Source organism: Pezoporus wallicus, unplaced genomic scaffold (assembly GCF_028554395.1).
Source record: "Pezoporus wallicus isolate ANWC-B61680 ecotype Strahan unplaced genomic scaffold, APGP_CSIRO_Pwel_v1 contig_7073, whole genome shotgun sequence".
In the NCBI taxonomy this organism is placed as follows: domain Eukaryota; kingdom Metazoa; phylum Chordata; class Aves; order Psittaciformes; family Psittacidae; genus Pezoporus; species Pezoporus wallicus.
In genome coordinates, this window is record NW_026641326.1 from 3306115 (window position 1) to 3549907 (window position 243793).

The window sequence follows — 243793 nt, forward strand, 5'->3', positions numbered from 1 at the left end:
TCAAAATGTTGGCAGCTTTTTGTCATTTATGTTTTTTTTTATGTTTTTATGCTCCTGAAGAGAGAAACAGGCTCTATGTATTCCTGTTGAGGAGACACCCTTCAACAACTCACAGGCATTTCTTCTCATTCACTACTAATTCACCTCAGACACAGAGTTCGCCATCTCTTTGGGCATGCAGGATTGCTCTCCTATCGCACACTCAGGTTTCCCTTCCAAATTGCCTGGCAGTCATCCCAAATGATCTACCTGCTACAGCCAGTGCTCCTGCATCCCTTTGGTGCTCAACAGAGGCTTCTCCCAGGAACCAGCTGTCCCACATCATCTCCCAAAAGTCCAGGGCTTTGTCTGGCATTTGCCTGGGCAAATGAAGCCATGGCTGGGACGAACCTTCACTCACTCATGATGCTCCTCCAGGAGCTTGTCAAAGCGACAGGTTTTGCATCTGTTAATCAGCTCCTCTGTCTCCAACGGACACTGAGGAGCACTTTGCTCTCACAGGCTGTCACATCTCAATTAGCTCTGTACCTCTGGTTGGGGAGTATGTGATAAGAGGTCACAGGGTCTCCACAGCCTTGTAGCTTTAGCATGGAAAGGTTAATACCTCTGCAGCGCCCAGAGCCACCCCTTCCCTGCAAGTGACTGGCCCTAGATCAGGGATATGGAGCACAAGGACCCCTAAGAGGAAGGCAGAGGCCTCTCCTCGTCGTGATCACCCAATCAGAAAGGCAGTTTGAGAGAAGCAACGCTCAGCAGAGACCTGCTTGGACCATGTTTAACAACGGCCCTTAACTGCAGCCGTGTTAATGATGCTGAAGACAGGCAGGTCTAAACCTTGCTCCTCCACAGACTTTAGTGTTTTCTGCAGAGCTGCCTGACAAAAGAGCCCCTACTCTAGAGACCAGCATTTAAAAGAAAAGCAAATACCACAAGGACCTATAAATTCTCCACCTCCCACTGCTGGAGCAGCCCCAATTGCTCATCCAGCAGCAGCTTGATTCAGCTCTCTGCTCATCCCTCCTGCAGCCCAGGCAAAGAGAGAGCAATGTGCTACCCTTCCTCACCCCTGCCTTCCTGCCCAGCAAAAATGGGGCTGCATCCTACCCACTCTGCAGCATTCAACACGGAAGCGTACCTGTGGCATAGGTGTTGTTTGTAGTGTTCTGGGGTATCCTTTAACAGTTCAGCTTTTGATGCACAGTGTTTAGTGCAAGTGGTTTGCAAAGGTGGAAGTTGGGTGGCTCAACAAGCCAAGCAGGCCTACCAGTGGCTACGGGCTTGGCTTGGCCGCACTGAGGAGGAGCCATCACTGTATTGGCAGGAGCCCATGACGAGGTGCATTGCAGGGTGTGCGAAGCACCAGGATGAGACCACTTTCAGTGAGGCATCTGCCAGAGGTGCCACATTTCACATCCCATGTGCTGGCACAGACCAGACAGGACAGGACTAAGCCAAATGCCCACATCCACCCCATGCCAGCGAGGACAGGACAGGTCCCATCCGCACCCACCTCACCCCAAGGTGCATGGTACAAGGGAGAAGAGCCAGGGCAGCTTTTTTCCTCCCACAAAGCAGCCAAGGAGCAGATGGAGGGGAAAATCCCTCCTCTCAATTCCTGCTAGACTAACATTTTACCTGTGAAATTGAGGTAGGAGGCTTCTAAATGACTTGTAGGTGGATCTGGTTCTAGAAACATTTCTGGTTTGCAACAAGTCTTTGCTGCTTGAAAGAGGTGGATGTAACAGCAAACAATGAAATGGTTAACTGCAGCCTTGGGTTTGTGCTTGCTTTCCTCAAGCTGGTGAAATGCAGAGATTCAGAGCACACAGTCACAAATTAACCATTAAAGCAAATGCCCCTTTCATGTGTTTCAAGGGTGGGTTTTCTTTAAAGCTTTCATCCTGGCAGAGATGTTTGAGGCGCTAAAAATAGGCAGCAAAGTCACGTGCAAACCTCCGGATGTGAGAAATCACATAAAAGATACGAGCGCGAGTCCCTGTTTCCTTGGAAATAATAGTAGTAGTAGTTCTTGAGCATGAGGTTGTACTGGTGAGATCTGAAACTGGCTTGCTGTTCTCTGCAGCCCTCTGAGCAGCCAGGGCAGGGTAAAACCCAGGTACCAAGAGAATAAACTGCTCTGGTGCACAGCATTGTGCAAGAAAAACCCTCCCTTGTGGAGGTTTGGAGATTGAGATGACGCCAGAGGTTTCCATATATGCAGGATCAGCCCTGGAGCTACTGCACAGAGGGGATGGGATGCTCGGGCAGAGAGGATGGCACAAAACCCTCCAGACCTCTGGAGAAAGGTGAAATTTTGATGGAAGATTTCACTTTGGGATGAACCCAAAGGAAATCCCTCAATCCCTGCACCCTGTAACTTCAGATCTTGACTTAAACTCAGATCTTCAGCTGGTGCTGGATGAAAGGGCTGGATCCAGGCCTGGGGCTTGGACACCTCTGGGGAGATTTCGGATGCAGAGCAAAGCCTGTGGCACGAGCCATCCCTGGTGGGAGTGTGAGCTCAGTGACAGCAGTAAAGGGCACTCACCCATTCGCACGGAAAGTGCTTATAGTTAAATTTTAACATCCCCAGACTGAGCGCTTGAAGTCATTGAACACACTTAACTCCAGCTGATCCCCGGGGGCATGGGCTATGCGGAGCAGCGTTAAGAGGAACACGGGGACCTGCAAGGTGAGACAGCTGGTTCCCTGCAGCCACCTCCAGTCGTAAGGAGCTGCCTCACAGGGTACAGCAGTGCCATCACAGCAAACTACGGCTCCAGATCCTGAACTCATGGTGCCTCCTGCTCCGTATTCCCTTCCTACATTGCCAGTTGAGCTGTACACTACCTCCTATAAATCCTTACTAAATGAGCACAGGCATTTAATTGATTTCAGAAAGACTTACTGCTTTGCCTGTAGAGATTCTGCATGGGAAGCATGGGTCAAGGCCATTATTCAGATCCCAAAGCCAAATGCTCAAATGCTCACCAGTCAGTAAATGCCAGAATTAAGGTTTCATAATCTGTCCTGCTGAGTCAAAACTTTGTGCTACAAGACAGAAGTACTTAAATTATCCACCTAATCAGTTCCCAATGCAAAGCTTGTTATTGGGCATCACTGTTACTCACCTATAGACACAAGAGCACATATGGCTAAAATCCTTTCACTGATGCAATTGCAAAAGAGCCAGTAGACAGCTGCCAAATTTTTCAGCTGGAAATTTTGCTCCCCTGGGCCAGAGAAATGTCAGTCTCTCCCTCACTCCTCCTCTCTTTTCCTGTTGCTGCCATCACAGCCATCATCACATCTCCCATTCCTTTACCAGAAAACAAGGACAAAAGAAAGATGAGCAGGGAAGGGCCCAGCCATGCATCCACTATGGGTTTCACATGAGGATCCATACCTGCAGGACTGTGGATCCATCATACCTGAATTTCAGTTGGCCAGACACCCACCCTTACTAACATCTAAGGTTATTCCTTTGAATGCCCATGCAGGCAGCACCCAGCACTGAGCAGGGATGGCAGACAGGATGCTGTAGAGTCCTCTCACCTGAATTCTATAGCTCCTCATAAAGACCTCAAAATCAGCCACGAGCACTGAAATAATCATCAAGCCTGATGCTCCAGCAGCCCACCCCAGCCTGTCTGTCTCTCTGTTTGCCAGATGCCTACGTGAGTTTTTGTTCTGGATGACCAGAAACCAAATTAGGCTGCATCCAAAGAGACAGAGCAACGTTGCTAGGCAATTACGTCTGGCTCAAAGAAGCTGACAGTCACAGTGAGTTACTGATCTGTGCAGGATGTGGCAATAAGGTTATCTAATTCTGCATATGCGACTTGTGCGTGTTTGTGCTAAATATGACTCCAGCCTTTCAGGTCAAGAAGACTTCACTTCAGCTCAACTTTAAAACCGATGGAGGCTGGGGGTGGGATGGGGATGCCGGCAAGGCCATTGAGCAGCGCCCACAAGGAGAAACCAATTGTAAAACAACAAAGGCTCCAAACCCAGATATCAGTCCTGGGTTAAAAAAGAAAGATAGAAAAAAAGGACCTCCACCTTTGATGTAAGGTGAATTGTTTTTCTGGCAGGGAAAATGGCTTTTCTTCCACCCGGGGCAGTGTTATTTGAACACTTCACTCTGCCTAACAGCAGATACCACCCATGACCTAGGATGGGCTGTTGTGGTGCTCCTAACGGCTGGTCATCCTCACCTGGCTGCACTAATGCTGCAGCTCATGGTGGCAGGACAGCCACGTCCCTGTCCCCTGCACTGTGGGCAGGCACTGGGAGATGCTACCGGTTAATTAGCACTTACTCATTAGGGCTAGTGCCGGAGGCATTTGTGGAGAACAGCAAGGAAATGAATGCGACTGCAGGAGCAGTCAGGGCTGGAAGGGAAGAAGGCAGGAGGGGACCCAGCTGGGGGATTTCAGATGGGATTCAGGGAGCACCCCTTTGAATTCTACCTTTTGCTAATAAAACAATACTATCCAAACAACTGAACCTTGAGGCTTTAACAAACACACTTACTTTAGATGAGGCTACACAAAACTTCACCCTTGAATCCAGCTGGTACCAGGCACAGAAGCCAAGCAGAAGGCAGCTGTTAGGGGAGACAACTGAGTAAAGGGCATTAAAATGAACCCGTTGTCAAGCTGCGATGCAGCGAAAGCTTGAGCACAAGCTTACCTGCAGGCATGCAAACTGCCCTGGTTTCAGCGGCAGGGCTGGTGTTTTCAATCCCCTGCGGACTATGGAGACATGGATTCCACGGGCTCCTCGGCTCTCTGGGGCAGGCTAACAGCCACTTATGGTGATGGGACTGAAGCAAGCAGCCTCAGCTCTGAAATCACACACCAATAGTTGTGGTAAGGGCAAATCAAGTCCTGATTCATCATATCCCACTCTATGGGGCACATGCAGCTTCCTCAGAGACCCCAGCTGAAAAGGCAGGAAAATATGCATGTACACGTATATATTTTAAACAACATATCTCATTTCATGCACTTTTTGGGTGGAGAAATTTGGACACCAATACCTAGGAGAAAAAGAGGCAAAGCACTGCCTTTGCACCATCTGAAAGGATAAAACATGTTCCTTTGCCAAGACAGCCTAAGACCAAGCTCTCCAGCACCCCACCAGCAGAGCAAGCATGTCCATACAGCACTAAAGCAGTCGTGGGAGCTTTCTGCTCCAAACCTCAGGCTGAACGACAGAGACCTCCAACTGCTGAGGAAGCAGGAATGTGCTGCTCGCTGCCTTGCAGGATCTTGGCTTATAACAGCAATTGGCGCAGAGTCATCCTTATCAGCTAGCACATTAATCTTAATTAACGGATCGACAGCAACAGTTCCTCCCTAAGGCTCCCCTGAGCATTCACAGCCTTTGCTGTGCTGCTGCTCCAGCATTAGCGCTGTTCCCACAGTGGGGAAGGAGGCCAAATCCTGCATAGAACTGGGGCAGCTCCACTGGCTCCAGCCCTCCAACCACCCTCCCAAGAGGCCTGGCTGTACCCAGATGGGAGCCTAGAAGCATGTTCCGTTGTAGCTGGGACCAGAACCAGGACATTCCCTCTATCCCAGTGTCACAGGTCCTGGTTTTGGCTGTGATGCAGGGGATCCACTGTCCACACGCTGCCCCACCTCCTGTGCCAGGGACAGATCCCAGGGAGGAAGGGTTTACCCATGTTTGTGTGTTTCTTGAAATTAAGATTTTTTAGTTGTTTTCAAAAGAGCAAAACCAAACTAGATGATCTATGAAGATGCAGTAAGAGCACCCTAAATCAAACTCAAACAGCATGGCTCCTCTTGCCTTCTGCTCTCTGCTGCTTTCAGGGCTGGAAAATCAGTGCTGACTGTCCCGGGATCGATTCACACTTGTGCCTAGAGCTCATCATCTCATCACACATGAATAGCACTAATGGCTGAGAGCTCCAAAGAGGGGGGACCCAGGCTTGCATGGGACCATGGATCCCACATCCCTGCCAGCAGCACAGCTCCATGAAAGCCTAAGTCCAAATGGACAAAGGCTCTAACTGGCTGCATACAAGTGAAAAGAAGCAATGAAATGGTTGAGGCTGTGTTGCAGGTGAGAAAAGTTAACAACCCCTAGCTGCTACAGTGTGAGTTTAGGGCACAGTCATTCTTCCCAAGTAATTAAAAGGCATGGGGACAGCATCTATTATACCTTGTCTGAGGAGTGCGAGGTCAGATGCAAAGCCAGGAGAGCTCAGACCTGTCAGTGCTCAGAAAAGAATGTTATTTTCACTGGGAAAACAAACCCATAGAAGAGAACCATAAAAAACTCCAGTTCCCTTGTCCAGATCAGCAAACCCCATCAGCTCTGCCCAGACTGGCACCATAGCTGAAAGAAGTGGTAAAGCAGCACATTTCCTGAAGCAGCAGGAAAAGTTACCCCCATGTTCCAAAGGCTGGGCCCCAGCTGCCTGGGGTTGGATGCTGGCACACACGGCCACAGCAGTGACCTTGGAGGACCAAAATCATGACTGTAGCCATCAGCAGACTGAGCCTCCTCAATAAACACTGTTAATTTACTAACGAAGGTGTTCCCATTGCCCTCCCTTTGGCTTTCACTTCATTAAACCCTTGTTTGTGGCAGTGGCCTGGACTGGGGACGTGTTGCTTACCAAAGGCACCCAGAGGGTTAATTTTGCCTCCTTGCTTCTGGGCATGGGACTGGTGCCAAGCCTGGGGTGTCCTGAGTATGTCCCATGTAAGCGGCCAGGGTTGCTCACAACACTGGGAGTTAGGCAAGGCTATGGAGACACAGGCAGAGGAGGCAGTTTCATTGGAAGGTAACTCAGACCTTGCCATATTGCTTTCAACTCCTCATTATTCCCCTTTTCCTCTTGGCAGCCCAAGGCAGGGCTGAGAAACCGGAGCCAGAAGCACACTTTATGGCACACTGCTTTGGCTCAACACTCAAAACACAGACAGAAGGTACAACATTGGGGCAGAGACTCCAGACTTGCAGCACGGTACCTGCGGGTTAGGAGAGGATGAATCAAGAGGGTTAAGTTGTAGGCTTAGACCCAAGATTAAGTTACAGCATCAAAATGAGCTGGCATGGACAAGTGGAGTTGCAGAGCCCCCTCTGCCCAGTGCAAACTGGTGGTGACGGGCAACAATGTGCTCCTGCATCCCCGTGGCAGGCTGGGAGCACAGCCCTGACTGCCTTCTGCACCCAAGTCCTTGAACAAGGAAGCCTTTGTAGTTCACTTACACCCATTGTTATACTAAATAAACACGCATTAACTCTTATGACAATTTCACAGCCAAACAAGGATTTCATTTTCTTAAAGCCACAATGTCACAGCACAGCTGCGATCCTGAACTTCAGCTTCTCTGCTGGCACAGATGCCACCAGAAAACAGCCTGCTTTTCAGAAGTGCCTTTCAAGGGGTGCTCAGTGTTTGCAAAAGTTAGACCATCCCATCAGAGCAGAGGTTAACTGCAGGCATTGACTTCAGAAAGCACTGACCTAAGAGGTTTTCCAACATAGTGGGGAGAAAGCAACCCAGCTCAGCTGAAACACCAAGGCTTTAAAACTTAGTTGCTGTTCATGTGCAGTAGCTCTTGGTATTGAAAACACCGTAAAAGTTTTACTGTGCTGACTTAGGGTGCATGTAAAGAACCTAGCTTGTCTTGACAGACCATAAAGGAGCTTTTATGACCTATTGGGTCAATGATTTGCAAAGACGGATTTATGCCACCGTCCATGCTGGGATGCCCTGCTGGAGGAGGAACACACCAAAATAGGGTAAAGGCCTGAGAGGAGGACCCTCTATGGTCTGGCTGGGTAAACAACGTGTATATCCAGCGTGACTATGTGTATCAGCATACCTGTTTGTTATACAGGCTGTGTTAACTCAGAAGGGCACGGGATTATGTGCTGAGTGGATTTAACTGATTGACCTTTATTATTTTGGGGTCACTAGCAAAGCTTTAGAAGATAAGAAAAAACAACTTACCCATGCATCAGCTCAGTTCTCCCTCAGGGCTATAGCTTTGGAAACCCAGGCTGAATTCCTGGTGTTGCAATTGCTTTATCTCCCATTGCAAGATGTCAGGAAAACATTGGCTTCACTGGTCCAAGGTTCAGTCTCAACACACTCCTGGAGCAATTAAAGGAAGACGAGGCCCTGACTCAGTGAAATAATATCATCTTGGAATGATGCCACAAGGTCTGGTCAGGACAGATGAAATGATGCAAAGGGAAACCCTGCCATGCCAGCAGCCTCATATCAACGTCAGGGCTCATTTACCTTTATAGAGCACCAGCATCCATGGATGCTCACAAAGACAGTACGCGGCAGCTACGAGGAAAGTGATACTGAAATCCAAATACATAGTCAAACTCCAGCCTTAGGGACTGGTGAGGGGCCTGCCAAGGTGACCAAAGCTGCCCTGGAAAAGGGATTAAACACCCAGACTAACCTCCTGGAGCATGGATGGCCACACAGCCACTGCTCTCCCTACCTAGCACAGCTCGTGTCACCCCCGGTCCCCTCTGTGGTTTTCACCTGACCCTCAGTGTCCCACATTCATCACTGGTATTGGAGCCATCCCCAGGGATGGGCAGTAACCAGGGCAGGGACACAGCAACTGACCCCGTCCCTGCCCTGGGCTGTCCTGCACAGAGTGCACTCAGCCCCTGCCAGCGATCCCCCAGGGCAGCCAAGGAGGGAGCAAAACGATGCCCCACAGATGCAGACCCTTGAGGAGCTGCGCTCCAGAGCCTGGTGCCTGCAGGAGGGAAACGGCAGCCTGGGAAGATCAAACGCTTCAAACGTTGCTCTCCGGAGCACCGGTGTGGGCTGAAAGGAAACCTGTAAGTGCCGGAGGCTGGAGAGCTCTTCCCGCCAGGCTCTCACAGCCCTCCCTGAGGCAATGTCTGCAGGGTCTCTGAGGATGGTCTCCTTCAGCCTCAGCTCACCGAGGTGCGTGCTGCCGTGGGGATGCTCATGGTCAAACATATAACACTGATCAGGGCCCCTCAAGCATCCCCAAGGAGCAGCACTCACTCCTCCTCCTCCAGCTCCCACCCCCAGCCACACAGGCAGCATCATTGGCACCGGGGTGGCTGCACTCTGCAGATTTCCTTCCCCCCAGGGCCCTTTTCCTTCAGTCCTCAACATCCAGATGGATCAAACCAGATCCACTGCACACGTGGCAACCAACTGAAATGGTTTCTTTGGCAACAATAATGAAAGATCAGAAAAAATTTTGCTTTCTGTCTCATGCGACTTCAGCAGCCCAGGTAACGCAGACCGGGGAGCGGAGAAACTGCAAGCATCTGCCTTGAATTACTGCCTGTGATAGGAATCAGACATGCACTCCAGCGTGTCTGCTGCACGTTTATTTATTTATTTGGGGGCTGATTGATTTAAAGACTCCCTATTGCCCGAGCAGCAGCATGACACAATAATTCACTTGATCTCTGATTTATATTTCATGTTCAAGCAGGATGCTTCTGCCCAGCACAAAAAGAAGCTGTATATGGCAATACCATGCTCAGCAGCTTCAGGGAACCTGGGCATGTACAGAAGTAAAAGGCAAGGCTGCAGAAGGGAGTAAGCACAAGATAAAAGCCCTGTTAACCCTGCATGGCCAGGTTCACAAACTACAAGAGAGACTCATGGATCCCGGTCCCTATTTGTGCACTCTCACGATGCTCAGTCCCAGGTTGTGTTTTCCAGCCAGGGTCCATCCCACCTCATCTTCTGCCCAAACCACTCCCCTCATCCCATGGCTCCAGCAGTGATGCAGGGGACAGCTATGTCCAGCCCTGAGCTCTCCAGCATTTTGGGGGTGTTATGCTGGAAGGCTTCAAGCAGGAGAGCACCAAAGAGCTAAGGTATCCCTACAACACCCACACTTCTGGACCTGGTGCGCCATAGGTCTCCATTTTGACCCTATGCTAACTACCCCAGCAGCTGGATGCAGCCAGTGAGGTCCCTCTGCACTTCTGTCTCCCACAAAGAAAGGGATCAAAGCACTCCCCACCACACTGCAAAGGCGAGTAGGGCCCTGGGAAGGGCAATAGAAGAGGATGCTGGGGGTGAGCATCAACCAGAGATCTTCCATCTCCTCTCAGCCAGCATCATCCTTCCCCTGTAGCCCCTCTCTGGGTACTTGTGGCTCCAAGCAGAGAGACAGGAGCCCATGAACCCCACAAGAGAAAGGGCCAGCAGTGACCCCCTACCATGCTGCATCACCCACAGGGTGACAGGGGCTCCAGGGACCTCTGGGTGCTTTGCTACCACACTGGCAGTCTCAGAAATAGGTGTAAGCTATTTCGAACATTTTTTCTGTTTTTCACAGAAATCGCTGCACAGAGCAGAGTTAAGATCTGCTTTTCTCTGCTCTGCTTCCCACTTGGAAATACCTTCTAGAATTTAAGGCGGATAAAAATAGTAGCATTCAATGGGAATAGAAATGAGCTCTTCAGAAAGTACCATAATCACACAGAGCTGGAGCCCAGGCCCTCAGCTGCTGTGAGCAGTGCAGTTGATCTCCTTCAAAGTATTGTTGAATGAGGTCTTAGCCTTATAATTTAAGGGGATGAAGTCCTTCCTAAGGTTGTCAAGATCTGGACTTCCCAGATCTATTATTTTATATTAACTTCTCCTGGACAGCCTAATTAGACCAGGGGGCAAGGGCTGTTCCCTCCTTCCCCCCCATTACCCAGGGCCCTTTCTTCTCCCATAAGAGATTTTATTTGTACTGCACAAAAGATTTACCAACGGCCTTTATAGCTCTCCCTGCACTAAATCACACTCCTAATAGATAGCCTGAGGTAAGAGCACCACTGTTTATTATTTTTCTTAAGTTCATTGAATGGCATGGTTACACGCACACAGAGCTGGCAGCCTGAGCTCTGCCTCCCCCTCCTCCCCACACAGTTTTAAGACTCCTAAGTGGCATTACTTACACTGGCCCAAACCACAAGACACGGCTTGTGAAAGCCTCAGCAGGAGCATCTCAAGGTCCAAACACTCATGACAAGCCAGGGATGGCTGGAGCAGACAGGCAGCCTCCCCTGCTTATCTTCTGCTTGGGGGGGGGGGGGTATTCAGAGTGGTGTCACCAGCTCCAGTCTCCATCCCTGCAGGAACAGATGAGCTCTGTCTCTGCCAGTGACTTGGAAATCATCCAAATACAAAGGTTAAGTACAAAAGTCCCCACCATTTATCCTAGTCCAGGTGTTAAAAGTATTGTTAGCACCCGATAAAGGTGGAGAAAAAAACAAAACATAACCAAAATCTCCTCCCAACACCCCTCCCCCCCCCCACCCCCCCCCCCCCCCCCCACCAAACAAAACAACACCTCACTTAAATCCAGAGATATCTGAGATCTGCTCCATCATCCCAGCTTTCAGGAAAGCCAACACCCTTGTAACAAGCCCAGCTTTCAGGAGAACCTGTTAAGCACCAGAAGAGTCATTAATTCACTAGAAACAAGATGGGTTGGGAAAACATCTCCTGTTGTCCAGCAGGGCAAGGTGCAGATCCCTTTCTTGCACAGAGATGTAACTCCTAACCCAGAATATAATACAATAGTCAACACATCAGAAAGAACAACTCCAGTGGCTCATTACATCTCTCCCAAGACTAGGAGTGAGACCAGGGCTCTAAGGGCAGCATGTTCTGTTCCTTCCAGCTCCTTTTCCTCAGCTGCTGTATGGATCTGGGGAGGAAAGGGGCCACTCACATGTAGTTCTTCAAATCAGAACCTTCTCTCCACTGGTTACAGCTTTCTGAGTGACAGGCAGAGCACAGTGAACCCATTACACCCAGATCAGGAAAATCACATCACTATAAGAGTGCATATGGGCTCATCACTGCCTTCTCTCCATCCATGCACGCTCTCCAGCCAGTCCTGAACCCCTGCCTTGCATGGGGCACATCACACATCAGGTACCACAGCCTGCTTGTCCCCCCTCTATGGGTAAAGAAATAGAGTCACCTCCAAGTAGTTCTAACTCATTTCCTTTAACTCAATCTTTTGAATGATGAAGAGTTTGGATACATAAATCTTCAGGATTTGTAATTTTACACAGAAAGAAAACGATGATTGGCATCTCTAATAGGACTTGCAAGAGGACAGATGGGCCCATAGGGGTCTAAAAGCAGAGCTGGTCCTGCTTGGTAAGATAAACTGATGCAGGAAACAAGAGCAAAGGTCGACAAGGCTGTTGGTAAGGGGTGGCCAGCGGGGCCATCCACCCCAGCCTGCTCCATGATTGCTGGAGCAACACAGCAGCATGGAGCCGCTGAGCTCAGGCTCCTCTCCCACTGCTTCAGAAGGCAGCTTGCTCATGCGGCAAAGGCCCGGGGAGTGTCAGACCCTCCTGAGAGCGGTGGGAAGCTGGAGGCAGCCAATACAGACAGCAGCAGGGGCTGAGTCAGAGCCACACGCCTGCACACAATTCCCCAAACCTGGCACCCCCCAGCCCCGCCGTGCACCCCGCCTCTCCTGCCTCCCCGCTGGCTTTCTCCCCCTCTCAGTGTCATCACAATTCGGGAGCATTTGCAGTCAGGGGAGTTTCCCATCACTCATTTTTCCCTGTGCCATTGTACTGCAGTGACTCCCAATTAGATCGCTGTCAGAGGCTGTCACAAACCCATCACGCCCTGCGCTGCAGCAACAATTCAACCCCCCAGGAATCACCATATTCCTTTTCCAGGGAGTGTTTCCGCAACTCCAGGCCACATTTTCCTTCCTTAACTTCACACCAACAAAACTTCGGTTGAATAAGGAGAACAATAGAAGCAGCTAAATACATTTCCATCCTCTCTGTCTCCTAGTAGCAAGCACAAATCCTGGGCTTGTAGGGATGCTGCCAGGCTTTTCGCTGGCTCTCTGCTATCGGGTTTGTTAATGTCTGGATGCAGCCCTCGCCCTTGGCCAAAGGCTCAACCTCTTACAAAGGCTGCTCAGAGAGATTTGGAGATTGCAGAGGTTTCTCTTTGCTGGGAATGACAGGCACATGAGCATGTGGGAAATGCCGAAAGATGCAATTAGTTTCCTCCTGGGCAGAGGCACCCGCTAGGCTTCTCCATCCAGATTCTATGAGCCTCTCCTAACAGCCATTGGGAGGCTCCAGGCTGATGGACGTTTCTTTAAATCTTGGGAAAAATCTGGATGTATAAATTGGACCTCCCAGCGAGTAGCATCAGCCTTGAGCCCTAACCAGGTCCCTCCTGCTGCTCCATAGTTTCGTCTCTCTTGGATCAGAAAGAAATGAGTTTAATGGAATGCTACATTTTTGTTGCCCTCTTCTTATTATTTTTATAAACCCCATTGGTAAGTAAAGCATATGAACGGAAGGAGACAGCTTACTTGATGCTGAAGCCAGTTTGCAAAGTAAAACAGTCATAAGCCACCTGAAAGGGGTGGGAGGGATTGTTGGCCCTATTTATACTTGGCTTATGCAGTGATTCCTTGAAAGTCAACAAGTGACTAAACCCCTATAAGAGAGCTTTTGACCAGTCATGTACTTAACTTCTATCATGTCTTTAGCCTGTCGAATAGTTTATCTCTACAACCTATGCAAAATCTAACATACATTTATTTCAGATTATGTATTATGTGTTATATAGATTTATATATATTTACATACAGATGATATATATTACATAGATCATATATATTAGGTAGGTATTAGTTTCTGGATGAAGATAGAATTAAAATCTCATTGGCTTTCCTGCTTGACTACACTACTCTGAGCTTTAATCCCCCCCTAAAATACACATATAAACATGGAAAACGTCTCCTGCCAATGCCACCCCAAACTTCCCAGGTAACATGAATTACACAGCCCCAACAGCACAGTTTGAGATGAAATAAAAATCAGCTTTATTCATTCCCATTTTCCTTACCTGGGCAACCATGTGTTTCTGCAGCATGCCAGCTCCCTCCTGCTCACGGGGATATGTACCCAAAGTCAGCTTTTTTCCAGCACTTGAGAGCAATTTAGAGCAGCTTAAACACTTCAGACCTCCAAACTCCAACTCCAGCCAGCCCCAGTAGCTGCGGCCAATTAATATTTCCTAAAAGCTGTTGATGTGCTGTTATCAAGTGTGTATTACACTGGGAATTTCACGGTATTTGAGTGAACGCTATCAGTGTTACAGGCTTTGAATGCCTCCGTCTCACCTGCTGGCAGGAGGAAAGGAGAATTGCCGAAGCAGGGAGGCAGAGCAACGGGGATTCTCACAGTGTAACTTCCGAGTAGTTACCGTGTGCTTACAAGTGGTTCTCAGAATGGTTTTGGAGAAGAGGCGATGCGGGTGCTGGAACAGCCCCTCAGGTATGTTGGAAGAGTCTTGACAGCTCCCAACACTGAAAAACAAGAAGCTGGAAAAAATTAGTACCATTAGAAAGTCCTGAAATCATCAGGATCCTGGAAATAGTAAATAACCCCGGTGGAGAGCGATTTCTCTCTCCTCTTTTTTCCTTTCCTATGGAGACAGAGGAGAACAAAGAACTGTTTGTTTCATGATTCCTCATCTAGGAAGCATAACTGGCTCGTGCCTTCTGTGTTTCCTGTGCAGCCAAGGCTGCCAGATCATTCACTGCTCTGTGAGGAGCAATCCCTGTTTGAGGAGCAAGAGGGGACTTGAGGCAAGCACTGTGACATTTGCAGTACAAGACCTGGCTGCAGTAAAACACTGTTTTCCAGCTTCAATATGAATATGAGGTGGAGACCAGAATTAGTTATGAAGTGCCCTTCACTGTTACAGGCTTCCATGCTATGAAGGTTTTCCAAGTGGGATAATTGCACTGGCCTGGTTTGAAATGGTTCAATTAGGAATTTCTGAAGCAGCCTTCTGATGTTATTGGTGATTTCAGCTTTGTCTCTGCTGAGACACCTAAATAAGCAATGAGGAACACTGCAGAAGCTGCTGACATCCTTCCCATTAGACAGGTTCAGCTGGGATCAGCATTGGCCTCAACCCCGTCTGGAAAAGGGCTCTTGTACAAATACCAAGCAATCAGCCATCATAAGGTGGAAACCAGCAAATGACAAGCAAGACTTACACATCTAAATACCCAGAAACAAACAGCCAAGAAGGGCAGAAAGAGCTGACATTTCCCTGTCCTTATTACAACTACAAAAGCCATGAAGGAATCAGGGGTGCAAATCGCAGCTATTCTTCCTCCTTCCAGATCCTGCTGGCTTTCCATGATCAGGACACGTTGGCTCCTAGTACTCCCTATGAAAGGTTTCAAGCCGCCCTCAGGCTCTGTGCTGAAGTCTGCACAGGCACGGCATCCACCCCATGAAACCCAGATGGCCAGGGAGCACTGGGAGAGGATTCAAGAAAACAGCAAATACATTAAATGCGATCTCTATCATGCTTGTGTAGTTCATTTCTTTTTTTGGTGGCACAAAGGGAAAGCCGCACAGGGAAAAGAAATGAAACTAATTCATGTGGGGAGACCTATATACCAGGGATTTAGGGGCTTTCTTTGGGGTTATTTTGTTGGGTTTTCAGTTTGCGAAGTTCCACAGCTCTGCTCTCTTTAAAACATGTTATCCTCAGGTTTACAGTTAAACAACCAAACGAATGGGGCTGCAGCAGTCCATCCAACACGCAGCAAGGCAAGAAACTTGCCTGAAGCCAAAAGTACGTACCCTGGAGGAAGCCACACTCAAACCTGCTCCCACAGCAGCGCTTCGTCTTCACACCTCCCCTTCTGCAGTAAGGGGCACCCAGTTTCCCAGGCAGGTTTTGGGGGTTGTTTGGGGTTTTTGTTCATGTAAACAAGGAAAGACAGGCAACAGCTCTGCAGCCACCAATGCGGTTTCTTCTTCATGTAGCTGCCTCCATGAGGCGGGAAGGAGTTTGCCCACAGTTGGGGCACTTTGCTGACTCAGCACGGCACTCAGCAGTCACGTTCCCATGGGAACATCCGACATGTCCTTTGCAGGCAACTTTTTGCTTTGACCCCTGCAAACTCCCATTCGATGCAATAAAACACCGCTGGACATACACAGCTAATCACGAGAGGGCTGCGTGGCTGGTGGGTAAGGAACAGGCACAGCCCTGCCGTGGGTTCCTACAGCTCCTGCCAGACTGCAGGGTGGGAGCGTCTGCTCATTTTAATTGCCCCCAAATTGCTGTGTGAAGGAGGCATGCTCAGATTTAAACAGATGTAGTTTAAAGAATTAGGTGACAGAAGCCTTATGGAGGAGGGGGTTTTCTTCTCTCTCAGGTGAGTGGGTGATGATTTTTATAACATCTCCAACTCTTAAAACATGCAACTGTTTGGGCCAGAAAATTAAGTTTACAAAGTCCTAAGGAGCCATGAGCTTGATCTCCCCACCCCCAGCTGCTTCTGTGCTACCTGTAAGTATACCTAAACCTTTCAGCACAACACCCAAGTCCAATACATACCTTGAAGCGGCCCTGGGTACCCTTATCCCTGCAGTCTCCAACCTCCTCCAACCTCTCCAACCACCACAGCAGGGTCAATTCTTCAGGTCCAGAGCTGAGCAAAGCTCTCAGCTCATGTGGCTCCAAGGCAAGTCAATACCAGGAGATCAGCCAACCAAAGTCTCAGGGAAATGGTGACTGGGAAGGCTTGGCAGGTACCAGCACTGCCATGGAATGCCATTTGCTGGCTCTATTCAATGCTCCTCCTTGCAATGGAGGAGGTGGATGCTGATGAAGCCACCTCCTCTGCTTCCCACAGCTCTCACTACTTTGCCCACCTTTTGCAGGTTGAGGACAGGGACTGTACGCTCTCCAAGGCAAGGGCTGTTTCTCTACTCTCTTGCCCAGCGTGCCAAGCAAGTGCTTTTCAGTTCTGTAGAACAACCACTACCTTTCCTGTTTCTTCTTATTCTTGGCACAAAGGATTTTGAATCGCTTCCAACTGAGGTTAAAAGCATTTAAGAGTCTGTTTGCACAGTGCCTTTTTTTCAAGTGACCTCTAGTTGTAACACACACTTCCCCCAGCATACACAAAAACACCCGGACAGCTCGTAGCTTAGAACTGTCCTCAGATTCCTAATAAAAACCTCTAGAGTAAATTTTTCTCTCCTTTGAATTTTACCTATTGCTTGGTTTTCAAACTTTGTATTTGAAGATACGCCACACATGCCCCGTCCTGGATGCGGGGAGAAACTAAGAACTAGACAGAGCGCAGTAATTCACATCACCTTGTTTCCAAGGCAGAACACCAAAATACTGCTTGCAAAACATATTTTAATGCTATAATATTAGGCTCTCAATTAAACTTTATTAATTTCACCCATGGGAGTTTGTTAGCACAAGCCGAAGGAACTCCCAAGGGCTCTCACTAAAATCCTCTGCACTAAGCCTCGTCGTTTCTGCAGCTACAGAAAAGGGGGAAATGCATACTTCAAAGCACCAGAGCCCAAATTCTGCACACACGCGCAGTACAGTTTCAATTCATTGTTAGTCCCAAGGAACAACACGGATTTACTCACTGGACTGAAGCTTCCTACAGGCACAACCCTGTTTGCAGAAGTGAGGTGCTCGAGCGGCGGCTCACGAACAAGATGTACAGACGGCTCCAAGAATGGGACTCTCTGCTTTTTCTGGATCCTGGCATCTCCCAAAAAAGAGAGCTTTCAGATTTAATTAAATTTTACTATTTTATTTGTGAAAAAACTACAAGCAGAATTCATAAATAGACATTTCTATTTAAAGCAGGAAAATGATAAAGTGGCTTCTAATAACAGTCGTGCACATGCCAGTAACAGGAATATATTAACATCTTTTATTTGCTAGACAAAGAGCAGTGTCCAATATAAATTTCCCAAAAACATTTAAGACCTGTGAATTTCTGACCAGTTCACAAAACCACCATTGACACTTTAGCATGAAGATTAAAACAAACCTAACAGGACTGTCAGCTCTAAAGACTTTACAGAGCGGAAAAACTTTCAAGAGCGTTATACAAGCTGTCTTTCTGGGCAAATGAAAAATATAGCTCGTATAATACATTAACATAAAAATCCACAAGATAAGATTATGTTTTGACATACTTAAACAAGCATTCTATATTTGTCTCCAACAAACAAAGCTAAGGAAATAATGTAACCATCTTTACACAGTAAATTAAGGTTACAAGTCATACACAAGAACAGAACTGCTTGCGCATTAAAAACTGTTCAGCTCCATTGTCATACTCTAAATGTTGGCTCTTAAAACCATTCGGTTACATACAAGCAAAGGTTATCATATAGTCAGCAATTAATAAATTTTCAATAATTTAAGTGTACGGTAGAGCTTAAAAAAGTAGACTGAGAATGATCTTGGTAAGGCAGGTGAAAACATCTCAGTGGAAATAAAGTCACAGAAGCTGCTGCCAATTGTTTTGATCTGTCCAATTTGAAACAAGCAAAGTGTTCCAATTAAAATAAATAGCCTGGTGGTGTAAAACGCTGTCATTTTCCCTTTGCAGAACTACATCAAACTGAGCAAGTCAGGCAAGCTGTGTTGGTGTCTGTGTGTGTGTGTCTGTGTAAGAGTTGAAACTTTGCAAACGTAACACTGTGCTTTACTTACCTGCTTTCTGTGCCACTGAACACCACGAATCCGTCCTTCCCCTATGCTAGTGTTTTGGTTGGTTTGGTTCTTAAGCACGTTCCCCACCAACAGTGGGATAACGCAGAGGGAATCCCACCCATGGACACATGTCGTCGGGATGCTAACTTCAGAAATTAAGTGTAAAAGCAAACACTATCTGTCAAATCCACAACACAACAGCTACGGATGAGGCTGGGGAGGTTCAATGCTTAGCTAGCAATTTCTACTGAACGCAGAATTACAGGTCACTTGTTCCAAAGAAATTTTCCCACTTATTTATAATAAGCTGCTTTATCAAGGAGGCACACCCAAAGAGACAGATGTTACCGACTTTACCAATAGCCATGAGTAGCTGGTTACGGCCTTAAAGCTTTTTCAACTGATCTACAGGTCCATTTTCACTTGAAAAAGAAGCCATTTCCTGGTACACACAACGCTTTATTTTGTTTTTGCACAAAATCCCAGATTCAGTGAAGAAGGCGAGCACATAGTTTGACTTGAAGCACCAGAATTAGCCCCGCCTGAAGCCAGAGGGACTCACCACTGGCTCACACTCTTCGCTGGATCATGGCCGAGATGCACGCAAGCCTAATTGATAATGGATCATTTATAAAGCAGTGCAAAATATACAAGTTCGGGGGCATCTTCAAAAAATCTCTCTTAAAAAATTATTCCAATACATTTCAGTAAAATAAATAAATATGGCTGACCAGTTTACCCTCCCTGAGACCCTTAAAGGAATAGTAAAAACTGGAAAAGGAATGTCTTTGCAATATCCCACTAATGTTAAATTGTGGATTGAGAAAGTCATAGTATTTAAAACTATGTATAATAAATTGTCTTGATGCTCATAGGAAGCATCTGGTTTCCTTTGGTTCTTTTAATACTTTAAAAATGCTTAAAAAGGTAAAGACAGCCTATACTGTGAATATAAGCAAAATTAAGTTGGGGTGCCCACGTTAAAGTTTCAGAGTAAAACCACTGCTGCAAAGGCACTGCTACTGCACATACCTTGGAGCTGGGGCTGTAACAGATCCCTACTCACACATTTCTGTCGCCAGTGTGAAAGGAACCTATGTCTGCTACTCAAAACCACACAGATTTTAAAAGAAATCTTAAATCAGTTGCCTCCACAAAGAGAAATTACTCTTGCTAAGCAAGTAATTCACAATATAACAAGCTGGCACAAAGTTGTCGAAATGCGGCCCTCTTTCATCATGCCCGAAAGTTATGCATTTGATGTCAAATGAAGCCATAGCCTCTGCACCTGAAATTACTGCAAAGCACCCTGGGGCCACTAAATAAAGACGAAAAGCCAAAAAGGTTTGGGATTTGTTGTTCTGTTTCACCTCTTCAGCCTAGTGTTTTAGCAGGATAATGCATGGAAGGTAAACTGTAAAGCAACATTAACAGGCCAAGAAAAGAAATTACAGTCTGAATAGCTTTAGAGCAAGAACGAAGGAGATGCTGGTAATGAGCATGAGCCACACGTGCCACTCACTTGCCAGCATGAAAGTTTTTCCCTACTTTTGCTCCCATCACAGGAGACTGAGAAGTGTCCAAACGCTGACAAGCCCAGCATCATCACTGGAGGAGATTCTGTTCAGAAACCACTCTTGGAACAGAGATGGATTTCAAGAAGAGCCACCCCAACAGCACAGATGGGACAGACGAGGACTGACCCACATGCCACGGGCTGGAATGAGCACCAGCTTGCTCCCTCAACCTGCAATCACTCCCAGCCCTACGGCTCCCTGCTGCCTTCTAACCCAAAGCAAACCGCTCCAGTTCTAAAGTTATCTTGGTCACTGATGCAGATGGACTAAATTTATTAAATCTAAGAACACCAAACATCTGTGGGATTGGCTACGCACAAGAGTGATAGTCATGTTACTAAAACAATGACTCTGTGCCATGCCAGTACCACTCCAGTTGCGAATGCTTATGCTCCAGCTGGACATGAACTTGCACATCACCAATCTGAATTACCCTCAGGGAAATACAAGCTACCTGGAGTAATCTTTTCTCATTTCAGATCCCAAGCTATAAAAATCAAAACCGTGTGTCCAGTACATTTTAGACATTGCTTAGGGAAGAAACGGGGAAGGAACAATAGAGAGAACAGGTCCCATCCAGATTCAAACCTTCAGGAACGCTTTTCACCTAAGACCAGTTCCATTTCAGTTTCAGTACTTTCACAGAAGGAGACTGTCCCAGATCTTGAACTGTTCAAAAATGATTTTTTTTTTTCACTTCACAGTGTTTCAAGCACCAGCGTTTCCATGTATTGGTTTCAAATAACCCTTTATATATATTTATTTATATATATATTTATATATAATTTATATCAAAACTGATAGTACACAGTATAACTGGAAGAAGAACTGAACTTAAAAAGGATATGTTGAAAGAGGATGGAGTTTGTGAATGCAATAAATAAAGCCCCCTTCCCTCCCCACCCACTCCCTACCCCAAAACAAAAAGTTGTAATGTTCATGGAAAATTGTGCACAGCAGATATTATAAAAAAGTAGGTTCAGGAGCACATCCAATTATAAATGATTGTTAGGAAAATCATATAAAACAATGGAATACATAAAAGTGTCAAGAGTAATCGTCAGGGTGAGAAATTCCTTGGTGTCCAGATGCCCACGGCAAGCAGAAGTTATCCTGGTTGCATCAGTAAGAGGTCGATGTCCGAGTGTGTGTGTTCAAGCACAGAAGAGGCTCTCCAGGATCTGAACAGCATGGGCAGGTGGAGTGTTTGAATTTCATACCCTGAATTCATAGTTTCCACAACTGCATGTGCAATTTTCAGAAAGATTCATCGTTGACTGCTGACATGTCCCCCTTTGGCGTGGAGGAACGGGACGAGCCCTTGTCTGTGCTCTCAGAGCCCGAGCTGCTCTGATTCTGTTGTTCTGATCCTGCACTGGAGGTCACTGTAGAAGACGACGTGGAAGAAGAGCGAGTCTTTTCTTTAAAGTCTGTGATAATTACTGTGACATTCCCCACTGTGACTGCCAGCTGCTGTGCGGTACTTCTGTCCACATTTTTCAGTCTGGGTCTAAAAGAAATGAGAAAACATTTATAAAGCAGATAAAAATAAGCGAGAAGGGAAAACTTTATTAGGAAAAGGATTTGACAACAAACTCCATGTGACTTTCCCTATGGTTGCCCGCACAGATGGCAGTAACTGGGAGAGCCCAAGCAGCAGTGAATGCTGCACAGCAGAAGATGAAGGTTTGACCTGCTTCCCTGTGACAGCCTGGGTCACGAGGGCTGCAGCAGCATGCTCAGCCCCAGAGGAAAGACCTGTCTTGCAAACGGTGTCTGCTGTGGACTTATTCCTAATCCAAGTCTGCCAGAAAGGAGGACACTACAGCAGAGCCAAGCGGACAGGAGCCAGACAGACCAAAGGATCTTCTCCCCAAGGGGCAGATGAAAGCATTCTCTTATCTAAATTCACCATCTCATCATGTGCCCTGATGTTATGAGACAAGGCTGTGACTCTGCAATACAAAACCACATGAAAGCATTTGACCACGGTTCTTTCATTCCCATATTGAAACTCTGCAGCTGCAAACAACACAGGCACTGGGACAACTTGGCTTCTCTTTCAACTGCTTTGAGCTTATACAAATCAGATGCCCAATCAGCCTATGTATAAAATTGCTCTAAATGTTCCCTCTGGAACTGAGGCTATTGTAAATAAAACCCAGAATGTGCAACAGTGTTTCTTGCAGCTAGCGTTTTTGGTTAGGGGAAAGGATGGGGGGATCAAAGCCACCAGAACACACCACATTGGTATTTATTACTCAAGATTATCTCAGTAATTTGCATGCTGTGCTATCATTCAATTAGTAATGCAGTTAATAAGGGCCTAGACTCTAGGAAGCTGACAGTCACGCACATTTCAGAGGCTGGTCCAAAGCTTTAATACAACAAATTTTGGACACTCCTCCAGCTACCAGAGAATTCCAAGTCAGCTGCAGCAACTGCTGCAATTTACAGCTTTTGCTCCTAATTAAAGGTCAGGCTGAAGCAGTGGAATATTCCCAAAAGGGAAATTAAAATGGAGAGTCTTTATACATCACTGAAAAGTAGCTTGCCGAGAACTGCCTTATTTCCCAGGGATGGAGGGAAGGTTAGTTTACTTTGGGATCAAGCTCCAGCTTTTAAACCAATCCATCTTTCCTCCTGCTTGTCTGCAGCACATTAGGCTAGTGCGATCAAAACAAAAAAAAAGAGGAAATTTGACAAACTTGGTATTCGCCATGCACACTCAGTGGTCTGCAGGGGTAAGTTAACAAGGGGAAAGTCCTTAAGTAGTCATTATCCAAGTGGCATTCTAGAACTGGACAGAATAAAGTATTAAGACTGGATGTATGGCTTCAAAAATAGAACAACTGCACCTCTGCAAACTTCCTTACCAAAAATGACGTTACTGCACCACAAACAGTATTTGCATACCTAGCTTAGGAGGCTGGTTCAATTTTTAACAAGTACTAGAGGAAAAGCCTTTTGACTAGATAGAAAATACAATTCAAACAATCACTGCACTGGGGTAACTGTCAGTAAAACCTCCTACTTAAAACAGCCCCTTGGTTCAGTGACCAGCCTTTTCAGACCCACAGCTGAGCTTAGTGAATTCCCGCAGCAGTGAGACACACACACCCACATATATGCGTCGGGCATACGCATTTGCAGGCGCTGGCAAACTCAACACATAACCACAGGCTAGATGAAATGATGTCACCTTGTTTGTGGGTAACAAGAAAGGCCAGATAAATCAGCATGTTTTGGGGTTTCCGTCAGCTTTCAGATAGCATCTCTGCAGATGCAGGCTGCCCCCAAAGCATCGGTAGCAAACACAGCAGCAAGCGTTCCCGGAAGCGTAGTACGCATACGTATTTTCCTCCCTAAGCCCCAAGTTCCTCTAGGAAACCCAGTTCTTCCTGTAATTTGCCTGGGTCATTTGTTTTCTCTTGTACTCAGAAACAGTTGAAAAAATGCTGGCCCAGATACCGGAACAGACCTTTCTTCCTCCACCTTTCAACAGGGCTGAACAGGCACATGAACTCCCACTACTGCTTGTCAAAAGCCAGTGCCAATAGTGGTATTCAGGGGACAAAAAAAGGAAGACTAAAATGAGTTCATATGGCCTAAGCTGCATTCTGCCCAGAAAAGCTCCTGCTACCAGCAGCCTTTGAGATAAGCCATGCACCAAGCACCTGAATGAAACTGCCCATGCATCTTTAAAGGCCAAGACAAAGTCACATGAAAGGACTCTGTGGAAGCAGGGCTGAGGTGCAGGATATCTCTACAGTACTGCTCACGAACATATTCTCAATGTCAGTTTTAGAACTGAGCTCTCCAACCATTGCTGCAGCCAGTTTTAGGAGTCTCCCCTGTGCAAAGAGCTGATGAAGCACAGATGGAAACCTAGTCTCTCTTCAGCACATGCATACTATTTTTGTTTCCTATAGAAGGCAAAGGGATGGCCCCATTCACATTATTCTGCAATATTAAACACCCTGATGTTTTATGTTTATAGCTGAAAGGATTTATGGCCAAATAAGAAAGGTGTTTCAAAACCATGAATATGAAAGTGTACAAGAAGTCATGGAACAGACCAAAGTATTTTGTCAGAAACAATCCAATAAGTTCAAAAAGGACTTCTTAGAAATCCAGGGATCCTTAAAAGCCAATTTACAAAAACAGTTAAGAAATCTGGGCATGAAAAAAATCTGAACATGTAAGTTGTATAAAAACCAGATCCTTTAAAAAGACAGAACTTCTGAGGGCAGTGAACTGCAAGAAAGGTTCCACTAAACTAAATGCTTAAAGACTGTTTAACAACAGAAGGAGATGATGTATCCCTTAAAAACATCCAGCTAGACCTGATATTATTAAGGATTAATTGGGAATGACAGAAGCTTGCTACAAAGCATGGACTAAAAGACTCTGCAGTAGACAGAGCGACTCCTTCAAAGAGTAAAAACAATTATTTGTTGTAATCTATCAATTTAATATTATGTCATCAGTCAAGTGCATCAAGTCTCCTACAACTTAGGTCTGAAAATAAGTACCATTCCAAACAGAATGGGGAAAAATAAATCACTGCAATAAAGCCATATTTCTCTAATCAAATGAGGAATGGACACTTTGATCTTTGGGGGCTGAGGAAGAGTTAACAGCAGTCCCTGCAAACAGCTCAGTCTTCTAGCAGAGCAAATCTCACATGCCCTCACTACATTCAAGTCAGTTACTGTGTAAAGGATATTTACTCTTATTAAAGAGTTTCATGCTATTATTTAGAAACTTCCAAGACAACAGTTTTCTGCAGTCATGTCTTGCCAACCTTAATGCTAATAGCAGCATGAACCAGATTTCCCATGTGCTTTACAACTGTCTGCAGCTAATACTGCTTCAGTTCATGTGGCTTCACTGTAAAATACTTATTACAGCATGTTTTAAAAAGAGATGCAATTCTTCTATAGCCCACATAGGCAAAGTGCCCTGTTGAATTCTGCCTCTTAGAGCTCTCCAAGTTCAGTAATATAAAAACTGCTCTTTGATGCTGAATTTTTAAGAAATAAAGCACAAGGTGTCACTTAAAGAAAACAAGCACAGAGTATTGGTACAGGAAAGACTAGGAAGAAACCTTTCTCCACAGACAGCTACTCACTTGAAACCTAGATAAAAGCAAAACCAACCATTCACGCTTTTTGTTGGTACCAAGATTCTAGCAAAGCTGTTCATGAAGGTTTTTAATCCAATATACTTGGAAAATTAATTACAGTGACTGAATTGCAGATAAAGAAGTTAAAAAAGTGACCTTTGTTACTGCTATCAAGTGATGATAAGAATGTTACACACCACTACAAATACTGGTTAATGTTTTTCCACTCGCTGTGTTTTATACCAAAAGCATTACTGCCCAATTGACAATATGATTACTATAGCAGAGAAATGAAAACTGAGTGGACAACAGAGTAAGTATTTCCAATGCCTGAATCCGTCCTCACCAGCAGAGTGTCTGAGTGCTTGTACACTGAGACGGCTCATAGCCACTGATGGTCTTGCCATACTAAACCAATGCCCTGTGGGTTAGATGGTACTCTGTCCATCAAAAAAAAAAAACAAACAAAACCACATTGTTTGCTATTTAACACAGCTGTCAGATACCAAGAGCTTAACTATAAAGTTACCTTGAAGTGTGATTTGAGTCGCTGGTCTTTGTTGTAGTATTCCCAGACTGTATGCTGTTCGCTTCGCTAGGAGGATCTTTCACAATGTCTGACTTTGGTCTGTAAAATTGGAAGGAAGACAGAGAGTATGACATTAGTTGTACTACATGATTAATCAATGCACAATGCTACTGAAACCACATCATGTTTAATAGGGTACCCTTCAAACTTACTTAGTCTTCTTGTTAGCGTTCTTCTTTGTAACACTTGGACTAATTTCCTTCTCTTTGTCAGGTTTTTCTTTGTCTTGTTTTTCCACTTTCTCCTTCTTCTCCTTCTTAGGTGGTGGTGGGGTTGCATATTGCTGGGCAACTTGCTGTGCCACCAACTGAGAGTTTATTCTAGGTTTTCTATAATGACAATAAAAAGATAGATCTATAGTCAGTTTTACACAATAAAAATCACTTCACCAAGAGCAGTACGAAGATTTATTTCAACAACCAAATGGATGCTCTTATTTAATGTGAAATACTACTGCTGCTACCGAACACGATACAAATTTTAAAATTAAGAAACACTCCAAATTGCTGTTTCACATCAGTTTTTGGCCTCATTAAACATTCTTAAGTGTAATGCTCCCTTTCTTCCGTCCATGTCATGAAATCACAGTCAACTGTAGGGGACAATATTGAAAAAGTAGCTTTCAAGAAGTTTGCCAGCTGCATGCTGTGGGTACACTTCAAGAGAAGAACACAGAATGATAAAAGTAAGTTTCCCAATAAACAGTCTCCTGCATATTTTCAATTTAATTTTTCAAATGAGCTTCTGGTTACCCAAAGCAGCCAATCTTGCGCAAATAACAAAGAGCAAGAGAAGGTAACTGAGAGGACTTTGTCCCAAGGACCACGACCGAAGCTCCCTGACAGGAGGACAGAAGACAAGTGGGCATTCATGGTTCCATGGGGCTACAGCCGTGCCAGGCTCCGACACACCATCTTTACACTATTGTCTGCAGTTCCCAATGGTGTTCGGATAAAACACACAGGCAAACTGTTTTCCAAAGACTATTTCCATTTCAAATTATGATTTACACAAAAAAGTAGCCTTGCAAGTAACCAATAGCTTGGTTATTGGTCCTCACATGTCTTGTAGAAATTGGTACCTTCGTCCCTCCTGCATTCCTCATCCAAACTGTAATATCCTCTCAGCGTAACAGCTTAAGACCTCTCCCTCCTGGCCTGGCATATCACAAAGCCGTTTATACTTTGAACACTCAGACTACTGTGATCGATCCAACCTCTTTAACATGCCAGAAAGATCTATGCTCCCTATGTCCACACAGCTTGCAGGGGCGGGGGGGGTGGGAAAAACAGGTTATTGACTCCATTAGTTGTCCATTATGAGCCGAATACTAATTGCAATAGTTGTTTAAGCACATCCATAGCCATTATCTTGGTCATAAATACGATTCAAGTATTTCACATCAGCCTACAACAGATTGCCAAGGAAAACAGTACACAAGTATCATTAAGTCACAACTGGCACACAGAAACCCAAGGGTTTCTGCTGTATAGCTCTGTACCTGCATCCATTTTTTACTAGAAACATCTAGAGAGACTTTAATAAGCTTAGTGAATTCATGTGATAAAGAAAAAAAAGTACAAAACACTAATTGCTCATATCTGCATTCAGAGATGATACAGACAATGGAACACTCAGAGAAGTTCTACTCCCTGTCACAGGAAGGTACAAGTAACTAATAAACCTCTTGACACTGGTTTTCTGTATAATGGTAACAAGATGTGCTTACTGAAGCCAGATATACCCAAATATTTAATTTCATTTCAGAACCACAGCTTATTATAAACTATGCAACAGGTTGTAATCAGGCCTGTGACCTGTCTCAATACCACTGGCACTTGGATTTTCCACCCAACACAGAAACTGTAACTAATTTTATGCTACAAGCTGCATTCATTTCTGAGGAAAGATTACCTGATCTTCAGCCTTAAGTAACTATGATGCTGAAACATTTTGCAGATTGTATCAAGCAGTTACCTGTTCCACAGAACAGAGAAGATATTCAGCATCCTTGCATTTGAAGTCCCATATATAGCAATTTCTGTCTGTAAGACTGAGAATAAACACGTCAGAAGAAGCATTTGGGTTACACGGAAAAGATTTTCAGATTGATGCAACCACACCAAAAGCTGACAACAGTAGCTTGTGTCAAGCAACCTGCTAACCACCTACTCAAAAAAGAAAAAAAAAAAGGAAAAAGAAGAGATAAAGTATCAAGAAATCTTCAAAGAGAGGGCAGATACCATCTCCCTGTGTGATTATACATGATTAACATCACTGCTTGAAGCTGCCACTTCTGCTCAGGCTTACAGTTATTTGCTGTTTACACAGCCAGCTAAGCCAGAAACCCGAGCCATTCATGGGAAATCCCACTTCAAGAATTTGAGAGCACCTTCAAAGATTTTCTACTTTGCACAACTGATGTGCCTGCTTGTGATGTTAGTCCTAAGGCTTACATCCAATCTCTGCAGTGACAGAGCTGCCGCTCCTGTTGCGGGAGGTGCTGCACTGCTTGAGTGAAGATACAAATTTTAAAATGGTAACTTCAACTAAAATAAACAAATAATAAAAAATAATACATAAATAAATCACACTGCATGTCCCCAGAGAAGGCTGGAATCCAAAAAAGACCAGCCCTGAAGTGCTCCTGCAGAGACACTTCGCCCCATGCTCTTCCACTCCTTATTTGTGACAGCACAGTACATTTATTAAGTTTTATCACATTCTGGCCAGCCATTCATATAACTAGCACAACTTCTCCAAACACCGTTATTTGCATACTCCTGCTTACATGCCAGGATGGCTCCCTGGTAAGGGCAAACCCCAGACTGAAAGGGAAGAGAGCAGGCAGCAGCATGCGTAGACAAGGGACATGCAGGAAGGGGCACCAGGCCTGCTGATGGGGTTTCTCCTGCCACACCAAGGAAGGAGGCAGGAAGGTGCTGAGACTCCTGTCAACACCAAGCATGTTTCAACATCTACTAGAACAGTTTTATTTATTTATTTTAAGTAACGCAAATAACCCATTCACTTTCCAATTCCTAATTTGGCCATTTCACACACTAGCAGCAAGGCTAGGAAGGTTAAAAAACAGGGAGGTTAAGCAACTGGCATACTAATAGTAAGAATAATAGGAGTAATAAAATCCTTCAAATAAGGCACATGCTGCCACTACAGCCAGAATACACTGGTTACAAACCCTTTACAAAAAAGCCAACCAAAGCAAGTAGAGCAGCACATTTTTAACCAAAGCAAACTATAACCATAGTAACCATAATCAAGTAAAGTAGCTGCAATATCCAAAACTTGCTCCCAGTTTCCATGCTTACCAAAAAAACACTTCAAGGGCAAACACTGATCTAACCCAACACCCCTAGCAAAGGCCACAGAATTACAGTATGGTTTGGGTTGGAAGGGACCTTCAGATCACCCAGCTCCAACACCCTGACACAGGCAGAGATACCCTTCCATAGACCAAGTTGCTCCCAGCCCCGTCCAACCTGCCCTTGAACACTGCCAGGGATGGGGCAGCCACAGCTTCTCTGGGCACCCTGTGGCAGTGCCTCAGCACCCTCACAGGGAAGAGCTCCCTAATATCTAACCCAAATATCCCCTCTCTCAGGTTAAAGCCATTCCCCGCTTTTTCCTATCACTATGTGCTCTTACAAATGTAAAATCACTGATACTCTGCAGTGGATACTAGTCATTTTCCCCAGCAGTATCTGAACATGGAAGAAGAAAGAAGTATCAGTGGAGAGAAACAAGCCTCATTCTCAGTTGGGCTACAATTCAACATGCTCTGCCTTCTACTGCAGAATTCAGAGTCAAAAACTGAACAGAAAGTTAAAAGCATTTCTGTATTTTTACTGTAAGAATAAACAGCTGCAGAAACAAGTATTAACCATGTTTCATCCCCAGATCGGCTTATCAGCTTGCTTTCCATGACATTAGATGTATTCTTTGTTTGTATGAACCATTTAAGTGAGAAAAATCAAACCCCAACTCAGCCTCTTCCAAACTTTCTAACCACTATTTGCACTGAAGAAGTATATTGTCATTTAGTAGAAGGTTTAAAGTATCAACATTACACAAAAATCTCAGCTAACAAGTCTCAACTTCCAAAAACATACTTAGTATTACACGTGGTTCTTGTACTCCTAAGCAGACCCCAAATACTTGAGCAAGTATCTGAGATACTTCTACCTAAAGGAACATTAAGATAAAGTTGTGTTTTGATCAGACAATTTTCCCCTAAATTAAGCAACAGTCTGGGTAAAGACTCAACCATTATGACCCAACACTGACATGACAAATACATGAACATTATCTTCTTTTTTTCAACCCCTTTAAAACTAAGAGCGATTAAACTGCTTTAAACTGTGCTTTCAAAGTTACCTTCAGCCAGATAAACTGTTTCACACTAGTTAAACATAGTTTACATCACAGAAGCAGGTATTTGCTCAATAATTCACAATCTTTGCAGCAAGGACATACTAAGGCACAAAGAGCTGAAATACATTGTCTATTCTGAGCATAGCTTTGGCGCATTGGTATTTACCATCAACTATCATAGATGATGCACACAAATATTCTTTACTATCTTTCAGTAACAGACCTGCACAGAAATATAATGCCTGCAAATACTATACCCTCAGATTGTCATATGAAGCAACACTGGGACATCTGGCTCATAGGAAGTGAAATAAATGCAAACCTTTTCCCGAAGGGCTCACTGCCTATGTTACTGCGCTCTTGAAATGAAAAAAAAACAAACAAACAAAAAAACAAAACCAAAACCCCAAAAAGCAACAACAAAAACACAACTGTAGTTTTAAGGTTCTGGCAAGCATCTCACAGTGTTTTACTACTTGCATTTTTTCCTCTATCTCAAAGCTTTCTTTAAAGCCCCTTTCGGGACCAATTCCAGAGGGCTACTGCCCAGGAATTCTGCTGCTCCACTCATAACCCCTGCAAATGGGCTGAGGAGCAGAGCAGCACAAATCACCGCACAACCAACACACGGTAGTTACTCAGACCTGGATTTCAACAGGGATATAGGAGGATAAGCTGCACCATATTTTTATGTGACCCTAATTTCTGTAAATGTTTGGGATTTACCTGGTCCTTCTGCCTTGAGTAAAGGCAAACCACCCACCTCCTGTGGACACAGTGAGGCAGAGACAGCAGCTGGCTTTATACCCACAGCAACACAGAGACCCTGAGGAACCCCGGCAATCCCCAGAAATGTGGATCTAATTACAAATGCTGCTGCTTCCTTACAACTATGTTATCAGAAGAATGAAAGTGGCATTGAGTGGGATTTCAGAGTCAAAAGCCTCGTGTAACGTGAAGTACGGAGGATTTAGATGATTTCATGCTGTTCGGGCTTTGATGCAAGAGGCGATACCAGCAGACCTCTGCATGGCTTGCCATTTCTTTGAGAAGTGTTTTATACACTGTGCAGTGTGAAGTGCATGGTTATTTTAATAATCCCAGTCACACACCAATATATCTTTGCTCAAAGAAGAACAAGAAAACAAGACTAAAGGAATTTTCATGCGTTTTCATGAAACAGTGCCAACATCGATAATACAATCAGCATACTTTGAGTGATATTGTAAAGCAAGGTTAGAAACTAACCCATGAACATTAACATCTCCTTAAAAGAGTTTTACATTTAGAAGAACCAAAGCTTTAGCATAATTAAACCCCAACCATGACCAGGTGAGCACTCATTCTTGCATGCATATTTTCCAGATCATTTATGATGGCCACACGGTCCTTTTTAGCAATGAGAATGAATGAACAAACCATCCTTGGTGTACAACTGCAGAGCAGTATGGAAGCTGTCTGCATTTATCTGAGAAGTTTTCTGCACAGTAGAAGATCACAAAGCAATGCTAAAACAATAAAAGACAACTAGACAGATACAAACAGCAAGAAATAGTGACTGAGCAGCATCTTGTTGAAAGAATTTTCTTTGAATGTGCTAATGCTGTGTTTTTAATTCAAAATACAGATGTTTAAAAATACAGAAATAAACCTAAGGAACATCTACTTCTGAGCTGGCACAGCAAGGTGTTTTAAAGGCTCTTGAGTGTTAAGTCAGAACATTTTGGACAAAAAGGTGAAAGTAACAGCTTCACACAAACAAAACTATCACCCACCACAAAATAAACTAAGTACATTTAAGAATGTATGGCCACCTCCAGAAAGCTTCCAACAAACTGTTCAACATCCTCCTTGACCATTCAACCACTCTCTCCTACCTCACCGAAAGAGCCAAGAATAAGCAAAGCAGAGATAAAGAAGCCTCAGCTTTGCGATAACTATTGCTGGCCACAACAACAAACCTTGAGTTGTTCAGACTTCAGAAGAAGAGCTATTTTCAACTCTGTCTGTCCACCAGAAGTTTTTAGACTTCAGGTCATGGCTCAGTTTGAACACCCTCCACAGTACTTAGGTTTTAAACTTTAGAGTTCAGAATTATCTGCAGTACTTAACATTTAGTGGTCTCACAAAGCTGCCAGCTCCCTGCTTTTTAGGGTGAATAACTTTCCCATTCTTAACTTGGTTAAATGAAATGCAAGCTGTCACCTCCATATATACCACACATTTTGCTGTAAAGTGGCTAGTCACTGCCTCTGTGTCCCTACAGGGTAGCTGAAGCTTTTTGAATGGTGCCTGTAGAAAGAATACTCAATTTTTACTTGGGACAGCAGCCTCAGCATTGCCTATTTTTAATTATTTGGGCATACTTACAAATCAAAGCCTATAAATCAGGGGTTTATTCCCAGAGTTGCCACTGCACAGATTTTGCAGCTCATGTTTCCATTTTTGGTTTTTTTTTTTTTCCTTAGTGAGAATATGCTAAAAATCACAAAGCCAGTACTAAGAGAGTCCTAGAACTGATCTATGAAACTATTTCAGTACAACTGCTCAATAGCACAATGTAATAGATATTTCAATACTTCCACAGTTCTTTTTTAATATACATTGTTTCATATAATCCCATTACAAACAGTGTAAAGTTAGGGCCATAGGATGTTTTTGGAAGCAGTTTGACCAGAATTTTGCCATCCTGAAACTGAGTAGTCACATATTTCCTCAAAACACCCATTCCAATACAGTACAGAACTGGAAACTGCAAATACCATTTGCAGATGCTACCACAAATCCAAAGGTGAAAGCAAATCAGGACCATTCACCTCCTGTCAAATTAAGTACGACACATCTTCCAGAGAACAGGGCTAGTTGGGAATTTGCTGGAAAATTCTCAGTGCAGAAGCACCACTGATTGCAGTTCTGCAAGTACACAGAACTTGCACAAAACTTTGGTTTATTTTGTTTTTTCGGGTTGGGGTTGGTTTGTAGTCTTGTTTAAAGGGAAGTTGACAAATCAGTCTGGGCTTTCTGGTTATGAAGTATCACTGATTGACTACAAACCTGGGCATTCTCCATCTAGTCTCACGGGCTCCGCTTACCATACTGCCCTAGGTCTTCGTCCTTCCCTACAACACAACCCTATGAAAATAATTAATTCAAAAAGATATGTCCAACAGTGTATGATGCACATTTTGGACTACAGGTTTATATTCTGATACATCTCTGTGGTGGGTTCATGATACCAAGGAGTATAAGACTTTGCAGCAAACAAAAGTTCCCACACACTCTGGAGAAGGAAGAGCCATAGCTACAAGGACTCGTGCAAAACAGCACTTCTCAAGAGCAACAACCCTTCCCTTTTGCAGCTACTTAATTTGAAATCACAAGATGGGAAAAAGAAGAATTAAGCACAAGGCCACCTCTGATAAGACAGTGTGGATGGAAAATAGCAGTGATGGTGAATAACAATGCTGAGTATCAGCTATTGGAAGAGAGCTTGATGTTTACTTAACCACTAATTCCATAAAATTTAACTTACTGTGTCTGCACGAAGCAAAACAAAAGTCATGCCAAAGTTTTGGAAGACATACTGCTCTGTTTCTCCTTTTAGAGCAAGAACCTGCCTGGAAGCTCTCACAGCACTGGCAGTCTTGCTCCTCAGCTGTAGCACCTACCTAAGCTGCAACAGGAGATAATTTCATATCTCATCTGCAGAAACTAACGAGTGCCAATGAAAGCTCAAAGGGTGTCCAGCAGATGCTCACCCTGCAGCTGCTTTCTCTGCCTAGTCTGAATCAGTGGGAGAGGCCTGCTCCAATGATGGCAACTGCTCCCTGACAGTCTCTGCTCCATCCCTGGAGCTGCAGGAGATCACTGTGCCTGTCTGTGCTTGCTGTGTGATGCTGACCTGCACAGCGACCCATCAGCAGGCACTGCAGGAGCCTGTGGGTATGTATATAATATCTAAATAAAGGTAAAATTGTGAAGAATTGGCAAAACACCATATTTACCATATTTTAAGCATATTTTGTCTTGTTTGATGGGGATGCAGGACTGCCCAAATAATCACAATTTCTTAAAGTTTACAAACGTAAAACTTCTGATTCATGAGCATGTACAAAATCTAAGACAAAAGTACATAGCAGAATGAGTTTTTCAGCTGCTTTCTTGTTCCAGTATTTCACATGAAAAATAATTTTCTATTAAGTTTTTAAATGGCCCATTTAAAAAATAAACAGAAATTAAGAAAAAAGGGCACAATACATCTCTCTTGTTCAAAACAAAATTTGTAATATGTAACAGATTAAAATGGCATCAGCTCCCAACTGCAATACCACCCTAAATTCCAGCTGAATTAAAGCAATTTTACAACTCCTCTTCTTGCTCTCAGCCTAAGCATTTGCTTACCACAAGTAGCAGTTAGGCCCACAGCAAAGCATTCAGCAAAAAGCAGTGCTTCCTACTCATTTATTGGGTTTGTTGGGAAGAAGTTCTACAGCAGGAGAAAAACTGTATTAATCTATACAAAATCCACAACCAAGTGCTTATGAAATGGGAATGCAACCATAAATGTAAAAAAAAAAAGATGGCCTTGAGATTACTAAGTAATTTTTCTTAGGTGTGCAGTTTTTTCCAGTGTAAATAATTTTAGTCTCATGTTGCAAGTGCTGCACAAGCTTCATGTCTATAGACTTATTGCAACTGCCCTCATCATGCTATTGACCCATTCACTGATCCACTCAGAGCTTCAGTTTAATCCATCACTGAAAATTCAAACCAGTGCTTCAGCATGTTGTAAACATGCTGTGCAACTGCTTCTGGTGTTCTCATCTACAGACACACCTTACTGCAAAATACCAAATGTTCCATGATTTACAAGGGCTTGCAAAATTGTTATGGAAAATTCACTGATCTCAGTACAAAATTTACTTGCCTACTACCACCAGAATGATGGTAAAACTAAGGCCATTTTACTTGCTTGTCAAAAATAAGCTGCTCTCACTAGCAAAAATTCTAAAACAGTTCATAAAGCTGGCAGCAACCAAGATGTGCATAATATAACAGATTTAAAACAAAATCAATTACTTAACTACTTCTTCCTATTTGACTGTTTATTAAGCTATGTATAATCCTGAGGAAAGCAAAGAGGCTCAAAACTTCCTGTTGAGTAAGAAGGTGCAGTTGGCAGCATGAGGGTATAAATGAGTCTGATGGAAATTTAACATGTAGATTCCCCAAAGCAACTGCTCATGGTTATTATAAACTAAAATAACAAACATCTGAAGAAAACTTTTAGCAGCTGTAACTAAAGCTAAAAACTAGGAACACTAGACTTGATGTTAAAGACGTGCTTTATCGCTGCTGCTAATAAGTATCTTTCCATTCTTGAGTAGTAACAGAAATTGTCAAGCTGGACTAAAGGATGATGTATATGTGACATGTGAGCATCTGCCTTCAGGTTTTAGGATACTTAAGTTTCACCCTTTAAAAAACACAGGAGAGACACCAAATTTGGAAAATGAGCAATAAAAAGAAGAGATGCTGAGAAAAGGAGCTCCCTACTGAAAGGGTCATTTAAATGCTGAAACTGATCACCTCCCCAAAAGACTGTACTAAAACAAAAGTAGAATACATTTCCAAAAGCATCCTTCATAAAAGGATGTTATTAGATAAGCACGAAGAAAATCTGTACTCTTATAGCAAGATGACTTACAAAAGCATTTGTTAGCATGAACAAGGATCTCCAAATCTGAGTATGTATCAACATTTAATGCCTAATAATGTGGCATAGCATATACAGCATCACTGCTAAATAAGCCTATCAATTACTAGTTTTAAGAGAGAATTTAATATGGCCCAATGTCTGCAAAAAATCCACCAAAAGTCAATTCAGTCTAACACACCACCCCCCCCCATTGTACAGCTACAGCTGAATGGGATTTTAAGATTTTGAAGTTGCACACCAATATCACTGGTTCAGATCTGTGTTTTGACAACACGTTTCCAACATCCATAACTTGCTAGCAAATGCAAGGTTAACTAACTTTGAAGCAAGATGAACTTCTATAAACTTGCATGCTTAGGCTCCAATTTTTAAGTCAGCTCTGATGCAGACAGATCAAGAGTCACTGTTTTGCCATCACTGTCATCTTGTCAAATACTGTTCTGAACTCAGAACTTACAGGACTGAAACAGCCTACAAACCTTCAAGCGATGGTCACTAGCAAGAACTACATGACAGGGTTTACAATCACTACAGCATAATGCTTAAACTTGCACACAACTTACTCTTTGAGAGGGGCAGATAACCTCAACACCTGGCATGCATAGAGAGGCGTAACAGCTTTGCTTAAAAAAAAAACCTAAAAAGCTTCTACTGACAAACTCTTGCAGAGTCCCCTGGCAATGCAGGGGTGGGCTGGTTTATCAGAGTAAAATTTCACTGAGCTTGCATGGCACTGGAACACTGTACACTTCTCTATCACGTAACAACCAGGCTACGTTCACATAGAAGCAAAATGAGAAACTACCGTTTCTACAACAGATGCTGAATAGACTCAATAGGCTCTAAATCTCTAGGGATGCCATTAATAATAAAAGTAATTAAAAAAATAATAAGGCGGCAAATTGAGCAAGGCAGTAATTTTCATTCAGCTACATCAGACACTGCAGGCTTTACCTAAATGAGACACACTGAGTTTTCTCAGCAAGCAAAACCTCCTTTTTATTAAAAAAAGGGACATCAATGATAGGATTTCCTTTCATATGAAACAACATTTCAAGAGTCCTTGAACAACCAGGAGTGTAGCTTTGCCAGCAAAGCTCCAGCCTGCAGCAGCTATGCAACTTAAGAGGTTCCATCAGGGCTGCTGCAATGTGGAGGGGACACTACTAAAGCAGCAGCACAAGGAACTGGTACCCACTGGTACTGGGAAGAAGTACCCTACCTACTCCTTCACATGCTGTTCCCAGCACAATCTAGTGTGAAATACTGTCAGTGCTTTAAGAGGAAACCCAACTGCTCAGAAACCAGTCTGCTTTTCTAAACACAGCAAGAAATAAGAGACACTCTGAAGGATGATGAGGCAAGGCAGACATGCCTTTTCAAGAGGCCACCATGTGCTCAGAGGAGCAACTTTTCCCCCCATTGTGTCCTCTGAACACAATCTGGTAAAGGAACACAGATGCACAATTCGGGGTGTTCGGCTCCATCTGACACCACACACAGCAATCCAGGCAAACCAGAGTTAAGCACTGGGCTGTTATCAACAGCTGCTGTTCAAGCACTGTGGAAACAAGAGAGCCCAACAGCACAGAAACTTGCTTTCAACATTATTATTCCTGGGCGTGAGGAACTGACCCAGATGATTTCAAAATTTGCCAGGAAACAATATTACAATACTCAGTTCGGAAGCTCTTTCTTCCCCTAACTAGAAAGCCTTAGAAGAAACCTATTTAGTAAACTGTTAGTTCCCTACTTGGAGTGCAGTGTGAGTTACCCATGTGTGCCTAGCACACTGCAGGATAGGGAAACTAAACTACCTTTATAAGCAAAACTAGGAGAGAGCACTATCCTACGTAACAAAAAGCCAGGAATACTTAATTAAAACAACAGAAACATTTCTGAGTCCTCTGCAAATCAAATCCTGATCTGCAGATAACAATGATTACTTGTCCAGACAAAACTATCATTTTTCAGGAAAGTTCATTTTATTGTCTTCTTGAGTGTCCTACCACAGTTACCATCCAGATGACTACTAGTCTGCAGCTTTGCATACTCTCACATGGCACATATTTGTACACATACAGACACACATGAACATATACAACCACTATATCCTGAACTGCCATCATTCTGCTACAAGCGCCAAGGAGGGAAAACAAGCAAATTGAGTTAAAGGTTAATTTTATTTTCCTTATTTCCTCAGAACAGTTCTAGTGCTCCATCCTAAAGGAGTGGTTAGGTCTACTGAAAACTACCGCTTACACTGTGAACCTCTGCCAGCTGCAAATCACCCCAACTGCCCTGGCACCATCATTTACAGTCATTTTCCATTTAAAGAGCCCCACATCAGCGCCAGCATAGCCCTTCATTACCCATCCCACTTAATACCCACAATCTCTCCACAGCTCACTCGCTCGGTCTCCACTGACCAAGCAGCACATGGAGACTGATGTGCGGATTATTGGGATTCCTAATGCCTTTTCTCCCCGCTGGCTGAGCACTGAGCACTTGGCAGCCTGCCTGACCCGCAACACGTGTGGGTTTGTCAGCCTAATGCACTGTGTCATCTGGAGAATCTCAGGACGAAGCAGGACCCAACAGCGTCCACATAGCAACGGCCGACGGATCCCAAAACTTCCAGCTACTACACTTCACTGGTGGAAAAAGTACAGAAGTGAGTCTGGGTGTTTGCCACTGCTTGTCTCCCAAGAGGCAAATATATGAGGTAAGAGCAAAAACCATTCAGCACGATACTCTGAGCAAAGGCTGGAGAGTCAACATGGGGTTTTTCTGTACAAAACATCCATCCTCACTTGCCCGTAGTCCTGCAATGACTCTAAATCTGCACGTCAAGATTCTGGATTTGAGTGGTTTTTTAACCCACCTCCTGTTAACTAAATAATGGCAGTGAAGATTTAGAGATACGGGCTCAAAAATGAGTTATCACCAAGTCAGTTGTCACTCTTCAGTATAAGAGGTTGCTATTAAATTGTACTTATGCCTGGCATTTAGATACGGCAGAAAGAACTGGGGCTTGGGCATTTTTCTATGTAAAGAGACATTTTCAGGTGTGAGGCAAAACATCAGCTCTGTAAATCCCACTGTAAAGTCTTACAGGATGAATATACAAAAGGAAATACCACACAATGCGCAAATAGCAAATAAATGCAAATTTAACAGCATGCCTAACTAAAAAGTGTAATGAAAGTGAAACTTCTTTGTAGATTAATGAAATACAGAAGCCAGCAGAGATATTACTTGGAAATGGAAGAAAAAAAACACACAAAACACAGCCAAAGTTTCACTTCCTCTATACAACAAAATACAACAGAGCTCAAGCACAGCACATGGCACATCTTCTACAGCCTCCTCAGACAGCACATCAAAGATTTTCTACTTTATATCTGATGTCAGATTACAGATTTTTTGTGAATTATCTGAGAAGATAAAGATTACCAATTATGTAACTCAATACAAAGATTTTAAGACAACATTACTGTAGACCTATTTTTCTGTTAACAAACTTACAACAATTATTTTATAACAGCAAACACAGTTAACAGAACTACTAAAGGAAAGTCTTAAAAACCACTACTAAGCAGTCCTGCTGTGCTGGGTTTGGTTCTGAGAGCGTACCCCCCAGCTCTCAGCATCACAATATCCAGGCACCAGTCCCAGGTGTATTTATCAAGACACCTTAGTTCAGTTTATTTCCATTTAGCTACAAATATACACTGACAAACAGTGAGTTGCTCCAGGATGACTACAGCATAAGAAAACAAATGAAGTTTTTCTGAGCCTCAGGACTACACCACACTGACAATACCCATCTACCAGATTAGAGAAATCACTTGCTTTTGGAGATTTACAAAAATGACTTTGTGAGATTACTATGTTATGTTGCTTCCTCTAATTTCTTCCTGGATTTGTGCAGCTAATTGCTAATCAACAGCATTTCCAAGTTATAGCAAGCTAAAAACAGAACCTTGTTCTTAGACAAGAAAAGAACAGAACTCAAACCCCATTGTGGGAAACAGTGTGGACCAAACTGAGCAACCACTTCCTAAGGAGCTCACACCCTTGCTGTGCACCAAAACCAGGGAGTACAAACAGCAAAAGCCTTCCACATGAGACAGCCCTGTCTGTTCCTACCACTGGCTTTTCAATTCCACCTATTCCCCTCACCAGCTCCCAATGCAGCCACAAAGCCAGCCAGCTTGACACCAGTGCAGTGGCAGCTCCAGTGGTCATGGTGAACAGCAGCAATGAAGGTCGTGAGCACTGATGCCCCAGCACAACTATTTGCAGCCTGACCTGAAACCCCAAAAATCTATTTAACATCTTTAAAGACTGAGTGATAACTTAGAAAAACACATAGGCTTAAGTTCACTACCTGAAAACCATCACTTTGGCTAGAAAACTTAGGTGTACGCAAGGTAGGAAAGACTGAAGCAACCACCTTAATGCTGCAATAACTGTTCCCTTTTCAAATAAGTTTTCTCAGATGAAACTGAAAGCAGTCAAATAACAGAAAAACACAGAGAGATTACCATCGTGGCATACAAACAACAGCAGAAAAGCTTTTGTGTGCCTTCTTTTAACAAAAGAAAGTCTAACTTTGAAACAGCTGCTTCACTGCCATGAGCCCACGCCCCGAGGCAGGGGCTAGGTTAGGTTTTGTTTCTGTTTATTTCACCATTTCCCTGTTTATTCAGCTTCTTTCCTCTCTCAGTGGCAGTCAGGGCAGCACAGGGCAAGTGGCTTCATCCAAAACGAATAAGCAGTCCTGGACCCCAACAGACGCTCTGTGGTGCTCTTCAAAACTCAGGTACCCATGGTCCTTCTGAACTTGGACAAAGCTTCAAGTCTTTTCTACAGGAAAACACAGCAAATCACCTCAGAGCTTGCTTGAAAAAAAAATCCTATTTCCCCAAGTGTCACATTAAGGTGAAAGAAGGTAATGAAGGTAAAAAGGGAAAAGCCAATGAAGTTACACAGTCTTAAGCTCCATGTAGCTTAAATGCTACTTACACAACTGTTAACCAGCACGGGTTGGAAAGGAAGTCTGCTCCTTCTGCAAAGGCTGCAGACACTCCCCAGAGATGCTCGTATGGTGACCAAATGCTTGGGAAACATCAGACTTCTCTGGTTACAGACAAACGCACTTCAGTGTTGTTTCAGACAATCCACCGTACACTGAAGTTTAACCTCGGTGATACCAGTTCTACCAACTTCAAGTGAACTACTTTTTCCTGAGGCAGGCAAAGGACTTACTGAGGGCTGAAGGAAGAGTAAAACATAAACCTTTTATACACACATTTGTAGCAGGAAATTTGGATCCTGAACATCATTTGCAAACAAAGTATGCTCATTCTGACACCAACAGTAGAGCTCCTCTACAGGGATTTCCAGGGACAGATGGCATTGACAGAGCACAAGTCATGCTCTACTTTCTCTGGGAACAGTGTGCTTGCATTAAGGTGTAAAATCAGGTCTATTGTTCTCCTAATCTCAGCTACACCTTGCCAGCAAAAAAAAAAGGTACGTGACTGCAGTGTGCGTAAAGCACCACAGAACTTGCGATACTGTAATGTGGCTAACAGTTGAGTGCTGGATATAACATCTGACATCAGGACAGGCCTTCAAAGCCCCACACTGACCACTGCAGAGACTGTGTGTTTGTTTCCAATGATGCTAGTCATGGTGGCTGTAGCCAGAGTACAGGTGAGCAGTCACAGCGGCTGGCTGGGTACATCCAACACTCAGCAGGCTGTAGTTCACGGTTGTGTTTTATGCAGCAAAACAACACAGTAATTGTCACATGGGACAAAACAAGCTGCAAGGACCTGATGGTCAGGGATGCAGCATTGACTGAAATAGGAATCACACTGGCAGGAGGGCATATGGATCCTGTGCTCCTCTCCCTTCTGCATCACCAGGAAGAGACTCCCACAGTATTTGATAAAGAAGTTACTAAGAGAAGGTGTTTCCCAGAAAAGCAGATTTTTAATTCAAACAGATGTTCTCTCCTGAAGACTGCCATTTCAATGACTGACATGTAGTGACATGAAATACCTGAGAAGCTTATAAAAAGAAACTTGAATCATCAAGTCTAATGAAGCTGGCCCACTAGCAAGCAGCAGACAAATCATGCCCACACACAGTGCCCACTGCAAAACCCAGCCCCAGGCCTTTCACAAAGTATTTCTTTACTAGTTCAAAACAATACAACCACTACAGCAGCTTCACAGGCACACTCACAGGGCACTTTCGTAAGACAGGCTCCAACAACAAAATCCTCTTTCATAGTTTTGGGATTTTTTTTGTATCAGCAAGAACTTCAGGTCATTTACTCCCCTTTGGTTCATTCACAGGAGAAAATCATTCTCATAACAGTTTTTGTCAGAATTTTACAGACCAGCAAAGTTCTCTGTGCAGTTAAACTATTTTAATCCTATATGCACACACCCTCCACACCATACACAGGTGCACAAACAACTTGCCTGGGTTACAAGTCCTCAGTGATGAGTAAACCTTCTGATGCTGCAATACCTGTAACTGCATTTCACAGAAAGCAGCAGCAACAATACTACTAGTGTCATGAAGGTCTGCAGTTTTAAGTTCAACAGTTTCTGCTGGAAAATGTAAGCTTAGTCTAAACCAACACCATGTAGTTAACAAAACAGACCATCAGACCTGCAAGCCTGCTTTCAGGGCAGCCATGCAAAACTGGACCAAACTGGACCAACTAAACACTTCACATTTTAAGTCTCTTTTGTTCAAGTGAGTAACTCTTCTACTCGGACATTCAACATGAAATAACCCTATCTGAACTGAACACATATATTCAAGACACACAGCTAAAACCTGAATGCAAAACCTGTAAGGTACCTCATGCGGGGAAGCAGCCACAGTGCATTTTAAGGTGGTGGGGTCTGAGCCTCCCAATCCTGCAAAGGTGCAGAGGGGATGAGGGCTCCAGTGTCCTCCAACCCCAGCAATACTCCACACTGAATCAACTCCTGCTTTTTTAAAAACCAGATTCTCAGGGGAAGTCAAAACCAAGATGATGCACTGGCCTGCAGAGGAAAAGGAGAGCTGTCTACAAAATGAGTTATTTCAGAACATGTACAGACATGGGCACAAAGACCTAGAACCTAGTGTAAGCAGTAAATCCTTAAATAAGACGTTGTAAAGCAAGGTATGCATAGATTTCACCCAAGATGCCGTTTACTAGAAATATTCCAGGAAAAATGTACTTTGATTTAATAGACCTATGTTGATTTTATCCAAAACACAACCTTTCCACTCAGTCACCACTTCTCACAATCAGATGCACAGTGTGAACTGAATTTTTGTGTAGAAACAGGTGTGAACATTCCTTGGACCTGTGCTCAGTTCTGCCTTACCTCTGTTACAAACAGAATACAACCTTCATTAAAACCTCTCTTCATTAAAACATCTCAGTTGTGGGATTTATTTTGTGCCACTTGCTGCCTGAATTTAAAAAGAAAATTAATTTATTCTATAATGCACTTACACAGAGGCTGAGAGGAGACCGCTTGCATAACAAGTATTATGCAATTTCCCAAATAAATAATACCCTTGTAGGGGGGAGATCACAAAGTCCCAAAGATTTTCAAGGCTGCAGATTTGGCTTCTAAAGCAAAGAGTCTGTAAAAATCACATGCCATCCCAAATCTTCCTGCTAAGTACTGACATCGCATCAACACCTGGAGATCCCATCAGGAACAGTGCCCTACTGTGTATTAAGAAAAGACAACGTGGCAAACATGCAAAATATCCCTACAGTACTGTCTCTAAAGAAGGTAAAGAGGTTGACACACCAGCTAGAAAAAACAAATACAACACAACACAAAACAGCATGGATGCAGTCACACTTATAAAGCTGTGCTTTGTTTTGGGTAGCATCTAGCCCTAAGATGGTTTTATTAGATCAGTAAATAAACCCCAAACCCCACCAAAAAAACAAATGCACCTTTATGAACCATCTTCAGCCTGAGGTACTTTGTCAGCCCAAATACAGTCGTGGAACATCTCATGTGGAAAACCTAAGAAATACCATGCAACTAGGTGATCATCACAAAGATGTTTAAAAAACAGCCCCCACACTAAAACAATCACTAAAGTCACAAATGGTCCAAGTAACCCATGGAGAGAAAACCCAGAGGAAATGAAGCCCAGCTGGCGGCACTGGGGAAAACAAAAGGGGATCTGGCAACAGACCCCAGTGCCCACGAGCCCCTACCTTCCAATTCTGACAAATAACTTTGCCAGGCCTGCAAAAAATTTTGCTTCTCCTCAATTTCTTGTTGCATTTGTGATTTGGCCTTTCCCCTCCACTGGTTTCTCTCTTCTCCACTCAGACCCCAGCACATAGTGCTGGTGGCCCCAGTGTGCTCCAGCTCTCGTCAGCCAACACTGACACAAACTCTGTTCTCAAAGAGGAAAGTCCACATGCACCAACCCCTGCTCCAGCCAGGAATCTCAAACCCCCACCCACTGCACAACTGCAGCCTTGTATTTGCATAGGAAACAGGCAGAAAGTGAAAAAGTGATTCAGTAAGTAAAAACTATATTAACTTATATTCTTTTTCATTGGCAATGGAAAAGGTCCACTGCAAGTTTCAGTTATCCGAGTCCTGGGATATTTTCACCAACAGCTTCAACTGGGTATCAGGGAGCAAAACTGAGAGATCAAGTTTTGCAAAGGCAGCATCCATTCTGCCAGAAACTAGACATAAAATTACTTTCACAACTGAGCTAATCAGCCACGTTCCAAACATAAGCTGCATTTATCTCCTCAGAACAGCAGACTTTTCTCCTAATTATCTCAGGTCAATGGCAGTGAACACTGAGCAAACTGACACTCCAGGAAGCAATGTAGATACAAAGCTGCAGGGGAGGCAGCCTTACATTTGCTTAGCAGTAGTATCACATTTTAATGTAAAGTTTCTCTTTTTAGGCATGACAATTACTTTCTAATTAATCCCCAATCAATACATTTGATAAGGCAAGAAACTGAAATACCAAGTGCTGGACCAACATAATTCCCCTATTTTCAGGGAATTATTTAAGTTGGAAAAGACCCTTAAGATCATCAAGTCCAATCACAAACCTAACACTGCCAAATCACCACTATAAGCACCACATCTACACATCACCTAGAATTGGTTTTAAATGTTGGAGTGTAAGCATTTAAGACAACTGAAGCATTCAGTCAGCCAAGGGAATAATGGTTACATTAATCTTTTAATCAAACTCACCCAGAATTTTGATCACTGTCTCTGTGTGCTTAAGATATTCACAGAAGTTAATATAAACAACTTGAAAGCACTACACCTCCAGCTCAATACCTACAAGACAGAAGGTCTCAGGTGCACAGCCTCATCTGCTTCTTTGCTGAATGAGTCAGTTTTTCTAGACAGGTTTGAGCTTGTCACAAAACAGAAACTACTTTGGAAATCTCAGTAAGCATTTCAGCTTCCCTAAAAACACAAGTGGTTATGGGCTGACAGAGTTTTACTAGTACTGTGCAACAGAAAGGTCTTGTGCGATTTCCCTGAAACTTCTGTTCAAAAATGCAACAACATGGATTATCCTCATGAGGTGAAGAGTTATTTCATGTAGCATCAATAATTACGATGCAATTGAAGACTTCTGCAATTGCAGAAGCAAAGAATAGCTCCAACAAGCCTAAGGCGAGAAGGTGCTTGGGTCCTGATGAGAAAGACATCAGAGATAAAATAAAGGTGGAAGGGGGAAAGGGGCAAAAAGGTGCTTCCACATCTCTTGATGGAAGCAACACAACATCCATAAACCTGCCCTGACCATAATGATCCCCGGAAGAAAAGCATCATCCTTTAAATACATGGTGGTCCTTAGGTGACACAGGATGGCATGGGGCTGCGCTTCTTTCCAAGTTACATTCTAGTTCCCTAAGCTCGTTGGTGATATTATGTAAGTATTAATCACACCGCTGTTCAGCACACTTCTAACTGCAATGATTCGAACTGCTTCCAGTAGCTCGCTAATCCCAAGTACAATCTTCTTGACAGCAACTGACAGATCTGGAGTATTCAGATATAGCTGAAAGGAAAAAAAAAAATAAAAATCAAACCCCTCGTCTGTCCGCTTTAAAAACAGGCAATATCCCTGCTGACCAGACCCACAGCTCAGTCAAGGGCTGGGACACACTGTCGATGGGATTCCAAGCCTCATGTTAAATGCACTAAGCAGGTTGCTCAGACCCCATGAACAGCTGATAAGGAGCAGCCCAGGCATACAGACTGGTGAAACAGAGTGGGTAAAATACAGTGAAATTAAGTGGTGTGCCAGCAAGGTAGCAAGCTGCTGGGATCAGCACCCCGATGCAGTGCTATCTCAGGGTTCTCCCACCCTTCCAGCAGCACAGCTGGACCCCAGCTGGGTGCTTGCTCCACTACTCAAAAAGGTGACCCCCCAAAGGCTGGCTGTGCTCACACCCCAAAGCCCAACATCTACCCATCTAGGACCAGCTGGGTGGCTCCAAGAAGCCACTGGAATCACCATGCTAACACAGCAAAGGAAGATTTCTTCCCAAAAGCCATCTTGAGATTATAAGAACAACAGAAAATTGGATCTCTCTCGCATCTTTGTCATCACAGATACCAAAAGGTTTCAGTCATCACATGCCAGACTCAGCAGACCCCTTCCTCAGACAGGGCTCTGCCTTTGCCCTTCCCATCCAACTCTGCTAGCATGGATCTTCCTTGCAAGCTCCAACACAATTCTACATGCATTATTTATCCCTCTTGCTAAGTCATGCAGTGGGTTAATTACTTAACTATTGTAATATTTTGCAATGGCTGTACTCTATTATTCTAATTGATTTTTATGGGATTCCTTTTGGCGCATCTTTTGAGCAGAAGAGCATGTTTTTCTGGAGTATAAAAGCTACGTTTGACATTTGTTTTTAGCTTAAGAGCTGGATGTCAAAAGTGAATTTTTATGAGAATATCAATGTATTCTTAATTAAAACAATGTTGATACATTACTCAGATATTTGCCGTTTCTGTTAACAACCTCTGAGACATGTTTTTTCACAAATCTAATGAAATATAAAAATAGTTATTAACTATTTGTGTTAATCACAAAGTTTTTTCTTCCCAATTGGATGTTTTCCTTCTAAGACTTCAGTTAGCATGACTACCAAACATTTGAAAGGTGAGAGATCTGCAACATCTTTGCTTAAAAACTAAAAGCTTAAGTCAAAACACATTTGCATGTCTTGCTTACCACCACATCAAATTTTGCTAAGATAAATGCACAGCTTAAGACTCACAGAATTGCTACAGTAAGATACTAAATAAAATCAGCTCTTTCCGTATAATCAACATGATATAAGCTACACACAGAGCAGCCCAATTAAACAATTTTTTATGTCTCCCTATCCCCAGGATATTCTTCAGGCTATGCAAGAAGCAAGATGTACTTGCTACGTGAAACAGTTTTGTGAAGCGATGAACAGGATTTCACAAAACACAACAGACCCAGTGGCTCAAAACTGGTAAGAAAACTTTTTCTGCCTGGAGCCAGAAATTCTTCCAGGAGGAACCTTGCTTTAAAAGCTGCTAATGATAACACTCTGAACTAGAGCAGGGAGGAAAAGCAGCAAGGCGCTGATAATCAACCCCTGTTACCTGCTAGTAATCTGCTGGCAATATAAACAAAGGCATGGACACAGCTTCACAGAGAAGGAATATAATTTTTTTGAGCACATCAGTATATGAGGACTAGCATATTTGTACACTAACATCAAACCCAAGAACCTTATACAGTTGGCAGTACAAAGGCTAAACTTTAGGACAGATGAGACTGAGAACTACAGCCCCAAAAAACAGCCCTAAATAATTTGGCAAATATGTTGGGCTTTCTGGGTGTTTTGTTTGTTTCTGCTTAAATGACATTTAAGGTCACCATCAGTGATCCAACTCTGGATCCAAAGTTTTATCAGCCTCAGCCCCTGTTCAAACCTCAGAGGCTCCAGGACAATCAAGAGCAACAAGCTGTCTGAGGAGTCCTTTGCTTCCACAAACACACACCAAGTTCTTCCCCTGAGTCTCATTTAGGACTTACAACTTATTTCTCAATTCTTTCTTATCTATTAAAAACATCTCGCTAGGAAAAAAACAGTCTTGGAACAACGCAAGATCACAGAAGATGACTGCGTTAAGTTTCATGTCAACTTTTTCCCTTTCTTCTCAATGCATCAGTCTTGGAGGCCTGATCCAGCCCTTTCAGCTGACGACAAAGTGCTGCACTGATTTCTGAGAACTCTGGACACCACTGGGAAAAATCAATGCAAGTAATAAAAAGGTCACATTCTCCACAAGTATCAGCTACGTGTCGAATCAAGACAGATTTGCAAACGCTAGCACACTCCGAAATAAAGCAACCAACTGTTATTAAACTGATTTCTTTGCACGGCATCTATATTCCCACACCCATGACTAAGTAAACCTGTTCCTTACATTATATGCCTTCATGGGAAGAAAAAAAAACACCATCCATGCTTGTGACAGGCTTTTAAAAACAAGTAAGTGTAGTACATAACTGTGCAATTTCATAGCTTTTAATTCAGAGTGCTAGTGGGAAAGTCAGTCTGGCTTACAATGCAAAAACAAAATGGCAAGAGGGGGAAAAACTCAAGAGCTGTAAATAAAACCCAACTACTGCCAGGTGTCATCCCTCACTCTTCCTGCACATTTGGAAAACCCTGAGAACTGGCACAGAACTGTAACAGGTACCATATTACAGAGCTTTTTCCATTACTTACACAATGTGCCTGGTTGTTGGAAGAAGTAATGCCTCTCCAGGCACGAGTGGTGAGACTGTCCTCGCATCATTATAAACGCACAATCTGAACATGAAGGTGTGATCTCCCAAGCACTTACAGAGGAGATATGCACTTTAAAGGCATGATGTTCCACCCACCCTTTCCATTGTTGATTTTTCTATCAACTGGTTAATTTGTGATTGGAAAAAAAATGTCATTATTCTCATATGGCAGGAAAGCTTTTGTTTATGATACATCTTTCACTATCACTTCTTTGCTGGTTGAATAATAGTAACTCTCAAAAGAGCAGTGTAAATTCCAGCACACAACTGTACGTTCCCAGCCAATGCAACCAAGGAGCCTCAACAAACCCTTCAGGGGTCTGAACTTCTGAATGCAAATGTGTGATCCCAGTGTGCAGAGGTGATGTGAAACTGTCACTAAGTCATTTAATGAACCTCAGAATTTCACAGTTAGAGCTCTGGTATTACGTACCATCCCTGTGGATAGCCCCATAGTCCTATGGACACTAACAATGCTTGTCTCAGATGCATTACATCTTCTTGACCTCAGAAGTTAAGCAACTTACAACTAACTTGAGTCATTTCCGGTAATAAGTACTTCTAATTAATGACTTTTAATTGCTGCCAGAGTACTGTATTCCCACACCCATGGTTAAACATGTTCCCTACTCTGCTAGCCCACATCAAATTGTGCAACTCTTAGCAATCCCATGCCTTTAGTAGCCATACAGCACACAGCTCTGCATTCCTCTGGTGCTTTAGGAGCGAACACATCGCTGTACATGACAGTGAAATGAAGTGCACAAAGTCTACCCCCCACACTTTTCCAGCAGTTATCATTTGCTTTCTTGCTGCTCTTGCTCTTAAGTGATTTTATATACAGTTCAGAGAAAGGAAGATAAACATTGGTTTAAATCTGATTTCACGTGTAGTTTTTGAGAAGACATTTCAGAACTTCAAAGTATTTTCCAATGATTTGTTCCTATAAGCCATATGTAGTAGAGACTTATTGCTACATTTGCTTTACAGACAGGTAAACCTATGCATGTGAGTAACCTCACCGCACAGAGTCCGTGACTTACAGCAAGTTAAAAGGGTGGAGGGAAGGAAAGTCCCCACACCAAGCAGTGCCCCAGCTCACAGTACTGGTGAGTATGTAAGAAATACCCATCCGCCATGCAGAGTAACACTTCTCTGCCAATATTTATAGTTTCATTGTGTGTCACATGGGAATTAAACATCTCTGGACACCGAGATACCGTTTACACAAGGTTTGCAGCCCTGTATTCTGTAACAGGAGTGCTCCTGCCCACCCCTAAGCCCATGCTTATTCCCAGTGGGACCACGGCAACACCACCTCCGCAGAGAGGCAAGAGCCCAGGAAGGAGGAAAGCAGCCATCGAGGAAAAGCCACTTGCAGGTTAACTCATTCTCCCTGAGCAAAGCTGGATGATGACCACCCACCTCCTTAGATGAGCACATCAAGCTACCTTTAACTGCTGCCATGTCAGAGCACACCACCCAGCCATCCCTCAGACAAGCCACCCACCATCACTGCCGTGTGCTTTCCCTTTTGCTTTGACAGAAACCCAGTGCCATCAGATGCTATTAAGAGTAACTTCTGCAACCCACTTGGCTTCACTTTCCACACTCCTCTGATTAAGACACACCATCCTTCGAATCCCACATGGGCACTGGGCAGCTGCCAGTCTTTCCTACACAAGTCAAGCTACTTGTGTGTAAAAACAATAAAACACACAATTTCCCCAAAGTAATTCACCATTTTTATGACAAGCACTTTTATGGGATAAAGGTTTACAAACTGGTGTACTAGGGCTATACTGGAAGCATTTCCTAGAGATCGTTAAATATTTTTGTTAAATTGATCCATACCCACAACTGTTACAGATAACAAATGAAAATGGGTTTGTTTCTCCATAAGACACCTGTAATAACTGAGCAATAGCAGCAAACAGGCACAAACCAGAGCTCCCTCGCCCTATTAGCATTACAGAGGAAAGCCTCCCCTTCTCCTGCTAATGATGTGCTCTACCCTGTATCCCCAGGAGACAAATGACTGCACTGGCTGATTGACTCCATCACAGGGCCATCATCCATCAATGTATTGCCTCTCTTATTGAAATCTCATCTCGGGAAGAGAAAGTGCTCAGTACCACTTCTGAAAAAACAGTAAAGCACTTTCAGAATAAGAGCTCCAACATACATAATTGGAGCCAAATGTTTCAGCAGAAGCACACGTTTCCAACAACTTGAACATACAGGCATGCTTCGTGTAACCAGGACAAGTAAGACCTATGTCCTTCTGCTAATCTAGATGGGTTTTGTAATTTTTTTATTAAACAAGGGAATTAAACACTTGCCATATACATAGATTTATCAAATTAAAACATGGACAGCGAATACAACCACAGAGATTAAAAAACAGAAACTCGAGAATATTTAGCTAGCTGATTTGCGAAAGGGTGAATTCCAGCCCCTTTTACACAGGCTCGAATCACACTAACATCACACTACCCCTACTGACACCTGAAATAGAAGGAAAAGAAAATATAAATCATTCCACGTACTTACTCAGTACATAGATTAAAAAAATAAAAGGCAGTAATCCTATTCAATAAAGAAGTACCCCTTAACATTAAAAAAAATGCTGCACATTTGGGACTGGGCACAGGGGGTAACCCACGCTCAATGCTTACCACGTTCTGAGCAACTTCACAACATCGCTGAAGTCACCAAATTCTAGTACTTCTGCATCCTCTGCCCACCTCCCCAGCTCAACCATGTGAAGTTTCACATGAATTAGCTGGACAGAGTTCCATGTGCATAAAAATCATAATCTGAAGTATTTTTCCTGAACTAAATGATCAGTCTCATGTCTGTACTCAACAATATAGATCTGAAGGAGGCAGCTTTATCTCAGGCAAGATATTTTGTCTCACTTAGCACCTCTGCATGTTGCAAGCAATGCATTGTAACTTTGAAATCCTGAAGAAGAATCTGGTTCAGAAAACATGTGTAAAACTTATTCCTTGTTTAGCCCTAAACAGAATTCAAAACCAACTTGTTTTGCTTTCATTTTATTTAAAGGCAACCAGTAAGGGAAGATCCCAAAACTAAAGTTTCTAGAACTCCTGAACATAGAATCACAGGACGTTTTGGGTTGGAAGGGACCTTAAAGCTTATCCAGTTCCAATCCCCTGCCATGGGCAGGGACACCTTCCACTAGAGCAGCTTGCTCCAAGCCCTGTCCAACCTGGCCTTGAACACTGCCAGGGATGGGGCAGCCACAGCTTCTCTGGGCAGCCTGCCTCAGTGACTCACCATCTAAACAGTAAATAATTTCTTCCCAGTACCTGATCTAAATCAACCTTCTTTCAGTTTAAAGCCATTCCCCCTTGTCCTGTTACTACAGGACCTTGTGAAAAGTCCCTCTCCAGGTTTCTCAAAGGCCCCTCCAGGTACCTTAAGGCTGCTCTAAGATCACCCTGGAGACTCTTCTCCAGGCTGAACAACCCCAGCTTTCTCAGTCTGTCACCTTTGTAGCCTCCTTTGGCCTCGCTCTAACAGCTTCACATCCTCCTTATGCTGGGGGCCCAGAGCTGGACACGAGAGTGCAAGTGGGGTCTCAGGAGAGTGAAGCAGAGAGGGACAATCTCCTCCCTCAATCTTCTGGTCATGCTTCTTTTGTTGCAGCCCGACACAGATGGCTTCTGGGCTGCAAGCGTACACTGCTGGGTCACGCCGAGCTTCTCATCAACCAAGTCCTTCTTCCTCAGGGCTGCTCTTAATCCATTCTCTGCTCTGCTCAGCCTGTATTTGTGCTTCATATTGCCCTGACCCATGTGCAGGACACCTTGCACTTGGCCTTTTTGACCTTCATGAGGTTTGCGCTGGCCTACCTCTCCAGGCTGTCAAGGTCTCTCTGGATCCCATCCCATCCCTCCAGCATGTCAACCACACCGCAAAGCTTGGTGTCTCAACAAACTTGCTGAGGGTACACTCACTCCCGCTATCCACGTTGCCATGTCCATATTCCTATCTAAATTGTAAATATGGAAGCTTGCACCACCATATAGTAACTGACGTAGAACATGTACCATGCTTACCCAACTATGGAACTTTTCAGCTCTCAGCAAATTGCCATAAAATGTATGTTTCAAAATGTTTATCAGTCAAAGTTAAAAATCAATTCGACTGTTGATTCTGCAGTGAAGAATATCATTACAAATTTTTAGTACTTTGATCCTTGTATCATAGGGGGTTACTACAGGAGACCAGCATCTCAAATAAGGCCATATACAGCTCAAAATCAAGTCTCCTGGTTTCACAATTCATACTTGAGATCCCTGCAACCCCCTCTTCGCATATATTTCCAGTGCTATTCAACAGAATATTGGCTGTGGGTGTACTTTCAACTGTCAGCAACACAGGCAGCATTTCAATAATAAAATACTATCAAAACAACACCCAGCTTTAGCCAGTTTGGTTTGGTTTTGTTATTATTTTGTCGGGGTTTTTTATTTTAGAAATGAGTAGAGATTCACCCGACTAAAGATTCAGAGTTATCGAACATTCAAACAAAACTTCATCAAGCCAGCAAAAAGAAGTGATGCTTTGCCCTCTCATTTATATTTGAGCCACTCAGAATTACAATCTTTCCCATGTTAAACAGGCAGTGAATCTGTTGATGTACCAATTAGCATCTGCTACAAAGAACATGTTCCTAATTAATTGCTGGCTTATGGGAAGAGTAGTGTTAAAGATTTGGTTGGACCTCCAGATGTACCAAAAAAGCAAAAGGAGCTCTGGTTGATGTAAAGAAAATCTGTCTGCACAAAAAGCTACATATTTAGCATGTGTCAGCTCTAAGAGGAATTTCATAAATGTAAAGGAGGTATTTCCATATTATTTCTACGGTATAGGGTAATGCTGGACATCTGCTTAGGGTAACATGTACAGGTTACTCAGTATTTGTGGTCTGCTTTTTTTTGCCATGTCCTTAATAAACAGAAGTAGCAATAACAATAATTTGCCCTTACCAGTCTGAAACATGCACACTTTAAATAAATACAAACCCTCCTGTAAGACTCCTTCCCTCTGTGAATGTTCAGACTTTTACCTTGTGAAGGAGGTTACTGCAAAAAGAGATACCAAGTACAGCTGTCAGACACAGTCACAGCGAGTTTGTATGAATCTTATTTCAGGTCAGAACTCTGCATTACGAAACTCCAGCACACCTCGCGAGTGACCTACATTACGGGACTGGAACCCACTGACCTACAGAACCACCCAAAATCCCACAAAATAGGTCAGTGGGTTTCCTTGTAAGAAGAATTACATAGACAAGGAGAAAAGCACACAATAAAGGACAATCAGAGCGCAGGAGCGAGCACTCTGCAAGCACTCTTGCCCTGCTGCTGTGCTCCTGCACGCCGACAGGACTCCCCAGAAATGCCTTCAACTCTGGTGTTTCTCACCAAGGGACTGTGGAAGGACATGTCTGCTCACAGAAGGATGTGTTCAAGCCCAATGGAGCAGGAAGAAAAGGAGCAGCACCACAGCAAGGAACAGCAAGCCTACCAACAAGAAAGCCATTTCATTCACTTCGCCAATGCAAAGCAGGTCTCGCAGCAGCCAGAGTACAAGGAACACCTGATTCATGATCAGTAGCGAACCAGCCTGGAGTTATGGCAGGGATGGCCAAGCTGCAGCACAAAAGCTGGATGTATCCAGCCAAAACAATCCATCTAGCCCACAGAATACTTCTTGACTCCCCATCCCTCATGGGTCTTTGGTCCCATGCATTTTGGCAGGAGCCATGGGTGGCCCCAGAGAACTACGTTTTGCATCCACCACTTCCCTCCTCTCTACTACTCTAAGCAACACTGCATGCTTTATTTTCATTTCATGCAAGGTTCTACTTGCTAGACAAAGCCACATCAGGGTGCAAAGGCAGCAGCCCTTCCACAGCCAGATGATGGGATCATGAAACAATCAGGGCAATTAAGAAAGGCATTCAGAGAAAAGTCACTCTGCATTCCTCTGCCTACCAGTTCCCCACAAGGACCTGCCGAGAGCAAGGGGTCAGTATCCCAGTGGACACAACGTCTGGTCACGGCAATAATAGAAAGCTGCATGCCCTCTCCTCCTACATGCACATACATACTTTGGTTTAGATTCCTATCTCCCAAAAAAGCAGTCTACGGAGGAAGAAAAATATGAATAATATCCACACTGCATATTACCAGTGATAAACATGCTCCATGTCACAGCTTATCTGTTAGATTTTTATACAGTCTCCAAGAGAAATCAAAGATTAATATTAAACCCTACCACCCACAATTACTTAACTCAAATGGGTAATCTACATAAAAATAACAACACACCTTACCCACGCTAAAGATTTTACCATTTATTTTAACAAAAAAAAAAAAAAAAAATCACAGAATCATAGAATCAACTAGGTTGGAAAAGACCTTCAAGATCATCAAGTCCAACCATTACCCAGGATCTTTTTTACCTAATAAAAAAGCACCCTAACAGGTAGAGGCATTATTCCTTTATAGGACCTTCAGGAACACAATGTGGTAGAAGCAAAGCGAGTGACAGTACCCACCACACTACCTACTGTGTTTGTCACCTACTGCATTTCAAGTACCCGAACCTGACAACCATAGCAAAGCAGTATTGCCTTGGTGCTGCATGCTTATGCTGAGGATCCTCCCTGCTGAGAATGGTTTCCCAGAGGTGCTGAGACCCAAGAGAAATCCTGGGGTGATGGTAATGAGATCATTAATACCAGAGCCAAACACCAGCAAAGAGCAAATCAGGACACAACTCTCTTTCAAACAGCCAGAGTACAAGACACAGATCCTATGCCAAGCTAATGCTTGCATCAGGATGACAGATAACAGCTGATCTGAAGCTGAAGAACTTCATCTCCTCAGATGGAGTCTCACAGACTATGCTAGTTAAAAGGCAAGCATAGCATGAATCTCTACCAGCAGTCAGTTTATATTGATCTAGTCAAAGGATCAATACTCTTAGCCACATGGCCAAGACACCCAGGGTTCCAGCAACACAAGTTATGAAGTCAAATTTAGTATATTGCCAAACCACAGTCACGGAATTCAGGGCTTGCTGTGAGCCATCAGCATTGTCTGCTTGTAAAATGTTAGGTTTGCAAGAGGTTCCTCTTGCCCTGCCAGGTTTGCCCAGCAAAAGTACTCCTCCATCTACAGATTCAGACTGCAACAGGTGATTTACTTTTAGGGAGTGCTGGTATGAGACAAGAGAAGTCTCAAGAACCACTTGTATGTGGGCAAACATTTTGCATATAGGTATCATGTATTCTAGCACACAGAACTATCTGGGCAGAAATATGCTGTTCCCATCCATCACCCAAGGGAACACATCCTCAGGACGTGGAAGGCTCCACGGAGAACTGGCACAGCTCCAGGCTGGGACAGACAATGTTTTGCTCCACCTGATCCAAGAGCCATTTAACTTCGGCAATCAATGGGAAAAATACGGATGATTTAAACACAGATATGAATGGCCAATTAGTAAAACAAATATCCCAGAGTAAAGTCACCAATGTCCCCTCGACAACAGCTTTCTCCAGATGAGTCACATACTCCATTTTTATAGAAAATAACCCACTTAAAGGCCAGCTATGATGCTGAATAACAACCCCCCTGCTTAATGCAGGTGAAAGCTATCCAACTTGAAAGAACTGAATGAAACCACTTTGCTTTCAACCTACACCACAGATACACATTTTCAGAACAGTCCTGCAAATACATGGCAAATCAGCAGCGCATATATTAGCTGTACAGAGATCAGGAGCCTGATTTGTCATTCTAGGAATAGCAGGACTATCTGGTGTCTATTCTGGTCAGCCCAGCCTGGATGCAGAACAAGAGGATACTTTTCAATGGTGACATGGAGAGTAGATTACATCCTTCACGGTGCTAGCTTATATCTTTCAAACATGCAAAGGAACTTTCTGGAGAACTGAAGGAGAACAACATCTGAGACAACTATCCTACACAAGAGAAAATATATCTTTTTAATTATGACGAATAGTTTCAGCTCTGCCTGCCCTCAAAAATAAGGGTAGCAAAAGAGTGAAGCACTACTGACATATGCTCCATGAGCACTCCACAATGAAACCTATGTTCAAATCACTTGATCCAAACTCCAAACCATGCACTTTAAGCATACAGCTATTAGCAACAAATACAACAGAAATGCTTATTAAGTGCATGCCTTGCAGAGGACATACATGCTACACCTTGTTAATTTTGGGCTGCAGCGTCCCACTGTTTTGTTCATTTGCACATCAGACATCCAGTTTCTGCTCTCACATCTTCCACTGACATTTTTTAGTGCATTCCTCTGTATAATCAAGGCACATTCATGATAGAGGATGTGAAGTTCAGACAAGGAAAGCACTTATCCTAAAGTTGAGAAAAATTAACATCACAGAAGCTCCACCACATCACACTGCTTGCCATCTATCCAGAAGGAAAGCTTCAGATAATAGAAACTACCTCTGTGAAATCAAGAGTGAGGGGGAAATATTCTTCTTTACAATGATGTCTGAAAGCAACCCCATGCAGAAACACTCTGCATGGCTGTGCCTGGGAGGAGAGAAGAAGCTACAAGGTGTACAGGAACACAAGGTATGTAAACCATTGGAGAACCAAAGGGAAAGAGAAGCAAGAATACCATTTAAAAAAAAAACCAAAAAACAAACAAAAAAAAAAAACAACAAATGAAAACAGGGAGCCATCTCCTACCCTCAGATAGGAATGCACAGCTCCCGGTAACCAGAAATACAAGGCCAAATTCTGCCCTCACATTCCTAGGAAATCCAAAGCAAACTTTCATTCCGTGTTTGAAGACATAAAGGATACTGGAAGGAACACGCGTCTGTGAAGCAAGCTTCCTGGTAGAAGTTTTAATTCAAGCCTTCTCGTGTGTGCAGGAGCGGGTAGGGCCACATGAGAGCAAACCACCAGAAGAGCTGCAGGACTCAAGTGGAAGTGGTGGCCAGCACCAGCTGCCTGCACTGCTACACCAACACAAAAACCTCTGGGAAAGAATAAGAGTATTGTACACTGTAGCAAGCACATCACCATTGCTCATTCCCAAGCTAGCCAGTTACATCACCTTTCTTGCCCAACTGAATGCTGTGTTGAACACAGCTTATATCTTTGCCATAATCCCCGCAAAAGGAAAACCATAGAAAAGCACAACATACTTGCCCTAAAGAGAGCGCAGTAAGTTTAACCATAAAATTACAAGAATAAAGTTGAGGAAAGGGAGTTAAGTGACATATTGTAACAAACCCAGTATTCAACAAGTACTACAGGTTTAACATAATCTTTGCACCACAGCTCCCAATTCTCTTGAGATGGAATTGACCTAATTTTTATTTAAAAGCAAACTGAAGTATTTATAAACAGTCCTTTGAAAACGTATTCAGGTGCAATTTAACTGTTTAACATCTATAGTGATTTTGACTTGGCAGGTCAACTCTAAAGCTCACGTGTTTGAAGCTTCTTTATGAGATCCTAGGGAAAGAGGATAGCTGGATCTGACAAAGTAAAACTTCTAACTGCTGCCAGCCAACCCTCCTACACACAAACAGATTATATCGAGTCTGAAAAAATACACACAGTGTGAATTAGCCAACGTCCTAACTAGCTCTCAAATCAGAGAATATTTATCAGCCAAAGTAAACTCTACAGCAAATAAATGGCTTCACAGTGGAGGGGTGGGGGGAGTAGGTCGTATCATATCTTAATGAAAAACTAGGCATACTGTAATTGCACACAGTAATTTGATGAAAACTGGTTGCCCCACCATGTCTATGTCTGTCTTTCACTACTTTGTTAAGCTTTTTAAAGAGGAAGTTTGATAGATTTCTGATAAGTGTTACTGAAGTAAGCCTAAATGAAGCACAGCTTTTAAATGTGGAAAAGTGTCATCAACTTGTCAAATTGCAACTTAAAAGTCAAGCTCAACAAACACCTTATATTTCAAGTAATAAATTATCAATCATAACTCGTTAAGTATCTTTACATCAGTCATTTAGCTAAAAAATTCTGACGAATTTCCCCGGCACCGACTTGTACGTCACATACTGTAACACTCAGAGCAATAGATACCACAAAGAACTCTGACCTCCCAGGTCTTCTCAACACACGACAGTCCCTCACAATGCTCAATCACTCCTGCTTTCAGTTATATTTATTCATAAATTATACAAATATGCAAGACGACATGATGGTCCATTGAATATTTTAAATACTTTCTCAAATTCTCCAAACAAAGGCAATTTAAAAAGCGGCAAATATGAATAGAAAGCTGATGAATTAAATGAATTAAAATTAGAAGCTATTCATAAGGGTTCATTAAAAGCTAAAGAGAAGTACAATGTTCTAGACCAAAGGATCACATCTGCAAGTAAGGCTCTTAACCTGAAATCATCAACTGCTATCCCTCTTAATGGCCCTTTACAGACAAAACATCCTACTACCTCAACAAACAGTTTGAAAATTACCATTAATAAAAAGTAAAGGCATAGGAGAGAAAGCTGCTCAAAAAGCTCTCAAAATGAACATCAGCATGGTGGCCAAATGAAAATGACTGAATCTGCTACAAGATACAACCCATATGGGCTCCTACATCTCATTAAGGCTCTCCTACAAACACCCATGCACATGCTTGACACCACGCTGCGAGAGCTCGCCGTGACTGCAAGGCTACGCGCTGTAGTAGCACACACAGTTAAAGACCAGGCAACTGCAGGATCAATGTGTTTCACCTGAGCACACAGGGAAGCCAAGGAAACAGAAACCCACAGAAATCAAGCGTGCTGTGAAGGTTTAGTTGCATGACAACAATACTGAACAAAACAAGTGAAGAATCAGCTCTAGATGAGTACAGAACACTACTGTCCCAAAAGCTCGACCTTATTCAATGTTACAACTATGCAATTTAAAATGCTTAAGTTCAAGACCTCTGTTTAATCTGTAAAAAGCAGAGATACTTGTAACCAACACGCATCCTAAAAATACACAGTAAAGGGCTACAGTGCTCTCTGTTGCTGTAACTCGAGAGTTTCAGTGGACCAAAAGCATGCTCTCCATTAACAATGTAGGCACTTCACATTGTCTAAAGCACAGTGTGAACAATAACCAACCAAACACGCTTTCACCTCCTTTGTCAGTCACATCAAGACAGCTAAGTCATGCAAACAGCCTGCTGATGAGAGCATCTCAATACACCACTGCACTCAAAGGAGGGAAATGATGCCTTTCACAATGGAAAAGACTACTTCCTTGGCAGAGCAATGGAATTCAAATATACAAGGTACAACAGGAGCAAAATCAGAAGTCATCAAAAGTAGAACAAAGCAGAAAAAGAAAGAATAAGCAGAGCACCTCATGCCTGTTTTAGCGCCAACTGGTATTTCTAGGCAAACTTTCTGAACCCACTAACTGCGAGAGTGCGAGTTGGGGGGGGAGGGGGGGGGTATTTAGATTAAATTAATTAAATTACTGTACACCAGCTTCACCATCTCACAAAGACTTCCACAGTTACCCAGTGCAAGGCAATCAGGGAGACCCAACAGCTAAAGCTTTCAGAAATCCGCACCATTCCCACACCGAGCATAAAGCCGATCCCTTTCAGATGACAAAAGACACTGAGAGATCAACATCTCGGGAAGGGAGTTGTTCACATAGCATCAGCCGTTTCCTTTCTCATCCCCTAATTCTCAGTCATTTCTACTCCTGTAGAAAACACAGGTAAATCTCCACCCAGACCACAGAAGACCATGTGCCCCAAACCACGGTCAGAATGTTTTTGGCTGGCTGAGGATCTCCAAAACGTCCTCAGTACATGAGCAACAAAAAACGCACAGAACAACAAAAAGATTCAGGTCGCTGACACATCCACAGAACATGTCTTCCAGTTCCAATTAAATGCTTGAAAGAGAATTTTTAAGATCCACAAGCTTTTGAACGGGGACAGAAGGGGCCGTACCGGGGGAAGGGGGGATGCAACCATCCGATATCCAGGGAACACGGGGAAAAAAAAAAAATCAACAAGTCGGCGCAGCCCAGCATGGAGCAAAAGCCGCGTCGGAAGGTGCGGACGTACCTTGTGGAGGTGCCTTTCCTGACATCGCAGATACTGCACTTGAAGGCTTCGGCGCTGTTCCTGAAGGTGCACACGCTACAATCCCAAAAGCCTTCGTCGGCTGCAGGTTTGGCTTGCCTTTTCGGCCTTGAGGAGGGGGAGGGAGAGGGGAAGCGTGTGTGTACGTGTGTGTTTGGGGAGGAGGAGAGAGGCGGCGGAGGGAGGAGGGAGAGGAGGAGGAGAGAAAGAAAACACACACATGAGAAACCATGTTACAGAGCCCCGAAACCCAGCGCCCGCTCTCACCGCCGCTCCCCCCGCCCCGCGCCGGGGAACAGCCGACAAACACCTACCGGGGCCGGCGCCCGGAGAGGTGCGGTGCGGCCCCGCGCTCCGCCCCCAGCCCCGCGCCGCGGGAGGGCCCAGCCGAGCCGGGCCGAACCCAGCCGGGTCGGGCCGGGCGCGTCCCCCTGCGCCCCCTACACCGCGGCGGGGGCCGCCCCCCTCCCCTCGGAAAGAGGGTGGGAGAGTTTGAAGGCTGGGAGGCGCGTTCCCTCCTCCACCTTGTTAAACCTCCCTTTGTCTGGGAGCAGCGAGTGCGCGGAGCGGGAGTGCGAGCGAGCGGAGCCGCCATGGCTGCTCTCTCACCACACCAGCCCTGGTACCGGCGGCAGGCAGGGAAACACCGGCACTGCTCCTCCCGCTGCCCTTCCACGCTCCCTCCATCTTAGGAGCCTCCTTCGCTCCCTCCCCGCCTGAAGCAACCCCCCTCCGCCCCGACCCCCCGCGTACCTGCCCGGCTGGCGCGGGCTCACCGCCCCCCTCCCAGCGTTCCCTCCATCTTAGGGAGCCCCTCGCCGCCCCCCCCGCGGCAGAGCACACGCACGGAACTGCCAGCCACGGGCCTACCCACCGCCATCCCCTCCCGCCGCGCCAGCGCCGAGCCGGGCCGGGCCCGCCGTCGCCGCTGGGGCAGGGTGCGGAGCGGCCAGGGGCGGCCCTCGCCGCGCTCCCTCCATCTTAGGTGCCTCTCCCCGCGCCCCCCGCGCCCCCGCTCACCTGGTCGGGCTCTTCTTGTCGCCCATGACCATGGATCGGGGCCGCCCCTGCCCTGCGCACAAAGAAAGAGGCGAGGGGGAGGGGGACGGGGCTGCCTCCGTCCAGCAGGCTCCGGCTGCTCCGCACCCCCGCGCCGCCGCTCCTGCCGCTGCCAGGCTCCGCTCCAGACTAGCAGCGCAGCCCGGCGCCCTCCCTCCTCCTCCCTTCTCTCCCTCCCCGCGCCGCGCCGCTCCGGCGGGCGGAGCTCACCGCCGCACCGCGGCCAATGGGGGCGGCCCCGCCGCCAGCCCCGGCGGGGAGGAGAGTGGGGAGCGCCCCCCGCGCCGCGCCGCCCCCGGCCAGGAGCCCCTTCGGGCCGCCTCCCGCCCTCTTTCTCCTCAGCGCCGCAGGCGCTGCCCCCCGCAGGGGTACCCCATCGCAGCGGGAGGGCTGGCTCCTCTCAGCCGGCGGTGGCGGGTGGCCCCTTCCTTTCCCCTCCCTTCCCCCTCGGAGGGCTTGTCGCCTGCCCGTCCCCGGGGCAGCGAGGCCGAAGCCAGCGGTGCCGCCGGGGCCTGCTGTGGGCGGGAGCCCGTCAGGGCAGAGCGCGGCCGTGCGGCCCCGTCCTGCCCGCGTGAGGGGAGGCAGGTACCGGTGGGGGACGCGCGGGCCCGCTCCGTGCGGGGCTGGACGGCCAAACCCCTGCCTCGCCCCGCTGAGCCGCTGCGGTCGCAGTCACCCGGCAGGGCTGGGCGGGCAGGAGAGAGCTCCTGCTCCGCGCCCTTTCCTCGGGCACGGGCCCGCTGCGCCGCCACGGAAACCTCGGCTGCCACCTTTGTGAATCTCCTTAACGCTCTGGGTCAGGTCACCAACCCGAGCAGAGCCGAGGGCGTTTAGATAGCGCGGCCGAGGTCTTCCAGGTCAATCCCTCCATGATCTTTCAATTCCACCGAAAGCACAAGCCGTGGTTCTGCAAAACTCCCGAGGTGGCAAAAAGTGGTGTGTCCCAGAAAACGACAGTCCTGCCCCAAGTTTCCCCTCTGGCTCTTTAGGTCTGTGGAAACACTGGCATGGTGGGCTGGGTGTCAACGTGCCAAGGACGAGCCCTTACTGTCTTTGCTGAGCCTCTTTCCAAGCAGGGCTGGTTCCTCAGCAGCAGCTGCAGGAAGAGATGGGAGCAATGAACAGCCGAGGAAGGACGGGTAGTGAGTGATGAGTAAAGACAGAAGAGGGTTCCACCACTCCTAGCTGCACGAGCACTAGCCTTGCAGGGCAGACATTTTTGCACCGTGCTTTCCCAGTTTCTCACTGGTAACTAAGCCAAGCTAACAGCTCCCACCAGTGAAGAGCAAACTTCAACGCAAGGCAAGAAACAGCACAGGCAGGAGGGATGTCTGTGGGCTGCACAGGGCTGTGCCTGAGAGTGTGGCGAGCAGGGCTGCAGACTGAGGGTGAAGACAGCCTGAACCAAGTTAACCAATGGCTGAATATAAGGCAAAAATACCTAAACATCAAACCTATTTTAGTGGCTTATGGCAGGATACAGTCCTAGTGTAGCAGGAGGCAAGCATAACCATGTCTTGCGCTTTAAATCTTCAGTGATCTGGACTCACTCACAAGCCACAGAGGTTTTTTCCCTTCTGCCAATGCCCATTATAACAGTAAAATCTTGCTGACAGAGTCACCTCCCAGTACTTGATAGCTACATGTAATCCACTCACCCTACCCAGCCCCCTCATCCCCATACAGGTAATTTAACCCTTGCTGGCACCTCCGCCAACAACTTTAACTGTGATTTGCACGGATGAAGACTTCTGATGACTTCTTGCTACGCCACACAAGTTCCCGAACAATCCAGTGAGAAACAGACATACTCCAAGGGCAGAGTTAAGGTTGTGCAGTTATCACATGTAGGAAGTGTCATTTTCCCATTGCATCTGCTGTTTTCCAAACATTTTTGCTCTTTTAGATTACAGCAGTAACGTTTGCTTGGGAATCTGTGTGGGAACAGTAGCTCAGCAGTGCTCAAGGGGTCTGGTAAGCACAGAGTCCTGTTGTGCAATCGCTACCAGAACTTCATGGCAATAATGCTTATGGGGACAGCAAGAACACTGATTTTGGGAACAAGGTCAGCAGAGGAACTGAGAAGAAGCACAGAAAGGCAGAAAGTGCTGAAATTTTGGCTTGGGGGGAGATCCAGGCGCAGTCTGACTCCCATTTTCTGCCACAGCTGCTTCTCTCAGCTCCCCATTGCTACATTCAGCAGAACAACAGCCACCACAGGCACAGAGTAAGTTGTTGTAGAAACATTAGGGAGCTACAACCCAGTTTAGAAAGTGATTTTTCTGCTCAAAAAAAGTTTCTGAGTTAGTTTTCTTTCCAAAATCTTACTACATCCTTTATTATCAATTCCCCTGGAAACCTTCTTTCCTCAGCAAATAAAGCCTTCAAAGTCACTTGGCAACCTAAGTATGGTGGGACTTCATGCGATCACGTACACGCAATGGAAGGTGATCATTCCCAGTTTGTTAAACACACTTCAGAACTGCAGCTGGGTGTCTTTGCCTTCATGGATGGCTCCTGGAGGAGCGCAATGGTGGGCTCACACATTGATCCAGGTGGAGCTTTTGGGATACTGTGTCCTGCATGCAGCACTTCCCTGCTGAGCCCTCCAGACACTGACTCACCAAGACAGGAACCATGGGCAGAAATCAGGGCTGTAAATACAGTCAAGCTAAATGACAAATGCCTTGGTGTGGTATTTCTTTCACACTGCGGTGTTAGCACAGTGAGCTGTTCTGCTGGCCTCAAAATTCACGGAGGTGGCATGGGCAGTATACTCCACTGAGAATTTAGGGATTTTTAATGGAGTTTGGGGTCTCTCGTGCTCACAAGCTAGCCTTGGACAAGTCAGTACCTTTTCTCATTAACTCCAGATGTCTGGATTTGAAAAGTGAAAGAAGCCAATTTCTAGGCTCACACCTGAATCTATGGCACAAATTTTCAAACCAGACTCATTCCAACTAAATATTTTGGACTCCACAATGCTGTTCAGCTGGTGCTAAATCCCCCTGAAGAAATTCCCACCCTTGCCTCCAGAAGATACCGCTTTCTCATCGGTGCTGTGTGCAACTCCTTGTTTGAGAGCACTCTCAACTGCAAGAGGAGCCTGTTAACACACTTCTCTCCACCTCTCTCCTTCCCCCACCATGTGTATTTTAAATGACAAAAGGCTTATAAAGAGACACTGCAGATGCTTCCAGACTGTGACAAGAGTCATGGCACTGGGACAGGCATGCTCAGAGCAGCTGGGAGAGCAGGGCACAAACCTCTCAGGCCAACCTGGCTGCCACAGCCTATGCTGGGAGCTTATGCACAAACGGCTTTTTTGGCTTTGGCTGTACATGAGTACGTCCTTCATGTCAAGTATGGAGAAATTGGGATGAAACGGATGAAGCACCATTACCCTTCTACACCATCTCAGCACCTCATCTTTCTCGCCCAAACCATCCCTTGCCCTAGCAGCATCATAGCCGCTCCTGCTTCCTTGCTTCATCCCTGAAAACAGGAGACAGTCCAAACTGACATTCCGTACCCTCCACAGAGCTGCTGCCCAAGGGTGCTCAGAGGCACACTCCAAGCTAAGCACCCCTGTTAGTAGCCTCTTCAGCACCGTGAGACCTCTGAAACCTGGCATGCCAAGAGCACAGAGGTAATTCCCTGTGCCCAGACCATCGGTATAAATGAATTGAAAAGCAAACTGGGACACTACACATGCAGCCAAAGTCAGTATTTGTGCATAAAGTTCAATGCCAAATATAAATATTAACTTGAGTTCCTCAGGCCCTTTGGTGACTGTGGTAAATCTGCATTTTTGTAATTCTGCATCAGATGTGCGTAACTTCTCAGAAGTGACTGCTGCCCAGAACAGCCCAGACTGTAACCCCTAGTAAATGACTTTTCTGTGGATTTAGTAAGGAGTTTCTTACATAGGAGTTGGAATAGGGCTCAGGACACAGGTCTCTCTATTAGTTTAGCCAGAGCTAAAAGGATCAGAAATGATGATGCTGCTCTCTGGGGCAGGGAAGTTGTTTATCACCACACAATTAGCACCTTTTAGTTGAAGTGGGTGGCAAGGGAAATTAGCAATTGAGGGTAGAAATGGTGAACCAGCTACACTAAAGCACCTAAAAGCCAGCATTCATCTCACTGTATCCTGAAGGGGATTAAATGTGTTTGGCCTTCCCAGGTTTCCAGGAGGAAGAGAATATCAAGGAGTGGAAGAAAAAGGAGCTGTGTGAAAGCCACTGGACTTCATGCAAAGTAGCATAATGCTTGCCACACCATAAGAGCATCCTTAGCAAGGGAAGCAGGAGCCTATGCTCCGAAACCTGGAAGTCTTCACCACAAAACAAAACACCAAACCAGAAAACATGCATTGACAAGAGGCACTGGTGGCCAACTGCATCCTCTCTTGTTCTTAAAGCACAGCATTAACTGCCATCAGCTTCAGGTGCTGCTGCCAGAGAGGAGTCAGGGAGAAACTACTCTTGGAAGTCTCACTTAGCACTTGATAGCATCTTTGAAAATGCAGCCCTGGCTTTGTTTGCAAGCTTTTGGGGGAAAGCATTGTGCTAGGGATTGTGTAAACACAGAACTGGCTGATGGATGGCCCTGGTGCTCCACAGAGATTTATGCATGCTTCGGCAGAATGTACTGAATTAGCAAGCATCTCAGATTAATACAGGGGCACTGAGAGACTTTACTGATAATCATGGGAGAGCAAGATAAGGAAGAGTTACCACACAGTGTTCCATTTTCCAGACATCAATAAAGACTCAGATGTGCGATATTTTTAGCTGTGCTGGGAGCGCAGGCATGGCAAAGTTGGCAAGGGATGAAGCAAGGAGAACCATGAAGCTGGAAGATCATTGGTAGACCTTCTCAAAAAATAGCCTTGGGATGAACATTACTTGGTATTTTCCTTAGTGACCACATTAGGAAAAGAAGGGATTGTTCTCATAACCTGAAGATGAGAAGCAGAATGTCACATTGGAAGAAAATAATAACTTTGAAAGAGAGCAAAATGGAAATAGGATGAAATACAATTTAGGCAGCTGGGTGCCTGTAATAAAACTTTCTGACTCAGAGCAGAAGCTCATTGGTATGGCACACACAAGGGAGAAGACCTGTCTCAGGTATTTGCTTGCCGCTGGTGTGACTTTGCTCCTGAAAAGGTCAATGTTAAGTAAAGGGTATCAGAAAAAGTACCAACGAATAGAGACAGGGAAGCACATAATAAGACTGAACAGTGTACAGAGGAGATCTTGTTGGAGCTATCATTCTCCAGACAATTCTCCAGTTGAAGACAAAAATTGCATTCAAGCTGGGAGAAGCGTGGAGAAGGGATTCTAGATGGTATGGGGAATTTAAAGTCTATTTTATGAGAGAAGTCTCTGCAAACTCAACTTGCTCAGCCTAGGGAAACAAAGGCTGGGACCACTCTGGAAAATACAGTGGGGAAGGAAGCAGCACAGTAATAAAGGAGCTAGTAGACAAGAATGAAGAGCACAACTGATTCGTGCTGGACATGTAGGCTGGAAACTAGACATCTGTTTCTAACCTTCAGAGGAGCAAGGAGCAGAAACAGCTTTGCAATGGGAGGAGCAAAGGCACTCAATGTAAAGACAGACCTTGATCACTTATGGATGGAATCACACAGCAGAGTGGCTCACATGGTCCCTCCCAGCCTTATGATCCCTCTGAGCGAAGACCCCGTTGCTGTCATCAGAGTCCTGGCTCTCACTCCTCACCCACACCAGCTAATCTCATCTGACTTGTTTCCAGGTTTTGTGCCTAGAAATGGGTTTCTCAAACACCCAGGGGGTTCTGATTTGCTTCTAAATTTGGTATATGTTTTTTTTCCTCCCAGAAAACGTAAAACTCCCTCTATTCAGCAAAATAAGGGTATTTTTTTAAGTTTTCTTTCTTTCTCTCTCTCTCTTTTTTTTTTTATATTATCTATTTATAGATAGTCTTTCATGGGTTCTTTGGAAAGTAGTTTTAGAACTGAATTAACAAGTGATCAAATGCCGACTATCAGGAACTTCAAACAGCAAGCCAAAAACTTTCTATCAGGAGCAGCCTGCTGAAGAACAACGTAGTAGAAAAAGGATCTGAAAGATGAGGAGCAGTATGCAAGCAACAGCCAGTGCCAAGAATCTCCAGGGTCTGCAAACCCTTAAAATGCCAGACAGACAGGAATAGAAAACAGCCTGAAAAGGTAGAGAGGCATAAAAAACTCTGTGAGCAACAGCCTGAAATATAAAACTCAGAAGAGCAGCAAAGAAAGCCAACAAAAACTAGAGGCTCTAGCTAAGCATCCTGCATGCTGTATTCTACAGATAGCAAAGGCTGTGCAATTTAAATCTGTAATCCCTTCCCAAGCAAAGAGGCTTTTGCAATAGCACAATCTGGATGTCACCAGCATATGAATAGGCATCTTGGGACTGCTCTGGAGAACAGAGGTCAAAGTTTAGTGATGTATGTAGTTGTCTCCCTAATGGGTCTTATTGATTATTATCCATAGAAACAAGCAACGTCTCCAAATCTGCCTCCCCTTTTGTGCTAGATGCTGGCAACCAAGAAAAAGCAGGATCTTGATCTTCCAGCTCCAGGCAGATTGTAGAACATTGAAGCAACAAGGAAAGACACAAAGTTGCTGAATAGAGTAATGAAACACAGCAAGTGGAAAACGGTAAACAGATCTGTGTAACATCTGCATAGTGATAATATGTGGGAGTACAGTGTTAAAAAATAGTATCTAATAAAATAAATTTGAAAAGAATAGGATAATATAAGAGGGGGAGAAGGGGAAGTCAACGCTGCAATTCAACCGCCCGAGTAAATTATGCATTGTGGAGGGGCTGAAAAGCCTCAGTACAGATAAAGCCCAGTACAGATAAAGCCACACTTGTCCAACTGCAGGTATTCCAGCAAGGTGTCTTAAATACTGCAGTGAAAATCATTATGTCTATAATACAAAATGGTGGTAACAGGTTGGTCTCTTCACAGCACAAGCACAGTTATGTTGTGGCAACTTCAACAGGAGAGCAAAAATAGAAAAAGCACCAGAAGGAATGGACCTAAAGTACCAATGCTATATTTTCCCATTCTAGTGAGCACTTCTGTGGCAGCCAGCCAGGCCATGAGAGCAGAGCCACCTCAGGTAGGGCACTGGGAACACCCTTGAGTGAAGCCTAAGCTGGTAAATAAGGAAGGGTAAGGATGATTATTAGACCTCTTCAAACTTCCTGAGTTTGCAAGATAGAGTTAGAGGGAGCAGGCTTACTCTCGAGACTTTGGAACTTCCACTTCTGGCTGCTGCTAGAAACTGGATGCAGAAAAAACCCACAACCAACCAAAAAAATACCAAACAATCCTGTTTACAACATTTCAGAATCTCAGAAGTCATCTCATTTGGGTTCAGGGTTAGGAACCGTCTCCTGTCAGGAAACCATTAGGGCTGCCCTACTGCTTGTGGTGCTGCTTGAGATCTGACTTCTCTGTCTACCCTCATCCTCACCCATCTCGCAGCTCACAGGCTGAAAAGGGGCAGAGGATGTTGGCAATGCTGCTGGGCTTCCCTGGTCAGCAACAGCCACTTCCCACTGGTGCCAGATGCCAGTTCCTGGGCTGTTCCTCACACACCCACTGTGTTATGCAGAAATACAGGACGTAGAGGAGCATCCCAGCAAGAGCTCTGTGCACACACTCCTGCTGCCTTGTAGCAAATGCTCCATGCAGGGCAGGGGTGAAGCAAGGCTTGCTGCCTAAAGGGAGGACCACATAGCTGACTCCTGCTCCTGGCTTTGTGGGATGTGCAGTTTGCTGGTACAGGTTATATAAACCTAGTTATCTACCCACACATCCTCACGCTGAAAAAGATGGGTCTGCACACCTGAAAAGGAAGAAAAGCATATCAGTATAAAGCCATGTATAGACCGTGTCATCATTATAGAGGCCATAGCACAAACCAGACTGGCAGTAACTGCATTTACTCCAGTGGAACTGTAACAAGATGATCCCAGTCCCTGCCAGGAATGTCACTGTTCAGTACACATCTATGTCATAGAACAGCAACAAGTCTGCCACACACTTGATTTGCTTACAGGTAGAGCAAATCTGGCTTGCTCTGGGCTGTGTGAAGGGACAAGCTCCAGGCAATCAGAGATGCTGTGCTCTGTGCAGCTGGTATTAGGATCACTGGCATCTGGTGGGAGTGCAGCTATTCAGGACTCACCAAAACAACAACAAAAAAGCCTCTTTTCTGCTAGAGTACAGCTGAATTCCCTTCCTCCCATTCCCTTAACAGATGTCAGAAAAAAGCATGAATGGCTGCAGCTCTGTGCTTGACTCGCAGCTTTCACACTTGCTGCCAAGCTGGCCTACTGCTTCTCAACCCAGTTCTGGAAGGTGTTGCTTCTTGAAAAGAAAAATAGAAAGGGAAAAAGTATCCTTAAACACTTAATAGTAAACTTCTTCAAAAGAAAACTTGCTTCAAGCCAAAAAACATTTGCCAAGTTTCAACTAAATGTGAATTTTCATGATGCTGTAATAAACACCTCAATATGGGGTTTCAAAATGAGAATGCTGAGACAACTTTGCTCCAAGCAGTTCACAAACATATATATAATATATAGCTTCTTTTGGTTTTGGTTTTTTTTTATAAAGAAAAATCAAACTACCCCAAGGAGTCATTTTATGGTGCTACAGTTATATATACATATATATAAAAAAACAAACCAATACAGAGAAAGCAAAATGAAAAGCCACATTTTCATCTGTTGCCCATCATTCCCAGTTAAACAGGAATGTGTAAGCAGGAGGAGGACTCTCTCCCCAGAGCCAGAATCATAGGTCAGGATGCTATTGCAGCAGATTAACCTGAGAGCATTATGGGAAGGAAGCATTTCCAGGAGAGAGAAGTGATCTACCACAGAAATGCTCTTCTAGACCCTACCTGGCCATTTTACCTTGTCCAGACTCCAGCCAGGGTTCCCATGGACTCTGTTACATGCAGTGGTGATTTCTGAGCCCAATGCTGCCGTCCCCAGCACCACACCAAGTGGTGTCTGCTATGGCTGTAGGCATCAGAAGGGCCCTGACAAGGTTCTCCAGCAGCAAACAGCGATGGCATGAGCCATTAAACATTCCTAGGACTGGAAGAGTCTAAATTCTTGACTACTCATATGTTGAATGCCTTTTCCTATGCTTAGGCTGGTGCATAAGCACCAGCTTTCCCGAGAAAGCAGAGCTCTAGGTACAAAGCATGAGCACATCAATCTTTCCTCAGGGCCAGGTCTGGCTGCTTGTTTTGCAGACAGCTGCCAATTTGTTTTGGAATGTACAAAAAAGCCCTTCAATCCAATTTAGGCATTAAGGGGAAAAAAACTGAGTACCGTATGGTAGCTTTGTAGCCCCAGAGGCATCTACAGGTCCTGAGGGGACAGCAGTGCTGCCATCCCTGGTTCAAAACTAGTGTCACGATGCCAGCTACAGCATCCCTGAAGAGACAAGCAGTGGGACTCTGCTGCCAGCGGGCCTTAGGCTGGTCTTAATTGTAGCCAGCTCCCTCATGCCATCACACACAGGACACACTGTGAAGGCTGCAGCAAGAGAACAACCTGCATTTCTGCAGGGGAAGAGACCGTGCTTAGGATGGCAGCCGCAACTTAGCTAAGCTTGTCCAAATAAGGGGCAGGGGAAAGCTACTTACATTGTTTCCCCAGCCTTGGAGCAATGTGCTTCCCTAGGATCAATTCCTAACCAATTGCTGTGTTCAGAGCTAAAATTAATCTTACACAAGGAGAATGAATTAAAAAAGTGAAGAGTTTCCTGCATTCATTCTGCTAAGAGCTTCCTTTTCTACTTCCAACTGGCCACCTTGCTTTCATTCAAGGAAACCCCGAGTGAGACTGTAAAACCATTTCCAGGTGGTTTTGGTTAAAGCAAACAAAGAGCTATGAATTGTGTCAGAGCCTGGTTTCAGGCATGGCAGAAGGTGGAGGGTTAGCCAGAAAGAGCGAACCACTGCTGCTGACATACAGCCACTGGCCTAATTAGGTGGAATAGCTATTAGCAATTCCACCTAATTAGATAATTAGATTAATTATCTAATTAACTGAGATTGTTGTTAGACAAAGGCAGGTAGAGCTTCAGAGGTGATAAGAAAGATACCAGGGCAAGGTTACTCTGTGATTTATATTGATTTCTTTAACAGTTCAAGAACTCCCAAGGTTCCCACATTTATTTACCCTCTCACTCCTCCAGGGTGGTTTTAAAGTGATTAAAGCAGGGGAGGGGGAGGGCTGTTTCTTTTAAATAGAGTAAAAAAAGAAAATTTCTCTTCAAGTTCCTCCATACCACTGAAAACTCAGGACTTGGCAGAGAGGAGAAACCAGACTGGGCAGGGGGCTGCCCTGGGGACAAGGACTGCCTCTGTCCCTCCACTTCTTGTGCTTGGATTTAGCTGTGCATCCTCCCTACAGACCTTTTTGGCTACTCAGCTTGTTTGTCTCTGGGGACAGGGACAACGTGAACTAATGATGCACCAACACCAAACGGTCGCTGTGGTGCGGACAGATTTTTCTCCATCGCTTGTTCTTTGCTTGCAGTGCTGGTGGGAACCACAAGCCAATTAAGGAGGCCTCATTGTGGTAGATGTGGCGTAAAAGTAGCATTAGAGCATCCTGCCCCAGAGACCCAGCAGTCCTAAATACCCATGGGCTAGCACAAGGCAGGTTTGCAAGTTTAATAAGCTAAGTCCTCCTCACTCAGGCGTGAAGCTAATATTATGCTAGGCAGGCGTTGGTAGAGGGGGCACAGCCGGTGCCTCTGGCTTCCACTATTTCAGCCACCTGCTTTGAATTGCACCACGATAGAGTCAGGCCCACAGATTTCAGGATGGCATGCAACCAGACTGATTCTGCCCTTCCCATCCTACATCTATTGTTAGATCTCTCAAGGAGTTTGACCCACTTTGGGAGTTTCTGGTGTTTTTTCACATTCCATTTGTCCTGTCTGACTAACGCTTCATGCTCATGTGTCACAGCCCTGGCTCCGCTCCCTGTGGTGGATGCTCGGATCACTGGAAAAAGATCCAGCTGCTGTATCCCACTGTGTTTAGAGCTTCTAAGCTCTGAGCGGATCCAAGCTGCTACCCACACTGGGAACTGAGGCATCCTCTCCACATGCCAGCTCCACTTGGCACCCTCCCTTCTTACCAAGCTTTTCTTCTCCATCCAGCCACTGAATTCAAACCTTAGAGGCTTTGCACACTGGCTCACACCAAATACAGAAGCTTTGCAGAGTACAACACAGTTTTTGGAGGGGCCCATAACAGGTGCAATCTCAGGTGGACTCTTCCCTGAGTTTTGAAGCTTGACTGGTCTCTGGTCACGTTGCAGAGCACAACAGCATTTAGAGGTCTGGTGAGTAGGTGTCCTCAGCATGGGGCCGGATCTTTTGCTCGCCTCCCTGTGGAAATCTCCCAGATCAGCCATATGGCAGAAGAAAATGGTTTACACACCTTGTCAAGAGCTGCAAGGTCACTTATGCTTTGTCTTCTCTAGCTCTGGTTGGTCCTACAGCTAAAGCAGCTCCTTTCCACTTCAAATGCCTCACCATCGCTTCCCCTAGCTTCTCCCGTGCACCTCCGAGGTTTATCTTTTGTACGCCCTGATATCACTCAACTCCTTCATTCAGCCGTAATACCTGTGTATAATAATAGCTTAGTAACTTTATAATAGCTTCAGCCTGTCTTCTGGGAGGTACAGAAATAAACCTGTCTTTCCTAGTTGCAAAGTCTGCTTTAACAGATCCATTATTGGTCAAACCAAAATCATTACAACTCTTAGCACCCATTGCCCCTGCTCTGGTGAGTGTGCCTTGGCATCCCTCTCAACAAGATGCTCCACCCAGGCTTTAGCAGCATCCCATGGAAGAGCTGCAGAGTATGATGCTGGTGCCTTGGGTACCATGTGGGCTGGGCATGATGTACCCTACCAGCTGTGGGGTATCGGGCTCCTTCTCTCCAGTCTGCACGCATCCATGTCACAGAGTGATCTCAGCCAGAAGTTGCTCTGTCCTAACACAACATTTATGTCTCCAAGGGAGCTAAAGGGTTGTAAGCACAGACCAACCACATCACTGCAAGCAGCCGTCCATCTGTTAAGAGTATTGGAGCAAGTGACTTTCAAAGCCAACATACACTTTTTCACAGAGTTTTTCCACTGTAGAGAACATCACAAAAATTTCTATTTTGTTGTGTCATAATACTTGTAGCTAAGAGAGATTTTTATCATTCCAAACAAACCCTGAAACTCGTCCCAGGCCTTGGGGTGGGAGCTCTCTTCAACCAGGTTCAGGACGTGCTGCCCAGGGAGAAGATGGGTCCCCAACAACCCCAGGAGCCACCTCACTTCTGAAAATACTTCCCCCAACACTTTTGGCCTCTTTGGAAACCTGTCACCAGCACACTGAAGCTGTCCCACATTAGCCAGCAGGGTGGAGGGAGACCACAGGCCAAGAAGAATGAATTTAAATCATGCCCAGCAGCAGACTTTTAATCCCTATCGCAAAATCTGGCTGTTCTGCTACTGTTTTCATCTGGTTCAACAAGTTTGCAGGAATCGGACTGCAAGAAGTCACGCAACTTAACTTAAAGCTGGAGGCTGATCATTCACAGAATCTGGCAGCATTAATGTGCTGATCACATTTGGTGCTAAAGAGCCCAGGTGGACAGTTATTTCATTCTGGGGGCTTGGAAATGAAACAGAACATCTCAGAGCAGCCCCAGAGGACAGTAAAGCAGGGAACGGTGCACAGGCAGCGCATTGACGCTCCTCAGTGTAAATATCAATTTTCACACTGTGGTCAGGTTCTGTAAGTGTGGGGAATTGGTGTGGCAACGGGATTTTAACGAGGTCTGGTTGCGATTAATTCCTTTTTAGGCAGCTCCTTTAAACGACTTGATTCCTTCAGATCACTCAGTAATTATGAGACTAAAGCAAACTGTAAGGCACCGCAATGAACACGTGCATGAAACTATCCAAGGCTGGAAAACAAAGCTATTGCTGAGAACGATTGAAACAGCACAAAAACATGGAACTTACCCAAAATGGAAAATATATTGGAATGAGTAAGAAATATCATATTGCAATTAGTGCTGCACAGGACACTACAGCAGAACGGAGCCTACCTATGAAAGAGCATTGCAATGCCAGAGCAAAACCCATGGCTGAGCCTGGCCACCACGGTGCAGCTTGTGCTGGGCTGCTCCTGGCCACGCTGACTTTCATCAGGGGACACCCATCCCAGGCAAGGGGAGGTAGGAAGCAGCAGTAGCCCCGACAGGGCGAGATAAAGCAGAAGTCTGCAAATAAACTGAAATCAGCCACTCGAGTTCCTGCTCTTACATCATCCATCCTCTTGTTTCTATCCCTGCAGCAGAGAAGATTCCCTGCCCAGAAGGCATCCTGGCCGCTGCCTGAGTGCGCTGGGAAAATGGAGAGTTTGCCTTGCAGGGGAAGCGAACGGCTTCCTCCAGCCGATCTCCATCGCTCCTTATCTGCCCACAGCTGCTCGCAATCTGTCCCCGCAGATAAGGAAGGCAGTGCTCCCCGTCCTTCCAGTTCCTCCAGCCGGTGAGGTCTGGCAGCTCCGTGTTTTCTGGAGCTGGGGACAGCAGCGCCGCGTGGCAGAGGAGCGTGTGGCCAAGTCCCACGGCTCTGGCTGGGAGGTGCCGCGGTGTGGCAGGCAGCCACGGGGATGGCAGGCGCGGCAAAGCCGGCACACAGGCTCAGCACACATCTGCTCTGACCCCACAGCCCACCCCATGCTAGGGAGGGTGGCAAGGGCAGGGGCTGGTCTGGATCCCTCCCAGACCCATCCCTCCTTTCCATTCCTCCCCAGCTGTAGCAGTAACTCGGTACCTTCCTTTCTTCCAGCTTAGTACAGCTCTGTCAAGAGAATCCTCATTTAAAAGGTCCAAATTCATCCCAGGTGTCCGCACAGAGGCTTAACCAGAGGGACGCTTGGGATGGATTTAGCCCATTACACAGCGTGTTAATCATATTACTGCAGAAACCTGACACAGTTCCCAAAGCACAAGCTGATGAATCCTCCCGGAGCCCGACGGGCCTTGGAGCTTCGTTCCAGCTTGCCAGAGGTTCTTTTATTCATTAATCATATTTGCTTAATAACCCTGTATCTCTCCAGCGAAGGGAACTGCCAGGCTCACATAAGGTAATTGTGGGATGGCTCTTCTGGAGAGCTGGAAGTACCGGCATTTTCAGCTGGTGCATGTGGCGCAGCTCCGTGGTAATTTCCTTCCCCGTCCTCAGCCACAAGGGCACGGGGAGGGATGTGAAGCTCTGCGGATGCTACGGGCCCTTCTGACAGCGCTTCCTCCTCGATCTGGCAGCAAAGTTTATGACAGTGAATTTATGATGTTCTGGGTCTGAGCAGCCTCCTGATTGACAAGCCCACGCGCAGCAGCAGCATGTTTAGTGCAGGTAATTACTGATTATGTCAGGGAAAAAATGCAGAGAAGATCCTGCACGCAGCCTCTTAATTGTACCTGTTCCCTTCACTAAAAGTTTTGATAGGTGCAATCCATCAAATCTGCTTTATGCAACTTTGCAGTGGTTGACTAAAGACCCGTTTTATTGCTGTAGAAATCAATGGGAGCAGCACTGTTGGAAGCAGAAGATCCGTTGCTGTTTCCCACCTCCTGTATCAGCTCCCAGCATGCAAGAGGAAGGTGCTGACTCCAGAGCCTGCTTCTCTCTGCTGCTCATTCACTCCATGTGGTGTCTACTGTTGCTGTCCCAGGAGCACTTTTTGCTTTTGTAGTCTATTAAAGCCTCTGAGATTAGCACTCGTGTTGTTACAGCATGGGGTCTCACTTTGTAGCTGAGGTTCAGGAACTTCCCTTTGATTAGCCTTGTTGAGAATCAAGCTTTTCAAATACCCTGCGATTGTATCACTGAAAATCTCTAACTGGCACTTTTTCCAAACTCTCTGCTGTTTGTGTGACATTTATCAATCAGCCCAGGATTCTTTATCCCGTTTCATCACCTGGGTGTCAAGAGTAAGGCAGAGTGATACACCAGGACAATCCACAATGTATTTTTATGAGATCAGGGAAAAAGGATTCCCAGCTAGCAAACCCTCTGGCCACAATGTGGAAAAAGTGGTATATTTGATTGCTCATTCCCATTCAGTATTGCTCACCTAACCCACAATTCGCTTGCACCCCAACAGATGACGAGGCACCATTTCTGGAGGGGCTGGGAGCTTGGAGGGGCCGAGCAGCACCCATGGGGATGTGGGAACATCTGGCAGGCACTGTTTCCTCTCTCTTCCTCCTCCCAGGCAAGGAGCAGTTTCACATCAGCAGCCTCATGGATGCAGTTAAACTGCAGCCTGGGCCAGTTTTAAATCAACCCCAGATGGACCATCTCCTCCTTTCAGGGGGCTGGTAAATCTGTTTCAAGTGCCACCGACCTCAGAGGAGCTGGGTAAGACTGGCAAAATGCAGCTTTTACCTGGCATGCTGCAAGCGCTGCAAGCTACTTGTTAACCCTCATGAGATGGACAACGAACTGCATTCATTTCCAGTTTAGAGATGGAAAAATGAGAGAGGACAGGCAACTAGGGATACCCAGGGAGCTCACATGAGGGGTGCTACTCACGGCACGGCACAACACTACTCCGCTCCTCCCCCTTGGCTCATCCCACCGGAGCAGCACACCCTGCTCCGACAGAAAGCAGAAATGATGCTGACGGAGTACGACGGGAATGTCAGTGCTCTTCCCATCAGTGGCACACGGAGACCAGGGAAAGCATATGTGTCTGGAGCTGTGACACTCTTCTCTGTGAAGTGCATTACCTGAGTCCCCATTCTGGAAACAGAAAATCAGGGACCTGCTGACACATCCTTATGGTGGGGAAGAACTTAGGAAATTCAATTGAAAGGCTTTTAAAAAGCAAAGGGAAAGCACACTCCCTCCTAAGACAAGGAGACTAAAAAGCGCCTCAGCTATTGGGAACAGCTATAAATACAGGCAGGCTGGTTCTGGTGGAGTCATGATATCATTTAGTAACATTGCTGGCAGGCTAATTGCATAGTTTAAAAGCAAACTTAATAAGTAGTAACTATGAAAATGCTAGTTCTGAAGTTACAAGACTATAAGAAAGACTAGTCTATGCTGCATGTTAATGGTTGAATCAACATATTAGAGCAATAATCTGCACTTGGTCTAGCTGTATAAACCTGCTCAATATTTCAGCAGCGAGATATTTTTGCCTTGGCTCTCACAGAGTAAAATACACTCATTTATTTCCCTGAAATACCATATTATGATGGATGCAACTGCCAAGCTATAGCTAATGGATGTAACATGATGGAAAACATCATTATTTAGGTGTGGGAAATTGTTCTTTAGGAATCCAGTGTCTGCAGCAAACCTGCACTCCTTGAACCTCAATTCCACAACACATTTCAGATGTGGATTTTAAGTGACTGTTTCTAATTAGTGTATCACAGAGCCCTGTCAAAATACCTTTTGGTGAATGGCAATAATGTGCACACAGGATTCTAAATTGCATCTAGAGAGCGGCTGTGGAACTTGATGCCTGGCTGAGCAGCAAGAAGACAAACGTGGTGACCAGCCCAGTTCTCATGGGTGCTGCTGTCCCTGTGGCACTCATCCCCCTGCTCATCACCCTCTTTCAGTGAAGGTGCCTGGGGAGATGATGCAGCTGACAGCACAGATCATGCTGGTACCACTACAGCTGCCAGAGGCTGCTCCCAAGGGTTCTGCATCTCCCAAGGGTTCTGCATCTCCCAAGGGCTGTGCTTCTCCTGTCTACTGCAGCACGGGTACCTGAGGGCCACGCTGTGGGAATGAGATGCCTGGCACTGCTCAGCGTTGTTCCCAGCTGCACAGGGAGATTGTAGGCTCCCTGATGACACATGGCACAGGAGGAGGGCTTTTTCTGCTGTTTCCTGCAGGAAAATGAAAAGGGGGGATGAAGTCATGTGAATGCTGGGTACAGCAATGTGCCCAAGCAGCAAATTCATCCTTGGTTTGGGATTTCCCTTGCTATCCAGATGGATGGAATTGGCCTGGTATAATGCCTGGAGAGAGCTGCTCTCTGCCCATCAGGTCTCAGGAATCAGCCTGCGCTGAGCTTCCTTTAGCCATTTATTCATAGCCCAGCACTGACTCACTGTAAGACCCCATCACACCACCCAACCCCAGTAACACAGGCCAGAGCCCAGCAGCCCCAGTCCAAACACACTTACTTGCAGCTTACACAGCACTTCCTTGTCACAGAGGAAACCCCTCTCTGCTCCCTCAGCAAAGGCACGAGTATAAACATTTGCAGCTGTCTCACATCAGCCACAGAGACGTGTACTTCAGGTGTTTGATAAATGTTCCTTGCTTTCTGTTAATGCTTCTGCTGAGTATCAAAAGAGGCATTAAACCTGCCTCTCCAGCCTTAGCAGAGGCACTCCTGAAGGTTTTGGCTGTGCTAAAATAACACACTTTGCTACTTCAGTGCTCATTGTGCTCCTGGAGGTGTATAGTTGAATCCAGTCTGTTGAAGGGATGGGTTTCTGAGCATTTCATGGGTGCCTTAGCCAGTTGTGAGAGGTGCACAGCATCCAAAGGCTGGGTGCTTTGGGATGCTGTCAAATCATCCCTGTGCTCAAGCAGAAGGGAAACTCCAGCTGTAGTTATGTGGACTGAGCCCTTCTGATCGCTCAGGCCTGGCTGCCATCAGAGCGACCACCAGATCTGGCTGTTACCAACACTGTTAGCTTTGAAAGGGCACTAGCAACACTATTTCTCATTAGCTGATTGGGAAATTAATGAATCAACTTGTACAAAACCTCCAGTAGCTGTGTGACTGTCACCATCATGTGTAAAATCCTCTCTTCCTCCTCCAAATAGCCCTGGGAAGCTGGTCTACCCAGAGCCTCAATGACCACAGTGCAAAAGAAATGAAGCAGCAAATAATTGTTGATGTAGAATCCCAACTCTTAGATCACTATCACTATTTCTAGCACTCACTATATGTTTTTGAGCACTTGGTGTAGTCCTGACTGTTGGAGGAAAATAGACCATGCTGGATCCAACAGCCTGAGAGAGGAGAGGCTGTTGCAGCTCCGTGCCCTCACAAGGCAAACACACACATTACAGGATGCGTATATATATACATATGGACGTGGCTGGCCACACTAATCACAGACAGGCACTCAGGACACCCACACAGCAGCAATGGCCTCATCCTGCCCCTCTCTGTGGTTGGACAGGGTGGAAGTCCACTAGTTAACAATACATGTGTATGGGACGGGTCATAGATCTCTTCTCCTGCCAGCAGCACACCCAGTCCCAGCACAAACCTCGCTGGAGAAGCTGTCACACTGGAGCTGGCTGAATACAAGGGCTCAGTCAGCTCACAAACCACCGCATACGGCTCCTTGAGTTTTCCTCATTAGATCCGGTACCTGTTGCAGAGCCAGGCTGGAAAGGGAATTGCATTAAGCTGTTTAATGGTGAGAGCAAAGCTGCCAGGAGGAGGAGAGCCCTGCCGCAGCCACCACCCCCTGCTAAACAGAGAAAACCACCCTGGAGGCAATGGGAAGCCACGGACACCTCCCATGGATGCAGCATCCACATGGAGCCAGCCCCTGCAAATGACCGTGGTGATGGGGTCCCTGTGCCGAATGAATGGGGACGCTGGCTCCGAGCAGTGGGCAGCACACGGGGCGGGCATTGTTCCTGCCATGCTCTTTGCAAGGAGGGTTTGCCTGCCTGAGCTGCTGAGCAGCTGCTGTGGGTTTTGTTTGGCTTTCTTTTCCTCTCCCTCTTAGCTGGGAGCTCATTGTGCATTTCCAACAGCAACCGTGTGACCCAGGTGATAATTCAGTTGCCACTCGCCCTGGCACCGGCACAACTTGGACACGTTTCAGACACCTGGCATCACACAAAGAAGGGAGGGAGACAAAGGGGATCGATACCCTCTGTCCCAAAGGCAAACAAACCTCATCGATTAACTCCAGCGGGCAGAGATTTGCAGGAAGGATCTGGGCTCCAGCAGGTCTCACAGAGACAAATTCCTCCATCGGTTTCTATCCTTAGGGAGGTGGTTTGGTATCTCTCTTCTCTCAGGAGAGCTGTGGGGTGAGCCCCCATTTACTCCCTTTCTCAGATGACTGAGGATAAACCCTCCAGGAGCACACACTGGGGCATGAGGACCCAGAAACACACCAGCTCCCCTGGGATCACTCCTCAGAGGAGACGAATACTATGTACCAATCACGTTTCTTTGCTGCAGCCTAAATATGAACAATGCAGTTAAAAGGTTTGGAGACAGGTATGCAGAAGGAGAAGCAATCCGTGCCTGTAACTGCCAATGATTCATTTCAGCTCCAAAGCACCCTCTGTTTGAAGCAGCTGAGCGGCTGCTGGGATGCGCACGCAGCTCCCATGGCTGCGGTCCAGGACCACAGGCTGGGTCCTGCTTCTGTGAGAGTGGGTCTTGGTCCCGTGGTCTTTACCCACACATTGTCCTGGGGCTCAGTTCAGTCTCAGACTCCTCCCTTCACCCCCTTTTTCCCATGGCCCCTCCCAGCATTTCCTGCAATTCATGACCATGGAGGTCAGGATTTAACGCTTCTCTCTGAGCTGACCACTGAATTCCCCTCTATGTGTTGGAGGTGCTGACCTTCCCCTGGCATGGCTCAGTGGGACACCCCGGCCAGGCAATGAGCAACACTCCCCAAACCCTGCCTCAGCACCTACCCATAAACACGTCACACCCCTCTGTGAGGGGGACACTGCTTTGCAGGGCAAGATCCCATCCTCACCAGAACCCATGTGTGCTCTGAGCCTGCGTGTGATACAGCCACATAAATGATGAACAGCCCCTATACAGAACCACCATGCAGGGAAGGCACCCCAAAAGGCTTTCTGGGAGCACCCCAAAAGGTACTGGGTGGGAGGGTTTGGGGAATACAGTGGCTGCTAACTGTGGCTCCCAAGAGCCAGTTTTGCTCCAGCAGTGCTGCTGGCAGCCTCCTGCTGCTCTTGGGAGGTCCCTGGGAGGCTTCCCTGAAGAGCCTCTGTGCTTCTGCTGCCTTTCCCTCTCCTCTCCCTTCACCCTTACACTGTTCTTCTGGCTGCCCAGCTTGATACTCAGCCAGCGAGGACATAAGGCACTGATAAAAGGAGAGAGGCTTTTATTTATTATTCAGCCATCTCTAGGGTTTCGGTGCCACAATGCATTACCCTACTTCCTATATACATTATTTATTTCCTGGTTCAACACAGGTAAAGCTAAAGTGAATGTGAAACATATTTGAAGTCCATACACAAAAGACTAATCCAGCCCAAGCTGAAATCCCTCCTCTGCTCAGAACCTGGACTGGAGATGAAATCCTGCTCCTGCTGAACCCAAAAAGAGTCTTCAATAGTGGATTTCAAGGGCTCAAAACCTTAACAGACGTCTGAAGGAGGAATGGTCCTGGGTGCAGACATTCGCTCCCAGGCAGCCCACCCTCCTGTTCTGGGGCAGGGCTGCCCTCACCACTGTAACACCAATGACTGTGAGCTCTGAGACAGCAGTGACACCCGTGCCATGAAACCAGAACACCTTGGGATCTTGCTGCTTCTTTTCTATTATTATTATTTGGCATCAAGTGTTGGAAGGGAAGCAAATTCAGGAACCGGAGATGTTCCCGAGCCCTTGGGTCACAGCCTTACTGCCATCTGCAAAGGAAGCAATTGGATTTCACCTCAACCCCAGTGAATCCCAGGCCAGAGCTGGCGACCATCCCTGCAGAGCTGCCATGCTTTCACCTCCCTAGGCTGGCCAGGACTGACACCAGCTCTGGTCACTAGTTCCTGTGGACACCAGTTCTTTAGAGAACAATGGGATTTCTTTGGATAACAATGGGATTTCTTTGGATAACTTGTTTTTCCAGGAAGGAGGGAGAGAAATTTGATCCTCCACACCTCGGTCCTGAGAGGGGCACTAGAAAAAGGTCAGCTGAGATTATTCGGGCTTTTACGTTCTGATGAAAGCTGGCCCTGGTGGGAGTTACCTTGCAGAGGAAACGCTCCTGCTTTTGTGGACCCTCCTGCACAGGACTGACAAACTCAGCCTTCAGCACTGTGCTTTGCCATCCCTAGACATACATACAGGGATGATGAAGGGGAGCTCCTCAGGGCAGCTGGCTTCCCTCCTCACCTTCTCCCACCCTGCTGTCCCACCAGGCCCCACAGGAAGTGCTATTAATGTGTGCCATTTAGAGAACACTTAACGCGCATTCCCCACCCTCCTCCTGAGAGGTCAATGAGCCTCTTACCTGAGCCAGGGGGCTTTTTCCATGCAGGTGGAGCTCCCCAGGCAAAGTCCCTGCCAGGTCCCCTCCAGGGATCCCACCTCTGTGCTTAGCCTTGTCCCTGCCCCTGCCTCCTTGCTCCAGGACTGGGTTTTGAATTCAGGCTTCAGCTTTGCCTAGAGGAGATAGGATGTGAGGAAATGGCCCCACAGATGCTTGCACTGGACATGAGCATCACCGGACCTCCCCCAGTCCCCTCCTGCTGGGGCCAGCTCAGAGGAGAGATACCCCTCACATGGTGTCTAGGATCAGGCAGGAGTCAGCAGCTAGCCCCCAAACCCCATGTTCCTCTCCACGCCTCTGAGGCTGTTCAGCCAGGGCTTGCTAAAGAAGCACGGCAGAAGACAGAGAGTTGCTGGATACCTTGGTCCTCACTCCTCCTTGCTCTGAAGAGCGTGTTCAGGAGAGGACCCTGCCTATGCATGTGACAGAGCATCACCGAGTCCAAGACCAGTGTCCCTCCCAGCAGCCAGCTCCAGGGGGTGAAACCCTCCTCAGATATGCAAGCTCCCCTAATCATAAGTGTTGATACAATGATTACCGTGTTTGTTATGTTAAATACCACTACTTAAACAAGCAGTGCCCTTAAGCATGGCGTTTGGGAGCCCGTGTCAATATTAGCTTGTGATCAGATAAGATGGAGGGGGTGAAGGCGTCCTCGTCTCCTATGTGCCTTCACCTTAGCTTTCAAACCTTCTTTGATCACTTCCCACAATTGTCGTGCCATCAGAAAAGGAGTGTGGCTCTTTACCAATAACATTTTCTTTGATGTAATATCACTACATTTTCTGCTAATAAAATGGCCTCGATTCAGCCCAGCCCCGAGGAAAGCCCATAAATATTGCTTTTCCCCTCTTAAGAGCATGCTCAAGTCCCTCCAACAGCAAGGGAAGGTGCACACATGCCGCGACGCTTTGCCAGACATGGGGAGGATTCATCATATGCTGCAATTTAACCATGCACTTAAGTGATTTTCTTTTAACTGCCTGTAAATACCACAGCTTCTCATCACTGGACCTATTTTTTAACGACTGGTGCTTAGCTACATTGAAGTTTAAAACCCCATGGAAAAAAAAAAAAATAAAAAATAAAGCCCTACTTCAGCACATGGCTAACACAAAAGAAACATTTCTCGTCCATATGGAGAACATACCGGCTGAACTCAGCTAGGAAGCGACCTTTATCTTTGCTCATGAGATGAGACCAATTAAACCGGCGGCGGCGATGCTGCCGGTGAGTTATCGCTCTCCTTCCTCAGGCAGATAAAGGTCAGGCGTGATGCTCGCGGCTGGCTCTGCTACCTGTTGCCCTGCAGATGCCCACAGGCTGCTGCTCTTTGCATGGACTAATTTTCAGCTAATTGGGAGATTTTGGACACCCCCAACCTCGACGGGGATGTTGGGGAGAGGGTCTTCGGGTGCATATTTATATATATACATATATATACACACACACTGTGGCACCATCCATGGCAGAGCTTCAGACTGAGCAGCCAGCCTGAACTAACCCCTCCTGCAACCCCCAGGGTTTCTCCCCCCCACACCAGCCCCATCCCACCATGGGGCACGCCTGGGGACCACAGGGCATGTGGTGACCTTGGAGCTGTATATCACTGCAGCTGGGTATCACAACAGGGGCACAGGGCAGTCGCCTCCCCCAGGGGATGAATTACAGAGCAATAAACCACGCTCATCTCAGCAGGAGGGTTTTATACCCACCATCAATCAGGAGGCACAAACAGCTCCATTCTCAGCAGGACTGGCAGAAAGCGAGGCAGAAGGGATCCTGGGGATCTATGGGGCGGTCCTGACCAGGGTGGGGGAGCTGGGCACCTTGGCACCCCCCAGTCCCAGTGCCCATGCACTGCAGTGCCAGGGATGCGATAGCAACTCTCTTATTACCCATCCAGCCTCTCTGGGAAGGGACCAGGCAGGGGTGATGGCTGTGGCCGCAGTGTCCCCACTGCTGGTTGCCATGGGTCTTATCTAAGCCACTCACTTAAGAATAGGTGCCAACAAGCCTGGCAGCTCCCAGGCTGGGGCTCCTGGAGGTTATACCCCTGTGCCCAACACTGCCTGGTTTAAACATGTAAATCACACAGTAAAACCTCAAACCTGCCCTGAGGAGCACAGACATATCAGAGCTGGGTCTGGAGTCTGGAAGCTGTCAGCAGCATATCCGCAGCAGAGGTGTTGCAGGCAGTTTTGCCAGCACCTGGCTCCCTGCTCATCCCTTTGATCTCTAATTGATGAAAGAGCAAACAAACCCCAAAACCATCCTCCTTGCAGAGATTTTGGAGGAAGGGAGTTGAAGATGTGTGTCTGGGGCTTGCAAACCGTACAGCAGTCATTAGATACCTAAGTGCCTTTGCTGAATGTGGCCCTAAACATCTGCTTTCCCATTATTTACAATTAGGAGAAGGAGCCAGATCCAAGCCAGCACATCCAAATGTCGGTATCCTGAGAACAAACACCTGGGCAGAGATAATATCTCTCACCTGATACCTGCTCTCTGGTGAATTTACATTTTCCTCATAAGTTTGTTTCATCAGTGGAGGGGAGCTGCTTTCCAAGTATCCTGAGCAGCCCACTGCCACGTCTCTGGGCAGTCGGCTATGAACCAACCTTCTTGTCAAGACCCTAACCAAGATGAAAAGGCAGTAACACTGCAGACCCTGCTTCATTCTTCAAGAGGAAACCTCAGATTCGAGCAGCAGAAAGACCGCAAACCTGTTTTGTTGTGGTGCAAAGGGTAAAACGAGTCGCATCCCAACCTTGACCCCTCCTGGGGATGTTCCCCCTGCATTTCTTTGGGCAGAAGAGCTGCCTCTCACTCCCAAGTAAGCAGCAGAGCACCACCTCTCCTCCCAGACCTCAGCCAGAGGCTCAGGCCATCCTTCTGGCCAGAGCCTGCTCCCCCTGCACTGGCAGCAGGAACCCATCTCCTTGGGATCCCAACAGCATTTGTCTTTCTGCAGGAGATACTTCAAGGACATGAATAATAAAGGATAACGACAGAACAAAGTGCTGTTCATGTATTTATGTACGGTCTTTTCCCTGGCTCCAGTGAGCTCCTATAAAGACATCAGTTTTAATGAGCGTTTTGTTGTTACCCTGACGTCGCAGGGTCTTACATCTTTTCCTTGGTAGGCTATGAAAGTTTTCCTTGCTGATGTATAGATGTTTTTACAAGCTAAAAATAGGATTATCTTTTAACCAATCAAGTCTGTCTGGGATTATGTATTCAGAGAGTGTGATATAGAGACATGGAATAAAGGTTTAATGAATCACAAAATTGAATTCTTTAGGGGCTGGTAGCATTTTTCTGAGTAAAACAACAACTTAATGTCCTATGTGTTGTACTTTACAAACTGGGACCTAAACTTATCTTGCACAAAGGAAATTATAGAGGCAATCATGGGAGGTCTTTTATTAGTATTTGTTCACTCCCCAGCACAGAGTAGAATATGAATTGATTGTCAAAGATTTTTTAAGTGCCTTTGATTGAAGAGATGATCTCTGATAAGCTGCTGGAGGAAAATAGAAGCCAACAGCTGCTCCATTTAACATCACTTAGCCTCCAGTTCTGGCAGTTTGCTAAATAACTATTTTACATTCATAAACACATCTCTGTGTCGCAGCCACACTTGCACACACCTCCCTGTTCCTGCAGAGCACCGTGTGATGCCAGCTATTCGGTGGTGCTGCCAGGGAAGTTAAGTTGCGATGCTGAAAACATGCACAGGTCCTTCCCCCTCTTACCAGCCTGGATGCTGACATGTTTAAACACCCAACGCTGACAGGGTTATATCCCTTCTTAAAGAGGGCAAGAGATCATCATTCATGTTTTAGAGCTGCGGAAAGAAAACAAGCCATTTGTTGTTCAGGGCATTGTTTCTAGCAGACAATTAAGACATAAATACTGAATCTTTGCTGTTAATAAATTCTGGTGGGGTTGCTGATTCCTGGATAACTCTGCCATGCTTCCCCCATGCATAATCCCCTTGCAGCGTACGACACCAAGTCACTGCCAGACCCATTCCGTAACGCTGGTAGCTGTTTATTTCCATAACCCACCTTAGCCCACACCACACAAACTGTCTTTATTTTAACACTAGCACTGCCCATCTGCTTCCCAGGCTGCACAATGGCTCAGAGCCCTGAGGTGCCTGGCTCCAGCGGGAGGGGACTGCCACCAGCCCCGTGCCTGGATTTTGCCTCCCCACCCTGCCAAACTGGGACAGATGTGGACACAAGCTGCCCCAACGTGTGCATGGATGCCAGGGAAAGAGGCAGCACAGGTCTTCATTGCTAGTGCTGATGGAGGGCAGGTTGAGGTCTGCTTCCGCCAGGGAGCATCCCCTAGCCAGCCCATTTCCTGCTGCCATCTCCAGGATGCTGCAGCTATAAAATGCATCTAAATGATCTCCAGTTCATCAAACAATGCCAAATGCATGGGTGCACACCTGCAACACCTACTACCTTTGCATGCAAGAGCAGCCCTGTGTGAGTGAGCACAGCTATAGATAAAAGCCTCTCAGATGGTGCTTTGCAGCGGTAGGTCACAGGCAAACCCCATCCCAGTCCCATGACACACAGTCGCCTCATGCACAAGGTCACTCCACAGATGTGGGAGCAGGACCAGAGCAGTGGCCTAGGGCAGTAAAGCCTGACCCAACAGGAATTAATATCCCACATCTCCCCTGCAAGCAGTGCCCTGAACATCGAACACGAATCCCTCAGTGCAGTTTTATAGCTCAGTTCAAGGTGCAGCTGGGAGATGCTGTCCAACGTGGCTGTGCTTTCCTCCTCCTCCCTCCTTCCTAGGAGGAATATCAAGTTGCTGGCTGCTGCTAGCACCTTCCCTGCCTGAGCACTCCCCTGCCAGACTCACAGCCCTTCTACACATGTTGCAGCCTGGTCTATTGGCAGCCTGTGCCTGATGCTATCCTGGAAAAGCTTTAGGAATCTCACAGGCTCTGCACTCAGCACGAGCAAAGCCTTTTCCAAAGGAAATACTAAAAGGGTCACACAAGACAAAGCTAAAAGGGCTTGTAATTATTTCGAGTTGGGCAGGAGCTAAATTAGCCAAGCAGAGTCATTACCTGGCTCAGATCTTCACTGCAAGGCTCCAGAAGGTTGCACATCTCCTCAAGCTAAAGAGACGGTCAATTTGGAGGCTTGATTTAGTTCAGGAAACCTTCAGTCTCCCAAACAAAGCAGCTGCAAACCTTTGGCCCTGCAGAGAGACTACTACCCCAGTGCTGCTGTAGCAGAGAGGAGCTGATGCTGAGAAGCTAAAACTTGCTCCACACCACCCTGACCTGGCCATGTTTTGCAGAGGGTTTTGTGCCCTCTGATCTCTCCTGCAGCCACATGACCTCTCTGGGGCAGGGGGAGCAGAGCAACTGATAAACTCTGGGGTGCAGCAGCCTTGGAAGGGACCTTGCAGGCTGCCTCACTCCCCCCACCCCAGGGTGCTGTGTCTTAGAGAATGAGTGGGAAGAATGGTGGCTTTTGGACATGGCTCCTGATGAAGCCCTCGCCAAAACGGAACTGACTCCTGTGTTCTGCTGCAGGGCTTTCTGCTGGGAAGCATCCCTTGGACCATGCCTGGGACTGTAGGATCAGAGAAGGCCATGCAAAAGATGCCAGCTCAGGTCTGTGGGAGAGCATCATGCTCAGACACTGCTGGGAATGTTGCTGTGAAGGGAGCAGCAGCATGGACAGGGGTCTGACCTGACTGCTGAGGTTCCTGGCCAGGAGCAGCAGTGGCAGGGATAGGCAGGGAGGCAGGAGTGGGACAGCTGTTCACTGAGGTCAGGTCTGCTCTTACTGTGTCTTCCTATAAAAGACAGGGAAAGGAGCTGTATTCATACCATGGATAAGTGTGAACTTATTGGACAGATGGAGGGGAGACTGAGGCAGCACTTTCTGCAACACAAATAGCTCTCAAGGTGACAGAGGAGAATCACTTCAGTGCTCTGGCCCTGACATACTACCTCTCTCAGCGATGACCCCAGGCAATGAACCTGTGTGTTGCTGGAGGCCAGCCCTGCTGCTCATGGAGGCACCACACCGGGGTCTGGGGTGCCAGCATGGTGGCTGTGGGACACCCTGCCCGCTCTGCCGCCTGGCAGCCTGACCATCGGAGATCCAGTCTCCTCCTGAGGCCCCAAAACACAGACACAAACCTGGCAGAATTCAGCTGCAAGAGACATTTTCACCCCATAAACATTAACCTAAACAAACCCTCCTGCACCGCGCCACGCAGGGAGCGCTGCCTGCACAACACGCATGTGGATGTGCAGGCTGGCTCTCTGAGCACTGTAGTTATAGCAACAGGCGCTGCCGCTGATCTGCAGCAGTTATGCAACTCCGGGCTGCACCTTGAGAAGTGCAACTCCCTCCATGAAGCCTCCGAGCAGCAACAGTGACCAAAAACCCATGGGCTATGGGCAACGGGTGCAGCTCTCACGCATGGCATGAGCCCATTGCTGCCACAAGCCTGCTTTGGGCGCTCTCAGAGCTCCCCAGCCACATTTGCACCATCATCCATGGGTACAGACCCATAACAAAGCAAGCTGCTGCGCCTCCTTTGCTTGCACTGCCCCCAAAGTGTTCCATCAACATTATGCAGAACCAACACAGATGCCTACTGCTGCCCGTGGAAGTAAAGATCTCTGGTACCCAGCATGCGTGAAGTCAGCGAGGCACACCAGTGTCTTTAAATGACAGTTTACTGATTTTGTCTTCTTCACAACATGCAGCCAGGCTAAAGAGAAGTTCTCTTGCCTACAGCTCAGACATCCTGCTGGAAAATCAATAGTCATTTGGTGATACTCTGGCATTCAGCTCGCTGCATTGCAATGCCTTGGGAGGGGCAGCTCTGATTTGCCAGTCTCCAGAGTTAAGCAAAAACCAGCAAGGGTCAGGCTGGCCTTGGGCCAGTTTTGGGTGGTTTGAGCAGCACAGCCTGATAAATCCATCTGAAACTTCAGGAGCCTCATTTTGTGCCTGTCCAAGGGATTGTCCCAGCTCGTCAGATGGCTGGAAAGGTCCCTTGGGGCTCCCCACGTCCTCCCCCAGCAGTGCAGCGCACACCTCACTGATCCTAAAAGTCCTGAAACTCAGGGTGCACACCTCACAGCAGGCTCATGAGAGCCTTGACAGGTTTATATGTCAGATTCATATGAAACACATTCCAGCCTACACCAGCAACAGGTATCACCAGCTGGCCCCAGTGTGGAGCATGGATACACTGAGCATCTGCAGCAGGGGAGCAGGCATAGGGCAACCTGGAGCACACTCAGACCTGCTCCCAGCCTGCTTCTGTAAGACGACACAGCATGAAAGGTTACTTCAGCTTAGCTCATTTACCTGCAGAAACAGAACAGGAAATACAAAATTCAGTGCTAGAAATGGGATCGCTCCTTCATGGTTTGGAACTCACCCGGGTTTCTGAGTTTGGACCAGACTAAAGCAATGCTTTAGGGAGCAATGAAAGGTGGGGGCATGCCAAGCACCAGCTGCAGTTTAAAACAGTCAGGAGCCTTAAAATAGATATGAGCAACTTTGAACCACGAAACCAAAAGCTGGTGGCATCTTTGTTTAATGAAGAAGAGAAATTGCTCTTTTCTGTGAATTCAGGACTGCACCAGCAGGGCTGGATTTCAGCAGGTTTCAAAGGGCAGCAGACATATTATTTTTAAATGATAAATAAAATGTAATAGCCCGACCCCAGGAACGCAATCGTCTGCTTTCAATGAACTCCTGTTTCTTTCATTCTTCTCCATCAGCGCAGATATATGAACTGCCACAGATCCCTGCCACCTCCCCATCTGCGTGCATTACAGCCTGAAGCACAGGACCTGCTCTGGGTTACAACCTGACCGGGAAGCAAATCTCTCCTGGAGAGCAGGAGGAGAAGGACATGACTCCTTCCCCAGGGCGCTGTCTGTGATAAGAGGAGAATTAAGACCTCCAATCTATTTCTAATGGAGAGGTTACAAGAGAGCATTTTGGAAGCAATTGAAAGGTTGGTAAAGGGGCTTAGCCAGGAAATGTATGGAGTCTCATTACCTTTTATCTTCTGAGCACATAAAGTTTGCAGAATCTCTGTTTAGGTTAGCAGGAAACCTCTGCAAGAATTATATATGCTGCCCGCATGCTTATCGAGGGAGAAAGAGCTGTGCTCTATCAGCCAGCTGTGGGGCTCGGTGGAGATAAAGACATCCCCCTGCCCAACAGTGACTTGGGATAAATCATCCTGTCCTCATGCTGCCATTATGCCTAACCCCTGCTTGGCCCCTTCCAATCGTCACACAATTTAGCTGCAAGAGCCAGCAGGAAGGACCGTGGCTGGGTCTTTTTCAACTCTCCTAGTGCTCTCCCCGCAGTGTGGGAAAGAAAAGAGTGCTTAATTTACAGTTCAGCTTTAAACGCCCTGTTCTACAGAGCTTATGGAGACCACAGCTTAAACACACACCTACCTGGGTACCAGAACAAACAGTGCTTGGATCCGCTTGGTTTTTAGGCTGGATCCCAGGGCTGGAGTCTGAGGGATGCCCAGGGACCTGGCACCAGCTGGGCAATACCCTTTCATTCTGCAGACAACACTCACCAGATTCATTTGTGTCACCATCTCTTTGTGCCTTCAACCCTGGCTGCCTGTCAGGTCCCATTGGAGGCCAGCATGTGCTGCTGCCCCACCACACCACCAGACACAAACCCCATTGTAACAGCTGGCTCTGTGACGTGCATTTCAACCCCAACACTTTTCACAGCCCCAGACCTCTGTGGGTGCAGAAAACTACACACTACACAGGCCACAGCTCATGTCTGCCATACTGTTACTGCAAAAAGGCTTTGCTATGGCCTAGAGCACCTTGGCACTGGCAGCAGGGCTGGGATTGCAGTCTGTGTGGCTGCAGCCCATCGGCAGACTGGCCAGGCTGCTGTCAGAGCAGCCCAGGTTTCATGTGGATGACTTCACCGCCAGCACCTAGGGACCATCACGGCTGTGGAGGCAGCACAGAAATGTCCTCAGGTGCGAGAAGTTGGTGCAAATCTCAGGTTATGCATAAAGAGAGAGACAGCTGCTGCCTGCAGCGCTTACAAGTCCAGAGCATGGGCAGTGGATGGTGCCAAGGGGATGCAGAGCTGCCACGGCTACCCAGGGAAATCTGTCCCTTCCAATTGATTCAGCAACCATTACAAGGCACGCTATATGCAAGAGACTGAAATGGAGCTGGCTGGCCATAGATATATAGTGTAAAGCCTGTAATATTTGCTGTCAGCCAATGCCACCAAGTCATGAAAAGTAGTGATGCATATAACTAAAATCCCAGAAGACTCATTGTTTCATGTAAGCACCATATATACACCCAGAAAATAAAACCGTGTGTGTGAAAGAGAACAAATTAAAATTCAATTTCATCTGTACCAAATAGATGCTGGCATCAGTGGGAAGATGTTAGAGACATATTGGTGTGTGCATAATTCCTTGGTGAACTTTTATGGGCCAATTGATAACAAATATTCTCATGAGAGCCATGCACATTATTTCTAGAGCTCCAGTATTTTACTAGCAAGTCAGTGCAGAGATGTGTGATTTACACAATGAAAGCAGAGGACTACCTCAACATGGGTAGCACAAGCACGAGTGCTCCATGGGGAATTCTCCCCTAAAATCAATACACAACATGTCTGTTTGGCCTGCGGAAAGATGACAACCTAAGGTGAGATTTATGTGGATCTCTCCTGTTAGAAAAGTACCAGACACTTTTAACAGCAACGTTCTCAAGCAGGACAGAATCCAGCGTGATGGAGAAAATAAAATCCACAGTAGTCCTTCATCTTTTCCTGCTATTGTCTTCAATGCCTGCAGCAGAGCAATTTCCTCCAACTCTTCACGCGTTCACAAAACCAGACATGAAATTCCAGATGAAATATATTCACCTGTGTCTTCTTCCCAGATGGGTGGCACTGGGTTGAATTCTTGCAGAGAAGCAAATTGCTCCAGTAAGGTCAGTGCTCTTTGCCCACTGTGATGCCCATCCTCGCACAGCACTAAGCAATGGTTAGCTGGTCCATGCTGCATGCTGACACAGTCACGTTCAAGGCTCCTGACACAGGAGGATCTCAATGCACTTTCTGAATAGCAGTGAAGTGCCAGCTCACTGCCCTGGTCTGACTGTAGCTCTCATGGAAATCAATCGCAAGGGTTCCTCATGGGACACAGGATGCTGCTTCAGGCAGATCATAGGTCTTCGGTCACGATCTGCTGAAAAGATGGAAGTTGTGGTGTTTAAAATGAGAACTGCATGCACTAGTTCTGTCTCTTGGAGTTCAGGGGTAAAACTTGAGCTGAGAAGACTCTGGCTCTGCCTGCTTCAGGCCAGGGTGGCACACAGAGCTCACAAGTAGTGCTTGTGCAGCCGCAGCCACTGCTCTGCAGCACCTCCAGCGCACGTGCTGTGTGCCCAAACCCCTCCCTTACCTCTGTGCTCTCAAGGGACCACAAACTGAATTAGAAGTGATTTTCTTCTGACATTGGTTTTCTGAGCTCACCCACTGGTGCAGTTTCTGATTTGTTTCAATTCACAAGTCCTGCCTGTGTGGAGGAGAGCTCATTTTGTTTATTAGTGTCGTTTACATAGAAAAGAGTATTCAAAACCAAACCTGGAGCAGCACAGGAAATTCACCCCGACCCTTGGAAATCAGCTGCTCAAATGATAACAGCATTTTTTGCATTTTGCTACACCCGCGCTGCCTGCCCTGCCCCGCTGACTCGGGCAAATCACAGGAGCCCATGACCCCAGGGATGCTTTTCTATGTGATTCACCTCCCCATCCACCATAGGAGCAGTGGAGCTCAAGCTCTTCACCTCAGGCATGAAGAGGTCTGCAAGCACAACCTCTCACCCCTGTGATTACAAAGGAGATAAGTCACAGCTCTTTGTGCAGTGAAGGCTGTGAGGGGGAAGGGTTCTGCTAGGAAATACCGGTGCTCAGAATTCACCTGGGGGGGTTTAATTGACTTATGTACCTTTGCATTAACTCCTGTCACAGCTCGGCCAATTGAGTTTTGCACAAATTCATAACAAAACGATCCAAGCTAGTTAAAAACAAAATCCTGAGGGTTTTATTTCTTCCATCCCAGGAACAGGTAAGTATTTTCTTCAGCCAGGAGGAGTTTCATGGGCTGCAGGAGGAGGCAAGTTAAGACTGTCTATCCAAGCCTTGCATTGCAAATGCCCATCACTGTGGCTGTGCTCTTCTCAGAGAGGGATCCTGACTCCTTTGTTCCTGTGGGACAGAGGCACCCAGCCAGAGGTGCCTTGAGAAGAAGCACAGGACGAGTCTCTAAGAAGAATCTGCTGACCATGACGACTTCATTACTTGTAGCCTGCGCAGTACTGGTCACTGTAATCAACTTCACTGTGGTTTAGCCTACTCAGCAGCTTTGTCTGTGCTCATCTGTATGTACTAACACACATAACCGGTTTAGTAAAGTCTAACCCAGCTACAGAATAAACAAAAATCCAATAGTAATACTGAGGTCTAATTAAAGACAAAAGCCTGTTGCTGTCTTTCTGGATTAAACTGTCTTCATTTTACTTTACAAGTCCGTACTCAGGTAAATCAGCCCACCGATGGTTTTTAGGCATGTAAAGGACTCCAAGGAAGGAATTGGAACCGCAGTGAGACACCTTTGGTTGATACAACCAAAGTGCTGCTCAGGCAGGTTCAGGTAAATGAGCATTTAATTTTGCTGATTGCATCCTTGGTGCATTGATCACATCTTACATCCAAAAGGCATTTCCCACGGCTGCTGAGGACCTTACCATTGCTTCCTACCAGTCAGCAGGGCTTTAGTCATGAGGGTCAATCCAGCAGTGATGTTTCGATTTCTTGAATGTTTTCAATAGCAGTAATAGCTGCTGCATCGCTCAGCCAGAGACACCAAATCTAGCACCTGGGGGGAGACAGTGCTGGTTATAGCTTGCAAGACCTTGGGGACCGCAGCCTTAGCAGACCCTGTTTGCCTGTGTGCGCGACAGAGCTGAACGTCTGCGATCTGATACCATTTGGGTCTACCGGATCTGAGTAGATTTTGCAGGTCCATACGCAAAGGTCGTACCAAGCAGATCAGACATAGAGGATTTCCAGGCTGACGGCTGGGTTTGAAATCAGCTGCCATCACTTTCTCAGCTTCAGCTTGGCTCCACAACATCGTATTCTCTTCTCTGACCTCCCATTCCTTTGTTCAAATGACAAAAGTAGCTTCTCAGAGTGCCAAAAAGGGCCCAAACTGTGAGAAGAGGCAAGGATGCGACGAGACACTTGCAAAGTGCTGCAGTGAGCAGAGCCTCAGCTCTCTGCAGCGCTCTTAGTGGTAACAGCACCGAATGGATTTGCATCAGTTGCTTCCAACACGATGAGCCTACGCTGTCTTGTGGGATTGAGGGTTTTCTCTGGCTTCTCAAACTACAACAAACACACATAAAAACATATCCTAGTCAATAATTCATTATATTGAGATGGCAGCATAATTAAGTTACCAGAGGGCTTTGGGCAAATATCTGGTAGCATAAGGTGCTACGTGCTTTTGGCACGAGCTTTATTTAAACACATTGGATCAATTTGAATCAATCTGACATGTACACACTTCAGGGCATGGCTAGTTTCAGATCAATTAAACCCCTTATGACTTCATGATTAGAAACCTGAGGTTATAAAGCATTAATATAAAATCACAGTTTATAAAGTAAAGAGAAACAAACAAAAAAATCCCAGTGTAATGCTTCATGAAGATCACAGGAGCCATTATATAAGCTTCATTAAACAAACAAGGTAAGGGCAATTAGGCTGTAAATTGAGTACAGTAGTTAAAAAGAAGACAAACTACCATTCGGATGTGATGGCCACTTAACGAGAAATAAGGAAGTTTGGATAACCAGTTACCTTCTGCACAATATCAAACAAACCCACAATTGGTGTCTTCATGAGACGTGTGTCTGAGCAAAACCTTCACCCATAGAAGCTGATGCAGCAAATGGCTGCAGGACAAGCGACGCAAAGAGATTGATTTGCAGTTTGCCTGGAAAGAGAAATCCACACTGAGCAACAAGGTACATACAGGTCCTGCACAAATAGCCACACTGCGCCCTAAGCTAGGACTCCGCAGAGTACGTGGGCAGGTGCTTGGGCACTCTCCTCTGTGGTGAACACATACGCAGGGGCTCACCTGGAAGGTGGACAGGACTGAAATGTGCACTTCAGCTCCTGCCTGATGAGAAATGAGCTAAAGATGAGGGCTTGAGAGCATTTCTAGGGAAGGTCTGCCAGTAGATTTTACCTTCTCATGCATTTAGTGTAGGAATTGCCACGTTCAAAAGTGCCACCCCCCTGCTGAGCCCATTTTCAGTAACAAAACTCCCAGGCAAACTAAATCCTTCCAATGAGCATTCAATCTGCAAAAGGAACATGATGATCTTGCTGCGCCTTTGACTTTTTTATTACCCAGAGAGATCAGAATCACCCTCAGCACCGCTGCATCTGGGGCACTCAGGCCAGCACACCTTTCAAATGCTGTGACTGATCCTATGAGCGATTCTCCTCCAGAAACAGAGAGAACACTTTTGCACGTGCTTTTATCTGACCTACCCAATAAATACGTGTTAATGCAATGAAGTGTCCAGTACCAGAAAAAACTGCTAGGGATGGGAAAATGTACGGGTCTTTCCACCAGTTCCCTCTCTCACACACAGGGCACTCATCGCTTCCCGTGGTACTCAGACATATGTGCCAAAGGGCAGGGTCCAAAGTCCATGAAGTTAGCAGAAAAACTTGGCTTCAGCAGGTTTTGCACTGGGCCTGGAGCATGCAGGAAATTGCCTTTGCTCTTTGTTTTAATGCAGCTGAAGCACGGGACAGCCACACACAGCTTTTGTAGCTCAGTCTTTGCTCACAGCCAAATGGATGCTCATTTCAAGATGCAGAGCGTTTTTGAAATAAAAATGTAAAGCATAGAACTGGGTGATCGTAACTGATGCCAGGCACAGAGCTGCCACAGGAAACCCATGTGGAACAGTGTGCCCAGTCCCAGCAGCCACAGGAGTAAGAGACAATCCCCTCACAGCGCAGCCTGGCTGGGAAATACAGGACATTCTCACACACCCCAGCTCCTGCATCCTCCTCTCGTCACCTTCCTCCCTGGAGACACCCCACCGCCTGCCCAGGCTCCCACAGCCCGGTGTTGGATGCCTGTCTGTCTGTCCGTCACCAGATGGTTTCACTTCACACGTACAGGCATCCGGTCCCCTCCTTCCTTCTCTTCCAGGGTTGCCGTGGAAGGGGGGAAACAGGGACTGTTACATCCACCAGCCATCAGCTCCTGCATTTGCTGGCCAGAGCATGTCTGCAGCAAACACGACCTGTTTCAAAGCCAAGCAGCCAGCCTGGCCTGGAGAACAAACCTTCCTAACCTCATAACAACATCCTGGTGGCTCAGCAAATAGGTATCAAGATTCATGAGGCTTGAAATAAAACTCAAATCTGCCACTTTGAACTTCTTGGCAACTGGTTCAGAGCCTTTGAAGCTGCATCCTGGTCCCACCTCCCTCCCGGCTCAAACGCAGTGCGCCTTCCATCAGATGGCCAGCACATTGGGGGCAGCAGCAGCACCCCGGCAGCATCTCAGTCCAGGCATTGCCTCTGAAGGGAGATTCACGGGGAAGGTTGAGGGGAATTAATAAGCAGAAAGAAAGGATGAGTTGTCAGGCCCCCAGGATCAGACCCTAAAGGTATCTGAGTCAGGCCCCCACAGTGATGACTTTAGTTTAGGGCACGGGGAGGTTTAACTGTCTGGCTGAGGCTCGGATGGTTCCCTGGTGGGTTTGGGTTTGGTTTTCAAGGGTGGGATGAATCGCTCTTCCACATTTTCTCCTCTGCCTGGAAGGGTGAGAAACAGCTAAAACCAGGAGAAACCCCAGAATTTGGTGATGTTTCCCGTGGCCTTACTGCAAATGCCAGAAACCATCTGACCCCTGGGGAAAGGGCTTCATATGCAGAGGAGGAAAACCAGTTCTGTCACAAGAGCTGTGGGGACACGGTGGCCGGGTGATGCTCTCCAGCCCTCTCCACCTCCCCGCAGAGCACAAGGCAACAAGTCAGAGTCAGGGGGGTTCCTGGGACCCCTGTACCTGACTGTGCCACCACAGGGGTCCTAAAGTGGGAGCAGGATGGGAAGAGAAGATGGAAAGAGAGTGTTTTACGAGCTGGTATATGGCAACTTGCCATGGACACCTGGGCGCTGGGGGGGAACCAGCACAATGCTCCTGCATTTATTAGGGGACCCGCTGGCTTACCAGGAAATTACACAACAGTTGAATACTTTATACATGGAACGAGTGTATGAAGGAGCTGTTCGAGGTTTTTCCATAGAGGAACCATTCTGAGATGCTGTGAGCAGGAGCTGGCCCCATAATGCAGTGTGGCTGGGTGGGATAGTGCAGAGCTTGGTGGCACAATGCCTCTGTATTGCCAACCATGTGGAGAAAGAGCACAGTGCGCAGACACAAGGAGCCATAAAACAGGAGATCTCTCCCTGAAGCCTTCAAACAAATGTAAAAGAGCAAATCCCAACAGGCACATGAGAGCAGGGCTGCAGCACAGGCTGCAAACCCACATCGAGTTTTAATCTGTGAGTGTGGACACTGCTGGACAGAAAACTAAACAGGGCAAATCCCACAAGGAATAAATGCTTGTCCCAGGTCTGGGCCAGGCTGGGGAACCGACACATCCCAACTGGGGCTCCCTGTGCTGGCTCCCCTGCCCCACTATCCCCTCAGGATATGGGACCAGATGCCAGCGCTGCTTCTCAGGTCACCTTTAATTTTGCCTGGATGCAAATCCAGCTGTGGCTCAGCCTGGCCTCATGCAACAGGCAGGATCTCAAGGCTGCCAGGGTGGTAACTGCCAGCACAGCAACTAATGAGCAATCCCTGCCAGGTAAGGAGTGACTCGGGCACACACCCTGGGCTAGCAGGTGCCAAAGCCAACACAGATAAATGACAAAGAACAAACCTTGAGTCCCAAACTAGAAATAAAACAGTGTGCTGAGCAGAAAGGTCACAGTAGTGGCTGACCAGAAAAGTCATTGAGGCTATCGCAGATAAGCAAAGAAAGGAGGAAAAAGATCCCCACACTTTCTCATGGCAGTGGGAGGCAGACTGGTGTCAGGCACAGCCACAGTCATCCGCAGGGACAGGGAGGAGAGGGTGGCTGTTTCTGATCAGGTAGGAAAACTGAGGAACCCCTACTGCCAGGATGGCTCCTACCTGTGAGCTCTCCAAAGAGCACATTGAAGTTGTCTCTGCCAACACAAACTGACAAGGTTGCCCACGGCAGGGTGCGCACAGCGGTTATCAGGTAACAGCAGCCATAGTGCACATCCCAATGAGAAGCAGCAGAAAATGAGTCTTCCGTGGCAGGCGTAACTGTCAACACGGCATTTGCATTGCATCGATTGCCTCTGCAGAGAATGGGGACAGCCTCTCTGTTGACCTTTACAGGGAAGACACCCAGCGTCTGCAGGCTTTCCGCTGCAGAGCGCAAGCGCTCTGCTTGCCCGTTACCATCAAAAAGAGGAGGTGTCTCACTGCCCCTGCCGCGAGGGCACAGGAATCACGTCCTGACAGTACCAGTTTGCCCTTGGCTTTGCCCAGAAATCACTGCGCAGCTGCACATGCACTTCTCTCAGCACCAGAAGGCTGTGCTTCTGCTCCTTTGCCTTTGACTTTGAAGGCAAGGTTGTGGAAGATACTCAACACTCAACAGCACCCTGCCCTCAGCCACCTCTAATCCTGGACAGCACAGGCACGCACGGTCCAGCGGGCAGTAGATCATGTACAACTGCTGCAGTGTCACCAGTGAGGATGTGGCAAGCAGCAGCTACAGCCAGTCACCCATGAAATGTAAATTTAATGCAACTATTTGCAATGTAAAGTGCTTTGAGCTTTGAAAAATACGCTATTATTTGTGCCTTTTATTGGGAGAGGGGGGAGAAATATATTCAGAAACAGTCTCTTGTGCATGTTCACTTCTTTCTGCATCCAGAGTTATGGAGTTTATATTGAAATTTAGCAGCTGTGGAATACGCAGACCAACAGTGCCATCACCACTAAATCATCTCTTATTTAGCTAATGCCCTTCATCGCTTGCACTCTCCTGCAAAAGCTACATATGGAATAGAAAACGACCTGCTGGGCTTACAGCAAACTGGTCAAAAGCATTCCTCCTTCATTCAGCTCCTCCAAAAGACACTGTCCCAGCAGCACCAACAATGTGCTTATAAATATTTCAGGACTAGTGGGTTTATTTTCCCAAGGGCCTTTTTCGTTTGTTTTCATTCACCTTTCCAAAATAATCCAACTCAAAACAGTGAAATCGATAGCAAAAGAATACGTGTTAAAGAACATCTAAGCCACTACTATGACGTTACTATTACAGTAATCTATTTAAATTTATTATAAAGACTTTGTAACTTTCTACTCACACTACCCATTAAGGAGCTGTCTCTTTATAATTGCACATCTGTATTTATTAACAAAGACAAGGGAAAAAAAGGCTCTCAAATACTTCCAAATAACATGGAATGGGTTTTGCCATCTCCTGGCTTTCAAATTCATCTTTTTCCCACTTTAGGTCAACATTGAAAATTATAAATGTTGCAGCCAAGGAATTAGAGCCACTGGTAACTCAGAAATTAATAGGCTGGGGAGGAAGCAGTTGAGAAAAAAACAGGTTTTGTTAAAGTAATGCAAAGAAACTTCATTATGAATGTTACATATATAACATCTATGTAATGTGGATACTCTGTATCCACAGACTCAAGAGGAAACCCCTCCAGTAAATCCCTGCAGAGAAAGGTCTAAGCGGAGCTCTCACATGGAATCGTTCAGGCTGGAAAAGACCTTTAAGACCATCGAGTCCAGTCATAAACCTAACGCTGCCACGTCCACCACTAAACCGTGTCCCTAAGCGGCACATCTATTTGCTATGGGCTATTAACGCTCATGCAATCAATTAGAGAGAGCAGGAGAGAAGCGATAACTTCTTTCCTCCTCTAAATCATTCCCAAGCATCTGGCCACCTCCTTGGTCTTCAGTGAAAAGACTCGAGGCTGGCACAGGGCAGTTAACCTGCTCTACATCCATGGCGGGTAACAGAGTTTCTTCCAGAAGAACTGGGCACATCATCCCACCTCTTGCAGGCAATGTGACATCCCTTGTTTGTGCTGAGATTTAACAAGTAACTATTACAAGCTACTTACATCTTTATAAACCCCCCCAAAGAAGAATATACGTTTGCCAGTGAAGCCAAATCATGAAAGGCATGACCTAGAAGACAGCACAACTGCTTGCTGATTTGTTTCCTTTCTTTGGTTCAAAATCAATTAGCTGTTTCCATTGTATTGTTTAAACTGCAGGTCAAAGACTTGTTTTGTTCTAGAAAATGTGAGTGACTGCCTGGCCAGGCTAAACCTGGTGACAAGATTTGTCAATGGAGGTGACAAGTGCCTCATCATCCTCAGATACTTGGTAAGGAATGCAGAACTTAATCTTTCACTAAGTCAGGTGTGTTAAATGCTGTAGCAGAGTAGCTGGTGTGCCAGTATGAGAGCAGATGCACTTCATCTCAGGGTGACACCACCTCCCATCAGAAACTGTGGAGGGTGGCTGCAGGGGACACTGATCAAAAAGCCCAGCAGGGACCCCCCATGACCCCCATCCCTCACCCAGGTGAGTTGCAGGGTTTACCTACTGGGATCAACCTGTTACTGCAGGAAGTTGAAGATTGATGATGGTGAGCAAGATTTTCATCATTCAGTGAGATAACAAGAGGCAGAGACAAATACTTCTGTAGGCTGCAAGGCTGGAAGGAGTGGTCTTCCCTCATGGTTCATTAGCTTTACAGAAAGCTTCATCTGCTGTCATTAAGTGCTACACTAATGGGACTGGGTGGTTTTCAAGGGATTTGACTCCAGGAGACACAGCAAAACCTGTATCAAGCAATTCTGTAAGACACAGAAGTGTCTTAGTGATGTGTTAGTGATGACTAATATAAAAAAAAAATGGGTAAAGAAAGAAATGCTGGCTAATAAAAGCCATAAGGGTGGTTCTGTCACCAATTTGCTATACCACAAAGGACAGACAGCAATAGGAGGGAAGGTGACCTGGAGCAGAGGTGTCCCAAAGCCTTATTGCAAGCTCTGCTTCTAGCAGGGGAAAACAAGCCACATAGCACGGCGTGCACCAGAGGATTAGCATGGAAGACTTGATCATTTTCTGACTGACATCAGTGTGAATCAGGAGTGCCCATGGAATGCCAGTGGAGTTACTAGGGCAAAGCCTAAAGTAGCAACTAAGCAGCAGAGATACACACCCCAGTAAGTCAGACTGCACTGAACTCATCCTGGGTATGAGGGCATCAGCCACATGTCCCCTCCCTGGGTGCAGATGGGACATATTTGCTTCTGCTGAAGGCTTGGGCAAAGCAGGTTGGGCTCAGGAGAAGCCTGCTCATGGTGTACCCCAGTACTGCTCCCAGTGCCTTCCAGTGGACCCATCATGTGTAGAGACTGGAGGATCCAGACATCCAGCACTCACATAAGAGCTTTCATGTTGTCCCCAAGTAGGGCCACAGGCACCAGGCTCAGCCTCAGCTGTGGGGACTCAGGGCTCATTACATCCATCATCGCCTGCACAAGCTTCTGCCACTTTCATGCATGCCTTTCCTTCTCATTTAGCAAACACAGTAGAAAGGGTTAAAACCTAAAGCCATTTATAATAATTATTCTGAAGGTTGTCTAAAGATAATGTAGAAAATAACACTGGATTTGGAAAAAAAAAATCTCTTTTAGCTTTAATAAAAGCATTTCAAAGCACTGGAGGCTTATTTATAGGGTGTGTAAATGTAACTGGAGGGGAGGCAGAGTAAAAGGAGTTCAAAGGGTGCCTGTGAAAAGAAAAAGCCCACTGTGTTACTGACACCACTTCCTGCTTTCTCACACTCAACAACCTTCTTTAAACAAACTGGAGGAAACAACAGCAACAACAAAACAAAAAAAAGCTACAGAGAGCTATTTGAGATTAAATAATACTTTTTGACAGCTGGTAGGAAAAGGACTGGTCCTGCATTCATGCTTACAATAGCGTGCTGCTCCATACCCTTACTTGCATTGTAGAAGCATCTGAAAGCCCAGAGGGAGCTGCAAGATGGGGACAACAGAAGGATGGTGCTGTGGGAATTGTTGATCCCTGACCCGCACATCAACAGGCTGAGGTGCTAGCAAGGAGCTCCCATGAGGTTCTCCCTTGTTCTGTAACCCTCCAGCATCACTTACGGCTCATACCTGGAGTATTTGTGTAGGACAAGTGATTCTCACCTCCTCGGTTTCCACCAGTCTCCAGCTTGTGAGGATCCCAGCTATTTAGGTATGCAGCTCCCCACCACAGGCACTGGACTTTGGTGGGAGACAGCACCAGCTGCTGGGGGCTGCCCACACAGCCTCTGATCAGGATGTGTGGGAGAAGATTTCCTGGCAGACAGACAGCCCTAGGCAAAAATAAAACCATGTGGTGCCTTCATGTCCTCAGGGCGGCGGAGCATCCGTGGGTTGAACAGGGCAGAGAGGGAGGCTGAGGTCTGCCCTGCAGCTCCCAGCTTCTCCAAGGAGCAGCATCATCTTGCAGCTCATGCTCCTTGGCCATGTCTAGCCCTCAGGAAAGCCACCCCTATACACACCTACAGAAAACCCTCAGCTTTTCCCTTCAGCAGGCTCACCCACTAGTCCATCCATAGCACTATCCTTGCAGGTTCTTTCCACACCCAGCACCTCACACCTTTGTTTGGCCTGTCTGGGGAACGGCCACATTATCCTGCGCTGGCTCATGAGGATAGTCTTGCCCAGTCTTGGCTTTCCCGTTCAACGCTCTTTAGCATCCCACCCCACTGCCCCCTGCACATACTGGTACCCTGGTCAGAGACGCAGTGACACACATGTTCTGACCTACTCATATACCCATGAAAGAACAAATGAACCCCTTGAGAACAGCAAGAAGCACAGAATTAAGAGCTGCTAAACCAGGTCACACACAGCACCTTACAGAATGAGGCAATGAAGCAGAAGTTAAGGACATGCAATTTTGCCGTGTTAACGCTGCGATTTTGTGCATTACAGAAGCCATCAGCAAGCAAGGAGGAGAGACACAAGCTGGCTGGGCATCTCCTGCAGGAGAAACTGCAGCTTCCGCAGGTCTTTGCACATGCAGAGAAGCTGCTCTGCAGGCAGTGCCACAGAATGGGATTACAGCACTTCTGCGTCAGGCCCTCTCCTGTAACTGCAGCTCGTTAGATGTGCACGCAGTGGTCCTGAGCAGTTCAAGCATGTGATGGAAAAGGAAAAGAAAATCCCTGGCAGGTGGCTTGAAAACTATTTGAGAGAACATGCACTAAGAAAAGTCTGCAAATGCATGAGCATATCAGAGGTGTGTATTCAGCTGGCAGGAAGCCTGTGTGTGGTTGTAAGAAGTGTTCTCCATGCTTGCAGTGAGGAAAAAAACATGATGGAGGAGGAAGAGATAGTTAAATTCCATGCAAGAACCAGCGCAGGGAGAGGGGCACACTAGGATAAGGACACAGAATTACATCTCTCCCGTTCATCCAGATCCAAGAGGGAAAGAGAGGCAGCGGCCCTTCTGTATTCCAAGGTCCCACCTGGAAACCTGCAGCAGCTCCCCAGAGGTGACCTTCCTGTTTCAAGCAACTTGCACCGAGTGTTAATGAATCCAAGAGGATTACAGGACATGAAAGCTTCACAAACACATACCCTTTAAAATGTCTTCTCCTCTTCATGTTTTGCTATTCCTTTAAAAAGGAGAATCAAAACACATTACACATTAGATTACTAAATGAACAGAAAGCCTGGGGGCCTGGGAGCCCATATTCCAAATGAGGAAATGGCAGCCATCGAGGCCAGCCAGGACCAGTCCGTTAGCCCCAGGCTTTCCTAATGAGCACTAACAACACAGCCAGGGCATACAACAGCACCTCAGTTTTGGGGGCTGGATCTCAGCCCCCATCTTGCATGGTTTGGGGAAGAGGCACCTTTGAGCAGTGGGGGAGGAGAGTTTGCAATGCACTTCACTGAGCTCAGGGATGAGTGATACTGGGTGAAAACAACAGCTACAAAGGCACTTTCCTGTTCTGAAAAATCAGCATGCTGCAGGAAAGCCATTGGTTCAGCTGGCTGCTTCCCTTCTGTTTCAGGAGAGCCAGCCAGCGTGTCAGATATTCATTCATTTTGGGTTAACTATCTTTTCCATTTCTGAACAGCTCCAATTTCCTTGATGTCTCGGGGAATGGTTTATGAGGAAATAGAGCCTTGAGGGTGGACAGATGGAGAAAAATCTCCCTTCTCACCAAATTGATCACTATAATCTTTCAGCTGCTCAGCGCAGACCCGGGCTGCTGGCATTTGGAGGTGGCACAGCTCTACCTGCAGAGCAGCCTGTCTGGTGCCGTTCGCTCCCTGCCCGGACCCAGACCTGGGAGGAGGATGGAGGGCACAAACCCAAACCATTTCACAGGACAGAAGGAAGACAAAAGGAGATGGGGTGGGTTCAGATCTGCTCCAGCACTGAGCAGCCCCAGGGCTTGCCCACAGACAAGGCTCCCACTGATTTAATTGCTGCCCTTGCCCCCTCCCTCTGCTTCCACTATTCTGTGGCATAAAGGAGCTTCACAACACTGCTGCTTGATAACAAGAGGAAGAGAAACCCACCATCCTTGTTATGAAGCGCTTGTACAATAATATATCCATGCCACAGGCTGTAACTGAAACTGCCATGGTGCTGGCAGGGAGACATTGCGAGACCTCCAGCGCTGGCAGAGCTGAAGGGTGGGTTAAATAAACAGCTGCTGGGAATGATTTTGACACAGATCAACCTGCCTGAGGGCTGGAAAATGGACCTTGAAAGGTCTGTTCCCTTCCCATTTTCTCTGATCCGATGACTTAACAGGTACGGTTTTCCCTCCCCAGTCCTGGAAAGTTCCGGGGATGCTGAAAATGTGACCAGCTCAAGCTGGCCACAGATGTTCTGGTGGTAGGAACCATCTTCCCTCGAAGGGCAGCCTTGGTTAGCCAGCATTGAGCAAAATAAGGATGCAGGAAGGAGCAACGATGAGGCACAAGATTCAGCCAGGTCTGTAGGGAAGACACCTCAGCCTTACACAGATGTAATTCAAATGCCTGCACTTGGTACTCAGGGAAGAGCCGTGGTGACTCATTTGACCATCACCTTTCTGGTCCTGAGACAGTTTCGCAATCCTCCTCCTCCCCTGGGGCTCACTTTTCAGTTCAGGCTTGAGGAGCAGCCCCAGCACAGCCGGTTACCCCCAGTCACTCAGCAGCCAGTGCCCAGGGCAGCAGGACATTAACCTGGCCATGGGGATGTTTCTGGTCAAGGTACCCATCGTCAAAAGGTGGTACAGACCTGGGGTGAAAGTGTTCATAGGAGACCTGCCAGTAAAGCACACCATGCAGCTGATACAAGCCCCTGAGCAAACACCCATCAGAGCCTTCCCCACAGCTCACCACAACCATGCCCTTCTCTCCTTTGGCTCCAGTCACTCCTGTGACTCCCAATTAACATTTAAGATCCCACTGAATAGCTGCTGATTTATTTCATTTCTTGGGCCAGTAATTTATGGAAATATATTCTTAAAAATCAAACAAAATGCACTTTACTAATAAATGGGCCATTCTCTGACATTTTGCAGTGTAAACGAGCATTTGTGCCCAGTGGCATGTTGTCCCATGACTGAACCCCTATAAAGGGCTTCAGAATTATCTATTAGCCAAGCTCATTAGTTGAAATATCATTAAAATAAATTATATTTCTCTACACATAGGCCCCAAAGTGAATACCACTCTCAGTGATTACAGGTCAAACACTCATTTACTCTAAGGACTCTTTGCACTGAAAATAGAAAGGGCATTAAAATTACTTTACGCAACTGCAGTGGTACAGAAGAATCCTGCTACAGGAATTGATCAGCCCTTGCCTCATTGCTTAGTTTAAAATCATTAACATTGAAGATGCAGAATTTATGACAGATTTTCTTTTCCATAAGGACCAACAGTTTCCTGCTGGTTCTGCAAACATTAAAAAGGTCTTTACCTTAATTGTACTGCTCTTTGGGTTTATTCATGCATCCGTTTAACCTGATTAGAGACCCACTTCAGAGGAGCACTAAGTTGGGTTTATATTGGTGTAGCTCAATCTCTCCTGTCTCTGGTTTGAGGGCGGGGGTGGTTTGATAGTTTTCATTACTCAGATTAAACAAAAGTAGCTCCATCTCCATACAAACTGCACAAACTCAATCAGGCTGATTTAAACCACCCCCTCATTGCCAGGGCTGCTTTACTGCCCTCTGCTAAGCCCTTGTGCCACTGCTGCACAGTAACTCCTCGCATGTCCCGCTGTGCTCTGACACTTGTCTCCAGCAACAGCTCTCACTGTGGTCTTCACTATTGTCCCAGCCCTTTCCCCAAGCCAAGATGTGGCAACGAGCTCACTGGTGGCCCACAAAGTGCCCTCCTCACACAGCAAAGGGCAGAAACAAGGCACGTGTACAGGGATACCTGGAGGTGATACAGCAACAGGCAATATGCTTTCAAACCCGAGCCTGCATAACTGCACCTCCCATCTGAATGCTTACCCCGCAAACCAACTGGTTTTGAAGAGCAGAGATAGAGCTATTGATTGATGCTTTCATTGTTGGCTTTGCTGAGCCTACGCCGCCAAAAGGGAGCTTTTCCTCCTATTTCTTGTCATACCTCATCACCAACAAGTCATTTCCAGAACTCTAAATAGTTGCATTTGTTTAGAACATGGAAGTTAATAGAATGCAGTGGCATCACTCACAACATAGCTGGAGTGCATGTAGTTGCAGAGAGGTCACACAACCCTTGTTGTGCTCTACTCGACCCCTCTGCTATGGGTGGTTGATAGAAGAGAGAACTCCTCTAGGGTGGCTCCAACGTCCCTGACTAAATTTGCAGAACTAATAGTTACTGATGAATAATATCGTCAAGGCAGACTGAACACGGCCACCCACAAAGTCATTTTCACAGCAGGCTCCTAACAGACTGAAGCAATGAGAACCTATGGCCAGGTGCTTCTATGTCTCGAAAGTAAACCCTCCCAAAACACCACAGCAACTGAATTTATACCTTCAAGCAGGTATTCGCACACCAGACCTGCAGCTGCTGTAACTGCAAACACAAATTAGACAGCAGGCAGCTCCAGAGTCTGGATCTCAGTCATCTCTGGAGTGAAAAGTACATGTTATTAGAGAAGCAAGTTGTATGTTGCTATTCTCAAAGCATCACATGAGTTGTATTTTCCTTGTTAGCAGCACCTTGAGAACATTACTGCCAATGTAACAGAAATCCAGCATTAAGGTCCCCCTGTTAGGGCTATGACAGATTGCATGGAGAAACAATGCAGTGATTGAGGACCTGGACTAATCACGCCAATTGATATAAATTACCATGTCAGCTATATCGCTGCCACAGCCTGCAGGTTTACACCTCATTAAGCTTCCAAGTGCCAAATGAATCAACAGGGTTCAACAGAACCATTCTTAATTAATTGTTGTAGCAACAGGGAGAAAGTAACGGAAAAAGAGAATCAGAACTCGCAGGGAACACTGAACACGGGCGGGTTTGCCCAAACTGAAACTGCGCCTCTGATTTAGCATTTGAGATTAAAGACACCCACGTACTAATCTCAGCCAACAAGTAACTGCCAGGGGCTGCTTTTGGACTAGGGTGGAGTGAAAATACAGGCTGGCAGCTTGGAGAAGTTTTTCATCGGGCTCTTCAGTTTGTTTTGCATAGCTCGCCAGCCCCCAGCGTCTTGCTGCCTGTGAAGTCTCCAGGTTTGGATTTCCCACCCCACCCGCTGCTGGGCACCTCGGCATCTCCCGGCGCTGATGGAATTTGCAGTTCAGCAGCTTAGTTTTAAGTCTGAGCAGAACGTGTCCATTTTTTCCTGTCCACATTCCGCAAAGCAAGATGCAAACTTACCAGTGAGGGAAGGGGCCAGGAAAGCTGTGGTCTCACCTCTGGCAGAGCTCCCAGCCTCTTCTCTATTGAATCTGCTGTGCCAGGTTGCTGTAAGGAATCGAGGCTGAGCTCAGGAGAAAAAACAGCAGTAGCCACAACCAAGTTGGAAAAGGACTCTGCAGTCCCTCAGCTGAAAGGACGGCCTTGTCCTCACAGGAAGCTCTTCTCCAGGACATGGCAGTGCCAGGTCTCATCAAAGCCTGGTAGACCTGTTAGCTTAGAGCTGGTCATAGAAAACACAAGTGCAGCCCATGGGACTGCAGCATTTCCTGTGGCTGAACATAGAACCAGCCACACAGACACCGTGCTGTAACACCTTCTCGTTGCATCTTCTGGGTGGATTAAACACAGCCCCCGTGCTCCATCCCAGGCTGCAAACCCACACCGTGCCTGCTTGCAGAGCCCCATGGCTCCAAGCACGAGCAGCCCGGGCTGGCAGAAGGCAACATCCAGCTCACTATAGCAGAGTTACACCATCACACCAGCATGCTCATGGACCAAATCCAGCCAGGACTCCAGCGTGTGTGGCTCGTGCTCTCCAGGGGAGTTTTGTGTATCTTCTTCTGCCTGACCTCACGCATGTATTACACCAGCTTAAAACCTCCCTGGAGTTCACATCTGCTTACCACACAGCTTGTAATTGCTTGTGTAATGCAATGGTCAGTTTAGCACTCAAACCACACTTCCAGTCTTGAATGCCTACAGGTACTTACATTTTCCCTGCCGCTGTCATTCATCCAGCCCACTTTCCCTAATCTATACTTCCAATATTTGTATCACAGTGGGGCTTTGACAGCTACAGCTTGTAGCTGTCAGTTTTTCTCCAGCTTTCAGGCCCAGTTAAACTACAGCATTCAGTTATGTTGTATCATTGATTAACTTGTAATTTAAGTAAGTAAAATACAAGTTTAAGACAAAAATAGAATCTGAACACAGATTTCATCTCTTTCATGCTTATAACTGGGAGCACTGCAGCACAGCAAGAAAGTGTTGCTATGTCCATTTCAAGGGAAGCAGATGCCATCAGGTGCCTGTGGCCACTCTAGAGAATGGCAGCAGAGTAATGAGCCCAAATTACCTGTCTCCTATCCCGCATCCTCTCCTCCTCAGCCCCTTTTTCCTTCTTTTGTACCTGGGCTTGGATCCAGTGGAAATACCGGGGCTGTATTAAAACTCAGGGCTCTATTAAAATAACAGCCAGGAAAACCTGATACTGCAACTCCAGGCCTTTTTGCAGGACCTGGTTAGGGAGAGGCCCCTGGTGAAAGCGGATGTCAATCCCTCAGCAGCAGCAGGCAACACACTCGCAGCTCAGGGCTGCCAGCACAATGCCTGCTGCATTCCCATGCACGCAAGCACGTGCAGCAGGGTCTGTCTCATATTATCAATGCAAATATCTTCCCATGACTTGCCAAAATCCAGCTGATTCTCTTAAAGGACTGGGGCTTCACCTGCTTCCTCAGATTAATCTGACTCTTACCTCCTACCACCCTAATACATCATCATTCTCTTTAGTTTATCTTTTTCCCCATATAGATCTATACTAAATTAATACAGCTAATGACTCGTTAAGCAAAAAACGATCTTAAACTGTATTTGTAAGCCTCATAATTCCTGTTCTAGTAACTATTGGTATTAAAAAGATAACAACTACAGCTTGGTTTTGATGAAGTTGGGGCCAAAAATAGTTTATGTTATAAATATTTCGTTCTCTTATATTTATTACCGCAATTGGCATGCTAACATTTCCATGTTTGTTTTATTTTAAGGGATTTAAGGTGCATATCAGAGAATTAACAATCCAAACAGAATAGCAGTAATAGGAATAGGCTCCCAAGACCATTTATAAACAGCTAATTGCGAAAGAGCCTCCGCTAATAGCATTCTGCAGCGAGACAGAGGAGCCCAGCTCTGGAAGGCAGGTTCCTGTGTGGAAAGTCACTTCACACCTCAATTACAGCTTCTGCCAGCCACTTCAGATCTGAAGTAGGGATGCTTTCTCTGGTGAGAGGATACCATTAGTGTAAGAAGCAGTTAGCACCAAGGCTGCAAACTGAGCAGCACCTGGGGAAATCACCTCGCAGGGGAACCCCTCTGACTTGATTTTAGCCGCTTTGGAAAGCAAATTGATTAACACATGTGTGCACACACACGCACACACACAGAGGCTTCCTTTGCTGCCTGCACTTACACGTTCATTGACACCCGATCAGCTGTGCAGTTAACAACAATAGCACAATTTAGGACTCTTTATTAGGGTCATTAAGAGCACGGATTAAGGCTGCACAAGCTTACTACTTCTGCAACACAGAATAGATTCAGGAAAGACGTATAGTTGTAATTATTCATAACTTAAATCCCTGCGGATTTGAGAGCATAATCACATTAGCATCAGTATCTTCTTGGAATAAAGATTCTTCCCAACTTTTAGAACCGTTGCACTCACTCTCAGAGGCTGTACATATCTTTCACTACCGTGGCCAATGAAGTCTGCTGTCAGACATCTGAAGACAAAAGGCAACTTTCCACCGGCGCCCCACGCCAAATCCTTGCCTAATATTTCAGAGCAGGGATGAATGACCGGAGCACTGCCAGGCACCTCGGTCCGGTTTCATAGCTCTCCTACATGATCCTCACACAACTCCGACTTTCGATACGGCCTGGTATGTCACTGCGGATGGAGCCGTGGTCATTCCCCACACGGTGCCACAACAATCCTTCCAGGCACGCTGTTTCTGCTCCTGTGCCTTTGCCTCTGCTGTTCCCCACAGCAGCTCAGATGTTGCTTTGCAGGCCTGAGCAGGGCACAGGTATTGCAGAAGGGAAAGCAAAGTGTTATAACTTACATCAGGTCTTGGGGAGAGGCAGTTTCAGCTCACTCCTTCGTCCCAGCTACAGGGACCAGGCACAGAGCAGTCACTCACGACAGGTATAAAGCAGCGTGGGAAAGCAACTGGAAGGATGGACCAAAACTCTCACCTTTCTAATCCTGTCTTAGTTATGTGATCATTCCAGAGAATTCCTAAATTAATGTCAGGATTTGCAGCTCCTGAGTAATGTGCCAGGTACAGCAAAGTTACGATACAGCCCATGGAAACAAACCTGCACAGATGCACACTGTAACTCCTTGCAGCACTGTTCCAACTGCTAAGGCAATTTAAAACCCAGAAGGATACACACCACAACTTTAACTTAATGATAGTCTCCTGCCTTCCAAATGCATTATTTCCAGGACGTTACAGCCCCTGTGCATCAGTCCTTACAATGGCACACAACATGTCCTGGCCATCTTTTATTCCTCAGGTATTTTCCAGTTGGACTAACAAACAAACTGATCTGATGAGTTACCTGCTTCCAGCTGTTAGCAGCCTAGCAGAAATCAGCAGGGGAGTGAGCAACACGTTACCCTATTGATCCATCAGCAATCCTCAGGGTGGGAAAGGGAGGAGCAGCTGGAGAGGCATTAAGCTGCTTGTCCAGGACAGCAAACACTGAGTCGCACTGACAGCTTGTCCTTATGCTCTGCCTGTTACTCCCAGCTCTGGCTCTGACAGTCCTGAGCGACTTCTTCCTAAACCCACAGAACAAGGTATTGCCCTTTCTTTTTGGCATATCATCACTGAAACCCTGATTTGCAGGCTCAGGTGCTTTGACCTTGTCTGCTTTTACACTTCTACATTCAGATCTTTAAATTAATCACCTAATTCCAGGTAACTGCTTTTAAATCCAGCCGAACGGGGCATGAATCTTGCTGAATAAGAAATGCAGGTCTCTGTAGTGAAATAGATTAAGCACTGATACACTCCCCATTTTGTTTCAAGACTCCAGTTGCAATTGCCTGCTCTAATTTGAGATGGGAAGTCTCGCTATAGGGTAATTAAGCACTTGAGGAGCTCAGGAGAGCTGCCTGCCAGCACCTGGCAGTGGGATTCCCCTTCCAGAGGCACCTGCACTAAATGGTAATTCCTCCCCTCCATTTCCCACTTCACTCTCCAACGCTTCTCCCAGCGGCCCGCAGGAACAGATGGAGCAATCACCCTCCTCCTCTCCACAGTATGGACCCCTGCTGCTACCCAGCGCCTTATGCAGTTGTAATACACATAATTAGGCAAATCAATGGACAATGCAGCGTATTAGAGGAGTTACATCAAGGCACAACACAAATCCCAATTTATTTACTACAGGAAATGGGATATTTTTACACAGTTGTCAAAAACTGGGGGCACAAGATGAGAAGTAATCACAGCCCTCGCAGGTAGGGTGCTGCAATCAGGTCACTACCTGGACTGTGTAGAGCACAGTTGAGGGGAGCTTGTTCTCATCTTGATGTGCAGTTGATTTATGCCTTAAACGTCTCATTACCATTTATGAGTTGTACTCCCAAATCTCTCACACGTCCATAATTAGAGAGAACGATGTTTACTGCCACTCACCCTACCGCTGCCTCCAGACTGAAAAGCGCAACTGCAGGTTGCAAAACACTTGTTGCACGCAGCATCCCTCCCTGCCCTTCATGGAAAGCCAAAGCTCGCATGGCAGAGGCCGAGCACACACAGCTGCTGTCTCCTGACAAAACTGGCTGCTGAACTTCCTCCTCCCGTTGCTCCACAGGCACAGATTTGTTTAAGGTCAATGCTGGCCCTGTGCTCTCTACACAGCAGCTTCTCTCCTCTGCTCCTTCACCTCCTGCAGCTCCCACCCCGCGAAAGGAGATGGTGCAGACTCACCACATCCAAGAGGCAGAATAGAGGTGTGAGAAGTAAAACAGACTGACATAAAGAGTAGGCGTGCTGCGGACACATGCCCTGTGAACAGGCAAAGCGACAACAGGAGTGATGTACAGAGGTACACTGGGAGCAGCTCAGCACATGAGAAGCAGGGTTCTGTGCTCAGAGTGGGGCTGTGCACAGGGAAAGCAATTCAGTGATGAGAATGAGAGAGGCTACTAAATTTCTGGGCTCTTCAAAGAAGGTGCTCTGCCTGCCAAGAGGAAACCCCAGGGATCTGTTTCCAGTGCTAGAAGCAGTCTTGCACACACACACAGTGGGTTTTATCCTCATTTCTTGACTCGAAGCAAGGCTATGCCTGGGGATAGCCAGACATCAGGGTCTATCCAAAAGACAGCCACTGAAGCATTGCTCAAGTAGTGTGAGGCCTCACAGACCCCGCTGGGCAGAGGGCTAAGGGGTCTGCTTTACAGAGGTATCAATACACAGTGGGACAGGGAGCCAAGCCTTCACACGTGCTTTTGTTGTATTTTGTAAGAGGTTTCTGGCATCCGCTTTTGGCCAGGTTTCTTTAATTTTCAGGGATTTAGAGGAGCAGTGACTCCAGCTAGTGTGGCTGAGAACCACAGCTCCCAAAACACTGATGGCCTGCAGTCAGACACTCTGCTACTGACACACAGAGAGGTATTGAAGGATACATCACAAACAGTAGATTTGTTCAGCCCAGGTCAATAGCAGTTTCCATTGCCAGATCTGAGCTGATTCCCTTTCAATGTATTTCTGTCTTCCTTTTCCAAAGCCTGGACTTTACTGAGCTAGGCCCGATACCTTTGTGAAACCAGGGAAAATGATTTGGAAGTCACTCAGAGCATCAATAGTAGAGAGAAGGACCAGCCACTGAGCTCCTGGGGTCACTGGTTAGTAAGGTTACCACCTTGCTCACCTGAAACCTTCTGTCCTTTTCCATGCAAATCACTACCCAGCACTACCCGAGTAAATGAAGCTTCTCCCACAGAGATGTTGGGGCAGAGCTGTCCTACCCATGGAGCTCTGCCAACATCTTAGTCCTCACCTAAAGGACACAGCTTTTGTTCTTGTCCTCAAGCATCCTCGAAATGCCGCCAACTGTGCTCAATTGTACTGCGGCTTTTGAATAGGAGAGAACATTTAATGCAATGCAAACCAACATTACCAAACACATTTCAAGTATGATCTAAGTCAGGTCTCCATCTGCACTGTTTGTGGAAGTGGTACTGTCACCTCTCCAAAACCTAAGGATATAAAATACCCTGATTTATGGGTACCACAATACTACAAACAAATCCGTTGTGTCAGTGCAAAATCATGCCTCACGCATGCCCACATAACCACAGGCTGCAGCCCACTTACCACTAAAAAAAGAGGGAAACAGACCCGTGACAGGCCCAGAAAATACTTTAAAATTAGTGACTTGCTAACACAACTGACACCAATACCGTTTCTTTGTGTGCTATAGAGGTGTAAATATCAGCCATTGCCAAAGCCTTTAAGAAAAGCCTGCGAGTTCCCATTAGCTATTTCCTGGGTGCTGCACCCTGCTCACTGCAAAGACCCCCAGGGTGTGGAAACCAGATTTGCTCCATGTAAAAGCCCAAGTCCAACCACAGCAATTCCACATTCATTTTGCTCTCCCAGCTTATCTTCTCACAGTTTTGGAGTGCATTCTTGCTTATCTCAGAGACAAATGGCCTCCAAGGAGAGCTCTAAACAGCAGAGCTATTTATCTGTTTGACATGTGCTTCCCTGTTTGTTTTCTCCAGCCTTGAGACAGGAGGCTCAGGCTTCGACAATATTCAGCTGTGTCAATGGCAGAGGGCTGCCTGGCTCCTTCGCTCCAGTGCTGTGAATCAATTTCTTTGCCATATTTATCATTTACTGTAGTAAATCAAGGCTAATCGATGCTTTCTTCTTTTGATATAGAGCAAAGCCTCTGCAGACTTTTCAGAAAGCTGTTTGGAATTAGGAAAAGCTGGGGGGGTGTGGGAATATTTAATCAATTCATCACTGTTTTTTTCTTTGTGGAACATCCTGTGGGTCACCCTGTCCCTGTTGAAAAAAGGAGAAGACAATCAAACAGTTGTGTTTAGCTACTTCTGATTGTTTCCAGTTCTTAAAGCACTGTATGAACAAGTGACTCCCAAACACAAGTGCATCCACACTCTTTCTGAGACAACTCCTGGATGCAAGGGCCTCCCTCCCTCTGCACATGCATCATGTATTCCCCTCTGATCTGCCAAGCAGCAGAGTCAAGGTTTGAGGGCACCAGAATCACCTTTGTCCAGGGTTCTGTTACGCTTTGGCAGGTCAAGAGAGCAGGGTTGCTGCCGAGAGCACAAACAGGTCCTGCAGATCCCTCTCTGCCATCCTTGGCAGGAGCAGCACTCCAGGCAGCAGAGGATAGAGAACAGACCCCCCAGAACCTCGGGCATGAAGCCAGCTGCTGCCATTTACTCACCCAGGGTTACTTACCCTCTGTAAGGACAGCTCACAAACATCTCTGCAAGGATGTGGGGCTGGGAAAGAGACCTTACCTTCACCAGGGCCTGGGTAAGAGTGGAGATTGGTGCTGTCCCAGCGACAGCCTACTGCAGTAGAAGAGTGCCAGGACATTAACTGGAGCCATCTTCCCACTGCCACCTTAGCTAGCTTCAGGGGAGCTCCACACCACTGCCACAATGTAAGGTTGGGACGAAATGCTCTATTTAGGCCAAATCTCTAACATAAAGGTAACTGATTAATAACAAGACATTCAACAAACTGTATTTCCAGCTCTGCCTAATCTCTCCCCCAGAGCACTCCGTCCACCTCAGACAACCCACTTTCCCCTCCTCCAGCAAAATGCCACAGCATTTCCCCCCTCAGGCTTAGCGCACATTCCAATTTATTTTCAGTAGGAATTTTGTCCAGACACTGCAATTCTGTTCCCTTCAAACTATTTACGATGACAAGCAATAAATGCCTTAAAACAAAGCATTGGCTGTGCTGCGAATAAGCTTGGGTGGATAAGGTGGGCAGGGGCACTAGAAATGGAGAACTGTAAAACTGACAGAACAGACGACACGAGTTCCACATGTATGAACCAATTTCCAGCCTGGAAAAACTGCGCAAGAACAATTCCTATAGATTCATCCAAATAGTTGCTGTACATAAATTTGACTCACTTCTTACAGAACCCACAGGAGCTTAAAGGATTGAAGCATCAGGGGTGGTGGGGTTTGGGTGGGTATTTCCCCCCGCAAGTGGTTCATGGATTCAGCAAGCCTCGGTTTTGCCTAAGCAAGGTTACAGAAGTAACCTTTTGGAAGCGTCTCTGTGCGCTCTTTTTGGGGAGGCAAAGCTTCTGTTTCACACAGACACTGCCCATCTGAGCACTCTGGGCGTGCAGGATAACGCAGCCACACATGAAATTCTTGTCACCCAGTACGGAAGAACTTCCCACCCCACCACTAAAACAGTCACATAAAATTGCTGTTGATTGGTGTGTAACTGTTCACATTCATTATCAGCTCCACAACCGCTGCGCGTGGAGTTCTGCAAAAAGGCTATGCTGAACATCAACACTGGAGAAAAAGCAGAAGAAAGCTGGGAATGGGCCTGAGAGTACAACACCCCACAGCACGCTTCCCCAAGTGCAGATGTGCAGAGGAAGAGCAGGGCAGCAGCAGAAGGAAAGACAGGACACTGCAGATTTGCGGGAAATGAGCAGGCACCAGGATGTTTTCAGAGGCAGAAATAGAGCTCAGTTATGCAGGGTATCAAAGGTGAAGACATCAGTGGCAACAAAGTTAACATCTGTGCGCATGTTCTCATCTGTGTGCATTTACTGCGGCATCACATTGTACGGACACTGAAGATACATACACCCAAACAATATTCACACAGATAGACGGAAAAGGCTCACGAGTGGCATACAGAAAGCATGCTTCTAGGCACACATATAGCAAAAATACTAACTAAAGATGTCCTCACTCCAAAAGAGGCAGCCAGGCCCTGCAAGTAAGAAGGTCTGTTGGAAAGAGCTCTCCTCAACAGCCTGCCACAAAATGGGAGAGTGAGGAAAGAAGAAATAAAAAGTGCTCAAGAGCTGGGCTGTTACAAATACCTATCAATTTTCACAACATGTATTCCCTAACTCACGCTATATAGTTTCTCCATCCCATGTTCACCTGAAGGAAGTTTCAGAGTTCACACCTGTAATCTGGGGACAGTGGGAGGAGGGTTACTTTTTCTTAAGCACATTTCTTCCCCCTCTCTCAGGCATATGCTGCATAATTGCAGCTGCAGTGTAGGTTTTATTGCTACCATTTAGAAGAGTAAGTGCTCACTGACACGCAAGATGGGAAAGGTTCCTCCCCTGGGGAACAGAACACAGAGACTGATTAAGCAACCAGTGGGTATTTAAGAACATAAAAAATATTGGCAGATCAGGGCTGCAGCTCTCACTGAACAGGAGCCGGCGCAGGAACAGAGCGCACCTGCTGCTTTCCAGCAGGGTGTAGCATTGGTGGAGAATAAGTCTTTAAGCTTAGGATTTTTATACACTTTTTAATAGCAAAAAGGTTGAAAAGTAATTACATTTGCTGCTCCAGAGGCATGAATCAGGGGCTCTTGTTCTGTCAGGCAGGTGAAGCAAACCTGGTGGTCTATGTCCCATCCTGTCTCCCTCCCAAATCCTTTTGTAGAGACTGAATAACAGCATGGAATTTGCAGCAGCCACCTGATTTCAAGAACTTATTTACAGTTAACAGAAATCAGCACAAAATATATTGACTGACTGGATTATTTTAACACTATAAAGACAAAAATGAGTTAGCCAAAGCTACATGAAACACTGGTAACACAGCTAGCTGTAGACAGCACTGGTATGCTTTCAGTCCTATACTCAATTGCTGTACCATGTTGTTTCTTCCATTTTGGCTAACATTACTGTGGTGATACCAAGAGTATACACAGAAAGAAACAAACAATTAGAATTCCTGGTTTTTGAGGAGCAATAGTAGAGTCCACACATGAAAACCTTTCAAAAACAAAACAGCATAAAAGAATAAACACATGACAAAACTATTGAAATAATTGAAAAACTGCAGAAATATAAGCTATAACCCTTCTTATACGGATAAATTCCTTTATTTTGTACAAAAATTAGAAAATATACACTTAAAAATATTTTAACACTATTTAGACTTTTAAAGTTATAACCATTTTTTAAGAGCTATGAAGCAAAATATCATAAACAACTTCATACAAACATAATGAGGATATTTTTCAAGTAAATGCCAACAGCTAAAGATAACTAAAATGATGCTACAAATCATTTCAATTGTATTTGATTAGGACATCATTCTACTACCAAATAAGCTGAACGGAAACTGTTTCTAGAAGTTTACTGAAATTACACATTCCCACATGTAGAGCTCAAATGTGAGACTGAAAAATCTAACTATGAGTGTATCTATCATACAGTCATGTCAATTCTTTTCAAAGCAGCCTTGCCCTCCGAACTGTCAACACAACAAAGAAGAAAAATATCCGCTTCTTTCTGAAGCTCAAGATAGCCTTGGGAACACCTCATTATAGCAACGAGCTGCATTGCTAGTGGGTCACACTGCGCTCTAACACAGTCCTTTAGTCTTCATCTTCATTTGTGCCACAAAGAAAAAGCAATGGGTTTGTCTTTGAAGACACCTCTAAGTAATTTCCCTTCCCATCAGTATCTTCTGAAAGTCTGTCAGGTTCAGATACATGGCTTTCGTCTTGCTCCTGTAAAATGCAGCCTGGAGTAGCCGATCTTTCAGGCTGTTCTGAAAGTCTAATTGCAGTGTGCATTTGCTTTTCTAATTCCGCTATCAATTTTCCAGGAGGAGTTGCAGATCGCAAAGAAACCTTTGATTTTTCATCACTAACCTCAAATGTCGAAGTGTTTGTGCCCTGCCTTAATCCATTACAGTCAATAAGTGGAGCTGTCCTCTCCTCGTGAAGCGTGTCTTGTACAGAATTTATTTCCCCATCTTCACTGGTTGAGGACTCTGGCTCATCTGAATCAGAGCCTTCTGTCTCAGATGAAGTACTGCTTGATTCTTCAGAGTCACTTGTCTCCGACTCAGAGGAAGGCAGCTGTTGCCTGGAAACTCTGCCAGCAGCTTTTAACATGCTCTCTTCCTCTTGTACCAGCACTGCTGCTGCTTCTAGCTCTTCTAGTTCAAATCCTATGTGGGACTTAGCGAGTGTGGTTTTCTGCAAGGACTCAGAGAGTGCAGCCAACTTTTTTGACCTTTAACAAAGAAGAAGATACTTTACAAACAGAAGAACTTTACAAACAGAAGAACTTTCCCATCTGATAATGAGAACACAAATCTTAAACATTCCTACTATTTTCTTGGTTTGCAGACAACTTCAAATTATAATTGTAAAAGTAGATGCTACAGAGGGGAGAGATCAAAAGTATTCATAATTACTATTATTTTAGGTAACCTTTTCCCACAAGGATAGCCAATAACCCACTGAAAGTCTATGGTGACACTTTCAGAAAAGATAGTGCTTCTTTGATGTTTCAGCAGTGCACAGTAAGGGAAAACAGACCTTTTCAGGAATGCTGATAGCAGCAAATCCTGCAGTATTTGGCTTGCTGGATTAAGTTTATATACACCAGTAATGATTTTGGGTTATTACCCTTCCAGATATGTCTGTTAAATGCAGATGAACTGACAGAACATAACTGATCAGGTCCATCATGGCGATACATTCCCCTCCTTTCAAAGCCTGCTTGACGCACCCCATGATAGCAGGAGATGTTTCAGTGCTGTCTGTAGATAATGCTCCACCTTTCATGTATAACTCAGCTTAAATATAATTCAATAGAAATATCAGGAGCATTTAGATAAACACCTCTGATACAGTAGGCACGCCACACCAGCTTCCGATCTTTGGTACAGCCAAACCCATTTCCTCAAGTGTTTTAAAGTGAACACATGCTTTACCAGAAATGTGCATCATGGATTTATAAATAGAGAGAACAAGAAGAGAGTGCCTTGAAATGGGGGGAGGGACAGAGGGGAAGGGGAGGGGGTAAAGGGAAAAATGGGTATAAAATAACAAACATACATCCTGTTTCTTGTTGTAGAGTTTTGCCTCAGACTATCAATCAACTTTTCACCACTTCCTGCAACAGCAGGTCTACTATAAATCCTGCAGTAACTGACTGGGTTTCATTTCCTCTGCCAAACCTGCTAACCTGCAAGGCATGACACACTGACACTGGAGCAAGTAGCTGATAATGTAATACATGACTCCTGCGAGGCAAAAGTTAAAGTGCTTGTTCTCTCAGCTGAACGATTTTAAAGATCTTTATATTCTATTTCCCAGGGGGCATAATTACTCAGTATAACATAGACACGTCATTTTTTTTTTCTCCTAAAGGAATTGTATTTAACAGTGGGGGAAGGGAAAGTCAATGCAGATTCTTTTTACAGAGACAGCATAACGTTTAACGCTAAACTTGGAATAAAACATACTAAAACTTCCTTAGTTCAACCCATAGACTTAGAAAACTAAGAAATAAGTAAGTGTTTACCAGAAGTAACTGAAGCAACAAAGAAAAATTTCTGTTTCTAGGATTTTTCAATCTGAAGCTAAAAATCAAACCACAACATCATCCCAGCAGCCTCCACTATAAACACGGGTACCAAATCTGAGAAAGCTGCTTACTTCACACTGTTCCAGTTTTTGATGTTTGAGGATACATTTCCATTTTATTTTTGTCAAGAACTTGGAATTTTTCTTCAAAAGTTACAGAGAACTTGAGAAACTGCCAACCTAATTGGGAACACAGAAAGCATTCCCCCTGTTCCATACGTGAAAAGAAGCCAAGTGATAAACAGAAAGGTTCATGAAGCACTGCAGTAGGTGGTAACAAATTAAGAGGATTGCAGGGAAATTTGCTTCTTGAACACATTGGTGAGAAGCTGGTTTATACCCCAAGTCACACGTTAATATCCTTTTCATAAAGCATTTTGTGTTGCTTTTGAAACAGTTTGTTTCCTTCCTTCTAATTATACCTATGCATGCTCACTGGAGGGAAGGGATGTCATCCAGGGGGACACGGACAGGCTGGAGAGGTGGGCCAGTGTGAACTTCATGAAGCTCAACAACACCAAGTGCAATGTCCTGCATATGGGTCATGGCAATCCCAGGCACAAATACAGGATGGGGGGAGAATGGATTGAGAGCAGCCCTGAAGAAGGAGGATTCTGGGGTGTTGGTTGATGAGAAAGAAGCCCAATATGACCTAGCAGTGTGTGTTTGCAGCCCAGAAACCAACCATGTCCTGGGCTGCATCGTAAGCAGCAGATTGAGGAAGGGGATTCTCCTCTACTCTGCTCTTGTGAGACCCCACCTGCAGTCCTGCATCCAGCTCTGGGGCCACAATGTAAGAAGGACAAGGACCTGTGGGAGCAAGCCCAGAGGAGGCCATGAAGATGATAAGGGGGCTGAAGCAGCTCTTCTCTGGAGACAGGCTGAGAGCGCTGGGCTTGTTCAGCCTGGAAAAGAGAAGACTCCAGGGAGAACTTAGAGCAGCTCCAGTGCCTAAAGGGGCTGCAAGAAAGCTGGAGAGGGACATTTTTCAAGAGCCTGCAGGGACAGGATAAGGCAGAATGTCTTTAAACTGACAGAGGGGAGACTGAGATTAGATATTATGAAGAAATTCTTTACTATGAGGGTGCTGAGGCACTGGCACAGGTTGCCCAGAGAAGCTGTGGCTGCCCCATCCCTGGCAGTGTTCAAAGCCAGGTTGGATGGGGCTTGGAGCAGCCTGGTCTAGCGGAAGGTGTCCCTGCCAAGGGGAGGGGGTTGGAACCAGATGATTTCTAAAGTCTCTTCTAACCCAAACCATTCTGTGATGCTACGTTTGTGCATATGTCCCCTTCCCCTGTGAGAGTTAATAATATGAAAGTACAACCCTTTTTACTGTCCTACTGCTGGACTGTTCACAAGTACACAATGATCTTTAAAAGCTGAATGTGCCTTGTGACAGAGAACACTCTTTTGTACCCATTTTATATGTAGTTCATTGAGCTACTAACTGTAAGCACAACCATTTCCTCTAGCAATACCTCTCCAGCTCCAGCCACCTCAGTCTCACCTACCTATTTTACTACTGCCATTATAGACAGCAAATAAACTTTGAAAGTGCTGTTTGCCCTCTCGCCTCTCCTGTCATGTCCGTCACTTTGTTTACAAATCCTCTATGTATTTTTTTATTTTTCCCTATTTCTGCTGTTCTGATTTTTCATTAATATTTTTTCCTGCTAGATATTCTCAGTCCTTGAAATCACACCCTTAAAATCCTCTCCTCCTCTTTTACTGTTCTCTTATAATGCACTTAACATGTTAGATATAGAAACATGTCACATAACTGCATCAAGTATTAAGGAGATGTATGGCATCATGTACTTTCTGGCATTAATGAATACTTAACTGCACTCCATTTTGCTTAATGCCTAGTGTTAAGGAAGAAAATACAGTGATAGACTGATCTGACTCAACACACATTATGTTACTAAATTAGATGTGGTCCTACTGACAGATGAAAGAATGGCCTCTCTAAAGCAGCAAAGTGTTTGATCACTCTATACACAAATGGGTTTTTATCAATGAGTTCAAAGAGAAGAAGTGAAAAGGCTGGTGCCTGACAGATACAGACACCAGCCCTACTGGGTAACTGTAAAACTGCAGAAGGAATTCTTAGCCTGAAACCCTTGGGTTAATTCCTTTGGTGTGATCAAAATACACATCAAAACAATGACAATAACTGATTTCATAAACCGATTGTGGCTTCAAGTTTCACGTTTAGTCCTTTTTCCACAAAGGTTTCGATAGAACTACTGAGAGAGGACATGCTTTTTATCCTTACAAAGGATTACAGGAAATGAAAAAAAAGACACTGATTAAACAGTCTGCTCTTCCCTTCTAACAATCACAGCACAAATGGATACTCTGCTTGGACGACTAAACGCCTGCAAAGGCCAACAATTCCATCTGCCCTCTTAAACTCCGTAACTGCCTTACTTCAACTCTCTCACACAGTGGTTCCATGGAGCAGTGTGACTGCCAAAACCATGCACAAGAATACATACAGTCCACGAACTACCAACCAGCATGTTTCAGGACAGGGGAAGAGGGGCAGACTTTCTTTCTCTCTACACTGTCAATGCCCCAAAGAACATGTCAGGCTCAACCACAGTAGGAATCTTCTAATAAACAATTTTTAAAGTAGAACATATTTTACTATTTTCCTTAGCTCTTAGCCACGCCAGGTATTTGACTGATACAGCATGAAAGTCTCCTTTTTGGTTACTCAGATTCCTTAGTAGGCTATGTGCTTCTTCCCAACTTTCACTCTGGCCAGTATGTCTCTACCAGAGCTCAATATTTCAGTACTAGAAACAAACTCAAAACCTCATGATCTTGAAAAATTTATACATAAAAGCAGAAAACCCCACTTCCCAACTTTCAAATCTATTAAAAGGGAAAAAAGGATTACTTGAAGAACATCTTGCTACCCCCCGCTTTTCCCATAACAGAATTAGAATTAGCTAGCTGTCCTCCTTGCTTGGAAATACTTTCAACACAAGACTGGGGGTCTCTGAGCTAATGATTTCCTTAGCTGAAAGACAAGCAACAATTCAGGATACAAAAATGAGACACCAAAAATGAGATTTTGTGTATTAGAAAGCTGCAGTAAACAGGTCCTGCTGTTTCCAAAATCTTTTGAGGAGTGGTTTAGAGATTAGACAGCAAATACTTCAATTTTTCAAGTATGATTAATGGAACTGCATGATTATTTTCAGACATGCTCATTCAGTAGGCACATGTGTGGTAATGATATTGCGTTATTATGGTGCTAGTGTTCTTACATAAACATGCATAATAAGCTTTAAAGGTGCTATACATGATAATTATTAGTTATCACGATATCAGTTGCTTAAGGAAAATGTTTAATTACAGGTTAAACTGAGCAGATGCATGTTTTGTTTAACATATAACTTTGAGGAACAGATAGCAGCAGCATCTCAGGGCTTGCCCACGTAGTTTGGAATTTAGATTTTCAGACAGAACTACAGTAAGCCTTGCCTAGGCACAGGAGAGAGTCCCTCCATGTGCTAGAAGAAGAAAAAGAAATCTTGTTCCAGAAATCTCAGATTGCAAAAGAGTAAAACTGGGGTTAAAAGAACAAATAATCACGAGATTTAGCAAATAAAGGGATACGGATAAAACAAGGGGAAAAAAAGGACTATGGCAACAGGAAAGGGAAATCATTAGTTTTAAAGCAAAGCCCACATGTGGCAGCATGAAGGGAAGTGATGGCAATAGGGACTGACTGCAATGCTGAGACATAAGCAGCAGCCAGGGTGGGAGGAGAGCAGGACACAACTTCTCCGGTTCAAGATTAATGATTCTAAGAGCTTTGGTTCTACCTCCTGTTCCAAGGAATAAAGAAGGCATTAGAATCTGATGAATCAAGACAGCTCCAGAACACAGAGCTGTGAGAGAAAGGTCTCACAGAAGACACATTAGGGATTTGATTGTTTCCAAGGAAGATTTAGCATGAGCTGGAAGGGAAGACAAAAAAAATCAACCTAGCCACAGAAAGTAAAAAAATAAATGCAGGACTTGGGGATACATCCAGCCACACAAGCCACTTTCTTTCCAAATGTTAAAATAAGTAATCATGCTTCTGTATACTATGTCCATCAGTCAACAACAGTACTACCAACCAAAAAGGTTTTAAGGAGTGTTAATGGACTAGGCCTTTCCATCTGCCTTACATCCAATTCTCTTGCTTTAGCAGTTCAGTTATATTGAAAAAAGTAAGCAAACAAAACTCAAAGAGTACTTGAAAATACGGCAGTATTCTGTATGATTGGTGGCACTGCATACTCCATCACTGCATGGGAGTTACGTATGTAAAACACCGCATACAGTATTTGCAAACATGGCAGGAGACAGCCAAATTGGCAGCACAGCCTTTCAAAGCAGGAGTCAGTAATATTTCACCATGGAATGAAAAATGATGTTTCTTGCACAGGCACAAGCTCTAGCTTGCTTCTGTTTTGTAAACAATAGGTTTATTTCTACTGCCTCCTAAGTTTTCTGAAATACACAGTTTAAACTAGGCGTAAGACAGCACAATACAACAGAACGTTCACATTATCTCCCCCTGCTCAATCACAATCAAGTCAGTGTACAGCGTGCAAGTGCTGTCATGGCAGATTGAGCTGTTCTTGCCCAAGCACAACACAAAAGCAAGCATGGGAACCTGTATATCTAAATCATTGCTAACAGCTTTGGTTACCAGCCTGGTGTTTGAATGTGACCTAACTGGTCCTGGAACCAAGGTGAAGCCTAAGTAATTTTGGAGTCAACATCAGTCTTGTTATTTTATGCTGTTTGAATGTGGTTACGGCTATTCACTATGTTATAATAATAATAATAAAGATGCTGGGGAGGGACTCTTCATTATGGACTGTAGTGACAGGACAAGGGGTAATGGGTTAAAACTTAAACAGGGGAAGTTTAGATTGGATATAAGGAAGAAATTCTTTATTGTGAGGGTGGTGAGGCACTGGAATGGGTTGCCCAAAGAAGGTGCAAATGCTCCACCCCTGGCAGTGTTCAAGGCCAGGTTGGACAGAGCCTTGGGTGACATGGTTTAGTGTGAGGTGTCCCTGCCCATGGCAGGGGGGTTGGAACTGCATGATCTTAAGGTCCTTTCCAACCCTAACTATTCTATGATTCTACAATGGGAATCAGTCCTCCATGCTAGCAGTGCTCTAACCTGGCTCTACAGGGCTGACAAGCCCTGTTTTAAGTGTAAACCACTTTAATTATCTTTATACCTTACAGGCAAGATAAACAAGTCTCATAGAAACAGTAGATGCTTCAAGTGCAGCCATGCCTTTGCAGTGTCATAGGTTCCACCAAATACGAAAATAGATCCGTCTCATTGTCAAGCAGCCATCTCCTGGTAGGCCTACAATTCCCTGAGATGCATTCAAATAGTGACTAGCCAGATGCTGTGCTAGTCAGGAGGGCTGATAAATATAAAAAGGGCAGCTATTCAACTTAGCTCCACTGAGCAAGAGGTCTTGACACACATAATCCAGCCAATAGTGAAGTTGTTGCATTAAGCAAAAGGCTTTTTGTCTGTGGGATCACAAGGTTTTCTCAACTGCCTTAATTTTATGTATTTACTGAATGAGAAGCTACCAAATTTAAGGAGAAAGCATCAGTCTATAATTAAACTACTTTTCTCAAGAAGGCCTGACAAAACTCAGACTTATATGAGGCAAAGTTTCACAGACACCCTCTTCTTAGATAAACAGATAACAAGCAGTACAACCAGTCAAGAGTGTAACCACTTTAAATGTGTTCCAAATAACATACCTGGCAGCATTGTTTACAATTCTCCACAACTATTCTTTTAGCCAGAGGTATCATAAGTATTAAGACAATTCCAGAGTTAATATCTGAGACATCACCAGATATTTTCCCCAAGTAGAACCTCAGCAGTTCAGATACAGAGAACATGTAAATTTAGTAGCTGCAAGACATTGAAATGACAGTTAAACTATAAGGGATAATGAAATCTTCTACCTTGCCACAAGACTTGTTGGGGACAGGCTGCAGTAGGACATGGCTAATATTTCTCCGTGGACTGTCACTGGTGACCAAAAAGGGACCTGCAAAAGGGGCAGACTCTCCAGACCCTTCAGATCACCTTATTTTTCCCCTGCCCAGAGTGGTTCTTGCTGGATTCTATCCATCACTGTCTGGCCAAGCACAAGGTGTATCAAGAGATATTGTTCAGTGTTCAGTCCGTTGATAATGCCAACATTAACTTCTCAAAGGAACTCTGTCATGATCTTGACAAAAATCAATAATCCTATGGCAGTAAGTCTACTACTTAAGCTCTCTCAAAGCAGAAGGCACAGCCAACCATGATACCAAAAGATAAAACAAGCTCATACAAGAATGACACAGGTGACAAAGCATCAACTATTCTTAAATGTACTTGAGAGGACAATAAATTGCTCTTCCATCTAAAACCCAGATGTCCTCTCTAGTTCTGCACAGCTGCTTGAGCAACCAAACTGATGAGCTTTGGGGAAAGACTCCTTAAGTCAGCATTGTTGCCTCTTAGGCAACACTCTAAGTCACTGGAACAGCGTATTCTGACACTCAGACGTGGAGATAATGTGAGGGAAGACACAGATGCTCTCAAACTGCAATAATATAACTTCTGTTCTTTAAACCAGCAGTAAGTAGTGTGCTTCCTTCAGAAAAGCACCTAACAAAGGCAAGCATCCCTCCACACTTGACATACAGCTTCAAACAGCTAGAAAGAAGAAAACAATACACTGATTGAATTCTTATGACATAGAATTGAAAGGCAATTTGATTTTAATAAAATATTCAAGACTTGAAAAAGTCTAGGTTTGATCAAACCCAACTGGTAAAACACAGAAGCAACAATGGTGATGGCACTGAATGCAAAAGCAGACTTCATTAATGTAGAAACATCTGAAGTCAACATGCACAAAAAAAAAAAGCACAAATGACTGAATAATGGAATTAGTTAAAAAAGAAAAAAAAAAGTATCTTCCAGTTCAGAAAAGAATCTTCACAAATGGACATTCAGCTGCAATAATGAGAAACCCATCACACTAAACACATCACCCATTTGACAAAAGTACTCTTTAGAAGTCATGGGTTACAAGAGAACATGAGCTTCAGAGTCTGCCTGGAGATAAGAGGCTAAGATTCAATTATACCTTTTAGCATGTGTTTTACAGGAGATGCTGTATTTCACTATTTTCATTTCACTTTCAAGGTTACTCTTAAGGAGTGCTTCAAATTATACACTAGTCCATAACCTCTAACCATAGTGAAGTAGTTTTGAAAAAGCAAGCTCAGGATCAATGAACTAAAATGCTCCAAATTAAGTTCTGAAAGAAATGCACAACAGAAAGCCTTGGTGTTAACAGACAGTGACAACCACTTTGCCTATCTGCACACACTGTATTACAGACTACGCCAAGGAATGTAACCTCACACTCATTTTAGTGCAAAGTACCTCATGCACACCTTTATCCCAATTCCCCACAAGCTTAGGGAAACTTTTATTTCATCTGGCCTCTGGGAACAATTATTCTCTATGGTGAAACATGGCTAAAACTTAAAGCGTAAGACTACTACCATGAAGTTTAAGACATGAGGTGGAAAAGAAAATACACATGGCACCTGAACCATAGGGCAACCCTTTCACTGAAAGAAAGGGCCCTCATTCAGAAGATCACAGATAATACTCTTTTATACCTACACAATGCACAGAAAATGCCATAGGATCATAAAGAACAGAGAAGTCTAAAACCTACTTGACATCCCTATACAAAAAAGGCACCTCTAGCCACAAAGTTCATTATTCCATCAATCAAACAGAAAGATGAACATGCAACATTTACTAAGTCACTTTCCAGCCTTCATTAGCTGGTTAGCTCATCATAACCCTACCTGGCTTATGAGATCTGAAAGAATCACAGAATAGGAAGTACATTAACAGAGAGGAACACAAACAGCACCACTCGTTTCACATGTTTAGTTTATTATACATTTTTATAGTAAGTGGCAGAACCACTAACTAACTCTATTAAAATCTCATTAGCTCTGATCAATGAGTATGGAAGATAATATAAGAACAAAGCTGAATTTAATGTGTTAGTGAAGGAGAAACAGAACCATTTTCTTCAGGAGTCAGGTAACAATGGACCTAAACTTTAATTAATCTTCTACATTATCTGCAGCAAAAAAAGAGCCAGATGAGTGTAAACACAACAGAAATAACACAACATTTGTTCACATGATGTAGTACTAGATTAACCACTGTCCTCATAGGAAGGAAACACACACACCACTAATGTCTGCTTCATTTCTATACTTCTTTCTGAAAAGCCAGCTGCTAAAATAGTATGTGCTCAGTCTATTCAAGGCATTTGATGTAAATGCAGGTAAGAACTCATTCTTTCCACTTCTCAAGAGGATGGATTCTGTTTTTTAGCCTGAATAGCTCAGGTATATATAGGTTTATACTGTCAATGTCTATACTGTTAATTATTTCCTTTCTAACAACTCTTGGAAACCAGGCTACTTCAATCAAATTTAAGAGCAACAAGAGTTTAAGAAAAGATCTTCAAATTCCTACATATTTGATGAAAATAAGCAGATGTATAAATAATGACCCTCATAAGAAAAGACAAGCAGAACACAGCTATCATGTATTGGCTCGCTAGGAAGCCATGACATGCGAGCACTAAACATGATCAGTGCTAAAACCAGCTACTGATTATGACGCCCCTTGCCTGGTAGAGGTGTCAAACGATGTGGTGAAGAGATTAGGGCACAAGGCTTGGGTTTGTAGAAGTACATGCCATCTTTATTTGCTCGCTCCCTTGTAGACATCAGACAAAGTGTTAACACCACAAAAAATCTTTGTCTTAAACATAGGAAAACCATACTATAAAAAAAAAAAAGAGCACTGAGGTAAGGAAGAAGTCAGGAAAATACATCTCCCTGTAAGCAAGATGCCACCACTTCAAATTGACAGCATTAGAAGAGCAGAAATCCAGTATAAAGAGACTATTTTTAACAAGAGAAACCCATCACTTATCTTCAGGTGACAAAAAGCAGTTCTGCGCCACAGGCTAATGTGGAAGAACCCAGTGGGTTTAAGGGGAACATAAGATGCTTTCATCTTGAAATTCTGGCTTTTAAAAGGCATTAAATGAATTCTGAAACTAAGAGAATGATATACTTACACTTCAATCCGACTTGCAGCCTTGTAAACATGAACCGCTATCTACATAGCTTAAAGTATTACAGTTTGTTAACCATAAATCAAATATAAAGCACAGCACCATCGTTTCAATTTAAGTGACTTCTTTTATGTTAATAAGTCTGAGTATTTCAAGTGACTTTCCCTCCATATTTATTCTGAAATTCCACATACTTCTTTCATACTGATCTAAATATTGCATGAATTGAACTTCACATTTATAAATATTTAAAAAAAAAGATGAAGCTTTCCAATATAACATCTTACTTTCATTACTTGGTCTTTTTGATAAGTTGAAACCAGACTTTTATAATCACGGATTATAAAAGAAATCAAGTACAGCTTAGTTATGTAGCTGATCCTATGAAAATATTCATAAGAAAAAACAGACTTGGAATTAATACTGGACTATAAGAAGAATCTGAATGTTATTTTTATGTTTTAGGAATACTTTAACTGAGCTTAGAAGTAGCTCAGTGTTGCCAAAATAGCTTCAGAAAGTTGCAGCCAGTCCAAACATTTAACAATGGCACAGCTTCCAAAGCCATATATGATAAATACAAATAATGAAAGATGACTAGATAACTCACCACAATAGAGACAGTGAGAAAGGAGCAGATTTTATAACATGATAGAAAGTACTGGCTACGTTACAGAAACTGAACACTGACAATTGTTCTACATTAGCCCTGTCTCCCTCAAATTTCTTAACTGCCATTACTTAGAACTTGGTCTTCACCATTACTGCTGGTGATCCAGATGCAGCACTCTTAACACTGTAAATTATACAATTTGTATTACAATATGGGAATGAAAGGTACTCGCACAAAGCAGTGCAGAAAACGTGAATTTCAGTGTCAGGATAATGCTAGTAAATTCATATATCACAAAAATAACAACAAGGACAATGGACACATTAAAGGCACAATAACAAACACATTACTCCAACACGACCCTGCCCCTTTACAATGGGATTTAACCACCAAACAACAGAAGTCCTAGTCAGGCTGATGAGAGTTTTAACTCCAACACTGCTCCATTGCTTCTGACTGAGGCCCTTAACACTTAAAGGGAGAACACCACCTGTAGCCTCCTCACTCACAATCCATTTTCAACTCACACAACCCAAACATAACAAGACACTGTACCTGAGCATCCTGCAAACTCCTGGCAGGAAATCAGATTTTTGCAAGGGCATAAACTGAATGGCCTGTTCCCATCCTCTCATTCCACACACTGCTGTGTCTGTGGGACACCCACTATCAGATACTCTAGTGGATGATCATGCCCCTTATGAATAACAGTAATTAATAGTAATAATAATAGCACCACCCCCCACTGAATTGGCTGCAGATCTGTCTTCCTGACCACAACAGGACAGCTTGCAGGCGATGGCCCAGTTCTTGCAAGGAGATGTTCCCAGGAAATAGTGGAAAGCAGACATTAGGCCACAGGCTAAGTTACCATCTCATTCCACGCTTGTTTCCTCTCTCATTCTACCTCTGTTCTGTCTTGAGATTCATGGGACAATCACTGCAAGGGGTAGGTAGAAGAGACCAAGCAAGCTACTGACAAGGTTGGAAACAAAACAGGAAGACATTATCAGCCTGCAGATCAGTTTTCCACTTTGATCACAGCTGTACACTCCACTTGCTTAGAGAGGCAACAGCCACACAAGCTCATTCTTCCCCTAGTCAAAACAGAAGAGGAGTCAGCTGAGATGTGCTGACTGAAAAGCCATGACACAGATCACTGACCCTTCCAGCCGGAGAGGAACTGCCTCCCAACAACTTTGGAAAATCAAAGCAGTAGCCTGAGGGGGAAAAAAAAAATGGCTTTCTTCTTTGCCTTCTCTAGCCACAGCAAGGTGCACTCAGACACAGCCTGGAGGAATGGGAGCTATAGAAAAGCAACTGAATAAATAGGAAAAAAAAACAACAGAGGAAAGGAGAGGAAAGACATCAAAGGAAGCTGCAGCTAGCAGCTGGGAGGAGAGATTAAATCCCTTGTTAAAAATCCATGTTTTACAGGGCTTGCTAAAACATATATAAAGGGGAACTTCTGCTATTACATCCACCTGTCTATCACCTTTTTCAGCCTTCAGGGCTAACAGTGTTTTGCTTTAAGCCTCTTAAGTCAGCGTATTACATTACTTGGGTATTGTTATTTACAAAGTCCTCTACATGCACCTACTGCTTTACAGACAATTGAAGTGACAGCTCAAGCCTTAAATAAGATGCAACATTTAATGAGAGGCATGCCAGCTCAGGATGACAGTAAACAAAAAGAAACTGTATTAAAAACATGCATCAAAACAATGAAACAGGAGACATACAATGTGCTTGCAAATTATTAGTTACTATTTTTAAATCAAAGAATGGAGATCTAAGGATTAAGAGCAGATGATTTGGGATGAAAATAATAAATCTGGGCACCAACAGCCTATGTACTGTTTGATAGACTGGTAAACCCTTATTTAAGTTTTAAGGAAAATGACAGCATTTTCTCTTGTAAGACTAGAAAAGCCTGGTTTTAGTAGCATAATAAATAATACAGAATCTCAAATACTTTCTGCACCAGACCCATATCTAGTGTTGGAACCACAAGGTGTTTTTTAGCAAGGCTATCTTGGTGGAAACAAACAAGACAGTACAGAACTACCCAACATTCAGGGGAGAATGAGCCACTTCGTAATTCCTCTTCACTAGGAAAACAGGAAAACTTACTGCTGCCTGAATTTTTCCCGTTTCTGTTCAACTACATGGATCTTATTTGTAGTTCTTTTTGTTATACTAAACAATGGCTAAGAACTGAAATCTATACCCCATCATGTCTGCAGACAAGTCCAAGCCAATCTTTAACTTTCTTATCAATGAACTACTGAGTTCATTGGGTCTCTCGCTGTAACACAGGTCATTCAGACGTGTATATTCATGGAACCTTTCTTGCCCAGATTCTCTCATTTTTTCAACATCTTTTGGAACAGACACTAGAATTAGTCTGTGGTTTAACACAGTCTCAGAAATCACCTATTTTATGTCATGCCACTTCCTTCTCCTAAATGATACTACTCTGCTTTTTCAGCTGAAGATTGCACTCACCTTCTTACCTCTTCAGAGATAAATAGGTGCTCAGATTCAAACCATTCCCAAGCACGGCTCAGCCTATTTTGCTAGAGCTGCTGCCCTCAACTGTCTTGTACTCTCCAATGTATAACTGTGATCTACAACCTTTTATTGTGAATATGCCAACTTATACATGGCTGTATTAAAATGTACATCGTTCAGTTGCACGTGTTGCCTGTGCAATTCATTTTCTCTTAACTAAATAAAATTTAGTATTACAATTTTTTATTTAAAAAGGCATATACTATATTTTCTTACAGATTGTTAAAGATATTGGACTGTACTCACAGAGACTCTGAAAACAATGGATTATCTTAAGTTTATATAGCAACAAAAGCCTGCCTTTTTACAGGCTTTTTTCACCCCCCCCCTTCCAATGTTTCCTAGAAACTGACATATTAGTAACTCCTACAGTGGTGTATGTAAACTCAAATATGCATAAAATGAACCTCAAAGAGAACATTTGAAGTGGCCACTCCCATTATTGGTAAAAGCTCAAAAATCAGCTGGGACATCTGAAAGTTAATACAGCACTGCAGGCTACCGAAGAAGTGAATGAAAAGCAAACCTAATGCAGCTTGATTTCTTAAGGCAGTAAGCAAACATACTGCTGCATGCTGAACTAGCTGCCAGCAGTAGTAATGCCAGTTTGCAAAGCCTGCTAAGAAGGAATTACAGTAATTACAGCAAGTCATCACAGGACAGTAAGGGTGAAGCAAGACAACCAGATAAAACACAGCTTTCTTGCTGTGTTTATGCAAAAAAACGTAATCACAAGTAGCACCATGATTTTCTGGTTTATCCCTTTTACCTGTGTGGCTCTTACAAAGATGAAATAGAAAAGGAAAGAGCCTTCAAATAAAAAATGTCCAGACACCAACAAATTAGTTTGCAGGGGTGGGGCAGGGAATTAAGTGGCTCCAGTGTATCCACAATGGCAATACTATTGAAGCATAGTCAAAAATATAATCCTCTAACTACAAGGCAGACTGAAACAAGGGATTTTGTGATGGTGGCAATGAGGTGCTTACACTATCTTGTAAGTAATAAAACTCGCTACATCAGAACATAATGCTGATGGCAAGGCTGCTTTCAAAGCAGTAAGGTGAAAGCAATTCAGCTTGCCTCTGCACTACCTGCTTTGAATACTGGAGTTTTTAATCCATGCTGACATTACCACAGCCTCCACTAAGCCAAAGTTAACATGGGCAGCAGTGAAGGCAAAGTAAAACCTAGAGAGTTTTAACTGTAATAGAGAGTAGAGCACAGTTGACCGTAAAACTAATACACATAAAATATAATACTACAAGAGGTATATTCTGCCTAAGGTCTCAAATGTATGAAGTGCTTTAAACATGCTGTACAATTCAGTTTAAACCCACTGAGCCAAGAAGCAGGATTTTCATCCAGAACATATTACTGCTTATACCTTTGTTCTTCTGAATCTTGGATGCTGAAAATTAGCATATTCCTTGAGCATCTGACACCATTTTAAAGCACTGATTAATTTTCCTTATCTGTTAATACACTCCCTCCTCCCCCCATTACAGATTGAAAATTTAATAAACATGTTGGCAGTTCATCATTGAAAACCTTTTAGGATCATTTTGTTCCTGCATCGTCCTATCTGAAATGAATGCTTTCATAGCAGAGGTGCAGTCGACAAGTTACTGTTCAGCCCTCATTTAGCAATACACTCCTGAGTTTCAAATGTTACATGGCAATGCCACAGAGTGAATAGGACTGCGTGAATATCAACCCTCCAAGCAGCAAAAAGATAAAAATAAAAAATAAAAATCAACAGCCTGGTTTTGCTCTACTCAAGTATCTTGAGCTTTATAAAACCCTGAACCACTAAAGCCAACAAACATGCCAAGAAACAGCTGCAGAAATGGCACAATGAAAACAGCTTCTACACCGTTTGAAACACTTTTCAAAGTTTCCCAGGTCTTAGCAAATAATAACCATGGCAAATTTCTTCAGTTTGCAGACAGACGATCAGTTTCACAAATAATTTTAACATGCAACTGGAATATACGTTTAAATTCCATTTGCATTAATCTAAAGATTGTAATCTTTAAGCTTCTGTAAGCAAGTATGTTATATGCTACAAAATATTTTCCAAATGTAACAAAAGCTTAAGGTAATTCTTTCAGGAAGGCTATAATGCATAACCTGTTTTCAAATGCTTTTTGCCCTACAAGCAAGGACAGCATAGGATAAGGGCAAGCTGGTCATGTGTAGCAAGGTACAAGGAAAATAAATAAGATGCTCTACAGAGTAGAGAACCTAATGCAAATTAGTAATAAACCCATATAGCTATGTAAATACTTACATGAACTGAAGAGAGGCTTTTGAAGATTCAGTGTGGTACAGTGTATTTAAATAGGCACTACCAGAGTCAAACTACCAGCACTACTCTGCTGATCAAATGTATGCTTTAAGAAGTGTTAGAAGGCTGTCTCAGACATTGAAACATGATCCTTTTTGCAAACAGAAAGAGATGGTAACTTGTAAAATAAATGTTAAAAGTCAGACAAAGCCAAGAAAGAGGGCAGAATGAACATAAAGAAATCTTTCTTCTACCAAACTTTAACCAATGCAACAAACTATGATGCTGAAGGTCGCGTTCCTTACTCCTTTGTGCACTTTACGATCCAATGTGACACAGGCAGTAAAAATCCTAGATCTCAAAGATCTTATTTTCTTATTCTGAAAGACTTGGGCTCCTTAATACCTTTGCAGCATCAGGTCTTAACTCTTCAGGCCCACATTACACTATATTGATTAACACAGTAATTCAGAAAACATGGGGAAAAGGAAATGGGGGCTGAACAATCACAGTCAATCTCATCACCTCAGTGGCATGCTGTGAATGTAATTAATCCTGCATTTAGAGAACTTCACATCCTACACATAAAGCAGCAACTCCCTGCTGGCTTCAGACTAGGTAATTTTGTAACAAGGACTAGGTTTCAATTATAACAAAGAGATGAAAAGGAAAACAGACCTATGAACCTAGCCTATCTTCTAGGGTATGTTTCACCTGCAAATCAAGACAAGCAAACGTAACACGCTTAGGAATATCTTCGCTTTAATTTAGTTAGTTCCAATAAAGACAGCAGCTTCTACAGAGACTGTAAATGCCACCAGGAATCCTGACTTTTCTTTAAAGTAAATAGTCCATGCTTGACCTGGCATGTTACACCTACAGTCACCCAAATTAGCAAGATTACATTTGTCTTAGGTTGTGGAGCACGTATACTTACACGTGTACACAGAGCACACATACACTAAACCAGTCTATATACCAATATAACAAATCAAGTTGCAGATACAGTTCCAAAGGGCTTACTGAGGCAGGTCATCTCTCTCGACATACAGATCACCTTTATTGTGCAAGTTGAAGCTACTAGGATACACAACACAAATAACTCTGTAATTTTTTGCAATAGAACAGATGAATAAGAGGTGAGCCGGTAAGTTAAAAAGTAAAAAAACAGTGATAATGAAAAATATAAACAAATTACGTGGGAACATCTTACTCTCCTGCATTCCTAATACCCATAAATCTTTGAGAAGTATACAACTGTAATAAGTAAGTGTACTAACCCATTGGAAACTGCCAGGAACACTAACAGCTTCACCTCAAACCCAGGAACACAGAAGATATATATTAAGTAAAGTTACACATTTTAAACTACACATGTTTTTAAATGTCAAGTAAAAATACTTAAAATCAGCACAGGCTTAATTGCTCTCTTATGCAAGGATGCAGGACAGCATGCACTGAACTGCTTGCCTGAAGAAGGACACTAGGAAGTCAATCAGCCCTCTACCTAGCCACTCACGTTATGGCCATCAGGCATCAAGCAGCTCAGCTACCAGAAGGCACATATGTACAACAGTGGACAACAAAAAGCAACATGAACAGAGAATAGCACAAAAGGGGGTACAAAAAAATGGAGAAAGGCATCAGACTGCACAAAGGAACCTCAGCACAGCAAGAGTCAGTGGGTAAATGTCCGACTTCCAATAAAGAACACAACTACGGGGTCACAGACATGTCAAGTCCCCACCAGCAGAAGGGGAAAAGCTCTCCTGCAACAAACCCACACCCAGACTCCCCTGATCTTAGCAGCCCATATTGCAGCTATCAAGACAACCATGGTTTCCCCAAAACTCCTCCTCTCCCTCATCTCCTTCTGCTCAAAGTAAGGTGTGAAAGATGGAGAAAAGCTCAGACTTATAATACAAATTCAGTCAAACTTCTCCTTGGAGAGGCTGCCATATGTATAATAGGGGTTTGTAAAAGCTCTGACCTAGAAGAAAAAAAGGCATGCAAAGCAGACAAATTAAATTTAATTTTATTATGGAAATGAAAGTAATAACAGGAGTGACAGCAGGGTGGATGATAAGCTCACTTAGCAGGGGGATCAAATGAAGTGATGACATGTCATTATGACCTCAGGGGTTAAAGATGCAATTTTCCATCTGGCTGCATCTGGCTTTTCAACACAAATGTTGACACCACCTGCCGAGATTTACTACAAGCTGCCTTTGTCTCGCTTTTGTTACCCAGGTTAACATTTACTTCTCCCTCTTTTCTGGCAAGTTTTGCTGAGCAACATGCTCCCTTTTTTCAAAGCTTAATGAAAGTTGAAAGGATTTACATGCCTCTTTATAAAATAGATCAGATTATTAATAGTAACTTCACAAGCAGCTCCAAGAGAGATTCTAGAAACCTAGAAAGCTGGTGAAGTTAGCTTTACGATTATGAACAGGAAGATGAAATTTCAGCTATACTCAGCTAAAATCCTGCATTGTCTAAGACTTGTAGTACTTTTCACTTAGTAAGAGGTACCTGAATGAAATAATTTTGCTGAGGGGGGGGAAATAAATAGACTTAAAGCACTAGCTTCTACTCATACCCATACCCAAGTGATTATTAGCCACCTGCGTGTGTTTTATTCAGCTTAAGCATTTCCAATTACAGGTACATTGTGCTTAAAATAAATCATCTTTTGCCAGCCCACTGACACATTCACTTATTCATCTAACTTAGTCACAGCCAAACTATGATCTCAAACCAAATTTGTAATCAGCTACTGACACACTGTTGGCTACGAGGTTTGTGTATTTAAAAGCCAGTACCTACCAGCAGCGTTCCTCTTTTGGACACTTCAACTGGAATAGGACTGTAGCTTCCCACCACTTGATACCTCCATTACCTTTTGCCTTCTTTTCTAAACCTACAGCTCCTAGACTTTTCTCTGCCAGCATAGGTGAGCTAAAAACCTTGCTTCCAGCTGTTTTTAAAGTGACCGTATTCTTCACTAAAAAGGACCTACGGTCTGCTTTAACTGCTTAAGCAAAGAGGCCCCAACCTCCACTAGGACTTGGTTACATAACAGGGAAAGAGAGGAATCAAAAGAAAAACCCTCCAAAGGTTTTGAGAGTGCCCTGGAACTACAGCTAGGAGAGGAGGAAACTGAGACAAAGAAAGTTAATGAAGCTTGCAGGGAGCAAAGAATAGTTGAGACACAAGAGAGAGACTGACCAGACATGCAAATAATGTCACTGAAAGACCACCACAAAAGTACCTACACACACCTTCACCTCCCAAACCTCTTTCTCCACAAAGGCAATTACCAGAGGGATGTTACAACCTTCTTCCCCTGGAACAAAAGCTGTACCACCCTCCTCTTCAGATGCCTTACTCACCTCCGGGAGCTGGGAACCCTTGTCCTTAATGGACAAGCCACGACCCATTTCTGTATCTCTTAGGGTATTTTCTGAATGACAAGAGAAGTTGTTGTTACCTTCAACATAAGGGAAAAACCAAAGTGTTCCTGTTCACTTCACACATGCTTAACTCAAGCACATGCTTCACTGCTAAACAGAACAGGAATGACTTAAGCATATGCTTAAATGCTTTCCTGATTCAGACCCTAAAAATAGGAGAGGTTTCTGCAGTTCCTCTTTCTCCTGTTCTCCTAATGACAGACAACTATTGTGCCATGTCATTATGACAATAAGATCGCTTAATTGCCCTCTTTCCAGAAGCTGTCAGTTCTGCTTAACTGGTACATAATGTATGCGTCTGGGAGTAAATGTGTTAATGTATCAGTCACTTATATCTACCATACGTTTTCCTCTGCTGTATTTAAAGAAAGCCTTGTTTTTTGACTGACTTGCTAGATACTATACACACTGATATGGGCAGCAGTAATTTACAGTCTTATGTGAAAGATGCACAAAATAACTTTCTCCTTCCCCACGTACTTTCTCAACTCCTGTATTTAAGGTGTGGCCAAGACCTCCTCAAAAATGACCGTGTAAAATGAACTGGCTATTCCTAATTGTTCCTGTAACCGATCAGGATGGACAAATGAAAACGTTTGGAAATGCCTGTTGTTGCTTTAGAATATTTTGTGTATTGTTATCTGTAAGAACATAGACATCGAAAGCATACAAAGAATAGAAATCAGCAATATGTACAACATGTAATAAGCAGCTACGAACTGAAAGCCTTTAATTCTCTAAGAAGTACTGGTGGAGTCACACCTAAGCATAAAGCTTATGCAAGTTGGCTCAATTCTGTTTCATATCCCTCTTTCTGATCATGATTATTACTAAGTTCCCTCTATAATCCCTCACTGCTTCTTTTGTCTTGTGCACTTAAGTTATTTTTCCTCCTACAGTCTCTCATTAAATTGTGAGCTAGAATACAAAGGCTATATTTAAACGCTGTTTATGAGTCTGTATGTTGCTATATTAACAAATGCACCAATGGCATTTTTTGTTTGTATTAGTAATACCTTCCTTTTGAGAGAAATGTTACTTGCAACTCATACATGTACTTTTGAAAGCCTTCAGAGAAGGCTCCCGAAGACATAAAAAGGAAGAAAAAAATAACTGTATGAAAAATAGAATAAGACTGGCAAGAAAAATATAAAGCTTAGTAAGACTTGAACATGCAGCGTCCTTTGTTCATTTAATCCATTTCTCCCTGCTTTCCTACCAATATTTCTGTTTTTAAATGATTAAAGCATGCCGATATTTCTAACCAGTCTGGTTGCAGGTTCCCAAGACTCTGGAAATAAATGAAGCCATGCTGGCTCCAGTTGATAGAACACAGGTGAGATGCAGAAGTGCTGAATAGGCACTTAGTCTGGAAGTGGCAGAGTCACTGTTTCCTCTCAAGTGAAGTGGAAGCCACAGCATACTGCCAGGGAGAGTGAGCTGGCAGCAAGTACAGAGATAAGAGTACACAGTGAACAGAGATCTGCAACACATTCTGCTGTTAATAATCAATTAGTACAACTGCTACAATCCATAAATCAACTGTTTCATACAGATGTAAATGGTTTGCACGTGTCCGACCGGGAACGGGAAGTTGTCATTTCTACTGGAAATCAAGATTTTAATCCCAAACTAGGAGTTGCTTCCAACCTTTTTCTTAATGCTACATGAGTGCCATACAAACATTTTTCTTCCCAAGATCATAACAGAATGAAAGTTCTCCAGAAGCTGGTCCCCTTACACCACCCCACCCCCACCCCCCCCCAAAATTAAGATATTAATGAAAATCCACATTTTTATTTAAAATGCAATTCCTCCCTTCCTCCCCCAGTGGTGTCACTACATACAAAAATGCACTGAATGTCTTTGCTTATGTAGTAAGAACAGCTGGACAGCCAAGGTTACTAAATGAAAACCACTGATCACATTTCCATTTATAGGAGATGGAATTTTACTGATACTTGTTCATAGATGTAGTATGCTAAAAACATTTCCCGCACCAATAGCTACCTAAGAACTTACTTAGCTTTTTGAATCCAGATGCAATAGTCTGTAATGAAGAGATCATTCAGGATATAGGCAGGGTCATTCTCCATAAAAATCTTGTGAATGTCCAGCAGACACTTCAAAACTGCAGCTTTTCCTGGAAACAGATTTTTAGTTTTGTAATTCACCAGAAATCATAGATAATCTTTACCACCTTCTCACCTTTGAGACTTTAATAACCATACTATCTACAAACATTTTGTACCTTTAAGTTGATTCACAGTCTCTGAGTGGTAGTAATAGGACTATACCCTTCAGTATCCACTTCTATGTGGATGTGGAGCCTCTGAATTCAGCAGGAATCTCTCCTCAAGACTAAAGTCTCAAGGCAGAGTCATGCATGTAATTCCCTGCAGCTGAAGCAGCCCCTTCCCCCAGCTTTCCACTTCTGAGCTGTGCTGGCCTGAACTCCAGCACAGTCATACAGTTTGTGAAGAACGAGAAAACTTATTTTGCTACGTGCCTAACACAAACACCTGCCTTGGAAAGGAGCAAGGCTGGGAACACACAGCCTACAAGAGGGTCAAGCACGCAGGAGCCACAGGAATCGTGTAAGTCAACATAAGCGATGCCATCAGCTAACATCTCACCATGGCTTTAAAGTAGCAGAACTCTTCCTGCTTCTGTTAGTTACAGAATAATTTGGCAAACTGAGCCCCCAGAAAGAAAAACTCACTTCAGGCTCCAGGTGGCATCATTGGCTCTAGTTGTTAAATACAGTAAAAGATTAAAAACTTGCACGTTTTCTCATTCTACAACTGGAAACCTTTCCGTAGTCTGTTTGATTTTCCTCATATGCAAACATAGTTTATGAAGAAAGCAACTGACTGATGTAACTTCCAATTAGCTGGAATCTCCTCCCTTAGTTTTCTGATGAAAGTTGCTAAAGGGTTAAGTGCTGGAACACTAAACAAAAATAAATAATTCTTTTCACTGTTTAATGGGAGGGAAAAAAAACCTAAACCCCATTCAAATGAAAACAGCCGCTACTGCAAATGGAATCTAATAACCCTCTCGCAAGAGGCTGCCTCCTCCTAGGCTATGAAAACTGAGCATAGATGAACTTGGATTTTACAGCCTTTAGAAACAACAGAACTCCCCCTGCTGTTCAAGCATAAAATCTATTTGCTTACTTTCAAGCCTATAGGCAGAGAATGAAAGTTAAAGGACGTGGATGGCAATAAAGAGTAAGGATGTGGAGAGTAAAAAGCCACCAACAGAACTGAAAAACCCACTGGTTTGGAAGAGACCAATTGAACAAATGTCAGGAAAAAGAATATAAAATCCCAAATGTAACTGATGAACTTTTGATTGTATCACCAGCACTGCCTGTCAAACTTAACTATTTTGAAAGAAAAGTGTGCTCTTTTAAAAATAAATTATATGTCGAATGAAAATTTTGCTAATTTTTTAAGGTTCTAGCTGTCAAGCTGCCAGCCCAACATCCTCTCCTGTTACTCACCTGCCAAGTAACAATGTAAATCAGTGACTAACGCAGTAATTCTCAATGAAAAGTAGTCTAACTTCATAAATTAAAGGTTTGGATTACAGCAGTTTAATGGGCCTCTAATCAGAGAGGCTTCAAATCTAGCCAGACTTACTAAGGGAACCTTCTGTTCAAGGCAAACACACGAACTGTGGCAAACTACTACACTTCTGCTTTCAGAACATGCATCTTGTACACGCACCTTATAAACAAGACGTCCTCAGACAAAACTGCATTTAACTCCTTACCACAGGAATAAAAGAATCAGAGCTGAAAACCACTATTTAAGCCTTATGTAGGATATTCTCACACATAGATGATGATTCTTGGCATATTTCTGTGAAATTCCGTACCACAGGTTCTGTCTGGCTACCTACTTCAGTCTTCAGTAGACAGCTGGTCTTAACTTTAAGGCTGTGGCTATGTAGTCAGTAGTATTATTATTTACATTGGCTTGAGTGCTCTTTCTTGCAGTCCTTTGCCTCCCTCTTTCCCACAGCTCTTTACCATGTGCCACTGCAACTACATGTGAAACCATACAGTGAATTGGGTCAGAAAACTTAAAACACACTAATACATTTTGTCTTTTGCTGTGAAGATCTGTGTTAGAGGTAAAGGAGGTTAACAACCAACTGGCAATTGGAATATATTGCAAGATGGGATATCAACTCTAAGTATTAACCCATCATTTTTCTGAGACAAAGGTGGTTTTCTTTACCTGCCATTAAAAAAATCGTTGTACTCCTGCTGGAGAGAGGATGAGTTGCAATTTCAGAGGAAAAGAAGCAAAGAGGCTGATCAGACAAGGCAAGAATCATAGAAGTCAGAGCAGATCTGTGCAGATCACTGGATTCTTCTGGAGTTCATCGCTACAACAGCTGGTAAGTAACAACCCGCAACTTTAATTCTACAGTTGCAGAAATCCAGTCCTCTTTCCACAGACTACTTCACAAAAGGCTATAATAATAATTTGACTCCAGCTCTCTCTGCCATTTGATATAAATAACACACTGATTTTACATCATCATGAAATTCTACCAGCTTTCATACTGAATAATGGGAAGCAAAGGAAATTAATAGCTCCATCATTCTATTTTACAGCAAGTTATTTTTCCTGGAGACTTCCCTATGTTCTTCCATGTTTTCAAGAAGGAAGAGCATTTATCTAAAAAGAGAAAAATGAACTTTATTGTCTCAATAAAAAGAGAACAGCAGCATTCTTAAAACCAAGAGGAAAAGCACTCACTGACTTTTAAATGGAAATGTCCTGGTAATAACTTACCCCAGTAAAGCAATAGTACTGTTTCTAATAGGGAAATCGTACAATCTAAAAATCTTTTAGTATTAACTTCTGCATGGAAAGAAGCAAAGCAACTTTTATGTCACAGAAAAAAAGCGCAAAGAAGTTCTCTTCATTACTGGCTCATGGACAATCACTTCAAAATCAGTATTATGCAATGGTTACAGTATCAGTAAATACAGACAGAACCAACCCACATCACTTATTACAGCTCTTTATAAAAAGGGTTCCAAGTATTTGCATAAAGACGTACCTGACAAAGCTCTGTTAGTCAGCTGTCAAATGCAGTATGCACATTGTGTTGCAAACAGCATTGTAGCTGGATGTACCACTGCATTTCTTTTCCTTTATTAATCCTATCCAAAGAACAGGTTAAGTACAGTAGATAACTGCTGAATTTTGAACACTATTGCTGAAGTATTTTAAGTATTACATATCACTAAAATGGCCTATGAAAATATCTGCTGAAGACCTCAACATTCATCAGCTTAATGCATTCAATTTACAATTAACACTTTGGCAGGAAGTATTTATTCAAAATAAAGTGTTTCAACCACATGTAAGGATCCTTAATAGCTCAAAAATGCAGTATTCTGCACCTTGAAAGCAATCCACCAACACAGCTCTAAGATTTTTAAAGCCAAGTCACATAACTTGAGGCATAACAATTCAGTCCCAAAAGTACTTTGTACTTTAAAATAAATTAGTTTACTGTGCATATTATTATTAAAGCACTGTATTACCCTATGTCCCAGCTTCTGCTACCAACATCCTGAAAGAAACCTCAAGTCAAGATGCGGCTTGCGTCAACTCAAACCAATTCTCCCCTTAAGGTAAACACCATTCTCCTGCATCTATACAAGGAGGAATAGTTTTGTGTTAGTATTTAACTGATTATCTGTTTTTTGACAGTCATTTTTCATGTTCATCAGAAATATATTGCAATACAGTGCCAAACTGGGGAGACATCATTTCCAGCAAACAAAGAGGGTTTTATAAAAGAGGGTTTTGCAAAGGATTTTGTAAAAACAGAAATTCCTCAAAAGCATGGCTCAATTTCCGGTGAAGTTTGAAGGAAGAAACATCTAGACTGTTTCCCAATAAACCAGCACAGCACAGACACAGAACAAAGCCAAACCTGCTGCATTTCTTAATTTCATCCACTGCTTCTAAAGCATTTAAACCATCAGCTAAATAAAGCTGAATTTCTTCTAAAGCTTATGGCAGTGATTTTAGTGCAAATCACTGAAGCCAGAAAAAACAAGGCTAGCCTATCTCCTGTCCCACCAAAGAATGAGTGAGCATAAAAAGATACTCCTCCAGAGAAGACGGGGACTTTGCTGTTGGAGCAAGACCATCATGAGTGACACCAGGAGACCATGATGACAATCACTACTGGGCCACTATGCTTTGGAAGCATAGGGTAAGGAGGCAACATCAGCCACACGTCCAGCGTAGGAGGATGAATGAGGAAACCTGACAGAGTGCTGTAGACGCCACCTCCCTCACCCAACTGCTGCAAGTATTTTGTTGGATCATTGAATGTTCACTCATCCATTCACTGTTTTCCATCGTAGCATTAAAAGAAATGCAAACAGCTTACCTCTCATGTACTCTCTTCTTCAGAAAAAGATCTAAAAGGCTGACAGCTCTGTATTTCTGTTTTGCTATCAGAATTTCATTTTTTTTCCAGTTATGAACAGCAGTATAAGCCAGCGGAGATAAGTGAAGAGGGAGAGATACATCTTCCCCTTCGAACTTCACTACCTGACTGTTACAATGTAAATGGTACTTTGAATCATCAATAGTTTTTGGCAGTTGTGTTTTGATTGCAGGGTTTTTTTCGTTTGCTTAAGTTTTTCTGGTTCGTTTGTTTTAATCCTGCAACTCAAAAGCATTGAAAACAAACCGAAGAGCTGGTTCTGAGTGATTCTGCTGTCCAAAAAGTAATATATATACCTAGCACTTAATGCTTTTATTTGAAAGTAGTAATAAATAGAAAAGTTGCAAGTCACTTTAACAACCCAAGATAAAACATGGCTGTGTACAACTGCACAACTGAAGCTGGAATAACCATAGATTTGAAAACCTGTTCTGTTACATGAAAGCTGTCTCAGATAAACAGGGAATATATAAATAAATGTCACTGCTGAAAGGATAATTTGCAGTCATTAAGGTGACAGCTCCACTCCTGAATGTGAAACAAAACAAAGCTACATAGTGTGCAGTCAGCTTCTTATTCTTCAGTTTTAAATTAAATTTCCATTATTATTTTTATTTATTTATTTTGCAATAGAATGGTTTTCATGGCATTCACTGCTTGGTGTTTTTTTTAATGAAAACTCTACTCAGCTGTTACTTTCCTAGTAACAAGCAGAGAACTAAGATAACATATGCAGGTCAGATTTTGGCCTCTGCTTCTAAAAGAGAAAAATTATATAGGAAGTGCTAAAAGAACAAGTTTTTATGCTGATAAAAATGGATCTCTGCTCTTCCCAAACTACCACTGGACTTGCACAGAGTCATCTCAACCATTTTCCCTTATTCCTACAAGGAGCTATAACATTGAACATGAATTACAAATCCACCTCTTGCTCTTAAATGTGTGATTCTGTATTGCACATGCACAGAAAAGTTTAGGAATTACAAATGCTAATAGCTACCTTGAACAGGAAAAAGGAGAAGAGTTAATGGACTGGCTCAGTTAAACAACAAAAAAACAAAACCCACAAACCAAGAGAAGATCTAATTCTAGAAAAAGAGACCGGCAAAGAGAGCAGGAAGTCCACACGAGGGTAAGCTTTCTTTCTGTCAAAATCTCATCATCACTGACAAGGGTTAAATTAAAACAGTATTTCTTCAAACATTAAGTTATGCAGAGAAGCTGCCCAGATTTGCAACTACAAAACCATGATGAGGAGACCTTAAGCAAACAGAACAGCTGGAATAAATGAAGACGATGCTTTACAAACATCCCTTAGGAGACAAATCATGGAAGTTATCAGAAATCCTTCCAATTTTTTCAACACTGTTTCAGTCAGGTAATTAAAGAACACAAAGAACAACAGAAAACACAGTGATTGCTGCTATACCTGTAAGAGACCCTGCTTTGAAATAAAAACTTAAGACACCTTTAGAATAGGGTCTAAAAAATTTATAGCATCCAACCTACCATAACAAAAGCTTCATTAAAATGGTCATGTCCAACAGAAAAAAATCTCTTTACAGACAAATACAGTATAGAGAAAAATACTTTTAAGACCCTTTCAGTAAAGCTTTACAAAACACGGTTCAACAATCTTGATTTCTCAAAATACAAGATTGGATCAAAGATTTTTCTAAAGATGATTAATGAAATTTATTTGTATCTTTCATTCATAATATTTTCTGGCATGAATAATACATCTGAGTTTACCCCACAAGTGCATGCATTATCTGCTGGCTAATAAATGAGTTGCTTCAGGGGCTTTTCCCTGCTAAGGACACTAATTTTGTTCTCTCCCTAGCCCCATTTTCACAAAACCACAAGATGTCCAGAAATGTCACTATCTATCAAGTGTGGGTGAAACTGGCCAAAGGATTAGAAGAAATCATTAGAAACCCCAGACATAAACCGAATGTGTCTATGCAGCATCACTTCCAATCCCTAAAAAACTTACCTAGTTGCAGTATCATGACTGTATCACTGAAGGCACATGTCACCAATTCAAAATGTCTGTATAGGGGATAGCACAGCACTCTTCTTCCGAAAGATACCAGGACATCATGAATGTTAGTGAATCTCTGTGTATATCAGTGAAAAATCTGAATTAGTCTGTGTGCTTTCCTATACAAAGGTCTTTGTTTGTTTGTTTTCCTTTAAGGAAAAATATCATAGCAGAATAAGAGCACATTTGACTATGTTATTCATCTAAAAATGTGTATTTCAATAGCTATGGAAACCAACATGTTAAATAGAAACAAGACACTGCACATTTAGTTTGCATGGCAGGTTAACTGAAGTCCTATACATTTTAATGGTTTTGAACTAAAAAAAGAATTTAGAGAATGTTAGAATAAAACACCTAACTCAAGACTTTGCCATCCTTTAGATTAAAGCAATATATTACATCTGTCCCACATTATTACATATATTAAGGGGGAACTATAAAAAGCCTTTTAAGAATAAGGAAAAATTAAAACCACATGATATTAACAAAATACATGTGTACATGTAAGATCTTTAAAAATGATACATGACTTCGTCTTTCGGGAAATTACAGATATGTGAGACAGGGATAAATATACCTGCTCAGGGAAAGCAGTTCACTGTCCTTCTTCACAAGTGAGGAAGACCTCAAATTTACTCAGGCCAGAGGCATTAACTTAAGAGAGCGATTTCCTTTCCAGCTTTCACTTTTCAAGACAAAATATTCCATTTATGAATGCAAATCAAAACACCTATTTCATCTCAAACTCTCAATTTATTCAAATTAATAAAAATGCTTTGCTGACAGCCAGCACTTTTTTTGCATTCTAGAACTACCTCAACCCATTTTTCATTTTAATGGAGCACCGGTAAGCATTTAAATAATTTATGTTTTCTTATTTAATATTTAGACTCTAAGGTGTGTACATGTCACACACAGCAAAATGGCAGTCAGTTCAATCAAACCATAGCTGAGGCAATTTTGTTTACAGATTGATGAAAACACCCGCCTCTACATGGCTTGTAGAACAGATATAGTTATTAACAGCTTGGTGCCAGGAGACTGAATTTTCTGGGTGTGAAATATACTGTTGGCACAGACTGCACTAAGAACTTATATATTATAGGATAAGCACATGCAGAAAGCTCCTTCACTATGTTCGGACATGGATATGAAAAGAATTCAGGATTCAAGACAGAACTTTCAATGGAAATAAATTAAAACAGATCTAGAAAACCATAGCACTGAATGTAACATTTGCCACTACAAGAAACCTTTGAAGAACTGAACCCAAAAAATCCTGTCAAATTTCACTTTTCATCCTGCAAACTGATACTGGGCTCAGTAATTTTAGGAATGAAGATGGGACAGTCCTTTCTAGCTTACTGCCACTGTAAGAAACAGTGGATTACAGACCAGGTTAAGTCCCTTCCACTTCCAGGACCATAACAACTTAATGATACAGGCTTGTGTGCTTTCAGTAAACAATGTGAAAGTGCAAAGAACAGAACTCAGTTTGTTTCCTCTAGTCTATGTTGGTTTCAAAGGGCTAACAGCAGCTAAACAAATAGGAATGTGGCAATAACGCTGCAAAGAAGGGGGCAAGTTAAAGCAACACACGACCACCAACTGCAAGAAACCTGACACAAAAGTATTCAGCATTTGAAAGATCACACAATCATTAAACCCTGAGACAAAAGCTCTGCAACCACAGAACTGAAGTTTTCTTGCTACAAGAATATGGGATTTGGAATTCACCTTCTCCATGACAGGTGAGAAGAAAAAGAACCACCAGTCACCTTTTGATTGAGTTGTAAGAGCTTTTCCTATCATTGGTTTTCCATTTATGTCTGGGCTTCCCAGTTCTGCTCTCCCAACATATTCTGAAGCCACACAGCAGAACTGAGAAGAAGCCAGAAGGTGCCTCATTTGCAGGCAAGAAAAAGAGCGAGCTAGAAATGCAGAATAATGAACTAGGAAGGCTGAAGAAGAGTTCAGCAGTTGAAAAACCCAGAAGTGAACAATAAGCTGCTTTATCAGGGCCTGTCATCTTTAAAAGTTATTAAAACATGTATCTGAGGTAAGACTTACAGGACACACAAACACTAAGAAATTACATTCTCTGCTTTTTATGCCCTTCATATGCCCTTTCTATTTTAACATGCTTTTGATGATTAAATAGGAAGGTATCTGTGACTTCTGATCAAGGAGCTAGGTAGCTCTATTTTGTTGCCCTAAGCATGGAGTTGCATATGCGTATGTGAAGATTAATTACAGTTACTTCCTAAATAAAGGTCAGAACTTATGAATCAAGCCCAGGAGCTCAGGACAGTGTGTAGACAAGCAGCTTTTCTGTAGTGCCTATCCTCAGCTTTTCCAGAATGGGCCAGAAGGCGGCCCATTCCCAGACAGATGAGAGATCATATGCCAGCCTGGGGAGGGTGGTAGTAGCTGGAAGCCCAGAAGTCACAATCTATTTCCCATAACATTTATTAAAAAGAGGACATATACTTAATTCATCTTCATATTGAAAGAGTAAGCTTTCCACAGAAGCAACATCCACTACCAAAACCAAATAATACAGCAAGCAGGTAATGCAAAACTGAAGTTTTAACTTACCTCCAGCCAGCACAATGTTGCACTCAGTTTCCTTATGTTCCAAGACGATTCAACCTGATTTTAAGAGGAGACCTTAAAACAAGTGTTATCTAATTCAACATTCAAGACTGCTGGCAAACTATTTAAGGTAACATTCTGGCAGCAATTTAAGAACCTTTGTGAGTATGAAGCAGCAATTATTTTACGTGCATTGAAATGGCCACAGGACAGCATTAAAAATTATATTGCAATGCAGATGTTAAATAACCGAATTGGTTTCCGTATTGGGAATATCTAGCCTATGCAGAAAGCCTTTTAAATACAAGAGCAACCACAGAAAAAACAGTTTTTCAGTGGAATTCTGTCCTTTTTCACCAAGCAACAAACTTGATTCAAGAAAGCTCAAGCTCAAACGCCTTGTTTCGTGAAAACAGCTCAAGACTCTGGCTTTCAAAGAGGCTACTAAAGCCAGCAGTACATGTAAAATGTCATTACAGACTCACAGTATTTGTGTGGTAGTGCGGTCTAGTGGGATGATTATGGCAAAAAGCCAGGAATGCCTGGCTCTAGTAAAGATTTGTATGGCCTGAAGATCTTGGAGCGGTGTGTATAAAAAAACAGAAGAGGAAAAAAGACTACAGTGTGTTTTCCACATATACCATGCAGTCATTGCAAAGGTCACTAAAGGATGGTACAATTGTGTTCCTTGCATATTTGTGGTTCTGTGCAACACTAACACACAATACAACCATCCCAGATTATCCTGTTGAATAAACAGGTCTGGACATTTCTGCCATTCTAAAATCCATGCCTCACATGCGAGACTGATTAAGACAGAATGGTTTGGATTATATGTTCTAATATTTTGATTAAAAGCATTTGAGAAAACACTGTATTGGTTAATATCAGCAGAGGAGATGCCAGACACAAAGCCGTATCTGGGAAGTGAGTCCATTTCAAAAAAGCAAGCTGTCCACAGCACAGCATGGAATCCATCCTAAACTTCCACTCTTTTCTTAATTCTTAATATCCTGTACAAAGCCTAGGATACAGAACATAAAGTAAAGCTGGCTGCTGCTTGTGGAAGAGACAGGCAAACACCAGAATCCTGAAAATGGAAACATGCCTTCCCACCTCCCTGAGTGTTTGAACACCAGAAAAAGAATACTCTGCATTAGCATTTTATTATTATTATTTCTTTTATGTGTGTCAATTTTGAAAGTTTTAAATGCCTCACTCTGGTTTCCAGAATGCCCCAGGAAACACCTTTCATGCTTTGTGCATAAGCTTAAAACAAGGTACCCACTAAACAAAGTAACTCTTGGAAAAATCACTTTTTTAAAAGGCATACAATGGTAGCCTAATGCATAGGTTTAGTCTTACAGACAATGATTTCCCATACTCTCTCAGAATCCAAATCACTAGTGGTATTATTACACATACCTGTTTGTAATAATACCTATTATGTTGTAATTCTCTATTATGGAACTGTCCAAACCACAGAAGGAAGAACGATCAATGCAGAAGAGTAATTATTTTGTGAATCTAAATTTACATAAATCGACATATCACAATATAACACAAATCAGAAACAAACAATTGTCTGGAGTCTCCTGCAACTGCAGTTCTCTTCTACAGCTAAAATGCTGCTCCAGAAGAGCAGAAGTCTTGAGAAATCATAATAATCCCCACATGCATCCCAATAGCTAGAGATGTAAAATCTTTCATTTTAACTTAATTACATATTTTTAATGCTTGGAAGTAAATTCACTTTAAAAGGTAAGCTGTCTAAATGACAGCAAAGGGTCCAGCAGTAACTTCCTGAAACTTTTGACTTACATTCTTGTCTCCTTCGTTGACACGGACTTCATAGCAATAGGCCAGAAGGATATCAATTAAACCAAGATACACATGATGACGGCTTCTTTTATCCAGAAGGTAAGATTTATTTGTGAACTTTCTCAGCTGCTCTCTCTCTTCCTCAGAGAAGACAACTATAAAAAGTATAATTGATTATGAATTTAAAGCTGGCACATTCATTTTAATAGGTGGTAATGCTACTTAAACAGTCTCTTTAAAAAGAAGCATGTAACTAATCATGGGTCACTCATCATTCAAGAAGAAGCCTAAATCATTCTTACTTTCATTTTTAACTTTTATTAAACTCTGTCATGTTCCTTTCAAAGTCAAGTTCCAGCTCTGCAATGTGCTGCATGTACCCACCCCAAAAGTGCCAAGGATTTCTGTGGACATCTGGGTATCCTAGCAGAGATAAATGTATAATTCGAATCCAAGTAAATTTAAGTCCACATTGTATGGGATAAAAATAAGAAAACAGGATAAATATTTTCTTATTACAGAAAAGGGTAGGAGCTAAAGAAATAGGGAAGGTGAAAAAAAAGAAAGGTACAGTTCTGCATTTCCAAGACTTATCAATTTTGACTCATGACCTAGACACGATTTACAAGCTTTGTTTATGCTGTGTGATCACATCATTTCAGTGTCTGAAGACAAAGAAAGATCAAAATCCTAATCCCACCAATGTTGGTATGAAAGCTGTATCTCCTTCCAAAGACTTATGGTACACTATGTAAATGACTGCCATATTTTGCTTATCTTCAGTATTTAGAGTGGCTATATTGAGCCTACCCCAAGAATCTTGTCACCTGGTACTTCCTCTTTGAGATGCTTAAGGAAGACAACAGCAACACAGGAGGCATGTTGTGACAATGTATCAATCATAGAATCATAGAATCGTTAGGGTTGGAAAGGACCTTAACATCATCTAGTTCCAACCCCCTGCCATGGGCAGGGACACCCTACATTAAATCATATCACCCAAGGCCTCGTCCAAACTGGCCTTGAACACTGCCAGGGATGGAGCATTCACAACCTCCTTGGGCAACCCATTCCAGTGCCTCACCACCCTTACAGGAAAGAATTTCCTTCTTATATCCAACCTAAACTTCCCCTGTTTAAGTTTTAACCCGTTACCCCTTGTCCTGTTACTACAGTCTCTAATGAAGAGTCCCTCTCCAGCATGCCTATAGGCCTCCTTCCGACACTGGAAGGCTGCTCTGAGGTCTCCACGCAGCCACCTCTTCTCCAGGCTGAACAGCTCCAACTTTCTCAGCCTGTCTTCATACCGGAGGTGCTCCAGTCCCCTGATCATCCTCGTGGCCCCTCTCTGGACTTGTTCCAACAGTTCCATGTCCTTCTTATGTTGAGGACACCAGAACTGCACACAATACTCCAGGTGAGGTCTCACAAGAGCAGAGTAGAGGGGCAGGATCACCTCCTTGGACCTGCTGGTCACGCTCCTTTTGATGCAGCCCAGGATACGGTTGGCTTTCTGGGCTGCGAGCGCACACTGAAGCCGGCTCATGTTCATTTTCTCATCGACCAGCACCCCCAAGTCCTTCTCCACAGGGCTGCTCTGAATCTCTTCTCTGCCCAACCTGTAGCTGTGCCTGGGATTGCTCCGACCCAGGTGTAGGACCTTGCACTTGGCATGGTTAAACTTCATGAGGTTGGCATCAGCCCACCTCACAAGCGTGTCGAGGCCCCTCTGGATGGCATTCCTTCCCTCCAGCGTACCAACCGAACCACACAGCTTGGTGTCATCGGCAAACTTGCTGAGGGCGCACTCAATCCCACTGTCCATGTCAGCGACAAAGATGTTGAACAAGACCGGTCCCAACACCGATCCCTGAGGAACACCACTCGTTACTGGTCTCCAGCCGGACATTGAGCCATTGCCCACAACTCTTTGTGTGCGGCCATCCAGCCAGTTCTTCATCCACCGAGTGGTCCATCCATCAAATTGATGTCTCTCCAATTTAGAGACAAAGATGTCATGTGAGACAGTGTCAAATGCTTTGCACAAGCCCAGGTAGATGACATCCACTGCTCTACCCCTGTCCATCAGTTCTGTAGCCCCATCATAGAAGGCCACCACATTGGTCAGGCAGGATTTCCCCTTAGTGAAGCCATGCTGGCTGTCACCAAGCACCTTGTTGATTTTCAGGTGCCTTAGCATGCCTTCCAGGAGAATCTGCTCCAAGATTTTGCCAGGCACGGAGGCGAGACTGACTGCTCTGTAATTCCCCAGGTCATCCATTCTCCCCTTCTTGAAAATGGGGGTTATATTTCCCTTTTTCCAGTCATCAGGAACTTCACCTGTCTGCCATGATTTCTCAAATATGATGGCCAGTGGCTTTGCAACTTCATTTGCCAGCTCCTTCAGGACCCGCAGATGGACTTCATCAGGTCCCATGGACTTGTGCACATTCAGGTTCTTAAGATGGTCTCGAACCAGTTCCTCTCCTACAGTGGGTGCAAGATCTTCATTCTCACAGTCCCTGCATCTGCCTTCCAAGACTTGGGTGGTGCAGTCAGAGCCTTTGGCAGTGAAGACCGAGGCAAAGAAGTCATTCAGAACCTCAGCCTTCTCCAAATCCTGTGTAGCCAGTTCTCCCAAGAGCTTCCTGAGGGGTCTTACATTCTCCCTAGTCTGTTTTTTATTTGCTATGTACCTGTAGAATCCCTTCCTGTTATCTTTAATACCTCTAGCTAAGTTTAATTCTAACTGGGCCTTAGCTTTCCTAACTTGGTCCCTAGCTTCCCGGACAACATCCCTGTACTCTTCCCATGCCACCTGTCCTTGCTTCCACTTATTATAAGCCTCTTTTTTCAACTGAATTTTCCTCAGGAGCTCCTTATCCATCCAAGGAGGTCTTCTGGCCCTCCTGCTGCACTTCCTTCTGGTTGGGATGCAACACTCCTGAGCTTGCAGCAGGCGATCCCTGAATATCAACCTGTCTTGGTCCCCCCTGCCCTCTAGGGCTGCATCCCATGGAACCTTCCTAAGCAGGTTCCTGAAGAGGCCAAAGTCTGCTCTTTTGAAGTCCAGGGCAGTGAGCTTGCTGCACACTCTTCTCACTGTCCTGAGGACCTCAAATTCGACCATCTCATGATCGCTGCATCCAAGGCTGCCCTGGAGAGTCACATTTCCAACAAGCCCTTCCCTGTTGGAGAGCATGAGGTCAAGCATGGCACCTCTCCTTGTCGGCTCCTCTATTACTTGCAGAAGGAAGTTGTCTTCTACACAATCGAGGAACCTCCTGGATTGGTTGTGCCGGCCCATACCGTCCTTCCAACAGATGTCAGGGTGGTTGAAGTCACCCATGAGAACAAGGGCCTGTGAGTGTGAGGCTTTTCCTATCTGTATGTGGAGTGCTTCATCCGCAGGTTCTCCTTGATCAGGCGGTCTGTAACAGATCCCCACAGTAATGTCTCCCATAGGGTGACATAGTATTTCTTTAGAAAGAGTAGCATAGACACAGATAGCTAGGATTGAATATTGCATGGTAACCTTCTGAAGAGTACTTGAAACACTTCAGAAAGGATGGCATAAGTGCCTTGAAATAACAGTAGAGATTAAGCAAATAACTGATGAGAAGCCAGCCCTGTACAAACTCACTTATCAAGAAGCCATTTAGTACAATTAAAACAGCCAGAAGCCAGAGGTAAGAGATTTTCAGCCAGGCTGCATGGAGCGCAGGCATTCCATGTCAGCAGGCTCTGATTCACTGAATAGGACAGATGTAGTGAGCACATTTTTGTCATGCCACAGAAGAAAGTTACAGGCAAAAGGTGACTTGACAGGAGACATGTTACTAGCCTGACAGCTGATGCTTTGCTGCATTGAGGAAGTCACACTCCATAATTTCTTCAAGCACCAGTAACATTAGAACCAGCTTGAGTTTACAATACCATGACTGAAGGAGATATCTCTAAGGACAGGAACAAGCCTAAGACAGCACTCTTAACAGCAACTTAACTCACTGAATTTTATTTATTCTGGGGACGAGGGGGCAAAACCAAAACCTTACAATTACTACTGATGTATCTCTTGAATTATACTTTACTACCCCTTGAGTCACTATGTTCTGGCACGCTTACCTGAGAGGCCAGAGAAAAGCTGTTTGCAAGATGTACAAACTTTAACATGTAAACCAATTAATGGTTAATACACTAAGCTGAGGATGTGATACTAAATATTAGTATGTTCCTCACCCCAATAAAGCTAGACTGGGTGACAGCTGGGAAGGATCAGCCTTTGTGGTTCTGAGACTGATCCTTGAGTATTGCTGAGCCACCATCTTCCACCAGCTTCATCAGCATTTAAATCTTGACCTGATAACTCAACAATTACTGCCCCAACCTGATCCCTGCTTTTCCAGTTTAGGCTTTTAAATGTTCCACATTGGTATTTACCTGTGGAATCCTTGAGCTACTAACAATCCTACCTGCAATTTGACCATTCCTGTTTTCCTGCAGACTGTCTCACAGCTCCTTCCCAACAGCATGAGCCAAGGTACACACAGCTGGGCACAACCCAGAATCCAGAGCCCTGGACCCCGGGACACAGATAAATCCCCACAGGATTGTGGGATGTTACAGCATGGGTTACAGATGAAGAAAGGGTTACAACTCCTACAAACCAACATCCTTTTTACAGCCCTTGGCCATTTCTTTATCATAAGGATGATGATTGCACGCATGCTTATAGATATTTCTCCTCAAACATTGCTCGTCATTGTTTTACACAATCCATGTGCTCATGGATTCTGAGGCAGGGAGTCTGCCTTTAAGACATGCAGCTTCTTTATCCCAGGAGCTTTCTACAAACTTCCTAATTTTATTATGTGCTTTGAAACAAATGTCTGTGAAGCCAAAGGCACGTACATATGCACACACCTCATTTCCAGACAAAGTTATGAATTAGGCAAAACATTGTTGAACGTTTCTTCTTTATGAACTTTTAAAATGTTTCTATCAGCTTCACAAACATGAAATACTTGATTTAAATGTCTATGGAAAGTTCTTGTGAGCTAAACGTTTCTCTGGAGTCAAGCCAGTCTCCATTTATTTATAAGCTCCCACAAAAAGAAATTCCAACTTTTATATCATCTTGAGAAAGCCAATCTCTCCCACTTGCTATGATCTTGTACAAAGTGACAATTTAGCAAGACTACAGCAGTTCTGTTTTCCTGTTAATGCAATGTGGTTCAGTATTACCCCTTGTATCACAAATACAGATGATTAATCTATGTTCTATCGGCAATTTTTTTCCAAGTTCTTAAATCACATTGATTCTTCAATGAGTCACCTCTATCACTCACATTAGAATTACCCATAAAACCATACATGCAATGTTTTAGCACATTTGAAAAACAAAATCAAACCATTCCGTAAGTTGCTACAGTAGGGTGGGTTTAATAAGGTATCACAACAAGGCGTTTACAGTTAGCAGGTCCAACTGGAAATCAAAAAAGACATTTCCAATTTCAGCCAGCTTCCAGTAGAAAACCCTCTCCTGGAATACAAGACAAGTTACTATACAAACATATGCAAGTGGCACTTTCACCCTCAAGAAAAGCACAAAAGAGGAGGTGAAACTGAAGCTAAAGATGCGAAAGAAATTCTGAGAGGTGAACAGCCAGAAGTTTGTTAGCAAAGACTACTACAGCAGATCAGAGTCATAACACTTAAAATCACTTCTGATGACTACAGTAATGAAGAAGTTTGTTAGAAAGATGGAAATTTTCAAGTTTTACTAACAAGTATTGGCTAAATTCCCTAAAAACCACACTGTAAAGGAATACATAAATATGATCCATTAATTCCTTATAAACAGAAAGCAAAACAACTCCAAGTGAAGTTTACCAAACATAGGAGATAAAGTTTTCTTCCTCTAGAATGCAAACTTTCTGAAGCATCTAACATATACAACTGGACCATAAACACAGAAACTGAAAGTTACTGGAAAGCAACATCAAGATGTAGACTAGACAGCTCCAAAGGTAAATGTTACAAGATGTTCATTAACTCAATGCAAAGTGCTTGGTATTCTAAATAAAATTTCTCTCTCTGGAGAAAACACTTCAATTTTACAAATAGGTATCTATCCATTCCTTAAAGTTTTTAATAGTAAATTATCCAGGCCTGAAACTCATTATTAACATGCCAAAACCACCACCTACTTTGTTTTCCCAATTCAAAAATACAAGTACATACCATAAAACTAACAAGTAAAACTGCATTTTCTGCTATATTAATTAAGCCTGTTCATTTTTGTACACTTGTGTTACCAATGCTTTAACAGTATCTGTACAACAATATCAGCCTAGTGCAAAGCAGCATCTGCTGCTACTTATCAACTACTGAATTTGCAAGTTCTCCTCAAGATTTATTTTTAAATGTTTTGTACATTTGTCAGTGCAAAATCATGCTCCTTCTAGCCACAGTATAACTGTGTATTAACATATGCATGTCTAAAGGAACCAAATTAATCTCACATCCAGAATTCCTGATAGATGATACAGCAGAGATTAGCCTTACTTTTTAATCATCTCCTCCACTTACTCTAAACTAGCCATTCCTCACGTTAAATGTATTTCAAATTGCCCTTCAGTAACCCAACTGTCAATGAAGTACAGTTTAATCTTTAAAGGGGAAGATGAGGTCTGACAGCCAGAGGGTGTTTTGTTATGGTCTTGCTGATGTTTTACCCTGCTGATAACATCACTTAAATCAAGACAGCATAAGATCCGTATCTCAAGACTACTATGACACTTATGGTTTGAAATGTGTTAGAGGCACTTAGATAAAATGTGCTATCTGGACAGATAGCTGACTTAGTGGTCCGACTCAGAAAATTACAGCAAAGTATAGGTCAGAAAGGAGCCAGGATAATCAGCTGGTCCATCCTTCTGGTGAAAGCAGAGCCTTGGCTTATGGTCCTGTCAAGCCAAGTTGTGAATTCCAGAGCTACCTCAAAGGAAAATAACTGAGCAGAACTACCATCCTCTTACATTAAAAGAAGAAAGGCAGCACTACTCTGATGAGAAAGACACCCAAAGGCTTTGTTCAGGATCAGCATTTCCCACAGTGCTGGATACTGCCCTAAAAAAACCCACTTGGTAACAATACTGTGAACTTCAGTAAATGAACTAATGAAGCCAAATCTTCTACTGATTTGTGTCTGGATTTGTTGCTAACTGGTAAGATGTGAAAGGTTACTGACACTTTCCACAGTGCTGACATGCCAATAACATCTTTCCTGCATGGACTATACAGTATCCAAAAAGATGGCACTGAAGATCCAATAAATGCACTCTTCCCCTTGTACAAGGGCCATTTTTTTTAGAACCTGCAGGAAGTGGCCATCTTTAGAATTACCGAATCATAGAATCAACTAGGCTGGAAAAGAACTTTATGATCATCAAGTCCAAACATTAACCCAGGACCTACAAGAACTCTGTCAATGAGACTGTGATCAGACGAGCCTCAGTTCTTCAGGAAGTGAGCCAAAAGCCCTAACAACATGAGATTGTCCTCCTCTAAACAACCATATTTGCTCTAAACGATGATCAGTCAAATCTGATTTGTTCATCCCTCCCCTTCCTTTACAATCCTTCTGTTCAAAGTTTTGCTTTTTTACCTTTTCTTTCCCTAATTCTCAAATCAACATTTACAGCATATTTCCTCCATACCAATTCTGGTGCTCTTTCTTCAGCCATTCTCCACAAACTCACTGGACTTGAACAGTCTTTCCTGGATCTTGCAAGTTCCCTTATACTAATTTTTGTTATTCTTCCTTAACAAATCTGCAGTGCCTATAAACCGTATCAAAACCATACATCTTTCTTTCTTCCATGTCTTATTGTTCTTGCCTTTTAAAATCTGAGATACTTTACAACAGAGACCGATCATTTGTCCTACCATATGACATATGGTATGTTAAGAATTTTGCAGGAATAAACAGCAATCTTTCCTCACATGAACAACGCTTGCTCTGCAAAGGCCCAGAAGACCGAGTAAAACAAGTAAACAGAACAATTGCAGAAATCTGGTGATTCATCTTAAACTTATGAATCTACAACTAATGGTTTATCTTTGAGCAGAGCCCTCCTGAAAGGCAGATCTTTCAAAAAGAAGTTCCTTCCCTATCTACAAAGAAATCAGAAAGAATGGTCACTGGTAAGTATGACAGGTTGCTGTAAACAAAATATCCTTGGAACACACAGATGCAACATTAAATACATGTTAGCCTGAGCCTTTGAAGATCCTTGTGCTGCCTAAAAAGGAGTTTTTACAGTTATGCAATTCAAAATAGAATAAAAATTAACTTTTCATTAAGTTGAATGCGACTGTTAGAAAACACAAAACCTTTCATCTGCAATCTGTAGAAGCAAGACTGTAACATAAACTTCAGCAGCAATAGAAAGCAAGGGCTTTCCAACAGTTTTCTTCCCTCATGGGAAGGAAGGCTGTGTAATTAGTTAAGCTAGACATTATAAGCGTGAACAAAATCTGGGCCTTTCAGCTTTAGAAAACATCCACTCCAAAAATGGTATTTTGCTACAAACATGATGGTGAAACCTGCTCTCGTATTTCCTCTGGTTCCTCAGCCACACTGCAATGGCAATACTCTCAGCTGCTGGGTGGCTAGTAAGCCGGGGGACTGGGGGTGATACACAGAAACCCCACAAAGGGCAAGAAGAGATGATACACAGCAAAAGGTAAAAAAGGACAAAAGAAAGAACACACAGGACAATAAAAGAAACTTTAAAAAGACAAAATATACCACACACACACAAGCTGGGAGAAAAGTAAACAGGTTAAATAAAAATAGATTCAAGGCAAAGACAGAAGAGAACGGAAGCCTTTAAATGCTAATGAGAAGAAATGAGCCAAAAAGGAAAAAAATCTGGTAATGAGACATTCAAAAACCTGATGATGAAAAAATAAGAGAGAGAATAATCAGGGCTGAAAGTAAGAACAGTATCAACCAAACAAAACATGCAGTTAATTGTAATGCCATGGGAGAAAAAGCAATCTGTATTTCTAATTGCTCCTTGTAGCCAAAGGCATTATAAAGACAAAAGTAATCAAGTTTTTGATTCCAAGGAACCAATGAAGATAAAAAACCAAAAGGACATCAATATAAATTAGCCTAAGGAAGAAACAAAACAAAAATACTCTTGGTTCAGGGTTTCTGGATGAGAAAACTTACTTTTAAAGAACCTGGTAATTTGTGTCACTTTTCCACACTAACCTCACATTTCCACATAGTAACTTGAGAAGTCAGCTCCCAGTAACATTCTTAATTCCACAGACACTGTGTAGGTGGGACCTGTCTGAACGGCAGCAGTAACAAAGCACAGAAAACAGGGACTCTAAAGGTACCAAGGGTCAAATTTTAGTCTCAATACCCTAATACTGTGGTAGCCTGTACTGTAGTCCACCATCAATGATGCTTTAACATTACCATTCCTAACTTTTTGTCTTACCAGTTATTTAACTTCAGTTAACAACCCTTTAAAAGATACAGCATTTCATGTTGGAGGGCAGCAGGCGTCCCCAGTACGAGATGCTGCACATCTGACAGCTATTTCCATCTTATCTCTCAGTTTTTGTTTTCGTGGACTGGCTTCCAGAAGCACGTTTAATTAAGAACACAACCTTCCTGCACACAGGACAGACAATGTTTCTGCAAGCTGGCTGTATTACACCTATCACAACTTGTACACCTTTTAAACATCCCAATATTTGACATTTCTTTACAGGCTATATGCTTGGAAGTCCTCATCACGAAAGACAATGGAAATGGCCTAATTTCAGATGCTTTCCTGAACAGAAAACATGAATTTGCAACTCAGGAAGAGGAAGAAATCTGGGTACTCTTCATTTTATGCCTTTTTTCCAGAAGAAATAAAATGAAACTGCGTGACGGTTTGAATCCCTCCTTCTTATGCCCTTAAACTGGTTCAGAAGCAAACAGGGATACACATATACACAGGCTCAAAGAATTACCACACACCATGAAACATACTGCAATGCACGTTTCTGCCCCTAGAGCTTCTTTGCTCAAGTACCCTTTGGCTTTTCGTAGTTAAGCACCAGTATTCAAAGGCTTCTTACTACAAGCACACTCTAATGCCAATGACAGCCTCTTTATCCTTCTAGCTGTAGAGCATACCTTCCCTTAATGCAGACTTCTCCCCAGTTCTAGTGGAAATAACATTTCTCAAGTAGTAAAGAAGGCCCTTCACTCAGCATGGTCCTTTTTGCTTTTATGTGCCTTTTTCATGCCACTTCCACTTACTAAGCATGCATACAGGAATACGTGTTAATGCAGATACACAGTCGAACTGCATTCGATTGGTAAGAATTCCTGAATCTGTAACTCAGATAAGCCAGACCATCCCAATGATTGGATAAAGCATAAAAGCAATACAAAACCACAGGTTACTCACCCTATTGATAGTCAGACTCCAGGTCCAAGAACCCAGACCTACCTTTTGCCCTTTTGCATTCCATTCGTAAGAAACTTTCAAGTAGAACCTGTACTCCCTCTCATGGCGGCTGCTTTCACCACAACTCACTCAGGTTTAAGAACCTCCACTGGTTTCAGATTCCCATTCTGCCCTTTGCCATCCCCATCTGCTGTTGCCATTCAAACACCCTTAGCAAAACTGAGGTCTTTTTAAGGAAAAGGGTGTGTTGTTGTCATTAACATAACCCAGATGGCCTCTCATGTTGCTTGAATTTCTTCAAGATACACTTAAACTACATGAGCCACTTCGCTCAGCCATAGGAAGGTCATACTAAATTCTTCTGATCATTCCTATTAAATGCATCTGTTAAAACAACTGTTTTAGAGAAAGATGATCCTTTATGTAGCTCCATTTTCTGCATAACTTTCATTAGCTTGCCAGGCTTTGAGTAGTTTGTCTGTTGCTGTTGTCCCTAAAACCCAGTAACGTTTGTATTTTTTCTTCAGAATTTCAGTTTGGACTAAAAACATCCTTTATCAATAATATCATCCAGCAGCTCTTCCTTTTCATTACAGTCCTCAACACAGGCAAACATTAGCAGTGTTTCATTTACTCAGGAGTAAACAGATGAAAACAAACAGAAGAACCCCTCATTATTCTATTCTCAAGCCTCTTGTACCTTTGTACAAGGCTTTTTAAATCAAATGCTTGTGGTGGATATAATTTACAATTTCTGGCTTTAGAGGCTGAAAAGAGACCGGTAATGAAGATAGATTACATTCACGGTGAAGTACGCAACACTTACACAGATTCCATTGTTCTGGAGGAAATGTGAAGGTACAGGTATTATTAGTGCACTAATATTTGCTAAGAACCTCTGGTGAAGGGATTATCATTATCTACTTCAGTAATGTCAGATTTTCCTACTACACAGGAAATGAACAAAGGACAACAAAAGAATATGCATAATAGTAACTTGTAATGCTCTCTGCAATCACTGTGTACAGACAGGTAACCTGTAATGCTACAAGGTCATCTACTAAACCTGAAACCATTCCTTTTAGTTTCCAAAAGGACATAACGATTTTCCTTTGAAAAAAAGTCTCCAAGACCCATAAAAATATCAGTAGAATAATAAATGCCATGAGCACGTGCACTACTGTGTCAATAAAACAAAACACCCTACAGAAGACATGCTCATCAGAGCTAAAGGGCTGATATTAGTACAATCTTCAACAGCTGACTCTTGCAAAACTTGCTGTAAAGTGTCTGCACCTTATTTGGAATTGGGCACAAAACCCAGTTTTGGCTATTTTTTCCTTTGAAAATACAAGTAAGAAAGGGAGAACAGTTACTTGAAAAATCTGAAAAAAGAGGAACTAAGTACCAGCAACAAAGGACCCATTTTCTAGCTGTTACAATCACTAAACAAAGATAGGTTTGATTTGATTTCAATTATTATGACTTACTGACATTTGTATCTCCTTTGAAATCTTAAAGATTGCAGCAAACCCTTGAAAGGGAACTTTTTCTTCATCCATACCTGAAATTCTGAAACAGCCTTTATGAACAATTAACTCCAAAATTTGTTCTGTAGATGAAAGAGATCACACGCTACACTAGGCAACTAACAGATAAAATGCTTAAGATGCAATGACTACTTGATAATATATTGTTAATTACACACACACAAGTGTCTCAAAGATTTCAGTATAAAGCTGTCCCTCAGAGAATCTATTTTTTTACTGGAGGACAGAAGTAACAGAACACTCCTTTATGAAGAATGGTTAAGACCAAAAATTGTAGGGTTAAAACCATATTTTTTCCCTTAAGAACAATAACCTAAAAGATAACACGGCATCACAGCAATTATCATTCAAGCAACAAGTGCGTATATATATACATATGTATATTCTCACCAATTCTATGAGTGTCCTGATCCTGATGACTTTCTCCCTTCAAGGCTGTCATTTTTTTATGAGCATCAACCCACCATGGTTTGTACTTCAGAATATGCTGAACAGCTTCATCTTCAAAAAAATCAGCACTAGGGGGGAAAAAAAGAAGAACGAAAACAAACACCAAAACCAGTCATATGCTATTCCAATTTACAGTGTACGTGGGTATATTTTAATGCATACATAGAATACACCTGACTTGGCTGTAGGCTACTTTTCATACATTAGAAATAATTTCTGATATAAAAGCAGAAAATAATCATTATTAAAATAAAAATTAAAACAATATTCTCCTATCTTACAATATCCCTTCCTTACTTTCTCTACCTTTCCTGAGCCACCCAGAAACCTGGGAAATTGATGAGCTTGCAGCATGACATGAAGGTGAACAAACCTGACTTCTTCTGGGTGTTAAAGGAAGACGTTCCAAAGAGAAGAATTCGCAGACAGTGTCACTGGCACCAAATTGCATTTTATTGGGAAGCACTAAAAACTTTGGGTACTTTTGCATATACTTTGGGGAAGGGTATGCAGCTCAAGGGCAAAGATACAGTAGGGATGGACTTCTAGGGAAACAAGGGCCTGCCTAGTACAGCAAGGTGGAAAAAGAAGAGTTGTACATTAATTCTGGAAGACAGATTTACCTCCACCTCAGCAAAAAGCCACTGTGGTAAAAGTCTCAATATAGTAATTCTGGGAGGACTTATACCAAGTGATTCAAGTTCTAAGCCTCCTCTTATTTTAGCTTTTTCTTCACAACAAGCAATTGTATAAATATTGAGAACTAAAAAAAAAATGCAGGAAAATTCATAATACCTTCCTAATCATCACACAAAACCTGTCCAGTCTACTGAACAGACACAATCTGCTTTACTCTCACACTGACAGTTTTTTGTTGCCTTCCTTCAGCATCTTTATGAAGTAACTTAAAGAGATCAGCAAGCGTGCATTTTCCTGAAAGGCAACAAAACATTTGTTTGCCAGTTTCTCCCTGATCTGTCCTCAGGATACACAAGAAAACATTTTTTGTTGAAGAAGGACTGGTATCATCTGAAGCAACCAAAACACAGCTGTTAAACTGAATGTTTGCAGCTCATTTACCAAGCCAGAACACAGGGTCTAAAATGGAAACTCACTGTCAGTTGTGTCACATTATAGGTTAGGAACTACTTCAGTTCTAAGTGAAATGTTCTTCCAAGTGATGGCTCAAGAAGGCTTTTCTATGTGCTACAGAAACACACGGGAAAAATACCAAGCTTGCAAAGATAACTTCTGAAGAAACTCAAAGTGCGTTAAGCCTCCCTCTCACCAACAAAACACAAGTACTAATTCTCCCTACCAGGGACTATGCTCTTTTCCCACCAAATCAATCTTGCAGGAGTCACAGTATATTAATAGAGCTCATGGCTTCACTTTAGTTTACTTATCTGGAAGTCTCTGAACCCAACTTGACCTGAAATACTCAAATTTGAAAGGCATGAAGAATCACTTCCACCTTCATGTTCACAGGATGAAGCAGAAAGAAACACGAAGTCTTGGTTTGGAACTTTTCCTCATTCTGCTGTAAAGCTATAATTTTTTAATCTTAATCATTTTTGAAAAGAAAAAGTGAATATTTCAATTGAGGTACTTCTACTTGACTAGGTGAAGTAAATCAATACTCACAGGTAATGATCAGGCTCAAACTTGGCAGCCTCAGCTGCCAGACGTTTCCTCCTACGCTCATCTACAGGAGTTTGATCTGGATCCTTAATGTCAATAATGTCACTGAGTTCATCCTGAAAATGCAACAAAAATTATAGGACCAGGCCACATGTATCACATACAAGGTTTATTCAGTAAGAGTTTAGGAAGAATGCTTATCAGCATTACTACACTGAAATCCCTAGATGCTCTTCAATCTCCCTTTCACATCTTCCAAATTCATGCTCCTTTGTGCAAATAAAACGTCAAATTTCCAAAGAAATTCAATTACTTGAAGCTCCTTAGAATTCAGGATATTATGAAGTCTATTCAGGCTGTTTTATCATAAGGCAGCGGGTTACTCTGCATTATGATCAAATCTGCAATGTTTAACAAAAGCACACAACCACAGACATGGTAAAACTCATAGATACTGTTTTTGTGACTTTTGAGATTACTCTCAGAGTCTGAAGTGGCCATACATTAATTAATGGGCAACTGCAGTAACATTTAGGCATCATTAAGTAGTGGCACATTAAAGCTGATAGAAAATGTACTTCTTCACAAATTTCATTGTAATAAACTAGTGTACACATCCTAATAGCATGTAAATACATTCTCCATAAACAGCAATCCTTCTGCTCCAAACTCTGATAATTCTACAATTCATGCAGTAAGGAGAGTTACATAATTAAACTGCTCTAAGGAATTACAACTTAAATTGCTTAACACATAAAAGCAAAGTACCTGCATTTCAAAGCTCCTATCTTAACAATTAATCTGCAAAAGCAAATTGCAATGCATCAGCATAACCCTCATAAATCCCACAGATATCAGGTGAACAGACAGCCTGAAGAGTGCACACTTCAAAAGTTACTGTCTGGTAAGAAGAGTCTAACATAAAAATGAGAAAATCACCACGAATTTCACAATGATAAAAAATTTTACTGCAATAACCACACAGATTAGCCAGCTTTCATTTGGTTGTTGGTTTTGATTTCTCTTTAAGTTAAAAAATAATTAAAATTCATGGCATCTGAAATACACTGTACATTAATGTTAAAAGAGTTTGAAGTCAGAACAGAAGACAGTACCAAATATAATGCAAAAGTGTTAAAGCAGACTGTTAACAGCCTGCAGACTGTTTGCAGCTTGTCAGAACTCTTCACCTGGCACGTGGCCTACTTCATAGAGGCCTTTTCCCATGCCTTCACAGGCCAGCTGAGCCATGCTGGTGACGGCAGCACACTTCCAGAGCCTGATTTTACTAAGGGCCCTATTCAGCCCTTCAGTGCTGAAATTACTGCAGAGACAGATCAGCCTCTTGACTCTGCTATACAATTTACTCAATCTTGACCACCCCCTACTTCCACAGGAACAAGGATTTGTCTGTACTACAGCATGCAAAAGCAGAGTATTCTCAGTAACAGAATAGGATAATGGAAAGCAGTTACTTAATGATTCCCTTCTGTCCACAGAACAAGCCTGGAAGACTGCCCAATACCCGGTACTTTTATGATAGGAAAAGGCAAAAATGCATCTACCTGCAGCTGCTGGAACACCCCTGACCGCAAGTTCCCAAAGCCATAACAGTACTGTAGTGGTAGACTGCTTTCTGCACTGTCTTTGTGAGGGGTCTGCTCTATTTCCCAGTCAAATTCTTCTTCCTCCTCCTCAGACAACTCAGCAGAGGCAGCTATATGTATTGCATAGTCAGAGAAGGAAAATCATCACACAGAAAATACCTATGTTTTACTAGAAAGTCAAACACTGGTAATACAATAAGCCTTCTTCATCTTACTGCACCTCCTAAGAAATCTTATACAACAATGGGTCACACAGACAGATGCTAATATCAATAATCCATAGGTTCTGCTTCAAATTCTCCAACTTTCAAAAATGAAAACCAGGAACACTAAAGTTTTTAACTATATGCCTTCAAAGACTGAAATAATTGCTGCCTTGATTTCAGCAAGATCAAAACTTGATGCTGAGACAACACTAACCAGAAGCAAAGCCATGTTATCAATAATTGAAGAAAAGCGTAAGAAAATTAACCACAAATAAACATTTTTTTCTCAAATCATAGAATCATAGAATCATTTTTGTCTTAAATACTGATGTTAAAGTCGTCCACTAGAACCTGAATTAGCCTCTACCATTTGAGCTACAGGTCCAGTTGTGCTAGTGTGTAGAAAGCAGAAAACTCAACTGTGTGTGGTGGATACAGCCACTAGAGGGGTACAACGATCTACAGAGGATCAGCATACACTAAGCACATTTTGGAAAAATGTAAATATAACTAATAAGACACGTGTATCACATGCAATACTTTTGTTTCTATATTTACCCATACTTTCAGATCCATTCACAGCCTTCTTGTACCTTGGACAAGACACTAACAAATACTGTAGTTTTCTACATGTATCGCTATGTAGTTCTATAACTATTTCATTATGTACATGTATAAATAGGATTGTTTCGTCATACCTATCTCTTCTACTAAAGGTTTTGCTGATCTTGATTTCTTTGGTGCTAAAAGAGATGTCAGCATGTCCAGTCCCTCAAAATACTGGCCAGGAATCTCCTTAGGTAACTGAATTGTAAAAGCTCCTTAAAAGAAAGTCAGAATATAGTTACTGCATGAAAATATCCAAAACAAACAAAAATGTGCATTTTCTTCTAATGAAAGACTCATAGAAACCAGGACATACGCATTTTATTATGCATCAATTTCTGTGCATGTTTTTAACCTGAGTTCACAAGTTTCACAAAACCCAAGTATTTTAATGATAGAATATGAGACAGAATATTTAACAAGTTGTGGTCTTTTGACTCACTTTTATATAAACCAAACCAACAAAATACAAGCTTCATTTTATTTTTAATCCTTCCACCATCAATCAAGCAATCAACAGATCATAGGAAACTATATTCAGCAATTCATTGTCCTAGTCAAGCATGTAATAAAGACTTCACAAGCAGCAAACTATAAGTTTTATTGGTAGGTTTCACCAATTTTCACCTAATTCCAGAAGTTGTGTGTTTTATTCCAAAAATACCTTCCACCTTGAAGTGTGGAGAAAGGCTAGTGCCTTCTCTCTCAAAACATAGCCAAGGGACTGCCTCAGGATTATCTCATTTCTACTCAGCATTACCCGACTTCTTTGCAGATTTACTAACAATCTTAGTACAGCAATATGCCTGTCCCCACCAGGGCTTGAAGAGGATGTGTACACAATTATTTCATTAGTAAGACAGTTCTGGACACATCCTTTGAGCTTAAGGATGGCCTGAGTACACACAAGAAAGTATGAAAAAAATCTTATTCAAGTTAAGTAACATAGGAGAAACTTTACCTTTATTTACATTGTTGTGTATTTCACTAGAGTACTATGTAATTCCAGTGCAACATATAAATTATTGGAGAGTTAGTAGCATTTTTATTGACATATATAGTAATAACATTAATGAATACCTTTGTCTGTATTATAAGATGCTTTTTCTCTGCCATCTTCTACAATTCTTCCAGGAAGTGTCAACCTACAAGCAAAAATGAGATGCCTCATTGACTGCCTCACTAAATCTACAACTTAATGTCTCAGCCTATAAAAACTTAAGGCATATTCCAAAAGTAGCATGAAGGACTTAGCTACATGACTCCTTTCAACAGTAATGGAGGTCATGCAGCTAAATCCCCATTTACTTCAAAATCCATTTCCCTAAATATTGGCACAAGAGATCAGCATCTGAGATGAGATTTGTGACTCCTGGCTCCCGGCCTGGGTGAGGTTACAACCACCACAGAGATGACACCCTTTGCATTTATATGCAGCACTTGGAAGATACTACAATTTAAAAACTATAAGCTAACCCACAGTGACAGGATATGAGAACTCTCAAGAGCTCCTGTTTTGCTTATTAAGAATAACTAAGTCACTCATTCTACCAGTCCACTAAAATCGCTTGTGGTCTACTAATGTTTAAAGCGGAAGCATGCCCAAGAATACAGGATACAGAAAATAAGAAAGGTTAATAGCTTGTCATGTCAAAGGTTCTCTTAACACTCTCACACCAAGACTGCCTCTTCTTCCTTTTCTACAGAATATTGGGGACTCTTCTATCTAAAGAAAAGATACAGCTGGAAGCTCACTTCCTACTGCCTCCACTCACATGGCTTTTCTCTTATGTTATTAAGAGTGCATCAAAATCCATTCTTCATCAAATATACCATGTCTCACTCTCAAAAGGCAAAATACACATTTGTTCTACACATCTTGCATCCAGAATTGTCTTCCCATTTGACAATCATAGAATTACAGAACAGTCTGGATTGGAAAGGACCTTAAGATCATCTAGTTCCAACCCCCTGCCATGGGCAGGGATGTCTCACACTAGACTATGTAGCCCAAGGCTTTGTCCAGCCTGGCCTTGAACACTGCCAGGGATGGAGTATTTATCACTTCTTTGGGCAACCTATTCCAGTGCCTCACTGCGCTTACAGTAAAGAACTTCTATTCTTTAATAATCATCATCATCATCTATTAATATTTAATCTATTAAGATACTATCTTTAATAATAACCTATTGCAAAATAAATTTAGAAGACTATTCCTTTAAACTCCCTTTAACGTAATTTAATGCCTAACAATGAAGTGCCCAGATCCATAAAAACAATCCTTTGCACAAAACGGGCTGTCTGTAGTTGACAGTGTAAAAGCTGCAGATGAGGAATGTTCTGAAGGGGCCAAAATGAAGTTCTTTCTCTACTGAATATATTTACTTAATAAAGTTCAATTTTTGTTTAAATCCTTCCATTACTTACCTAAGGAAGTACGGCTTAGCATAAAATTTGAAATCTTCCCCTTCAAAATACACATCAAACTCTGAAGCTCTGGCATAAGGCACTTTGATTACTATTGTAAGAAAGTCAGGATCCTGGGTCAGTTCAAAAGCTGGAGTTATCATCATGAATCCAGCAGGAAAAGCTGCGTGGCCCTATCAAAACAGAAAAACAAAGAAAGATTACTGTAGTTTCCAACTTACCAGAGCAAACGGTATCTCTTCAAAATTCTCTAAGAGGAACATTTACAGATTCTAACAAAAGTATCTTCCATGTGCTGAAGAAGAAAACACAACAGCAGCAACAAAACAAAAGTTACCAAGAATGTGAAGATACCACCTCTGTGCTTCATAAAAAAATAACTGAATGTAAAGGAATGCAAACATTTGGAGCACAGGAAAGCACCTATTATGCTCTGTTTAAAACCCACTAAAGTCAGTCCTGGAACTTGTCAGCTTTTTGTAGCTGTGGTTTATAACTATGTTTAAATCTTTACAGTTCATTAGTGAACTGATCACAAATCTCTATTAGAAAATATTGAAAAATGGTAATACTTCCAAAAAATTAGGCTGTATTTCATAATGCATACACCTATCAACCAGAACACAAGCAAAAGATTGAGTACACCCCAAACAGATTATATGGGCAGGTGCACTAATGATACTGCTATATTCAATGCATAATGGGATAGCACACACACAGTAATTCAAAGATGCTCCTTTGCAGCACATTCATGACACAACAGCTTAAACATAAGCCGCTGACACACTCAGGATGTCCAGCGTGAGCATGCTTACTATTTTGATCAGTTTGCAGGCGTTTCACAAATCTGAAGAAGCATCCTAAAAAACTCGCATGCCTTCCTGTCCTGGGTTCAGCAGTAGCAGTCATTTTGTCCCCTTCCTAGTAGCTGGTGCAGTGCTGCGGGTTTGACTTTCAGCCTGGGAACAGCACTGATAACACTGATGTTTTTAGTTGCTGCTCAGTACTGTTTACTCCGATCAAGGACTTTCTGAATCTCGTGCTCTGCCAGGGAGGAGGGGAAGCCAGGAGGAAGCAGAGACAGGACACCTGACCCAAACTAGCCAAAGAGGTATTCCATATCACGGCATGCCCAGGATGTAGAACTGGGGGCAGTTACCCAGAAGGGTTAGATCACTGCTTGGGTCAGGCTGGGTATCAGTTGGCAGGTGGTGAGCGGCTGTATTCTCTTCCCTTGTTATTTCCCTTATTATTATTACTGGTGGTAGCAGCAGTGGTTTGTGTTATACCTTAGTTACTGGACTGCTCTTATCTCAGCCCATGGGAGTTACATTCTTTCGATTCTCCTCCCCATCCCTCTGGGAGTGGGGGGGAGGAAGGGCGAGGAGTGAGCAAGCGGCTGCGCGGCTGAGTTGCTGACGGGGCTTAAACCATGACATTTCCAAAGATTCAGTGGAAGAAAATATACCACAGTAGCAGTAATGGAATTAAATTCCATAGAGGATACCTGCCACCTCCTTCACCAAGTGTTTTTTAAGGACAGTTCATGATTAGCATCCATCAGAACCATACTTATGTATGTACATGGGCATGTGTATATATTTAGCATGAGAGAAGGGACTTACACAGTACCACTCACCTGATATACAGCTTGTCTAACCCTTCAATAGTTTCTAAATGCAAGGCAATTCCCCAGGTTTAGCTTAGATTTCAGCTGGGGGGAGAGAAGGGAAGAAGGGGACTTAAACAGAATCACACATCTTTGAAAACTGCAAATTTCCTTTTTCAGACAAAAATATTTTCTCCAAAAAATGCAAAATAAAACTATTATCTGGGAAAAAGCAAGTTGTCACTGATGTTCACAGTTATCTTTATTAAAGATATTCCCATTTGGACAACTTCATGAGAGCTAAATTAACAGATTAGACTTTTTTCCCCCTATGGGTAATCTACCTCACTTGACAAGGATGAAAAATAAATGAACTCCAGTTTCACCATATCACTTGATTCCAGGGCACTTGATTCCCACCCTTTCCAGGCTGAGAAGCTGCCATGTGTTTACTGAGTTGTAACTAGATAGGAGACACCTGGCCTGAAAAACACCTGATACACACTTCTGTGTACCTTCTTCTCTATGCAAACACCACGCACTGTCCAATGAGAAAGGACAGATAACAAAGCCCCATTTATACCCCTCAAGGATGATGTGCCAGCCCGCATGTTTATTTTCCAACAGCCGTTCCCACCTCCCAGCACTGCCACACCTTCGGCATCCCCTAACGACCTCAAACTAATCGGGAAGCTCCCGCACAAATCCCAGATATTTCACAGACCTCATTTTAGGAAACACGCAATACCACAACATTCGATCCCCAGCAGCACTTCCCACAACCGAAAATCAAGGTATCAAAAAACAATGGAGCTTCTCAACCTTTTACTGGAGAAAAGTAAGAGCAAGTAGAACTAAAAAAGTATTTCTATTGCAGCCAGGAGCTGACAGGAAAAGGGACAAACTGCTTTTCCCTCAGAGCACCACGGTAAGGCACAATGTGGCACCGCTCCCGGTCAAACGCCGGCTCCCCAGCCGCACCGGGGGTACACAAAGGGAACCCCGCCGGCCGTACCCCAAACGACCCCGGGTCGAGCGGAGAAGCCGCTCAAGCCAAGGTGACGCGGTGAGGGAAGGGATGAGCCGGGCTCGCCACCAGCAGACCCGCACCACGGCTGAGGGCCGCGAACCGCCGCCACCCGCCGAGTCCCTGAGAGTGGGGAAAGGCTCCGAGACCACCGCTGCCGGCGGGAACACGGCTCCACTCAAACCACGTCCCCGCCGTTACTCACCACGCCGGCGCCATTCCACTCCCTTCACCGCGCAGGCGCAAGGAGCACCGGCGGCGCGGGAGCCAGCTCGCTCCGCCCTGAGGGATGCCCCGGCCCGGCCTCCTCCTGTCTCACAAACCGCCCCTCTTGCTGCTGCCCGCCTGCGGAGGAGAGCGAAAACGGAAGGGACGGGAGAGGGTGGAACCGGCGAGTGGGCGGTCAATGGCATGGGGGCCGGCTGAGAGAGCGCCTCCCACACCTCGGGGTTGGCCGTACGTCGCGTTCCCTCCCTGTCTGCTGCTGGCCGGGGAGCCGCTGGCCAGGGTGACCCGTTTCTTCCCTTCTCTCTTCTGCTGGCTTTGTGTCTGAACAAAAGTGAGGGTTTGGTGGGCTTGTTCCTGCTTCAAGGGAAATCCAGTGATCTCAAGAGATAAAAGTAGTATTTGATCAGATCCTAATCCTCAACTCCCACCAAAATGCTATTCAGAGGATGGGGTGCTGCAGTCTGAAGATCGCTTCCATAGCCTCTGTGCTTCCCACACACACACACTTTGTGATAGCTGCAGTAGGCATCAGACACGGTCAAATACTGCTTAAACGTAACAGGCTGTGGAAAGTTGATGGTGTTATCTCACAGCTCAAAATATAAGAAATGCTTGTATATGTAAATAAAGGATCCAGTGAGAGCAAATGCGTCTGGAGAGGAGAGAATGAAGTTAGTAACTGAGTAAATACAAATAGGTTTGGACCTAATATAATTTAAATTGATGTGGTAAGGATGAAATGATTTCAACAACCAAAATACATTGAAGTGGAGGGCTGCAGAAATAGAGGAAACAGAAGAGTGGCCCCAGGAGCACTGCTGGAATAGTAATTCTCGATTATGTAAGTCTCTTCTAAGACAGCAGATAAAAGCGAACAAGATTGACAATGTGAATAGAGGGTGATCCTGATGAATCAAAAGAAAAATGGCATTAAGAACAAGAACCTCAAAAAAATGCTAAAAGCAGTAAAGTTGGTTTACAAGCCATAATTTACTTATCTTTAAATACAGCACCTAATGTAGAATTAATCAGATTTTTTCTGACATTAGACCAAGAAAGTCTGGTTCCAGATAATTCTCTAAATTTTTAAATGCTACTGACTCTCTCCCTGCCCCCTTTGAAATGCATTCAAATGTTTTTCCTGAAGGGGAAAAACCCATAATTATGTAACTTCTGCTAATGAAGTATGCTTGGGGGTTTGGGGTTGGTTTTGGGTTTTCTGAATAGACAATAAATCTTCCAGGGTAATAAAGACTGATTTGTCTTGCTGGAAATCCACTGCAAATGGCATCTTTTCATGTGAAAACATCTTTATTCTTGTACAGAACTGAATCAGGAGTTTAAATACTGCACAAAAAATAAGTGCTACAGAACTGATCCAGATCATTCCCCCCATTGATGTAAAATTGACAGATCATTTAATATTCTGCCTAAACGTTCCAGGGTGCCAGTTTTTTACAAGCAGAAATTGAAGATGCCTGGCTTATGGTTTTATATATATATTAAGAAGTTAAGGACATGTTATTTCAGACACTGGATTGGACTTGGACCAAGGCCTTACCCAAGTCTTCAGAAACTTTTGATGCATTTCCAGACAACTTCAGCACTAACTTTCTTTTTTTTTCACTTTTGGACCTTACCAATGTAATCTATAGTAAGAATATTGGGCAGGAAGCTGAATTATGAACCAGTAGGCACCATCTTCACTGGGTAAGTTCAAATATGAATGACAAGACTATGAAAAATAAGAAAGAAGTTTTATCGGAGTTTGTGCTTGTCTAACTGACCCTTTCCAAGACTGACTCAGAATTATTTGCTTTAGAGTCTAAGAACCCCAGGTGTTTTTGTCTGGTAATACTTACCTTGTAAAAGAAATATTTATATGCTGATTTTAATGAAGAAACTGGTGCATCAGCCATTCTGCTCTTCCATCCAAGTAAAGAATTAAAGAGTATCTCTAAAAACTTTGTATTGCTTTCTTCTGGAAAAAGCATACTGAGTTTTTTTTTGGCTCTGATGAAAAAGTTTTATTTAGAAATGTAAAAAAACCCACGTATTTTGATGCATCTTTCTGATGAAGAAGTGAATTTGGCTGCTGTATGTTTAATGGAGCACTGAAGAACGAATGTGCATTACCTACAATGTTCTGGCCAAGTAAGTAGTAAAACCTGCTGTCCCTTTGAAAAGTAGAAACATGAAGCTTTGCAATCTGCAAGCACAATTGACTCTGCATGGCTAACAATAACAAGTAAATCTGGCATAATCCCATGGATGTGATATATACTGTATTGTAGACATACAATGGACATGTACATAGAAATGGTAATCAGATACAAAATGTGCATTTAATTTAACAAGTAAAAAAATGTTTATTTACCCAGGAGGCAACTGGAAATAGAGTAGGTATATGTTTCAATATTAAATGTATTTCTCTGTGAAATACATTACAAAATACATTACGAAATACATTACTATTTCCATTCTCTGAATTAGCAGTGCTATAATTTTTATAAAGAACTAAAAATAGTTCTGTAATTGTCAGACTTATACTTTGCAAAAATTCAGTAAGTGAACAATGTAAATGGTAAATAAAGACTTTGCCTGAGATGGAACTAGATATCATTGCACACGAGTAGAATTCATATTATTCTTCCCTTTATTTTAAAAACAAGTGAAAAACAGGTATTTGTACATCTTTTATCTAAGTGACCCGAAACATCTCTGAATATAATGCATTTTCATCTGAGTGTCCTTTCTCCACAGATTCAATTTTCCAGTTTATAACACTTAACAGTTTCACTTACAGATGTGCCATGTTCATAATACCATGATATCATGATAGGTTTATTTTTGCTCTTTTTTTTTTACAGTTTCCATTATCCAAAGATAATGAAGCTTCTTATTTGATTTTTCCAGAGGAGGGAAGGATCCTGAAACACAAAGTCCTTTTTCAAATAAACATAACAACGTAGATGTTGATATGCTTAGGAGGCAGGATGGTGGCCTTGATAAATCCAGGTTGAAACCTGCAATAGTCTTTAGAAAAATACAGTTGTAATGGTGAGGGAGTCAAATATGCAGTGTGTTTCTTGGTGTTACATTTTGTGGTGTTACCTGCTAGACAAGTGCCTGTCTTGCTTTGAAGTAGGTGTAAGTAAAGTTTGCATCTGAGAGATCAAGTTATAATTTAGTTTCTTAGTGATTGAAGGACATAAACTGTAATACCAGTAACTGGTATTACATAAGAGGCCCTAATCAACCTCTGTGGGAGCCTGACCCACCACTGCTATGCCCCAGTGTTCTTGGGGCCTGTGGAGTAGTGCAGAGGCAGGCAGGCACACCAGGGATGTCGCATTTTTGTGGCAAATGCAGGGATTTGTGCTGAAGCAACTTCGAGGCTTTCAGACAGCTTCCCAGGGATCTGTTGTGGTTGTGGTCTCTTGTGTGTTAAGAGCCCTTGGAGTTGTTCACTCATACTCCAGGAACAGCATATAAATGCCTTTGCTTGATAGTCTAGGGTTTTAGTTCAGTTATATGACAATAAATTTCTTAGATTTATTTCTCCCTAGATGGTATGTGATATAATTTTCTTTACACTGCTTCTCTGTGGAGGGTGTATGTCTGTCACAGCCCCACTCTGGGGAACCTGGCTCTTTTAACTCTGTCATTCACTCTTACATTAAGTTGCTTGAATCCTTGGCTGCTGCAGAAAATAGACTCTCTTACACAACCCTAGAAATTGCAATAATAAATTACTAAGAAGGCTTCATTTGTAAGGTTTTATCAATCTATATCTCATGTATTAAGGTTGCACATCATGGCCAGGCCATTGCTTCGCTGCCAGAATCAAACACTTTGAAGAGAGCTATGGATTCAGCAGCACGGATTTGAAGCTGTGCAATGTGATTCTTTTCAGTCCAGCAGTGAAATTGATCTAGCTTGAGCATGCACGCTGGTGGCATGGGAGATTTGGGATTTGCATAACTTCATTTGAAAGAAAATGGTGCAAATGGGCAGGGTGGTGGTATACTGCAGCATGTCACAGAAACAAGGGGAAAAGTCTCTGAAAATCCCTTAGAATCAGATTTCATAATGGTTACCGTGGTATTTTTATGCAGCAATTGCTGACACAGCTCCTATCTATGAGAGAGATTTCATTGACAGTATGAAATCACACATTTGTGCAGGTTTAGGCTTTCAGGGGGTTTCTACTGGTACTCATTTTGAAGTATGAAGTCTGGTGGGGTTTCACTGTAGTATGTGCATTCTCAGAAAAGAGCATATGTTTATGCAGTGTGGTTTTTGTGTAGTTTCTCATTTAGTACTGCTATTTTCTCTTAGTGTGAAGTAATCTATATTTTTGCATCTGCTCAGATGCTGAGTTGGATGAAATTCTGGAACAGGAATCATTCATTGCATTTGCATTGATAATAAGGTAAAGGACATTTTGGGATACCCTGAGCGAAGGCGTGCTGTGGCAGCAGTACAGAACGGCTAGGCTGCACTTTCACTGCCAAAGGGGTGCCCTTTAAGTAGGAAAGGACCAACTCTCTGAAGATTTATCCTAAAAGTAAACCTTCTTTGCAAAGTCGGGCTGTGCAGCGGGAGATATAGCCTGCTGGGCCCTTACCTCGGCAGGGTCCTGATCTGCAAGTTCAAGGTCTTTGCATAGTTACCTGTCTGAGGTGTAATGCTTCCCTTGGGTAGCTCTGTGGCTTCTGCAGTGGTCTTCACTGCACAGTTGTAGCACTGAGCAGTTATTTGAAACTAAAAGATCAAACGGCACTGCAGAGAGCACAGCTCAATGGAGGTTGTGCATATGATGGGAACTACTCTGGGCATCGCCCCTCAGCCCTTTTCCAGTGCAGTGCAGCAGCGTGTGATGACTGCACCGTGGAGCAGTCCCTGGAGCTGAAACCACCCAAAGTCAAGTTCATGTACTGTGAGGGACACATAAGGCTCCACGTTCCTGCTCCCCCCATTTCAAGGTTGGTGTCTCCATTCTTTGCACAGCTTATACTCCAAGAATACTGGTATTCTGTACATTTAAAGGTCATTAATCAGGTTCTGAACCTAAGAAGGATTTATTGTTGTTGAATTCACAGTGTTGCAGTCTCTGCTGACAGCAGACCGCCTCAGATCAGTCATACGAGGACAAGTTCAAAGCCACCCAAAAGTAAGTGAATTTTTATATTCCTGCACAGTTTTACATCTATTGCACTTTATTGTGACACAACCTGCCTTCCTAGAATATAGGGTGGTGATAAACCAGCATGGCATGGCAGAGGGAAACAGAAGCTTGCCTGTTAGTACAGTCAGGTGAAACATGCTTCAGAGACCAACTTTCTCTCTTATCTTTTCCTCCTGCCCAACATCCTGAGCACACCTACGCTCTTCCATCACTGCACACCTGCACAAGCAGAGGTCTCAGAGGTGCCTTCGAGCAAGGCAGTGGGGCAGGAGCCGGAGGCCTGAAGCCCTTCCCGGCTGTTCCTCCGCCTCTACCGAGGCTACTACTACGTGCTGACTGCGTTGTTAAATAACAAGGTTTTTCCACAGAGCCCCCGCCATCCCGTTATCTCCATCCGCGAACCGTGTCCCGGAGGTTCCGTGGCGCGGGGCGAGTGCCGGGCCCGTGCGGCTGCAGGCGGAGTGTTTGGGGCAGCTAGTCCAGAGAGTACGGTAGGGCGCGCCCCGCCCCTCCTGCCGGGCGCCGGGCCGGGGCTCGGCGGCCACGTCCCCGCACCGGGCCGGGCCGCGTCCGTGCCGTTCCGTGCGGCGGGTGATGTGGTCGGCGGGCGGGCGGGCGGCCTGACCTCCCGCCATGCGGCTGTCGTGCAAGGTGGCGGCAGCGCTGCTGTGCCTCGGCAGCCTGCTGCTGCTCTATCTGCTGGCGGGCAGCGCCGCCGAGCCCCCCCGCCCGCCGCCCGCGCCCTCCGCGCCCGCCCGCCCCGCCGTGCCGCCCGCCCGCCGGCAGCCGCGGCTCAGCCGGAGCCCGCCACGGAGGAGCCCCGCCGGGGGCAGGCTCGTCAGCGCCAGGTAACGGTACCGGCTCCGGGGCGCGGGAGCTAGCCTGGACCACGCGTGACCGGCCGGCGACCCCCGCGCAGCCACCCCTGCCCCTGCCATCGGCGAGGAGCCCTCCAGGCGCGGCCCGCTCCGGCCGCTGGAGCACGGTCGCTGTCCGGCTTGCGTGGTCTCACGCGTGCCCGGGCCCTCCCGCCCCGCGGGTCTCCTCTGCTATGGCTGGTGTCTCTCGGCCGCCCGGTACTTGGGGCACGCCCCTGTCCCAGGTCGGTTTCCCCTCGCGTCTGCGAGTGACCAGCGATTAGAAACTCTTCTGCAAACTGCTCTGGCTGCCGAAGCACAAACTTTTTCCTGCCAGTTTTCACTCGGAGCGTGGTTGTCAGAGATGCCACGAAAGTACGTGGAGGTCTCGCCTCCGCCTCTGGTCCCTGCATCCAGCGGGGCGATTACCCCCGCTGCGTGCCTGTGCGACGGCGGCCTCTGGAATAGCCGCTTTTTCATGAGTTTGGCCTTGTTTTGAAGGCTGACGTGGGGGAATGCGGCACTCGCTGCCTGGAGCCCGTGAGGAGCCGCTGTCAGTCTCGGGAGCTACACTTAATACTAATTTGTCGCTAATGCCCCCGGGAGAAGGGAAGGTGGCTATTTATGTCTGGTACCGCTGGGTTCCAAACTGCAAGGCATCTGCGGATTTTAAGCTTTTTATTTTGCATACCTTTAATATGTAAATTAATTTAGCGGAACTTTAAAAATGAGCTTAAAGTCGTGGTGTGTTGCGTTTCCTCTTTCAGCACCTTACAGGCAGAGTATTTGTTAAAAAACTAATTACTTCAGCAAAAGATGTGGGCAGCGTGCTCTCGGTGGGTGGAGGACTGTTTTCGCCTTTGCATTCCAACTATATTATGGTCAGTGTGACCTCATATATCTAATTAACTTGGTATGTCTTTGTGTCTTTGATTCACGATTTCACAGATATGTTCTGAATGAAAGCCTGTTCCTGTTTTTTTGAGCTCTTATTCCTTAACTTATTAAAGCAGTTGGTTTCTTACCAGCATTGTTACCCTGCTGAATGCAAGAGATGTTTACCGTGGCTGAGAATGGGTCATGGGCAGAATTCAAATGTGTGTATTAAAGCAGGATTATTTCCACTAGCAACTGTACCTCCTGAAGTCATTTTTCTTTAAGGCATATCTCAGCGATTATCATGGAAATCAAGAACACTGAAGGAAGGAGCCCAGAAAGTGTGAAACTGCTGGAGAGAATAAACAACTGTTCCATTCCAATGAGCTTTTCAGTGAGCATCTTCATGTTCCAAAGTTTGACATTATCTAACTTTTCTATTATTCATTGACTTTGAAAGTACTTCTTACAAGGTGTGCAGCACAACACAAAAAATACTCAATTTAAACCCTGCCACTTCTTCATTTTTTTTGTTTGGTTATGCGTTTTTTCGGTAGGTTTTGGTGGGCGTTGTTTTCCCCTCACATCTGCTGGCAGCACATGATCCCGAACCACTGGCACCAGCAGGAGCTTGTGCAGAAGAGAAGCACAATTCTGTGGGTCCAGTTCTGCCCCTTGCTGAAAGATTGCACAATGTGTTAGCTACTATGAAAATAAAATTTATTTAAGTCAGAGTGTCCATAAAAATAATTTTTTTTTTTTTTTTTTTTTGCTGGGGGAGTGTGTGAGATAATGTGGTCCAAGGCAAGGAGATGCTTGTGTTCTTGGAAAGGCAGAAATACCCACCACTGTGTGATGAATCACATCCAGACTCACATGGTGAAATCATCAGGTGGTGGGATCTGCTTGGCTTTAAAAAGCCTGATCCTGAGTACACCAAAGGCAGTGAGAGGGGCTTCAATTTGGAGTGGAATAAATGGACAATGATTTAGGTAGTTACTAACTTGAGGGTTGAGTATTCCCCTGGATATAATAGGCTTTGCTCATGCATGTGCTTACAGTAGAGTACATCCAATGTAACATACTGAATTGGGGTTGTTGCCAATTCCTTCCTATAGTATAAATAATTTTATTTTAGTCACTCCTTATGTGCAAAGGAAAGCATTTTTTATTTGCTGTGAGAGACGTAATATGGTATGATTCCTTCAGGATAATAAAACATAGATTATGACTGCGTAAGACCTTGTGACCTGATCACATTTTAGGTGTTTCTATGTAGACTGCATGATGGACTCAAATAACCCTAGTGAAGTTTTGTCTACATGAATATAAAAAGTTGTTTTAATTCAGTTTTGCCAGGTTGATCTGTGTAGTTTCATCAGAAGGATGCAGCTTTGGGACTGAACTCAGAAATAATCAAAGATGTTATTTAGGATGCATGTTTGCTGTGTAAGAATCAGTCATGTCGCCAGCGAGGGCAATTGTGTTTTAACTGGGATTTTGTAGTACTGCTTTCTTTAGTGTGCTTCGTGTTGTTATGTGTGATAATAACAGAAAATACTAAGTTTGTAAGAACTGCAGGTTCCTTCTACTGTAAGTAGTCATATGTAATAAAAGCTGAACTCAGTCACACAGCATCAGCTGGCTGGTATGTGGCAAATGCTGGGAAATGTGTTCATATGTCCTGCTTTGGTTACTAGATAATTTTGGCAAATCTAGGTGAGCATTGCATTTAAGTTTCTGGTTAGCTCTGAAAACTGACTTTTGATGCTGGCTTTATTGATCCTTCCTCTTGGAAGTACTAAGTCCTCTGCCTTCAGTAAGGTTTTTTTTTATATGTATAATTATAAGTATGTGCCAAACCAATGTGTGTAAAGTATCAAAAAGCAAAAGGGTTATTGTACATTTGAAGGGCAGATGTGACCACACTTTCTATTAAACCAGCATGGAAGTGAACCTTTGCCAGCACATTTAGTTCCCTTGAAATGACTCTTCCAAAGGAGAACATTTCTTATATGGTATCCTGTCAAGATACTTTCTCTTTCTTTGCAGTCTGTGTGCACACATACAGGTTTGGCTCAAGTTTGATAGCCTGTAATGACATACTGAAGGCCCAAATACCTCAGACTTGTCTAACAGGGAGCCTACTTGATAAAAGAAGACAGAAACATCCATTCTGATACAGAGTGGTTTTCTTCCCTTTCTCTGAGCAGTAGGAGGAGGTTGAAACTTCAACAGTTTTTTGATTGTCAGCAGCTACAGTTTTGTGCAACTGCATTAAATTAGGAAAACTATTAAAAAACATTTAGAGCTTTCTAATTTATGTTTTAAAGTCTGTGAGGGAATGTGTTTCATATAATGAAGCCACTGTTAGGACATTGACTCACTGGGGCAGTGTTGACTGTCAGGGAGAGAGCCTATTTAGTGAATCACTAGTTTTGATATAATGCCTAAATCTAACCTTGTTTATACTGCAAGTGTAAATGAGATCATAATATGAAGACCTTTTCAAAAACTAGCAACTCTACTGCATTTTGTAAGAATCTGCACGCATTATCTGTCAGGAATGAATTTGGAGGCTTGACTAGATTAACAGGGTCTGTAGCGAGATGGGAATGCATTATTTTGAATGGATCTGGATTGATTTAGACAGGTTTTGGGTTCATTATGTTTGAGACACTTTGGCTGTGACTAATAAGAAAATTGCATGTAATCTAAACTTTAAGGCCTAGAAATGCTCTCTGTTGTGCTGGAGCACTCAGGCCTCTGCTGTCTCAGTAACCATGCCTGTCAGAAAAAAATGTATACCGTAAATAAAATACTGTTGGGCAACTGGATGGGAGTTGGTCTGGCTTGTTGGAAAGAAGCCTTTGGTATAAGCATTTTATTGTGCTATGTCTTAGCAAGCCTGTCTTCAGCTGTTTCAGATGGATGTATTCTGCAAGTATTTGGTGGTGTTTTCTGTAGTGCTTAATCTTAGGCAACAGTGCTTAATTTTAAAGCCATATAATAGCATGAGAACAGCACATAAGGGAGAGCAAGAAGCATTTTTATCTGAACAGCTCAAAGAGTTAGGCATGTTATGTAAGTTAGATTTCTAATACATCAACAAGCTACATTTATGTACTGAAATTAGAAGAAGGATATCAAGGCCTGTAACAAAAACCTTGTATATTTAGTTTATTTGTTCTTGTTAAACATGTTAAACTCTAAGGCCCAGGTCATTGTATTGTTTTAAATGCATTTAAACATCTAATTTAGATTGTAAAATCCAATCATAGGCTCTGTCCATAGCCAGTACGTTGGACTATAAATGAATGTGTGTGTGAATGTTAGGAAGAATTAGCTAATAATAATAATTGTAGCACTCTGTGGATCTACATGCTCTTTTAATGTGCTTGGAAGTCTCTTGAGGTAGGTTACCATTAGTACTATAACAGCTGCTCCTCTTTTATGGGTAGGACAACTAAAGCAGAAAGAATTAATGACTCGCCCAAAGCTTTGCAAGGACTGACTTACTGAAATAGAGCTGAAACCAATGCTCACTCACCCTTCAGCCACTCACTGAGTACTTCTCTGTGTCAAAAGCCCATCAATGTCTTAGTTTGATACTTACCAATATATTATTTCTTGCTTGCCAGCTGTTTTTTATATATCACATTTTATCCCTTGTACAGTTTACCACAGTATTAACATACTGCATCCTTTAAAACAAAGTATGCATGTTTTGTGTTCCATTAGTTATGTTGTCCAGGAACACCTGAGCAGGGAGTGTATCACAAAGCCTTCTGCTTCCCAGCATGTTTGCATCAGCCGCTGGAAACTGCCTGATAAATAAACGTTTGCAATTAGAGGAGACATCCTCTAACATCAGGGTATTTAAAAGATGTGTAGATACGGCACTTAGGGATATGATTTAGTGGGGGACATAGTAGTGTTAGCTTTATAGTTGGACTTGAAGGTCTTTTCCAACCTAAACGGTTCTGTGGTTCTACAACTCAGGATTCAGTATGTACCTTATATGAAACCTCAGCTTAAAGCAGCTTTCGTTAAGCAGTAAGTCTGTTTGAATGAGAAGGCTCCTGGTGCCCAGCCCAACTTAACCCCAGTAGAAATGAAGTAGCTGCCCTATTGGTATGAGCTAATTTCTAACCTGCAGTTTCTTTCCTTACAATACGTGGTGGAGGCTCTCATGCCTTCATGAGGGGATCCAGCTAAGCCAGCACAGCCATTTATTCTGTATAAGGGAGAATAGATGCTGTTGGTCAAACTGGAACTGTTTTGGTTTGACGACTTTGGCTGTATCCTGCAGACCTTTAAGGAATATCCTTTGACTCAGATTATATTTCTCCCCACCCTTTGTTCCTCCTTTCACTGTAAGTACATGTGTGTAAAGAGGAGGGATGGGGAGTTGTGACGTTCTTTGCTATAACTGGCTCTTTTGCCTTCCTGGCAGTTTGACTTTGCCTTTACACCTGCTTCTTTGCAGACTTCTGGATAATAATAGTAATTTTATGAAGGCTAAGCTAAAATTGCTGTTAAATGCATCTTGCTGTGGCACTTTCTTATCTCCCTTACCAGCTCATCTTTGTTTTCACAGCCCTCTTGTTTTGCTTATGTACTTCTTAACTAACTGTTGCCCCCAGTGTCCCTACTAGGGCAGTTGAAGTACAGCCTTGTGCTCCTTTTCTTGGGGATTTTTATGCCTATTTAGGCCACTGCAGGCTCCTGAACCCCTTCAGTCCAGGCCTTCAAGACTCATAATGCTTCATCTCTGAGGCTCTGGTCTCTGGGGCTGAGAGGGTGTCTTTGTTGGCAGGCAGGATGTCTCTTATTCATCTGCAGCTCCCATGGGCTTACAGGGCATTCTGCTTTCATCAAGAGTTGCTTCTGCTGGGTCTGTTTGTTGGAAGTGCTTGTCTACATATACTGTCTTTTTCACTAAGAAATAGCTGCATAATGTGGAGTTCACTGTGGCTAAAATTGCAAAGAAAAGCTCAGTGCTTTGGTGTTGGGTTTTGAAATGTTGCAATAAAAGCTTAGAGTTTAGTCCCTCTCCCAATGAATTCCATTGCCACAAGCTATATCAAAGCAGTTCTCATCTTGCATATGGCTTGATTTAGAGACTCAATTAAGAGGAAACATTAAACAGATAGGGAGAAGGGGGGAAAAGGGGATCTGTGTGAGCAGCTAATTATTCACTTCAATAATTCAGTGGTTTTTACACTAATAGGTTGTAAAGTAAATACCACTTCACAGAGATGTAGTATTCAATTATTTATACACTGATGAAATTGGGGTTTAATTAAGAGTAAAGCCTAAGACTTTAAACCCTTAATGAAACTTGTTGCTGTGTATAGTCAGTAAGTACCACTGTCTGGTATTCCTTAACACAGAGGTGGGTTACACTGCTGTTACACAGAGCAGCATTTTAATGTCTGGAAGAAGATAGTGACAGCTTTATGACTGTCATTTTTCTCTTTATTTAGAACTTTTGTTTCAGATATTAACTTTGCTGATTAATTGCATGTATGTAATTGTTTGTGCTGAGAAGAGGCAGGGATTGATGCTCTCTGTTCAGTGATATGTCAAGAACTGGTAGTGATCTATGATTAGCCTTTTGAACTCTCCCATAATGATTACGATGCCTGTGATTTAGTTGCTTTGTCAGCACACATCCATGTAATGGAGTATAAATGCCATCCATGTTGGAATGTGAATACAATACAGTAGAAACATTCCTGGAGGATGTGATTTATACCTCTCCATACTGATGGGGGGACACACAAAACCAAAAGGACGTATTTTCACAATGTCTTCTCCCCAAAAGAACCCTGATTTTTCTGGCCAGCAAATGGACTCGGTGCCTTCTCCACACAGATTCCCCTATAGTTTAGCTTAGATTTAAAGCCCACATAGATGGATGCTCGGTGAAAACCCCGTAGTTTGGTCCTTGACTGCTTATGGAATGTAGTCTGATTCATCTGGGACATGTGAATCTGTTTGTTTTTAAAAATCCCTATTTTAGCAAAATCTCAGGCATTCCGTGGGGAGAAATGGAGAGTGGTCCTTTGGAACTATGCCAGTACCTTCAGGCCAGGATTAAGGCATGCTTTTTTAATAGCAAAATTAATTAACTCTTAGAATAATTTACATATGGATGGAGTGGATTTTTTGAAAGTATGGGTGTCTTCTTCCAGCCTAGCCATTATGGGCCTGGTAATGAAGTTACTGGATGTGGCTCTGCAATCTGCATTTTGTTACAAAGTTGGCTGGGTAGTAATCAGTCCATTCTGGCTTCATAACATCTAAGCTGGGGGAAAAGAAAACAACTATCATTTGCACAGAGCGAGTTGTTGTCTGGTTTGAGATGCTGTTGAATTAGTTTCATCTGTGTGTGTAGCACAGTGATTTATGCAAATCCAGAAATGCAGGGATAACTAGAAAATCTCTGAAAATAGTGTATTTCTTTGTGTTGTACTTTTAAAACTATTGATTTGTGCTGTTGACAAAAAATGGCATGTGGCTCGCATGTTCTGCGGGTATGTAATCAGGAACAAACTTCCTGATCCCTTACAGAATGAAGGGGAGTAAAAAACCTCCCTGATACCTGTTAATGCAGGATTCTCTTTATGTCTCTCTCAGTATTTCTTCTATGTCTATTTATGAATTTCCAGGAAGCCTGGAGAACAGAAACATTCAAAAGAGCCTTCATCTTTGCAATGCATGCATCTGGCAGTTGTGGCATGTGGGGACCGGCTGGAAGAGACGCTGATCATGCTGAAATCGGCACTTCTCTTCAGCAACAGAAGGCTCTGTTTTCACATTTTTGCTGAGGATTCCCTTAAGCCTGAATTTGAGAAGAAGGTGAGTTTCTTTGTCATTTGGTAAATAAATACATGAGTCACAAGTCACAAATCTCTGAGGAAAATTAGTCTGACATCAACAAGTAGCAGCTAAACGCTTTCTGTGCTGTGCGTGGTTTATAAACTCCTTACAGATGCATATATTTTGTTTTTAAAAAGCTATATAAATGTAGTGTCTAATTCCTCCCCCCATGTCTTTCAGCTGAAGGAATGGCCTTCCTCATACACAAAGAAGTTTGAATACAACATTTACCCAATAACCTTCTCAGTAGGAAATGCTCAGGAATGGAAAAAGTTATTCAAACCATGTGCTGCCCAGCGCCTTTTTCTTCCGGTAAGGCACCTGAATTCTGAGTGGGTTGCTTCAGGAAAAGGTTGATTCCACCAAAAGGAAGCTTTGTTAATGTAATATTAAAACCATTTTCAGTCTAAAACATCTGCTTAGAGATATTTTAGTCCTATGCTTTAGCCACTTAAAAGCAAAACAAAACAGGAATCCAGCCTCACTTTTTCTCCTCCTAACAAAGGATGTGTGTTTCTTATTTGTCTCTAGTTCCATTAGGCTCTCAGCCTTTTAAGACTCAGTGCAAGAGCTCTTTCAGGGCAGATGCTTTCAGGGTAGATGCTGCATACCTTCCATAAATAACATTATTTTCAGTGTGCAGTCATCATATCCTCTTTACCCACTATCTCCCTTTCCATATGTTAGTCCTTAGACTGATGCTTTTGGCAATCCCTTTTCCTTGAGTTTTATTTCTTTTTCCAAGACAGTCAGATTTGCCCTTAAGGTACTAATTCCAGTGTGTTCCAAGTCAGATTTCATGCAAAAGCATTGTGTATCCTGGGATCTTCAGGCTCACTGGAAAGCTGTATTTTTTGCTGTATAATATGTGTCATAAACTTGGAAAACATATAATGTTGCTGGAGAGAAGGGAGGTGTTGATAACAATTTTGCATACACAGAATATCAAAATGGAAAGAACTTTTGCATAAAGCGATTTCTGTGGAATTGAGAACATCTGTCAAAAATATCTTGTGCATTGCTGTTGATTGGGGTGACTCCAGTAAGTGACAGGCTATTCACATGATCCAGATTTCATTGCTGCCTTACCAGAAATGGGGGAGGATGACAAAGAAATCTTTACTTTCTCAGATGGAAACAATCAGGAGACAGCTGCGGGTCCAGAGACGTAGGCTATGAATGCATATGTGAGAAAATATGTGCTGTCAGCAGTTCTGTTTATCTGCCATTTAGGGGTAGACTATCAAACACACAGAGGCCAGATGGGCTGAAAGTAACTCCAGCTTCAGCAGGAATGCTGTCTACCCTGAGTAAATATTTACATCACCTGGAAAATAATCCCCAAGAGTTAGCTTGTTCAGTACAGATTGTTTGTAGGGATGTACTCAAATGGGACACCTTTCACTGCGCAAACACAATTCTCTGTTCTTACTACGGTGATAATTTTTGGCATTTTGGTAAACTCTCATCACAGAAACAATTTCACTTTTATTTGCCACTACCTTTCTGATGACAGAAAAGGGTTATGTATCCATTCTGATTCCTTTAGCCTGGGCAGTACGTTTTTGGTTCTTTTTTTGCCACTCACATGTTGCCAAAGTTCACCAGTAATGTTCTGTAAAGGAGTGTTAGAGCATTGCATATTGTCTTATCAAAGCTAGGAGGCAGCCTGAACTGTAAATGTTTGTTTTTCTTGGGGCAGTTGCAAAATGTTGTGTGTGTTCAGGCTGAGATTTATGGCTTCAAATGGGGGGGGGGGCGGTTGTCCGAGAGTAGTTGCAGCTGACACTTAAGTTGATGTGAATATAGTAAAGAAAACAAGTTGTAGTAATAGCTGTGGTGGCAAGAGTCCAGTTGGACTTTGGTATTGAAGTTCACAGGGTGACAGAACCTTGGGATGTTCCTGGGTAATTTCAGCCACAGTTATTATTTACTTTGGTGCTTGATAAGGAGGTTCTGATATCCCATTTGAATGAGCCAGTGCTGTAGAAATGCAGTCGGCACACAGTGGGAGCAGAGGGTTGCTGGTGGTATTGCTTACAGAACTATTTTGCCTTAGATTTTAAATAAATACCAGCAGGATGTCAGCATCCTTTTTTTTTTCCCCTTAGCCTTCCCTGCAATAAGCATTTTCCCCTGCGGTGGTATAAAAGGTGCCTGGATTTAGGGAGGATCTCAGGAGAGCAGTAGTTATCAGCTGTTTAGCTCTTAGTTGTGCAAATTGTCTTTCTCCTGATAATGCTAAGCCTGAGTGGAATGTGAGTCTTTGATTCACAAGTGGCTCTCCTGCCAAAGCAATCTCTTCTACAGCACCAGCAGGCATGTGAAAGTGGACAGGAGGGTGTGAGGAATGTGTTAAGAGAAAATTGCTTAAGAATCTTTCAATGGTTTTACTCACTGACAAAACTAGAGCTCTGGGATGTGATCCTGCAGCTTGTAGTAATGAACTGCTTTGTCCTGGAGAACAGGCTGATGTTGATGAAACCATTCTCAGTTTGTTGAATCTACTGGGCTTGCTAAAGTATTAAGATCATACAGCATCCTGCATTTTACAGAGGTGTTCTGTGACATCTGATCATGTTTGCCTCTTACATGCAGGGAAAGTAGATTGAGCCTCCACATAAACTCAGAAGTCTAAATCTCTTGCAGCAATCTACTGCAATAGAACAATCAATGAGATTTGCAAAGACAGAATATGGATGGATCTTAACATGAGCACAAAAGGAAACTTCAAAAATTAACCAGGAGGGTAATGCTCTCAGCAATCACTTGAAACTGTTTTGTATACTGATATGGATGTTAAGACACCGGGTGAAAAACTGTCTTCTGGTCTCACAAATGTCACAAACCACAGAGCTGCCCTGCCGCTGTCTATATTGCTGGTTTGGAGCTACCAAAACAATCAGCTAAAATGAAATGCTTAAGGGATTTTTGGATGATTTTAGCTCTCATAGTAACTAACATTTAGAACCCTTCTCATAACACTTAATCTACTTAGGAGCTTTTAAGGTAGATTAGCAATATCCCTGTATAACAAATGTCCTTTTGAGTACATGAAAGGATCCAACCCAGTGGATCAGTGGCAGCACTGGGAATTAGTGGCAGCACTAGGTAAGTTACCAGGATCTTATCTAGACAAAAGTTTCTGCATCTGACTTAATTTCTTAATACAATTAAGTTTAGTAACTCAACTTTGTGGTACTGCTCCATTAGCATCAAGATTTGTGATTTGTCCTTAATTCTGGATAAAGCTCTGATTAACTTCCATGCTGGCCATTGCAAACCATTAGGTAGCACAGCTTCACAGTACACCAGTATGTGTGTTATTACTTGCCAACCTTGCTAACACAGGCAGAATCTATGGAGACAGAAGTTGTGAAATCGAATTACAGATAACTGAGTATTTAAGTGAAGTGTTAGGCTAAATATAGGCAGTTCTGTGCAGAGCTTTTTGACAGATTATTAAGAATATTTTATATAGCTGCAAGAAAATCACACCTCTCTTAAGCTGTTCATGCCAGTAGCGTGAGGAGGAAGACAGGTCCAGTGAAGCCATGTTTCTGACCAGTCGTTTCAAAAATCACAGTCTCTCAGGTATGTCTGCATGCTTTGAGCTAGCAAGTGTGAACCTGGGCTACCAGACAGTCTTGCATGGCTTATGCTCCATGTCAGATGCATGTCATTTTTAAGCTGCAGTTATGTTGCTCTGGTTGGCTGTCCTGGCAGGCTCAGAGCACTCCTAGCCCTAGCTGTGCAGCATCTGGAGCAGGCAGAACAAGCTGGAGCTAAGTCTCTTGCACCATAGGGTTACCTTGTGGTACTCAACTGCTTTTGACATTGAAAAGCAGCAAGGTCAAAATTCATTGTCTTCCTTGTATGCTTTTGAGTAAGTAAATGCAAGTATTCTGAGGGCTGAGTAAAGCCTAAAATATTTTTTTTCAAAAACTTCTTCAATTTGGGAACAAAAGCTGTGGGTCACTGGGAATGCTGGGTTACTGAAATGAAGTGTATCCCCAGTGTAACTCCACTGAAATCCTGGGAGCTACAATAGGAACTCTTAGAGCCACAATTTCTGCAGTTAAATTCCCCTAAGCAAGGTGAGGTTAAATGCGTAGCCAGAAGGAGATGGGATCAATTCAAACTGACACCACAGGTTTTAAATAAGTCTTAACACTTCACATGTGAAAGAGAAAAGTGTGAAGGGCTTAAAGGAAGTAGCACAGATTTTTTTCATTAGACTGTTGGGTGTCACTGCAGGGCAACACCTTGAACACAGGAGAGGGAAGAATCTTCTGAAAGAGCATGTGAATCCCGAGTGGAGGAATACAAGGTGAAAAACTTCAGGTCAGATGCTGCTGGGCACCTGCTTCTCTAAGAGTTGGAATATCTGCTTGGACCTGTCTGTGTGTAGGAAAATTATTACAGTCCACTGACTTCCACAGTCTTAAATGAATGTGTAGATTTAAGGTTGCTGAAAGAACAGTTTTCTGCTGGAAGAAGCAGTGTCCAGGCTTCCCCCTTCACCCTCTGCTGGAAGATACCCAAACTGGTCTCCCTAGCAGGGTACCCTTAGAAGAAACCTTTCATAGTGTACAGTGTGCCATGGATCCCTCAGGCAAAGCCCAGTATTCCTCATGTGTTATCTTCTGTCTTGGACTAAATTTTAGGGTGATTTTTTTTCTTAACATATTTTAATTTTCTAAGACTTCATATAGTAGGTGCCTATGAACAGGACTTGTAGATGCTGCAGAATAGTACACTCTATCTGGGATACCCTTAAGTTGAAAAACCCATTCTTTTCAACCATCTGACTTCTATTGATTTACTCTTAAAGTAGGATTCTTTTTTTACTTGTTTTTTCTTTAGTACTGGACTCCAGGATACAGAATGTTTGCAAATGTTTGCCTCTGAGCTCCTGGTGTGTTATTGAACTGTGTCACTCGTTTATTTATACCTGCACATGCGGTTTGTATGGTTTTTGTGGAAAAATGGTGTATCGCTATAACCTTCCATCCAGCAAAGGATGGGCATTGTGTTGGATTGTTTTCTTGGAGCTTCTTGTCAGTATAACTTGTGTTTAATATGTAGAGACGCTTGCCTTCTCCTTGTTCTGATACGTAGGAAGAAAATGTAGTTACTGTGTCAGGAATACAGGTGAGGGATTTGTTAAACTTGGCTAAATGTCAGTCGGAATCCCAAAGTGTGCAGTCAGGTGAAAAATCCCCTTGAAGTTCATACTCAGGGATTTGGCCTGTTGAGCATGATTAAAGGTAATTTTTTTCCCCACACTTGTTCAAAATCTTTGTTGCTCACTCTGTTGCACAGGTAATTGTCAGTCACAGTGCACTTCAATTTATGTAAAATTCAATTGATTTAGTAGCATTTACTGTTACCTGCTTGAATAGAGTTTGTCATTAGTATCATTGCTTCATGGAGGAGTGATTGTCCTGTTCACTGAGTGGTGAAAATCAATAGCCTTTTGGATTTGCTTTTTAAAGACAAAAAGAAAGAGAAACGGGGCTTTGGCTGAGACCAATATGAGAAATTTTGAGTCCTTTGGGAATTTTTGAGTTTTAGCAAATAAAAAAGAGCAACAACAATGCAGTTGGAACTGATGGTCAACTTTAGCTAATAATATTTATTACTTAACAGCCATCCTTACAGATAGCTGGTGCAAACATGGAGGGAGTTTTCTTGCCCTGTTGAAGTGCTTTATCATTTGCCCTACTCCAGTTAAGGAATGAGCATGTAAGGATATGGATAGCCACAAGGGGGAACATTGTAAGCAAGGCTAGGTGAAATATCCTGCCTCTAATTGACAGTTTATGCCCTTCTGACTTGACTAACTCCACTGTGGTTATTCCTGATAGTCTGATAACAGAAATCAGAATCCGACCTATTGAGTTTTAACGTGACATTTCACTTTACCAAGCAAATTTTGGTCTTCAGGAGGATGCATGTACCTTTTGGTGATCAATGGGGTTTCTTAATTAATGGGGAACATTTGTATATATTAATACTGCATGTAAGTCTCCCAGGAGCACAGGGTTGTAATAGGAAAAACAGTCACTAGAAAGGCATAAGGAAACATGATACTAAATAGAGATGGAAAGTATTCTGTTCTACCAGCTTACCCTTTCTGTTAGTGGAGCAAGCTGTATGTTTCACCACTTACAGATCTTGAAAAGAAGAAAGCTATGTAAATAAATATCCTATGCATTTTATTTCTGAACTGAGACTAAATGGTCCTTGCAGGTACTTTTGAGAGCTCGGTGGATTACTGTTTCATATGAAGGTTAGAATCCAACTTCTGTGGTCTGGTTGCTGTTTGCTGTGCAGTTCGAAAAAAACCCACTAAACAAACAACAAACCAATAACCTGGTAACTGCTATTCCTGTGTGTAATTACATTTAGCTGATAAATCAATAACCTCTTTCAAATTATTCTTTTAAAATAACAGTACCTTCTGCCAATAATCTTCCTGTTGTCTATTTTCTTTTCATCTATTCCTCTCCTTGCTGTGCAAACCCAAAAGGTCATTTTGAAGGATGTGGATTCTCTCCTTTATGTGGACACTGATGTCCTCTTCCTGAGGCCCATCGATGACATCTGGAACATCCTGACAGAGTTCAACTCCACACAGCTAGCTGCTATGGCCCCAGAGCATGAGATACCAAAGATTGGCTGGTACAGTCGCTTTGCACGTCACCCTTATTATGGGACAACTGGAGTCAATTCCGGAGTGATGCTAATGAATTTAACACGGATACGCAACACTCAGTTCAAGGTGAGAAGAGATACAGCTGTTTCAGGAAGGAATGAGCTCTGTATCTTTCACGGCTTGTAAAGCTTAGTATAAAATTACATAAAGTTTGTAATATAAGAAATCTGAAAAATAGAGAGTATATATATATAACTGGGAACTAAAATAAATTATAGGGAAAATGATTATTAAAACAAGTAAAGCTTCCTCAAGAGACCGGAGCACAGAGAACTGCAGATGCAGTCTGTTAGCAGTAGTGAAACTGGCTGCTTAAACATTCCTTTTTCCCTAGAAAGACCCATGAAAGAATAAACTCCAGGATCTCTACTGCAGTCATTGTGGTGTTGTTGAAATTGGAAAGCCTGATGTAAATACCCAGAGAAAATGGTAATGTTTTGTGTCTGCTGTAAATAGAATTTTGAATCCTGCTGCAGATCAAGTGACTCTATGAATTGATATAAATGAGAGGGGAGAATTTTCACTGGCATCTGACGTGTCTCCTCTTTTGTGAAAGGCCTGACTTGTAGAATCTGTGTCTTTCATTGAGCACGTATTCTCTAGATCTTCTTTTAAACTTTATTTGCCCCAAGTGGTTTTGTTCCTCAGCCAAAGCTGGGGGTTTCCTGTATTGTTACAGGAACAGCTTGAGCTCTTGGTCTTGATAACCATTATATTCAGGGAATATAATTTTTTGAGTGCATTTTCGTTACTCAGTTTTCACCTTGTCCCTGCGTTTTTGCATTTTTCCACTTTTTCTCCCTCCTGTTGCTCAGAATAGGAAGACTCTGAATAGCAGGAGCTGACATCAGAGATAGACCCAGGAGACCTTGCTTTCCTGTTTAGATAAACAGCACCATCAGCTCTGCTGTTTCAAACCTATCCAGGTCTAACACTTCCTGGCAGTTCTTCATTTTTTACCTGGGGATGTGAAGGGGTTCAGCAGACTTATAAGTAAGTGGTGCCACAGTCTGATTTATACATCACATAATGTCCCTCTACTAACCTGTTGCTTCTGGTTTCTGCCCTGCAGAACAGCATGATACCGAGTGGTTTGAGTTGGGAGGAAATGTTATATCCATTATACCAAAAGTACAAAAACTACATTACATGGGGAGACCAGGATTTACTAAATATAATTTTTTACTTTAACCCAGGTAAGTAATGACTCTTGGGAGTCATCATTAGATTTGTTAAGAACATTTCTCAAACTTGATATTTTTTTCTTAAATGCCATTTGTTATTTATACGTATAATGTATTTGGGCATAAAGTTAATGAGTGAGTACACTAGGATTTACAGCCTGTGAAACTACTTCTGAATGTGGTGCTGCTAGTGGGGCTCAGACTTGGTTCCATTGAATATGTAAATCTGTTTTCTGGAGATTCTGAGAAAATAGGGACGTGTAACATTAATGATCAGATGCAGCAATGAAGTTCAAGTTTTGTGTGTGCTTAAAAAGCACCACTGGACCAGGGCCTGGCTGAAGAAATATTTTTGTTTCAGATGTTTATCTGAATGTGAAATTGCCAAACATTCTCCAAAGCTGTGCTTTATTTTTCTGCAATACAGCTGAATTCTGATATTTATGCAAAGAGTTACAAAGCAAATACAAATGGACACAGCCACTGGAATATCTCTTCTAAAACTGGTGCCCTGCCTACTCTTGCTCCTTCACAGTTCTTGAGAAAGATGCTTCCAGCCTCTCAGCTGAGTGACCCTGCCTCAGCAGGCACCAGGGTCGTGTCATCTATATTCTGCTCCTTACATTTATGCATTTTCTACTCTTCTGTATTCTGCTTGCTCTGAGACTAAGAGCAGCTCTCTCCAGTCCTTGTTCTCAGAGAACAGATGGCATAACCCACCTATCCTAGTGCGGACCAGCATGACCAACACATACGTACTTGTCAGCCCAGCAAAAATGTGATCTTTGATTCCTGCCTGTCAGTCTTGCACAACCCCTCTGAAAACAGCACATAGCATTTCAGTTTGTCCCTTTTCCCGTGAATTGGGGTTGTATTCCCATGAGTGCATTCCCAGGGAACTGTCAAGTTTGGGCATCTGTGTTTTAGAAGGGTATGACTTTCCACAAGTGCTGAGACAGTTTCTGGGAATTCAGCCCCTTGTGAGTATGGTGCACTGGTTACACAGAAGTGACTTCAAGCACTTCCAAACCCAGGAATATCTGAGAAATGCAAGGATTTCAAAACTGCAACATAGTACATGATTCCCAAAGAAGCTGAGGACCTTATTTCATGCTTCTGAATGGATGCTGAGTATCCATTCTTACTTGCTTTTTCTTGTTTCCCATGTGACCTCATACTCACTCAGGTGATCTTAGGAACAGAATAAGTTTGGATTTATATTTATTTATTCTGTTCCCTTTTTCTCTAAGGAGTCACAGGCTGGGTAACTGGATATACCCAAATCCAGGCAAATAAAAGGAGAAAGCGAAAGCAAAGTGATAAGCTAACATCTGTTTGCTGCAGACAGATGTCAAGCATCAGATGTACACCCTCAGTCCTAGGGAAAAAATAAAGTGGAAGAAATCTTCATTATGAAATCATAAATAAATTTCCCAAAAGAAATGAATGTTATGGGAATAGGGCCTACTGGAGGAAGAAGAAGCTGAGGCTGGGTTGGTTGTGAGGTTAAACCGAAGCTGCTAACTTCAGTGTGGTGGAAAAAGAAAAGATTACAGAAGTATTTGAATTTTCTATCAGATCCACATGTTGGGAGTTTCCTGCACCAGTCTCTGGCCTTCCCTTGTAACTGATAAATAATTTTTTATGAATGACGTAACATGAGACTGCACAAGGAAACAAAAGAGCTGGATACAACTAAACCAGAAAACAAGACTTGCCCCAGCTTTTAAGCTGCTGGGTTGTTGAGACCAGTCTGGGAAAGGGTCAGTCAAGATCCTGCAGGTGGCTTTTTGTAGATGCAGTGCATTGGCTTAAAAATGCCCAGCACCTGGGGCCTGGAGAGACGAGCCCTTCTTCCCATCTCTGAAGGCTGCTGTGATGATTGATGGGTCTGAAGGCTTCCAGAACAGCTGGAGCCCGAGTCCAGCTGGGACAGCAAAAATGCACAAACGCGTCACGGTGAGAAGGTCACAAACGCTCGGATGACGTGTGAAAGCTCATGAGCACCTGGTGACATCCTTTCCCCACAGTGACCTCCTGGTGACTGTACTGGGAAACATCTGCTCAGGGTTACCAGAAGGATCCCCGTTACCTGTAGCAGGGTTTGGATCAGACATTACTGCTCTTCCTGCCCTTTCAGCAACACCAGGGAGCAGTTCTGGATGTGTGATGGGTCAGACGGAATGGGCACCATTTACAATCTACCCTTTCTGGACAAGTCTCCTGCTATATAGAGGGAGATTTCTTCCCCTCAAGGGAAGAAATGTTTCAGAAACTTTTATCTCCTACATCTTCAAGAGCCACACAGGACCAGCTGCAGACTTCCTGGGAAGCTAGGAAAGGCCAAGTGAAGAATTCAGTCATCAGTGTGTCTGGCATGACCTGCCAGCATCATGCAATGATTCATTGTGCTCCATTTCTGCAGCAGAAAGGTCACAGGGACTGGTGTCATTTATTATAAGCAGATTGCAAATCCTGTGGGTGCACAGAGAGTTTAAAAAAGGAAAAAGAATCAGTAGGAGAGAGGAAGTTGCAAGCCCTTTTGAGAAATTCAGCTCATCTTTAAATAACCTAGGCCTGTGAAACTAATGGATGGCCATTTTTAGAAGGACTGTGGATAAAATACCTTTTACACTCTGCTGTATCTCAGTATAACAAATTGCCATAGCCTCAGTGAAAGCTTCAGCAGTCAACCCCAGATATACTCTGCAAGTTTTCCCATGCTGTTTCCAGAAGGACTGAGGATTTTGCATAGCCCTGCTGGTTGTGTGTGCCTCCCTAGTCATTTCTGTACCTTCAGAAACTTCTTAGGGGCAGAGGGTGCTGGGTGGTGCCACCTGGTGCACACAGTCTGGGTTTGAGTCTGTCATTTCTAGCTTTGGAAAATGCTGCCCTGGTTTATGTTTGCACCCAGTCTTTGTGTTGGCCTCTCTTTCTGTTAGCTTAGGTCTAACAGTGCTGAGGTTTGTATAGTCATCCCCTGAGGCAAGGAAGCTTCCCTGTGTAGCTGCTGTTTGGGATATTTGCAGAAGAGCTAACTGAATTTTTCCTGATATCAGTGGCAGCTTTTCCACAGAACCATGGTTTAATTGGTTGTAACTCTTGTTTGATGTGTCTTTTTCTTTCCTTCACCCCATCTTCCTTCACTGACATGGGCAGAGTGTCTCTATGTGTTTCCCTGTCAGTGGAATTACCGGCCTGATCATTGTATGTATGGAAGCAACTGCAAAGGTGCAGAAGAAGAAGGTGTCTCTATTCTACATGGAAATAGGGGTGTCTACCATGATGACAAACAACCTACGTTCAAGGCACTCTATGAAGTGATACGTGATGTAAGTCTTCTGTCTTGACAGAGGCAGTCCTTTTATTTCAGTGTAATTATAGCTTTAACCAGGTCACTCAGACCGCTCTTCCAGCAGATCAGGCTGAGCAGAGCTGTGCTGTATGTGCACCCATCAGACACAAGACAACAAGGTTGCTTTGGCCTCTCCTGTTTCACTGCATGCATGTGTTGGAGGTGGTTTAGATGATCTTCATATTATAGTAAAATTCTAATTAAAAAGGCTGATAAATTACTTTTCTGTAATAACAGAGGTAGGAAAAGGAATTGTTTAGATGGAGTTATTCCTGCTAGTTCTGCAGCTCTGGTCCATAAATACCCAAAGCAAGCTTGTCCTCCCTGAGCACCTACAGCTTTGGGGCACACAGAAGGCAAAACCTTGCATATAGACACAAGTCCATATTCCCACTCTGGATGTTGTATGAGTACACCTCCACTCTCTAAAAGCTGTGTCATTACAGTATCCCTGTGTTAGCAAATCTCCTTTCAATGCAGACTCCAGAAATACAGCTTCTGGGCAGTTGGCTGGTTCAGGTAATACACCTTTTCTGAAAGCAGGTGCCCTCAAGCAGAGCAGTGTTTGAAGCTGACAGGCTTTGCTGATGCTGTGGGAATGTGGGGGACAAGTCACTGCCTACCTGCAGCAGGCTCTTTTAAAGAAACTTCTAAAATGCCATTTTGTAACTGGTGAAAACTAATAATTCTTCTTTTCTTGTCTTTAGTTTCCATTTGAAGACAATCTCTTCCAGTCTCTGTACTACCCTCTGCAGTCCAAGTTTCTGGATACAGTGCACACTTTATGTGGGAGAATTCCGCAAGTATTTTTGAAGCAAATTGAGAAAACTATGAAGAAGGTGTATGAAAATCGTGTCATTGTCTACTTGGGTGCCAACCACAGATACTAAATGTAGCTATATATTTTTAAGCAGTTTTCAGTCTTGCACCCCATCTCATGAAGCATAAAAATGAAGAGTACGAACTCCTTTTCTGAAACTCAGAATTAAAATAGTTCCCTTATCCAATTTCCTAATAACCCCTGAAATTACAAAACCAGAGGAAATCCTAGGACCTAAGCTGTCTTTTGTTCTCTTCTCGTGTTTACTCTTGGTTGTACCAGGGAGAGGTGAAGATTCTCACTTTCATTTGATGAGTTTAGTTTGCTTGTTTAAGAACAGCTGTATTCACTGTAGCCTGTACAGATCTTAGGCTTGACAAACTATGGTTTGAACCATGTGACGTCAGGAGTATAACTCTGAAATGACAGGGCAAATATTCTTGACTCATGAGAGCACTGAATTACAGAGCAGATCACTTGTGTGATAGGATCAGTTAAAATTTACTGTAGTAAAGGGAAAGAATTTGCTTAAAATTGCACTTCTGTCTCGAGGTATATTACCTGCTGTTCTTCACACGTAGGACCTAAGATTTCTCTTACTTAAAAGAATTAGAGGAATAGAAGTGCCTCTTTGTACTTTACAGCACTTTTTGTCTGGTGATTCTCATTTTTTCCCTTCTGCTCTTCAGTAGTTTTGTGGGGGCATCTCATGAAGGAATTACAAGGAAAATAATTGCAGCATCAATAGGAAGACTGTACAAGAAATGTGAGGGGAATGCAGTGGAAGCTGTGGCACCTGCACAACTAGTGGAGAACAGCAACACAATCCTTTCTTGTGGTGTACGGTCATGGTCTTCCCCTCCAGTGTCTTACAGTTTTAAGAATGTATCTATAATTTGGTAATACTAATTGCATTAGACACAGTCCAAGAATATTGTGAATGAAGAGAACAAAACCAGATACTGTTGATCTGGTTTCCTCTTTAATTAATCCTCTCTAATTGCTGTTTACTGCACAGTAACAGTAGTATGCAACTGACAACCAGGGATGCTGCGACTGCTGCCTCTGACTCACCTTTCCGGTTCACCAGAAACTTGGGGTATAGACATAATTTCTGCCTGGTACTTTTGTCCGTGAAAGTTGAGAGTTTTATGGTAGGATCATAATGAAGATCCTCAAAGTGAAAGAGGATACAGGATGGCTTTAATGCTTATTTAAAATACTTCATGTAGTTTAGGTTTCGCAAGTATGATGATCACCTGATGAGATTCACACACAACAGCTTATTAAAACTAGCAGTAGCTGAAAGGTGCTTGGCACAAGTCACTGGGAAAGTGAGGATGCTCTTAAAGAGTGGTGATACAAGAGCAGACTCCCAGAGGGTGTTTGCTAAGTGTAAGCCCCGAGGGGTGTGTGTAGGTAAGTGCTTCAGGAAGACAGCAGAGAAAATGATCTTACTTATCAGGTCTGTTCAGCAGGTAAAATTAGCCATTGCTTGGAACTACTCACTTTAATAGGCAAAGTAGGAGAGGGGTGAGAAGGGTGAGATACATGGAGCTTTCTTGTACTGAAAGGCAAACCGATAGAGGTTGTATGTCCTGTACACGTAATGTGTGTTTATTAGCAATAACCATCCTGGGGGGTGTGAATGAGTGAAAAGGATATGTGTCCTAAGTTAAAACGTACGATTTCTGAAAAATTGCAGTTTTGGGGGTTTCTGCCCTGTCCAGTCAGGGCTGATGCACAATTTCGTAAGAAAAGAGACTCCAAGAGAAAGTCCTTTAGGTTTGCATGTTCCTCTCTCCCTGTGTGGCAGCTCCTGAGTGGAGGGAAAGGCAGGCCCTGCTGGCATCTCAGCTGCAGTGAACAGCCTGTACACAGGATGAAGCACCGGCAAACACCAGCGTGTGAAAACGCCTGTGACACATCCGTAAGTGCTGGGTGAATGACACAAGGTGGCTAACGGCATCACAGGAAGCATCTGAGTAGAGGAGGTGTTAAGATAGAGGCTTGAAATAAGGGACATACTATCTTGGTCCTAGCAGTCTCACTGCTGCTCTCTGCTAGTCCTCGCAGGCAGGACAGACAGACAGAAACTGTTGTTTGCGGGCTGTGTGCTGCAAATTCTAATCAGTGATTTGTGTGATTCTGACTCTCATCCCTTCTCTTGCAGTTTGCCACTAATGTGTAAATTGACGTGCAAAGGAGACAGGCAGCTCTGCATCTATTTTGATTGAAAGCACAGGACCCAGAAAGACATTTAAAGTGTAGATGTTACTGCTTCTCCAACTTAGTATTGTCTGGTTTAACTGAAGTTTTAGCCGCCACTTAAAAAGAACAGAACACTTCTAGTTGCAGAGAGGAGTGTGAATGTGACCCAAATGAACACTGAAGACTTCAGAGTCGGAAGGCAATGAAAGGCAAATTCAGCATGCTGTTTTAAAAAGTTTAAGATCATCTAAGCCTAACGTAGGTAGGTAGGTAAACCTTTCAGGATAGCAATACTGAGAGCTTATAAAAAATACTTGCTTATATTAGCTTGCTTTTTGATCTTTGTTTTCAAGTATCAGGGTAAAGCTGACTGTGGGTCAGATGAGGCCAGATGAGGTGCATGCTGGGCACTCTGAATTCCTCATTTCTATGGTAGCTACAAGCCACGGAAAGTTGCATAGCAAAAGTCCTGTTGCCCAGACAGTCATAACTCTGGTGCTAAGCCTCTGAAGTTTGGGAGGCTGGGATTGTGTAAGCTGTGATTCAGCAGAACCCAGCAGCTACGGGCACATTAAAATGAAGGAATGGAATTCATTACAAAACAAAAGCATTTTTGCATTTAAAATTATTAGAGATGAAACCAGTGCTTTTTATGTTTACAAGAGGTGCTACATTATGTTTAGAAGGAATTGTGTTATATTCTCAACAGCTATTAAAATTTAAGAAGTATATGCTTTAACATGAAGACTTTTTTTAATATAATACCAACTTGCAGGAAGAAAGGGGGAGACTCCCCCCTGCTGAGCTGCTTCTGAGCTCCCCAAAGTGGCTTAAAACAATTCTGTAACTTCAGTTTTGTTGCTGTTACAGTTATTAATATATGTTTTATTACCGCTTCCAAAACCATGATATATTTTGGTTTTAACAGTAGTTGATTCTAATATTAATCTTATTTAGAAACCAGTTTTAATTCCTTTCCTATTTCATACTTGTGGCTAATTCCTTGTTAATTAGCCTTCATTTATTTTAATAATGGGATATGTAAATACGTATATAGACTTTATATCCTCACTCCCCCTTCCTCTCATGTATTTTAGCTATTTCCAATGACATAGTGTAATGAAACCACCTTTGCTAATGTAATACCCTCAGCAGTGTCAGGCTAACGTAGGGGGTAAACAAAACCAGTTTTCTTTACACTCCAGCACATGGAATGTATGGGTAACAAAGGGAAAGTATCCCCTTGCACACTGAGAAGGAAGCAGCAGGGTACAGCAGAGAACTGTGCCTGCTTCATCTGAACTTAAGCCCCAAACCAGCAAATGTTGGATACTCTGAATTTTGCCTGTGTATTCGGGGGCTTATATGTAGTGCATAATGCTAAGCATGTAACCAAGTCCTTGCTGTATCAGCGCCAGATATTCAGGGTTTAAAGTTGCTATATTATACTTGAACTTGCTGAAGACAGAAAAATAGGGGCTTTGTAGTAAGTGCTGCTGAGCACCTTCTTTTAGCTCAAAGCCATTTAAAAGGCATCAGGCTACCAGTGCACGTTGTACCACAAAGAGCTGCCGGAGTGGGAAGCATTTGGTCGCATCATTTCTCTAATGTGAGAGTTTCTCCAGGCTATTTGCCTGCATGTTACAAAGCAGGCTTAGATAGCTACACTGTCCTGTCACTTACAGGAGGAAACTGGAAACCGCTCTGTGTGTGTGTGTGTGTGTGTGTGTGTGTGTGTGTGTGTGTGTGTGTGTTTGTAATAGGAGCGTGTGTGTAAAGAATTCTGTACCTTTTCTCTGTCATTTAATTGCTCATGTATTTTTGTTTGACAAGTGCACCAATTGTTTATAGCTCCCAAGGAGGCCTAGCAGTGCATTTCTTTGTTAAGATCCTTTGGCTTACAGTACAAATAAATGAAGTTTTAAGCAAGCTCTGTATTTTGATAGTTTCCTTTTAAATACAAGATTTTGTGTCTCTGTGTGTCAGGGGGTGATGGGTCTGATTGGGATGGAGTTTTGTATTGGTGGTGATGATACAGTGTGTGTATGCAAAGTATGTCTGCATTGAGCAGAGAACAGTGTTCCTCTTTTACAATTGCACTGTAGCAAGAGACCATTATATTGGATATGTTACTGAAAGAGAGAAATCCATACCTTTAACTTGCCTGAAAGTGCTAATGTGTCATGCTACAACTCCAGGTGCATTACAGTGGCCATAGATCAGAACCTGATCTCAAAGGAAACCAGTTTCACCTTTTTAACATTTCTCCATTATTGTTTGCTCCCTGGAGGACTTGGCCATTTAGCACCATTTCCCTTCCCTTCTTCTGGTATTAAATCTTAACTTTTGACACTGTTGTATGGTCACTGCTGCAATCTCCTTGGTTGTGCCATAACATCTCTGTGCGACAGAAGCTCATGTTCAGCCAAGCCAGTTGCCAGCCTGGTGATGAAATTGATTCCTCACTTGCTCATTGTTTGGTATGTTGGGCTCAGCCACGTTTGCTTCGAAGTCAGGAATAGAACTCACAAGAAAAGGTAAGGGCAGCCGTAAAACAACAGTTCTCTGTCCAGTTCTGCTCTGTCCGTGCCTGGGAGGTGTGTACTTGGGTGATGTTTTGGTTACATGTTCCATGATAAGTCTGGTCGGTGATGTCCTGATCCGAGGTTTTTCACTCGCAAGCATGGCTTCAGTCAGTTTTGCTGTGGGCACGAGGCACAGTTTTTGTGAGGTAGGGGCTCTGCAGAAGTCCCCCGGGCACAACAGCGAACAGGATGGGCACTTCCCTGCTGCTGCTGAGCTGTGATTTTCCCTGTCCCCACTGCTGTACAGCTGGGTTTGTTACATCAGTCTGAGTCGCAGTGGCTGCAGCTCTCCTTCTTGGAACAAACACTTCGGTTCACTGAGGCTATGCCTTGGAGCTCAGTTACCCACAGCTGAGGGACATGGATACTGGAATCATCTTCTTCCGTGCCCTCACTACTGCACACACATTGGTGGCCATGGTTTGGACTCCAGGATACATCATGGAGCATTGACTCTAAACAGAGCTTGGCTGTCATTTTACATTCATCCCATAAGTAGGGTCCTAGTAAAGGTAACTTCTCTCTGTGTTCTGTGACATTCAGAGCTGCGAATAAAGTACAACTAACTGAAGAAAAATGGAAGACGTTTAATACTGGGATAAATCTTGACACGTTACCAGCTTCAGCACAAACTGTGGATCATTTGATTTCAAATAATTTCCTTCCCACTGCTTCAAGAAGAGATTCCTCTCCCAAGAACGTAACCATAAAGGATCCAACTGTCAGAGAATGTTCTGCTCCTCTCCGTTAGATACAAACATGATGCCATTAAAGGGACACCAACTACACCCCCCCAGAGGTCGTATGGCACAAGTACATGGGCTGTCCCCAGCAGAGGCTGGACTGTTCTCCCACTGTGCTTATGAGGCCAGTGCACATCTGCACTGGGATCCATGCAGAGCACAGGCTTCCACTGGCATGAGATAAGGAATTGCTGTTTGTGCTTCCAAAGAAATAGCAATGTTTAGAAATTTTGCTTTCATCTCTGCTCAGACTAAAAAACCAAACTGTCAACACTTCCTTTGAAATGAAAATGAAAATTGAGACAAAACACCAAGATGAGAATGGCCATTTAAGATTAACAAAGCACTTGGCTGTGTTTTCTTTTGAAGTAAGATGTTTTGTTTTGATTTCTACATTTCTATAAATAAATCATAATTGCTTTTATTTGAAAATACAGTATAGTCCAACAATGTGTAATGGTGTCTTAGAACTAACCCATTTTGGTCATACTGAAATAATGATGCTGAAATGACATGGCCCTTTTTCTAAAGAATAAAGTGGCATCAGTTGACCTCTTCCTGCAGAAGCGTCCTTCCCAAACCTTTCTGGAGGTGGTTAATTCCCCACTGTGGTGGTTAGACCAGTGCAAGGCAGGTGCCCTCGCAGAGTACACACCTTTAAACAAAGGTCTCCCACCTCTTCAGCGCAGAGCTGCTGAAGGGCAGCTTGTTTTGAATATTGGCTTCCTCACACCCGGGGCTCCGGGAGGGAAAACAAATCTGGTTTTAATCTGAATGATCCTGCAGTTTGTCAAGCAGTTGACATGAAGCTTTCTGTCTTGCGGATGCACGGGAGGAAGGTGTGAGAAAACAGCTTGGGAAGGAGACTGCAAACCTGGTTTGCCATGGGCTCAGATTGATGTAAGAAAACTTGTGGGGACTTGACTTGAGCTGGACTCGTGTTGTACATGTGACCTGGACCTGCTCTCTTTGAAAAGTCCCAAAGTGTCTTCCAGAGGCTTGAAAACAAATATAAAATGTAAACCTGAACAAAGCATTGTGTAAGTTCAGTGCAAGAAGAAAAACTCACTCTGGATTGTCAGACAGTTTCTCCTCGTTCTGTAGTTAAATGTTCAAACCCACCACATCTCCTCTCCAAACAAGGTGATTGTTTTCACTGTTGATTCTCAGTAAATACTCTGCCAGCAGCATTAGGAACTGACACCAAATGAAATCATACTCTCTGTGCATGTTATTACAAGGTGTGCCAAATACCTTACAAAAAAGTAATTATCATTCCTGTTTCATTAATGAAGAAACACAGGATGACTGCCTAACCCATTTGCTGGGGATCACACATCAATGAAGGTGCCTATGAGTGTTTTTGTATTCTAAGGTTGTATTTAAATGTTTCTCCTTTGAAAGTGGAAGGGAAAGATCATTTGCTGTGAATTGAAACATGATTCAGTTAGTTAAGGGGATATGGGTTTCAAAATATGCAAACCTCCCCCAAGCTGAGCTCCATCCTGAAATGCATGTGAAATAATCCTTGTTACCACAAAAATACACAAGTCATTCATGCGCTTTCTTTGCTTTATTTCCATAGAAATAATTATGGGGTTTATTTTGTTCCTACTCCAGAGGATGTGGTTCTTGTTTCCTCAGAAACAGGTAGATATTATTTGTGTATCTCTAAACATTTTCCCTGAAACAAAAAAACAAACAAAAGACAACAACACACCCAGAGAAACAGTGTTTTCATTAAATCTACCTCTGCCATTGAATTCCCAGAACCTCTTCATGTTCAATGTTTGTCTCGCCCCCCCCCCCCAAAAAAAAATGCAATTTAAAATGTCTTTCCTATAGAAAACAAAAAGCTTTCAGAGGTCTGTTATTTGGTCTTTTTTCCTCTAATAGGAAGAGAGAAAGGGGGCTCGAAAATGGGAGGTACTTTCTCTTACTGCTCCTCCTGTGCTAGGAGGGCAGGAGATCAGAAGATAGGGAATGTGGCTTTAGTGTGTATTTTTTGTAAGTTGACATTTTTAATAATGAGAGATTCCTGTCTCCCTGAAATACTTTTTCAGTACAAACAGAGAGTGGCTGGTAGATGCATGTGCTCATTCTCTATCAGTGACCAGTATCAAAAAGAAGACTTCAAGAAAGAGAAGGAAATACGAGTTTCTGGTGTGTCAGTGCCCACATGGATGTGAAGGCACATCAAACTAAAACTAATCAGAAGCATTGCTTTCCGCAGTCTGCTACTATATGCAAAACACAGTCATATTATTGTCTTTTGTTTTTAATGATTGGCAGTGTTTTGTCATTTGAATTAAAAGGTATTTGTAACCAGCACATTAACATTTTATCTCTCCCAGAAGTTTTGCCTTTGGCTGGCTAATAAGGAAGCCAGCATGAGCCAACGGCAAGCAAGGCTTGAATTAAGCTTATGGCTGAGTGGTAGATATAACCCAGTTGTTTCTTATGCATCACTCATGTACCTGTGTGAACTATAAAACGCTTTCATTTTTCAGATGTGGAAAAGATTTGCCACCTAGTCTGACTAGATGGGAAGAATTAGAAGAGCTTCTCAGCAGTGAAAAGTCAATGTTAACATACAGTTGGTTCTTTTCTTGTGGATTCTGCCAGAATATGAAACAAAGATCTTCCTTCAGCCCCAACCTAGCGCAGTGATAATTTATTTGCTGTATGACAGCTGTCTGATAAATGCTACTCTTCAGAAAATAGAAGTTCACTTTTAATAAGACATAAAAGGGTTGGAATGAAATCAGAGGAATTTCGTACCAGGTAAATCCTGTAGAAACTGGCCTGTTAGCTGATAGCTCACTTTTAGAGACCAGCCGTGTCCTCCAGGGTCCCCCTTGGAGCAGGGTCTGTGTGACACAGCAGCGCGAGGGAAATGTGGAACTTGTCAATAGCAAAGGTGCAGAAAGTCAGAGGGCTGCAAGCACACACACTGCACTGTGCAGCATTAGCATCAAACCTCATCTGCAACTTGCTGAGTGCAAAGAAGTGGCTCTAAAGCACTTAATGAATCAGTTGAGTTTCTTTCATGAGATTACAGACTCTGGCATTAGTTTCCTATTTCTCCATAGAACGTAGCACAAGAATTTAGAGAGAGTGTATTTCTTATTTCTTTCTCCTGCAACTTGCCTTTTTAGTGAAGAAATGCTTTGTTGTCCCAGTTTTCAATTGTGACTCCAGGTATGTTAGAAACAACTGTATTTGTATTTTCTGTTTTAAAGGAACAGGCTAACAATACAACTTTTCAAATTGGTAAGTATGAGCTTTATTTACTTGGTGTTGGTGACACCTGTAAATGGAATGGGATATTGCTAAGGATGATTGAACTTGCTCTCCTAGGGTTTTTAGAGTGGGATTTGTTACTCTACTGGACATGAATATGCATGTTTCTGCCTCTCTAAGCTTGTTTTGGTTGGTGGGATTCTTTAAGACCAGTCATGCTGGGAAATGCAGTTTCCTCAGGAGGAGCTGAAAATTGAGAGCATGTGACAAGCTCTGTGAATTATTATAAAGAGCAAGCTGGGCTGGGATACCCTCTTGCTGCCAGGGAAATGTGGTCAGCTGGGCTGTAGAAGTCATAGGAGAGAAGCTCTGCTCTAGGAAAGGTATGGTCTCTGCTCCTCTGTTTTGCTGAGGGTTGCAAAGGTAAGCTAGTATTTTTGTTACTTCAAATGGACTTTGATACCATTTTAAAACAATAAAGTGGACTTCAAGGAAAAGGGTGTAGACAAACCTGTAGTCTGAATTGCACTGCCCTTTTCAATTGCTGGTTTATCTGCATATGGGCCTCAGTGCTTCTGTTTTCAGCCCAGTATACACTGCTTGCTTTGCAACTCTGTCCCATCCTCTTCTAGCTCTTCTCACAACACAGCTTTTTTTCTGTGTTAAAGAGATTTTTCACTTGCTCTCCATGTAGAGTGTTATTGTATTATTATAAAAGCAGACTAGTGTAGCTTCAGTTAAGGGAAATGTCTATTACTGTAAAGGCACACATGCTGCAGAGGGCTTCAGGCAGGGAGAGTCATGGTATAGCACAGCTGCACGGGCAAGATGGCCAGTAATGACCACTGTTAACGGTGTCCATGTCTCTATGATGAACAAAGTGGTCAGAAGCAAAACAGCAGCTAAATTCACCAGGGTTTTAATGCCATCTCATTCACAAGAGTTTGCTGGGTTTTGTTTTGTTCCTTCCCTACAGGTTTGGGCAAGTTGTACCTTTGCCTCTCTCCCATAACGTCAGTTTCTTAACTCATGCTGATGCTTTTCCCTCCTCTTGTTGACCTGCAGAGGCAGAGAGGCTGGAGGAGGTTCATTAGCTCCCCTCTGCATGACCACAGCCCTCCCAGAGAACACAGAAACTTCCTTGTAAAATCTGCTTATTGTAACAAAGGTTTTCATAATAGTATGAAACAAACATTTTGTATGGGCATCTGTAGACATGAAACCTTAAATATCCCTAATAGAATCATGTAGGCCTCAAACTGTCAGAGACTTGAAAGGTTCTTTATAAGCCATACATTTTCTTAAATACAAATTCTTCCCTGTGAGAGTGCTGAGGCGCTGGCACAGGCTGCCCAGAGAAGCTGTGGCTGCCCCATCCCTGGCAGTGTTCAAGGCCAGGCTGGATGGGGCTTGGAACAACCTTCTCTAGTGGAAGGTGCCCTGCCCGTGGCAGGGGGTTGGAACTCGTAAGGTCTCTTCCAGCCCAAACTGTTCTATGATTCTGTGGAAAGGCAGTGTTTCTATGTGATGCAGTTGACAGTGAAGCCCATTACTTGCACAACTTCTGGATTATCTCCTGCATGATAAAATCAACACCAGGGGTCAAAGAAAGCAGCTCGCAGCACAAGACTGCTTGCTATGAGTGCCAAGTCGGTCTCTTAGCTATTTGGGATGGTCCACAAACTGTGTCACTGACATTAGGCAGCATTTCTCAGAAACACAGCCATGTTGGAGGTTCTCTGTTGTCAAGGTGGCACTTGGAGAGTGTAGTACAGCTGCTGATAACCACAATCTCTTTGTTCCCTCCCCTGCAGTAGCAGGGCTCAGTTTCTGCTGTGCACAGTTGACCACCCTTGCCTGCCATCAACCCTGTGCTCTGCCAGGCCAGCCCCAGCCCTGAGCGCAGCGGGATATGCCCGCAGGGGAGCACGGACACCTCTGGCACAGGGCTGTTCGCAAGCGCAGGCCTCGGGAGGAGACTGGGACACGATCCAGGGCTATATCGGCATTTTACCTAATAGTGAAGCACCGCAGATGTGCCGGCTCACATATGCCTGGAGTAGCAGTTGGCACCGGTATCTGGCTACGTTATTTACAACTTCTTTTTGTGTGTTAAATCACCATTTCCCTCTCCTTCCAGGAACAGCCATCGCATGTCCCTCAGCCCTACTGGAGCGTGTGGGGTGGACAAGATGTGTGTGTTCGGCTGGCTTCTGCTTACCCGCTTTGTGCCGGGCTCCCCGCATCCCGCCGAGGTGGTGACAAGAGGCTGCTTGGACTTCTCCTCCTCTTCGCCAGGAGGGCACAGGGTGGTAGAAGGGCTCATCCCCTGAACACAGGCACGGAGCGCAGCTGGGGGGCTTGAAGAGCGAGAGGTAGGAAGAGTAAAGAGCGGGAAAAAGCAGCTCACTCTTCACAGGAAAAGGGAGTCGGGCGTTATCTGTGCGCCGGATTTGAGGGTGGGGTAGACCCGCCGCCTCAGCTCGAGGCGGGAGGAGGAGGGAGCCGCAGGAGCTCCCCGAGGGGCTGCCGCCGCCGCCCGCCGCCGCCCGCCCGCCCGCCCGCTAGGCGGGAGCTCCGCGTTGCCCTCCCCTTCACCCAGGACCCGCGCGGCTGGGCCGACATGAGGAGGTCGGTAGCCGCCGGCCCGAGGACGGGAAGGAGGAACGAGGGGCGGAGAGCATGCGAGCGGCAGCTGGCGCCCGCCCGGTTGCTGAGCCCGGGGTCTCTGTGTGTGCGCGGCGGCTGCAGCCCGGTCCTTGCGCGGGGCGGGGGGGGGGGGCTGGAGGAGGGGAGCAGCGCGCAGCGGGGGGGAGACACCCAGGCGGATCATGGACATCGAGAGGCTGCAGGAGGCTCTGAAAGGTGGTGCCGGGGTTTGCGGGGGGTGGGGGGAGCCGTGTCCCCACGCTGAGGGAGGCAGGGGCTCCTCGCTGCCCCGACCTTCCTGTGGGCAGGGAGCCGCAGCTCCGCTCCGCCGGCGGACGAGGGTCGGGGTGCCCGTGCTGCTGGGGAAGGGGCTGCTCGCGTAGGAGGGAAACGGGTCCCGCAGAGCGGCGAGAGGCCTGGGGGTTCCCGGTGGGGCAGGGGAGTGGTGAACCCCTGGTCCGCGCTGCCCTGGTGTTCCCCCCGGGCTCGCTGTGTTCTGCGTGAGGGGCAGCAGCGCAGGGAGGTTGGTGACCCCAGCGGCTCCCCCCCTCCTGCAGGCCCGGGGCTGCTCTCGGCTGCTGCCCTCTTGGCCCCCGCAAGCCTGCCTGCCTTCCGTCCCCGGCTCTCGCCCCGACCTGCTCTTCTCCTGCCTTCCCAGCCCGCTTCTGTGCTAGCTTGCCTTGTTGGATGCAGCCTGAGGACACCAGCCTCCTTCTCTGTTGTAGCTGCTCAGAAGAAGTTGCAAATCAACTTTTGCTAGTCAGATGCATGTTTCTCCACATGACAATATGAAGTGTTTTACAGGGCTGGGGAGCTGGTGGAGCTCTTGGGAGCAACTGAAGTATTGTGAAAGCATGGAAATAATTTTGTGGGAACTCTACTGATCGCTTAGATAACTATTTTTAATTTCTGTTCCATTTTCTTTTACCATTCTTTTGTGTCATTCTCATACCAACAGATTTTGAGAAGAGAGGGAAGAAGGAAGTGTGTCCAGTACTGGATCAGTTTCTTTGTCATGTTGCTAAGACTGGAGAGACGATGTAAGTGTGACTCTTGGCAATCTTCAGTTGTACCTTAGAACACTTCTGCATTCTGAGTCAATGGGATGCCACCTGGGTTCTCTTTTTGCCTGTATATGGCTTCCCTGAGCTGAACAAGCTTGCTTTAGTTCCCATTTAATTTTGGATGGAGTAGTTTTGTTTGCTAGTAGCTGTATCTGACAGGGTTTACATAGCTTTGTTCAGGGGGCTCTTTCAGGTCTTGTCCTACTCAGTACAGGAAGCCTGTTGCTCTTCGTACATTTTATATGACATCTGGGGGTTTTTAAGTGGAAAGTTTAGCTTACTGTGGTAGTGTCTGTTGTATACTGTTGCAGTATCTCTTGTATACAGTATCTAACAGCATTATTTACATAAAGATACGAATGGCTTAGATTATTTCTTTCCAGGCTTTGTACACCACGCTGTGTGGTGACTGCATCTAAGTGCTTCTGATGAGGAGGGGACCGCCGGTAGGTGCGTTCTGCAGAGGAGATCTGTGGGAACTGCTCTGTGTTTCCGTAGTCTTCCGTTTTCCAGCTCGCAGGAGTTTCGCTTTTCCCGGGCTTCCTTTCGCAGCTCACGCTGGCGGCTTCCCGTCCGGAGGTGCGCTGTGGCTGGAAGCAGCCGTGCTCCTTGTCAAGGATGAGCGCTGGTGCTGTGCTGGGTGACTTCCTTGGCGGATCACTATTTGGCAGGAAGGGGAAAGGCTTCCCTGGGTGCGTTGCTATAGAGTTGCTCACTTTCTGGCTCCCAGGCTGTCTCCTTGTTTTTGAGGCCTAGTGCCAGACTACAGGCTTCTGCAGGAGATACATGCTTTTACCAGTGTTTTGTTAGCAACCAGTGACTGCAGGGACTTTGTTTGGGTTTCTAGAATCCCTCCGACTTGTAAGAAGCTTGTAGCTGTGGTTTTTCTTTTTATTAATCCTTCTGCAGCTTGCTGGTACTGCTTGAATTAATGGTTTTGAAAGAAAAACAAGTTCTGAAATGTACTTTGCCCTTTGAAGAGAAGGCATTGGCTCAGCAGAAACATGTAATGTTTAATATTTTGATGTAGTACTTATTTTAGAATGGGCTCACTACGGTGTATTTTTGCTATATAATATGTTTAAAGTATTTTCCTTGTTCTAGAATATTTCTTCAGGCTATTTGTATTGTTTTTGCCACTATTACATGTATTTCAAAGTAATTAAAGTGATTGTGTAAGGGCAGGTTCTTGGGAAGATGTGAAACTTGGAGAATGAGCAGACTCCTGACTTTTTTTCCATTTAGGAAATCTAGATTATTATCATTTATTGATTATTACAAACTATTGCTTAAACCTAAACTGGCAGCTCTTACGTGGAACCTCATGCAGACCCTGGTTGCCTACATTGCCATGGTTTTCTTTGGCATTTTTTTTTTTCCCTCAAGTCTGTGACATGGAAAGAACGCTCTTCTTCAGCGTTCTTGAGCCTTTCTATTACATTACATAGTTTAAGAACTGTAGTAAACCGATTGCTTTGGAATGAGAAGATGAAATCTAAAATAATACTTTGTAGAGACATTTCTTAGGATTTTCATGAAGTTCAGAGCTCAGTTTCGCAAAAAAATTATGCTGAAGTCGGGGGTTGTGCAAACACAAATGGTTTGCGGACTTATTTATTGGAAAACAATGGATCATACTCAGTCACAGCCTGTTCCTGAAGTAACAAACAAAAAGTACCCATTTGAGGACCAAGGCAAATAAGGACAAGTGAGATGTGAAGTATTTTTTGCTTTGAGTTGTTGCTGTTTCTAGCAGTTATGCAGTGTTTTTCAGCTTTTGAACTTAGTCAATGACAAATGCTGATTTTTGTTTATTTATTTTAAAGATGATCTACTACAAGTTCATGTGTTAAATGTAGATTGTTCTCACGCCCCCTCCCCATTTCTTCTGCACATAGTTGCAGCAGGTCTTGTAAGCAATTAGTAAACTTAGTTTGAAAGGGTGTAATGGAGTAAATTAAAATTACTTTTAAGGTTCTCATCAAAGCATGACCATGGCATTCTTAGGTTGCTTAACAGATTGAAAGCAGAGGCTCATCTGAGGCTGTTGGGTACCTCCCTGCCCCCAGTTGTTTCAATGTGCTTATTCATCTGAGTGAGTTATGAGCAGGTAGATGCAGGTTTAGGTTAGGCTGTAATTTTACTAGTATTTATTTCTCTTGGCAGCAGTCTTGGCTAATGCAGCTTTTGTGTCACTGTTTCACTGGGGCTTGTTGAACTGTTTACGTAGCTGCTTGGTAACCAAGTGGAGGGAACTGCTCACAGTTGAAACTAACTTTCTTTCTGGCAGTGCTTGTTTTTAACGAGGTTCAGTTCATTGATCCAGCTTGTTTTGTCCCTGTAAGCTGGTATGTCAAAGCCCAGCGTAGCTGCAGAGGTGGTATAGGGGAGGAACAAAGGGTTAGAGTTGTATGAGCCAGCCCTGCGACTATGATAAGGCTCTTCAGAGTGTGTCTTTATTGTAATTAGAAGTCTTCTTCATTTACAAGGAAGGTCTGGAATAAAAATGTTGCTAAATTTGGTTATATTATGAGCATAAATGTAATTGTGTTATCAGTACATTGCAGTAAAAGCCTGATCATGCAATCACATGTGTTAACTTGTCTATTTGAAGTTTAAACTATCTTGTAAAAAGTTAACCATTCACTTAATGGTTTGCAAGATTATGGCTGTGTTTGCAAGAGCCAGTCTAAACTTCACTTATTATCGGTGAACAGAAGCACAAGTTTGATTGCTTGGCTACTTCCAAGTGTTTTTGTTTCTGAACAGTTGCTATGGGAAGAGTTAGCCTTAGGTGAAATACAGAGTTTATGGTTCAACCTCTTTTAATGTTGTGTTGAGTCTTAGGACTTTCACAAGTGATGTACTACTTAAGTGACTTGATGTTTTACTAAGAAGCTAACATGGAATTTCATTAGTGAGACCAGGTGTAGTTAGGGAAAATTGTTATAATCTCCTTTTCTCTAGTTTGTGAAGGATCAGTGTGACTGGGTAAAGTGGAGAGATACAAAAATTGTTAGTCTTAATACTTCACAGTGGTTGAAAGACCTTTTTAAAATAGGGTATGTTTTTTGTTTTTTTTTTTTTGCATGAGAAATCCACTTATCTATTTTTTTCTGAAGTAGAAATGGCTTTAAGAGACAGTACAAAAGTCGTAGCACTGCAGCACTAGAGGTGAAATGCAAAAATGAAATACTTTTTCTTCCAAAGAAGAATTATGGGATATGAGGATCACTTATCAATTGTGATCCTGTATTTAAAATCTGTTTTCTCTTATCTGTTAGGAAATTCTATTGGATTTAAAATCACTCTGCCCTTTCAATAGCAAAAGTGTTTCTAAACCAATTATTTAGGTAGTGCACCAAGAAAATATAATTTATTGGACTAGAAGGGAAAACTATAATTTTCCTTTGGTTCTAAAGCTGAAAATAAAACTGTGTGCGTGGGAAGTAAAAATTTGTCTTTTTTTTTTTTCTGTGTTTCCTCCATTCCTGCCCTGGGGCTGGCTATCTACAAAACACAGTTTTGATGACTTACTGTAGTGGCAAGTGTAATATAGATGCTTACTGACAGTGAAGGAGTCAAGAAATAAGTAGTGGAGTACCAAAATCTGGAGAAATACAATTTATAGGCGGAAGTGATTAGCTGTAAAATAGTTCTAGGTTTAAGTAGGGAACAGTGCCCTGGCGAGGATGTAATGTAGTTCTACCAGTTCTTGCCCTGAATGCAGTATAAACAGCCATTAAAATACATTTTGTTTTTATTTATTTTAGTAGTCAGATTCTTTCCTCATAGTTTCCCTGGAAGATCTGAGATACTAATTCGTGCCTCATCTAAGCCTGAAGACAGAAGTTGTCTTTTTGCTGCTTTCCTTGAGGACTAACTTAAATGCTTTTCTGTGTAGTTTCTTGAGTCAAGTTTAATACATGTCATTATAAAGCAATACCTATAGCATCATCATGACTCTGAACAACACTGTCTGTAACTGGTTGCAGTTACAACCACAAAGGCTGCTGTGCTGGACGGGTGGTCCACTGAGTCTGCAGCTACCCAGATGCTATGGGAGATGGGGCTGTATGTCTTCCTTAAGTTAAGTGCCCACAGGAATGTCAGGTGGATCAGGGACAGTTGTTGGTAAATTATATCGTTGTAAATGTAAGTTACATAATGTAACCAAAGATAATGGCAAGAAGTACTTTTAACCCTTTGATACTGTTTCATGTACCAGTGAACTCTTTGAAACTACATTTTTTTAGCATTTGTTTGGATTAACTTAGCCTTTATATTATTTTGTTACAGCAATGAAATAGTTTGTCAGCTGGAGGAAAGATGTGAGGGGAGATATCTTAGCAATGAACATGAATGAGAATATGTTCCTGTTCTTGGCTTTAGTGTTTTAATGGTGTATTCTGAACTCCTGTATAGTAGTTTCCTTATGTCACAAATAGGCAGCAGTTTTGTTGCTTGCCATGTGTATGCTAGTATTTTTTGACTAGTTTGAAAACTTTGTTCTGATTTGGAGGCAGATCATTATTTGGAATTCTGCAGAACTATTGGGGGAATGTAATTCCATAGGATTTTAAAAAAAAAACACCTCTAAATCCTCAAGTTGCTGCAAGAAGCAGCAGGATAATACTTGCTGAAGCAGTCTGTGCCTTTGTTAGTGTAGGCCTCTTTCACTTCCATGTTCTAAGTGAAGCAAGAGATGTGAGTAAACTTCCTTGCATTGTTTCCTGCTATTATTTCTCACTAACTCCATTCTACTAAGCAGCTGGAATTATTCCCCACTAATTCCCATTCCACTGACATTGTGTTTTCTGTCTCATAATCCTCTGATGTCTCCATAGGACAGGAAACATTTGAAAAGCCTGCTGATATATCTTTGTCAAAGATGGTTTAGCTTCCTTGCTCTTTTTACTGATATTACAAAAAAAATATATAATCAAATGTGCAGTTGTAGTACTTGAGGAGAGTTAGTTGTGATACAGGTGAGATCATTTGCTACTTTAGGAAACATGCCCTGTCATAGTGTTTCATTTTAAATGCTGCCACTTCATATCTGTTGGGAGTGGGGTTTACAGTGTAAAGGTCAAGCTTTAACTGCCATTGTAAAATATGCATCATGAACCAGTCCTAATAAACTTTAGTCTCTAGAATATACATGTAAGGAAAGACAAAAGGCCAGCTTCTCATAGAAATGATTACTTTTCAGTGTCATTGGACTATTATAACTGCAAATGTAATGTATGCGCATGCAGACTTGCAGTAGTAAGTACATTTCTTCCCTGTTGCCATGTAGCATGTACAAGCATGCTCTCTGCTAGTCTTTCTGCAGACAGCTCACTGTTACTTTGCACAGAAAACCACCCTGCCACTTATTTCATGGCAGTTGGTACAGCTGCATGAGCTTCTCATTATGAACTTCGATAGTATTCTATTGGCATCCTAATAGTCTTCAAGCTCAGTTCTCCTGCATTGTTCAATTGGATTTGTTCTCATCCTCAGAATTTCTCTCAGTTCTTACCTTTAGCTCTTAGTAATGTTTCTTCACAGCTGTAGTGGCTGCTTCAGTATTGCCTCTATCTTTTCCAGTGGGCCTCAAGCCTCCTGTTCCATGGTGGCCTTGCTCGTGGCTATTTCATTTGAAGTACTTATCCCAACCATTTTGGGGGATATTCCACTCTGTATTACACTTTACAACAGCAAGGATGTTTTTATGTTTTGACCTTGTAATTGATGAGCCTTGGTACTTCTTCCAGATTTTAGAAAGGTTCATGCTCAGTGGTGTATGCTGGGGCGAAGGAACAAGGTACGTGCAGAAGGGAGGATAGAAGCAGTCTGGTTTTCTTGGGGGTGATGGATTATCAGTTTTTTTGACACACAAAACTTACTCTTCCCCAAAGCTGGTGTGTGTCTGACAGGTCTCAGTTTTAGAAATAATACTACCTGAAGACAGTGACAAGCTTTCCATGCTGGCTATACCTAATAAGACTTTGCTCAGCAGTGGTGAGGGAGTGTGACGACGTGGAAACACTTAATGCCTGTGCATTAAGTCATTGAGGTAGGGTACACCTTCTGAGCCCAAGCTTAGTGTCTGTCACCTGAACTGCCTTTCATAGAAGTCAATTGTGTGGTGCTTTTGTCCTGGTTTTGAAGGAGTTAGTAATAGAAGTGCAATTTACCTGATCCTAGTAGTGCTGCTTTCAGACCTGAGTGAAGCCTGGGTTATTGAGAACATGCATGAACTGGCAGGCATAGGAATACAGGGCACAGTAAGTTCAGATTCAGAAGAAGCTGCACAGGGTACATTTTCCTTAATCTGGTTTCTCAGCCTTATTTTTCAATATAGGAAAGATCTGATAGCATTATCTCAGTGTGGTCTGCGGCTCTTCTGTGATAACCTGTGGATCTGTATGCACTGGTCACTTACCGGTGAAAGCTACGCTTACTAGCTGAGTGTTAAAGCATTTCTTTTGTTCATTTGGTTATTCTATGCAAACTGGTGATACCTGGAACCACTTCAGTGTCCTGTATGAGTGCATATATGGAATTTCGGGTATGGAATAAATTATGTATTTATATAGAAAATTATCCAAACATTAATTTTATATTACTCAGAGTGAGTTCTCTCTAGGGAGCTCCTTGCTGCAAGTTCAGAAAAACTCAAATATGCTTCACCTGTTACATACTTTTATTGAACTTTGACTTGTGGGCTTCTATACAGGTTTATTGAGAAAGCATTATCTGTTTAATGTTTGTGTATTCTGCCTGCATCGACTCCAGAGTACTACAGAGTTATATTGTGCCTTTGCCTGGTATTTTTCTGTGCAGTATCTATTGAATGGGCTGCACTCTGAATTGTGCTCTGCTGCAGAATCTCTGTTACACAGTGCACAGGATCACTCTTGAAACATGCCTTGGCAAACACTGATCTGTTCAGTCAAATTTGGTCTGAAATAGAAATAAGTAAAAGCTAAGAATAATCCACAAAATTGTTAGAGTTGAAATAAATATTGTTGTCTGAATTTCAGCAAAATGTCCAGTTGTGTTGAAGGCAGATCTGAGCTGTGTGTAAGTGGTTTTGGGGAGGTATTTTGACACAGATAATGCCTATCTGCTACTGCCTGTCTGTTTGGCTGGTGCTCTTCAAATGCAGCTCCAGTTATCTTTGGTAGAGCAGATGAATATAAATGTTCTTAAGGCTCCCGTGCTTGTAACTTGTGAGAGAGGTCGAATAGCTTCCCTCCTCCAAAACTTTTTATGCCATTTGCTCATTGGTTACAATTCTAAGGTTGATGTGAGTGTTCTTTAATGGAAGTTTAAAGACAAAGTTAAATTTCAAGAATATAGTCACTGGAATCAAGCCTCTGAAATAATTATTTCTAGTATAGTTTATTGTAGTAATAATGTTAGAATTTAATGCAGTTAAATATTGCAGAAATGTGTAGTCACCTAGTCCCTGTTCTGAAGACCCATTCTACAGAAATGTGGCAGAATAGCTGCTGTACGCAAAGTGGTAACTGAGAGTTCTGAACCATTCTGTGTGTTTTGTAATTCAGTTATGCAGGAAATACTGCTTTGAAGATGATCAGTGAGATTAGAAAGTGCATGGAACTCAAATGATTTAAATAATCCAGAACAAGGGGTGTAACTAAATGATTTTCACAAGTAAATGTAATAATTACACAGAACGTGGGTAAAAAAAATGATCCAGAACTAGAGAAAGAAAATCTGTTGGGGTAAAGTATCCTGTAAAATATGTGACAGCAGGAAGATACCGAGTGTGCATATATTGTTTGGCATAAGTTTGGTGTTCCCTAAACTGGTCAGATAAATTGTAAGTAAGTGTAGTTTATGCTGCTCAGATGGGGGGATGTGGCTGGTGTTTATTTGATGCTTATTCAAAAGTCTGTGTTTGTAAGACTTGGAGACCTTTGTAGCTGGTGTGCAGTTCACTGGAAAGTCACTATCTAAGGTGATCATTGTACTTGTAATAAAACTTGAGATTTGTGAGAAATGTTACTTGAATATGCACGTAAGTGAAATTATATGAAGAAACCAGAGTAAGGTAAGATTTAATTGGTACAGAGTGCAGTAGCATAGTTAAGTGTGATAGTCCAGTAAATACACCAGTTCATTCTTATCAGGGAAAGGTAACTTCAAGCAAGTTTTCAAGTGGAAGAGGGGAATTTAATGACAGTACCATCTACTTTTATCTTTGTAGATAAACCACTGGCAGTGGTTTATGGAAGTTCTGAAGGCTTTCAGTTACTTTGTGTGTATTGCTTTGCCCTCTGCTACAAGGAATTCTTGAATGAAGACTCTGTTTTAAACTTGTACTTTTTTTTGTTGTTGTTGTTCTGTCATCAGTTTTTGCTTTTAAAATAGAAAGTGAAAGGTACTTGAGCTTGTATTTAGATAACTATGCTGAGAAATGTAGGTTCTAGGAAAATTCTGAGTCCTGGTCAGGTTTTTTCTGTCTTGTGGAACAGCTGTACTCTGTTGGAGTCGGCTGAATATTTGTCAGTAGAGATCAGAATTAGTCCCTTGATGATTACAAATACTACTTTAATGTTTTCATCAGCTGTCTGTTTCCATAACTAAGTCTTAATCTTTGTTGTTCCTGGCAATAGCAGTAGTAAATTGCAAGTAGTAGAGACGTGAAGGCTCATTCTGCTGAAGTAGATGTAGTTCTAATGTATTACAGTTTCTGTGGTTCTGGAACAGGCTCATCATGCTCACAGGAAGGAGAGCAAAGACTTCATTTAGGCTGACAATCAGCAAGTGAAAATGCAAAACACCTCCCGTGCTTATGGGAAATAACCAGTTTTTCCTCTTTTGAGCTTTTCAATATATTTTTAATTAAAGTGAAAGGTAACATGAGGTCAAATGCTACTGAAGATAAAATGTGAGAGCATTTTACATGAGTTATCAAGTGAAAGTGAACAGGATGCTCCCCCTGGAGGGATGCTTGCCAGTCTGTTTCTGAACAGGAGCATACCCTTTACACCAAAGCACACTGGTTCAGTAAATTCACCCTGCTTTATCACCTCAAGTTTAACATTTATTGCTCTTTCAGAAACACTAAAAAATCCATCACTTGCTTATGGTTTTAATTTAAGCCTTAGGTTGAAAGGTTTGTCTGCTTGCCAGAAGCATATAAGAAACTAGTCTGCACTGATGCACAGGGGATTTTACTATGTAAATCTGTTGTCAGTATTTGGAATCCCCTGTGTTAATCTGCACTGTGTGGATGGTGACACAGTGAGCAAAACAAAGACCCTAAAATTAAGGAAGTAGAAAAATAAGTTTTAAATTCAAAGAATATTTGAAGCGAGAGTGGAATTATGTAAGGTGCCTTCTTTTATCTAACACTTGAGAGCAGCTGCTTAAGGGAATGGCTCTGCTCTCTACGAGTCACAGCACACATCTTATTCTTCCTTATCTGTAGCATTAATTTTGTGGTTAGATTAGTGATGTGCTTCACCTCCCTGTGTGTGGGATCACAGGAATGTGTGGGAGCAGCAGAGCAGGCTTGTCCTTTTTGGTGTAGACCAGATAGAAGGTTAAGTATGTGGCAGAGCAGCACCTCCCTCTGTGCTGTGATGAAATCCCTGCAGTATGGCTCATCTCCTGCTCGTGGGAGTTCAGTGCCGCCACCTTTCTACCCCAGAACTGTTCAGAGGTATCTTCTGAACAAACTGAAAGCCATTTCTCTACCAGCAGGTACTCCTCATTAGGAATAAGTCTTTATATTTTTATAATAAATAATGGAATAGTAATTCCTGTAAAAAGCTGTTGCATTTCACACTTCAGATTTTATTTTTTTTAAATGAAAATGCTGGGGTTGTGTTTTACAGAAGCTCTTACCAGGATTTTTAGCTTGTGCGCTCCCTTCTGTCTAACTGCCTACTTCCAGGTATCCCTGTTTATACCAAATCAGTGTATCTGAAATTGGGGTGTGCTAGGTAAGGTGAAGATTAAAACAAAACAACAAAATAATGGAGGGAATAGGCTCTATCTGCTGCTTTATCCATCCCAAAGAACCGCGATAACGGAGTAAGGAGGTGAGTAAGGAGCATGGCCTTAGTCTCCTTTCCCCCAGAGGACTGCAGTCTACCAGTTCCTCTGCAGTTTTAGCTACTGACTGTTCTGGAGAGTGTTCAGCTTGCTGTACTGCTGCCAGGAAGTGGGACACTGGCTCCCTGGGGCTGCCCTTTCTGCAGCCTGGAGGAAGGCAACCAGCCTGCAGCAAGGTTCTGTGCTCCCTGGTGGCAAAGATTGGGCTTGTTTTGAGAAGCAGTGCGTTTCATCTTGTCCAGAGTATTCCTGATTGTGTACATTTTGCATGGAGGCTGTGGAAGAGCACGCTGGAAAGCTTTGCCATCTTGTACTGGGATTTGAATTGGATATGTGATTGCTGGATATGCTTCACCCTGTGCCTTTGACTTTTCAAAGAGTTTTGGAGATACCATTGATAGACCTGAGTAGAAAAGGAATTAACTTGTTTTGGGTGAATCTTTTAATTTCCTTCTGACAGCCTGGGGAAATGATTGTGTCTTAGAGTATATCTTTATCTTCTAAGAGCTCTAGAGCAAGGCACAAAAGAGAAGAATTGGTTATTAAAGTTATTTCACTTAAAACCACCTGTTTCCTACTTACTACAGGTCTCTGTGGGAGTGTAATCTAAGTCAGCAGTAAATGGGGGTTGGGGGGGAAGCTAATCTAAGTGACTCATCTCTCTTGTTATATGTTAAGTGAATCCCTCAGAGATTACCCTCTGTGTTCTCAGGTGTTTGCCTTAAAATCAGTTTAGTTCAATATTAAGTGTTTGCCTCCTAAATACACTATTTAGTACTTTAATTTCTGCTTGTCAGAGAGCTAACAATAGAAGGGTGGAGAGGGAAGTGCTGCTTTCTTTTACTAAGTTCTGATGTTTCTTTTATAGCCTGTTCAATGAACAGGATCAATAGTAGATCTGCTTTGTTTTCATTTGATGCTCTTTGTGGTATATCACATCTCTCCAAAACAGATGGCATCCTCTTTAAAATTTAAACCAAGTAATTTTGTAATGAACTTAAACACTGAAGTCTGAAGGCAGACATCCCACCAGGGCTCCTGGGACTCTTAATGTTTTAAGTACATAGCTAAGTCTCTAGAAGCTTAATATCCCTTCAGTATAATGTTTTTCTTAATTAAACCTGTAATCTGTGAAGCAGTTCCAGAAAGATTTATGAAATAATTGCAGTACCTTCATTTCAGGAGGTTGCCTTATTTCAGGCACTCTGAATTCTTCCTCTTGTTTTTCAGTTAATGTTAGGTTTTGTCCTGTTTGCCTTCCATGGGGCTTATTGAAATTTGAAACTTGAAATCCTTCAAAATCTGTCAAAAGTGTGTGTTAGCCAAGTGTACTTCTTTATGTCTCATATCTGAATAGTCTTTTGCACTTGTGGAGACTTCCAGTGCAATTTACACTTAATGTCCCAACTCATGTAGTAGTGTTGGGGACCACTGTGTTGTAGTAAAGCCTTCCAGTATAGTGAGTTCTACATACACTTGTTTGGTATCAGTAGTTTTCCTTAAATGTAGGGAAAGCACTGTGTGTGTCTGAAGGAGATAGGGATTTGCAGTCATAACTTCACTTTTTCTTGTTCTAGTTCTCTGAAAGTTCATGTGTTTCTACGATTCTCCAGATTGCAAGACTTTCTCCTCTGTTTCAGGTTCTTAAGGTGCCCTTCGCTGTTATTTCTGTTACTTGGGTTTTAATGTTTGTTAAATGTTTCAGGCTTTTTTGCTCTTTTTGAAATTTCAAGTCTTCCAAACTGAATATACCAAGTGACAAAAGAATCAAATATAAAACCTTGCCCAGTGCTTGGAAGAAAATAAGCAGTTAATTCAATGGCATACAAAAATCATCTTGGTCGTGCAGGCTATTGACAGAGGGTTCTCCTATTTCACAATTATTAGTGCTGTAAGGGAAAAAGCTGCTTTCTCTGTTTCATCAGTGCAAACATTTTGAGTAAGCAGGAGATAAGGGAATGGGGCAAGTCTTTTGTGCTCTGGGAGTGATAGGATTAGATTATTTCCATGTAAAATGTGATTTTGGTTTTGATATGCATGTTTGGAAAGATTAATTCTGTGCAAATCATGTTAGTAGAGAAGCAATTGTACCTTGCAGGCAACTTGGTGCTAGTAATTCATCTTTTGAATCAAAGCATAGCATCAGGTTACTTGAACTGCTTTCTGTGGAAAGTGACTTTTGTCCCTTGTTGAAGCGTGCTGTTTAGCAAATAGAATTGATGGATTCCAAACTTGGTTGATGTTGCTTGGCCAGCTTCAGTTGATCTGTGCTGAAAGGATTAGTTCCAACAGAAAATCATGTAGTTCAAGTACAGGTGTGAAATGATTTGTTTTTATTGGAGAACAGTTACTTAGGATTGTGTTTTGCCTTGTACCCACCTTGGTAATGCCAGAGAATGTCCCTTGTTTATGTGAGTCGGGGTTTCTTGTTTTTTTTTAATCTTCTTATTTTCCTTCCCTGTTCAGTTGCTATTTTTGCTGCCTCATCAACTTCCAGGAATAAGTACATTAGTGTAATACCATTCTGACTGCAGAGTTCACTTGCACTCCTTTGTGCCTTACTTAGGGCTTAACTTTCCTGTCCTCACTGAGTAATTCTTACCCATCCTGGTGTCTTGTGTAGTTGTAGGGTGGATTTTTTTCTTTACCTTTTATTACTGGGGGGTGGTTTTTAGCATTTTATCATGTTGCTTCTCATTATATGTAAATATTCTCAGAACTTGCTTATGTTTCTCATGTTATTGGCTGTTTGCTCAGGTGCTGCCTGCTTTCCTGTTTAATTTCTGTAAAATGGAACTAAGCGTATTCAAACACCAAGAGTCTCTTCTATCCATGTTTCTGCTACGTTTCTGATTTTTACATAAACGGCAAGGTCAGGGGCTGCACTCTGGTGCTGTATTATGGTGTTAAACATCTTTTCATACCTTAAAGCACAGTTACTGGGATATGTTAACCCCAGTATCATATGTAAGTAATGTACCAGGCCTGAAGTGCTGGACTCCGATACATCTATGTTTTCATCTGTTGCTTGACTACTGAAAGTACTTTTTAAAGAAAAAGATAAATTGTTGAGTTAAACTACTAGCACTTATGTTGGTCCTGGGAGATTTGAGATGTGTGGCTCTGCTATGGTATGTATCTATCATATATATATATATATATTTATACAAGCTCTAGTTGTGAAGTGTGCTTTGGGGACTTCTTTTCAGCCATTCGTTACTGCCTGTGGTGACATTTTTCCCTTTTAAGTGCTTTTTAAATAAAATCAGTTTCTTCCTCTTACTCCCTGTATGTCAGCACAAAACCTTTAGGTTGCTATTAAGGGAAAGATGGTGCAGGAGCTGGCCCTGGGGAAGCAGAGGACTCTTAAGAAAAAATGCCAGCTTATGATGATTTGGAGTATCTGGAACTACAGGCTCCTTAGTCAGGAGAGATGTCCTTGTACAGATATATTTGCACAGGATGACCCTGGTACTGTAGTGAAAGGTGCTTTAGATAGACATAAAATGTAAACAGCTTCAATGCTTTCATTGTCTACAATAGAATGAGAGTCCACTGAACCCAAACACTGATTTTTTTTTTTTTTAAGCATTGTTTGTGAAGATAATATTACAGATCATACAATGTTCACAGGATTTTTGTTTTCTAAGTGACTATAAAAGAGCTCTCAAAGTTGCTAACAGCAAAGTTAGCAGGCAGGAAAAGCATGTTTTAGAAGTCATCAGTATGTGCTTAGAAAAGGCTGATAATGTACACTGCTGAGTGGGAAGGGCAAGTATTTCTTAAGAAGCCTGCTCAGAAGAAAGCATGAATAGCATTTTCTTCATGGAATTTCTTCAACTTGGTTTTGTTAGAGTGTTGGTCAGTTATTTTCCAGTGTATGAAACTTAATGAGCTGTACATAAAGCTGTGCAGAACAGTGACCTTCTACTTCCATTTGGCTCTTTATTTAACTGCAGAAGGTATTGACCGAACTTTGCTCATTTTTAGTGTCTCCCATTTGGTAACAAAGCAGCTACAATAGAGGTCTTGCATCCTAATGCTGGAATTGTGCTCGAGGAGCTTGATACATGTGGGGGAATTTTTCTTGACAACTGGTGCTGGCCATTTTGCTGTTTGTTTCTCTCTTCTCACTACGGCTGTCCACCTGTCTAAGCGACCAGGCTTTCAGTGCCTGCTGATAACTTAATGTGTAGAGGTGTAGCTATGGATTGCTGTGATAATTAGGAGGATATGGCATTTTTAATCTTAAATTTTATTCTGTATTGGCTATTAGTTCTACCCATTGTTTATGAATGAATTGTTTTTCTCTGTGGACGAGATGTGAGTTTCAAGTGTTCAGCTGATACCAGCTTCTCCATGGCACTTTTATAGACTGGTAAAACAGGAAAGGTAACTTCCCTCTTTTTAATCACTTCCACTGCAGTAAATGGAAATTAAGCCAGTCTACTGTCCCTGCAGAAATAAAGGTTTTTGGTCAGAAGTGAGTTAATTTAAAATCATGGGGTTTTTTTTTTTTTCAGATACAAGCCAGATTCTTTTCAGTTTTGTAGGTTGATTTGAGTGTAATTTTTTATAAACAATTTTAAGTGTTCTGACTTTATCACAAGTGTGGATAAGTTTCTTTAACAAATACGTGTAATTAAGCTTGCTTGAATTAAGATTCTTTTATGTAAATCCATCTTGTGTATTATGTTTCTTTTCTGAGTACTTCTTCAGAGTTATCTTAAGATAGAGGCAGAGTACATGGCTGTATAGGAGGTGGACTGTCACTGTCAGATAACATTGTGGTCGATGCTGCTGTTGCAGAGGAAGGGACTGGATTTGAAGGAAAAGGAAGCAGTTGCAGTTCTGGGTGAAAGCAGAAATCATCTTTCCAGCACTGCTCCCCCTTACTTTTCAAGTATTTTCTTATGTAGGAATAGTGTGTAATTCTGCTTCTTTTCTGGAAGAATGGCAGAGAATGATAAGTAGATGAGGTAAGAAAGAGGGAAGAGGGACTGCTAGCTTACTGGGTTGGCAGGAAGGAGGTAACTGAAGGATGTTGTGCACAATTTAGAGATTCTTCATCTTAGGATAATGATAGAGGTGTCAGGCCTAAAAGAGAAAAGTGACCTGCATTGTAGACTCCAGAAACCTGTACTCTTTCTTCCTGCTGTCCAGGAATCCACTGTGTTTCTGGTGCAGGACTGAGTTTTGTCTACACGATCGATGAGTCTGGAGCTGACTCAGTCTTAATGGTACAAATACTACTTCCTGTTGAGTGGCTGGAGTTTGTGTAACTTTCTGCTACTGGGATAAAACTGTTCCTTAGAAACTAGTTGCATAGATTGAAAGTCCGTCAAGACCATCCTCTAAATGGGCATGTATTTCAATGTCTAAATTACAACACTGAGCTCAGGAGCTCTAGAAGCATGAGACACCTCTGACTTGCAGCTAACTGCATTTTGTACCATAAACAACTGCTTCCATCTATGGTTTGAAATGTGAACTTAACACTTGCTTTTAACCAGTTAGCTTTCACACTGCTAAGTAGTGCAGCCCCAGCAGCAGGGAATTCAGAAGTGGTGAGAAAAACCTGCCTGAGAAAGAGTAGATGCCTAAACAGCAAGCCTGGCCTGAGCTCCTGCTGCTGTTGTTACATTGCTGCTAGCAACAGTTTGTTTGGTTGATCTGAAGTTGGTGCTGCTATGTCTGGGTTAGCTGTAGTCAGACTTGTGACTGCAGGATCAGTTTATCCTTAAACTGCTGTTTTTGTCTGTAAGCTGGACTGTATCACCTGGTTCGCAGTCACTGTATATTTGAAATACAGGATGAAAGAGGCTTTTTATATCAGTAGTGCAGTGTATTGCAGATGTAAGTTCTTAGTCCTCTTGTAATAGAGGAAATACTAAATCAAATTACATGGGTTTAAAACAAATGATAGTTTTCTAGACTTCAGTCTGTAAAGAGGAGCTGGTGGGTTCTGTTGTCAGGCAGTAGGTTGCCATTTTAGACTTTGGTTTATTTCAGCAACACAACACTGGGTTAATAGTCTGTGAAAAGTCTTAATATTTAGCAAGAAAGAAGTAACAATGAAAACAAAGAACAGCTCAAGCTTTAAAGCGTGGAAAAAATATCCAAATGGGGATGTCAAAGAATATTTAGAATAATAGTGGAATCTTCTTTCATGAGGCAAGTAAAGCTCTTGGGATGCTCCGTTGAGAGTAATCCTACTCTGGCATGGGGTTATTTACTGTGTCTTTTCTGTGTGTGTTTTGTGATGTGCTTATGTCTTAAATCTGTGGCTTATTATGCAAGCTTTGGTATCACGGTGGTAGCACTGCAGAGTTGGATAGCTTTCTAGTTTAATGTTTGTAGTAGTAATGCCTGATATTGTACACTGGGAACATAGTATTCAGCTTTGCCTGTATAATGCTGATTGGAGCAATAATCCAGTTGTTTTGCTTAGTGATGTTGTTTAATATATCTATGACATTCTCTTCTGGGACCTTGTTTCTTATTACTTTCCATTTTAATTTCTGGTTCTGTTATTCACTACAGCCTGTGCTCTCTGTTGTGAGGTGCTTAATGGTTTCTTGTAAGGAAAATGGAAGTTGCTTTCCTCATCGGATTCCCCCATTCTTGCAAATTTATCATTCTTAATAAAAGGCTGGGGGTTATTTGAATCTCTGTAGGTAAACCTGAGCTAAGCTTTCCCCCTTTTTATCTCATAATTACTTCTTTGAGACCAAGGAGAAAATGAAGGCAAAGATAACATGGCAGTGTGTTTATGGAGAGGGTAGGTAAATGTGACTTCATTGGTGTGGGGGTTTATATTTGGTAGTACCAGTGCTTGGGAATAGTGTGCAGGAAAGAAGCATCGTCACTTTGCTGGGGAGTCACCACATGTAGCTCACAGCACAGACAGTTGCATCAGTCCAGCAGAAGGTCGTATGTTACGAAGGGTTGAAAATAGTCAGGGCTGTTTAAGATAGAACTGCTACCACTGACAGCCTGTAGAAGTACAGCCTGTGGCTAAACAGCATTTCTTTCAGCATAAGTTCAGATCTTATGCTTGTTTGATCTGAACCTTTTCTTCCAGATTGCATATGCTACAGATAAATGTCAAAGATAGTTTTTATCTTTCTTTACTGTTGATTGGTTATTCTCCGTTTCTTCTTTGCCTCCACCAGCATCCCTGTCCTGCATCAGCATTAAAACAAGAAAATTGATAGTAAGTGAACTAAATCGGTTGCTTTCAAGTTGCTTCCTATGCTGCTAACAAACACAGTAGCTAAAGGAGGCCCAGAACTGCTTCTGGCTGTTGTGTAGGGTGATGGGTGTAGAAGGGCTTTCTCAGCACTTTCCTGCTTTGCCCATTGTATGCAATGTGAGACACATTTGCTTGAAAATCTCAATGTATAGGATTCTGTAAATGATAAGGCTTGTAAGTTGTAAGGCAGAAGGTACTTTGGAAAGACCTTAATTACTTACTGTTGTGGGAAGGTTTTTCAGGAGTCAGTTGTTTTGCTCAAATGTTCATCGGCAAGTTCTAACTGTTACACAAAATATTTGCCTTTCTGAGGAAAAGAGGTGCTATTAAATGCTTTTAAGGTGCCTGGATACTGAGCAGTTAGTTACAAAAGGCCTTTCAGTAACATTTTGTAACTGAAGCAGATAATGCTGTGTACAATTGCTGTGTGGTTTCCAGACTGAGAACACTTCTTCCCTTTCCTTTTTTTCTTGTTTTTGGTTTTCCCCCCTTCTCTTGGGTGCTCAGTGAAGGCTTTAGGTGGCATGTAGGCTTACTGGTAAACTGTGTAGAATAAGCACATATTTCACATTGAGGTTTGAATTGTAAGTGGGTATTGGTTCTCAAAGGAAATGGCCTACCCTGTTGTTAATGGCAATTGACTTGCATAATATTGTTCTTCTGTAATTATTTGAATAGTTACCATGCTTAAAATTCAGGAAGAAAAATAATACTGCATTACTTGCCTCATTTATCTTTGAACTGGCATAACCAGCATGAATGTTGTTTTGCAAACATAGTTACACTGGTTTTCTGTGGGTTTAGGGCTGACTTGCATATATTTTGTGTTTTTTTGCAGGGTTCAGTGGTCTCAGTTTAAAGGCTATTTCATATTTAAACTGGAGAAAGTAATGGATGATTTCAGAACCTCAGCTCCTGAACCAAGAGGGCCCCCCAATCCAAATGTGGAATATATTCCTTTTGAAGAAATGAAAGAAAGAATCCTGAAAATTGTTGCTGGTTTTAATGGGTATGTATAATTTGTTCTATAAAATCAGGATAACAGAAGTGTTTTTTCCCAGTTTTTAACTTGGTATCTATCTGTGACTGTTCGTTTTGCTTCCTCAAGTAGATGGGCAGAAGCAAAATACGTACCTTGGAAATGCATGATAGTAATTTCAGAACTTTTACTTTATTTTTCTGTCTTTGAATGAAAATCAGGACATCCTGTGACCCATCAGTCACTTTGGTGTTTTCAATATGTAGCTCATTTTTAAGTAACACAATTCAGTGAAGCATGGCATCACTCTGTGCATTTAACAGGTAAAATAGACAGTAAAGTTAGATTTCTTTCAGCCTATTTTGAAATACCTAATTGAAAAGTCTTTTGTGTTCAGCTCTCAGCGCCTTTATGGCAGTTCAGTAGCTTTTGAAGAAGTGATTCTGTGATGAACCTGGCGTGGCCAGGAGGCAAACTGTCCCTGGCTTTGAACTCTTAAGTTGTTCCAGAGTCAAAGTTACAGATAGAGCAATACTTGCTAACTGAGAGACTTGGGGTATTTGATCTATTGCTGACAGTGTCTTAAAGTGTGTCCCTTTTGCTGGCTTCGTAATTGTGGAAATTTTGTTTCCTTTGAAATAAAGCTCCTGATTGATTTTGATGTCTCACCTGGTGTGTCTGTTTTTTAATAGGTCGTGTAGTGTTCTTGTTTCTAGCCTAGATGACTTCCCATAAGCTGAGTCATCCTGCTGTGGGTCTCAATGCTTGCAAAAGACTTTTTCAGCATTTTTTTCTCAGCTTGTCAGTAACCCTGATGTTCTAGATTTGCAGGTGGTACTAACATGTCCTTAGTATCCTGTTTTGATGCTAGGTTAATAACTTTCACTGTCATTGTTCCATGCTACTTAATTTATTTGCAGTTTAAGTGTCTCTTGTAAATCGGATCTCCTCTTCCCTCCTGTTCCCTATTGTTGTTGTGTAGGATACTTCTAAGAATGTGAGATTCAGCAAGTTCTCAGCTAGCCAGTATTTATACCAGGCTACTTCACTGAAGGAATTTAAAAACAAACCTATTCTTTATGCCTGTCTCCCACCTCCCCCAGCTCTTTGTTAATGTTTCTCTGCCCACAAAATTTGTAATGTTCTCACAGGGAGAGAGCTAATGAATGGGCTGCTGTTATCTTCTCGTGTTCCAAAGTGTACTAAACAAACCTCTGGATAACAAGTCTGAAGCTTACTCTGTGGCCCTGCTATTTTGATCTATTGCTGTAACACTTAAGTGCTTAACTTCCTCATACTTTGAAGTGAACCACCCAGTCTTTGAGGAAGCAAGCTGTTTGCATTAGTTACCTTAAAGAAAGTGATGCTTTGGGATGTTTCAGAAGCTAGGATTGTAGACTAGCTAATTTAGTCGATCCTGCAACGCCTACAGTGGTTGTTGTGAAAGCTGAATCATGTGGTGATGTGTCCAAAAAGCATCAACAGCAGGTTTTGGTTGGTGCAATTGGATATACTCAGGCTTCTTGTTTAGAGTTACTGATGCTGTTTCAGGGTGCTGTAGTGGAGAAGGGAGCTACTTGGTGTGACTTTATTATTAGGATGTTTTTATTGGTGTTTGTATAAGAGTTAGGGAAAGAGTTCAGTAGAAGTACCTAAAAATTTTAAGTTTCTTTTTGTAGTCAAGGAAGCGATGAATTAAGAATGACCCCTGGTTTGGGGTCTTTCTAGAGGAAATGTGTTTCAAAGGAAACACAGATTGGCTGGTTTAACCTTACTGTACCTCACTTGATGTTGTGTAATATGCTTGCAGAGCCAAATTCTCATGCTATCTGTACTTTAGAATGCTTTGGAGTAAGAAATTCTTGACAGACTTTGCCATTTTCTTTATCTTTCTCAGAAAGTTTTGAGGTAAGTTATTGGGGATTTCTGAAAGAGGAATCTTCACAACATGGATAAAATAGACAACATCATAATCTAGATGTTAATTTATATGTATTTTGCTACTATTTAATACAGTTGTTAGACTGACATTTCCCCACATCCCTCCTGAATCCCGTCCGTCTGATGAATCTTTGGTTTGTAATTCATTCTGAACTATAGTGCTGTTTTGTGGTGTTTGCATAGGATTTGAAGTGGTTATCTTCAGCAGGCACATTAGGACTACTCATGCAGCTGATGCCTGGAACTAATTACATTTCTGAGCATTGAAGATCAATTCCTGTAGTGCTCACAGACTTCTGCATTGGTGTTCATGTATAAACTTATGCCAAGTTCAGTTACTTCTATTTTAAAGAAGTTAAGTTTTACCGAAAAGAATTCATTATGTGAAATTTAACTGCCAACCAGAAACATTGACGAATGTTGAAGGAATGACATGCAGAGATGATAGTGTGACACTTGGTGCCATCTGCTGCTCAGTAAACGAAGTTCAGTTTGCAGTGGAAAATTTTGGAGGGAAATGAACTGCTTTAAGCTTTTGTTTAAACAAACCTCTTACAACTGAGAGTAAAATAGGAAGGCAACTTCTGGAGTTAGTTGCAGGCTGCACACTTTGAGTATGCTTATTCCCCACATAGCTAGAATTATTGATCTTCACAGAATAGTTCCTGTATTGGCACTTCAGGTGACTGGCCAGGTACAGCTGGATACATATTAGGCAGTGATTCTCCAGGACCTTTGCTGATTTAGCTGTGTATTTTATTTCTGTGAAATAAATAGATTTTGAACGGACAGTATAATCCATCTAAAAAATTACAGAGTCTCTAATTATGGACTTCTCAACCCAAAGCCAAAGTGGCTATCAGTGAGAAACAGGAGCTACAGTTAGTGATGTACCCATGTGGAGAAGTTAACAGATCAGGTAAATTCTTTGTGACTGAATTAGAGTTAAGAGTTTTGTTACAAGAGGTCATAACACAAAAGCTGAACATCATAACGAATTTGGGTGTCAGAAAGATTACTGATTGACCAAAAGTTGCTCAACAGCAGCATAATTTGATTGATACTGAGGCAGCTTTAGGAAATGAATAATGTCAGAACCATTGTCATGCTTAAAAGCCTTCATGTAATAAACTGAGTTAAAAGGAACACTTATTTCTGGTTTGTTCTTGTTTGTACTTACCGTATTTTGGGAGTGGGGGAAGAGATATATTTCACCTCCCTATTTTGACCCAGCAATATCTTGCCTGTGTGCCAAAACACTTGGTTTCTGCCATTTTACTTACTTTTAAGCAATAACATAGTAAGACAAATGTTTTGGAAAGCCTGTTGTCTTAGACCATTACTTTCTGCAAGTGTTCATGTATTTAATGCTTCAGCAGCTGTACTTTAACTCTGCACAGCTGATTGATGAAGTTAATTTTTCTAGTCTCAGAAGTCAAGTAAAGCTAAGTTGGTGTGGTGTAATTCAGGGCAAATAGCAAGGGAAGGCATTAACTGGTAGGGTAAATGTGGTATGTACCTCCTGTGCTGTACTTTCAGATACTGGTGTTGGAAGTAGGGCTAAAGGTGGCCGCATTGTAGCCTACCTGTGTAGAATTTTCCAGTTGAGGGTTATAATTTCCACAGTAACATGATATACAGACAGTTCTTTAAAAACAGAATTAAATTGTTGACACTGGGGACTGATTACTGCTTACTTTTAGTTACAGTGAAGTGCCATGTAGCATGATTTATCGTGGCTATGCTGGCCTGTTTGCACTGAACTGATGGTAGATCTGTGCATCTTTAAGATGTGGCTTTTTAGCTAATGACCTAAGCTTGAGGCACATACTGTGTTAGCTGGTGAAATAGGCTTAAGAATCTGTACAGAGTTCATCAGAAAATAAAAGTTAAATTTTACAAAACTTACAATATAGGGATACACACACACGTATGTAAGTCTCTACACATACTGCTTTGGATTTGGTGTATCAGTCATATTCCCAATAAAAACAATGGTTCTTCAGTACTGTATTGTATCATATATTCTTCATAGATTGATTACTGAAATGTTTATGGCTTCAACTTCAAATAGTGAACTGTAAAAATGTATGATTCTGCATTATTTTATTGAAAAATACTTTAACATTTTACCATTTTGTCAGAAGTTTGTTAAAATGTGATACTGTGAATGTGCAATGAAAGTGTGTGACATCTCAGGTAACTAGTAAACATATGTAAAGAACTGATTTTCTAAAAGCTCACTTTCTCATGTAAGTAGGGATGAAGTGGAGTACAGAGCTGTCAGGAACTGGAATGTGTGAATGTGGTGCATATGGGTTTATGTATCTTGCTCTGAATTTAGTTATTGTTGCTGAGCTGTTCTGTAATAGATAAGTATACTGCCCAGTTGTGGCCAAGTAGAGTATTTGTAATAGCTAAAGACTTGTTAGTTCTACTGATTCCAATGTTTAATGCTTTTTCTGTAAATGTGTTTTGTAAAACATGAAATAAACTATGAGTTGAGAGGTTCTTTTAGCTCTAGTGTATGACTCAAATTTGTTTGGCATCACTTACCATTTTTGTTCCATACATTTGAATAATAAATACAGTCTTAAACTATTTTCCTGTTGACAATCTGATTTCCTTTTCATTGTTTTAATGGATCATTTACGTTGTGGGATGATATATTTAGGATTCTACCAGAGCGTTTTGTTGTGGTGAGCACAAAACATGGTGTGTTGTTACCTTGGTGTATGAGATGGGGGGAAAATAAGGCCTTGAGTTACTGCTCTATATTGCTGTATTGTCAGTACTGTTTTCTTTCTGTTTTCTCAGTAAGAGGGAGGAGGCATTATGTTCCTTCCTCACAGTGGTACTCATTAAAATCATATTTAACTGTTGTAAATCTATTTCCTTACAGCATCCCCTTCACTATTCAGCGACTCTGTGAGTTGCTGACAGATCCTAGGAGGAATTACACAGGAACAGACAAATTTTTAAGAGGTGTGGAAAAGGTATGTATGTTTCTGAGGGAGAGCACAGCTAAACAGGCACAACTACTGCTTAAATAACTTCTGAATTGCTGCCAAAGGTCTGTTAGTTTCATTATGGCTTGTAGCCATAGTATAGCTAATAGCTACTCTAAGTATATAAGTTGGTTTCATAACTTATTTTAAAACTGCTTTTTGATGTTAAAAGTTAAGACATAAATCTCAGGGCTGTAACTGTTGTGTTTCCTCCTCTCTGTGCAGTACTCAAACTGTAGTCTGTAGGGGTGTAATGTCACTTTTTGTCTCAAGTTCTAGCTAAAATGAAATAATCAGCTGAAATAGTTTTGAATTTTTTTGATCAGGCATTTCCTTCCACATTTGGGTTCAGATTAGGTGCAGTAGAAGAAGAAGGGAGGCCTCTTTCCCCAGTGTCTTTTGTTTCAGTATTTAAATCCTCTTTGTAGAAGACTGTGCCTTCATAAAAGCATACAGATGTCTAACAGTATTTTATAGCTTATTTCAGAATGTGGGATCATTCAAAAGTAGATCATGGTGTTTCAGGATGTAGTTCCACATAGGATTTTCCAGATGGCAAAATTGGCTTGAGATTGCTACTTCAACTTCTTGGTCAAAGAAAGTTTAACTTGTAAATGGAGTGATTTTTTTTTTTTTTTTTTTTTTCCCCTGTTACAGTGGATGCAATCAGTCATATTCTTGGAAGATGGGAAAGAGATGGTCAGGAATAAATGAGATGGGGATTTCACAAAGCTGTTTCTTAGCCAGTAACAAGATCTGTGAAACCACATCTCAGGCTTTATGAAGAGCCCTCATCAAAGTTCATCTGGGTTAATTCAGCTGGCCCTGTGATAAAAGCCACCCTGTATAATTGGGCTATGTATTGATTTGAAGAGAGAAACTTGCCTTTTAAGCTGGGTTTCTGGATGTAAAACCTAACATAGTTTGCAGTGTCATGCAGGAGGAGAGGTGGCTGAGCAAAACATACCAAATTAATCTTTATTTCTGCCCTTTTTTTATGTGGGGATGAAATAATTTAACATTGGAAATATGGCTGTGCCAAAAATAACTAATAGTGCTTGTGCACTTCTGAAAGCAGGGCTTGTGTATGAATAGAGCCTTGCTCCAGCAATTCAGAATTTGATCAGCATTTTGGAATACTTCATTTTCCAGAGATACTTCAGTTAGAAATTACAAATACTTTGGCCTGAGGCTTAATGTGCTGGCCTCATTGTGAGAGTAGCCCACTTATGAAAATACTGGCTTGTAGTGCAGTTGTGGCCTGACCTTGTGAAGGGGGAGCAGGAGTATTTTTTTATGTATCTGTCATCTGCTGGTAGCTTTCAGCCCAATTTTCTGTAGACATATTTTAGCAGATGTGACCAAAATCCTGTAACTTTAGTTTTGGGGTGTTGTCAAAAGCTGAAGGTTCTGTTTCTGAACTTTTACGTTGTTTGTGTATTACAGAATGTCATGGTTGTCAGCTGTGTACATCCATCTTCAGAGTAAGTTTAACCTTTTTTCCTTGAAACTTTAAGTTTGTGTTAGAAGGAGGGAGAATGTGTCTGATATATTTCATTGGCAGTAGTTGTATCGAGAAGACGTGCAGAGTTCAGTTTTCCTTATCAATAGTTAACAGTAGTGGTCTGCAAGCATTACCTGTAGTAATCTAGGAATGAGCAGCCAGCTTTGTAATTGGATATGGTACAGTTTGGTACTATCCCTGAACACTAAGCACTTATTTTGTACTATAGCTGGTGGTGGAAAAAATGGATACCTGTCTAACTGTTGCACTGTGAATTCATATCCCAGCCTGTGTCCCTGATATAACGTACAAGTAGAGAACCCTTTGAGGACTGACAGTGGGGGACTGTTTGAGTTGGGGGAAACTCTGTGCAAACATATAATTCAAAATTCCTTTATTAATAACTTTGTTGTTTGTTTTTGTTAGAAAAAATAATACCAATAGTTTAAATCGGATGAATGGTGTTATGTTCCCAGGAAACTCACCAGGGTATTCTGACAGGTAAGTTCAGTTTTGGGAGTTAACTTTTTCTGGATGAACGCAAGGTAGTTCTGGAAATAGCAGGTTCAGATCCCTTATTGCCTATTCTGATCAAAAATAGGTAGCCTCAAAAAATGGAGTGTGACCTGGAATACTGGGGGAAGGAGGGTAGAGGAGCTGTGAACATACACACTGTTCACTCTGGTCTTTGATCTTTTTGTGGCTTTGTTGTTCAGAATTTTTTTTAATTTAAAGTTCTATCATAGTTTACATGATGTGAGCAAGGAATTCTTTAAAACAAAGTTCTAGCTGCTTTCTGCCTATCATGAACAAATCACTGCTAAAAGGATGGGTTGTTTTTGTATTGTTCTTTTTCAAGGTCTAATGTGAATGGTCCTGGAACTCCCAGACCAGTAAATCGACCGAAGGTTTCTTTGTCAACTCCTATGACAACAAATGGTTTGCCAGACAGCGTGGAACATAAAGACTCAAGCTTGCAGCAAGCAGAAGACAAAAAACACAGGTTGGTGAGGAGGATGTATTGTGAGGTTTTATTATTCTCATTTTTTTCATTTACATACAAAAAATATTCTGAAAGAGGATGGCCACCTCAGGTATGCATAGTAACATAACTTGACAGACAAGTGTCTGCAGCAGGATTTGATGTGTACTTCTGCTGCTGTTTGGGTGTCCAGATAACAATTAACTCAAGTTCCCACAGTTACCATAACACATCTTGTAGGTGTATGTGATGTATGGTAAAAATGAAAAGTCAATAACAGAGTTCGGGAAGCCACAATTGTCTGTAATTTGGACCCACCAGAATAGCCTGACCACTCTGTATTTTCATCAGCAATTGGGAGGAGCAGTGGCTTTGAGGTGAAGTGAGTTCTACCATTACCTCTTGCAGAGTGTTTAACTTGAGGTAGCTGCTACTTTCTTGTGTGTTATGATGCAGTATGTTTTACTTCAGTAATAACTACAGCTGCTCTTGTTGTTTATAGTGAATCACCAGCATCTGAATCAGAAGGTGCTCAGAGCAGCCCAGTAAAAAATAAACATTCTGAAGATGATCCTGCAGAAGCAGAAGGACGTGAGGTAAAAAGACTTAAATTTGACAAGGAATGGGAAGTTGGAGATGCACCTAACCAAACTGCTTCCAGTGAAGTTTCTGTAGGCATGGGGGAAGAGACAGAGACATCCTCTACATCTCAGGATAAAGAAAAAGATGCTACTTGTGCCAGGCAGCACTGTACAGAGGAAGAGGAGGAAGGTATTTCAGATTTTATTGTCTTTGTTCTGTACATTTTCCAAGGAGATGGGATTTTCTTTGCTGGAGGCCAGTGCTGTTGGGATTGCTGAATGTCTCCAGTTGTGCATGAAGATGGACTGCTTGTTCATCCTTCAGTTTTGCATTACCTGGCAATCTGCTTTCTTTCTTTGTTCTACATCTCTATTAAATTTACAAAATGTACTTAAAATCCTCTTGGGCAGTAAGTGACACAAGGGTTGTAACGATGCACAAAGAACTTGAGCATCACTACTTTGGGGTATCATGAGATTTGTTCTTCTCTAGAATGGGGGTGGGTTCTGCCTATGGCTGTTAATAATACAAATTACTGAAATAAAGAGTAAAGTTGTGTTCTTTCCATGTCAAAAGTGAATTATGTTCCTTTTCCGTATGAACGAGGAAGCTGAGCAACAATCTCTTCAGATCCTTAGAACGGTAGAAACTACCTCACTGTAAGGCAGGCCCTGTACCTAATTAAAAAAAAAAATACTTACTTCTTACATATTCTCCAGAGTTTCCTTTTAATAATAATTTTTTTGGGACTCCTGCATTTGGAAAATATTCCTCTAGATGGTGGCGGGTGTACACTAGCAACGCTGATATCTTCAATGCTCCCGAAAGGCTGCTGCTGAACACAAGTGAAGGAGTGTGGGGAAACAAGTTAAAAATACTCGTTAGGTTGTGTCTTTATGCACTGAAGCTTAATTAAGCAAAACAACCTATTTAATTAAAATAATGGACTTTATGGTATATTAGGATGGTTTGGCTGTCCTGATGATGCTGGCTAGTACTTTACATCTTCTGATAACATCAGAGCTTGTCCCAGGCTATGTTGCAGAAGTATTGCTGGGGACGGAAAGTAGCAGGGTTAAGAAATGGTTAAAATGCCTCAGTAATGCTGTACTTTCACTGTTTCTAGAGTCCTTCATGTCTCCCAGAAATGTTGGTCCAGACAGAAAAGATCAAGAAAAAGACACTGAATCCTCAACTGTGAATGAAGAGACCTCTGAGGAGAACAATCAGATGGAGGAGTCTGATCAGTCTCAAGCAGAGAAGGATTTACACTCGGATGACAGTGCAGCTAGCGGATCTGCCAGTAGTGGAGCTGACTGCAGTGAAGCAGAGGAGTCAGGGTCCTATGCTAGTGAAACTCCAGAGACATCGTCAGAGACCCCGATGGAAAACAGCAATGAAGCCACAGAAGCTGCAGATGAACCTATGGAGCAAGACTAATTTAAATACACTTAGATGCAGTATTTTCCATAAGGCTCCGGTTTTACACTGTATAAATAATTTTATGTAATAAAGTGGACCTTTAGTTTTACAAAAAAAAAAGAAAAAAAAAGCAGGTTGTAAAATAAACTTCTCCATGGATTGAACCTTGAAAGAGTTGTACATGATAAGAACTGTGACTACCAGCTCCTTCAGGTCCTGCTTACCGCTGAACTTTCGTTTGGTCAAATCAGTGGTTTGTGTATAGTTTTTTTTATTTAGAATAAAAGTTTTTAAACTGGAAGGCAATTATAATTTTGACAACTTTTTTGGAGATTACCACACCTAGTTGTATGTAAGCAAGAAAGCTTTTTTTGTCTTTGTCTTTTTCTGACAGCTCTAGCAGTTACTTCATGTTTTGGTTACAGTTTGAACATTTGACATGTGAACTTACGGGGTTTCATGCTGGTTTCCAGATTTTTATTTGAATACACACTATGAAACCTTATGTTGTGTGTTTCAAATGTGTTACATTTCACACACACATGTATATGCACGCATGCACACTTATGTGTACCCTCACTGTTCTAAGGGGGAAATGGTATATTTTTCTGTTTCTATAAAAGATAAACACAGTAAATACTTTTTTCTATAGGGAAAGACTGACTTCACCTCTCAAGGCACTTTGTTTTGCCTCTGGAAAATGAAACAAAGGAAATCTGGCCCATGTGAAACCCTGGAACTACTAATGTTGAAAACACCAGAGTAAACACATTCCAAGAGAACTGTTCAGATCACAACACTTTTGTATACTTCTGAGGTGCCTGAGTGAAAGGATTTCATTTTATTTATGAGAAAATGAGCTTTATGTTGAGAACGTTGTAATCAAAACGTAGCTTCAACTTTTGTAGGAGAAATGTTTGAAAACATGATAAGAAAAATACCTTGGAAGAAACAAAACAGGTACTTGCTTTTTTGAATGCTTCTTGGAACATTGTGAACATTGTAGAGAAGTCTCAATTACCTGAAGGTAGGCGGGATAGCATCGGTAAACTCACACCACTGTATTGGAAGGATTAATCCATGACCGTAGTTATGTACCTGAGCTGAACGACTGAAAGGTTTAGGGGTGCAGAGAAATCACCATGAATTTGTACAACATTTTGGAAGTGAACTAAATATTTTTGAACATGCTACTTTGACAGCCAGTGTTACGTTTTCTTTTCCAGACCAGCTCAAAGCACAAACTACTGCTTTAAACCCTTGGTATTTTCCGGTTCCCATATTTAAAGACATGCAAGCTGCAACCTCCCAGTCACAATTACTGGCTGCCAAATTTCTACCTGTTTCTTCAACTGTACCTTTTTGATATTTAGAGTTTTTAAATTTCTGTAAAGTAGATTTTTTGTAGATTGTAATGAGTGCTCACTGCCATTGTGGAACGGTATATAATTGTATAATTCCTGTGTGTAAACTGAATGCTTGGGCTTTCAATACAGTATTCATATAAAGCAATAAATATTAATGTTATGAAATATCCGAGTACACTTTTATCAGAATTGTCCCTCTTTTTGGTTTTTAAGTTCAGAGCTGAAGTACAAAAATGACCTCTAAAATGCATGCTGATAGTTTCTTGTGCTACTACATGGTATGCTTGGGATTGGTTGGGGAGGATCTTAGGTTTTGATTAATACCGGAATAATTTGGCTCAGAGGGAGTATTTACAAAGCTGTTTCTTGCTGATGTTACCTTTCAAGTTCTAAGCTGACGGGATTCAGGGAGGTGCTTGCCAAAACAATAAACATCTCATTGCTGGAGATCCCCTTACTGAAGGAAAATTGTACTGTGACTCACTAACATTGTGCTGAAGGGTTGGATGTGTGTTACAAAACTAAAGGACTGAACCAAAATGTTGGCATGAGGAAGGTTTAAAATACAGTGACAGCTTCCACTGCTTTGGTCTTGGGTCTTTCTTTTTTTTAATATTTTGCCAATGAGACAATTTTAAGGTTTCTAAGTTCAGAGATTTCTGAAGTTTTCTTTAGACTGTTTATTTGTGAAGATACTGTCAATAAACTTCTTCTTTAAGCACCTCTGACCTTCCGATACGTTTGTTTTAGCAACAAGCAAGCCTTGCAGGAGAACTTTGACATATAAATGCACTTAAATATCTGCTGCTGTTGGTGCCGTGGCTAATAAAATGAAATTCATGCTTTAACATCATAGTAAACATCTTAGTGTTAAGTATGGGCCTACATTTAAAGATTGCATTTACTAAATCCGAGAAGATTCCTTCTCTGTGGATTTAAAGCCCCAAATGCATGCGCTGTGTTCTAAGCAGCTGCATTGTGCTTGGACAGCGTTCATGGGCATATTTCCTATTAAAAACTTTATATAGGAGCAGAATGGAGAGGGGGATGACGGTTTACTTTTCTGCGTACAAGGTAAAGGACAGCCCTTAAATTCTGCTTTTGGTATTCAAAAGAACCCTGCTATTTTGGGTAGTCCTGATACCAGGAAAAAAGGGTTAACGTTGTGCCTG

General features: G+C 43.2%; 4 protein-coding genes across 5 annotated transcripts; 2 read left to right on the forward strand and 2 right to left on the reverse strand.

Moving 5' to 3' along the window:
* Nucleotides 1-20532: 20532 nt before the first annotated feature.
* Nucleotides 20533-62272, reverse strand: RYBP (RING1 and YY1 binding protein). The gene is made up of 5 exons (XM_057422913.1): nucleotides 62077-62272; nucleotides 61039-61164; nucleotides 26021-26197; nucleotides 25809-25907; nucleotides 20533-21661 (listed from the first exon to the last, which is right to left on the reverse strand). The coding sequence occupies exons 1-5, from the start codon at nucleotides 62106-62108 to the stop codon at nucleotides 21409-21411; spliced, it is 687 nt and encodes a 228-aa protein (XP_057278896.1). The 5' UTR covers nucleotides 62109-62272; the 3' UTR covers nucleotides 20533-21408.
* A 57385-nt stretch (nucleotides 62273-119657) lies between these two features.
* SHQ1 (SHQ1, H/ACA ribonucleoprotein assembly factor) lies at nucleotides 119658-173954 on the reverse strand. 2 transcript variants are annotated; one of them, XM_057422912.1, is made up of 12 exons: nucleotides 173890-173954; nucleotides 172251-172423; nucleotides 170904-170968; nucleotides 169916-170038; nucleotides 168970-169121; nucleotides 167408-167520; nucleotides 165704-165831; nucleotides 153277-153431; nucleotides 151459-151512; nucleotides 148810-148933; nucleotides 142341-142461; nucleotides 119658-120771 (listed from the first exon to the last, which is right to left on the reverse strand). In XM_057422912.1, the coding sequence occupies exons 2-12, from the start codon at nucleotides 172394-172396 to the stop codon at nucleotides 120126-120128; spliced, it is 1827 nt and encodes a 608-aa protein (XP_057278895.1). In that variant the 5' UTR covers nucleotides 172397-172423; nucleotides 173890-173954; the 3' UTR covers nucleotides 119658-120125. The 2 variants fall into 2 exon arrangements, 1 of the variants encoding a protein (XP_057278895.1); XR_008973985.1 differs by lacking the exon at nucleotides 148810-148933 and having other exon boundaries at nucleotides 120632-120771.
* A 2354-nt stretch (nucleotides 173955-176308) lies between these two features.
* Nucleotides 176309-243342, forward strand: PPP4R2 (protein phosphatase 4 regulatory subunit 2). Its single transcript, XM_057422990.1, has 10 exons — nucleotides 176309-176312; nucleotides 212604-212653; nucleotides 213396-213477; nucleotides 231675-231845; nucleotides 236659-236752; nucleotides 238211-238248; nucleotides 238695-238769; nucleotides 239128-239271; nucleotides 239753-240021; nucleotides 240959-243342. The coding sequence occupies exons 2-10, from the start codon at nucleotides 212620-212622 to the stop codon at nucleotides 241270-241272; spliced, it is 1221 nt and encodes a 406-aa protein (XP_057278973.1). The 5' UTR covers nucleotides 176309-176312; nucleotides 212604-212619; the 3' UTR covers nucleotides 241273-243342.
* Nucleotides 180895-203474, forward strand: GXYLT2 (glucoside xylosyltransferase 2). Its single transcript, XM_057422989.1, has 7 exons — nucleotides 180895-181153; nucleotides 188716-188905; nucleotides 189107-189238; nucleotides 195462-195713; nucleotides 196720-196843; nucleotides 199991-200163; nucleotides 200894-203474. The coding sequence occupies exons 1-7, from the start codon at nucleotides 180939-180941 to the stop codon at nucleotides 201074-201076; spliced, it is 1269 nt and encodes a 422-aa protein (XP_057278972.1). The 5' UTR covers nucleotides 180895-180938; the 3' UTR covers nucleotides 201077-203474.
* Nucleotides 243343-243793: the final 451 nt, after the last annotated feature.

Coding starts and splice junctions, on each gene's coding strand:
- RYBP (XM_057422913.1), bottom strand. CDS start 62,108: ATGGTCATGGGCGACAAGAAGAGCCCGACCAG. Junction 61,165..62,076: donor GACAAGAAGAGCCCGACCAG/GTGAGCGGGGGC, acceptor CCCCTCCTCAAG/GCCGAAAAGGCAAGCCAAAC. Junction 25,908..26,020: donor AACGCTAACAAGAAGACTAA/GTAAGTTTGAAG, acceptor CCAATTTTACAG/ACCAAAGTCAGACATTGTGA.
- SHQ1 (XM_057422912.1), bottom strand. CDS start 172,396: ATGATGATAACTCCAGCTTTTGAACTGACCCAGGATCCTGACTTTCTT. Junction 153,432..165,703: donor TCAGGACACTCATAGAATTG/GTGAGAATATAC, acceptor TACTTTTTATAG/TTGTCTTCTCTGAGGAAGAG. Junction 151,513..153,276: donor TCAACGAAGGAGACAAGAAT/GTAAGTCAAAAG, acceptor TCTTAAAATCAG/GTTGAATCGTCTTGGAACAT.
- GXYLT2 (XM_057422989.1), top strand. CDS start 180,939: ATGCGGCTGTCGTGCAAGGTGGCGGCAGCGCTGCTGTGCCTCGGCAGC. Junction 188,906..189,106: donor AGCCTGAATTTGAGAAGAAG/GTGAGTTTCTTT, acceptor CATGTCTTTCAG/CTGAAGGAATGGCCTTCCTC. Junction 196,844..199,990: donor AATTTTTTACTTTAACCCAG/GTAAGTAATGAC, acceptor TGACATGGGCAG/AGTGTCTCTATGTGTTTCCC.
- PPP4R2 (XM_057422990.1), top strand. CDS start 212,620: ATGGACATCGAGAGGCTGCAGGAGGCTCTGAAAG. Junction 231,846..236,658: donor ATTGTTGCTGGTTTTAATGG/GTATGTATAATT, acceptor ATTTCCTTACAG/CATCCCCTTCACTATTCAGC. Junction 238,770..239,127: donor TCACCAGGGTATTCTGACAG/GTAAGTTCAGTT, acceptor TTCTTTTTCAAG/GTCTAATGTGAATGGTCCTG.